We start from the raw sequence: 249,463 nt of genomic DNA on the forward strand, positions 1-249,463 counted from the left end.
GTAGTGACCAACTTTTCAGAAACAGAAGTTTTTGAACACTGTTAGTTCGTTTTTTTTTAAACTTAAATCTGAAACAGATATGCTGCTAGATTTTTGAGTCAAAACTATCCATTTCATTTATACTTGTTAGTGCCTAATTCGGAGGCCTTTGAGCGTAATTTCTATCGTTTTAACGTGTTGCTCCTGTTTGATAAAGAAAGCTTTGAATCGAAAACTCTCTAGCACATCACATTAAATTCCATAATGTGTAGTTGTTTTGCAAATAAAATGTTAACATTAGCCTTGAAGTCTTTTTTCTACACCATAAACACACATCACATGCTGCACATGTTGCGTTACGTCTCATTCCGCACGTGCCTTTAACTACTATGAAAACCGGATAAATGGAATTTTCTTTATTTACTATTAACAACAATAACAACAACAATAAAAGTAAGATTATACTAGTTCGGCAACATCTGAACATTTGTGCCTTCAGTATTGCCTTCAGTATTGTCTTCGACAACTTTAGGCTCCCTGTCCGTTTCCTTCGTGGGCGCCTCCGACGTCGCGACACCTGCGTCACCTCCCTCACTTGTAGTCTCTTTTTCCTCCTCTTTGTGGCACTTTTCCTGTCCTATTGCAGGTGGTGTTAACTGCATTAGCACGTAATGCTCTTCATCTTTGTCATGGGCTTTATGGCCCAAAAAAATTTGGAACGTTGCTGGTATTGATACGAAAGTGTTGTAGTGGTGCTGCCTCACTGCAGAAGGTTCTGCATGGTGCACAGGCAGGTACAACACCTTTTCTTGGTGCATAGGAAATTGGTCCACTCTGTAGCTGAAGCTGGAAGCCATGTTTCTCGAGTTGTGTTGTAGCTGTTGAGGATCGGCGCTTTGTTGTAGGTTGAAGATCACCCTGGAAGTCCCCAAACGGGCCAACACCAGTAAACTCACAATCACTACTGAATTGGAATGCATAATTTTGCTTTCTTGGACTGTGTCAAAAAATTTCGCTTATCGAATATATACGAAAAAAATTACTGTAAGAGAAGGGAGAAGATGTCGAGTCACCAAAGAAATAAAAAGTGAAGGAAGTTCTATTGTGTAATCGATAATCGAAGACCGATAAGGCACCCAGCATGACCGTTTGAAAGTAACGACAATCACAATATAACACATCTTAGATGGAAGTTTAATTATATAAAAAATGATTTACATAACAAAGGAATATCTGGGTTTAACTCAGGTCGGGCAGCAAGGCGCCCTCAGGCGCTTCTTCCTGCTTTCTATGGCTGTCCAAGCACAGGGATTGCAATAGCGTTAAATTGTCCATTTCTTCGTAGTTTGGTTCAATATTTCTGGCTTCAGCCTCTGGGGCCGTTAAAGGTATTAAAATGCCCTCTTTTTGATGGTTACTAATAAGAGTGTCAGGGAACTCTACAACTTCTTCTCCTGCCTCGACTCCTTCGGCATCGTCCTCATCATTGAAGTTCTGTAAGTAGACATAAGCACCCATGAAAACAAATCTTAGTATAGTTTTAATTACGAATCCTAATTAAGTTATTGTATGAACGAACGTCTTGATTCCTGTTAGAGTAAATTTCACATTTTAGGGCCAAATTATTGATGGGCTGTTTACCCTACGGTACCATGGAACGATGCATCCTCAAACATTAAATGTGAGCTCTCCAGTGAGATCCATAGGAAAAAATAATTTTTTGCCTTATCAACGTCAGTAATTTTTTCAATTTTTGTTAAAGGGATAAATCATTAGTAGTGTACGTAGAAGAGGTGACTGTCACCCTTAAAATCTTAAATGAAATTGGGGGTTGACTGACATGTTATTTTAAAGGGATTGAACTCCCTTTATTATAGGATCTTCTTCGTATTATTTGTCCGATAAATAAAATGCACAAAAAAGGTATTATTAATAATAGTATATTGGAATTTCATTTGATCTTTCGAAAAACTTGCTATTATCAGTTTGTTTCTCGTAAAGGCACATGGATTGGGAGAAAAAATCATACTGAATGGCTCGCAAGAACTTCTGATTTGTCACCGTTGGACTTTTTCTTGTGGGGGCATTTGAAATCTAAAGTTTATGCAGCCAAACTCGGTTCTTTAGAAGACATTCGGTAACGAATAGTGTACGAGTGTTGGCATTCGTACCCTGACTCTCACTAACTTGCAAAATACTCCATAATGTTCGCAAACATTTCGAACAGTGCCTTGGAGGTTAGAGGCGAACATTTTCAACATTTACTTTGTTACCAGAAGTGGCAATAAATTGTGTTACTTTTACATTTCATTCCTTTACTTCTCAAGAACTACTCAATCGATTCCAGCGAGGAAGGTTTTATAATAAAGAGAATTCAATTCCCTTTGAAATAAGATATCACTCGCACCCCCTTTCTATTTAAGATTTTCAGGGTTCAGCCACCTTTTCATAGGGGTTGGAGTAGAAATGGTATAAATATGTAAAAAATGTGTTCCCCTCAAAACTAAGATTTACGTGTCCAAGCATATTTTCATTTATAAGTGGAAACTTTTCGATGCTCCACCTTGTAAATTAAAATCCATTCTAGTGAAATTTCCCCTAATTTGAGTTCATCTTCCATTGGTTCCAACATGTGCTGCTATATTTAGCAATAAACTAACTTTCGGAGGCACCACGATTCTGACCAATACCCAGGCCCTGTTTAAACGTCTCAATGGAAAATAGCTGGAAATTAAAGTGGACAGGATATGTGTTATTTGATCCTTAGAAAGTTATTCAATGAATTGGGATTGCAACGTGACTTCTGTCTGTGACTCCCCATTAAACATTTTCGAACTTTGGCTTTTTTCATGCTTCCGTCCGAAAATGCACCTCTGCCTTATATTATCACTATTTTTTAATCAAATACACTTACCGGTACCACAGGCATGGTGCTCTTATACTGAAACGCGTTATTGGTTAGGTCTACCTCTACTGGAAACAAGGCCGGTCCTGCAAGAGCCTCCAAATGTCTTTCGTGCATCTCACTAAGGGCCTTGATGATGCGCACTAGCTGTCCTCCGAGCTGCTGCACATGTTTGCCATCTAGAAGCTCCATTTTTACCAAGACATCTGCGCGCAGTTTAGCGAAACGAGCTCGAGCCAGCTGCCGACAGCGCAGAATCAATCGATACTCGTAGTTCCCAGTTTCCACCCTGTAGATGGGTTCCTGAAGGGCGGCATAACCACACTCCTCATCATCCATTTCTTTAACTTTAAGGCAGTAGGCGAGGTATTCAAATTTAGCATCTGCATATTTCTTCACTGTGAGCCTGGTGTCGGGGATGGCTTTGTGAAGGTAGGTGCCCATATCGGAGAGTACCGGTTTTACTTTTTGAATCATTTCTACTCCAGTTTTCTCCATGGTTCTGTGCTGCTCCCCGAATAATCTGAATGCTTCGCTTGCCCGAGGCTGGGGTTCCCTCACCGCCAAAGAAGCGAAAACGTCTCCCATGGCTTTGATCGTTTGTAGAAGTTCCATGTGCGCCTTCAAAAAATCGATTCTAACTCATCAAAGAGAAAAATGAAGACGGAGTCTTACGTGCAGTACTCTTTTGCAGTGCTCCACCAGGCCTTTGTACATGAACTCGATGTCCTGCAGCTCCTGCATCTTCTTAACTAGAGTGTCATTGCAGAGGATTGCCCTGAAAGTCGCTATTGAATCTTTGGCAGGTGATAAAGAAAGAACCCACCTAGAGAGCCCCAATGCGTCTGCTGTGGAAGAGCTCATGTTCTCAACGAAACGGTGCTTCATCTTCTTTAAAACAATGTCTAAGCTCTTGCCTTGTTGAGGGTCTGCGTGCAGTTTGTTGTAGTTTATGACCACTTCGTCCTGATTCAATGATTAAATTTTTCGTGAAATGATCAAGCAGGGATTTCGAGAATATGTCTTATTCTAGCTTCAAATTGATATTATTTTATGCAGGAAAACGTGAGTTTGTGTTAATTTTGCTTTAAAGCAAAACATTTGTGATTCATCCACCTCTGGGAAATTTTCTTAAGTCGTTTTCACTAAGAGACTTTAGTCAACTTCCAAATTGAACAGTGAGCAGTTTTATGAGAAATTTAAGATTTAGAGACAATTTTAGTATGTCTCTGGACAAGCTTTACTTGTAATTTCCCTCTTTCTTCAATGTTTTTTCATCTTACCTTTGCAGCCTGAATCATCTTGGCAACCTCCACCTTCGTCTTGCTTTTTACCGATTGTCCGTTGACGGACACCAGTTCATCTCCAGACTGCAGGGTGCCATCCCTGCTGGCCGCAGTGTTGTCAAATATTTGCACAATATAAAGACAGGGGCAGGAGGGTGCTCCGCCACCAATACTTATGCCTATTAGGTTGTTTTCGTCTTTTTTGATGGCCACACTCCCTGACGTCACCGTCATTCCCCTAAAATGGTTTGTAAACTACTTTGATCAATTTATTAACTGATCTACTGTGATCAGTTTAATGATCAGTCGCGGTGACGACGGTGAGAGGCGAAAATTATTCTCCTTTGTTCAATGATTTTTTATGGAGTAATGGTCTAGATTAACGCCTTTCCCAAATATTTAGTTATGTCTCACCGACAGAAATTATATGTAGAATTACAAAAATTATAGAAAGGAATACTGAATTAAAAGCGTATTTTTGGGTCGTTTACCCATCAGCCTGGGAAGATTTAGTCCCAGAGATTAGTGAAATTTTAGGACTCATTTGCCGAAGAGAATTACCTACTCAAAAGAGTAGGTAATATACAGGGTGTTTCACAGGAGTACAATTCAATGTAAAACATTGAGGTTTTTATTAGTTTTCACTTTATACATCAAAGATATTCTTTAAGTGAAATTTATATTTCTGGACTAAATGGCGACAAAAAATTTACGTGCTGCAATGATAAAAGTGTAATTTAGGGGATTTATTCGTAATTGATACGTTTTAGGGTAGATTATAAAGTATTTAATGGATATATCTCTTTCCTTGATAAATTTGATGCTTACAGTGTATTTTCACATAAATGCGGATAAGCTCGAATCAACAAAAAGTCACCTTCATCCACTGTAATATGTGAATCGTCTTGGGATCCGCTCATGGTACTCAGGGACAGATTAGCGTGATGCTAATGTGAAATGTTAGAACTGTAGTTAGAGTGAAGTATTATCAATAAAATTCCAATCAAAAATTAATGGATCTAACTAAAAGCCTATTGGAATACAGCCTAAAAATCCGGAGAGAATGGCCGAAAACATGCTAAGTACTATTCAACGCTAAATCATCTAAAGCACTTAAACCAATATTATATATAATATTATGTCAGAAGCTATTTAATAGTGGTATCAAGGTAACATGCTACTTAGATCTCTCTTTATGAAAAATTAAGGAACGTAGATAAAGATTTTCAGGTATGCCCGCATTTCGTGTGCTAATTATTTGGAGATTATTTAGTGAAGCAAACAGATAAAATAATTATTGTACGTTACCATGGGTATACACTATATTTCGGTATTTATGAGTAGTAGAGCTAGGCCTCAGACCTTCGAAAAATAAATAATTTCGGAGACAGTGACCTGCTCCATTACTCTATAGAGATCGACACCACGGGGATTCCCCTACGTTGCAGAATCACATTAGAAAAAGGTACATCAAAACTTTCTCAATTTAGCAGGGAATGTTCTCTGCTTCACTGATTCCTCTGAGGAATTGGGTCAGGTCAGGACATGGAGCAGATATGATCGAAAACTTTCACAATTAAGGAAAGCAGGTTCTTTTCCTCTTAAGGAGTTGTGAAGAATTAGTAAAGCTAAGAACGTTGGACAGCAATATTTCTAACTTAGAAGAGATCTCCTCAACATTCAGTGGACGTGAGGAAATAAGTTCTAGGGGCTTATTAGAAATCAGAGGTCCTCATCAAATGAGGTATGTTGTGTATAACATTTCTACTATGTATGTATGTGTGTGCCATTGAAAGTGTATTTCTGTACTTTTTTATATTTACGGAAAATATGAGTCAATTTTGATGGTTTTCGGCATGTTCTGTGAAGCACCTGCAGACCATCAACACATATGGCGGGCTTATGTACCTGGTAAGCCACACATATGAAGAAATTTGTGTTCTTAGTACGGTTGATTGGCTGCAAAGTTGGTGCCATTTACATGAAGTCAAGGGCTATTGCAGGGTTGGACTGAAATTACCTCATAATAATGTTCATTTAAACCTAGAGGCTCGGAAAAGGTGTATTATCTTCAATTGGCTGGGATTGGGGATTCAAAATGTGTTTATTTGGTAACCATTCCATGTACAGGGTGTCCTAAAAATATACTGACAATCTTTAAAGAGTGGTGGAAGACATAAATACAAACTTTTTTCTGAAATGAATGTATGCCCACAAATTAGCTGTTTGAGCAGAAAAAAGGCAATATGGTTTTGGTAATTATAATCACCTTTTGTTTGCGTTAGACATTGTTTTATTGATAAATAGTTAATGGCTTACAGTAATTTTTCAAAATATTGACCATATGCTTCAATACAAAGTCGGGTCAATGACTCGCGAATCTTATGGAATATTCCAAGAATAGTTTCTATATGTGTGCTATTGGTTATTATTCTTTCTAAGAGATTTTTCTCATTATGAATAGGCGTTTCGTAGACCAGAGATTAGAGATAACCCCAAAAGAAAAAATCCAAGATGTTAAGATCAGGAGAATGCGCGGGTCAGGCTACAGGATCTCCTCTTTCAATCCATCAGTGAATATCGGTAAGTTCTTCAAATGAGAACGTTTTTTTTTTATTTTGCGGCCATATGTTTATTACAGAAAAAAAGTTTGTAGTGATGTCCCCCACCCCTCCTTAAAGTTTGTCGGTGTATTTTTGGGACACCTCGTATATCACTATATTAAATGAAGTTTTTGTGGAGGATTTATGGGGAGTAGGTTACAGCCCTAATAGAAAGCTGGTTTAAAGTAAGATAGGCAGCACTATTGGAAACTCCATACATTACATTTTATCCTCATAGATGATCCTATAGTAGTGATACAGGTGTCTGGCAGGCAATTGCTGGTATCGATAAAGCGGATAGGCCATTTTAGTGTCGATTCTACTCCTATTTTAGCATGCACTAAAAACTAATAATAAAGAAAAATCGTGCTCTAGTTCGGTAACGAAAACTTGCAACTAATATAAATACGAAGCTCTGCAATGCAAATTGAAATGATAGTGATAAGCGGAAAGCCATAGATAAAAACCACGCGGGCGTATGGAAACATACGGTATACAATAAATGCGGGTTTATGGAAGAGGGAACAAAGCGAATGTGGCCCTGTTTACTGGTCTAAAGCAAAAAATCAATATCAAGGTCCACCATGAGCGCTACTCACATTTTGTCTTCTTCTAAGAAATAATCATATTCTAAGTCCAGCATTCCTTCTCTCTAATTCTAAGTCTAAAATATCTGGAAAACTAGCTCTAAAACACTACTTCTCTGTGACTCTCAAATGACGGGGGAACTGACTATCAGCTGACGATGTGACTGTGGCTCGGCATCGCGACGCGCTCTCGCTAGAGACGACGCAGCCATGTTGCCAACTCAAAAACACTCATATCGAATAATTGCAATTAGTTCTATATTCATAAATTAGTAGATTTTTTTAATAAGTTAATCAATTCACACCATAAAACCTCTGCTAACCACAGGTCTGCTCTTCGTATAGAGTTTCCAAGAATTAGCGTCTTCATCATCCCACACCCATGGGAGAAACGATTCCCAGTCCGCTTCTTCTCATCTACAATCTTAGACAGGGTCTTCGATTCTTCCTCGTAGATGTTCAGGTATATGTGATCCGTTGGCATCACAGGGAACTATTTTCCACTCAAAGAATTTTCATACATGAACGAAGCTGGTGGGCACCCATTGGGTTGCATGGATACTTGATGAGACCCCAGGTGTCCCATGAAGCTGGGGAAGACTACACAGAGACACAGATTTTTGATTACATTGGCATTTTTAAGGAAGGTTTTCTGCACTGAAGAAGAGAACTCAGTGGCTGACTTCAAACCTCTGTTATGCCATAACGTCGCATGACCTACGGCCTCCACCCACAGGGTCTTTTATGCTTAAATTTCAGCATTAATCCACCTACTTCTGTAGTCTAAAATGTCTGAAAAACTATTTTTTACAGTTATAAAATCTACTTTCTTGTATATGAAAAATTATAGGGAACTGACTCTGTGACTACGCAATTGAATCTTTTTCCAGAAGCAACTCCGTCTCATTGCCATCTCAAGAAAATGCACATCATATTTCAATAAGCTCGTTTATATTCATAAATTAACAATTTTTCAATAATTTAAGTAATTTATCCCATAACCCCTCCGCTAATCACAGGTCTGCTCACGTGGCTCTTCCTAAAGACTTTCTCAGTGTTGTCCGCTTCCACCACCCCCACCCCTATTGGGGAAACCATTCCAACCCCAATTGCGCCTCCTCCTACCAAGGGCCTCTTGGACAAGCTCTCTGACTCCTCTTTATAGATGTGCAGACTTTGCTCCTCCGCTGGAAGCACTATTCCAGGCCCCGGTTGGTAGCCGATCAGGGTGCGATCTACTGGCACCATGGGATACCCCCCTCCTCTCCTGGGGTGCACCTCAATTGGCCCCGTGGATACCACTGCCGGTTGCGTGAAGATATGAGGAGACCCCAGGTGCCCCATGAAGCTGGGATGGCCGAAGGCTCCGTAAAGAGGGTTTTTGATAACATTAACGTCCTTCTGGAAGGTTTTCTGCACTGAAGAGGAGAACTGAGTGGCCGAATCCAGACCACCTCCCATGGCACCTCCCATGCCACTTCCCATGCCTCCTCCCATACCTCCCCCCATGCCTCCTCCCATACACCCACCCATGCAGCCCCTCATGCCTCTGCCCATATGACCAGGTTGGTGGTAGTAGGTCGCCCCGCCAGATACGATTTTCAGGGCACTTATCAGGTAAAGAAGGACTTTGGTGTCCATCACTGATTGCACAATCGTGAACTAATTAATGCTACTGAAGGCTGTTAATTAAAAATCTGTTGTTTTTATTGTCGGTTCCGGTTAAAGTGTAGTTCCGATGGTGCTGATGAATCAGATGGTTGTATGTTGAGTGATTTTTCTTACACAGTGTCTCAACTTCTTGGATCAACAATACTTGGCTGAGGATAACCTGAACTAACCTTCGACCGAAATGTCTGCTAATGCCATGATGTATCAGTGTTTTAGAGTTTTGTGGCTTTCAAGGGTCGCAGCATAGGTCAAGACCTATTTATGATGATAGTGGTGGTTTGAGTCTATTTCTTCTTTCACTGGGTATATGCGAGAAAATACCAGATGTGATGCTCCAAATCAATTAACCCGTTTCGTTTTAATTAATTAATGGTCACACCTTGGCAATTATCCTTTTTCAGCGGTGCATCTGTTTATGCAGATGTTTTCCCACGACGGCCCCTTTGATGTGATTGCGATGGGGTTTCACCAGTCCATCAAAATTCTGAGAATGGTTTATAGCTATAAAAAACACAAAGAACAAGAACAAAACAAATAATGAGTAATAAAGTCCTAAAGTCACGTGATAATGAAATATCATAACTGTGAAGTCCTCCAAATTCCGAATTCGAGCACCTGCTTCTATACATTTGATATTTAAAAATATTTTAAATATTGTTTATAAACAGCGCATTTTGTAGCTCGATTTGTAGAGAAACAGTGGCGTACTGAACCGGGATTTAATAGTATTAGGATGTGTACTTTACTGTAGATGATACAAGGACGGAAAATTTTGAAAACATGAGAGTTTCCTGCCTAAATAGATAATCTGCCTTAATAAACCTGGTAAGTTCTTACGATATTCACGACATTGCGGAAATTAGAAATTATGTTCCGGGATTTAAGAAAATAATCAAAATTAGTAAGAACATATTTTCTCTCAATGCAAAAAATTTGTAACAGCTCTCGTAAGGGGGCTACGCCACTGCCTTTTATACTGTGAAAGCTCATAGAGTTTTATACAATATTTTCCAATTGAAAACGATATTGCCAAAATCAAAGATGCACCAAGGAGGGTTTGAAGAAGACAAAACGTTAGGATCGTACCTGTCATTAATTGCAGTTTAAGCAATACTAAGAGCTCTGCGACTAACATGATCTATGGCATTTTAAAGAAAATCAAATTAGAAAATATATTGTTGCACGCCACTGGCCGTGATATACTATGAAGCATCAAACCCACAATATGTACCAATTTTAGAGCGGTAAGCTCAGAAAATTGAAGAATTGGTCATGGCTTAAAATCTATTACAGTCCAGAGCAGCACGGCACTGTTCTTCGTTAAGGGAGCAAGATGCAAGTTTTGGCACTAAAAGAGCACTTAAACATTAAATCTACATTAAAATAAATAGCATGGTTTACCACTCAGGGTTCTGACAAGTTTTAAAAAAATTGGCGCAAAAATCTATATAGAAATATTTTATTACTGAAATAAAAAAATCATATAAAAACACAAAAATTAAAATAACGTGTGATATTATCCTATCACGGCTCTGTAGGCAAGGGGCGGAACTACGGCGCGCGCAGCAATAATAGGGGAAGGAGCAGCTATTAGGGGCGCTGACAAAGGCGCTGCGACTGCGTGGTTGATGACGTGGGCCGTGTAAGAGGATGCGTAAGGGACGGAGTAGCCCACCGGGACTGCGCTAATCACGCCTCCCGTGCAGCTACAGACCATCATGATGGTCATGAGGGCGCACATTGCCTGCAAAATTATATTTCAATAATAAATGGAACAAGCAATACTGTAGGCAAGAAAGATTGTGCCTTCAGATAAGTATATCAAATCACTCTTTTGGATAAAATTGTTATCTAACTGGAGTTTGGCTTACCAAAGTTTTAAAAGCCATTTTGCTGGGTGTGAGTTGGTGTCTTGTGGCGTTATGAGTCTTTTCATCATCAACGGGGTTCTTATAGTTGGTTCATAGTTCACTGTTTTGGATAGTGCGGCCCTTATTAGCGTTCAACGTAACATATTATATCATAATAGAACTATTTTAGCCTTTGAATATTGCAGACACTTTCTTCGAGCGCTTTCCAATCATGAATACTGATCAGTTTTATTACAGGTACATCCTTTTTTGTACTAACATAACGCGGCAATTCAGTCACCATATCTTCGGATTTATCTTCAAGGTCTCATTTAACATAAAACTGTGAAATAGTACTGACACCAAAGAACTAGACGGCAATCTACATATCTGTACTCGCATATCACCATTTCAGCAAGTGCACTTGTTCCACTTTCACAAGTGCATTAATCCGACCTTGCGGCCACGCCCATAATATTTTTATTTCATAGCAAGTGACATTTTTTAAATCTCGAAATTAATTATTCAGTACGAAAAGAGTACCAAGTAGGAAGTACATATCAGATTGATTGCGACAAAACTTTACAATCTGCTCACGTTTGCCCTAAGCGCTATACATATTTTAATCGATTTCACTGATTGACACAACGTAGTATTGTTTCTGAATATTAGGCACTGTGGTACCACCTGGGGCACTCACTATATAATCGATTTTTAACAATGATATTTATCAGTAGTTATTACTTTGCTCTTCAGCATCGATACCAAAATGACTTCCCTAAAGGTAAGATTAGGGCCTCAATATAAGAGTACTGTTAGCTTAATCTGTTTACTTAGCCTTCTTCATAAATTTACTTGGATATTAGTTTGTCTGCTCTTACTGATTACTTATCGTCCAACAGATTGTAGCAGTGGCAGCCCTGGTTTTAATATCATCAGCAAACAGTAGCATATTACCAGCACCAGTACTACCAGCACCAGTATTACCAGCATTACCAGCATTTCGTTACACGCAAGTGGCGCCTCCAAGCGTCTTGCCCTTCTCAGCCCAAGTGAGCACCTTTAGCAGGAACCTCCATGTCTTCGACGCCCCCTACGCAGCTGGGGTACTACCGGGGCCTCCGGCTATTGTTCAAAGGGCCCTGCTCCCGGCCCCTGCTGCCCCCTTGATTCCAGCCCCTATTTTCGCTAGAGCAGCCCCTGTGTTGCCAACTCCATGGATAAGGTCTGTGCATGCTGTGGCTCCCGTGGCAGTACCGCCTGCGCTTCTGCCACCTGCCTGGGCGCCTGGTGCATTGTTAGGATAAAGTCATTTTTTAGGTGTGAGTTTAGTTCGAAAAGACTATTCACAAATTTTGACTGATATTTTTTTATATTTGTTATAGTTTTTATAAGTGAAATACAGGCAATTTAACGTTTAAATCTGTAATAAAGGGACGGGAATCGGTAGACCAAGGTGGTATGGCAGTTGCATATGGATTTGATGGTATCCGCGGACAGGGTCGACCTTAGCAAGTCTGGCGGTCTAGATGAAATTTTTAATCGCCGCCCTTTCTGGTCTGCCGTCCTGGGCCGCCGCCCGACCTCGACTCAAATAAAGCCGGTACTGCTCGCGGATAAAAATCGGAAATAAATTGAAGTGCTTAAAAAAATATTTTAAAAATCTAACTGTACGTGGTGATGTTCCTAGGAGGTCACCCCGTCCAGGTAATAAGTAACCACGCCCGACGTCGCTTCATTTGGGTGATCGGGCAGTAACCACCACTCAGCCAACTCAAAACCTTTTTATTTATAAATTTAGAACTATTATATCGCACAACTCAATGCTCACAAAACATGCGAATGGCTATATGGGCATCTACACCCAATATGTGAGACATGCAAAGTGGCGCATGTTAAGCTGTGCGAACAGCACGGTGAATGGTATGACGTCCAAATAGCATCAGATGGTGCATTAACAACAACAGCTTGGATAGTTAATCATCTGAGCTCTTTGTTCTTATTCAAATACAGGGTGCCCCAACAAAAACGTTGCATCTCGACTTTCAATATTTAAAATAAAAATGTGTAAAAACACTGGGACCTGTCGATTTTTGGGCAAAGAAGGACAATTTTTATGCTATTTTCAACCTTTCAACTTCAACCTCTGAACAGGGGTGCCAGTTACCACCCAAATTTTTAATAGTAATAAGTGTCGAATAACACCTCATTTCAAAGGTAGTTGTACCCTGATTATAACCTCCAATCATGAAGTCATTGTCATCATTCACATTGATATGACAGCTTGTCAAAGTCCGTAGGCAAAAAGTTTTTAGTTAATAATTAATTTATCACATTACGAGCTGTGGACTTCAAAATGAAGATAGAAAGACCTTTAAAAGTAAGATATCACTTAATCGTATCACTGATCGTTTGAGGTGAGTTTTATCTCTTAAATTTAAAAGGGTACGTTTCTTATTGGTAATTTTTTCTTTAAAAAATGTGGATAAATGACAAAAAGTATTCATATTACTTTTCTGGTCAATTGATTAAATACCGGTAGTGATCGTCATTTACCTCCATACAACAAAATAATTTTTTCCAAAACGTTATTTTATGTTGACTTTGACAAGCTGTCATATCAATGGGGGTATTGACAATGACGTCAAACTTGGAGGTTACAATCAGGGTACAACCACATTTAAAATGAGGTATCACTCGACACCCTTTCCCATTAAAAACTTGGGGGGGTAACTGGTAGTCCTGTTCTGGGGTTCACCTAGAAAAGTTTAAAATAAAATAAAAAATTGCCCTTCTTTAACCAAAAATCGACGGGTTCGAGTGTTTTTTTTACACATTGTCATCTTAAATATTGAAAGTCGAGGTGCAAAGTTTTCGTTGGGCCACCCTGTATTTGCAAATTTAATATACGAGTGAGAAAGGAGTATGTGAAGTGATGCGATTTGGTGAGCGTTATGGTGTTGTTAAATACAGATATTTATCTTGGAATCACCAAAGAAAAAAACTTGTAACATTGCAGAGGGTTTCTTTCCTATTTATTTTTGAATTTTATGCCCCATACTATGTATAAAACGACCTATAGCAGTGACCTTTGGAGTGATGATTGCAGTGCTGTGTCTTTATGATATGCGCCCCTTTTTCTCCAACCATCAAAGTGGTTGCCATGGTATGTCCGGACACGATCGATGGGAAAACGCTGGCATCAATAACCCTCAAGTTCTTCATCCCATGGACCAGCAACTCCTGGTTGACCACATACTGGCTTCGGTCCGGTCCCATTTTGTTAGTCGACGTCGCGTGGAATCCCTATTGCAAAATGCATTATTTATAAAAAATCCACAGTTCTATTCACTTACACTTATGCTATAGTGTTTAAAGTCACAATACCACCAATCTTTCGAGTACTTGGTATACTGGGCACACCCAGGGCTGTCCAAAATAACTAATGTGGATCCTGTTTGTTTGAAGGTTTCCGTGTTGTTGAGTTGAATCAGCTCCTGCAAAGCTTCATAAAAAGCCTCTAAATCTGCTTCATCTCCGAAGAAATTCGGATCGATCAGAGGCAGATCCTCGGGGCTGTTGGATTTTAAGGTGACCCTACCGAAGGATTTTGGTTGGAAGAGCTCCACGTACGTAACCACATCAGTCGGGATGTTAATTTGGTTACCATACGCTGCAGTGTATTCCTCGTTATAGCTGAAGAATTTGTCATATTATTAATTACCAAGGGATAGAAACAAAAATTACCCCGAGAACCTGGAGTTAGCCTCAGGGCTTCCTGCAGGGACATTAAACACATACTCAAACACAGATCTTTGAGAAGGACCGCTGTGGAAATTTGAGCAAACTTGAACCTTTGAAAAGTCCAGTAAAGGCTCTAAGCCCTGCACGTAACGTTGCAACATTTCTTCTAAAGTCCAGTTGTAGATGCTGTTGTTGGTTCTATGTGAAGGGTCGCGTGCTGGGTTATTAATTTATTGAATATGAAAAGAGTTTCTTGAAGGAAGCTTCCCTCCTCAGAAACACCCGGTAGAATAAATACCTCAATATTAATCCTGTGAACACGACATGGTCCTGTAAATTTTGACCAACTGGTAAGTCTTGTATAACAGGGATACCTAATTCCTCTAAATGCGCCTTTGGGCCAATCCCTGATAACATTAGCAATTGGGGGGAGTTGAATACTCCGCCTGCAATATAATATTGGATTTTAGATTTTCAGGTATTTCGTAGCATTTGAAGATATTTATCATAGAAAATTCACTCAGTCTTTGATCTAGTCATATCAAAGCGACGCCGATAGCACCCCAAAAGACCAGGGGCCTGATTTTATAAGAACATGTAATGATAGAGAAAATTGTGCCGATTGGTCTGATTTCGGCATTATACAGCTTGTCCTTGAAATGACTGTACAACGCTCGACCACAAATTCCTCAACCAAAAATAAAAAATTTTAGGCAAACCTACCTATATCCAACGTTGCTTGGTTTGCCGCTACAGGGCGCCAAAGTTTTCAAATTAATATCGATTTTTCGTAATAATTGCTAAACGCTTTTATGAATATTCACTAATTTTGGAGTTACTACATAAATTGTCGTATTTTCACGTAAGCGGGATCGTTTTTTAATGCGTGGAAATATTAAAAGTGACACTTAGTTCGCATGTAAAGGTTTATATTTTTACTACCCTCTGTATGAATAACTTTAAATTTTTCTCTGCCACTTGCTGACTTCATTTTAAAACTTTTTTTTCTCTTGTAAAATTTTCGCCAAACATACAGTTTCCCTACAAAAAAATTATTTACGATACCTTGCAATTCTTGTAACAACAATGGTAAAAAAGCCCAACACGATGCCCAAAGTATAGATTAATTTCTTTAAAACGAATTTATTTATGTATTCAGGAAAAGAGGCAACATTTATTATAGGAATTAAACAAAGTTGGTAGTTAATTGGAATTACATTTTTTGATGTTCTCGTCTCGACTAAATAGCAATGATGAATTGCAAGGTATCATAAATAATTTTTTTTGTAGAGAAACTGTATGTCTGACGACAATTTTTCGAGAGACAAAAAAGTTTCAAAATAAAGTCAGTTTATGGCAGAGAAAAATTAAAGTCAGTCGTACAGGGCGTAACAAAAATAGGATCCTTCATTTGCGAACCACGCGCCATTTTTAATATTTCCTCATCTTAAAAATATATCACGTTCATGTCAAAACACGCCAATTTATGTAGTAACTATTAGTTCCAAAATGAGTGAAAATCAATAAAAGCATTTAGCAACAATTTCTAAAAAAACATATTAATTTGGGAACTTGGACGCCCTATAGCGGCAAACGAAGAAACGTTGGATATAGGTAGGTTTGCCTAAAACTTCTTATTTTCGGTTAAAGAATTTTTGGTCAAGCCTTACACAGTCATTTCAGCGCCACCCTATATATTCATTCAGGGGCCACCGAACGCATAGTTATCGTAGAAAAGTCAATCGGCTTCAGACCTTTGACTTGGTCAGATCAAAGCACAACCCCGTTAGAACTCTCAAAAACTTTCTACGTTTATGTGACTGTCATCAAACAAATAGTCGTACATAGAGCTATAACTTGGAACCAAAAAATTGCTGGATATGGAAGGTCTCCTCGACCTTCTTCCCCCTTTGATTTTTCTTAAGCTGAAAGACTCTCAACAGAATTGTGTGCGGGAAAAACTCAATTATAACCTGTTCAGACAGTTAAATAATGATTAACGGCATTGGATCTTTCCGTTATAAGACCAAAACGCTCTAGAATTGTTACATGGTTTTGAATGCTTTGAGTGAACATAGTCGAGCTATGCTGGTATAGATACCACATCATTAAGGATCCGAAAGTAATGAAGTCGCTATGACCTTCGTTAGAGCAGGATTGACCTGTTGTAGGACCTGAGCCAACTGTGCGAATATCCTACTGATGAAAATTAAGAGATATGGTATGCTGGAATTTCGGGAGAACTGGAACAATCTGCTGGGCATGGCACATTCCAGGAAGTGCCTGACCTGCCTACAAACAAGACAGTCTGATCTCTTGTAGAGTTAAGTGGACAACAAGGAAGAATAGAGATCGATACATGACATGGCTTCTCTTGAGGAGAAGGAGACCATGGAGTTAATTCGATGTGAATGTCCAACAATAGCTAGACGAAGGCCGATCTATTGGGCAGGGCAGGAATCGAGCAAGAGTACCTAAGCACGACATCTCTTAGAGAGGTGGTGAGATTCGTGAGGAACCTGAATATTCTAGGAGATGACTAGTACTGGAGGTTCTCGAGTACCACAATAGACTGGGTGTCTAAATAGAGAAATGTTATCATTCCACCAAATTCAATGGAGTACAATACAACAACGCAGATACCGTGAGTACTATTGTCGACGACTAGTACTGGTGGTTCTTGAGTACCACAATAGACTGCAGCTCTCAATAGAGGAATGTTATCATTCTACCAAATTCAATGGAGTACAATACAACAATGCAGATACCGTGAGTACTATAGTCAACGGTAGTACTGGTGGTTCTCGAGTGCCACAATAGACTACAAGTCTCAATGGAGGAATGTTATTATTTCACCAAGTTCAATGGAGTATAATAAAACTAGTTAGCTACCGTTGATGCTATTCAGTGATTGAGTGATTAACTGATCAAATCCAACTCATGTGACCAACGTACCTGAAACTATGACTTCTTTCGTGGCTTTGGCAAAGTATCTCTTCCTATTTTTGACAAACTCTACTCCTTCAGCGGTCATAGTACTTTCATCGATGCGTATCTTGGTCACCAAACTATTGATACTAATGTAAAAATTATCCCTTTCCCTGACATGAGGTGGTAAATAAGTAATAGCGGTACTTTGGCGTATATTTCCTTTCGAAGCAATTTGACATTTGCCCATTCCGACCTGATTGCGGCCATTGAAGTCAACTTCTTCGTAACCCAGCTCACCAAACGAACGAAGGACTAAATCAACCTGAAAGCAGGTTATTGAGCCGATACAGCTCTAGATGAAACGAGGAAAAGTTTACCAGTTCGGTCACTCCGTCGGTGACGTTCACGTACATGGGTCCATGAGAGCCATGGTACTCTGCGGCTCTGGGCTCAAACACTGCGTTCTCTGATTTTTTCATGTAGGGCAGCACGTCTTTGAAGGACCATCTAGTATTTCCATGATCGGTGTCCTGTGCAGCAGAAATAAACATCCAATATAACATATAAACTCAAGCTTACCCATCTGTTGAAGTCTTCTTTCGCACCTCGAACGTACATCATTCCATTAATTCCAGTACTGCCACCCAGTACTTTTCCTCGAGGCATGAAACAAGTGTGATTGGTCATTCCTAATTAAATCATTATGAATGCTTTGTTAAAATATACCTTTTTCGCCTAATACCCTGACAGCCATTGGCCTGAGGGGTGGTGTTGTATCCCCAATTGAATTCTGAATAGAAAGCGTAGGGAAACAGGGCCACTATATTAAGAAATTCACTAGGCTCCCCTCCCGCTTCCAGTAGAAGGACTTTCCAATTTTTGGCTTCAGACAATCTGCTGGCAACTACTGCCCCACCTGCTCCAGACCCTACCACTATGAAGTCAAAGGTTCCAAAATCTGGAAAAAGGGACGGATGTCGCATGATGTTGGAGGTATTGGGTAGTAACATACCATGGATTGTTTCCGGATGATCAGTTTGTAGTCGAGCTGAATTGTCTTTCGGTATTACATAAGCATCGGAAGCAATGATAGTGCTTGTTACCATATCGTAGAATTCTTGGAAATTCCAATTTTGTCCAAACATGGAGTCAGCACCACAAAGGCACAGTACAAGAACTATTGTCTGTATTAGAAAACTTGCCGAATGCATTTTTTAGAGCTTTTTTTTAATCGAGATTTTATTTTTCATGTATTATAAGAAAAATATTGCTCTAAGTTCAAATATAAGATCAACTAGTAATTTTTAGTGTTGACCGTATGGTGTGAACTTTATATCTCTTGGCGTTTTCGAATTTTAATGGCCGCAAAAACACGATAAGACATGAAAGGTTTTATCTTTCCATGACGTCTTGTTTTTCATTTATATTGATGTTTACTAATAAAGCACGTTCATTTGGATCTTAGAACATTTATTGATCTTAAAAAACTTATTAACATTGATAATAGGTAATATTAGTAATGATAAATCGACGTATTATTTAAAAACTGACATTTAAAATTTGTGACAGTTGCGTCATGAGCTGTCAAATTTTGATTGGTCGGGAAGCTGTCTGGGTGACAACGCTTGTTTTTTCTCAGACACTTGTATGAGATTTTTGACAAGTGTATACTACAGTGACATATGAATTCAGAAAAGCGTCATTGGCGGCGCGCGCACTTGCAATATAGTATAGCGAGGGTTAGATGGCATGATCAGGATGTGGCCTTCTGGAAGTAACTAATAGAGATCGATGCATCGCATTAGGTTTATGTCTTGTAATTTTTTAGAAAGCGGTCATCAATATATCAGTCCACATTAGGGGTGTAATATTGTCAGGAAGGGCTAGTTTCCAACCGAATACAATTTTACCAAATAGACTCGTGGGGTATTCGTGGAGTGCGGAGTAAAGGAGTGGTATGCTGAGTAAAGGAGTGATATGTTGAGCAAAGGAATGATATGCTGAGTAAAGGAGTGATATGTTAAGCAAAGAAATGGTATGCTGAGTAAAGGAATGGTATGTTGAGGAAAGGAGTGGAGTGCTAAGTAAAGGAGTGACATGCTGAGGAGTGGAGGGAAAATCACGATCTGAACAATACGGTTAATAAAAAAATCAATGGGACAAACAAGAAAGGAGTTGATAGAGACAGAGACAACATTGAGAATGATATACTTCACGATGATTAGAGGGCAAGGTAGAAAAATTGAAATATTAGGGCTCAACGCTATCTTCAGTTAGTTCAAAGGTCTCACGAGAGTTATTGACCTTTATAATGGACAAAAAAGCGATTAGAAGGCGTAATAATTATGTGTCAATCGTCAAGGCGCCTTAAAATGTAACAAGATCTAAAAATCTTTACCTATTGCAATTTGCCTTAATTTAACGCGCTAATTAAAACCCATAGGCGTAGGTGCGTGTGTGTTAATAAGTGAATGTGTCTTGAAACTGGCCGCTTCACGCGCAACACTGTGCCAATTTTCCAGGTGCACAAAGCAAATCCAAAGTAATCAGGGCATTATTAAGACCGTTTAAATTCAAAATAACCAAATTTTGCCTTATTCTTAGTTAGCGCCTTTCAGTTCCCTCCTTGGTGGGGAGGCTAATTCTGCCTATAAAACCTGATAGATTGGCTTAACCCACATCAGTCAATTCGTGTCTCATCTTCTATTAGTTCGAGGACTAACAAAGCCAACATGTTCAAACTTAAATTGGTAAGCTCTTGTCAGATTCAAGAATTGTTGATGTGTTGAGTGTTATTTCGACCATCTTCAAACCTGAATGACTATTGAAAATATTCTCTCCTTAAGATTTCTTATGTGTTGATTTCTATACAGTTCGTCTTCGTTTTGGTGGTGGCCATGGTGGCAGTCAACGTCATTGAAACAGAAGCTTCTCCAGCCGAAAAGAAGGCCGAGTCCTACCAGAACGTAAACCTGAAGGCTTACCACCCCACTAAAGTCGAAATCAAGCTGAAGCACGGCCATGAGGGTGGATCCGGAGGGGGTAATTGAGCTCGCTGTTGGGGTCGCTTCTTGGTGCCATTTTATTAGATATTTTAATATTGGGATGAGCAACGGTTTTATGTTTGATTAAATTATATTTATTGTTAAGTCAATAAAGTTTTATTGTTCAATTAGGTTTCGTTGCTTTCTTCGAAATATCTCAAAAACGGTGACGGTCGCGAGAAAACCCTGAGATAAAGTCTTTGTCCAGCATATTTTGAATACGTATTCGAATGTGGTATCCAGGATTAGATGAAAGACAGCTTTTCACAAATATTTCTGAAAATTTTCTAGGGGAGAGGTAGTACACACCTACCTACTTTTTGTAATCGCAATCGTAAATTTTTCAGGAATTTGAGACTCGGTTAAACCTCTAACATGTAAAAATTCCTCAAGTAAGTCATCTCGGGTTATAGGTAGGTCAAAATAATACAGCCATAAGAGTTAACAAGCTGGGAAATCCAATATGGCATGCCACCAATGGTGCCTTGAAATGATTTATACTTATTTTTATCACAGATATTAAGAGTACAAATATTTGCGGTCAAAATAAAAAACGCATAAAATTGAATTATCAACTTTACCCACAAAAATAATCTTAAAATGAAGGAAAAACTGTTGACTACAATTACACTATTAACACACTTATTAATGACTTAAAATTAGCTTTTCACAGGAAAAAATAAGAACATTCTTGAAATATTCATAACCAAGTTCAAATAGCTTCCAATAATCTAGAAAGTTTGTGGTGCGACCACTTTGTCCTCGGTTTTGTACGTAGACAACACAAAATACATTTCTGACCGGTTATGCAACCAGGAAAACATACCGTTTTATCACATATCTTGTTTTATTATATCACGGCATTAGTAAGAATCCTACTAAATTCGTCATTTTCACTGGTCACTTAATTCTTTGGTCACTTGTTACTCAATTAAAGAGGACAGATTAAGTCATTCACCCTCCAAGTATTTAATCATTCTGATGGTATCTTACTCTCACTTGTTCCTTGAGAACAGTACCAATTATTAATGCTGCGTAGCCGATTCGAGGGCCTGAATCCCTCCATTGAAAACCGGATTTTATTAGTGTGTTTCATCAATGCATTCAATGCATTCTTGAAATTGCATTCATCATGCAATTTCAAGAATATCTGCACAAAAGTATTTTACATACTTACAGGGCCATTCACACACTTAAGAAACACACTTACAAAATTTCATACAGCGCCATAATAATACAGGGTGTTCCAAAAATATTCCGATAAACTTTAGGGATGGCGGAAGACATCAATACAAACTTATTTTCTTAAATAAACATATGCCTGCAAATAAGCCGTTTGAGCAGAAAACAGGCAATATGGCTTTGATCATTATAATCACTTTTTGTTCGTGTTGGATGTTGTTTTATTGATAAACAAACGATGGCTTACAGCAAATGTTCAAAATATTGACAATTCGTTTCAATACAAAAGTTTGGAATATTCCAGGAATACCTTCTAGATGTGTGCTATTGGTCATTATTTTTGCTAAGAGATTTTCCTTATAACGAACAGACATTTTATATAACAGACATTTAAGACAAACTCAAAAGAAAAAATCCAGGATGTTCAGATCAGGAAAACGCGCGGGCCAGGCTACAGGATCTCCTCTTCCAATCCATCGGTGAATATCGGTAAGTTCTTTAAATGAGAAATTAACGTTTTTTATTATTTTCCGGCTATATGTTTATTACAGAAAAAAGTTTATAGTGAGGTCCCCCACCCCCCCTTAAAATTTGTCGGTATATTTTTGGGACACCAAGTATATTCTATTGTAAAACGTTATCAAACCGAACTGGATTATGGGTCAAGCCATTTTGTAACGAATCATTTTCGCCCCTAAAGTCACTCAACCCCAAAAGCAATCCCAGAATATGACCATTATGACGAGATATGGCAACTTTCACCCCATTTAAGACTGGCATGACAGCTCACGTAGACAGGGAAATTGGAATGGAGTGGCAGGCGGGTGAAGTGAAAACTTGCGGTACTTGTAGGTGTAGGATGCGATACAAGCATTGTCTTGTTCAAGTGCCATAGAGGCAGCACCAAACAGACAGGATCGGAGTGACGAAAAATTGATCGAGGAGTGCTGGTGGTTTCCAAAAAAGAATTAAATGTGCAGTGTCTTTCAATAAATGTTAAACATTTTAATGTGTCAGCTGGGCAGATTTTATTGAAATACTGTTGAGGGAACTTCAAAAAGAAGCCCAACAGCGACGGACTTATTCCCAATTGAGCCAGCAAGAACTTGTAGGTTCTAATGCAAAACAGTATTTTTTGAAATTGTTAATGAGAAATTCTGGAGAGACGGAGACTAGCCTGAACAAATCTGAAGCCGTTACTCATTTACATACATTAAATTTTGCGTGAAACGGTCTCATAAGGTCGACATCATTTTAAGCATTGCCGTCGAAAAGTCGACCGTTTATATTTTACGCAATTCCATTTCCAAATCAATTCAAGCACTTGATAAAACTATTATACTGCTTGATGAATTCTAACGTCACGTAACAACAACTGAACCCATATTAAGACTTCCTTCAGGATTAAAACCACAAGAATTTCTAAATGAATAAAATCATTGAGCACCAGCGCGCTTCCAAATTTCGTGATTTTCAGTCGGTATAGGAGCAAAAGACAAAAAACCTACTTCTTCTTATGCCTGACCATAACACCCATCCTTGATATACCATAGTAGGTCATGGTATTAGCTCGATTTATCGCTGAACTTATTCTTTGTTTCCTTCATTTGCATGACATAGGTTCTCATTAAGAAACCTTCCTGCCTTATTAACACAAAACAATAATAACGTGTCCGGTCATTTCTCAATAATTAACGTGACATAATTCAATTAGCAACGCCCTGATTGGCTGGAATAGACTAAACGTATGTAAAACGAAAAATCCTGAATGCTTCTTGTGCAAGTGCGAGACACAGTTCTTGTGCGTTATACTCCAAATGCTTTCGGGACAAAAAACCTTCGCAAAAACCCGACCTTAACCGCAAATAAAAAGTTATTTAATCAAATTTTAAATAATAATCGTCGCTTTGTGCTTTAAATTTGACGGTCATCGAGCCAAACCGTGCGTGACAATGGCGGTTTTCTCACATGTATTGCGAAAGTCCGCATTTTCCTGCTCCTTCATAGATGATTTCCTGCAGGTGGGCGTGGGGTATAAATACCTAAAATAAATCATGGTGAACATGCAGAAGTTGAAGATGTTTAAGACAATCGCCTTGCTTATCTCTTCGGTGGTGCTCGCGGAGGCCGCTCCTGGGTATTACGGTGGGTACCACCACGGGTATCCTGCCGCCACCTCGTATTCTTCCAGAATCGACATCCATGGGCCTGAGTATATTAAAACCTATCCAGTGCTGACTAAAACAGTGGTTGCAACCCCTATACTGAAGACAGTGCTTCCTAGCTATGGATACGGTTACCAGCACACCCCTGTTGTTGGGTATGGTGGGTACGGATATGGGCTGGGAAACCAGGGATACGGACTGAGTCATGGGTACGGAAGTCTTGGGCATTACTATTAATCCTTAGAAATATATTGTACATAAAATTTTATATCTAAACACTGTATTTAATTATAATAAAATTTAACAGTACCTGATTAACTGCTGAACTTTTCTTTATGTTGAAACCCCCAATCCTCTTCCATAATGTAGATAAACACCCAATGATGTTTAATTGATTCGAAAGTGAAATTTTATTAGGTGGAATTGTTCGCATTTTCCTCAAAACGACGTCCGAAATAGAGGCCCACCGGAAGCTGTTAAGGTGCAGCTGCTACGAAGAGTACCTGGACTCGTTGATCTCCACCGAAAAACGGTCTCTAGGATGGTGGACTCTGCCATCCGTATTGTAATCAGGTCTCCAGAATTATTGCGAGTTTAGGAGCATCCCAAATTCTATTTTACAAAAAACTATTACGTTTTTAATAATAGTGATGCTGTCACTAGTACTGCTGGAATTTCCAGCTCTTAGAGTTAGCTTTTGATTGTTAAAGGCATGAAACATTATCACACATTATTGAAAAAATCGAGAGAAATCACATTATGGAATTATTGGATGTTGATTACATCCTTGCTTTCTCGGTACGCCACCGAGGACCTTGAATTATACTGAGCTATCACTGAACGTTTGAAAATATTCGGATTCCATTGTTAAGCCCAAATGACCGCAAGCAGGGTTTAGTTTAATAGAGTTTAATAGAACTAAATTCGCTAAATGTGACACACCTCACTCCGTGACTTCTTCACCCCTTATCTACCCCAGCTCCGTGGTCCCTCTACTCCCTTTGCCACCGGTTTCCGCTGCACTTGCTCTTTCAATTCGAAATTCATCGCAGTTAAACATGATATGAGCAACGTCATCTTCTACGTTGCAAAACCAGGAATTTTGATTTTCTTTCTTTCCTATTCTGGGCAAGTAGGAGCTAAACACCCCATGACCGGTCACGGCCTGCGCAAGGAAGTAGTTCATCTCTTCCCACTTCCTATTTGTCCAAGTTTTTGCATTAATTAATAATTGTTTTCTCTGGGTACGCCTCTGAACATTTTTAATATTAAGTCGATGCCTCCTAGACACTTCAGAACATCCGAAATTCAATCATCGTACCTAGATGTCTGAAACCAGGGGAGCATTTGAGAAAAATACGGGCCATTTCACATGAACGTCGGCAAGAGGATTCGTAAATCGAAATAGGGTACCTTGTTGCTCTTACAAGGTCTAAGATTTATGAATAATTCTTGTTTTCTTTCTACGTCACTGAGCTTACCTTACTAATATTAATGGAGTCGGTACTGGATATTCAAAGATATGTGGTATTCAGTTGCTACATCTAAATGTCTAAGACCAGAAGAGTAAGTACCGAGATAGATTAAAAGAAATCACTTTAATTTTATTTGTATCAGTTTTAAGGTGTATGAATAATCGATTTCCTGTTAGCACGTCACTGGACAGTTCTAGTTCCAGTTAAGCTACGCCTCTGTATATCACTGCTAGATCTTGCAAACTATTCGATATTTAAAATACCAATGATTAATAACGCGCTTGAATGTCAAAACCAAGGGCGCAGTTAAAGGGTTGATCAGTTAAAACATAGCACTTCAAATATGCCATTGTCGAACCTTAAAAATTATAAGTAATTATTTTTTTGTTGGTACGCCACTGGTTACTTTTAGATTTAATTGTATGTTTATTAGTGGAGACTTTGTTAGATCATTAAAAAGACCCGAGTTAGGTCCCAATATCACATAGTGCGACAGAGAATATGAGTTTACGATCAACAAAGGTTAAAATATGTAAAATTAGAAAAATCATATTTCCTTCAAAATTGAATTGTAATGGGATGACTTTCTAAAAAAAAAGCGTGAAAAAATGAATTAACCACAAACCACTCTTATTATGCAAACAATTCTTTTTTTTAGTATAAAAAGCTTCTAAACCCCTTTGATTTGCACAGTACCACCAACACGGCGCTACGAGAAAAACAAAAAATGGCCAAATTCAGCTGTATTTTTTTAACTCTACTGGTACTATCAACAATGACGTCAGGAACCTTCTTCCTAAGCCGACTCGCCCCAGCGTTGTTCGTCGAGAGGGAGTACGTGCCACACCCAAGATTTCCCAATTCCGTTCCCGTCTACATCAGGAGGGTCGTAATACCGCAACGCTTCAGATGGCTGCCAAACTTGATGAGCCTGGGCACGTTTGGTACTACTCAAACCACCAGCAGAAAGTACTAGTCTAGGTATAGTAGATTTGCGGTTTAGTTGTATCGAGATTTTTTATTCGCAACTATTTATGGTTTAAGCAGTAAATTAAGTTGTCAAGGCAAGTAATTAGAGTAATGTCTCCTACGTCATTTTCATTAAATGAGTAATTAAAATGTCGATTTATCAGTATGTCGTAGTTAATGCACCTAACCAGCAAAATGTTGATCCTTTGTTGAGAACTAGCAAAGGTGCGTAGCAGTTTTTTCACCATTTTCCACTAAAAGGAGATTCTCTTGCTAAGATTTGTCATCAATGTCATTAAATCATGTCAAGGTACCACCAGTTTACTAGGTGTGCTACTAATGTCTCCGAATTAAAAATCTCGGTTCGCCGAGAAATGCATATATTTTTACATTAAGGACACTGACAATTGCCGAGTTCGAAAAAGCGATTTAAGTTAGACATTTCTGACCTATTTGAACTATTAAGGTTAGAAATTTAGCACATTTCAAATAAAATTTGACATTAGCTTCATTTCTAACCTAAATCGTCTGTCAAAATTAGCAAATGTCATTGTCAACAATGAATAAAGAAACAGTTAGAAATTAGTGCCAACTGGCACCCGGAGTCACAATCGGTATCCTGAGAATATTTCTGAGGGTTTCTGACCCCCCGAAATTGGTTTGCCTCAGTGTTGGTCCAGGCTAATACGAATATGCTCAAGAATTTCCGATTTTACATGGGTAATTGATTTAAATGTAAATGAAGCGCATTTTACTAAGAATATTGACTATTTGTGAATTAACTACAATGGATACGACTTTGATTACATAATTCAATAAATGTAAAAAGCAGGGTTGATCTTGGGCACGAAAATCGTGCACTGCCCAGTGTTAATTCCCAGAAAACATGCAATTTTCTAAGGTCACATATGCTTTTTCGTATGGTGATTTATATGGTTATACCATGTAGAACAATCACTCCGTTCGTTTGTGTGAGAATTCTGCAGGAACCATTTAAAAACGGTCACGATCTTGAGGCCGAAGAGATTGCACCAGCAAAAGCGAAAAATGCACAATTCAACACACCATTGATCTAGATTTTTATCGTCATTGTAACTATTTATTACGTCACATGGTTTTCCTCGTCTTAAGAGTCCCAGTTCATTCCAATTAAATTCTCGATGTCTTCAAGTGTTCAAGTCATCGTTGATACGCAAAGAGCCTTAAGGCCAGACTTAAAAAAAGTGAAACAAGCCGTTTACACGCCTGTTACGTCATGACATTGACCCGTGGCCATTTTCCCACTTGGGCGATCCATGGGGCATTTTTTCAACTCAACCACTAGATGGTATAAAAAGCCGAGGACTTCTTGCTCCAGTTGTGCATTGTCCAACTGTGCGTATTCCCTAAGCAATACCAAAACCAATAGGCGACATGTTCAAACTAGTGAGTGTGTGAGAAAAATGGTGATCCTCTAGATCTAAGGTGCACATTAATGTTTTAGGTAGCAGCTCTTTCGATGCTCTTCTGCATGGCGAACGCCGGCTACCTGGCGTCACCTCTAGTGGGCTACCATGCCCCGCTTGTAGCAGCCCCCGTAGTTAAGGCCGCAGTACCTGTTGCTACCTCTTATCAAAACTTAGTGAAAGTAAGTTTTTTAGGTTAAATTTCGAACATTTTTCGGGTTTAGGATTAATGGAGCCCGTGGAATTTCGAGTCTATATACAGGGTGACACAGATATTAGAATAAAAATGGACATTTGGATACCTATCAGAGGCGACAGCGGAACGGTTCCCACACAACAGTTGGAAGATGAGGGCAGAAGTATAAACTGAAGAGTATTTTAAATATATGGGGTGATTCAGAAAGGTGCGATAGCACTGAACTGTTTAGATTTTAAATGGAATCCTCTGTATAGTATTGCCTTTTTGGATTTCTCATCGATTTTAAAACAGGAACTGTTTGAAAAATAGTTGAAAATTCAAATGTCGTATATTACACGTATGTTACAGAAACCAAAAAATGCAATATATAATAAATACACGGGGTTCCATAAATAAAAATTAAGTCGCAGTGCACTTTTTACTCACCCCGTATATTTTAAATTATATCCGGCTTATACCTGTTCCTCCTGCGTGCAACTTTCGAATTTAACCACGTTCCAAGCCACGATAATCGGAGCTTAAGCCTAATCGTGGCTTAAGTTGAGCCTGCCAGAAGCGAAACCGTCAATTTAGACCAAGCTTAGACTAGAGTTTTGTTCTTTCGTCGTAAACCACATATCTACTCCATCGTCAATTGTTGATTGTGGGTTAACTTTTTGTTTCGTTTACAGGTTTCATCCCCTTCAGTGCCGGTGGTGGTAAAAGCGGCCCCAATATTAGCCCCCGCTCTGCCTATTGCCCACGCTCCTGTTATTAAAAGCTCTCTTGTGGCCGCCCCTCTACCCTATGGTTGGCATTAGGAAAATTTTGTATTAAAAACTGTAGGTACTGCGATGTAAATAATGTATAAAAATAAAGATGAGTATCTAGTGAGAACATAATGAGATATAATTCTTTATTTCGATGTTTTGGTTTTACTGAGACATGAAATTTCTAATGTGGGTTATGCAAGAGTCTGGATGGGTATAAATGGGTAAGGTCATGAAAAAATGATTATCGGTTATCCCTGATCTTTCTCACAAGTGCATAATGGATATGGGCTGAAAAAACGCAATTCTCTGTCTTTAGACTTTGCACGTAAAAAATTGATTTTCGAGGAAAAATTAAATTCGATTTTCAAAAATATGGCAAGAAAACCAATAGGCAATAGCACACAAGTATGGATATCTCGGACGACGCCGGACCAATTAAGGATTACTCAAAATATTCATCATTAAATAATTATATTTCTATTATTTTGCGCAAAAACGTAAATCCTTTTGTCTTGAAAACTCTAACAGATGAATATTTACGGTGAATTAAAATAATGACTTTCACCAACGAAGAGGTGGCACGAACTTACATGTAGATCTCCGGCCCTATAGCAACAGTTAGTACGTCAACGCAGCGTTACACTCTCGTGCAATAAATGATTTTACCATACCCAGAAACTCCCCTAAGAACAACTTCAATTCCATAAATAAAAAATTGATTTAAACGCTCTGTGGAATTTAAAAAAAGCAACTTTTGTGGAAAGCACCTTCAGCCGAATGGCTTTATTCTTTTATCATGTAGGCCATTTTACTAATTCGTGTCGATGTTTTTGGGACACTATCTAATTTTTTTTTAAACAAATTTAAAATGCTTTGACAAAACTCGTTACATTTTGAAAACTGTACAATACATATGAAATACATGAATTTTGAATTAATGATCACCTCTATAGCTCTTGTTTATTTATGATTTGATAGACAAGCTATACATTTTCTATCAGAACGGTAGCTCAGGTTATCTATCAATGAAAATTTAAAATTTGTTTAAACTTTCGCAGCACCTAAGTAAGTTTCGATTTTGAGATAAAGAACAATATAGTAAAAGATTAATTAAGCGAATTACACTGATTAAATTTGTTAAACAGTAATTAAACATTTTTCGTATAAAGTTATAAAATCTAATGACTCAAATGTAACTAAAAATTTTCCTTTATTTGTCATGTTATACAGGGGTAATATTAGGTCGTGTAGTATGAAATGAGTAGATTCTCGAAATGCCACATTCAACTGCGAATAACTTCACTCTAAATCTATATTTGGACTTGATTTTTTTATGTGGAAAAGGCACATTCTTCCTCTTTCGATCAGAGTTTAAAGTGTTAAAAATTATTGAAAACTTTTATTTTTATAAAAATTTTTGTGCAGCCATGCAAAATAGTGAAATTCGTGTGTTAATGAAATATGAGTTCCACCGTGGAACCACAACAGCTCAGACGGCTCGCAATATTAATGATGTGTTTGGTACTGAAGTCGCTTCGCAGCAAACAGTATCTTGTTGGTTCATGAAATTTCGTTCTGGCAATTTTGACCTGAACTAACCTGAACAAATGAACCACGTGGACGACCTGAAACTCAAGTGGATAACGATTATCTGAAAGCCGTGGTGGAAGCGAATCCACGTCAAAGTGCAAGCGAATTATCGTTAATATTCAGTGTAACCAAAAAAACAATATTGACTCATTTGGCTGAAATTGGTAAGGTGAAAAAGCTGGACAAGTGGGCACCGCATGAGTTGAGCGACATACAGAAAGAACGACGTCTCGAAGCTTGTTCTTTGTTGTTCTTTGTTGTGCCGATATAATAACGATCCATTTTTGAATCGGATTGTTACTTGTGATGAGAAATGGATCCTATATGACAATACCAGACGTTCATCGCAGTGGTTGGATCAAGATGAACCACCAAAACATTGTGCGAAAAAAAATCTTCATCAAAAGAAGCTTATGGTGTCCGTTTGGTGGTCCAACGCAGGTGTCATCCATCACAGCTTCATGAAACCTGGTGAATCGATTACGGCTGATGTCTACTGCCGACAACTGACCGAAATGACGAGGCAACTGACGGTTAAGCAGCCAAGATTAGTCAGTCGAAGCGCACCGCTATTGTTGCACGACAACGCTCGGCCACACACCGCACAAGTCACCTTGGCCAAGCTACAGGAGTTGGAATTGGAAACTCTTCGTCATCCACCGTATTCACCCGACTTAGCACCCACTGATTACCACTTCTTTCAAAATTTGGATAACTTCTTGGTAGGGAAAACATTCAACTCCGACGAGGCTGTCAAAGCTGCCTTCCAAGAGTTTATCGACTCCCGGCCTGCAGGCTTTTACAGCAGGGGAATCAATAAACTTCCCGTTAAATGGCAGAAGTGTATTGATAATGGTGGTGCATATTTCGATTGACAATAAAAACATTTCATATGAAAAAAAAAATTACTAAAGTTTCAATTCAATTCTACTCATTTCATACTACACGACCTAATATAGTCACCTTCCAAGGAGAAAATATGTGTTGAATCCACTATCTTCCTATACAGGGTGTTAGTAACTATATGCGATAGATTTTAATAGGTGATTGCTGAAGTTTTTTTTAAGTAAAAAAATCATATAAGCCCAAGTCCGAAAACACTTAGTTTTCAAGATACAGAGCGTTAAAGTTCTTACACGGCTATGCCATGACATATTTTTAAGGAAATAAAAGGCATGCCAATGATTTTTTCTAATATTTTATTAATTGTTAATAAGAAAGACCTCTTAGTATTTTGTCGCTCATGTAGCCGTTTTCAAATTAAAAAAATTCAATGAATAACGCCAGTTAATGAGGCTAAGAGGAGACTCTTGTATCACGGCTAAGGGCAATCATTTTCAACATTTATTATAATTATATTTAATTTTAAAATAACTTTTGTTTTTTTGTTAACAATTAATAAAACATTTGAAAAAAATCGTTGGCGTGCCTTTTTTCTTTAAAAAAATGTCATGGCATGACCGTATAAAAACTTTAACACTCAGTATCTTGGAAACTAAGCGTTTTCGGACCTGGGTTTATATGAACTTTTTTACTTAAAAAAACCTCAGCAATCACCCATAAAAATCATTCGCACTTATTTACTAACACCCTGTATAGGAGGAGGTCTCAAAGCGTTAGAATTCATTGGGGCACAAAAATGTTCTTAACTTCAGGATTCATCCTCGAGATACTAGTGGCCATGGGGGGGAAGGGGAAGGGAAAGTAGCGGCGCAGGGCGGGGGTTGGCGGTTTTCCTTGGGGGTAGAGGGCAGTGATTGAAAATTTCACCGGTCAGGGCGCCAGACTTGCTAAAGCCGGTCCTGCCTCGGGACTACTTTTGGATTTTTTGGGTATATATGATTCTTTTTAATTCGTCTGTTACGTAGAGTTTCTGAGTTCGTTGCGACTGAGCTAGCCCGTGCAAGAAAGAACTCCTCCTGTAAATTTACAATATTAATTATGTAGACCGATATGTTTAATGAAAATTGTCGAAAAAAATTAATCTTTGGTTGCTGCTATACAAAAACTCTTCTGTCTTAGACTTGCACACTAAGGCAATTTAATAACTGGCAATAAGCCGGCATAACTATGATGAATGTAAATGAACTAATTAAACTAGGTCCATATATCCTCGTGCTTGACGGCGATATATCATCGACAATGCGAACGACCAATTCTAAATCTAAACCGTAAAGTTGCCAATGTCGTTTGATGATTTTTTGGTTTCGGCTAAAAAATGGCTCGCGCTGAATAAACCGGTCAAGCACTATCAGCAATCTGCGCTAATCATGCAAGGAATGTTTGCACTGCCTGGCTGGTTTTAATGGTAAAAAAATTTCGTCCTCAAATAGGCAAAATTTCCTACAATATGACGTTTTTTATTGCAGAATTTAGCAAATCATCGCAAAAAAAACTGTTTTTTAAGACGAAATGAAAAATTTCAATATCAAATGAAATCAATATCGAGCAAAAGTTGCAAGTTACGGTCCTGCACGGCCAGTGGGGAAAAATCCCGGCATTGTAGCAGAAACGATTTCAAATGCGGGGGCCCTTGTTCCACTTTTCGACGATTTTTTGACACATTACTGGCAGAACCGCTTTAAAGAATGGTCAACATTAATAGGTGGGGTGGTGGTTCGCCGTGATGCATTAGTATAAAACTCTTGCATCAGGGTGGTTAAAATCATACACAGCCACCATTCAGTGTAGCATAGTGTGCAATACTTCAGTTGAAAGCCAAAATGTTTAAATTGGTAAGTTTTAGGATCAAAGAATTTTTTTTGCAATTATCGCTGTGGTTATGAATTCAGTGCATCTTCGCCGCTCTTGTCGCCTACGTCTCTGCTGGGCTCATCCCCATCGACGACGGAATTGGTCTAGGAGGTATACCTCTGGGAGGTATTGGTCTAGGGGGCATCGGATTGGGGGGTTTAGCTCTGGCAAGTCCTAAAGTAATCGCAGCCCCAAGTATCGCCATCAAGGTACTTAGCTTCATTTTACCATCCCCTAGCAACCCCTTCAACTAATTTCATTATATAGGCCGGAGCTACCTCATACCAAAACAGTAACCTCCTAGCCCTCCACCCTACTCCAGTAGTGACCAAAGCCATTGCCGCCCCCATTGTAACTAAAGTTGCCACCCCTACTGTTAGCCTTGTAGGACTGGATGGTAAGTTTCGCACTTTATGTTGAATTTTGATTCTTATGAATATCTGAGTAGGTCATTTAGGATTGGGAGGAGGCCTAGGACTGGGAAGTGTAGGACTGGGAGGTTTAGGTCTGGGAAAACTGATTTAAAGACTGATCCTGATGGTTTTGCCGACAAGGAAATGTTAAATAGATGAGCAATTACTGTTAATTTATTTATTTTAGTTGTGAATTAAATGTTTAATTTGAACAATGTGTTTCATTTGTAACTAAAAACCTATTGCAGCGTGTCAATCATTTTCTAAAGCACCATTTTAGATTTTTTTGAAATTTAAAAATTTCTTTTGAATTTTTAGAATGAAAAAAAAAGAATTTTTAAAGAGTGTTAAGGATTTTTTGGAATGAAATTTCCTTGGACTTAATAATTTTTTTAAATGCATTTATGCCTCCTTGTGATCGTGTCTCAATTACCCCTTGAGGCTATTCCCGTAAGATTTCTCTATTCCCATATACAGGTTGTAATATATCATCATGGAGATATTTCACGGGCAATAGTATTTTACAAAATAACTAAAAAAATGCGAATAGATCCATGGTCAAAAACGCACCATTTTCAATATACAGAGTGAAAAATTTTCAACAGTTTTTTAAATTTTATTTTCGTTTGGATTTATTTTTATTTTAAGAAATTTGGCAAATGTGAGAAAAGGCAAAATATGAGAAAAAATGTGAAACTTTGTCACCCTGTATATTGAAAATGATGCGTTTTTGACCATAAGTCTATTAACATTTTTTAAATTTTTTTACAGAGTACTATCGCTCCCTGAAGTATCTTCAACATGATATGTTACACCCTGTAGAGAACAGTTGAGTGATTTTAAAGAAAAACAGGTTTCGTACTTAAAATGCAATGAATTAATAGTATTTAGAAGAAATCGTTCTCGATGTTATTAACATGTTTTTTGAGACTTTACTTGGTACGTTCGAACCTTTTTTTTTGTTTTTTTCTAAAGGTTGAGGAAAAATGTATTTTCGCATCCCATGTCGTGATTGGTCTAATGTGGTGTGTCCTAGATATGTGGTATTCAGCAACAACCTTGTGAAATACCCACTAAACAATCCTTTCTCCTCTCATCATCTCTGTCTGTGTACTACCAGCTCTGTCTTAGAAATCTTTTTTTTTTTCATAGAGGGTTAGAGAATCTGCTTCCAGATATATAGGTTTGGCATTAAAGGCAGTTTTATTTTCCCACACAGTGTCGGATTGGTATCCCTCGGGATACCCACCAATTAAACTCCTTCCCTCTCTCCACCCTGAATCTCCCCGGAAACCGCCGTAAAGCATTACTTCAGAACGGTCTTGGAAACCTTAACTAAACTGATCTAACTCGAATTAACACAAAGAATCCTATGAATAAAAATACTTCAGATCAGAACTTTTATTTTATTTCTAATTGATTTCTGTTGATCCTAAAATCTATAGCTAGAGTGATGCTGAGGTAACACGAAAATTTATTAAAATTTTCCTTATATGAGTTAAAAATTTTTAAAATTTGTAAGTTTAAAATCGGTCGTACTATGTAGATAATGAGCCCAGAAATGGAGATATTTTTGGGGTATTTTCATTCAAAACGATGGCTGAGGATTTCACTACCAAGCATATTAATGGTCCTTTGACTTAGTAACAAATGCAGGTTTAGGTACTTACCAGAGAAGAAGAAGAAAAGGTGGCAGTTGAAGAGAAGTAGTAGCAGTAGAAGATACCGGCAGAGTTGAGAATATCCTCACTCTTTTTTCAAAACTGTGCTAAATACTCATCGAAAATTTACTCTAGTCTAGGCACCTAATATGGTAAATAAAACACAAGAACATGCCGAAAACATCCTTTATTTCATGACAGTATAGAAATTGCAAGTCTACCAGTAGCTGCTGTAATACTTAGAATACCAAGGATAGTTGTACCAATAGGGCCAGAAGCTGTAGGGCCTGTAGTAGGAGTAGGAGAACGGCTTCACAACTGAAAATAAAAATCACACATAAAACTAGTCTCAGAGGCATTTAAACTGGTAAAATAAGGTAAATTTTCAACAACCAGTCACCTAAATTTCATTTCTCGAAATTGTCAATTTTTCCAACAGTCAAAATTATAGAATGAAAATTATATAGAAGTTTAGGTCTCTAAATTATGCGCGAATGTATCTCAATCCATATCGGCCAAGCCGGCGTTCAAATCGGCAATTACACGTGGGAACTGTACTGCCTCGAGCATGGTATCCAGGCGGATGGTACTCTGTCCTCTGACGTGGAAGCCATCTCGGATAATTGCTGTGGTACCTTTTTCTCTGAGGTAGATAATGGCAAAATGGTTCCCAGGGTGGTGATGGTGGACCTAGAGCCCACAGTAGTGGATGAAGTAAGGACTGGACATTACAGGAAATTGTACCATCCACAGCAGTTAATAACTGGCAAAGAAGATGCTGCTAACAACTATGCCAGAGGCTACTACAGCATTGGAAAAGACATATTAAACATTGTGATGGAGAGGTTACATAAGCTGGCGGAGTCCTGTTCAGGGTTGCAAGGGTTCTTTTTGTTTCACTCCTTCGGAGGAGGAACAGGGTCTGGGTTTACATCGCTCCTGATGGAGAAGCTGAGCCAGGATTTCGGAAAAAAGGTGAAGCTGGAATTTGTAGTCTATCCAGCTCCTCAAGTATGCCCTGCAGTGGTAGAGCCTTACAACTCAATTCTGACGACTCACAGCACTTTAAGCCATTCCGACTGTGCTTTCATGGTGGACAACGAAGCCATCTACGATATTTGCAGAACGAAATTGGGAATTGAACGTCCTGATTACACCAACCTCAACCGACTGATCAGCCAAGTGATTTCCTCCATTACTGCCTCCTTGCGCTTTGACGGGGCCCTCAATGTTGACTTAACAGATTTCCAGACAAACTTAGTGCCTTATCCCAGAATCCACTTCCCATTGGTTTCCTACGCTCCTGTAATCTCATCTGAGAAGGTCCACCATGAAGGAATTTCCGTGCCGGAGATTACAGCAGAACTATTCGCGCCCACCAACCAAATGGTCAAATGCGACCCTAGGGACGGTAAATACATGGCCTGCTGCCTCCTCTATCGAGGGGATGTAGTCCCCAAAGACGTCAACAATTCTATAGCTATGATGAAAGCAAAAAGCTGCGTGAGATTCGTCGATTGGTGTCCTACAGGGTTCAAGGTAGGCATCAATTATCAGCCTCCCACTGTAGTGAAAGGAGGAGACTTGGCCAGTGTCCAGAGGGCAGTTTGCATGTTATCCAACACCACTGCCATCGAATCGGCTTGGAAGAAGCTGAACAAGAAGTTTGATTTGATGTTCGCCAAGAGGGCCTTTGTGCATTGGTATGTGGGGGAGGGCATGGAGGAAGATGAGTTTTCACAGGCTCGGGAGAACTTGGCTGTGCTGGAGAAGGAGTATGAAGAGGTGGCGGGTGACGCTGGAGGAGTAGGGGACGTTGTGTAGGAAGGAGTTTTCTTGGGAACCATCATGATGGGCATGTAACAACAACTGGCAAATAAAAGAGATTTTTGATTTTCGAAAAAAGTGTTTTTTAAAAAAGGTGTAGAATTTTATTTAATGGTTTGAATTCACCTTTTTTTAAATATACAGGGTGTGCCAATAAGTGTGGCAGATCAAGTTTGCAGGGTCTCCAACACAAAATATAACATTTCTTTTGTGATTTTCAATAGTAATTACCATGCAAGTGAGAATAAAAAGCGACATGTATGCGGATAATACTACAGGGTAAAAGGCGAGAGAAAAAATTGAGATAAATGTTAAGAGTAACATTTTTCAGCTTAGGATGTGTACTTGAAACTACCGTGGATTTACTAAAAAACGCCAATTTTACTGGGCTACAAGTACGTACTCGTGCAATTTGATTACAAAAATAGACATGATAGGACCCTGAGTTCTCCAATAAACTCTCCTTATAAACTTGGCAAATTGGAGAAGACCATTTACTATCGCCTCCAGGCATACAGATTGGGCTATTTTTGGCGAGGGATTGGAAACTACTGCTAAACAGATACTATGAATTTAATACATCTTGCAATTACATTTCAGGGTTCTGACATGCAGAACTTCTTTTATATTTCTCAGGATATCGTACCATACTGGGGAGAAACTTTTAACGGACCCTCAGCGAAGGGTTTAAATGATTTATGGAGAATAAATGAAAACTGTTGAAAAGGGATTTCATCCATTTTAATGTTCATTTTGTTGAGATGTAAGTAAAGCAAAAGGAATTTGAACTAATATGTAAACTGACCATTTAGGCATATAAAAAGTGGCTCAGCAAAACACACGAAAACAGAAGTCTAAGGTCCATTAGCATAGGAATGACGATGCGTAGTCGATCTATGGATCTGTATCTAATGTCCATCTGAATACTATCGATTATTTTATCAAAAATATTAAGGGAATTTAATTTCCTCCAGACCAAAAATTAAATGGAAAATCGACGAATCGCTTGTTATAGGTTCGCTTGCCTCGACTTTCCTATGTTAATCCTTGAACTAATTAAATTCCTAACTCTAATTCAATATACAAGATCCGACATATACACATATGGAATAGTAGCAATAAAAACTTTTTGAATAATTTTTCTATTAAAAAATATTTCAAGTAAAAGTTAAAAGGCGAATTTGTTGTGAATTTTTGATAACCTTGAACTTTATTTCTTATCCCATAATATTCGAACGAACTAACCTGAATTAACCTGAACTAACTTTAATTTTTCAAATGCGACTCTCCATTTCCTGATTGTTTTATGAAATCTAAACGTATTTACGCGTACAGATATATTAAATTTTATCGAAGTTAGATACGAATAATTTCGAGAAAAAAATTATTTGCCTTATTTTACTCAAAAAAATTAAATTCCACAAGGAAAGCAAAATAACAAAAGCACCCTCTATATTTTTTAAACGTCAAATAAACAGCATTCCAGAAATTCTAATTTTTAAGTCAAAAAAGGCAGTACTAATTTTTTTGGTTGATGAAATAAAACGGCCAGCCGGGTCACCCGATTTAAATCCCTGAGACTTTTTTGTGTAGGTCTATTTAAAAAATCAAGTTCTTAAAGATCGGCCAAATAACATAGATGACTTAAGGTGACTCGTATCGTCGGTGTAATACAATCAATTAGACAAGACACTTAGGTTCAGGTGAGAAGATCATTCATGCAAAGAATAACACTGTATTTGGATAACGACGGAAGACAGTTTAAGCAAATGCTTTGAACATTAAATAATGATTAATTCTTGTCAGCAGTAATTTGTTGTTTTGTTTTTTTGATCGAATTTGATTTTTTTGAATAGAATGAGGAAAATAATGTTTTTCTTGATTTTATAAAACAATTCGAAGATGAAGGGGTACACTTGAAAAACTAGTTCGATTTCGTTAAAATATTAGGGGGTAAGAAAAAAAGTTTAAAGTCATTAAAAAGCGACAATAAATGAGTCTTGTAACTTTTACTTCAAACATTTTTTGATAGAAAAATTATTTGAAAAGTTATTGCCATTACTCCATATATACGACGGACCCTGAATAAATGTCTCTGAAAATTTTGGAGGTGTCTCAAGATTAAAATATTAAAATTGTTCCCATATAAAATATTATACCAGTGAGGATCTTATCAAAACAAAGTGACTATTGAGCTAGTTACCTGATATGGACGGGTAGGTCTCGTAGTAGCTAGGATTAGGAGCGCTGAAGACCAAATCCAAAACACAAACACAAAAAAGCACCGTTTTCAGCATATTCGCAGTCATTCTGAACGGAAAACCACGCACAAAAAGAGAATCTTCTATTTTATACGTAGCCCCTATCGATTAATAATCAATTGCCTACACAAAATTGCAATAATTGCACCTTTTGCAATGGGGCCCCCATAATGTAAGGACGAGCGCTACATTTTTTTCCCTTTAATTATGCATAACGCAATTACAAACAACATTCCATTCAAAGAGGAAAAAAACGTTTAATCACTACTTGCAGACCTTAATAAAAAAGTACATAAACAAATAAATACCTTTTACAAAACTAATTAGGACTAATTACAATAGGAGAGTGACGAGCATCACTCGAAGTCTACCATCCATGATGGCCGTAGCCGTAAGAACTATAACTTCCGTACCCAGCAGGATACCCATAATGGCCGTAATAGGAGCTGCTAGGGGCGTAGTTGGCTACAGGAACTGTATGATCATAGGCGTCGTATCTGTGGCTGTAGCTGGTGGCCAGCGGTAATATGGGCAAAGACCAACTGTTGTGACCCAAGTACCCAGGGGCTGCTGCTCCCATGGAGACTGCGAAAGCGAAAAATAAAACAGTCACTATTGCTGACATTATTGCGATTTAATCGATGCTTGAAGATTCAATGACACAATCAGTTCATTTGTGGTGGATTTATATACAGAGCTTTTTAGGGATGTTGCGCAAATATGTAATGCGTAAGTTAATAAGACGGGACCTTGCGTTTTGACGAAAAAACCTCTCATGGACTATTAAGCACGGCAATGAGGCTTCTAATGGATTTGGGCTTGAAGAATGAGCTTGTTTGCAACAAAGAGTTAATTGTATCACGGCAAAAAAATTCATGTTTATTTGTTTAATTTAATGTCCGATCCAACAAACAAATTTAGACTTTTTTCCGAGCTTGTTACAGTGTAAGTAATAATTGGTCTCCCTGACACCTTTGCAGAATAGACACCCATAATTCGTCACAATTTTGAACAAAAAATGCTCAAAATGCTGCTTGAACATATCAGTATCCTCTTTACGATTTCATGTTCAGTGGTGGGTTTAAAGAAGATAGGAAAATGATAAAGTTTTATTATTATAGACTTACATGGCAGCCTTACTTCTATAACATTAGGGGTAGTAGAGACACGTGCTACAAGTTAGACTGGACAATCTGTATATCTCAGGTTAGAAGGAAACTTGCCATGGATATGGAACGCAGCATAGGGCCTCTTCGTATGAGGGCCAGTAAGTTTTCTGACCTACCCTTAACTTTATTCACATCAATATAATTTTATTCATCAGCAACAAATACTCATATATTCATTGCAATTTTCCGATACTACCATTAGCTTACTCATTGTTTGCTCTGATGCAGAGCCTTTACAGGGGCACTGATTTAGTATGAGAAAAAAGAGAAGAAAATGTGAAAGAGAGTGCATTTTTGTTTAATCTCAATTTTCTCGAAAACTATTGGAGATTTCGACTTGCAATAAGAGTATATTTTTTATGTAAAAATCTTCAAATTTAATATGTTTCCTACAAAATTGTTAATAAAGTTAACTATAAAAAAGTTTAGGTATTTTTCAAAAATTACCCCCCTGTATTACTTGTGCCTGGAAAAATGTAACCATTTCTTCAGAGAGATTTAAACATAGCATAAAAGGTTATAATAAAGTACACAATTTTTTAATTTATTTCGAAGCGTTTTGAAAATATTAATAAAAAACCATACTTAGAAAGTGACCTTTCACACCCTGTATATTGAACACGAAGCGCCTCTGGATATAAATATGTTTATATGAAGTTTTCGTCATATTTTGGGACCTAGAATATGTAGTTGAATTTATGGCACTATGGTTAGAGACATCTTGTATATTATACATTATTATTGATAAAAACTTCGTGAAGATGTGACCCCATAAAGGGGCTAATTTAAGTATTCCACTACTAACCAAATTTCTAATGGTCCTCTCTGGGGGAATTGTAATTTTTGATTCCTTATGATCAGAATTTGAAGTCATCAGGAATAAGAAAGAGGCGCTATGGGAGTAAAGAGGCATTCTCCACTCTCAGGAGAGAGAGAAGAGTGAACTCTTCCATAGCGCCGCTTTCCGCTCCTGCCCCTGATCTTCTTCCTTCTTGCAGTGAAATTGTAGATTATTCTTCATGTTTCAGACTCAGTCACAACATTTCCATTAAATGGACATATTCGACGAGAGTAGCAAAACTTACTTTTGTCTCCACGTTTTCTATAGCAGTTCTGTCTGCTTTCTCCATATCTTTCTGGTTTGTCACCAATGTTGCAGTCTGAAATAAATTTTCATTATACTCATTTGATCAAGAAAAGGTGAATTTAACCTTCCCAGAATTGGGATCGGTGATTTACTTGAACATCTTTATCACGAGATCAAGGTTACGATCAACGAGACTCAGAAACTATTTGCCATGCCTCTGTTAAATCAATCGGAACTGAAGAGCATGTTTCAAGGCTTTGCGCTCTTGCAGAATCACATTTATAGAGCTATCTCTATTTATCAGTCATAGTGATAAGTGTTGAATGATATGGGAGTTGGGTTTCAAACAGCAAGTAAATTATTTTCGTCAGAGAGAAATAGGTTCAGGATCACCAATTCTGGATGCGAAATTTTAAACTCTGAATCATACTCTGAAGTTTACTTTCCTGTTCGAATTCATCTCTCAACAACTTAACAGATACGACTACCATTAAGCAGAGGCAGAGAAGGATAAATTGGAACTAACCTCATAGTTGATTTTCTTAAAGCTTACATGCTTAATAAGCGGGTTTTGAGTGGATCCGGAGCTTTCTTTCATACTGGCAATAGCTTCTATTACATTGGGCAAGAATCGGGATTATTTGCCTATTCAACAAAGGTACCTGGTTTTGGTCCCTTTTATCAGTCCCCATTGCCTCTTCGCTTCATTTTAGAACAGGAAACGAAAAGGCAAAGGAAACCGACACCAGGAGCAATTTCAATTCGGTATCCGGGAAATTTGCGGTTATTTCGTGGACGGAGCGAGGAATTTGCATGGAGTTATAAGGGAAATTTGGACTCTAAAATTACTGGCAGGCTAAAAAATATTTCTGACAGTAAAGTAAATAGAATTTTGTTTCAGCCTGCCAAGTGGATGATGAGGGACATGGTTTCATTGTTCATGTACAGGTTTATAGAGTGGTTCACCCAAACTGACTTAGAGCAAGTACCTATATAATCCATTCACTTTGTGTTTTCAGCACTGTACGCCATGAAACTTTGACTCAAATATGATCTTCTAATATTACTAAAAAATTTTGAGATTTTTTACAGACCTAGTAGAATGTCTTAGGAGTCGCACGTTACTTCATGCTACTACCCCCCTTTTAAGTTTCCTTAACATCTATCACAATCCCTTCTAAAACTCCAAATTTCCCAAGTAAATCCGCAATCATTTTATTGATCCGACGGCTTTGCTGGTCGTTTCAGGATATCTCAAGAAGACAAATAAACTAAGACTGCGTTTTAGCTGAATGGAACTAATTTCTGTCACTGGAACTAATGCCAATGACGAGTTATGAAAGAAAAACCATAAACAAGAAACAAGAATTAATCCTTCAGCTTGGGCGTATTGATTAAAGTAAAACATAGCTAATTGTGACTAATCAAATCAAGTCTGACGAGTATCGTTAACGGTTGCTGGATATCTCAAGTTAAGAATAAGCGAACTAATGGAGCCTCATAATACTAATGACAAACGAAATACAACAATAATAAAGAGGAAACAAAATCTAAAAAAAGCAAAAAAAAAATGTATATTGTTTAAAACCTACTTGAAGTACAATAAAAGGGGTATAAATGGGAAGAATACCAGTGACTAAAAGTTGCAGAAAACAAACGCGACTAATAAGAATATTAAGGATTAAATCAGGATATACAGGGCATTTCAAATTCGATCTTCACCTTTGGAATGTTGAAAACTAGAGGAGATGCGAAGAAGTTTAAATAGGGACAAATTTTCATAAATTAGCGTTTCACCAAATGTCTTTTAAAAATTTTAATTTACAAAATACTTCCGAAGATAGCCGAAAAAAACTAAAAATTGGAGGTTTCGTTTTTATTTTTTTAGCGTTACTTGATCATTAAGCCCAAAACCATAAGCACATTTCCATTGCCACTTTTTCTTAACTACACGATGACGTTTTCAGATTTGCCATCTGACGTTTCGCCTTTCGGCGATATCATCATCAACTTTATTTTTTCTTATGGGCGCCACATTATATTTTTCGACAGAAAAATAGTCGAATGGCAAATTTGAAAATTCCATCGTTTAGCTGAAGAAAAGTGGCAATGAAAATGTACTTGTGGATTCAGGTTTTTTTTATCAAATAACGTTAAAAAAATAAAAACGAAATCTCCAATTTTTAGTTTTTTTCGGTTGTCTTAGGAAGTACTCGGAAAATTCAAATTTTGAAAAAGATATTTGGTCAAGCGCTAAATTACGTAATTTTGCCCCCATTCAAATTTCTTCCTGTCTTTTTCAGTTTTCGAGAAATGGCGAGTGTTGAATTCGAAATGTCTTGTGTATTCACAGAACACAATGAGCCTCCAGTAGCGAACATTCGGTATTCGGCAAATGCCAACTAATGTGGAAAGATCATTCTAAGGAAATATCCATTTTTCAATATTTCCGCCTGAAATCAGTGAAATAAGGCGAATCAAATGGGTCGGTACAAATATTATTAAATAAATGCAAGTGTGTTTGGGAGCTCGCCGAATTGGCAATTGCATGAACAGTTTGGCAAATAGTTCGGCAAATAGCGATTATTCGGATTGCGCATGTGTGGATCAGTCTTAAGACAAACGCGAGTATTAAGACACACAACGTATAGCTAAACAGCTGTATAGCAATTATTAAGTCCAAAGTCAACCAAATGGAACTTTTATCGGCAGTTTCTGCTTGAACTACTTCGACAAGATTCATAGTGAATTTCAGGACGTTCTTATGGTTACAACTTCGGCAACATAATCCATGTAATAACATTAGACATCTGTGCGTGTACGCAAGGTCATGTGTAGGTATAAGGAACTTCTGAAATACACGAGATGACATAAAAAATAAATAATTGTTTATTTGAAAGGGAATAAATTAAAAATTAATGAATAAAACTATTTCTTGTAGTTGTAGTTTCCGTAGTGTGCACCGTAAGCAGGTGCGTAACCGTAGCCACCTCCGTATTCGAACGGGGTTGGATGGGTCTGGTACAGATTGGATACCGAGTAACTGACAGCTGGAGCCGAGGCTAAGTGTCCATTATACCCGTAGTCGGTTCCGGCATAGTCTCCCAAGCCATCCTCATCATCGTCATAGTCGTCGCTTCCGTAAGGGCCGTAGGCGTCACCATAATAGCCGCCATGTCCGTAACCTCCATATCCGTAACCTCCATAGCCTCCAGCTCCATATCCGTAACCCCCGTAAGAGTGTCCATAAGGCTTGTAGTAGTAATTGTTATATCCATAAGGGCTTGCACCATAATAGCTGTTGTATCCGTAGGGGTTGGCACCATAGTAGTGTCCACTAAGCCCCGACACCGTCACTAAAACTGCAGCAAAGAAGATAAAGATAAGACGCGACATTATTTTCCAGTGTTACTACTACCCAGGATAACTTATTTATTTATAATCAACCAAAAGACTCCCTTCTTCGTCAAGTGCGTCTCGGTCAACGCATTACCTAATTATCTGTTATTAGTTTTTCTGCAATGCTAAAAAACCAAATTTAATTGAAGAAATCGCAAGAGCCTTGGGTCAATGTTAAACCGATGTTTAAGGTGGAAGGTCCATAATCAATTTCCTTAAAATCTCATTTGTGGTTTAATTAAATGTTGACACCGTTTCGGTTGCTTCGGCGACTTAATTGCTTTCGTCGCTACTGAGGGATGATGTTTAATAATCTGCAAAAATGAAAACCTAAAAGGCAGTTAAACGGGAATGCAATAAACCGAGGAGACACGTTTCGGGTGTGCCTTTCAATAAGGATTGAGGAATTTAATCGTTTAGGGAATAATGGAGAGGTCTTCATTAAATTCTTGACGGCTTTTGTGGCAGTGGCTCACTTTATACTGATGAGCGTAAGATAATCCCTTTGAGCCATAAAAATAACGGAAAATTTCAAATAAAATTAAGAAAAAATATGTATTTGCACAGGATGAGTCCACATATTACTGTTTAGCCTTGTTCCGTTTTAAGCCTCGGAAACTACTTTTTTCTAATCACCACTCTGTAGATTAATGAGTGTTTAAATATTTTCTATACGCATTTATTTAATTTTCTTATTTAATTGGATTTTATCTGTTTTGACGATAATAAAAAACGAGAGTTTTTGTTAGGTGGACGTTTCACTTTTAATTAAAAGCTTCCTTAGAGCCTACGAGGAGTTTCCTTTGTATAATATAATCTACTGGTAGGCAATTAACTAGGTCTCAATATCTCAGAAATAATTAATTATTTTTTACTAGGAGAGGGACTCATGTATCGGACATTTTCTTCTTTACTCCGAAAGAGAGGAAAGTCTCTGAGGTCCAGAGGAAACTTTGAATTAAAGCGAAAAATTAAATAAATATTACCACAAATTGCTATTGTTTAATACAATTTTCTACCCCTAATATATCGGTTTTCCAGTCATTTAAGCCTTCATGAATCGATGTTTTCCACAATGTTGAACATGGATTCTCTACATTTGAGAGTGTAAATGCTTCAGACGCAAAATTTTTTTAGTTCATTTTTTCTCTATATTCCCTTGCCAATGTACCCATAACAAAACCTATACCAAAAAGGCCCTATACCAATCCATGATAGTTCTAAAGTAAAACAAGGGTACGTAATAACAGCCCTTTTTGAATGGTTTTAAAAGGGAAGTTTTTGATATGATTCTCTTTGTGTCTCGGGTACTAGGAGTTTTTTATGGAACACCTTATGTATATTATTAATTTAGTAAACCTCCACCGTCACAAGGAATAAGTATTTCTTCCTTAGTAGATTTTCTTATAGCTACCTTCGTTGTGTTTTTAAGATATTGAAGCCATTATAAGATATTTTACAATTTTTTGGAAATACAGACATAATTAAAACACGATTTTCTCATATACGTGGTGATTTATAATTATTGCGACCACTTATTCGATATCGAAAAATGTACCAGTTTAACATACAGAGTGTCCCAAATGTAATGTGCGGCATAGGGATTGCGTGAATAGTGAAACATATAAGACGACTCATATTAGAAAAAGTACATCATTTTTTTAGTTTTTCTGGATTTTGATGTTTTGAAATTAGAAATGGGTACAGCAGTTGGCAAAAAATATTAAGCTGCTCTTACCCGTTTCTTAAGGGACGCCCAGTGTATTATTGACCATTATTAATCTAGACCAATTAGAAGCAGTATTTTCCCAATACACGTCGTTATAAGCGATTTTCATAGGTTTTCGAGTAATTCCATAGAGAAAAATAATAAATAGAATAACATCTATCATTATTAATTGATCTGTTGGTGATATGGTACTCAGGAGACACGGATGAAGAGGAAACTTTTCCACAAATATTATTTGTTTTATTACAAATTGCGTCCCTATCCGATGTGACGCCACTGCTTTCGATCCTGGATCAGCCCTTCATCTCGCAATCTTAAAGTCTCTCGTCTCATTTGGTTTCAGACCTTCCTCTGATAACATCTGAATGTAGTGATAATGTGACAATATGGGTGCGTTATTACTGATAGCGATTCTAGTGACAGTGACTTTATACGAGGTCAATTGTTCTTACAAAGGTAGTTTTATATAGTGCGTAACAACTGCATGGAATCCTGCTAAATCTCGGAAACGGTTTATCAAAATTAATTGACTGTTTACTAAAATAAGAAATTATGCACGATCAAATAACTAGTTCCGCTTTGGTGTCACGCTTACTGTTTCGCTCAAATGCACATTAACTTTAATTGAGCAGCTGATGATTTAGTTGATTTTTATCATTGTCAGCAATAATACACCGATAACGGAGTTGTCTCATAGAAAAGATCATCGATTTCAAACGGAAAAATGATTTTCAAAAAATTCAAGGATACAAAGTTTCGCTTCAAATCTGAAGAGACCACCAGAGTTTTAGCTCGAGCCTAAGAAGATCAGCAGAGCTTTAGCTTGAGGGTTTTTTATTTGACAGTTATAAAGAATTTGTCAAATAGATATTTTAATAACAATTTCGTTTCCAGGTTTACATAAGTGGTATTCAATGAGACAGTATTGAAAGGATCTCAAAAACTATTAGTTACGAAGTCGCTAAATTGGGGAAAAAGTTAAAGCTTCAGGAATCAAATTTAAGGATTATTTCGTTCCCTTTTTAAATTCATGGCTAGCTAAATATTTCAAAAAAATTCCATTGTTAGCGATGTTATAATGGTTAAAAAATTATATAAATGAGAAAATTGAAGAGAATTTTTTACCACTGTCAACACAGGCCAAACAAACATTTTTCTCATGTTATTTTTCATTTCGACGAATTTTTCCAGAATTTAAACCTATTTTTTTTAGATTTAATGCTGAAATTAAGCATAGTCTGCCATGATTGTATATGACCCTAAAGTCTTTGTTGACGATCTCACGAATTTGTGACTTAAACAGAATACTTATGACGCCTCATCAAACAGAAATACAAAGGATTCGTGTATTGTAAATTATTCTTCATTTCCTAGAAGAACGAAAGATTTTCAACGTCTCCCTCAATGGGGACAATTCAATCTCTCTTCACTGGATGATTGATTACCCCCAAAAGATCTTGAGCTTCGAAATCCACTTACCATCCACCTTTGGATGGTTTGCCTTCGGGTTTTCGGATAGAGGCAATCCCTTCCCCGCTGATTACTGCCTTCTATGGAAATCCTCAAGGAGCAAGAGTGCAAAGCTTCAGCTTATGGTAAAAACCATTAATTTGGTTCCTTTTCAATCGCTCTCATATAAATGTCTCTTCAGGACTTGTGGGCAGATGAGAAAGGCGTATTGGACCTAGATAGACACCAGGATTGCACCAACTTCAGACAGAAGACTGTGAAAACTGTAACGAAATTCACGTTCAAGAGAAAATTTGATACTTGCGATAACAGGGATTACATCATTGAGGTACCTTTTCACCAAATTTTATCACGCTTTAATTCTGTGACATATTCTAGGATGGAACAACCCATATAGTTTGGTCTAGGGGCTCTGAGCGCTTGGTATCTCCTAAAGGGTTGAACATAACAGCCTCGTCAAAGGAGAATTTTGGCATGATTAGGGTGAGTCTCTTGAAAAATCTGCACGCCAATACAGAACTTCCATCACATGTGGAAGCGGAGGACTTCCTGACTGACCAAGTCAAGGTGCCAGCGGAGGAGACTACTTACTGGTGCAAAGTTTTCAAGCTTAAAGAGAAGTTTCTGCGGAAACACCACATCTACCAGGTTTGTGTCCACCTATTTTACGGGTACCTTATAAAAGTGTTAAAGTAACAACCGGTGAGTTACCGGAATTATTCAGTTTCCAGAAATGTATACTTCAAATGACTTAAGTTACGTACCTTCCTTGACTTTTGACTCACAAGCATTTACTTACCTGAAACGGACTTCTAGAGAATTCTAGGAAGCTCCAAGAAATTCATTTTCACCATAAAACGTCTAAGTTCAATTAGAGTCAAGTTCTTGTCGAACTCGTAAATGTAGATTTGATTGGGATATGTTTCCACGTTTCTATGAAAATCACCAACATTTCAGTAATTTAACCCCCACTCCACGATAATTAATACAAAGTACATTTTTTAAAGTACGAAGCCAACATCCAGTCTTCAAGCGAGGGCCTGGTGCACCACATGGAGCTTTTTCATTGTGAAACCAACGCCAAAGAACACATTCCTATGTACAATGGCAACTGCTTTGTCCCGGAGAGGCCTCAGAAGACTCAGCTTTGCAAGAGAGTTCTAGCAGCATGGGCGATGGGGGCTCAGCCCTTCACATATCCTGAGGTAAGTTAAATTTCCTTCCTCCATAAATTTTAATTTCAAATCGATTTAGGAAGCAGCTCTTCCATTAGGAGGAGAAAATTTCAATCCTTATGTAATGTTGGAAATACATTATAACAATCCTGAATTGAAGAAGGGTAAGTTTTAATGTAAGGGTAATTTTATTAGTTTAAGCTGAGATTTTTCCATAAGGTTTTATCGATAGTTCCGGGATTCGTTTTTATGTGTCGGATAAACTCAGACGAATGGACGCAGGAATCATAGAATTGGGTCTGGAATACACTGACAAAATGGCCATACCACCAGGGCAGGAATCGTTTCCTCTTACCGGATACTGCATCAGTTCATGCACTTCAGAGGTAAGTTGCGCCTGCTTCATTGATCCTCTTTGAATGAGAAATTTTCCATCTTAGGGACTTCCTTCCGAGGGAATAACGATCTTTGGGTCGCAACTGCACACTCATTTAACGGGAATTCGGGTGTACACTCGCCATTTTGATGTCCACGGCAACGAACTTCCGGAGCTGGACAGAGACAACCATTACAGCACCCATTTCCAGGAAATAAGGCGACTAAAGCGGTCTGTGAAGGTTTTACCGGTAGATCTAACAATGTACTTTCTTGTACCTCATCCCTAAATGATAATTTTTCATCAATTTAAGGGTCAAGTTCTGATGACCCGCTGCGACTACTGCACAACAGACAGACAAAACATCACTCTAGGAGGGTTCTCCATTAGCGATGAAATGTGTGTCAACTACGTACATTACTACCCCCATGCTCAGCTGGAGGTATGCAAGAGCTCTATTTCCGACCAGGCTTTGAGGACTTTCTTCGGTTACATGAACGAGTGGGAGGATCAGGACACTGGTGCCGGTAGGCCAATTTCCGGGAATTATGACGCTATAAGATGGAATAAAATGAGGGTGCAACTATTAGATGAGGTCTATCATGAAGCACCATTGAGTATGCAGTGTAACATGTCCAGTGGAGATCGATTTCCTGGTAAGGGCTGTTCTGGGTTTTAAAGCCTATGAGATAATTATTGACTATCTCAAAGAGGATTAGTTGATTGGGGGTTGATCGCATGACAAGTGTGATTGATTGTTGTGAATGCGATTTGTCAAATTACTGTCAATGCTTATTTCATAGACTATACTGGGTGATCTTTTTTATGCGAGACAAGGCTATTATTTGAAACCAGGTCACAGCGTTGATAAGTTTTAACATAGTTATTAGCGGCTAAGTGAGGTATAATTTTATTCCTTTCAATTAAGGGTATCTCAGCCCCTCCGTCCGTAAGGAAATTCCTGGGTAAGACGGAGGGAATAAGTTCAAGTATATGCCTTCTTTGACGCTAAAAAGTTCACCTTCTATACTGGGATGGTTGTTAATTGGGTTTATTGAAGGTTATTGGGAAAATGCGCCGTTGCCTGCAGTTTCTTTGCCTTTGGCACCTCCAGCAAGGGAATGCCGCTTCGAAGGAAAATAGCATTGAAATATATTATTGCTGTAATACATTTGAAATATATCTATTTGCATCTAATAGTCAGGAATTTGGTGGTTTTAACATTTACAGCCAGAATGAAAATAATCGACGGTAGCTTATACTTGCTTTTTCCTTGAGCGCGCAAGCGCATTTGTATATTTTCCGGGTCTCCGCTCTTCCAATTGCACTCAGCTGAGACAGTTTTATTTGAAATCTATTGACCACAAGGTGGGTCCCTTTCAAGATAACTATACATTATCGCTGTCAGTAATAAACTTCAATATATGAAATCAAGAGCAGTAAATAAAGCCAATATATTGGGATAATAAGTATAGGTGCATGCTTACTGCGTAATAATCTTTCACGTCTTTATCTGATTGTTTCTCTCACTCAGCTGCTGAAGTAAAACAAAGCTATTGACATTTACAAGCATTCAGTGAAATAAAACTTTAACGCGTTATATATTAATAACAATGCTGCCAAGGATCGCCGCATATCAGTACTTTTTACCGTAAAATAACGCCAAAATCATTTGTGGAAGTTTGTCAAAGTACTTAGATCGTTCTGTATAGCGATAAATTTTTGACCAAAAATGCAGGGTGGTCTATTTAGGAATGATATCTACTTATACTTGTACCTCACAAAATATGCCAGTTAGTTGAACCAGTTTTTTTTAATAAAAATTATTCGGTGTTTTAATATAATAAAAATAATAGAAAGTAACACTTGATACTTTTTACTTAAAAAGGTGATATTTGAGAAAATTTCTACACCTCAACGATTCCATCGGACAAAGATGTGTAATTCTTCTGTTAAGTATAATTTAATAGAAGGTTCAGATAGTCGTGTGCTCGAATAGAAGCTACAACCATAATGGAGAATTGTACTCGCGTTTAAAGTGATAATAACAAAGCAAGGAAATGGTGGATTGTTAGTTAAAGATGCTAAGTCTGACTTACAGAGTTTATGGAAAACAATAAAGGTGCAAAGAATGAGTACTGAATAAGCTATTTATTTATACTTAACTGTAAATACAATATTTTTGTTGAATCATACTGTCATTTGTACTTAAAATTCCTCAAAACAGATATAATAAACGGTTCTTAACGAACAGCGGTCGTTAGGATTATTTAGCGGGCGCCCACTGTTAAGATCATTAAGATTAAAAATACTCACATAAATATACATATTTACCAGATAACTTAACGCTAAACTATATTTGTGTCCCACTATAGCATATATGTACTTTGTTTCGCAATGCTTCTTCTAGTATTTCCTTCGAAATTTCCACATTCCAGATCGAAATGTGAAAATTTCAATCATGTACGTTGTTCACTAATTATTGACTTTATAAATGTTTACAAGAATATCAGTTTTTAATTCCAATGTTAAGCAACTAAAGCGACTTCTAATATGTCTTAAACTTGGAGAAAGCTCACAAAGTTTGAACAAGATTTACTTCTTCTCTGGTAATAGTAGTTTTCCTTATAACAATTATATATAAACTATACAACAATGCTGAAAGTATTGCGAATAATAGCAGATCCAAAATAATTTCTCCCCAAATACCATTATGTGTGCTACCTTCAGTAGATTTAAGTAATCTTAGTTCTTCCTTAACCTCCTGCAATTCCGACCTATTTTCTGCCTCAATTCTGTTGGTGAGAGAATTCATCGAAAATATAAAACTTTTCAACATAGTTGATTCTTCAGGCGACGTTTGATTATTCTTCGGAAATTTTGCCTGTTGTTCCATATGTTCAAGACGCGATGATATGATTTTAACACTTGATTGAATCGCGGTTAAAGTATCATTTATGTATGAGCTACTCTTGTCAATTTTTTTTCCCAGTTCTCGAATTTTGTTCAAGGTATTGTTATTACTCTGTGAGCCATGAGACTCAACATTGATATCTTCGGAAAATGTCTGATTGAGTTTAGAGTGTGTTCTACTACTATTGACTGGCAATTCTACCTTTTCTAGCCTAGAGGCGATGCCTTTAAGAACAGTTTGTTGAGCCTCTATAGTGTTATTTAGTTGCACATATTTATTATTCATGTCTGCCGAAATTTGAAGAATTTTGCTCAAAGTATCTTGATCAATCTGTAACCCATGACGCTCAATATTGAGTTCTTCAGAAGAGGTCTGATTTGTTTTAGAGTGTCTTCCACTACTATTGACTTGAATTTCCAACTTTTCCAACCTAGAGGTGATGTCTTTAAAAATAGCTTGTTGAACGTCTATAGTATTATTTAGTTGCACTTCTTTATCCTTCATCTTTGTCGTAATTTGAAGAATTTTGCTCAAGGTATCTTGATCAATCTGTAACTCATGACGTTCAACGTTGAGATCTTCAGAAGAGGTCTTATTGTTTTCAGAGTGTGTTTCATTACTATTGACTTGGATTTCCAACTTGTCCAGCCTAGAGGCGATGCCTTTCAGAACAGTCTGCAGAGCCTCTATAGTTTTATTAAGCTCTTTATCTTTATCATTCATGCTTGTCGAAAATTGAAGAATTTTATTCAAAGTGTTCTTGTCCAGCTGTGAAGCATCAGCAAGTCTTGTAACATTCTCTAAACGAATCCAGACTTCTTGTAGCACTTTACTTATCACGCTTGAGCTGACCTCACCTGAGGAATTGTCATGAGATGATGTATTTCCCTGAATGCAAGATATTCCCAAAATATTACTTTTGCTATATTCAGATCCTCTAATTATTTGAACCGATCGCGAAGATAAACTAAATATTATATCCTTCAAATCTTCACAATTCCATATATTTCCATCTAAATTTGCAGTTTCAAGACTTTCAAAGTGGAAAAAGAACGTCAGCCAGTTATTATAAGCACCCAGTTGATTTATACTAAGCAAATTGTTGGAAATATCCAAAGTTTTTAATTTTCGTAGGTTTCTGAAACTACTAGTATGCAAGGATTGTAGTAGATTGTGACTAATGTTAATTGATACCATATTAAATGCATTTAAAATTACATATTCACTTATCTCCTTGAGTCTATTACAACTTAAATCCAGGTAGGTCATGGAAAAGCTCAGATCAACATTAAATTCGCTTATATTATTATGAGCTAGTGCTAAATGGGTGAGTTCCTGGGACAAGTTCGCAATGGTACCTATGTCCTGTAATTGGTTATAACTTAAGTCAATGAATTCAATATAAAATTTTTTGAAAGTGACAAAAGTGACATCGAACTTAAATATTTTGTTGTTATTAAGAAGTATTTGGTTTAAACGTTCTTGATATATGAAAAAGTCTTTGGGGAGATGACTTATTTTATTGAAACTAAGATCGAGTATTTGTAAGTTTGGAAGATTATGGAATGAGTTATTCACATCGTAAATGTCATTGTTAGATAGATATAAACTTTTCAAATTAGGAAGAAAATTGAATTGCTCATTATCGGATAGGGTTAAATAATTAAAACTTAAGTCTAATATCCTTAACTCAGTGAAAGGGACAAAAAAATTTTGAGGAATAAACTTCAGTTTAGCATTTGAAATTATCAAAGCATGCAAATTTTGGAAATTCTCTCCACTATAATCAGCTATTAGCTGAAATGGAGGATTATTTGCTCCGTTATTATAAAACGGTATTATTTCCAATGATATATTTTTGTTATTGTTATAATTATAATTGTAATTATTTTGCCAATAACCGTTATCTATACATTTAAAAAAATATGTGTCAAATATATTCGCTCTTCCTGAGCATTCCAATTTTAAGTTCTCATCTTGGTTGGTGAAGAAGTGGTTGCAGTTTAAAACCATACTGCATACGTGTTCAGAAAATTGCATCATACCACTAGAACCACCAATTTCATGAAGTAATATGTAAGTTAACACTGATGGGAAAAACATGCTATGGAATCTACCTGAAAATTTAAAAGCATTAAATTAGAAGCTGAGTAATATGTTGCGTTATTAAATTCATTTTCCCAAAGTAACTTACTAACAAAGACTATAATATTTACAAAAATTATTAAGTGTCAGGTTCCGTAAGCCCTTATCATACGAAAAATTAAATTAAATAATTAAACGGAAGCTTAATAAAACGTATAAAAATCAATAATATGTAAACAAAAAATATGTATGTGAAAAATGTAGTGTTAAAAAATATTGCTTTATTTAAAAATAAATTCGCCCCGTTCGTTTTGCATGAAAATATTTTAATCACTTCTCTGGCCTATAAGACAATTCCCACTTTTGCATCTTTATTTGAGCCTAAGGGCCAAATTATTGATATCCTGTTAGACTTATCTGCAAGTTAATTTCCATTAAAAAGTTGAAATAGAGCTACAGTATTGATCTGATTCTGTTTCTCTGGAAACTAGTTTGATGTTAAAAATAACAGCACATCAATAATTAGGTCTTAATTCTACTTTTTGTTTATTGTGCCTCGTTTAACTCCTACCATAAAATCCCACTCGTCGCAGAAAATTATGCCTTTCTCAATTTGTTATATAAATAGATATTACGGTAACTTTTGGGCTTCCCTTGAATTTTGTTGATATTAATTTTGATTAATATTCAAAATTATCTACAATCTTAAAAAACACATTCAACTTACCTTATATGTTTTATTGCAAAAAAGCTGGTTGTAGTCAACCTAGCAATAATTCAAAAAGTCTGTCCAAGCAAATCACTTTTAACACAAAATTTAAATATTTTTTGTGTAATGTAATTTAGTTCGGCAACTACTGTTTATATGTTCTATTAATCGTAAAATGTATACATTTAATTGTCATATCGGCAATACAGGAAGTTGCTATATTTCCTTCTGACTGTTCAATTTGATTATAACCGACACGGCGATCGACATTAAAAATCAATCAAGCTTTAGAGTAAAATAGGATAGAGAGCATCCGTACATGATTTCATGTAATTCATATTAAAGTTAAGGAGATACTAGTTTTCAGAAAAAGGCTCTTGCCCGTGAAGCATATTATGAAAAAGGCATTTTGTGACCGTACAGTCATAGTTTAACTTAATGAGAATTTTTGAGGTGAATCATGTCATCATTCAAAATTTTCTTTAAAATCAATTTCTTTGTATTCTTCTAACAACTAAATGTTTTTGTCTTATCCCTACGAGTGTGAAGTAAAATAGCTTTACAGGTCCCATTTATAAACTGAAAATAGCACTTTACCGCACGTGTATGTGTGGTGCTTTAATGTCAAACACCTATAAAAAGTTTTGACACTGACACATACTAGTGAACAGACATGCATTCGAAAAAAAAAATTATATTTAACTTGTGTGGAAATGTATTTATCTTTTTTTAATAAATAAAGAATTATTTTCCACCCTGTTACATAAATGGACGTTTTTCTTGCTTTGTTATAGGAATGAAAACTGAATTAGATCTTGAAAAATTCAATTATGCGCTTATACCTGTACCTGTACCTCTGAACCCAAAATTTGTTTTAGGTTCGTATTAGAAAAGATTTATAAATAGATATTTATAATTTATGTCAGTGTTTTCGATTTAATAGTATTTTTTACTGGTCACAAATGATAGAAATACCTTCACTTCGACCAAATATGGCCAATGAAAAAGGCTATTACCTTTTTACCAAAATTATTATCTAACTTCCAAAATTAATAACCTTTAAATGTTATTAATTTTGGAATTTCTTGTTCCTTGAGATTTCTTTGCATTTAGACACACCACAGCGTCCTTTTACTTCTTGCTGGAGGTTCGTGCTATGGCCTGCAATTGTTCTGATGGTTAGTACATAGTCTGTGTGTGAAGCGAAGCATTATGAAACGTGTGTTCTATATCAAAAACAGTTTAAAAGGCAAAGTTTTAAGTCAAATGTGAATCACATCAGCTCTCAAATCACCATTAACCCCTTATTTGCTTGGTGGGCTTGATAAGAGAACTTTTGTATAGTACCGGGAATGTCGTCCAGCTTTCCAAATAATCTACGTAACTTCAAAATATATGATTATCAATCATTTATACGATGACAATATTTGAAAATTCAAAAGCTGCTTAAGAAGAAAATAAAGATTAAACGGACTATAAGTATCACTACTAAAAAAAAAAAAACCAAACGACCAACTCAGACTTTAATTAACTTTTAAACGAAACAATCTAAAAATAGTCAGAAACATTTTACTAGCAATTTCTAAACATTTTAATTTTCACTTGAGTCACAACTCTCCTGAGCCTCTCCCTCCGCAACACTCTGCGTGCTGCACTCTTCTACCTTCCGCGTACTCACTTTGGCGAAATAATGATGCTTTAACGCCTCTTTGGCTGAGATCCTCTGCATGTGATCGATGCGCAGACAGTTTTCCAATAAATCTAACGCACTGTTGTCTATCAGGTACTCATTCTCGGCAGTGATGAACCTTTGCCAAGGCTTGCGCGTGTGGTGACTTAGCAAATGGTGTAAACCGGATTCCAAGTGGATGTTGTATTTTTTGATGTAGCTGATCAGCTCCGACGTTCCTGGAAGAAATCATATATTATAAGTGTGCAATATGCCTTTAAAGCGCCCACGCTACCTTGTTAAGCACAAGACAGTAATTCATGCGAGAGCTACTTCTACGAGTATGAACTGATAAATTAGGCACCAAATTACTTGGAAAAAATACACTATATGTCACGATACTAGCGATATGAAGGAGTGTATGCTCTCGCGCATCTCTATTTATAGTATACAAAAATCTAAGTAAACCTTGTGAAGATCAACTGTCGTACTACATGAGCTCTGCAATGTTGCTCGCTGATTTTATTACAAAAAATTTTATACGTATCATTATTGATATCGTATTTGCATTTTTTTTTAGCTCATAGAATTAAAATTTTTTCACTTGCTATCGAAACTTGGAATAATTTTATCTTCCGCGTATTGTTAGAATAGCGAATAAAAATATAATAAAATGGAAATTTTTAAGACAATCCTTAGGAGTTGTTACTTGTTTTTTAGTAAATTTTGATAATCGGCCCGTTCCTAGTATTGATACAGTACGTCGTGTCATTCGAAGTTTCGAGACGATTATACTGGTAAGTGTTGCGTCCTTGCATCATAAACGCCTCCATAAAATAACAATGAAAGAGAAGACCAGAAAATTATGATTTGTGTCAGTGTTGAGGAAAATCCTGATCAGTCCTTCAAGGAAATAGCGGGCCCATGAGATGTGTCGCGTGCAATCGCCCAAAGTTTTGAGAAAAAACGGGTATAATTCATATAACGTGCAAAAAATGAGCGAAATTTTTCCTGAAGACCTATAGAGATCGCTGGTTTTTGTGAAACGATAATGGAAAGAGCGAATAATCATAAAAACTTTATCAAAAACAGCCTTTTTACGGATGAATCAACCTTTTCCATTGTTGGGTCACACTAATTCGGCCGTCACTCGTTACAGGTCAAGGGAGAATTTGCACAGAACGTACAATGCACGAACCCAATATCCTCAAAAACTTAATGCCTGGACAGGTATTTTAGGTGATCATGTAACTGGTCCATTTTCATTGAACCTACTTTGAACGTTTTGAGATACTTCGACCTACTCCAGACACAAATTATTCCGGTAATCGAACAATTAGGAGTTGAATGGTTTGAATTAAGTAGTAGATTTCAATAAGATGGTTGTTCTGCCCACAATGCCGCTCTTGTTAGAGACTGTTTTCAGGGATACTTTCGAAATAAAGTGATAACTGGAGGGGGCCACATTTTGTAACCATCCATATTTCCTGATTTAACTCCTGCAGATATTTTCTTATGAGGTTATGTAAAATCTACAATTGACAGATTTGAGGGTGATAAATTGAAATTCAAAATTGCATGTAAACTATTAGCACACAAATACTTGCAAACGTGCGGCGGAATTTTTATGACCGGCTCAGTTACTGTTCTGCACAAGAAGAGGGCTGATATGAGCATTTAATTTAGTTTTGGTTTTTATTTTAATTTCCATTGATTAAGTTTTTAGATTTTTTGTTTATTTCTAGAATTTTATTTTGTGTTTAAGAGTTTTATTTATTTTATTATTTAATTTTGAAAAGAAAAATTATTTTAAATAATTCTGATAGCAAACTTTAAATAACAATCGGGCAACCTGGCTGTTTAAAAGCAAGCTGGCAATATTGCAAAGCTCATACAGAGCGACAGCTAATCTTCACTATGTTTACTTCGTTTTTTGTATACCATAAATGGAGATGCGCAGAAGCATACACTCTTTCATATCGCTAGTGTCGTGATATATACTGTATATCGCCCAAGATTCGGCCACGCCACTAGAAGCTGCTAGCAATTTTGCACGATTACCTTGAGTGCCATGCAATGATTCCCATTTTCGGATTTAAAAAATAATTATTCTAGAGAGAAAAACTTTTACGTGTGAGAACTGAAATATTTCAAAAAAAATCCGAAATATTCTCATCATTCGAAAGAATGAAAACCACTACACTTAGTAATAGAATAAATATCACAAGGTATTCACAAATGTTATCAAAAGCAATGGAGGCCTTAAGAAAAATCAATATGTCCCATAAGGCTCCATGTCAAAAGAGCTTTATTCACATTTGATTATTCCATTTCTTTTCAACAAAAGGGCCTCCAAAAATAGCTAAATTTACCAGTAACCCTTACCTATCGCTTTGAACTTACCTAAAACCTTCACGATTCGGAAGAGTTGATCTTGGTTATCATTGCCATGGAAGAAGGGATCCTTGCGAAACAGCATTGAAGCAAACACGCAGCCAAAACTCCACATATCCAAGGAATAGTCATAGTAACCATAATCCACGAGCAATTCCGGACCCTTAAAGTACCTAGAGGCCACTCTAACATTATACTCCTGTCCGGGATGGTAGAACTCGGCGAGTCCCCAGTCGATCAACCTTATCTTACGGTTTTCTAAGTCTACGATGAGATTATGAGGCTTCAGGTCCCTGAAAGTTTCATTTCTTTTAAAAACAACGTCTCCTTCCCAGCAGATGAGATCGCTACCTGTGCATGATCCCATTGGAATGGCAATAGTCTAAGGCACGTAAAATTTCATATAAATAAAAGCGGGTGTCTTCTTCCGAGAGTTTTAAATAAACATTTTTGAAATCGTCGTTGTTGACCAATTGTTCGAACACCAATGCGGTTAGATCCATACTAGAAATCGCCACCACGGCAAGTAGCCGCACAATGTTTGTTCCCCCTTTTAGACCTTCTAGGATTTTTATCTCCCTTTTAATTTTCTTTTTCCTCACTGGTTTCAATATTTTTAGGACCACCCGTTCTTCCTTGGGCTCATGCAGCCCTTCAAAAACTATTAAAAATGTCTGGATTAGTGACGCGACCAGAGTAAGATCCGTTTTTAAAATTACATTTTTTTAATTTTTCGACTAGAAAAATGAAAGTGAGTAAATTCTCGCGTGAAGGTCCTGCACAATGCCATGAAAAATTAACAGATATTTCTGCATGTAAAAATTTTCTCAATAACAGCAAGACATCCAGAGTGGAATCAGCTAGATGCGATTGTATTTTTGTTAACAGGGGCCTGCTGAATTAAAACCTTCTGTTATTTTGTACTTATGGTTGTTTCCCACATTTTTGAGATCAGGGTCCCTATATTAGCATTTATAGCCAAAATCTGGAGATTGGACCCCACAGTAACCCAAGATTCATCAAAATCGGATCGATCGTTTTCGCGCAATAACAATTTGTTCAACGATATTTTTTTCGCTTTTTCCAAGGTATTTCATAAACCATGACAGATAAATTTACTTTCAAGGTGGATTCTTAATGTGCTTTAAAATACGCAACTTTTTCTTAATTTAAGGTCAAATTATTAAGGTGCTGACAACTTTAACTGTACGCGAATTTCCATAGATACATTGAAATAGAGACTGGGTATTGGTCAGATCTGATGTTGAAGTTAATTCACATCGATAATTTGAATCTTAACGAACCTGGGAACTCTCACTCTTTCGGAGATCCCTATGATGGTCATTGTAAAAGTTACCATCCCGTGTAAAAATGTGGTTACGCAGTCACGTAGTATGCTAAAAACGGAAAAAATTAGCTCGTATTTAATTTAGAAGAAAAATATATTAAAAAATTAAGTATTAATTTTTTGTTGAACCAACATGGATTACCGAGTTATAGCGATCCACACGAATGACATTTTTAAACAACCCCTTGTGGCGCGAAAACTATTAATGATAGAGGAATATTCAAAATTAATCAAAGGAATATACAAAAATTTTCCTCTAAAATTCACGTTTAGAAGAGTACCGCTCTTTTTTTGCATTTCCTAGAAGTTCTAGAAATCCCCCAAATTCTGTCCCATTTCGACGACCCTTTGCGCCACAGTTTAATTAAAAAATATTAGTTACACATTAGTTACTGATTAATGAGCGATATTTACATTTTAATAGATGTTGACCTCCAAATTGAATAAAAAATACCCGATTCAATGCCCTGATACCGCATTTCATTTAAATTCGCAAAATTCAAGTCAACTTACCATAAAAGTTATTAAATTATTCTTACCTATACTGTATTTACCACTGCCAATTTTTTTAATGAGGCTGTAGTGGTCGATTTCATCGTACGCTGGATTGAAGCCATCATACTCGTAAAAGCTCTTTGGTTTCTTCGTTAAAGCGTCCGGATAGACCTTGGATATTGTTTTAATTTGGCCTGATCTTGTGTCACTGAATGGCAAACGTAAATGTTAGAAAAGAGTTTATCAATAGCTGATTCAGTCTATAAACAAAAAATAAACTCATTAAAGCGACACATAAGGTCTATGAGAAACAACAGCGTCAACACTACGTATTTTAGTGTAATAGTAAACATTTTGATTGTGTTATACCTGATGGGTTTATCTGTCGATTGCGCAGCACTGCTTTTCCTGCTGTTTGCCGTGGAAGGAAAATCATCCGGTTCGCAATTGAAGTTAATTTCATGATACAAATAAGAACCCATTGTGACAATAGCTTTTAGTCCTTATTGGGAGCTACACTTTGGATATCGCAGCACCATTGACTAACACTGACATGGCACAATTTAAACGATTTTTCAACGCACACAAAACATCATAATCGGACAGAATAAAGGCCAACAGTCGACTAAACTATTAATTATTGTAGATTTACGTAAAAGTTTTTTTACGCGCGGTTTCAATGACAAACCACTTTCGGACGGATTGCACATATTAACTTCGCCAGAAATCTACATGGAATTCAATATTCTGATGGCGCGTCTTATCACAGCGTTTATCTACTAAGCACACAAGTACTGCGCATCCATAAAAATCCCATTAAAGCAGATACAGGTGATTGCACTATAAAACTGTTTATTTTGACTCACCCTGTATTGTGCAAATATTTACCCTGTATCTGAAGTCTGAGGCGGAGCGTTTGACTGAGCCGGCAGGGCCGTGTGCTTCATTTTAACCAGAAACATGTTTCCTATTATATAAACCGCTTTGAAATTTACAAGCAAACTTAAAGAGCAAAAATGTTAAAAATGCGTTTGTCCAACTAGGCGTTAGAGCTTAAACTGTTTACTTGACGACACTCGAAAAGAATTTACATAAGTTATCATATCTGCGTTAACTCATTATGTATCGACCTGTATTTAGATAGTGTCAAATGAATTAAAAATGGGATTAAATCGAACTAATACGAAATTAATTGAGTAAATAATAGTAAAGGCTGTGCCAGAAACTTCCTGGTCAAAAGTGTTCTGCAATTAATTTTGTTTACTGCGTGCTTTAAATCAACCTTTCACTTTGACACACTTCATATTCAGTGTATGAATTAAGTTACGACATACAAGTCATGTTTACGACTTTTTCCACAACACTCTGACCAGGATTTTTTTAATGCTCCCGTTATAACGCTACCAAGTTACCAGTAAGAGTTGTTCATCAATCACATGTTTGATGGTAAATAACACATGGCATAATACGTGACGCCATGTGTTACTTACCATTCACAATAATAAACACATTACGTTTCAAATTCACTGCCTGCTGCGAGGTTTTTCTTTAATGACCACCCGTTACTTTGACATCTGTCAATTTTTTGACGTTTTTTGCCACCTAACAAACCTGAGATTTAAGATAGGTCGATTAAATAATTGCTGAACTTAATGATAAACTTAAATTCGAGTACGCTGATGTCAAATTTTATTTGGTTTTACGAAAATATTGAAAAAAAAATCGATATGTATGAAAGTTATTTTTTCGAAATAAATCCAAAATTAGGGGCGCAAAGACCAAGCGGTCGATAGCCTTTTTCTCTGGAAATAAAAGATAAAATCTCGAAGTAACCCCAAACCCAGAAACATTCAGAGACCATATTTAGAATTCGGTGATCCTAACGGTATCAGAGCACTTCGCGACTCTCCATGCTGAATGATTTTGGGTCTTATGATGCCACTTGTTTGACTCGGTTTGTCGCCTTCCTTACCTCACGTTCGCGACGTTTGGGGAGGGGAAGAGGGTTGGGGCGACTTTCCTTTCTATAGTCGTGGGTGTGGTCCTCATAGCCCCTGTGCTTCAGGGGTGTCCCTGCCTCTGTAGTAATAGTAGTTTTCCCACTAGAGTACTTTGCTTGGTTTATTGGACCCAAGCTATAGCTCCGTACGCAATTAATGGTGATAGCCGTCACCTGGATAAAAAAATTTACATATTTTTGGACAGAGTGATTGTAAAATCACTTTCCCAAGTACGCCTGTTTCATTTGAACTATTTAATTAAACTTCGGCATAGAGCCTGATGACTAATGCCTGGGATAATTTTTATAATTCTTTTTATCCTTGAGGCAAACAGTAGATTTCAATGTGAATATCAAAGGTCATCTATGAAACAGGCACACTTATGCATCTGCAGGAAGTAATACTACACCCACTCTGTCCAAAAATGTGCAACTTTTTTATCCATTTATTCATTATGTTGACTTTGACTCACATTTCAAAAGCAAATCTAATTTTGTGCTTAATTTCTTCAATTATCTGCTTTATTTTATGACTATTTATGCTGAATTCCAAACTTAAATTAACCAATTTCTTATATGGAACAAGGATCTAGAGGGGTCTAACTTAATTCTTAATGGAATAAATGGGCCTAAGAGAAGAAAATAAGCTTGTGAGATGTATGAGATCTAGGTACTTATATCCCCAATCTAGCACTACCAAATCCACACATTCGTTAACAAACCAATTTAAAACAAATGTTTTCTTACGAATTCTCATCCTCATAATTGTCCAAAACATAAGGTTTGAACATGCCTTCTCCACTCTTTTGCTCTGTGTTTAATAGGAAAATTTGGACAGGAATTTTTGCAATAACTGACAAATGTCAAAATACTTTTCCCGATATGCCAGTGAGCATCTACTTGACTTGTCCTATTCAAAAAATTGCACTGAAAAAAAATCTTTCAAAGCTTAGATGTTTCGTTCCCATTGCATATTACCTGGAAACATTAAACACTCTTCACACCAAAGTTAACACCACACAGACACACAAAAATCTTTAAGAAGTCTGTTATTGGATCAAAATCTTGAAAATTGAAAGTCTTAACTGGATCCTAAATCACTCTATATTCACACATCTACCCTACAACATCCTAAAACACTATTCTGACTTCATGGTCTTATTTTTCAATTTATCTATGTAAACCTCCAAATCATCCAAAGGTCTGTAAAAGACATGCACCACTTGAGCGCCCGCAAACATGGATAGGAGGGCACAGGTGGTAAATTTGATGTATTGGCTCCAGCTTACACCAGCGGGCATCTCCTCACACTCATTAGCTACTGCTCTCGACACTTTGGGCTTCCAGCTGTCTTTTCTGTAGGATATTCAGGGCTTCGCGTTTCTTATAGGTTTTATCTGGAAAGGAATTATATTGTAGCTAGTTTCAGAATATGGGGGGCACTTACAAAAGTTGACTTCGCCCACGTTCCAATTGATCATGGAAAACTCCAGAGCTGCCCCCAAGACGAAAAATAGAGGCAGAAATCTATACACTCCCAACGTGTTTTTACCTGGCCAACGGTCGAGAAAACGCCGTATTTTTGGGTTGTATAGTTTCATCAAAGCAGTTAACGATATTAAAATAAAATTACAATTAAAATCGTGGTTGAAGGTTAAAAAAAAAACTTAAAAAAAACCTAGAAAAAACAGCGTTCTGTACAAATGGTTGCTGTCTTGTTATTTAATTGAAGAACTTTAACTTGTTATCTATATATTTCCTTTTCACTCCCTCTTGATGATAAGGCATGAGGGAGACACCAACACAATCGACTGCTAGTCAACTAAAAAAAGAACGAAATTGTCAACAGTGACAACAGAACTAAGACTCGGATTTAACCTTAAATTTCTGGTTGTAACGTTTAGACGTCGGTCAGTCTTTTTTTATTATTTTTGGTCGTAACGTAAACACATCACAAAGCATATATTCTTCTGAATTTTCTCATTAAAAGAAGATAACAGTGTATATTTAACACAGCTGAAGGCTCCCACATTAAATATGAACAATCCTAAAGAATCGCCCCCGCCGTACAGCACTCAATATCCAGCCCCTGGTGAGTCAAACCACCTTCCCTTATACATACTTGCCTGCTTCAGTAAGAGAGTTCAAAAATATAATAAGCGCATCAAATTAATTAACCACACTGCACTTATCCAGTTATCAGAGTTATCCAAGCATTAACAGAATATTGTGTTGCTTTTGAATGTGACTGACAACAATGCTGTTAAGTTTGTCTGTTGTTGCCTATTGCTTTGATTTGTCTTGTGTTGAGGTCAGATGGAATACATTGCAAGGATGCCTGAATGACTAATATATTCCTCATCCACCCATTCAATGATTTTAAACTTTCATGATTACGTGAAAATAACTGCGAAAGAAACTATGTTAACTGTAACATGATCAAAAACAATACTTCTATTAATATATTCACTGCCAAAACAGACCAATTTATACCACTGGATTTGTATATTATGGCACAGCAAAAAACCCTTCAAATACCTCAAAATATTTACTTTCAAATACCTTGTTTTATCTTAACTGTGTACTTACACCAAAATACCTCAGGGATCTGCCCCTCTTCAGCTAAGTATTATAACTGAATCTAGCAAATGAATAGAATGAGAATACTTTTAATGGAATTCTCATAGTTTTTCCTATATGGCATAACCATGTAGTTTTATTGACATTTGTATTTAACACTGGAAAAAAGTGGATTTGAGGTAGTCTATTATGATTTCGAATGAACATAGAATTTAAAAATTTTTTGTACCACATTCTTGCAGAAGCCATAAGTAATGGTAAATTCCTATGCCACCACTCCCTATGGTAGCCTTTGAATAAATTAGGGGGGTTACTAATTTCTCACTAACAAAGTGATCTAGGTTTTAATTCTGTTTAAACAGGATTATAACAAAGGAGATAAAAATAATAAATTATGTGTTAAGTTTATTTCTCAAAAAATAGAAGCATGTATAATTTCTAATGATTATGCAAATGTGTTTACCAAAACTCTCTGGTGAAATCTAATGAGAGGTTAACATGTTTCTCAGAAATCATGTGTTACTTAGTTATCACAAATACTGTAGAATAGCAATTAAAAATTAAAGCTAAGATTTTTATTTGAACATAACACACCCAGAAATTTGAGTTACATACATTAAAGTACCTAAGAAATGCTTTATACTTAAATCGGATATAAAACATATTAAAGATATACATATTTATAATATTAATTCCTAAATTTTTATTGTAAGATATTGAGATTTGAGGCTAAAATTATTTTTTCTTCATTAAACATCATACAGCCTTGCAATCAAGCTTGTGATTACTCATACTGCTTGGATTCTAATGGATATAAACCATACGATTGAAGCGAGCAGTAAGGTGAGAACTTCAATGAAAACTTAACAATGATAAGATAAACAGAGATGGGAACAATGAAATTAATTGATTTGCAAGCAGATAAATAAATCAAGATAACAATTAATAACTGTATGTAAGATAATGGTTAATAATTATTTTTTTGTTACCAGTTTGTTTCAAATTGTAATACAGTTACTTGTTTAATCTTCAATCATAGTGACAAAGATCCTACCAAAAATTGTTAATATTCATGGGTAATTGAATTTAATTTCTATATCATTACATACCATTATCATTTAACTTCGTCGAAACATTAAAGTAACATTAAAGGACAATTGATCCTCAAATTACTATCTATGGTGCATGGTAAGCTGAGTAAAAGTTCGTGCGTTTAATAAAATCGAACGATTTTGAAGTATATTTGTTTATCTGTTTAATTGTCATTATTCTTTCTATATATATATATATATATATATATATATATATATATACAGTCTGTCCCAGATAAGGATGAACAGCATGGGGATCTCGGAAACGGTAATAGATACAAAATGGTTTAAATTGGAAAAAAGTTGGGCGATTTAAAACAAATTAATAATCTGTTTTTATATCGGCGAAATTCCGAATGGTTACGAAGATATCCGGAAAAAAACGAATTTGGCGGTTTTCGTTTTTTGCAAATAACTCTTATACGGTTATAGTTAGAGGAATAAAAGTTTTACATTATTAAAACACTTTTTTGAGAACTGTTTAGCAGTGTTGCCAGTTTTCTTATTACATCCTTACTTTCGGAGAAAAATGAGTAAACTTTTGATTTTCATATGGGCGTGATATCAATTATTTATATTTTCAAAATCGTCATAAAATTCCCTTTTCAGCCATGTATTACATTTAATATTTTTCTCAGAAACTCTATGAGTTATAGCCATTACAGCATTTTTTGATAAGTCGGCCATGATTTTGACTTATAGTAATGGTACACATTAAATAAATGAATGCTGTGGAAACGTCAAAATTATTTAAAAGTATAAATATATTACTGGTATCAGCCTAAAATTAAAAAAATAATTGTTTCAAATTATGTATTTAATAACAACAATGCAGCTAAACTTGGATCGAATCGAAATCTCAAATTATAACAAATGTTCAAATAAACCACCATTATTTTCCAGGCATAGGTATGCTCTTTTCACAGTCGAATCCACACCACATATTAAACCCAAAGCGATGTTGGTGTCTTGATGATTTTTTTAATCGTGGATTCTGTTGTGACCAATAATGAGTATTGTGTCGGTTAAAAATTCCATTGTTGGTTACCATGCTTTCATCTGTCCAAATTATTTTAGAAGGAAAATTTATATCATCTTCACATTTTCTTGTATACCACTCGCAAAAACTTCTACGCCTCACTTCACCACCTTGTACAAGAGCATGGTAAACTTTAAATTTATAAGGACGAAAACTGTTCTTTCTTAAAACACGATGGGCCGTTGACTTAGCAACACCAGTACGCATCTCAATATACCTACATGATGTTTCGAGAGTTTCTATAACAGATTGTAAAACAGCATATTGTATATCTTCGGTCAACTTCTTTTTGCGAGCATTTACAGGTTGTTTAAACGAACCATATTCTTTCAAATTAGACATCAGTCTTCTAAATGTGGATTTTCCGGGTTGCTTTCTTTCCGGGAACTGATTAAAATACATATGTTCAGCATCTACACAATTTCTATGACATAATATGTAGCACGACAACATGTCAAATTTCTCTTCATTAGAAAAGCAATTTTGAGCCATTATTATGCACACGTCAAACAAATTTAAGGTTTTGCAACTTTTAAATAATTTTGACGTTTCCACAGCATTCATTTATTTAATGTGTACCATTACTATAAGTCAAAATCATGGCCGACTTATCAAAAAATACTTTAATGGCTATAACTCATAGAATTTCTGAGAAAAATATTAAATATAATACATGGCTGAAAAGGGAATTTTATGACGATTTTGAAAATATAAATAATTGATATCACGCCCATATGAAAATCAAAAGTTTACTCATTTTTCTCCGAAAGTAAGGATGTAATAAGAAAACTGGCAACACTGCTAAACAGTTCTCAAAAAGTGCTTTAATAATGTAAAACTTTTATTCCTCTAACTATAACCGTATAAGAGTTATTTGCAAAAAACGAAAACCGCCAAATTCGTTTTTTTCCGGATATCTTCGTAACTATTCGGAATTTCGCCGATATAAAAACAGATTATTAATTTGCTTTAAATTGCCCAACTTTTTCCCAATTTAAACCATTTTGTATCTATTACCGTTTCCGAGATCCCCATGCTGTTCATCCTTATCTGGGACAGACTGTATATACAGTCGTGGTCATATAAATAGAACACGCGAAAGAAAAATTCTGTTATCCGTAGTATTCTATTGATTTTGTTTAAATTTTGTATAATGAAAATTCAAATCAAAACTCAGTTTATGTGTTCGAGCAATTTTTGAAAATTTAGTTTGTAAAGTGCTCTTCAGGGCCTTAAAAAAACCTCTGTTTTGGAAACTTTTTCTGTGGTGGAAATGTTTTAATATGATTGTAGTAATCTTGCAGAGGGGATTTTTCTAAGTATACCCTGAAAGTTTGAACAAAATTGAACCACTAATAAGGGAGTTACAGCCTTTTAAAATCGCCAAAAGTAATGATTTTCAAGCAAAATGATGAAATCAGGTTATTTTTGGCGATTTTAAAAGGCTGTAACTCCCTTATTAGTGGTTCAATTTTGTTCAAACTTTCAGGGTATACTTAGAAAAATCCCCTCTGCAAGATTACTACAATCATATTAAAACATTTCCACCACAGAAAAAGTTTCCAAAACAGAGGTTTTTTTAAGGCCCTGAAGAGCACTTTACAAACTAAATTTTCAAAAATTGCTCGAACACGTAAACTGAGTTTTGATTTGAATTTTCATTATACAAAATTTAAACAAAATCAATAGAATATTACGGATAACAGAATTTTTCTTTTGCGTGTTCTATTTATATGACCACGACTGTATATATATATGTATATATTATAATATAATATATATATATAAGGGTTAAAACTGATGATATGAGTTAGGAGTTCGAAATGCAAGAAGCTGAAATATACTATGTTCTACAAAGTCTACACAAAGTATATGTAGTTAAACCATACAAATCCTATAATCATGTATCATAAACAAAATTCATGTCATTATATCTGTTCAATTCTAGTTATATTGGACAAAACATTTCATTTAACATTTTGCAATTTGTAACTTAAGACATCATCACCTAAAGGAACAGCACTCTCTTCAAACTTCTACCTTAAATTAAGGCTTGAACCTATGTTGTCATGCAAGCTATTGTATCACAGTATCTCTATATCCATCTAATCATCCATTCTAGAAGGTCGTGAATATACAACGCAACCTGGCGGAGTATACGTTACAGGAGCTCCTCCTCCAGGCTCTTACTATCCCCCAGGTTCGCAACCAACCTACCATGGCCCTCCTCCACCACATACAGGACCTCCACCGCAAACGTATGGCGCAACCGCAACTACGATTATAGTTGAAAATCCTGAGGTTATAGTCGTCGGTAAGTTTCATTGTTTAACTACGGGTGTTGTCTTGAAAATTTTGAGTTTCCAGGGGCGTGTCCGGCTTGCAGAATCGGAGTCCTAGAAGATGATTTCACGTGCCTAGGAGTATTATGCGCAATTTTGTTTTTCCCTTTGGGGATTCTCTGCTGTTTAGCAATGAGGGAAAAGAGGTGTTCCAACTGCGGTGCGTCATTCGGTTAAGAGAAAGGTACATTATTCATAATATTTACCAAAAATTTATTATTTTTTAAGTTTTGCCGGTTTTATGTGAATTCTACCAAGTTTTATTTAAATGTTATAAATATCACAATTTTTCTAATTTGATTTTCTATGTCGTTGATTAACCATAACGTGTACAAAATCTGCGCGGTAGCATGGAAATCCAATATATTTATTCCCCTACATATGTTATTGACACTGACAAGTGACTGGTTTTGAGAAATGACATTATTTGATGGTATCAAAATCGGTTCCGAGCAACGCCTCTTCTATATTCGAAGGAAAACTATGCAATTTCCATGAAGCTGTGGGATTTTTTTTCTGTAGGTTGGTACAGCGCAAACGTGTCAACATACAAAATTCAAAATAATCTACTTCCCATTCTACTCAATACTATGATGGTTTGAAAGTAATAACCGAATGTGCCTTATATTCATTCTTTTTAAACTCATGATTATTGTTACTCCAATTTACTTATTGTAAAGAAATAATTAACATAAGTAAGTATCGTAGGTGTATATACATATATATACAGATGTGAGCAGAAAAATAGCGTCACCTATGCGCTGGCAGCTTTAAGTTGAATATTTTTCTACCAATCGAGATGAGTGAAATCATAAACATAACACGTTCTTTGAACACTTTTAAGAACAATTTACAAGTAATTTGATGTCGGTGTGTCGTATATTAAAGAAAATGTTGAGGAAAGTTGCAAGAAAACAAAAACGATAAGTAGGTGACGCTATTTTTTTTGCTCGCATCTGTATATAATATATATACACATATATATATTATATAACTATATATGTTTTCGTTCTGTATACAATGTGTCAAAGATAAAGGCTGCATTGCATGAGAATTTCAGAAACCATAGGAGGAGCTATGAAGTCAGTTGAATCAAGGCAATATTGTGCTATGACGAATCTATATACATGGCGTTTACAGAAGACAGTCAGTTTTTTTTATTATATATTTTTTATTACTCCCTATACTAAATAGACCTTTTTCTAGACATTTCAGTAATGTATAACAAGATATAATTTCCAACAGGGTTTCTGCCAACATAGCGCTGAAAAATGCAGTTGTCAAGACCGCTGCGAATTGAAATGTCGATAGAAAAAATGTTATTTAATACAAGTCGTGGTTTTGTTTGAGACCAAAAAAAATCTAATTTGATAATCGTTTTCCGAAAACGACACTAATTTATAAGGGATACATTTTAGTCCTCGACAAAGGACCTATTTTTTTTATACATTTTCAGATCGTACCTTAAAAAAAATATATCTTTTAAATATCTAGTAAACGAAAAAGCACAATTTATCTTTAGGAATCGCGAGGTACCTACTATAAGTTTTCATTATTGCGTTTATTCCTAACCTACCTCATTCCTAATTTAACCGACTTCCTATATCGCACTATTTTCAAAATCTCTAAACAATGTATTGTTATCTTGGATACACTGTATACATACCTCTTGTTATTATTAATATTATTATGTTACCACAATTTTTTTCGGGCATAAAGAAGTTACCAGGTTTTATTGAAGATTATAGATAAACTTTTAATAAAAATAAAATTAAACAGCCGTTTTCATTCGTTAATATTCTAAAGTAAGCCAATTTTTCGCTTATCAACGGAGAAATTCTTTTTGCAATTGGTGAAATCAGGTATTTGTTAATGTTTATTTAAGAAACTGTCCATGTGAATTTGTCGATATTAATAAATTTACATGACCATTTTACCACTTTATACTTCGAATGTTCTGTTGAATGTTACAGCGGCCTAAGCCATACTTTCTGACAAATTTTTTTCGCCGTTTTTTGCTAATGAGCTGGATTGCTGGTTCAGTAATTCGATTCTTGAAATCTCGAATTGATTTCAATTGTCTTTTTAAATAGGAATTTTCCAAAGAAATTTCGGAATTTTTGCAAAAATTTTGAAATGTACTTGAAGAAAAATAATAAAAGAATTAAACTTGATTAAAAATCCCAGTTGTCGGTCAGGATTAATCCGGAATACAAGTACCTGCGGTCTCTATCGCCGTTGGCCAATACGCTCAACGCGATATAGATAATAATCTAATCAAATCAACGCTTCATACTAATTTTTATGACAAGCATTTGTTGACTGGTATGGATGCCAGTGCAAGAATCTCTGAAATTCGGGTATAGGTACACTTTAATTGCTACAACTTTAAACGGCCTGCACTCGGGACAGTTTCGGGCACCAAAGCAAACCTAAACTGGTTAAAATTCTTGGTCGTTTTTGAGCCTTTGGTAGAATTTTCTAGGGAAGCCCCTTTTGAGTGAGGCCTTTAGGCAAATACCAAAACAAATACAAATAGTAGCAATAAAAGCGGAAAAATTGGGTGTCTCCACACTGTAGTATAATCTGTATTAGTATTTATTAAAATATTTTTAAAAAGGAAATAATCTTTTCTCACCCAATTTCACAATAAATATTTTAAAATGATGACATCACAAAAAATGTTTCAAAGAAAACATGGAAGTATTTTCTTCTCTCTTCGTAGTCTTCATAGCGACTTAATGCGCCTCATTTTCCTGGATATTGACTATATCTATTTTACTTTTCTAACATCTTCTAAATGGGCAAGTCAAATAAAATCTCTTTACGGACATATGTTAATTTATTAATAATTTAAACATTTTTAACATTTAAAATAAAAAAGTTAAAGGGGGATAGGGGCGATAGACTTGAGGTCCTCATTGTGTATTTTATGTGTTTTGTGTTTAGTTTTACGAATTTCACAGCAGATATAAGTATTTTGCAACAAAACTCTGCTGTTTTTGAATACATCTTTTTATTCACATAAAAGAATAAAACGTCTAAATCTATTATTGAATATTAATCAAATCTTTGATAGTAATATTGGAAATCCTCACCAACTCATATTTATCACAACCACAAACGCAATTAAACAATCCGCTGAATAATATATAAACATAAAAAATAAATTAACACTATATACTACACATTATTTAATTTTTTCCCGCTTTTTGCACACAGGCTACAGATCTTTACCAAGCCTCTCAAACTCTTGTATCAAATGGAGCATATCATTCTTATCCAGACCAGAATTCTGAAACACTATCCTGAAGAAATTGGGTTTGGTCTTGTGCGTCTGATAAGTAACCATCATGGTACCCTCTTTCATCATTCTTTCCTTAATCTTAGGAGCCACTGCATGTATTTTTTGCCAAAATTCTTGATCAGTTTCGATTCTTTGATCGAACTCCTCAGGAGAGTTTGTTTTAAGACTTTCGGGCACATACCAAAAACATATGTTAGTGCATTCGGGTTCCGGGATCACAATCCGGAAATCTGGCCTCGTTTTTAGAGTGTCGTAAAAGAACTGCGAATTTTCAAAGATTTTGTCGATGTGCTGTTCGAGGCCACTGGTGCCTTTTGCCTTCCACATGAACCAGAATTTGAGGACGTCGGCTTTACGGCCGCATTGAACGTGTTTGTCACCTGAAACAGACATGGATTTTAATTAATATAAAAATGATGTTCAATTGAGTACAATAGGTGGGGGAGGGGGTTCGCATTTGACTATCTGCGCACACTCTGTTTCGCGTCGGTGGAACGGCAGAGCCGTGTAAGAAAATATCAGTTTCCGCACTTGTTATGAAAATAACTACTTCGGCATTTGTGAACTAAAAAGAATTTCTTACTGAAACGTCAAACAATAAAATAGATTTGTTTATTTTTTTAAAACCTGATGATTTGTTTCCGACTCTATTTTACCTCACAGTCCGCAATTTCTCAATTTCTCTTCAGTTCATTAATCTCCCTAAAAAGATCTTTCAATATATCTAGGACCTTACCAGTGTCATAGACGGTGTCATAAAACTTGTCTTTCTGGAAGAGATACGATGCGTTGGCGGAATGGGCCTCGCCAAGTATGTTTTTGTGCCTCACCAGGAATGTGGAACATTGTTGAGGGGCTGTGAGCAGCTTGTGAGGATTCCATGTTACCGAGTCAGCTCTAAAATAACATCAAGTTAACATGAGTTTATCTCACTTTTTTGTTCTGAATTCTTTATTCTTAATTTTTTGCTAATTTTAGCGATTACACATTTTTAATGGTGCAAGACTGAAATATGTGAATTATCGTCATTTTTTCGCTGATATTCACAATATCGATACAGAAGTCTGAAAGAAGGCATACTTTACTACGTCTAAATTAGTTTATCATTATTAATAGTGATAAATAAGTGCTAAATCAATAAACGGGTCTTGTGCTTGAGTACCGATTTAGTCTAGATCTAGATATGCCGTTTCTTTCCCGTTTTAAAGATACAGCTTTCAAGAAATTCGATTGAGTGTTCTTTGAATGCGATTTCATCTCGGCCCTTACACTCAAGTATCTTTCTGGTAAACTAATTAACCAAACATTTTTCCATGTTAAAGAATCGAATGTGGTGTTATGATATACAGGGTGTCTCGATTTTTTTACTCATTCAATAGGTTAACTTACACTGAAATCTGAAGAACGTAATCAATCAAATCACTGCAGGGACACTACATTTTTTTAAATCTAGATTCTTGATACCTTTGTTTATACCCATAACTCTTTGACTTGGTATTATTTTCTGCGGTAATGAGAAAAATGTTTTAAATTAGTTATTAAATAATGTTAAAAAGATGTAGGTGAGAATAACCCATAACTTAAAAGCCTTCAATAGGTGCTGTAGATGTGCATGACTACCTGATTAAAGGCTAATATATCAAAGTACTGATAATTTTATCTTGATTTGTGAAGGTAACTTCCATGGAAACGAAGAAACTAACCAATGATTTTGTCAATTTTACAATGTAGACAGCGGGGCAGTTAGAGTTAAGTTAGAGTTAAATTGTTAACCCACTATGAAATGTATCAGGAATAATATTCCTCTGTCAAAGAAATAATGTTCCCGATAACATTATTAGAACTTGGACATAATAGCCTTTAACATCCCACTTAATACGCGCTTTCAGAAGCCTCTCAAAGCAAGATAAATTAGGCAACAAGTTCAGGGTTATATCCGTAGCATTCCCTAACGATGAATATCATTGAGGACAATCAATCATTACATGTAGCCTTCATTGCCAACTACAGTTCAATATTATGCAATTAATTAAGATTTGAAATTTAATCAGCGACAGGCAAAAGTTCTTTGTTGGCTGAGCGATTAGGTGCCTACAATTATGCTTATTGGGCGTATGCCACTAATACCTATATGGAAAGGGCTAATCTAATTATGTACATCTCAAGCACATATTGATTGATATGAGAGTGATTAGCTTTTGTAAATTTTTGTACATTTGTAATAATAATTTCCTGCTCTGTCAAGGTTGAATGGCTCAATTATTTACCTATTGAATTTTTCATGGAAATTGTAATTTTAATTAGCTTTAAAGCAATTATTTTCAACATTTTAGATGTCTACTTCAAGAAGCCAAGGTTTAAGTCGATTTTAAAGGTCTGTTTACACGCTTAATACGTTAAAATACTGGACGATTCTTTGAGAGTTGTGGAGTTTTCAGAACTAATTACATTCAGATTGACAGTTTCGCTATTATTTTAACTAAAATAGTTCCTGAAATGTCATAACTGTCAAAGAAGCATTTTCTGCCAAACGCAGTGCGATACGCCTGTCACTTTGACGCTCAGTTTGGACCCACCGTTAGGAATTACGTACCTTTCAATGCCTTGCAGTTTTCCTCGATGTTTCTTGGACATAAGGGCTCCGCCCCCCCATGCAGCGTCTACGTGGAACCATAGTTGATACTTCTGGCAGATATCCGCCAGTTTGCTTAAAGGGTCGAAAGCTCCGATTACTGTTGTGCCTGCTGTTGCGCTTACAAGGAACGGTTTTGCCCCTGCAACAAAAAAAAAAACTTGAAAGCTCGATTTAAATGTCTTAGAGAGGACAAAATTGGTCAAGAAAGTTTTTGCCCATTATAATAAAGGTCGTTTAAATACGAAATTATACAAAACTTCGCGTAAATGTTAACAGTTTTTGCTCTAAATTAAACTCTATTTTGACTTTAGCTCTGACGGTTTAATAGTTTCTTTAACGTAAGAACCCATGTTGAATATCATATTGTGGTCAGGATTGGCCGATGTCATGTCTTATGTTAACTTTTTGGAGTAATAAATCGTTCGATTACTGTGGAGTAATATTTATTACGATTTATTACTATTGTAGTAAATCGTAGTAATCGGACGATTTATTACTTCACAGCAATTTGATTTCAATTCGATTTATTTGTTTATCGCAACCGTTGTATTGACGTCAGAATTGGCAGATGCCATACGTTAACTTGCTATATAGTAATAAATCAAACTCCCAATTGGTATATTTTTAAACAAGAGGCTTACCGGGTGGATCACACATTAAACATAAGTGAGAAATGGCACGTGCGATTCTTCACTCGCTTGTATGAATTACCCTAACTGCGATGTTATTTTTCTAGAAAGACATTGCAAATGTTAAAAAATTATTTCCTGGCTTGAAGGCACTGCATCCTAAGGCAAATAATACAGAATACAGAATTTAAACTTTTACTTTATGTAGTCTTAATCATATATTAATCGAACACAGTCAAATTTAAAAAATGTGTAAATTCGTTATGTCCATATAGATACATTCCCAGAATTATTTTTTTTATGTTAAATTACAAATAAACTAGTAGAAGCCGAGAGAATATTATATACACACCCTGTATACTAGGATTATTTTATAAAGCCTAATACTTTCTTCTGAATATCGAAAATTGAGATTAAATTCTTTAGTATTTAAGTGTGTAGTAATCTTACCGCTTTCGATGACCTTTATTATAAGTTCCTCCAAGTGGTTAGGGTCCATCTTCCCTCTGCTATCCGTATTCACCAAATGGATGTTTTCAGTCCCCAGCCCTAGAAACGAGGCGAATTTCTTCACGGAATAATGAGCATCTTCCGACGTAAATACTGCCAGTTTGGGAAGTCCATGTAACCCCTTTGCCTGCAATGAATTTTGGATTAGACATGCAGGCATAACACTACATTACAAGTATAGCAATTACAATAGTAGTTTGGATAGTATTATTAGGTGTACAACTTTGCTTCCGCCGTTTTTTTTCCGAATTTCGCGATTTTATTGTAAAAAACTAATTATACCTTTAGGATCCAAAGTATTGTCCATCGCTGGCCACTACTTTCTCCCATCTTTCGGGCAGCATACGAATCCCGTGTTGAAAAAATTGGACATCTTTTGAAGCGATCCACGATTCTATCCAATTTCTTACTTCTTCATAAGACCGGAAGTGTTGGTCAGCTAGCCCATGTGCCATGGATCGAAACAAGTGATAATCAGAAGGAGCTAGGTCAGGAGAATATGGCGGGTGGGGTAGGACTTCCCATTTCAATGTTTCCAAGTATTTCTTGACCACTTGCGCAACATGGGGTCGAGCATTATCGTGCTGCAAAATCACTTTATCATGTCTCTCGTTGTATTGCAGCCGTTTCTTTTTCAATGCTCGGCTCAAACGCATTAATTGGGTTCGATAAAGAGCACCTGTGATTGTTTCAGTTGGTTGTAACAGCTCATAATATATTACGCCGAGTTGATCCCACCAAATACAGAGCATGATTTTGGAACCATGAATAGACGGTTTGGCCGTCGACGTGGAAGCATGGCCGGGATATCCCCAAGTCTTTTTGCGTTTGGGATTATCGTAATGAACCCATTTCTCGTCCCCAGTCACAATACGATGCAGAAATCCCTTCCGTCTTTGCCTTGCAAGCAACTGTTCACAAGCGAACAGACGCCTGTCAATATCTCTTGGTTTCAACTCGTACGGCACCCAATATCCTTGCTTCTGAATCATTCCCATGTCTTTGAGGCGTTTTGAGATTGTTTGTTGAGTCACTCCCAATGATTGTGCCAATTCTTGTTGACTTTGACACGAGTCTTCGTCAAGTAATGCTTCCAAGTTCGCATCTTGGAAAACCTTCTTTCTTCCACCGCTATGTTGGTCTTCGACGTGAAAATCACCGTTCTTGAAGCGCTGAAACCACTCACGACATGTCCTTTCACTAATAGTGGCTTCCCCATAAGTATCTGAGAGCATTCGATGAGCCTCAGCAGCAGATTTCTTCATATTGAAGCAGAAAAGTAAAACCTCCCGCAAATGACGAGAATTTGGCTCGTACACTGACATTTTCAATTGCGAATAACTTTATGATGAAGACACAAATAGACTAATATTTTTATGAGGTTATGTTAACAGGTGCCCAAGGCTCCTGCATGCCCACATGGGGTTATTTATTTCGATCATTACTTACCGCTACATACATCTATTCAAAAACGGCGGAAGCAAAGTTGTACACCTAATAATTTTACACTTGAATCAAACACTTGAATTTTAAACAACATTTTTTGCGTCTTTTGAATGCCATTTACATTTGAGATATCAACATTTGTAGTAAGTAAAGTAAAAAATACTTTCCGTTGGTAAAGGGGGCGAGGAGGGGGGGGGGGGGGTAAAGTAAGTAATACATCCAAAAATGTGGTAATTCAACTTACTTTTACTTCTGGAAAGTAATAGTATCTGGCGCAGCTTATGGCGTAGCCATTGGACATGGATCCACCAGGAGAAAATATTCCATCACCCTCCCCATTGGGCCACCCAACAATTTGCCTCATTTCTCTGAGCACCGTCTCCTCCATGAGGATGACTACTGGAGCTACTTCATAGGTATACGCACTCGGGTTTAGGGTATCCGTAAGAATTTGACCTATGAGCCCATAAGGGTCCACACTCGAGAACAGCTGGTTAACGAAATAGGGATGCCCAGTTTTAACTGAATATTTGATGACGTCTTTAAGCTTCCTTAAAAGTTCAGCGTGGGTACTGGGATTCCGCTGCAAGGCAAAATCGAATATCTCCAAAAGCTGTGTGGGTTGTCTGAATTCCAAGACTTTATTCTTTCTGGAGGTGCCTTCGAAAATGGCCTCTTTAAGCAAAATTTCCAGACAGTCTCGGAAAAAAGCTTCATGGTCACGTTTCGATGGCAAACTTTCGAAAGTTGCCGGTTTGTCCGAGGAATTGGGGGAGGGGGTAAATGATCGGTTTATTGCCTTGGAGAGGCATGCGATATCTTCGTCTGAAAATAAAGTTTTTTTGTAATTTTCTAGGCGGTACATCAATCAGCTGGAAAATTATGATTTACGTTGAAGATCACAGTGGTAATTTCATTAACAGAGAGATTTTGTAGTCGATCAATCTTCAGATACTAAAGAGTTTTTTTTTAATTGTACCTATACCTAAAGACGTGAAAGATTTTTCGTGATGATTTCAAGATGGTCATAGATGGCAAAGCGATCTCGATGCCGAAACGTAGTTCGACAAGAACGAATATTTAGAAAAATTAGACATTACTTTAATTCATTAACATAGTTAAACATTGTCAAATATGTGTATTATTACAAATTGCGCAGACGTCATAAGACACGATTCGATGCAAATGCGCAAAAACGTAGGGACGAGTTACCTAACGGATACGCACGCGTATAACGCAGTTACATTTTAAAGATGCAATTGCTTGGTTCTCAGCCATTTCCAATTTAAGACGGGAAATTTATAGCTCTCACAGTACTTGCAGTACTAACTTTCTCAGTACTTGCAGTTTCTCATACATAAATTAAGCCAAAACCCTTTTAAAATTTGGGATGAAGTGAAAACAGTTTTTCTTCGTTATATATGCAATCACAAATATATTTTAGAATTTTAAGAACGTCGGCTCTTTCAGAATGGTGTAAAAGAAATATTCGGTTTATTTGGAAAATTGGGTGTTCTTCATGAAGTTCAAAAATCCTCACTATAGCACCAATTTCTGCTACATTAAACTATTGCGTAATTTCATATTGTGTATTTTCCCTAATTGGGTAATGAATCAGTTTAATCTGTCTTAATTAAACAGTATCTTTCGCATCATCCACGTAGGTAATCTCTCCAGTGAGAACTCCAGATTAACCTGGATTAATTTGCACTACCCTAAATTGAAACCTCGTTTGTATACGTATATCGTCCATAGAATTATCCAAAGATTTACTGTTAAACTCAGATTTGAAGATGTGCCGGAACTGACCTCAATGGATTTTCACAAATACGTGATAAATAAACTGGATTAGCTTAAGTTAGGGTTCTAAAGCAATAATCATCTATATTGATAAAGATAGCTCTAGAAAAGTCTATTTAGTAATTGTTTTTTGCAATTGATATTGGTACTGGATTTTCTCATCGAGTTTTCAAAGCTTTAATGGAATCATGTATTGTGAAATATGTAGGTAACTACTTCCTTAAAATGAATAGAAAACATGCCCTTTCTGCCGTGCGATCTTTAACTGGGAATTACTAGCCAAGGGATTGCTTTGATTTAAACAAAATTGGAATTTTTGAAATTCTCTATTTATATTAACAAATTGTACGTTTTCTCATAGAATCTTGGCAACCAAAAAGTTTTTTCGCAAAGCCTTTTATAGCATGTTAAAATTCTTTTTAAAAAATGGCAACTTTTTTCCCATTGAACCGATTTTGCAACTTTCACCGTTTCGGAGATAGCAAGTGTGGGCACACCTAAATAAGACACCCTCAATAAGGTGCCCAGTGGCACTTTTGTAAAGGAATCTGACTGAATATACTTTCGCGTTTTGTCAGAATTTTCTGGGCAATAAGCCTGATGAATCCTAGCCTGTGGACTCTGATTCGATCGAGTTAATCCGAGTAATTGGGGTTTCCCCAAAAATTTCAGGTTAACCTGAAATATTCAGGTTTGTAAGCTTGGGATGTCTAAATGTATGCCGGTTAATGCTGGTTTTAATAATTGACAGACAAATAATATTATACAAGGTGTTTCTGAACGTAGTACCATAAATTCAGCTACGTATTCTAGGTCCGAAAACATGACGAAAACTTCATATAAACCTATATCGAAAAACGCTTTGTTTTCGAAATACAGGGTGTGAAAAGTTGGTTTATGATTATGGTTTTTTATAAATATTTTCGAAACTATTCGAGATTAAGTAATGAAATTTTATACCTTATTGCAACTTTTTGTGCTCTTTCTGAATTTTTAGAAGGAAATTGCTACATTTTAGCAGGGGCGGATAGCACGGGGGGGTAGTGCTTAAAAAGTGTCTATACTTTTTTGTACTTTATTTTATTGGCGATTTTATAAGAAAAATATTAAATTTGAAGATTTTTACACAAAAAAGGTACTCTTGTTGAAAATCAAAATATTCAACAGTTTTCGAGAAAATTGAGATTTAATAAATCGGTGGATGGTACGATTCATAAACATCAAATTTAAAACTGCGTTGGCTTTGAAATGAAACTGAAAAATTTGTTTCACACCTGCGTACATAACAACATTTATTAATAAAGTTTAGTGGTTTTTCGTTCCCGAACATTTTGTTATTTCAACTATTGTTAAAGAAAATGAATACTTTTTCTAATGCAGAGTACACAGATATGTTGTTAACATTAGGTGAGTGCTATGGAAATAGTCAAGAAACTGTCCGACGATATGCGGAAAAGTTTCCTAATCGGAACTGTCCAAATCGACGAACAATTTTAGCAGTTGAAAGGCGTTGTCGTGAAACTGGGTTCATCAAACCCAAAGGAAGTAATATTGGACGAAGGCGTACAGTGAGAACAGCTAGGAAGGAGGAAGAAATTTTAGAAATTTTGCAAAATAATCCCGCAATTAGTATTAGACGAGTAGCACTGCAAACAAATATTTCACCTGCAGTAGCATGGAGAATTGTCAAAGAACAACAACTTCACCCGTTTCATCTGCGCCAGGTACAAGAACTTCTTCCAGACGATTTCGGTCCTCGACTAGAATTTTCTGAATGGTTATTAGCCCAAAATGACAATGACCCAACTTTTATGTCAAGGATCATATTCACAGATGAGGCTACTTTCACACGGGCTGGTATTTTTAACACGCACAATTCACATATTTGGGCAGAAGAAAATCCCAAAGCAACCAGAGTTACGCATTACCAGCATTCTTTTAAAATTAATGTTTGGGCTTCAACTTTAAGTAATAGAATTATTGGCTACCATTTTTTTTCGGAAAATTTAAATGCAAATAGGTACTGCGCATTCCTGCGGAATGATTTTTTTGAGTTCCTTGAAGATATTCCCCTTGAAACAAGGCGAAGACTTTGGTTTATGCATGATGGAGCTCCTCCTCACTATGGTAGAGAGCCTAGGCAATGGCTGCATACTCATTTTCCCAACAGATGGATCGGTCGTGGCATTGATGCACCCATTCATTGGCCTCCTAGGTCCCCAGACTTAAACCCACTTGATTTTACCGTCTGGGGACAATTAAAAAGTAATGTGTACTCTACTCCAGTAGAGACCCTAGAAGATCTACAATACCGTGTTCAACAGGCTTTCCAACAATTACTTCATCAACCGAGAACAATGTTTTCTTTGCAGAAAAGGCTGCGAGCATGTGTACAGGCCAACGGTGGATACTTTGAGAATGTGTTAACTGGGTTTTAATTGTAATATTTATAGTTTATTATTCTTCGATGTACGAAAATGTCAAATACATTTAATGTTTCATTTCAAAGCCAACGCAGTTTTAAATTTGATGTTTATGAATCGTACCATCCACCGATTTATTAAATCTCAATTTTCTCGAAAACTGTTGAATATTTTGATTTTCAACAAGAGTACCTTTTTTGTGTAAAAATCTTCAAATTTAATATTTTTCTTATAAAATCGCCAATAAAATAAAGTACAAAAAAGTATAGACACTTTTTAAGCACTACCCCCCCGTGCTATCCGCCCCTGCTAAAATGTAGCAATTTCCTTCTAAAAATTCAGAAAGAGCACAAAAAGTTGCAATAAGGTATAAAATTTCATTACTTAATCTCGAATAGTTTCGAAAATATTTATAAAAAACCATAATCATAAACCAACTTTTCACACCCTGTATTTCGAAAACGAAGCGTTTTTCGATATAGGTTTATATGAAGTTTTCGTCATGTTTTAGGACCTAGAATACGTAGTTGAATTTATGGTACTACGTTCAGAAACACCTTGTATATATATATATATGAAGAAGATTTATGAAAGAATTTGAGACTGGACCAATACCTTCGGATGATCTCAACATGTCACTGTAGATCTCGGACTCGTCCAGGACGGGTTCTTCTTGACCGTTTGCGGGCATCTTTATTGATCTTTTACGGACACTGTTCACAGTTGCGTTAAAATCCGGGGATTCCTCGTTGAAGGAACGACTGAATCTCCTCGGTGGTACTGAGTTCGATAGCGACCGCGAAAAGAGTGAATGCTTTCAAGAACTACGTTCAGTTTTAAATCAATGGGTACGTGACGTAGTTAATTGGGGGATTTTGCCTTGCAGTAGATTAGCGGGAATTCGGGGCTTTTGCAGCTTCTGACTTAACAGTAGTGAATGATTCATGATGGATTGTCCTGTGCAAATAATTCTTTAGAATAACTGGGTTATCAATAATTAAGAATCAGTTGGGGTTTCTTTATATGCAGCAAATTGTTGCTTTTATGAAATAATAACTCTGCCAAGGTCCCGTGCAACAAAGGTTGGACTAATAATTAGGTTTAGTAATTATTAAACAAAACCATCAAGATTTATAAGTTTACGGCCTTGCTCGCTACACTTAGTTCTTTGATTGGGCTTACAGGTGCAGTAGTTTTTTCTCAATTCCCCTACATTACAGGGTGTTTCAAATAGATCCGTCGGCTTTCTAGATTTATCCTTACAAATACTTCCCGTTCCGCTCTATTAACATCTCATGAAAATGTATGAGATGTAAATGTTTTTTTTATTAATTGTCCAATAATGCATTGATGGTCTGTTGCTTTTTGGTCAACGAATTAATCGACGACATTCAGATGTTTCCTGTACTAATTATCATTAGTTATCATACTCGAAATTAGGTCGATTGCCTATCGACGAAACCCATCTGTGTATCGATAGAACATAACTTCAAGTGATAATCAGGCTAGTTGAGGGTGCGGATAAAAATGGAGTGGGAATTTGATTCTTTTTACGTTCTGAAAGACTAGCGGTATTTTTCAGAGCTGCATATTCATTCTTGCATATTGAACAGCAAATTAGTTATTGTTAAATGCACATTAATCCAATATGAGGCATTTGCAGCATACAGCATTGATGTGGCACTTTCTTCTATTGTGTGATCGTCACGCTCTGCACTACCGGTTTGTCCCGGAATGTGTGGTGCTATGCTTTCTATAATAGTAACTTATCAATATATTTAGTACAGATATTGTTTTAAAATCACACCTGTATATTCCGTATCATTATTTGTAACATCGAGCCGTCCCATCAAAGAACGTATACGCGATGGTGTTGCAACATTTGCCTGGATCGATGTCTGTAATATAGTTTCGATTAATATTCATTTATTTTTCATTATGCAGTTGCAGTGATGTAGATGGAAGAATCTGTCATAGACTTAATCAACAGTCCCATAGATTGTTAATTTTCATTTATTTTTCATTATGTAGTTGCAGTGATGTGGATGGAAGAATCTACCATAGACGTAATCAACAGTCCCATCAATTGTCGGCATTTCCTGGTTACATCAAAGAACGAATACGTGATGGTGTTGCACCACCCCTTTGCGTGTCTCGATTGATCTTCTCAACATAGCCGCGATTAATTTTTACTTATTTTTCATTAGTTGCAGTGATGTGGATGTCAGAATTTACTATAGATTTTATCAATAGGTCCATCGATTGTCGATATTTCGCGGTCACCTAAAAGAACCGTGATGTTGCATCATTTATTCATCTTTCTTGAACTTTGTGTGCAACTCTTCTGATATATCAAGTTTTGATTTGGGGACAGTACCACATGGAATTTCACAGATACCCTTCTCCTTGAGTGCGCTGTAATTTGGAATTTCCACTGGATGTACCTTTGGTTATTGAACTCAAGTATGCTTGAAATATCAGTTTTCTCCATTATATTTAAACGAGTATGAAATAACAAACGAATTCGTAGAGCACTGAACACATCAACTTCTGGACACTCCATGGGTTTTCAAAGCTGGTACGTCACCTTGAAATCACTGCAGAAATGGACAAATACAGTTTTACGAGCTGAAGGTTTGGTGACAATGACTCATAAGTTGTTCTACTTTTTGTGCTCTACTTTTCAGTGAAATATTTTTTTTTGCCATAAAGCATTTTTTCATGGCAATCAAAAAAATCTCAACGACGAATGGTCAAACTGAAGCTTAACTTTTCGACGCGATTGTCCATTTGTGAAAAAAAAAGAACTTTTCCGAACCGTGTTATGCTAAAATTTTAGAAACTTTCTCGGGCTTGAATTTTTTCCACATCTGTTTATTACAACATCTGCACCCTGTATCTTACAACAGCCTGAGCTAATTATCACTAGTCCTAATAAAAGACGGAAAACAAAAAGCATTTTTCTTGACATCTGGACCATCTGTTGGACTGAAAGTAATAATTTTTATTAACCACCCTAGAAGGGAAACTTTCGTGCTGGGACTGAATGAAAAGTTTTTAAATAAAAGTACTACAAAAGCTCGGGCCTTTTAGCAGAAGGATATGGCGAAAGTTTCGAGATCGAGCTTTCGGCGGGCCCAGGAATAATGTTTTTGTTTCCGTGGGGAAAATGGGGGGGAAATAACTCGTAGACCACCTTTTTGCGTGCCGCTTATAATATTCCTTAGTTAATTAGAATAAAGCTTCCTCGTTCTGGGGGTTTATTAAAGAAAAATGAGATCTTGTAACACAATATCGTGGCTGACGTGGAAAAAATAGGCCAAACACGATGCCTCATCACTCATCCTTTATTAGGGGAGTATATAGGGATGGGGATAATAAAATTGTTATGTATACAATGCCTATTAGATGTGGTGCTACAGGAACTTAGTTATTACTGCCCGAAATAAGAATTGCTTAAGTTTTCTTGTTGCAGAAGAATGCAAGTTCTCTTCAATATTTAAACTTCCAAACAGCATTTCTTTGTTGCCTTTAAAACACTTTTCTCAGACGCAAGCGAATTCCCTATTACAGAACTTTTTTAATTTAAGACACTTCTTCGAAGTATACAGACGTCAGAAAAAAGCAAAAAATTTCAATCGAGTCAAATGAAGTTGCAGCTCTTCGTTTGACGTATTGATCCGGAGACCGCAATTTTTCCCCAATTACCCTCAAATCGTAACACCCTCTGCCGCTAATTAAAGACATTTTTTGCACGTTTTTTCCCCTCCCTCGACCTCCATCGGCGTACCTGAGATGAAAAAACGTTGGGCAGCGTATCAAGTAAGCGTAAAAATCCAGCGCCTACCTAATAACCACCCCCCGGCAACACGAAGGGGTTGATGGGGGCCTAGATACACTGCCCTACTTAAGAGATCTTCTGTCCAATAAATACTGCCCTGGAAGATATCATATTGAACACTTTCCGGGCAACCGGGAAAGCTATGGAAAGGTTCATCATAACGTAAGAATTTTCAGTGTTTTTCAGGTAATTTTCGTGGTCTAGGGAGTGTTTAATGTTTAGAATTTTCAAGGCAATGTGCCCATATGTGCGGTTGCACATGAGTTCCCAAAGAATTTTCAAATTCCCTGAAGATGTTTGGCTACTTCACTTGCAATTTTGGAGCTCCACAAGGTTCACGCACGCTATGTCTGTTTTTCCAGGAGGTTTTAATATTTCTGAACTAGCCAAATGCTGCACTTGGAGTTTCGAAAAATTGCACCGTACCTATCAAGGCTTGTTGATTATGAGACAATCTTATTGCTGGTCTAAGTAAACTCAAATGTTAGCGAATTTAAAGATCAAATATTTTAAAATGTTGTTGCTGGGTTCCTAAGGTTTCCATCACAGCTGTCGCGGTCCTTAGAAGTACCTAGAAATTTGACCGACTTGTATCTCTTACAGTTTCCAAGATTTCCACAGTGGTTCTCAGATTTACAACACCCTATATCTACTCCGTCTGCATATGTTTTTTTGTAGGGTTCAAAGCTCATTGAACTAAGTATTAGATTTCCTTTTCAACGATATATCACATCCCTACTTTCCTCGTAAAAAAGACGAAGATAAAGTTGTTGCCTCCCAAAATGGCGTCATGCCCAACAACTGTAAAACATGCGTGTTGGGCAGTATATTTAAGAGGGACCAAAATTCAGAGTAAAACTGGGAGGGATGGAGCGTCTCCCCTAAGCCTCCCTCCCGGCATCAACAGCGGCGCGCGCTCGCAGCATCCCCGAACGGCCGTCAGTCTTCATCCGCTTCCCGTTCGGGCTCGAACCCACCCCCGGACCATGTCGAACTTTTAACCCCCCTGTACCAAGGAAGTGTTACAGGGCGCTCTGGCCTGGCGGCACCCTGTGTCAATGGAGACTTTAGGATAGATAGGCCCCGTTTATACCCGTAAGAGTTGAGAATTTCATAGTTTATTGACGTTCCCGCGAGATGTCGGTGTTGCGGTTGTATTTGGCGGGCTTTCTTACGTTGACATCAGGTGAGTTTTCGGTTTTTGTTGTCTTGTAATAGAGTTATCTTTCGTGGTAAGTTTCAATTTGAGTTTCAACACTGTGGTTGATCTATTAGTAATGGTGTTGGCTTCATATGTTAAACTAGGATCAGAATCTTGAGCACCATGGCAACTTGGTCTCAAAACCATTGAATTTTATTTGCAATTTCCCCTTCAACAGTGGGTGACAACAAAATGCTAATCGTCGGAATGACGGAGGTAAAGAAATATAGCTCCCAAAATGGCGTGATGTGGACACAACAACTTAATGGCGGGTTAGGGATTACTAAAGTAAACTTAATTTAATACGAATACAAGTGGGGTATAATTTGATTAACTTGAATGCAGAGAAAACGGCGAAAAAAACATATTTATTTTCACCTTCGCCATTTTGTGCGTAATACGGAATTACTCTACAAATTGCTCCCGCGGCGTCCAAAACTAACCTTTCCTCTTTTGTTAATTAAAGCCATTTCGCCTTGAACTTTCTTTTCATTGCGAATCGAGTTTGAATCACATCTTCAAATTAACTTGAATGACCCCCTGCTAACTCCTGTTTTTTCGCTACAAAAGAACTAATTTGCCTGGTTTTCTTTTAGCTTGAATCAGATACTCGAGCAAAAAGGGGGGTTCAGGCCGTTCTATAAGTAATCTTGTACGTGGAAAGAGCAAGCGAGAATCATTTTTATTCACCAAGAGATACGTTATTTCTGTCAAATTCAGATTACACTCACATTCAAGCTAAAAGCTAATGGTGACTAACAAATAGTGTACTTTTCTGTGAGAAGTTTCGGAATAATGGGTTTTGATTTGTGGAAGAGCTTTTTAAGTTGGATTTATGTCATAGATAAAGCTAAACAAATGGTCGAAAGACTTCCCTAGCGTTTTTCGAATTTCTTTATTTTGATCTACGAAAATGCATTTCCTTACCGACTGCAATCTATCTTTTGTAACGTTTCCCTCTATCTCCTATCTTAAAACAAAGATATCGAAACTGGTATTTTAATATCTAAAATTACTGAATCTCTTGGGACACGTCCCTTTCTCAAAATAGCGCGAATTACAGTCATTGCACCTTTTTAACTGAAACGCTCATTGAAACTGTTTACATTTTTCAATAAAAATGAATTTTCTGGAAATCCTATAAATTCTTTTGTTGTACATGTTTTCTTTTATTCGGGAATAGTGCCTCGCACATAAATAGCGTTGTTGAAGCGGTGGAATTGCACACTATTTTTAGTTAAAATTAAGTAAGAATTACATTCACCTTTTACTAAAGATACGGACAAAAAAATCCTTATTAATGTTTTGGTGACACATTTTATCAAGGTGGTGCACAGAAACTAAGAAAAATTATTAGAAAAACGAAAATTAACGTTTAACCAAATCTTTGATTATACAGTTAACTAAATGTTGTGACTAAACGAAACAATTGATTTCAAATAAGCGATTTACATTTATCTGTTTTACTTAATTAAACTTTTTTTTTTTAATTTAATTATCTGTGTTGGTAATCACTCTAACTGATTTTTGTTAGCGTTTAGTTTCTTTTCGTATGGCGATGTTGACCCCGTGTACAGTGTTAGCAGTGCAAGTGTTACCATGTTTACTAAACAAGAGGCCACACTCCATTTTTTATTAATACTTCCTTTCATTTTCCGCTTCTTTGATAATGGTTCCTTAGAAACGAAGCAAGACTCGTTCTATTTAATTCTGCGGCTATTATCAAAGGTATATATTTGACTTATGAAATTCTCTATTTTTAATGTAGTTTTGGTGTTTTAAAAAAAATTTTTAATTTGAATTCTTTTTTTAAGAATTTAGAGGTTTCGCTAATATGCGTTTTCACATATTCGCAAGGGATTTTATATGTGAAATTTTTTGCCTTCATTTCGTTCTGTGGTTTTCTCTCTGTAAGCTTTAAACATCGTGTGTTTTCTCGCGTAAAAACCATACTAAAATTAAATTTATTTCCTGCCACGTATGATATAAAAAGTTTGTAACAGGTCTATTTTGATTTTGTGTCATAATAGGCGGTTCGAAATTGGGGACACATTTATTTACGAACCTACCAAGTTAGCTGGTTTTACATGGAACATTTTTCATGTGTGTCTTTTCGGCATTGAAATTCTGCATTGCACTACAGTTTTTCATGGATCATATAGGTACTTTCAAATATCTTTTTTACCACGATTGGGTGGTTGGAGATATAATTCAAGTAACGGCCTGTGTGAGTTAATTTCCGGTAAACACATGTTTCGAACTTTTGTAGATCTTTTTTCATTAAAATATCTATAATAAGAAAAGAGGTTTTTTTATTTGATTCTTTCTCAACCATAAATCTTTCTAGTTTCATGGGACTTTTTATCTAAATGATTATTATCGCACAGTTATAGTTAAAAAAAACTATAAATTATGAACTTCTTTTTGCGCGCTGCTGGGTTTAGTGATTTCCATTCGAAAAGGCCCTTTTTGCAGTTGAGATAGTGTCTGTTATTGTTTAATTAAAAGGACCGGAGGAATTTGATGAATTAACGATATTTCCATAGCAACATAGGGTATTAAAAAAGATCAAAAACGTTCCGAAATGTAGGCCCAACAATTCACCCGGCATCGGAAAAAAATTTTACAGTCTCGCACATTTTCCAAATTCTCGGTTAAAAATTTAAAACGTTGCATGGCTAAATTGGTAGCGTGTCCAGCGAGAAGGAATTGCAAAAAAAGACCTGACGCCAATGAGGCGTAAATCAAGGAGGGCGCTTTCCATCTTCGGCAGAAAACCCTAGACCGGTAGAGAAATGTTACAGCTAGCCAAAGTTAGGGAAGTTTTTGGCTGCGTCCCTTCATCTGGCGCTTACGTTTATTTCCTCATTTAACTGACCTTGCAGCTGTTAGCTTTCGAAGATCCCAGTGGGAAGCATTGCAACGGCGATCATCCTGTACTACATGAGAAATCTGGAGCACTCGAACCCCACAATATCAAAAACACCACTACAAACTTTTTAATTTCGACGTAATTCGTCTGCTCAGCACATCTGAAAGCGGACCCAGGAAAGCCCTTCAACCCTTGATAGACTCGGTGACCGCACTTAATAACAGATGGCGCATTGCGAAGGGGGTTTCGTGTGCTTGAGAGTATGTATACGTACGTGTAATAATAAGACAATGGAATCCCTATAAAAGGGCCCCAACGAGAGAGAGAGCTTAAACAGCACAGACGAGTGCCCTGTTAAGCGATACTCCTTTGTTGTGTGTCGGGGTTGACGATCGCAGGGAACAGGACACTTGGTGGTAGTTTACCAGCTAATGAGCCCAAACAAGCGATTCCTGGAAACGTCCAGGCCTGGCTACGCACCGCTCCATCCAGGCTCAGATAAAATAATTATTATCCAGCAATCGATGTTTGTATGCAGGTGGGCGTTCGAGGGAGGCCCAATGACCCAATTCGCGTCCTGGCCATTCCGACACTGGATCCGGATCCGGAGCATCGGTCCTGTTTCACTTTATGCCCCACATCACTACATCCATTTAAATGCCGGACCATACTTGTGTGCCATAGGAAAAAAGGGGGGTAATCGTGCTTCTCCCTCGACGCCCCTGTCCTGACACAACTACAAATACACACCCGTGAAATGGCAGCAGGACAAGCGAGAATCGGGGATGCCGGGGAATGGTCGGGGGAAGGAGAGCACAATTGCAGCCTGCATCTGCATTCGATTGACCTGTCTCTCATTGGTGCACACGCAATGACGTCATGGGAACAGGCCGTGACGCACATACGGGTAGATGTGCTGTGCAGTTTAAATATCTGGATTTGGGTCCGAATCAATTAAGCCATAGATAGGTGGGCGTGGCTCCGAATTGGCTTAGTATTCCTCACATATTGGAACGACGTGCGAAAACTTCGACGTTCCTATTCATTGAACTTCGAAACTTCGAACTTCCGCGAATGCTTGAAAAGTGCTGACGGGCAGGCTCTATTCAATGTGGGGTTGTTTGTTACGTCAGATTGGAGCAGACGGCTAAAAAGTTAATTTGTCCTGACGACCCCTTTACTGGAATCTCTCGAGTGAGGGTTAACTTGTTCTTCTATAAATAAACAAAGCAATAAGTTTGGTGCACAAAAAGATGATTATCAATATTTGATCAAATTGCGCGAACGGTGGAGCCCCAACTCGGGCAAAATACATCTGTTTTCTGTTGCTCCTTCATTCGTAACATCTAAATCTCTCGGGATTCCAGAAAAAGATAAATGGTCCTTTTCGGAAATAAAACACTCTCGTATTTTGTAGCGTAGATTTCCGAGGCCGGCCACAATAAAGGCTTTATGGTAAAAAGGCAAAATTGGCGGCCGGGTGGGGTTCGGACTGCGGATTTTGGACATAAAAATGGACCAAGAAAATGGTGTAACAACGAAATTTGCCTGCTGTACTGATCAATAATCCCGCAGTGTACGAAAGGAGGCACTATAGAAAATTTGTTCGTGTAGTTTTTACCAAAATTTACTATTTTGTCTACTGGAAGAAAAACAAATATTTCGTAGTTCTCGTCAAATTTTCCTTAAGTTCTTACTGGCATTTGTTGGTGTTCCTTCCACACTTAACAAAAAAACAATCATAGTTCAGGTTAGTTCAGGTTACAGTGAATCCAAGATAAGGAGCGTAGGGATCTGGTGACTTAGCTAAATGGGAGAAAAGTTACGCAGTCAAGAGAGTAGTTTCACGATACAAAAACAAATCTAGAAAGTTTTTTTTTGATTTTTCAGTTACCAAAATTCTCTCTTTTTTGTTATTCTACCATTCCAGGTTTATCTTTATTTATTATTCCACCATTCTGTATCCTTGAGGCTCCAAGAACTGAGTACATAAAACCGTCTTGTCTCACACTGATGGATCAGCTGCATCACCGTGGCTGGGAGGCTCAAATTTTAACCGAATTAAAGCAGCACCTCCGCCACTCCACAATTGTGACTTTCGATCGTTTATTTTGGCATGATGACCTTTGTTGTCCGAATAAAGGAAATTATTCACACATGAGAAATAATCAAGTTATAGTAATACTATGAACTAGAATAGAATATAGGACTAAAATTTCAAAACACTAATTCGGCGCCAACATATATAATGCAGTGCAGTGTTGTGCAGTCTTGTGTATGTACAGGGAGTGTTTTAAAAGTAAAATTAAAATTTGAGTTCAGGTTAAACATTTTTATACCATTTTCTAGCATTTGATGCCAGCATTTTTCGAAACTTTGTAAAAAGTGTTTGAGAATTGATTCTTATATTGTAAGTCAAATTGTCACGTAATATTGGTTGCTACGTATTTTGGCTGTACCTCAAATGAATTCCCAAAGAACGCTTAAAAATGTAAAGATTATGCATTAGAATGTAGACGAAAATGTAGAAGGAACATATTCCCAATGGTAAAATATTGTTAGATCTAGGACAGGGGGTCGTAAATCGTGTTCCGTAGCCTTTTCACATAAATTCTTCTCTAATTATACTTCTTTAATTCGTTTTAAAACCCAAGCCGGTACTAGCTTTGCAGCCAGTCTCAATCGAACTTTCAAACAAGCTCGCAACTGCAATTAATCAGAAACTGGTGTTTCTCGGAGCTTTGAAAATCATTTTCCGTTCCTTCTCCTTAACGAGACTGTCTTTTGAAACGGTTCCGTCAGCATCAGATAATGAGTTTCCAAATCCGGTCCATAATTACTACAGAGCCGATGGCAAGTTTTATTATAATAAAAGAAAAAATCTCTGCCACTCAGTTCGGCCTCGCAACAAACGAGTTGCGGCAGAGGTACTTGAATAAGGGCTAAAGTACGTACAAATCCAAACCCGAGAATATTTGCCGACATCACGAAAATATGTGGAAACGCGATCCTCCAGCTCGGAGGCATAATGCCCACTTCAAACTCCATTAATCTCCGGGAAGGGAAAATGGAAGGAGTTTTGGCAGTGCAGTGCGGTGCTGGTCTCTTTTAAAGGGAGCATATAGACAAAGAGCGTGAGACAATAATCAAAAAGAGAATTTTGTTCGGAGCTTTATTGAACAAAAAAAGAGACTTTAAATCTCTCTGCAGGAAATATTTTCATCCCCAAAGACGAGGAACTGAGACAGAATTCCAGACACACCCGCGGGATTTTTGCTCGGATTTTTCACACAATAGGTGTAATCAAGGGTATAGAGACGGGAAAATATGGAGTTCCATTCGGTTGTAGTAGCTCTATATAACTGTGTGCCGCTATCTGCTACTACCAGTCGCTTTTTTTTTATGACATTCTCTGCTGATCACCGGAGGAGGCCACTGGAGGTATTAATTAACCCAAAGCACAATCACCGCACCATCTCTCCAAATGACTGGATTAATTAGAACCACGATAATCTTGAATTACCAACCAACCGGATATCTGATTCTCTGTTTATGCAGGGCGCCGCTTAAAAAACTCCTGCACAGCAGAGGGCACTAAACACGAATTTATGCCCCATTATTATTAAAAAAGCTACCGTAAACGAGAGGCGATATATCTCCGCAAACTCCGGAATCCGGGAGCCACGAAAAACTTTGACAGATACGAAGCGTTGCTTTCAAACGCGTTAGGCAACCCACTTCTCATTGTTGAGCTGCTCGGTGTCGTAACTCAAGCGAGCTCTCCCTACTTATTCGCGGAACTAATGGGAATAGTTAAAAAGCCACACAAGGTTGTTTTTTTAATGTGTGGGATGTAAAATTTATTTCTAAAGCTACAGTGATGCACAGCTTAAATGATGCAGCCGATATTAACGGAATCTGACTCGTCGCAGGGGCACAATGTTTATTTCGAAAAAACGACACAATGAAACTTTTTAAATGTGACTGTTTAAAAGTGTATAAATTCATATTTTAGCAGCGCCGGGGAAAGATAAAATAAAAAGCAAGGTTATCAAAAGTCTAACTCCATAAACTCACAAGTTCCTTCTACGTCTTCCACGCTTCTACACTTTCTACGTCAAATGAACAACTGTATTATAACCAAAAAAATCCCAGATTCCCGAAAGTCTGATGTAATGAACAGCAAATCCATTTGTGAACATTAACAAAGTTTTCGACAGTGTTTGGCACAGAGGTCTGCTACACAAACTATACGAACTTCAAACACTAAAATACGAATATAGTCCCAGAAGTACCCCACCTAACACTTAAAGAAAAAAAATGGAAAATACTACATTACTTCTCAGCATAGTTTCCTTTGAGATACATACACTTTTCTCAGCGATATTCTATCACTTCTATACCCTATTTATAGTAAGAAGCTTCGAGTGTTTCAAAATAGGCATCAACCTCGAACTCCATCTCTTCATTATTGGCAAATCTCTTTCCACCAAGCCATTGTTTCAAGTTTGGGAATAGAAAATAATCTGAGGGGGCTAAATCTGGCGAATAGGGTGAATGAGGATAAAATTCAAAACCAAGTTGATTAATTTTGGCCATCGCGATGACGGAAGTGCAGACTGGAGCGTTAGCGTGATGAAACAAGACTTTCTTTTTCGCTAAACGCGGTCGCTTTTTCCTAATTTCTTCACTTAAACGTTGCAATAAACTTGTATGATATTCCCCGTTTATTGTTTACCCTTTAGGGAGATAGTTAATAAAAATTATCCCACGTGCATCCCAAAAAAACTGAAGCCTTCACCTTTCCTGAAGATGAAACGGTTTTCGCCTTTTTTGGAGCCGATTCTCTCTTTTGAGTTCATCATTTTAACTGCTCTTTTGTCCCAGGTGTAAAATGATGGACCCACGTTTCATTCATAGTTATGAATCGACGCAAAAACTCGGCTTTATTGCTGCGAAACTTTGCCAACCACTCTGTTAAAACGTTTTCACGGCGCTGTTTTTGTTCAATTATGAATAACAGCGGCAACCATCTTGTGCATAGCTTTCTTATATCCAATTGTTCGGTGAAAATGCGATATTTCGATATTCCAGGTTAAATATTACACCCCGTATACACTATATTTTTTTTCATATCGCTCTTAAAACTATAACAAATAATGTGGATTAAAAAAGTCTATTACTATTTCACTTTTTTTCTTTTTTTCTTTAAATCTAATCAAAACATTGATATCGGATACTATACCATTTGGGTGGTTCTTGTTACTTTACTTGGTTGTACAAAGGTGTTCGAACATTTTTATAATGGTTCGAAGAAAGTTAAATTCAGGAAAACAAAACAGAGCTATAGGTATGCTAGTTGAATCGAAACAACAGGATGTTGACCAGTTGTTCCATATTTCTCCAAGGGTGATACCCAGACTGTTAACAAGGTTTCAACAAACTGGAAATATCGCAGAAAGACGGCATACAAGGCAACTGAAGAGAACCAGAGCTGCTCCAGACCGACTTATTGCAGTTTCTGCGCGAAAAGAATCCTGTCAACATGTAGGCATTTGGCCGGTAGCCTATCGAACCCTATAGGAGTCCAAATTTCCATAGAAACAATTCATAGGAGACTTAAGGCAGTAAACATAGCCTCGACACGCCTTTTAAGAAGAATTCCCCTTACCCAAGGAAATAAACTCGCAAGACTAGAGTGGGCAAGAGAGCACATTAATTGGGGTGAAGAGTGGCGTTCTGTATTTTTCACGGACGAGTCCAGATTTGGCCGTTACTCTGATAGTCGGAGTGTTCGTGTCTGGACAAACCATGGCGTACTAAAAAAACTTAAGCAGTATACAAGAAGTGCATTCTTTAAGGAGGTCACAATAATAGTCTGGGGCGAAATTTGCTATGGTGGGAAAAGTGAGTTGTACGTGCGGGAAAGAAACATGAATGCACAAATCAACAAAGGAGACATCATCAACAACATTCTGTTAAATTTTAAAGCTGCTATAGGGGAAAATTACCGATTTTTGGACAATAATGCCCTACCACATCGTGTAGCAATCGTTATAGATACGATTTAAAATGTAGGTATCGGACATTCACCGCTTCCGTCAAGATCGCCTGACCTTAACCCCATTGAACATGTGTGGGACATGTTGCAAAGAAATGTGGAAGAATAACGACTATGCCCCCAAATAATGTCACAGTTTCGAGGACTCCATCCATAGTTATGGGGAAACTTACCACAAGAGGAGATAAACCATCTCATTGAAGATACCAAGACGATATGAAGCAGTTATACACGTTAGGAGAGACCATACAACATACTGAATTGTCGAGATGCAATTTTTATATTATTTTCGATTTTGCAAAAATTCTTTATTATTTTTTTGGTTTTTTCAAATAAATTTAAAAACACCATCAACAATAATTTTTTACTTATTTTTTGACAAGAATTGCAAAAAAATAATAATAATTCCTCTTGCTAGCTCTAAGCAATATCCAAAATATCCTGATATGCCTAACTTTTGTGGAGCTGTTTATTTTATTTGAAGCCACCCGAGACTTACTAGCAATTCCATTTTCATTGCGGTGATGCTCAATGATGTGCTGAACAGTTGATGGACATCTATTTACCATTTTGGCTATGTCCCTTTGGCTATATCCATCTCTGTAGTGGATTAGAATTACGTTTCTCTCACTAACCACTGTTTGACGACCCTTTCGTGTGTGGTCTCGTTTAATTGATTGAAATATTGCTTTGAAATGTCAAACTAAGTGAAAAAATTGCTAAATCAATGCCGATTACGTGAATTAAAATTGCGCCGGTTTTTCTTAACTGCAGCATTTAAGCTATGAATTTTTTAATCGTACGTAAAATCCAATAAATATTTATTGTTACCTAAGAGCGGCACATCTGAGTAAAACATTAACTTACAAGCTTTCAAAATACTAATATTAATTTAATTTTAATATATTGTTTTTTTGAAATAAATATTGTGCTGCTGAGGCAAGTTAGTTTTTACCAATGCGGACTGCATCATTTAAGTCGTGAGCCACCGTACATGCTGTTTAAATTTATAACAAATCCGATTATAAGAATAATGACCCGTATAATGATAATAAGCCATGAGTAAAAAATTGTTATTTTCCTAACAAGTGCACAAAGTGGCATATTGCCGCACGCTGATTGCAGTTGACCTGACTCCGCTTCATGTCGTTCGATCAGCAGTTCAGTCGAAGGATTTGTGTTAAATTGATTGACTTATATCGTTCCAATAAAATATCAGCGTGCTCTAAAATCTGTACACGTACGCGTGCGGCAAAAAGCTCCGTCATGCTGAAGCTTACTAAAAACAACACAATGGAAAAGTGGATTTAGTTTCCGTCTATCTCTTACCATAAGTCGGGGAAAAAATAAAGATTATTTTGTAGATCTGGATGCACCGTTGAACGCGCAACTTTTCTCCCTTCTAACCAAGTTTGCATCTTCTATTTACGAGATCACCATGCTCGACATCCTTTTTTTGGGCACACTATGGGTCAGTTTTTTTCGATGACTAGTGAAGGGATCTCGGAAATTAGTAGAGCTACGAAGTCGGTTAAATAGGGCAAGAATTGCAATTTTAGGGGACCAATTTAAAGCCACTTTTGTTTTCTTGTAAAAGTCCATGGCTTACTAGATAATTAGCAAAAACCAAAATTTGTCGATTTCTTTTAATCGATTTAGCCGTATAACTATTGGTTCTAAAGGACCTATGTAAATATAAATATTGTACATCATTTTGCCCTGAAAAAGATAGGCTAACCAGATTTCTCCTGTCAGTCATCATTTTTGAGATGTGGCATAAACTTACTTTTTTTTAATGAAAAGCAGAGTAGGTCATATTGGCAAAGCACCGGAATTTCACATTTTTTACCTAGTAACATTCAGGTGATTCCTTCTACACGCTATCCTTATGTAACACAAGTGATTCAGTTGCGTGAAAGCGATGAGAGATAAGGTAACAAATCCTTATATTTTTGAAATCAGCACTAAAACTAGCATTTAATAAAATAGTAATATGTAGGGCATTCGTATTCTCTGTTTTCTAGAGTCACCGAGGTTCTCTATACAGAGCAGTTCATTAACAATATGATAATTGAAAGTTGGAGATACTACACGTCAAGTGGTGACGATTGGAGAAAATGTGCCTTATCTGAATGTTCATAGTTTCCGATATATATAGGGTGTTGCAAGTTAAAATTTTAATTTATTTGTTTGCCATTATTCTGAAAATATCTAAGTTAGATAATTGAAAATTTGTAAAATTATGTCTTTTTTAGATGACAGATAGTATGTTCTAGAAAATGACAAAAAAAAAATTGGGGGTTCCATTAAAAAAAAAATATTTTTTAGTGCCACCACACTTATGACGGAGCCTGAATATTTGAAAATAATTTTAAAATAGGCATGGCTTAATGACCAAAACCTTTGATACAGAATATTATTACCTTCTAAAACTCATGTTTACTGAGATATCGCACTTTTATACGCTAATGAGCAACCCTGTATATCCGAAAATATCAACTTTTAGATAAGGCACATTTTCTCCAATTGTCGCCATTTGAGGTGCGTATCTAGCTTTCGGTTGTCCCATTGTTAATGAATCACCCTGTATGAACGTAGAAATGTACCCACCCTACACCTTGACTCGTTGGAACAGAAGTTTGAAGGCATACGTCGTAAAATCTTAACACCAATTCCCCTCGTGCCTCCTCACGTCGGCTTTAACTCGATAAACCACCCTCGTATAACCCTATTTCGGCCAATTTAGCAACCAGCCAAGTAAATAAAAGCCTTTAATGTAATATTATGTAGTAACTTCGTCCGCTTTTAGTGAACTTTTAGTGAAACTTTCGACGGGCGAGAGCGCACGGGCAAACTTTACCATATTCGCATTATGATACATTAACTCTACCGTTATGGACGGCTCTGAAAAATTTAGAGCCGTTTTACGTCGTCGTGACAAATAGAAATTGAATTCCTTGCCGGAAAGCTGTCCTAGCGACACGCAAAAATCCATGTCTCTAACTGAGCCACAAAGAGCTGACATTCAGCGAGGAGTGCTGGCAATTTCAGACATTCCGGTAATTCTATTCCCTTTGGCGACGATTACTTGACATTCTTCTCCCAAAAAAGAGAAGCATGAGGGGGGGCTCACAGCGTTTTGGGGATATCCAAAGTGCAGCCGGATACAGAACGTCGCCACGGGCAATAAAGGCGAATTCTTCAAGCATTGCCCAGAAGTTTATATTTATGGAAAATATGGGATTCAGGATTTTTCCAAGCGGCATTTGCATAACTAAACCGACGAGCGCAAACAAATAATGTGAACAAATCCCAGCTGCTTTCGTAAACAGAATAATGCGCATATCATTTGTTTGTTTATCGTTTCTTCCAGGGGCCAAATCTGATTGATATTGATCTGGGCGAGATGTGTAATTGGGCCACAATGGCCTGCGCGATACAATGGAGGCGAAATTTAAAAAAAATTTAACGAAAAAGAGGAATCGTAAATGTATATACGATGAAAAACGGATTTTTTCTGCTCGTGGAAGCTGCGACGGATTAAAGGGATTTTAAGGGAGATGGGAAACGAAGGAATAAAAGGACTTTTTGAAACATTCAAATTAAAATTGACGCTTGCGAGAGCTCGGAACCGTCCACTTGTTTGAAATTTTTCCCTAATTAAGGATTCATCGTCCTAGAAGAGCGTAATTAAGGGATTCATATACCTCGTTAGCCGAGTCATGAAGCACGACTTGTACGTGCACTTGGACCCCTAGACCCTTTTGATTGGTGCCAAAGATAGGTCAGTTTTGCTTCGACGTTATAACGTCCAAATCCGTAGGACATTGAGGCGAAAGCGAAGAAGTGCTGTGAAGTTGCGTAAGTTCGCAAAAATCGTTTGAGCTGGATCGCGGCCACACCTAAATCATCACATACCGACTGACCCAACAAAAATTTTGCACCTCGATTTTCAGTATTTAAAACGAAAATGTGAAAATGTTCGAACCCGTCGATTTTTTATTGAAGGACGGTAATTTTTTATTGTATTATATTTTCAACACTTAAACTTCCACCCCTGAACAAGGGTGACAGTTACCCCCAATATTTTTAACGAGAAGGGGTGTCGAGTGATACCTTATTTTAACTGTAGTTGTACTTTGATTGTAACTTCCAAGTTTGAAGTCACTGCCATTATCCCCGTTGATATGACAGCTTGTCAAAGACTGTGATGGAAAAAGCTTTTAGTGAGCAATTAATTTATCACAAATTATATAATAATTATTTTATCGCAAACAGCACAAAGCACAAAAGCTGCAGACTGCAAAATGAGGATAGGAAGACCTTTAAACGTGACATATCACTTAATCGTTTTGACGAAGGCGAGTTTTATCCCTCAAATTTAAAAGGGTACGTTTCTTTATTTGTAGTTTTTTTTCTTAAAAAATGAGAGTAAATGAAAAAAGTGCTCATATTACTTTTCTGATGAATTTATTAAATTTTTAAAATGACTGCCACTTACTTCCATAAAATAAAATAAATTTTGTTCAAAGCACTGTCTTACGTTACAATAACATTTCGGGCGTTATGTGGTAACATTCATAAATTATACGATTAGATGTAAAACTCACCTTCGTCAAAACCATTCAGTGATATCTCACTTTTACAGGGCTCCCTGCCCTCATTTTGAAACCCGCAGTTCTTATTGTGATAAATTAATTATGAACTAAAACTTTTTCTTCACAGACTTTGACAAGCTGTCATATCAATGAGGATAATTGCAACGACTTGAAATTTGGAGGTTATCATCAGGGTATAATTACCGTTAAAATGAGGTATCACTAGACACCCCTTGCCGTTAAAAATTTTGGGGGTAACTGCCACCCCTCTTCGGGAGTCGAATTTGAAGGTTTGAATATACAATAAAAAAGTGTTCCCTTCGAATCAAAAACTGACGTGTCTGAGCGTTTTTACAGATTTTCATTTTTAATACTGAAAATCTAGGTGCAAAGTTTTCGTTGGGCGACACTGTATTTATACGTATAAGAGACGGGTCCACCCCGTCTCATGCTAATTTTTTTTGCTAATAGAAAGTGAATTTGACTGCTCGTCAAAAAGAACGAATTTTGATAATTTTTTTAGTTACAGCTTCACTAAAAGAGCTGATCCAATTTCTTTCATTATTTCCGCCTCTGAAAACTCGTTTCATTCTGGCTCTATAGACGTGGATACCTCTTTCCAGAGTATATTGCCAGGTGTAATTGGAGCTAGATGAAAAATCGATAAGTTTAACTTGTCACCATTTTCCAGGAAAACCATTATTTATGAGAACCAAAAACATCTCGGTAACTGTAATTTGGTCCCTCTATGTCTCTATCAGACCTTATATAGACGTCTTGACCTATGGCAGGGGCGATAGAGTGACGGTTTCTGCTGTCTTAACAATTTTAACGACTTCACTGGGACTGAAGATTAATTATAACAGGATTGACGAGCCACAGTGTGTCACAAACGAAATTAACTCCACTACAATGCTAGTTTTAGGGGCTGGTTCCAGTACCAGTCCTGATTGTGTGTGTGAACTTTCGCACAACTGGGATGAGCTGGGGCGCATGATGACGCGTTTGAATAGGTTTATCAAATTTATTTTTTTTTTTAGAAATAGGTGGTATTTTGACTGACTGTGCTGGCCCGAGGCTGATCTTAGGACATGGACGATTCTCGTTCTTTTTGTAAGGAAAGAATGGTTCATTATTTTCGATGAGAGGCCTTTGTTACGTAACAACTGGGCAAATCTACTCCTTCGCGCCTTCCAAAAATTACAAAATTTGCGTTATTTATTTGAAATAAATTCTTCTTCCATGGTCCTTATTGTCATATCGTATATTACGATTTCGGGGAATCTTCGAGCTATTTGTAAGCTCCCTAATAGCGAGAGATATGCAAATGTACAGGAGACGGAAAGACTTATCGATCTCTAATACAGTATTGTAAGATTCAGGGTGTTTCCTTGTTACTGCTCCTGCTCCTGCCTCCACTAGGTATCGCAGATTTAATTTTACAAGTTTGTTTTGATGCTCCGAAACCAACATTTCACCCTTATTGCCATCGGCAGACAAGAAATTTCGTGACGGACGCGTATTTTTCATCTTTTGCGAATTTCCTCGACGGTCCGAACTATCCAATTTCACGCCTTCGCTGCAAATAACGTTCCTTCGGGCTGAAATATCCTGACAGTTCTGCTGAAAAAGTGGCGCGGATTTTTCTCGTATTAGCGGATTTCTTTAAGGAAGCAAGAGCGAAACCCGATGAGGATATACTGGATTATGGACATTGAAATACGTCTCCCTCCGTACCCCGTCATATTAATGCCAGGCCGCAAATGCTGGATATTAATTCCCGGAGACAGTTCCGGTCCAGACGGCAGTCACATGATCGAATAATATATTGCAAGCTGCAATAGTAACGTAGATGGGTCGGTATTGTTGCCCAGCGACAGGATTTCTGTCGTAGCAGGAAACCGGGTCCCGATAAAGTAATTTTTAAAGGAAAACATGAAATGTGACGGACATAGAGAATAATTAAGGGATATTAGTGATTTATATCGAGGAGTGTTCAGATATGTACAGGGTGACCCACTTGTGATGGTTCACTACCTCATCTCAAAAACCGTAAGGCTTAGAAAAAAAGAAACATAAAATGTAATATAAAAGTTCTTCAGTTTTTCATGAATTTTTAACATATTCAAATTTACAGGATGGTCCAGAAAACCATGAGGTGACAAAAATACATTTTTTAAATGGACTACCCAATATTTTGTTACGGATGCTAATTCTGCTCGTAACTATAAGAATTTCTTGTTATTAAAGAATATGAAAAATTTTTAGCAGTTTTTTGGTTCTTTGAATTCTCAATAAATTCCCATAATACTAATTGAATCGTTTGAAAACTTATCCAGTTAAAAGCATAGAGCCATTCTACTACAGCATATTTTTAATTTGCGATAAATTTTATAGAGGATGTAAAAAAGGTATCCAAACTTTTCACATTTCAAGCATCTAAACTTAATTTTTTTTAATTGGACACCCTATATTTTTTTGGAAAACGAATTCTTCTTTTAATCGAATTTCAAATGAAATATGTATATGTTATACAGGGTGAGTTTTTTAAGTGTGTCACGTAAATATTTCTGAAGTTATGAGTTTTAGAAAAAAAAGTTTAAAATAAAAAAGGGATTATATGAAAGGGGAAAACTTTTGGCATCATCACTGTTTCGATTCAAGGTCATCTTCAGGCTCTAATCAAGGTCAACTTTGTTTTTTCAAATGGAAACTCTACATTTTTTTGACAGATTCTGATTTGTTGTTCAAAACAAACATGTCTTTATTTGAAACATTTTTTTATTCATTTGATAGTTTTGGCACAAATTGACATTTTTAAAGAATTTTGTTCTAACGAAAGTGCTTGTATCGATACATTCAAGAGAAGAAATTAAAAAAAAAAAACATAATTTTTAAACAATTCAATCAAATAAGTGTTCAAAATGATGTCCTTCTACTTCAATGCATTTAGCGATCCTCATATTGAATGAATGTTGGATATTCCGATATGTGTCTGGTCGAATAAAGAAAGAATAAAAAAACGTAATAAATATAATAGATGTTTTATCAATTTGTAAACAAGTAGAACCCACAGTCCTACTCGCTTACAGTTTTAATTCAGTTTTAGAATAATAAATATTGTAAAATGGCAGTGCGATTTTTAAAAGACGAAAAAATTGAAATTATTTTTGCTTATGACGAATCAGGTAGAAGTTCTACCTCAACGGTGCAGCGTTATGCCGAGCGTTTCTCACAAAACGTACTTCCGTCACGGACTTTTGTCAATAAAATTGTTAGTTTATTTCGAGCAACAGGAAGTGTCGAAACACAAAAAAGAGCACGCTCAAAGACTGTCGTTGAAAATGAAGACAATCAAATTGATATTTTAGCTGCCATTGCACTTGATCCTCATGTAAGTACTCGTCAGCTGGCTGAAGAGTCTGGTATTTCACAAAATAGTGTTGGTAAAATTTTAAAAAAATCATAAGTTTCATCCTTACCACTTCTCTCTTCATCAAGAACTACATGGTGACGATTTTCAAAACCGAGTTACCTTTTGTACTTGGGTTCATAGAAAAATCAAACAAAATGATGATTTTTTCTCGAATGTGTTGTTTTCGGACGAGTCTGGATTCACAAGCCATGGGCAAGTTAACAGACACAACATGCATTACTGGGCTGTTGAAAATCCCTATTGGTTGCGACAGGTGGAAAACCAGCGTCCATGGATTGTAAATGTTTGGTGTGGCATTGTAGGAGAACATTTAATTGGCCCTTTTTTATCGATGGAAATCTTAATGCTGCAAAGTATCTCGATTTTTTAGCACATGACTTGCCAATACTTCTGAAAGAAGTAAATCTAAATCGACGAATGACCATGTGGTATCAACATGATGGGTGCCCAGCTCATTATGCAACAGTTGTTCGGGAAAAATTGGATGAAATGTTTCCCCAAAAGTGGATTGGTCGTGGTAGTTATGTTAACTGGCCAGCACGTTCACCAGACTTAACATCTCTAGATTTCTTTCTTTGGGGGTACTTAAAAGAAATTGTCTACGCTGAAGTGCCAACAACTGCTGAAAACATGAAAGTGAGAATAAGAGTAGCTTGCCGTAACATTCCGCCAGAAACATATTGGAATATCCATCAGTCATTCAAAATAAGGATCGCTAAATGCATTGAAGTAGGACATCATTTTGAACACTTATTTGATTGAATTGTTTAAAAATTATGGTTTTTTTTAAATTTCTTCTTTTGAATGTATCGATACAAGCACTTTCGTTAAAACAAAATTCTTTAAAAATGTCAATTTGTGCTAAAACTATCAAATGAATAAAAAAATGTTTCAAGTAAAAACATGTTTGTTTTGAACATCAAATCAGAATCTGTCAAAAAAATGTGGGGTTTCCATTTGAAAAAACAAAGTTAACCTTGATTAGAGCCTGAAGATGACCTTAAATCGAAACAGTGATGATGCCAAAAGTTTTCCCCTTTCATATAATCCCTTTTTTATTTGAAACTTTTTTTTCTAAAACTCATAACTTCAGAGATATTTACGTGACACACTTAAAAAACTCATCCTGTATATCTAAACTAAAGAGATCTTACTTAGCTGATTCATATATTATTTAAAAGTGTATTAAAAGAAGAATTTGTTTTAAAAAAAACGCAGGGTGAGGATTTGAAGTATTTGAACTGCGAAAAGTTTGGATATTTTTCTTCACATTCTGTATGAAATATTTCGAAAATTAAAAGTATGCTCCAATAAATCGACCCTTTGTTTTTAACTGAACTAGTTTTCAAACGATTCAATTAATACTATGTAAATTTATTGAGAGTTTAAAAAGTTTACTTTTCCTTCGATCTTTATTTTAAATTGAATCGACTTAAAAAAATTTTCGTATATTGTAATAATAAAAAATATTTATAGTTAAAAAAAACAAAATTAATATCTGTCACAAAATATAGGGTTTTTTTTTTAATATATTTTTGGCACGCCACAGTTTTCTAGACCGCGCTGTAACTTCGAAAATATTAAAAAATAAAAAATAATTTAAAACTGAATAATTTATATATTAAACTTTTGTTTTAAACCTTACGGTTTTTGAAATAATGCAGGGGACGATCCTACGTGTAACACCCTGTACTTACACATATACTGAATTTGTTGGGCCTGATGGAAGTATAATGTACCCTTATGCTCGCTTATGTACATCACCATTTTTTTACTCATATGCCCAGCATAGCCAAATTTCAGTATCCATTATTCTTAGAAACATATGACTCTGTAAAATAAAACTTTCACCCTTTTCCTTTTTAAAAACTAGGATTTAAGTACCACCCCCTTTCGCTAAATCGGTATAGCTGCAAGATACCAATACAAGATCCATCTCGCTATTTAACTAAATATCTTAGTTCTCGTACCCCTATGTGTTTTACTCTTAAGTCTTAGTACTTAAGAACTTCGCAATACTTGTAAACCCTGTACTTCGTTAACAGAGTTCTTCATTTTTGTAACCGTGATTGAGGCGCATTACATAACAGTGAAATAAGTTACTTTGTAGCGTGTAGAAGAAGGAATCATCTGAATTTTACTTGCTAAAATTGTCAAATTCAGGTGTTTTGCCACTGTTACACACTATTTTTAGGGAATAATGGTAGTGTCTAATGTTTTTTTAATGATGCAATATTTAGTGCGGTCACATCCAAGGAAGAAAGAAAGGACCAAATGTGGTTTGAGAGTAGAGTACCAAATGTGTGGTGCTGCTAGAGGGACCAAATGTTTGGTTCTTCATGGTATTCGAAATGTGATGCTTCCACAAAGTGGCAGCCAAGGATGATTTTGAACTGGATATGTTATGTTTGGACCATCCAGAATTTATAGTCTCAAAGATCTGTTTCGTGTAAATTAATCAACAACTTTCACTGCTTATTAAGGTTTACTGATATCGACAATTTCGTGATAAAACTATTACGAGAAATTTGACTATTAATAATTGATAGTTTCGGATATACAGGGTATTGAAAGTTAAAATTTTAATTCATTTTTTTGCCAATATTTCGAAAATATCTAAAGTAATGAAATTTTGTAAAGTTATGTTTTTTAGGTGACGAATAAGACACGTTTTGCAATATCTACGTTGCTAATGCTGCTTATGGCTGAATTTACAGTTAATAACTTTTGACCTTGTATGTCTAACACGAAATGTGATTAAAAATCTGAAAGAACATTCATTTTTTTGTTGATTATCTACTCTTGTTACATATTGATATCTCCATCCGTTTTCGAGAAAAATCTATTGAACGAACACTATGTTTAAATTTGATAATACGAGAAATTAAAAGCGAAACAAACCAAGTGTATTTTCATTTTCTAAAACACATAATTCGTCACCTAAAAAAACATAATTTAAAATGTTTTCAAATGTTTACCTAGACATTTTCAGAACACTGATAAATAAATGAATTGAAATTTGAACTTTCAACACTCAGTATATATTCGCAACTATCAATTTTCGGGCAAGACATAGTTTCTCTGATCGTCGCCATTTGAGGTGTAGCATTTTGAACTTTCGGTTGTCTCATTGTTTATTAATCACCCTGTATATTCGAGACCAAACGCGCGAGATAATCTAAAATTAGACTGATTGACTTCCTAGAGAAATCTGCTTCAATTTAAACGTAAAATATCATAAATAGAAACATAATTAATAATTTTCTCAGGCTAGCTGAGTTTGAAATAAAGGTACTTCATCTCAGTCTAGACTGACCTAATGAAAAATCGAAATTCATTTTAAAAGCGATTGACGCTAACTACATACTCTCAAAGGATATTCGATTACGAGACTAAACTTAGGCATATGCATAAACAAAATCAAGCAAAAAAACGGTCATCGATGGATTTGTCGAGTGCACAAGTCCCAACAGAATTTGCCCTTTTATCTACAGGGTCTCAAAGGTAAAAATACATAAAACAATCTACATATTTCTTCTTTTTTAATTTTGTAGATTGCCTTTATAACAAACATTTCAGAATTTTTTCAATACAAATACTTATAATTAGCAATGTGTAACACCAGATGATTAATTGCCAAATAAAGTTTATAATCCCAAATTAGCGCCCATTAGAAAAATATCATTTGAATATTGTGTGCTCAAAATGATATGGTTAATTCTGACAAGTTTTGTTTACTTAATAATTTACTTTGCTTACTTAGTTTACTCTCATATATTCGTAATTTACTTTTGCGTGCTCGTAGTTTATTGTTTACGTGCCCTCAGATTATTTTTCACGTGTCCATAGTTGATTTCTACGTGCTCTCAGTCTCTTAGTCTCTGTAATGGTCTTTTTAGGATAGTTTTTTTAATTACTTAATAGCGACTTTGTAAATTTCTAGTTTTCCCGGATATTTGCAGAAGTAGTCCGAGCTCTATAAATTTTAAAGCAGCATTGTGTTGACCACCAAATTGCGCAACTTTTCCCTAATTTAAACAACCCCCCCATCCCCTATCTGGTTACGCGATCCTCACGCTAGATTTCATTTGTTGGACACAATGTAACACGTTCCATTTGGCACCCAACATGCCTGAATATTTTAAAATATCGAGCCGTTGCTCCCTCGCTTTCAAATAAAAACGTTTAATCACTCCAAATTTCGACATTTTTTAAGAAGTTAGCAGGGAAATATCTATTTGCGCGATAACTAACTAGCAGGTGTACTATCGTATTGCTGTTCCAGCCCGGCCTCCAGGGGTTTACTAGCCTCCCTTATAATTGAACGTCCCAGTTACGAAAGGAAATTTTGCAGAGTTATGATTTCGAATTATTTTTGGACGTAAATGGTTAAACCTCCTCTACAAGTTTGAATACAATGGACATTTTCGTTTGGGCAAATTTATACTCAGGAGCAATTCAAATGCTTTGATGAAGTTTGTGATATTTGGGGTGGCGTAGGCGTATGGGGAGAGGGGGGGGGGGAGGAGGCTCCGCTTGGCGTAATTCCCGCAACGACACTTTCTGCTGAGAAAAAGTTCTACACTTTCCCCACTTGTTATGAAGAGAACAGTTACGCGTCTATTTTAATTTTTACATGGAAATTTCACAAACATAAAAAAATTACAACTCTCAAATTGCAAATTATACCATATTAGATAGATTTGCAATAGTTACGCGAGCAAGGAAACAAGGGCATACCCTAGAAAATTCATACGATTTGGAAGTTATATAATAGCTGTTGAAATGCAAAAATTGCCATATTTCGAAGGTTAGTAAAGCCGAAAACAGATAGAAATGGATAGACATAGGATTTCCTATACCTGAAATAATATGTTGAGAATTTTGAGGCGAATTCAAAAATTGAAATAAAATACAGGGTGTTTCATTGGAAAAAAAGTTAGATCATCCTGTAAACGGAATAATAACACAATATTAAATGTTTGCTAAACTCTTTATCTAATCCAAAATCTGTCACCTAAATATGAAGATAAGAGTGTGAGACATCTTAGTTCCAATACCCTGTACATTTCCCGCAAATATGAAGATGAATTTATATATGGATAAACATATAAACGCAATAAATTTTTTTGCGGAGAATTTACAATCTAATAGCTGGAAAGACTGCCACAAAAACATTTTCTCTCATTTTATGGCAATTATTCCTAATACAGGTCGTAAATTGTAATTCCCCGTGATAAATCTTCTTTAGCCATTGTTTAAGAAGCCCATTCACCTTTCGTTATGGCGACCCTGCCCATTATTGGATTTCTTTTTTTGGAGGGAGCTAGTTTATTGCTCATGAACGGCAAATTAATTAAATTCGCAGTATAACAAGTATTTCGGTTTAGTACCTTACCATTGGAATCTTGTGCATCAAGTTCTTATCATAAAAATGGCAACACCTAAAAAGATGCGCATATTTTAATGAAACTTTGTAATTATATCGTCAACACTATAGAAAACAAATGATGTAACTTGCGAATGAGCCCAAGTCCACAAGGTCTTTAAAATTCGAATAATATGTATAACCACCTTGTGAATTTGCCCCTCAGAAACTCCTCTGGGTATGCTTCTAGGCAAATGGTCCATTTCATTTTGAGGTAATGTAGTAATTCTTTTTCCTGTCATATCCTATACGTGTTCGATGAGGGAAAGTTCAGGAGAACGTGGAGGCCAAGGAAGCACATTAACATTGCGACGTTATTATGTTGTATTAGATGAGCAATAGTTATACGAGAAATATGTTAGCCGTGCGTTGTTTTGCTGGAAAACCAGGTTCTCAGTACGTTGAATGTATGGTATAGCTATTTTGATATATTAATTCTAGGTGTTGCAATTTTTATGATAAGTGATATATTATTAGACGTTCCATCGAAAAAAACCTTTTGTGAGGTCCAGATTGCTATATGTAATTTGTTTTATCTTTTATAAGATTATACATATGTATACTGCATTTTTTTACTATTAATTTTTCTCATGGTTTTCCCCTGATTTAATGAGATATCACTTCCTGTTCTGACTACTTTATGGTTTGCAGCTTTTACTGCCTACGTCGTTATGTTTTGTGATGATATCTGCGTTGGATTTCAATGTTCGATTAGATATTGTATTCTGCTTCCCATCATCAATCCTTTTTTTATGCTTTCAAGTGTCCAACTTCTTCTGTGGTGCATTGTTTTTTCTGAGCAAAAGTGATAGAAAGCAGGAGGGCAAAACTCTGCATTAATCCCCAATCCATCCCTTTTCACTACAAAAGAGTTGCTACGATCAGATATCTGTGCTACTAATCTCTGTTCTGGGTGGTCTGTGCTTGAATTCGTGAATACAAGCGATGCTCCGTAAAAACTTGGGGATTTCAAAAAACTCGAACAAACACTTGATGAACTAATTGATTCAAACAAAGCGACTTTTAATTGTTTAACAGCTACAAGAAGCCGCTGCGAAGGATATTAAGTTCCACAAAGAGGGATTGTTTCTAATTTTAAAACGAACTTTCCTGAAATGCGATCGCTCAAGCAACATCCTCTTTCGTCAAAAATTGTTATGCGAGCCGACGTTTCACCAAACTCTCTTTCCGACGACTTGTGTCGATCGTGCCTTGAATGTCCGATTTTCAATTGAGATTTTTTCAAAACGTGTTTGTCCCTCTTCGGTTGGAAGTTCATACGCCTTTCATGTCAGTCGACTCGCAATACATTTTGACACTGTCTCTTCTTCAGTCCGGGTCTTTTTGCACCCCGGAAACTCCGGGCACCCGGGATTAATCACATCAGCACAAACTTTATACTTAAACGTTGTTGTCACATTAACCCCGGAAAGTCGGGACATTTGTCAATGTAGGAACTGTGTCGAAAGTTGCTGAATTTCATTAGGTGGTGTCGTTTCGGCTTAGCAACAGTTTCTTCTTAAAAGATTTGTCGCGGCGGGTTGAGGTTAATGTGCTATGGTAGTACACATCTCGTGGATTAATACTACATGGAAACATCCCTGTTTTCTAGTTTAATATCTTAGAAGAAACGGTAAATTTCGATAAAATTATGAGTAAGCTACAGTGGCGGCCAAAAGTGTGGAAACTTCATTTATTTCAAAATTCTACAGTTTTGTACCATCGAAAGAAAGTAATAAATATTTAATGGAAAAAATAATATCAAACAACACTAAATAAATACGAAAATGGATATAAAAAACAATCTACATTGACTTTATTACACTTTAACGAAAAACTGCTGGTCAAAAGTATGGAAATTAAAATAGTTACATTCTTTTTTTAAATAACTTTTGTCAAACATTCAGTACATTGTTGTAAAACTCTTTGTATTAATGACTGCTACACATTGTCGTGGCATAGAATTCACCAGAGAAGCACACTATTGCGTAGAAATATTTTTCCATTCTTTATTTAATAAATTGCATAATTCATTAACGCTGGTAATTTTATTTTGATGAACTCGTCGGTCTAAATGTTCACAGAGATCCTCTATAGGGTTTAAGTCTGGTAACTGGGAGGGCCAATTTATTAGAGGGACATTATTTTCATTTAATCAATTTTTAACTAAATGCGATTGAGCTTAGGGTTTTTATCTTGCTGAAAACCCCATCGTAATGGCATTTCTTCTTCGGCATTAGGCAACATATTATTTTTCAACACGTTTCAATAGATAAAACCATCCATAATACCTTTAACTTGAATTAACGGTACAGTACCAGATCTAGAAAAGCAACCCCACACCATCACGCTGCCCCCTTTATATTTCACAGTAGATATTTATAATCATATATTTTACCTTTTGGTCTTCTGACACATTTTTTGCCATCACTTCCAAATAGCTGGAACTTACTTTTATCACTAAAAAGGACAGTTGTCCATTTGGTCGGTGACCAGGATAGATGTTCCCGCGCAAATTGAAGTCGCGCCTTTCGATTCTTTTTTTAAATTAAAGGTTTTTTTACTGAAATTTTTCCAAATAATCCCTGAGCATTTAGACATCGTCTGACAGTTCGTGATAATACGAAAATGCCCAAATCGCTCATTTATTTGGTGATTTCAGTAGATTTTCTTTGATTTGCCAATGAAATTCGTTTCATAATTTGTTCTGCTCTTTTACTCAACACTGTAAGTCTTCCTGACTTTAAAGCAATTGCAGTTATTGTACTCTTTGATTGTACTTTCGAATTATTTTTAAAACGGTCCCTTTTAAATTATTTAAATTTCGACTTACGGTAATTTGTGTAACTCCTACTTTGTGTAGCTCTATTATTTTATTTTTTAAGTCCGACGAAAGATACTTTTTATTGCCTATAGCACTTCAAGATATTCACCACCTATCAATTCTATCAAATCAATCTATCAATCAAAAGATCAATTCAAATTAAAGTAAAATAAAATACCATTTTGCTTTTAGTTTCCATACTTTTGGCCGACCAAATTTAAGTCGTATCTTCAAAGAAAATCTAAGTAACTAACATCCAACGAATATTTTCAAAAAATAGTTTGTTTATCTATAATACGATATGAAGTTTTAATACAGAAAGATTTAAAATAATAGCGTTGTTGTCACATAGCTTAAGAAATAATAAATTACCATACTTTTAGCCACCACTGTAAGTGCGTGCCTCAGAAAACTGTTTAAAATGAAAAATTTGTGGTGAAAAAGGAAAAAAGGCTAAAAGATCGATCCTCTACTGGGGAAATTTTCCTATTCGAGGGGACTGTTAAGACCTGTGTCTTATTCTATTTTATTAATTAAATGTTGTTTAGCGTAAATTTAGACCTTATATTACGCCCACGGGCACCACCATTTGTTTGGTAATATGCCCGGAATGCCTAGAATTTAGTGCCCATCTTCCGCATATGGTGGTTGGTTTATGTACGGGATTTCCCACAATTTCCTTTGTCGGATCTAGAATTTAAGAATACTTCATGTTCCGCTAAACTAGCATAACTGCAGCGATCCGATGAAAGACCCACCAGCTATTCATCTAGGTGCTACTCTTTGACGCGATAAACAGCCTAGAAGCTTCTATTGGCCTCTTTGCCGAAGTACGTCTATGGGCGTTGACCCTTAGGTTCGGTACTTAAGGATGGTGCGAAACTGACAGGAAACATTCTTTTTCTCATTTTTTTCACTGATCGCTCAAGGGAACTTAGCTGCACCACTTGTACAGTATAATGGCTCGATACCGGCATTGACGTAATCTTACTCGTGTTTCTCGATATTGTTTATCTTATCAATTATTACTGTTATCAATAAACATTTGTTACCGTTAGAAAGGGTTGTTGGTTATTCTTGTACGAAACAGTGTCCCTGAGACTGGGAACTCAGTGTGGTCCGAACGTGATTATCCAGTTCATCATCATCTTTGTGGTCACTTTGCGGAAGCCCACACTTTGACCTATCGGAAGGCTTATCAGACGCTTGGGCCCTGTGATTCGAAACAAATTGCGAAGGCTTATACTGCGTCTATGAAATGAAGAAATGAGTCATCACGGCAGATTCCACAAAAAAGGCAGCAAAAAATGTTTTGATGCCTGTGGTCCAATATATTCGAAATGTTAAAACTTCTTTTAAATCATAAATTTCAATGTGAGCTTCATATACATTTTCTTCAATGGAGGGCCCTAATAAATTTCGAACCACTGCAATCGCCCGCATTTTTATCTCTGATCCATTTTTTGTGGGACCTGTCCTGATGACCCATTCCTTCATTTCATAGATGCAGTATAGGTACTTAAAACCAGATCACTCTCATCCAAACATTTGACCCTTTCATTCGGATAAAACAGAAACGTTGTGTTGAACAAGTAAACTGTAGCCTTGTTAAGCATCAATGGTCTAGGGACTTGTGTTAAGACACAAATGGTCACTCAGCAAGGAGGTCGCATTTAGAGGTTGTCCCTACTAAAATTTGCACCCCATGAAATCTCTGATTTTGTCCAAATGTGGGAAAAATGGTTAAAATATGTCAATTTTAACTTGAGGGGGGATCAAATTTTATCTTCGTTTCAAAGTAATTTCTGCACCCTTCTAGCGCCCAAAACCACCCCTTTAAAAACTTTAAATGGCAATACGAGCGGAAGGATATATCATTTTGAAGCTGTTCCCATTCTCTATACAGCTATATATTTTTTTTCAAGTTCAAGTTTGAGCGATTGGTATTTCAGAATACTACCTAGATGAGTGTGAAAGCAAATAAAAGTGGTTATGAAAAAACAATTCAATTTAACGAATGTATTGCTCGAAATGTAATGAATTTGACTTCGAATGTTGAATGTCAAATTCATGCATTCGAAGTCGAATGCACCACCAATTTCTATACAATAGTACAAGCGATTTTGATAAGCTTCTCTAACATTTTGCAACATTTCTGGCGTGATCAAATGGTGCTCTGTGACGTTTCGTTTGTAGAGACGCAGGTGGTGTAGCATAAACCTTAGATTTTAAATGGCCCCAGAAAAAAATCTACAATGGTTAAGTCGGGGGATCTAACTGGCCATTTGATAGGACCTCTTCGATTTATCCATTGTCCGGGAAAATGAACATCTAAAAAAACGCGTACTTGTACATAACAATGGGAAAGCGCTCTATCGTATTGAAAGAAAAGTTGGTTTTCTTGGAGATTTACGTCTTCTTCCAGTGTTTGAGTTATTAAAGGATCAATAAAGTCTTCTAACAACTGCAAATAAGTTTCTCCAGTCAAATTGCTTTCAACAAAGAGGGCTCGATAATGTGGTGGCCCAGAATGCCTGCCACGCGTTTAATTTTTGGGGTGTTTGTGTGTGACTTTCACTGAAAATGTGCGGGTTTGTATCATTCTAATAATGACAGTCATGCTTGTTCACTTTACCGTTCAACGTAAACGTACTTTCATCAGAAAAACAAATATTGTACAGTAGATCTGGGTTGTTCGTCAAATGGTCAGTTAAATTTGCACAAAACTGTAAACGTTGATCCAGATTATCGTCGTATAATTCTTGGACAAGTTTTACCTTGAATGGATGAAACTTATATTTTTTGGCAATCTCATGAACACTACTTCTAGATACATCACTTTCTTGAGCAATTTTTCTTACAGATTGCCTATTACCCATTAACCCAGATATGCCTAATATTCTTTTAAAAGGATACTTCCTATAGTTACTTTTAAAGGGATTAAAAGACAACTTCACCATTCATTCATAAAGGACGCTTTGTAATTTTACAGTGCAGATGTCTAGCACTATCAGAACCTCAATATTTTGATTTATTGTTAATTTTAAGACAAATAATTAGTGCATTCAAAAGTGATATTAAAAAATGATGGATCCAATTGTGGACCTTCTATTAGTTGGGTGAGTGCCAAAATTTATTTTTTATTATTTTTGACGGTTTTTTTAAATAACTATAACCTAAAAATCATCCGGTTGTTTACATAAAGAATTTTTTAAAGTAATAATTGAGCAGTCACTTGAATATTGAATAGAGATGTCCTTTTAAAAGAACACTAAGAATATATGCCTATATTTTTTTAAGAAAATAAGCTGAATGACTGACTTTAAAACTTTTAAAATCACATAATTTTTAGGCTCTTTTCGCACAACACAAATTTGGCGATCATAAAATTTTGTAAAATATCTCCAAATGTAGCAGTTTTTATTTCTATTGGACTTTCACTCCATAAATTGCTGCAAAAGTTTGAAGAGGATGACGAAGATAATGGGCCAGTCAATATAACCACGATGCCACCTATAAATGTCTGCGACAATGATACTGATGAGGACTTAGGAGATGAGAATTTCGTATCATCGAATAATCTTCCAAGGAGTCAGCTGAATGCCGAAGCTGAACTTCGCAACGACTTCGATGACGAAGATGATGTACCACTATCTATAGTACAGCTTGGTTGTAAACAAAAGTCTAACCATAATTGGAAAAATGATGACATCAAATCAGATGATGTAGAACGGCCAATTTTTGCTGCGGCCCAAAACGATAAGTCACCAATTGAATTGTTCTTAGACCATTTTGATCATGGAATTGTGGATCTTTTTGTTACAAATACAAATTTATACGCAACTAGGAAAAATAAAAACGGTGAAGCGACTACCGATGAAATAAGAACTTTTTTTTGAATATTACTTTTGAGTGGACATGTCTCTTTACCAAAAAGGAGAACGTATTGGGAAACCACAAGTGATTAACATAACGAAATGGTCTCAAGAGCAATGTCAAGGAATAGATTCGAATTTATCATGCCAAATCTGTACTGTTGCGACAATGAAAATTTGGGCAAAATTGATAAATTTGCAAAAATACGGCCATTTTTCAACGTATTAAATAAAAAATTTCTACAGTAATCTATTCCACCAGAAAATCACAGCGTTGGTGAACGTATGGTTCCGTATTTTGGCAAGCATGGACGCAAATAGTGCATCTTAAATAAACCTGTCAGATTTGGCTTTAAAATTTGGATGGGCTAGTAGGTACAAGTAATGGGTACGTCCATTGGATTGAACCATATCCAGGCTCCAAAACAGTTATGTGGGATCCGCTTGTCAGACCGCTTAGTGTACATAGTTTGTAGATATCCTGCTATAAGTTAGGATTAAAGATTAGGGCATGAGGGCGATTTACCCCTAAGGTACGCCCATGGTTGGCATTACCCGGAACCCGGGTTTTTTCCCACAATGCTCTGTTGGCATGGGAAGTATAATGCTGGTTCCCCTTGGCGAGATCTTCGCCAAGGGCTGGGTGCCAGATGTGGACGCAGCGGCTCCGTGCGGAGGACTGTCCCAATGCCTTCAAATATTGTTTAGATGGTACGCCCATGGTTTACGATCATGGATGTTCATACTTAAGGCTAGGGAGAAAGCGGATCGCCCTCTTTTTCCTGGCTTCCTGGTGGACTGAAGACTCAGGGGTCGTGCTCGCGCTTTTTTACTCAGTTTTTTATCTAATATATTCATATCGTTAAGTTAACGTGGCTATCATAGAAAGATCCCTAACTATCCCTAAAACACAATTGTCGAAGCTCCAATTAATAAACCCCTAGACAACGGAGAAAAACCTACAGTTATAAAAAACCTCCATAAAGATTTTGATTTGGGTCCATCAGTAATATTACAGTTTGCTGATGTAATATGTTTATCTCATTTTAAATATCGCTACCATATCTTTTTTGACAACTTTTTCACAACAATTCCACTATTAGAAAGCGTTATCACAGAAGGATCTTCGTGGTACTGGGACAATCCGGGAGAACAGAAGTTCAAAGTATGCGATATCTAATAAAAGCGAAATGAAAAAATACGAAAGGGGCCATTTTGAATAAAAGTCTCTCAAAGAGAAAAATATAATTTTAATGAAAAGGTACGACAATAACGTCGTATCAATTGCCTCAAGTGCTGTGTCAGTTAACCCTACACAAAACGTAGCAAGGTACAACCAAAAGGATAATAAAAAAATAACTCTAAAGCAGCCCCAAAATATACACAAATATAATAAAAACATGGGTGGTGTGGACCGTTGTGACCAAAATGTTAGACTATATCGTACAAATATACGTGGTAAAAAAGTGGTACTTTTGTCTGCTAGCAATTGCATTAGGCTTACTTGAGCAAAATACATGGCATTTACGTCGAATGCAAGGTGTAAAATTAGACCATTTGATGTGCAGGAGAATAATTGTAAATTGCTTGTTAGAGAGAGCTGAGAGCCGAAAAAGAGAGAGACCGTCTTCTCTTGAAAATGTGGACTCGCGGTTTGATGGTTTGGATCACTTTGTACGACAACAAGAAAAACAAACAAGATGTAGAGTCTGCCATCTAGAAGTTAAAACAATTTATTTAAAATGTAGAGCAGCTCTACATATAGCCTGCTTCGTACGATATCACACTAACTAGAGTTTTAGAGCAACATCCTTTATACATTCTTATTTTATATATTCCTATCGTCCTTTTAAAAGAAAATGCAAAAGAAAGCTCTTTGAGTATTTTTAACCAATATTTTTTAATTTCTTGCCAGTTTTAGACACCTTTCATATAATTATTGAGCAAAAAGTAGCAAAAATCCAGCAAAAACTAATTCAGGCATATCTGGGTTTAAAGACGGCCAAAAAGTTCGCACTTCAACTTCTTCATTTTGGGTAGGATGTTAACGGTTATGTTTTTTGTTCGTAACAGAGCTCGTTTCCTCAAATTTTACAATTAAATTAGTAACGTACTCACGACTAACTTGATGTTCTACATGATTTTAGTTGAAAAGTCTAGGAGCAACGCTGGCACAATCTTTACGTCCATAGTACAGTTTTACTAGTTCAATTCTTTGTTCAGTGCTATAAATCAATTTACAAATTATGTTTTTTATTTTTAACTCAACTGAACGACGATAAGTCGTGAAATCACCTACAAACCAAAATATTATTTATTTATAGCCTAACACCTTTAACAATTTTTTGTGTTATTTTGAAAATTTCACACTTTAGTGCAGATAGGGTAACATTTTTTAGTCCGTTGCTACCAAAAAAAAAATTGTTTACAATTTGAAGAGAGTGTACGGAATTAATAATATTGAAAATTTCAATGAACCTACAAAAATTTTGTGATTCTAAAAAACCAATCGCTCAAATTAAAAAAAAAAAACATGGTTACATAGAAAATGGAAGCAGTTTCAAAACGATGTGTCACTCGGCCCCTATTGCAATTTAAAGTGTTTCAAAGAGTGACTCTGGACGCTAAAAGAGTGTAAAAATTACTTCGAAACGAACATAAAATTTGTTCCTCCCTCAAGTTTAAATTGACATATCTTAGCATTTTTCCCACATTTAGACGAAATCGGAGATTTCATGGGGTGCAAACTTTAGTTGGGACACCCTATATACTTTTTCCCCTTGTGCCAATAAACTTAAAGTAGTTTCAAATCTTGATTGAGCGCAAGTTTCCAGTGCAGTGAGATCACAGGGCTTCCATTCCATGCACACTAGATATGAGAAGTGAAATTGACTGAGAGGTGACATCGAGATCGGTCACGTATCTAAAGTGTGTGGCTTCTGCCTGCAGGCAGAGAACACGTAAGAAATTGGAGTTCACCCAATAATTGGCTTTGAGCTTTGGTAACATTATAATCTAGAGTTCCCTACTAAACTATTCCCACTAGAAGGGAGCACTGCAAGCTCAAAATTTTGCAAAGTCTAGAAGCATCTCAGAATTGCCCTCTTCAACCGATTTCAACTCCCATCTGCAATAGGCTTCTGTCTGTGGACACTTGAGGACTCTCGACCCTCCGAGACTTATCGCGGCTAATCGATATTTGCTTAATGATGAATTACATCTTAATGTCTACAGTTAGTATCCTAACTTGTCTGCAGTTAATTAATTAGAGGCTTTTGCAAAAATAAGCTCCTCTATTACTTTCAGTCTGACGGCACGAAGCGGGTATTGCTGTGTCTGTTAGTTTTTTCACGACGTATTCATTGGCCGCGTTCAGGGATTAGCCACGCTGCAGTGCTTAATTGCAGGGATTGCATTTCGCTGTAGCTCCGAGTTAAAGCGGTAACTCTTATTAAAAATTATCAGTTGCTTGTCATAAATTGTCAGATAAAAAGTAGTAAGCGAATTCAAGCGCTTTAGCGCTCGCCCGCTGCAAAGTACGCGAATGCTTCCATTGCTTCAGCTTCGAAATAAATAAAAAGTGTAGGAAAAATAACTTGATTTAAGTTACGATGTATAAGAACAGCGACTGGGTACTAAAACTAAAAGAAGCAACCACCTTGGTGACAATAAAGAGATGTTGGACGCATACAGACCCTTAACGCGCCCCATATTTGCTTAGATGGGGCGCTGTGAACGATTTGTCGAAGCGGTTCCTATTTACCTAAACGGTTTCGCTTTGTGCCTCAATGCGTTAAGTTAATAATGTTGCACTTGCTTGTTCACATGTTTCACTCAATCGCTTTTGTAGCTTTTTACCTCACATTGAAATGTCAAATGGATTACCTAAAACACATTACACGTAGCTACACCTTTTTACGCTTTGATACGCTACGGCTATTATTGACAGGTTAGCCTAACACGCTTCGACGTGTTCTGCATCCACGCTGCGAAAGCAATAAAGATATTCTAATTTAGCATGAAAACACGCGCATTTGAATTAATTTGACTTATGCATTTCTTACCGTTCACAGGAAAATGTTCATATTTCTTCGCATGTTAGACGCCCTTTTTGAATTCTTGCAGAAGAGATCACGTCATTTATAGGAAACAGAAAACTTATAAGACTGTCAAAAGCCATTTCCGTACTAGGCGCAATATTCAACCAAAAGCGGGGACCCAACTCAAAATAAGGTAATTTTTTATCTCAGTTAGAAACTGAATTCAACTCCATTGACAAGAACGACAGCTGACAGGAAGCCTTGTTCACCACGGTCGCACAATAACTAACCCACGCCGGGTTTTATAAGTCTTCCTTTCAAGTCGAACAGTCTCAATACGCAATTTGGCTTGGAAAACTTCGACCGGGATTCCGGTAATCTTGTTTTCGCTTTTCTAGAGTTTTGGGACCTAGAACGCTTCGGGGACGTCATTAGTTGGCAGGCAACGTATTAAATATCGACTGGCGACTAATTACGGGCCGGGACCGGAGTCACGTGTTGCTGTTTAGGGTTTTAATAGTTGGTCGTAAAGTCGACGATTGATCGGGAATTTATGATTTTAATATGACAGGCCCCTGTGCGAAGGAAATCGTTGATGTCAGTTTCGGGGGGCGCCTGAGCGTGGCTGGAGGGCGAAAATGTAGTAATAAAGAGACCCAAACTTGATAATAAAAAGGGAGTTCATTATGCTAATCTGGTTAACGAGGTTATTGTGTCTTTAAGGAGCCCAATCTCGCTCAGAGGGTTATCTTTCCGCCATATTGTCGCGCAATCTGATTCTCCCCCATAAACCTCCCTCTCTGTACATTTAATAAAAATAGTGGCCACACGTTCGTTTGTCCAACTTTACGATCAAGAGAACGATTTACGATGGATGTGACCGCATGATTTGATACACAGCATTGTCCTTTTTTTTCTGAAAGATCGTCGTTCTTATCGGACTTGCTGCGATCCAATTAAGCCGCCTTTCATAATGAAAGAAAAATGCAAAAACCCGGAGCGAATCTCTAGAATTTATAGGCAGTAAAGTGCGGGAAAATAAACCCCGTTCTGCATTATCGGGGCATAAATCGTACTTATACAAATAGGGAGGCCTCGGGGGAGCATCCTCTAACTGTTTAGGTTTGCTTAGCCCCGATATCTTGCATAAACGGTGGTTCAAGTTTAACGAGATTTAGAGTTTTCTCTGCGTTAGATTTAGATTATGGAGAAAGTCTAAGAATAGCGAGAAATGTTAGAACAGGTTTTTGACGCATTTCGGAGAACCACACCTAGCGAGCATCTACAGTAACCTTGTAGTATTTAGGTTGTGTATTGGTAATATTTTTAAAATTGCAATTTTTAAATGAGACCCATTATTTTTTTGACATATTTAGAATTCTTCAGATTGAGAGTCGGTTTGGTTTCGTCGAGCCTTTTCTCATGTTTTACACAGCCGTTGCCACTTTTTCGTTGCATCAAGTTGCAAATGAAAAAGAGATAAAAATTCCACACATCATGGGGAAAAGCTCTGCATGAATGAGGGATTGACAAAGAAACTAGCAGAAGGCTGAGAATGCCCTAGAGATTTAGTGAGATAACAAGATCGACAACTTAGGCAAATATTCTAAAATAGCGAAATTGAATGCAGAATGCGCATATACTGTGTACAGGGTGGTCCACGTAAGATGATTCACTACCTTATTTCAAAAACCGTAAATATTAGAAAAAAAAATTAATATAAAAGTTATTCGGTTTCTCATGAATTTCTATTTTTTTATATTTTCGAAATTACAGAGTGGTCCAGAAAACCGTGGCATAACAAAAATACATTTTTTTAATGAAATATCTCATATTTTGTTACGCATACTAATTCTACTTGTAATTATAAATATTTTTTGTTATTACAAAATATGAAAAAATGTTTGCAGTTATTGAGTTGATTCAATTAAAGCAAAGATCGAAGGAAAAATAAACTTTTGAAAATTCTCAATAAATTCACACGGTATTAATTGAATCGTTTGAAAACTTGTCCAGTTAAAAACAAAGAGTATGTTTTCAACTTTCAAGAAATTTTATACAGTGTGTGAAAAAATCTACACTTCTTACATTTAAATTGCCCCAAACTCAATGTTTTTAAATGGGACACTCTGTGTTCATATATATGTTATAGCTAAGTATATAAGATCTCTTTGGTTTATATAATTTTTTTTCATTGACATCATTAATCACCATTTTTTGTAGTTAAATTACTAATTACATATCTATCTGGTAACTTATTAGTAACGTATCAATCTAGAATGTAATTAAATAACAGAATTTTATAATTGTAAATTCATTTTTAACTTAACAACATGTATTTCAGACGTACCATGATAATGAAATGTGTACCATTTTTTTGCACCCTCGGTAACATAACAATTTTCCTAGTACCATGCTCCATTTTCGTACCATTTTTCTGAGCCTGGTATGAATTTTATACCATTAAAAAATGAAAATTATTTTAAAGTTTCGTAAAAACTTAAATTTTCACCTCACAATAAACAATTTAACGAACCGTATGGAACAAAACACACAGTCTCTAAAATACTAAAGTGGCACTATATTTTGCAGAAAACTATGGGTCAATCTACAATAACGATTGATTTTTATTAGCAATACTGCTTAAGACTTCTTATTCTGGATATAAATGAATAACGTCTTTATTTTTTTCGTTTTTTATGAGAAGTGCGAAACGAAAAAAATGCATCTGAGAATTGAAATTTTATTCTGTTTGGAGCTCAAGAATAGAAAATTCTTAAATAAGGATTCTTCTAACTTCCAAAAATTGAAAACCGGGATATTTGAAGATGGAAATGTGATGATTCGGAATTGTGCAGATCCAAAAATCCAAAAATCTTTTTTTTCTGTAATACTAAAAGACAAAGTTTTCATGAATTCAGTTACTTGGAATTGTAAGATTTTTTAAGTATTGGTACCTAGAAAATTTTAGGATCTCATTGAATTAAAAACATAAAAATGGTATATTCGAAGCTTACATACCCACAGAAACTGGCTGGAATTGAGTCGAATATTTCATAGTGAGCAAAATAAGATCGGCGTAACATACTCTGGTTAAAAGCAAACATGCGCAAATCGACTATTTGGACTCATATTTAGCCCTTTACAACTTTTATATAGCTATTTACAGATTCCAACACGTCTTGAATACCAGGCTACCACAATCTTCTACTTATAAATCTTTTTCAGTCTTCGCCCACATATGCAATCAACACACACATTGTATATGTAGTGCCCCTCCTCGGGGATTTTTTCGAAAGAAAGAGCTTTCCTTTTTGCGTGTTGGTTAGATGGCAGATCCTTATTTATTTGGAGATAAGGCGTTAGTAAACTGAAATCCGAGATGATGAGGCTGGAAAATTGAAAATAAGAATTCTGGTAGTTAAGGAGGTCTTCCGGGGACCCCGGCGAAATTAAATTTGTTTTCTTTTTGGCCTTCTCTCTCGACCATGGTCGTAACAGCGATTCAAATGCAAGTCCGGGTCGAAATAGTCTCTCTCTCGTCTTTCCCAGACCGGAAATTACCTTTTCTTGGAGGCGCACTTCCGGATAAATCCGGGGGACCGACAATTAAGCCAGTTCTGGGACTATCGACAGGGTCGATTAAAAATCGCTCCAGGAGCTTGTTTGAAGCCTGCGGATGCCTGAAGATTAAGGATTATTTGCTGAAGACATTTTCTTAACTTCTCTCACACAAAGGTCACTTTTCAGAGGTCACTGAGAAAAAAGATAACCTTTTTTCCCCGTATTACTTCGGGGTTATTATGTGCCCAGCTCTAGACCTCTGATAAACGAAAATTGTGTTTAGAAAATACGCGGCAGCTGAAACGGTTATGGGATTTTGATGGCGCTTAATGGGGCCTTAGATTATTTTTCGGAAACCACGTCTTGGCCGGGAATAATCGTTTTTGTGGGGATGTAGGGCTTATTAGATAAGAGTCGGGGGAATCTAATAAGGGGGTATTAGATTAATCGCGTCTCGATGATGAGATCGTCTTTTAAATGGAGGATTGAAGCTCTCGTTATGTTGGATATTTGTAAGTATGACTCCTTCAGTTGGAGGAAACCAACGAAAGCATCTGCTTTAGTCGACTTTTTGTTAAAGTTGAAGTCAGTGGTAGTATTAGTTTGCCGCTTTATTAACAGTGTTGTAGTCTTAGTGTTACACCACCAGTAACTTTCTTCAAGACACAACCTCGTATGATAATGGTAAAGGGATAATGCTGAACATGTCCTTCAAATGGAGCATTATTGAACAACAAAACGTTAACTATAAGTTCAAAAAATTATAAACGAATTTTTCTAACGGTTTGATTACTTAATTTTAAATCGTTGTTAAACGCGGAACGCCCGCATATGCGCTAGACGACCTAACTCGTCACTTCTAGCGTTTTCGCACAGAGTCGTCCGTCTCATAGGGGCTTTGCGCCTTTCATAACAATGCAACGTTATTTAAATTCATTCCTCAACGTGGGGATTTCTTAAAAACAAAAATTGATTTAATTGGGCAAAACTTGCGCATTTAAATTTTATGCAACAACAACGTACAATATTTTATAGAGCTCTAACCACTTTCGTAGATATTAAAAAAAAACTCAATTTACTCAAATGAATACGCCAATGATTAGAACCTATCGCCAATGAGTTTCAGTGACATTAGGCCAATTGGATAAAGAGAAGGAGGTCTGGAAATGCGGGCCGCATAACTCAATGTTCTGTTCGGTGCTCGTTGATTAATTTCAACCCTAGACAAGGGTCTTTTGTGACGTCATTTACTGAATAATTTATGGGTCAGTATGTTGATCAGTAAACCCTGCTCGATTTTGAGCTGCAACATTGCTGATGGCAAATTTTGCGTTCGATTGAAGCACTCCGGGTCATTTAAAACCTTATTGATTAGAAATTAGAGTCGGGCTATTAAAGCCATCATAGGGCATCGCTGTAATATATATTTGCTTAAACTCTTTTGTGTAACTATAGAAGCTCTAGAGTTGCTCCCTCGCTATTGTGAATGTTAATTGAAATTTGGGGGGGGGGGGGGGGAGGAGTGATTAATCAGCGACGTCAGAAGTGCACTGAAAAATGGAGAAAAATGCGCCTTCGTCTTAAAAGAGAACTGTTGATCCGTAAGTCGTAAATCTTGTTTTGTCTTTAAACGGTTATTCCTCAGCCATCAAGCGAAATAAATATGTCGATAAATATCTCACGAGTGGTTGGGTCGTGTTCCGGCCAATGCGAGATAAATTTGTTTTTAGATCGGGTAAGAAGAGATCATCAGAGCTAAATTCCCATCTTAGGGAATCATCAGAAGAAAGTAAATAAATCGCCGGGTTTATCCCCCTTTAAAACAATATCCCTCCTGGAAACGGCAGGCGACTTTTCACGACACTCGACTCCGGCCAATTAATTTTGTTAATTAGCCGGCCCCGAGCACGATAAACCATTAATTCCCGAAGGCGAAACACCAAACCTTAATGGGAAACGGGATTCCGACACCCAAATGATAAATTCCCCTGGGAGGACCGACGGCATCAAGGTTTTGCTTGCTATTATTAAGAAATATGCCTTTCAAAGCATCCACCGCATCTTTCCGAAATTATGCTCGATAATATGCTTCGGAGACTCCTAACTTAGCAGGGAATTAATTGTCTTTCGGCGGGTTAATGTGCTCATAAACATCAGCGTTATCCATTGTGTTATGCATGTCGCAATGGAGAGCAGTGCTGTCTCTTTTCTAGACGAAAAAAAAATCCAAATCGACACATTATCTATTTTGAATTTCTAGCGACCATAAAAATACCCGGGCGGTCTCAACAATAGGAGTATTAGACGTAAACGACAATGTTTTCTACTGTACTTTCTATTGAATGTTTTAAAATATACTCTGAAATATTCACTAGACAGAATACATGAATAAAAGTATAATCAGATTCACTGCAGACCACTAAGATCTCGTAAACGTTAAGAGGTTTGAAACCGGTTATAACAGGGGAGAAGTTCTATATTTTAATGCCGAACAAGATAACGTTATAAATTTTAGAAAAAGGGGAGGGCCGGCCATTGTTCGCTACATTCAGCTCTTCCCCATCATTGTACGATCGACATTTCCAGTCCTCCTCCTCTTTCAATCGGCATAATGTCATTGTAACTCGTTTCACTCAAATCTGTGACTCGAATATTACCATTTTCCAAGTGCATTTCTGCATGCCTAGGACTAAACTTTGAAGAATAACTTTTACATGGCGAGGCAGAGCAACTTGCTTATTTAAAAATTCATTAAAACAGTAATTCAGATATATATTTGATTCTTCGAACAGAATCAAGTACAACATTTAAATTTTATGTTTACACAGTTTTAATGATGACATCAGGCAGGTGGCGTCTATTATTCTCAATACACTGTGTTAATCGAACTTGGAAATTTCGTTCAACTCTTTCCAGCATATTGACGGGTGTGTTGGCGTCAGCTTGACGAATGTTACCCTTCGAGTGAGCCAGGGTCCTAGCACGATCGTTGTAAACAAGTGATTTTAGATAGTCCCCTAAAAAATAGTCACAAGGGGCTAAATCAGGCGATCGTGCTGGCCAGTGCAGTCTGCCCTTCAAGGAGATGGGGCATCATGCAGTTCTTCATGAAGGATTCGCCTCGCACAATGAACAGCTGCATATTTGCGGACAGAGCGTTGAGGGGATCGCCAAACAGAAAGCCTTACCATGCCAATGTGTTAGTGCGATCTTGTTCGCGGAAGCCCGACTTTTTTTTTTACATCACCAGTTTCCCTGAAATTTACCAATAAAGCAATCGACTGCTAGTCAGGAGCAAATCCACGAGGCACAAAATTCAAATGGGTAAGGAATTCACGTTACGTCGGGATGATTGAGCGACCGTTAAAAAAGTACATATGCTTCGATAGTGAGCGTGTTCTCTACCTTCGTCCACTCCAAGATGCTAACTAAACCAAGCGGAACTACAACTTGACGCCCTGTCCTCTCGAATGTGCCTATTTTCACCCCATTGTTTCAGTGTGTCAAATTTAAATAAGCAAATTGATTTGCCCCATCCTGTATAAAAAAACTTGCGATATATCAAAATAATAACAGGTTTATAACAGAATCACCATCAAGACTAAACTCCAACTCCAATTTACGTTAGTTCAGGCTAGAATAGATTCATCATTAATCACACGTCGTATCGTGAGGATGGCGGGTCTCCTATTGTCTCCTCCAAGGGCCAGCTCTCGAGCCCATCCTTGGGAACGTCTTCTGCTCAGAGATTTTACATCGGGAAATTCAGAATGGCAGTAAATTGATTGCTTATGATGGTAACTTGACTATACTCGTCAAGGATAGAGCTGTTAAAGTACTAAAGATCTGCTAGTCCCATTTGGTTCTGGTGTACCTTGACTGTGAAAGTGAGGGCATGCCCTAGTGTATCAGTCAGGGTACACAATATTTGAGCCCGCACGCTTTGAAAATGTCGATATGATGGCAAATGTGAAAGTTAGATAAGAAGTTAATGAGTAACATATTTCTGAGATGTTAGTAGAGAGTGTAATCACAGGCGGCCACCAAGAGGTCATAGACATGTTGGAAAGTACCACGATAACAAAATGCAACAATAAGAAAATGCACATCCTATGAGAGCTTTTCGAACATGAAGAGAAATCACAACTTCTCCACGAAGTAACATGTGCTTTGTTTTTTTTTGAGAATTTTTAAAATAAAGATTTTCAAATAATTCTCAATTCCAAGTACGAGAATTTTGACAAGGGTTTTATATATCATTTGGTTTAATTTTTTTAATATAAGCCGTAAAAACTATGGATTTCAAAAGCAATTAGGCAGGTCCGTAACACACTCAAAATCAAGATTTTTCCACAATGAGTCTATTCGAGGACCAACGTACTTCCTCAAATCAAACATACTTAATTTCAACTAAGGTTCTCTTTTTCGTTTCAGGTGAGTTTAGCATCAGTTTGACCCACTCAGATCTGCATCAGCCGATGGTAAGTTAGTTTCAATGTCCATTGTGCCAGGGCCGTATTCGGAAAAGTATAGGAACGATAAGTTTTATCGGCATCGTTCATCGTCAGAGCTGTGGTAATATAAATGCTCCTGAATTCCTGTTGGGAACATGAGCAGGAAAGATAGGGAAACTGGGTTGCCAGTCGCCGCACTATCTCCGTTTAATGTACTCTGTTACATAGTGCCGTAATGGGCCCTGTAAGGTGTAGGTTAGTCAATGATAACTGATGGGCGAGGTGTTAACTGCGTCATCTTGGAATTTCGTTCTAGACAATATGACAATATTTTTCTCCCTATTAATTTCATTAATCGAGAGTTGTCTTGACTTGGCACTAATAACTCGTGCATAAGGTACGGTGTGTTTAAATAAAATGGAAATGCTCGATTATTATTTTTGTTCTAAAATCCTTTTACTTTTTCTAGTTCGAAAAACGACACCTAAGAAAAGTTAAGACATCTAAGGACATCGAAGAGAAGTTAAAAATTTTCCGAAAATAATCCCTTACCCCGGGCAATGTATTCGTAGATATGGAGGCAACATAGGTATCTAAAAGTTATTTTAAACAATTAACGAGGGAGAAATTCTTTGAAATATAAGGGTCTGGTAGGTCGTGAGGTAAGAGTATAGTAATTTACTGAAATCAAACAATCCTTTGAGGGAGGAGCAAATGGTAAGTCTTGAAAGCGTTTTCTTCGAGACATTTTTTTAAATTGCTTGGTTCCATTGATTTTACTTCTCAATGCTCCTATGAAGCATACCTCCATTCATTTATGGACTAATTTGGAAATATCTTTTAAAGACAAAATTTATGGCTTCATCAGTAAGTGATAGTGACAGTCATTAGTGTAGTGACACTCCAAATGCAGCAAAAGGATTATTTCATAAATTGTCTAGTTCCATGAGTTTTGGTTCCCTATATTTAAGTCTGTGAAGTGCAAAGTGTACTTGCACACTCCAGCGAGCCAATAAAATTCGCGCATGCACACATGACTCATCGTGTTCATTAATTTACGGTCTGCGATTTCCAAGTCTATGTATGTGTTGTTTTTATTTACCTCAATCGTAGAAATAAACCACAAATTTAGTTGTGTTATCAATAGAGGGAAGCTATGCAAGCTGTCCGAAAATAACGTTCAAACATTTTGGAGGGTAATTCTAGAGGTTAAAATAATAAAAAAAAAGTTCTTATAAGTATACTCCAAAAATTGCTTCTGGAGAAATTAGAACCCCTAAAAGGGGGAACTCTGAAAGCTTTTTTGCTATATTTTTGAAACGCTTTGCGCTAAATTTATGAAATTCGGTATACCTTAATAAGTTGGAATGGGAAAACTTTTTTTTGTTAATAATTGCAGATTTTAATCAGAGGCGTCACACAGCAACATCGTCTTCAATGTAAATGTTGCCCTAACTTTTTTGTTTGTGACATTTCTTAATTTTTGAAATTAAATTACTGAATTGCAAGTATTTTTAAATAAAAACGGTCCTCCTATTTCATCTCGTTAGGATAGACCGTTTTCCAGAAAAATGGATTTTTATGAAGCGATGCACGATTATATTGACATCGAAATCCATGAAGAAAAAATTCAAGGATGCATTGAGAGACCCCCTGTATGTGACGTTTCTGACTAAAATCTGCAAATATTAATACAGAAAAGTTTTCCCATTCCAACTTATCAAAGCATATCGAATTTCATAATTTTAGAGCAAACTGTTTCGAAAATATTGCGAAAAACCATCTTCAGAGTCCTTTTTTCGGGAGTTCTAGACCGTTTAAGAAACAGTTCTTGGGATTTTATAAGAACTTTTTTTATTATTTTAATCATCTCTAACCTATCACCTACCAAAATATTTCAACGTTATTTCCGGACACCCTGTATGTATAATAATAAATTTTCCCGTGGGGAACTCCCTCCCGCGACAGCGTTGCTGTGATTCCATAGCCCAGCTGTGTAGATGTCCTGACATTATTGTAATAATCGCAATTGATGAGTTGGGTCTGAAACTGAGCAATCCAGAACTCACCACTGAAGGAATGTCCGATAGTATTAAAAAATTCTAATTGGGTCGATTGACCAACCGGGCAAAAAAGATCGTTTTCCGGTACCCTTTTCTTCTCTCGACATCTTCCTTCATCACTGACCTCCCTATGGGTGACTAGCAAAGAGCTACGGGAGATAAACAATTTTGTATGTATATTTCCATTTGCTCATCTGTTCCACTAAACCTGAAAAACATATATTTTGTTACGAGCGAATATCGATTGAAAACTGTGTAGAAACGGAGAACTGTTGAAAACATCTATTGAATTGCATCGAAATGTATTTGCCCAATTACAGAAAAACAAGCGTTCGTTGTAGTTGTAAAAGGTGAATATACAAAACAAAGAATTCCAAAATGGCATGCAGCTGAATAATTTCAGTTCCAGGAAACAGGGCCATTGCCAGGAAATCAGCGCAAATGTTGGTCAGAAGAGCAGGTTTTTCACCGACTTGCATTCATTAAAATGTATTTCAAAAGGGCACGAGTCCAATTTAGGTTTCTATGCTCGTGGTAATATAATATTTAAGGTTAAACCACGTGATAAACGAAGCAGCAATTGTAGAAAGCCGAAACTTGGCCCTCAAGAGTAATATTCGTGGAGTTTACAGGAGAAGTTGAAGTCCCTTGGCGCAGTTACCCCCAAAATTAACGCCCCGAATCCAGACTTTCTGAATAAAAACAAAGACCAAAAGCCGGAGGAAGTTAATCTGCAGGGATATTATTAGTAACCATCATAACACGATTATCCATTTATCTTCCTTTCATCAGGAGGGTTTAGCGCCCTTCAGCAAAACTCCCCGGGTAATTCGTTACTTCTATACGAAATACACAATATTCCTCCGCTTGAAGCGTTATTGGAAGAAAATATTTTACGATCTATACGATGAGAAATGAGCTCTGGGATTATCGGTCTGATGCAAGCAGTAAAAACGTGCACTAGAAAGTGTGGCGGAATTCAATTTGGTCCGGGAATGGGGTTTGGATAAACGTTCGTCTTATTATTAGATCTTAATAGCACCTCTAAAAGTTTATGAACGGCTGGTGGCAACGAAAATTGGAAAGTAATCCATACGATGACGCAAAAAGAAGAAAAGAGACGAACAAATTGTAAAAATTTGTTGCGTAAAGCGTCGAAAGGTCTAGAATGAAAGAGTGCCCCTACATATACAGGGTGTTTCAGGATGAGTCCCCCCACTGCTAACTCTAGGTTCCTGTGACCGAAATGAGAAATAAAGTTTATACGATCATACGACTTCGTTTTTGCTCCTAGTCTGAAATGCAAGGTGATAAAAAATTATAATTTTTTTAGTATTTTCCTAATAAGTCCGTTTCGGCATTAAATATTTTTAAGAAAATTGGGGACAGTCAAATAGATGTACTGACACATTTTTAAGAGGATTAAAATGTTTTTCATTTCACCAGTGGCGTCCCCATTGATGTGACCCTGACCATTTTAAACGAAAAATATAATGCGCCACTGGTTTAAAAAGAAGTAAGAATAATTTTCTGAATTCTTTATATTTTTGTGAAAAAAAAGCCTCGAACGTTTTTCAGAACGTTAACCGTTTTCATGAAAGAAAATAAAACGCAATAATCTATTATTGATTAATGGCCTAATTCATCCGTTTGGCGCAATAAAAAATGCGTTAGAAATTTTTCAAATAGTGCACGATATATGCGCAAAAGGACCGAGGCATGCATTTTTGCAGGGGAATGATATTTTCAATATTTTCGTCGTATAAATCGTTCTTTTATAAGCACCTAATTTAGTCCTGCAGTTTTAATATTAGTTAGCAAATAATGCTTTTTTTTTATGAAAACAGTTAATGTCATGAAAAATATTCAAGTGACCTTTCTTCCATAGAAATATTAAGCATGCAGAAAATTATTTTTATTTTTTTAACCAGTGGCGTATCATATTTTTTGTTTAAAGTGTTTAGGGCCACATCAAAGGCGACTCCACTGGTGATATTAAAAACATTGTTTTCCCCTTGAAAGATGTGTTTCTACAACTATTTTACGCTCCCCAATTTTTACAAAAACCTTTGATGTCGAAACGGACTTATTAGGGAAAAACCAAAAAAATTATTATTTTTTGTCACCCTGTTCATCAGGCCGGAAGCGACAACAAATCCGTGTTCGTATGAACATTTTTTCTTATTTTGGTCACAGGAACCTACAGCAAGCAATTGGCAGACTTATTCTGAAACGCCTTGTATAAATGAAATTTTATTTTAATTTCTCATTCAGCGACAATAATTTAATTGTCAAGCAGTGTAATTGTGCATGTGTTCGCCCCAAAGTTAACAGCCAGGAGGATTAATGAGACCTTTTCAGTTCGCTACGGAGGTACAATCAGCAGATGTCTCTGGACAGTCGCAATTAAACTATTTATGCAACCTCGGGGCACACTGATTCTATTCAGGAGCAACTTTGACCACCCCGACATTACTTTTAAATAGAAATATTCCGAGTGAGCTGAATTGCTGAATCGAGCTGGCTCTTGTGACTGTAAGAACCGCTCACCCTTCCATTGAGAAAATATGGTGATAAAGAAATGTCGAAATAATTTGTTTATGTTTTGTGGAGTTCCCCATTCTATGTAGTCCATTGCTTCTCTAACCAGTACCATCGTGAGCAAGGGAATGACATCAAAGTTAGCAAAAACGTTCTTCGGAGGTAAAGTTTGCAATTGCAGCTTATCGTTGATGTACGGCTATCACAGACTTTTATCTGAATTGTTCAATTCGTTACTAAGGCCAACAAAAAGGAGTTATTGAAACTCTACCTGAGCGATCAATGAGGGTTTGCGAACCGTAGAAGCGGATGTTTGGCTGTGACACATAAGAATTCAAGAGAGAATTCAGCAATGGTTTATCCCCACCATTGTGAGGCATAAATAAATACGTCGGACTCTTCAGTTGCCGCTTTAGTCAGTAACGAGGGACGCGAAGCTCACTCGACTTCGTCACCTTTAGTGATGTAATAACCATCACAGTATGGCTTGATGGAAAATAAATACATTGTTGGTAGTATAAAATACACATAGCTTCAAAAGTTTTGCACCACCTGATTTTTCTGTTTCAAAATAATTTGCAACAAAAACTTTCTTGTTATCTTCATAATTATGGTTTATCATTAACAACGATACTGTTTTTGTATTGATAAAAAAATTTTTACATATTTTTTTCTTGAATAAGGAATTCGAGGTCTATTTTGACGGTATGGGCTAGTACCATTTTAGAGTTCAAAGTAAAACTATGAATCGCCAAGTAATACAACACATTGATTGTACAAGAATAGTGGCTTTAGTGGAAGAAAGACATTCGCAGAGGTTTGTAGCTGAGCGAACAGGAGTTTCTCAAAGCGACGCCTCTCGCATATGGAATAGCTGTTTAGAGACTAACACTGTGCAAGATAAACCCAGAAGTAGCCGTAGGCGTGTTACTAATCAAAGACAGAATCGTTATATACACTTAACAATTCGGCGAAATCCTATTATGGCAATACCAAAGCTTCGAAGGGAAATTAGACATACACTTGGAGTTGCTATTTCTTGTTCAGCACTAAGACGAATCATTCAGTCTGGTTTGCAATGTCGTCGACCAATAAGAGTTCCTCGGCTACAATATCAACACAGGCTTCGTCGATTGCAAAGGGCTGAACAGTACATACTCTTTTCCGAAAGATTTTTAAATTTTGCTTTTTTTTGTAATAAGACCAGAACTCGTTTGGTGAACGATAGCCGCCAAATTCAAACTTGCAGAGAACCAACAAGAGCTTGCCAACGCTCATCCCGTACCTCCAATAGTTTCCTGTTTTGGGCTGGTATAATGTCCGACGGGTGCACCGACTTAATTCATTTTCAAGAGAGAATGGCAGGCGATATTAGGGACATTCTGAATCCATGTGTCAGACTATGGTGAGAGGCTGTTAATGACAGATTTGTCTCCATAGACGACAATGCCGGTCCTCATCGTACTATGGTAGTAAATAATTACCTTGAAAATAAAAAAATCGACCATTTAGATAGGCCTGTTTGTTGCCTGACACGAACCCTATAGAACATGCTTGGCATATGTTTTCCAGAGCTGTGAACTATCAAAGAAATCCTCCCAGAACTATTCAAGAGCGTTTTATTGCTGCTACTGAAGAATGGCACCATATTCCTTAAGATCCTATAGCTAATCTTGTTCAAAACATGCAGCGAGGTCTTTAAGCTTGCATTGATGCCGAGGGTGGAAATACCCGCTATTAATTTCTTTTTTACTGTAAAAACTTTTAGTGAAAATTTCAGTTTTTATCTTTAAAAATTGTTTTTATGGTTTAAAATTTAATAATATAATAATTCATTTTTAATGACAATTCACAAATAAATATTTCATCTATTTTTTGCAGCACATCATAAATTATTCAAGAATCAAGGTGATGCGAAACTTTTGAAGCTATTCATAATTGTGATCAATTGGGAACTATTTTGAAATGTTACCATGGATACACGGTTATCTGTAATTGTTCTCTTTAATTTTCAACATTTCAGTAGTACAAACAAAAGGGGTTATCAGATTTACTCTGTGCAAAGAAGTTTCCTTTGTACCTCAAAATCTGAAAGGTTTTCAATTAACACGTTTCCTCTTAAACCAGCCCCCATTCCTTTCGACAACTGGACGTGCTTCCAAAGATAGAATTTGGACTTTAATCTACTGAAACATCAACGTGGCAATCACGATTAACAAAAGAACTCTTTCTTCTTGTCTCCCTCTCCGTTTGCTTAATGGATTTCCTCTTACCAAGGATCTTAATACTGAATGAAGTATTTTTTCCCCGGCATTTTTATGTGTGTTGGTTACAAAACGTTTCTGTTTCGGCCCATTAGCCGACGAAGGTTTTATTGCGGGGAAAGACATTACTTTTAAGACTGGCTGGCTTATTCAGGGGGCCGCGACTAAAGTTTGTCCCTTTTCGAGCAATGGAAACTTTCGGGCGCGTCCATTAATCTTCCTCGTTCACTTGTTGAATTTGTACAGGAGCTTGGCGAAGGACACGAAACGTATTAACGAAGCCGATTTTGCAAGTTTTGAGTTTTTCTCCTTCCGGAAGAAGTTTTCACTTTTGGAATATTTATCTGATCGACGTGCAACGCACGTCTAATGCCGGCGGCAACTAAAAAGTCGAGATTCAGCGATTTTGTCGATCAGGGGCAGCCAATCGGGCGAAGAAAGACGCGACGCGACTCAGTGACGTGTGAAATCAGATAAGATGATACAAATATGGGAAAATGTGGACCAACTCGAGCGAAAATCAGTTCTTCTCTTGTAGTTTCAAAGTTTTACAACTCGAGAAATGACGTCGTCCGGTACACAAAGTGCCTCAAAAATATATTGACAACTTTAAGGGGTAGCGGAAGATATCATTGCAAACTTTTTTCTTAAATAAACATATACCTACAAATGAACCGTTTGAGCAGAAAAAAGGCAACATGGTTTTGATCATTACAATCAGTTTTTGTTCGTATTAAACGTTATTTTATTGATCGATAAACGATGGCATACAGTAATTGTTCGAAATGTTGACCATTTGCTTCAATACAAAGATTCCACCGTCGATTCATTGACTTGCAGACCCTTTGGAAAATTCCAGGAATAGCTTCTGTATGTGAGTAACTGACCATTATTCTACTAAGAGATGTTCCTCATTACGAATAGACGTTTCGTAAAAAAAATTGAAATAACCCCCAAAGGAAAAAATCCAAGGTGTTGCGATCAGGAGAACGCGCGGGCCAAGCTGCAAGACCCCCTTTTCCAATTAATTTGTGCATATCGGTAAGTTCTTCAAATGAGAAATTAAAGTTCATTTTCATTACAAATTTTAATTTAAAAATTAACAAAATGAAATTTTCAATATCGACTGGATAATCATAATGTACCAATCATAATCTCACCTACTGGACTTTTAAAATTGGCATCTTTGGAATGTTTAATTGTGATGATAAATATTTGTGTTCCCCGACAAACGTAGTTGAAACAAAAACTGTTCAACTATTAGGTGTACAACTTTGCTTCCGCCGTTTTTTTTCCGAATTTCGCGATTTTATTGTAAAAAACTAATTATACCTTTAGGATCCAAAGTATTGTCCATCGCTGGCCACTACTTTCTCCCATCTTTCGGGCAGCATACGAATCCCGTGTTGAAAAAATTGGACATCTTTTGAAGCGATCCACGATTCTATCCAATTTCTTACTTCTTCATAAGACCGGAAGTGTTGGTCAGCTAGCCCATGTGCCATGGATCGAAACAAGTGATAATCAGAAGGAGCTAGGTCAGGAGAATATGGCGGGTGGGGTAGGACTTCCCATTTCAATGTTTCCAAGTATTTCTTGACCACTTGCGCAACATGGGGTCGAGCATTATCGTGCTGCAAAATCACTTTATCATGTCTCTCGTTGTATTGCAGCCGTTTCTTTTTCAATGCTCGGCTCAAACGCATTAATTGGGTTCGATAAAGAGCACCTGTGATTGTTTCAGTTGGTTGTAACAGCTCATAATATATTACGCCGAGTTGATCCCACCAAATACAGAGCATGATTTTGGAACCATGAATAGACGGTTTGGCCGTCGACGTGGAAGCATGGCCGGGATATCCCCAAGTCTTTTTGCGTTTGGGATTATCGTAATGAACCCATTTCTCGTCCCCAGTCACAATACGATGCAGAAATCCCTTCCGTCTTTGCCTTGCAAGCAACTGTTCACAAGCGAACAGACGCCTGTCAATATCTCTTGGTTTCAACTCGTACGGCACCCAATATCCTTGCTTCTGAATCATTCCCATGTCTTTGAGGCGTTTTGAGATTGTTTGTTGAGTCACTCCCAATGATTGTGCCAATTCTTGTTGACTTTGACACGAGTCTTCGTCAAGTAATGCTTCCAAGTTCGCATCTTGGAAAACCTTCTTTCTTCCACCGCTATGTTGGTCTTCGACGTGAAAATCACCGTTCTTGAAGCGCTGAAACCACTCACGACATGTCCTTTCACTAATAGTGGCTTCCCCATAAGTATCTGAGAGCATTCGATGAGCCTCAGCAGCAGATTTCTTCATATTGAAGCAGAAAAGTAAAACCTCCCGCAAATGACGAGAATTTGGCTCGTACACTGACATTTTCAATTGCGAATAACTTTATGATGAAGACACAAATAGACTAATATTTTTATGAGGTTATGTTAACAGGTGCCCAAGGCTCCTGCATGCCCACATGGGGTTATTTATTTCGATCATTACTTACCGCTACATACATCTATTCAAAAACGGCGGAAGCAAAGTTGTACACCTAATAAAAACAGTGGCGTCCAATTAAATCAAGAATTAATTTGATCGTTTCGTATAACTTAAAGTATTTTATTTGCTCTACAGCCATAACGACGCTTTTGCGGGCATATGTTTATTAAAGAAAAAAGTTTGTGTTGATGTCCCCCACCGCCCCTTAAAAGTTTATCGGTATATTTTTGGGGCATCCTTTACAAACCGAGCGTGCTAATGTCTGTCTCAGGTGACTCTTCGAGTGTTAAATATTGACATTCCTGACACTCTCCTCGAGTTCCGCTTTTCTTCCATCCATCAGCAAATCGTTTCTGATTTCTTCGGGAAGAAACTCATCTTGACTGTATCCCTCAATCGATAGTAATTAAAACTGAATTAACGGAACGAATAAAAGAGGCGTAATGGCCGCTTCCAACACCCGAGTGCAACATTCCAGGTAAAGTGCTTATGAATATTTAAGCGGAATCGGAATTTCTGGAAACGGGTAAAACGGAATGCCTAAACGCTCCAGAACACACAGAATGGGGATTTTCCTTTTTTCCTCTCATTTTTTCTTATTTCCCGCAAGCCCGTTTTTAAAATAAATATAGATAGGGTGGCAGGTTTCTTTATGGGGTGTCAGCGACTTTATTTCTTTCTGTTTGTGTAGGTATTAATATCTGCTGTACTCTTTGGGATGGCCACAGCCGGTTTTCAAGGGATTGGATGCCCACTCCACACTGCAATAAAGCACAGAACGTTCATTTTTCGAAAGCATGAGTACAAAGGAGCATTGTAATTTCTAACATACAGAACAATTTAATTGCTATTAAAGCAATGTTTATGTTCTATTTAAATAGATTGTTTTACGATGCGCACGTTGGATTTAGCTCACCCTGTGCCCGGAATCATAGATAGCAGTTCCGATTTTTTTGTATAGTACTACTACAAAAAGCCGCGCAATAGACAACGTGTCTTATTTTTCAATGGTTTAACAAAAATTACGATAAGAAATCCTTTTTGATTACCTACACCACTTTCCGAATGTACAGTTTCTGAAAGTAGTACGTGTAGTCAAAACCTAATGATCTGCCCGACTGGAAGAAATATAGGGTGGCCTAACGAAAACTTTGCGCCTCGATTTTTAGTATTTAAAACGAAAATGTGTAAAAACTCTCGAATCTATTTTTGTCGATTTTTGATTCGAGGGAGATAATTTGTTATTGCATTTTCAACCTCTCAACTTCAACCTCTGAACAGCTGCCTCCAAAATTTTTAATAGGAAGGAGTGTCGAGTGATATCTCATTTTAACTGTAGTTGTACTCTGATTATAACCTCCAAGTTTGAAGTCACTTCCATTATCCCCGTTGATATGACAGCTTATCAAAGTTTGTGGGGAATTTATTACAATAAAAGCTACAAACTTCAAAGTGCGGGTACGAAGACATTTAAAAGAGGGACATCACAGAATCGATTTGACATAGATTAATTTTCATGAATGCCACCAAATTTCACCCGAAATGTTACGTAACTTAAGTGAACAACACATTATTTACATATACACATATACATTAAACAAAATTTATTTTATCGTGAGAAGGTAAATGACGGTCATTTCCCACATTTAATAAAGTGATCAAAAAAGTAATCTGAACACTTTTTTCCATCTATCATCGTTTTTCAAGAAAAACGTTACAAATAAAAATACATCATACCCTTTTAAATTTGATGGGTAAAAATCACCCCCGTTGAGCGATATCTCACTTTTTAAAGGACTTCCTACCCTCATTTTAAAGTTTGCAACTCTTATTGTGACTTTCTCACAGACTTTGACAAGCTGTCATATAAACGGGGGTAATGGCAGTGACTTGATACTTGTAGATTATAATCAGAGCACAACTACCGTTGAAATGAAGTACCATTTAATACTGTTTCTCATTAAAAATTTCGTGGGTAACTATCATCCCTGTTCAGGAACTAAAGTTGAATGTTTGAAAATACAATAAAAAATTGTCCTCTCGAATCAAAAATCGATTAGTCCGAGCGTTTTTACATATTTAAATACTGAAAATTAAGTTGAAAGTTTTCGTTGGGCCACCCTGTATCAAAGAAGTGCGAATTATCACAAATTCCTCTAACTTTTCGCTATTTATTTGTAACACCTTCTTTTCTCGGGCTTTCAGCCAATGCCCAAGGCTTCGACTCCCACCTTCGAGGTCCGGCCTTCGTCATGGAGCCTCCGTCTCGGCTAGAGTTCTCCAACTCCACCGGGGGCTGGTTAGACTGCTCGGCCTCTGGCAGTCCTCAGCCCTCCATCGACTGGCTGAGCGTGGATGGTACCTCCGTGGGCGACGTAGCTGGGGTGCGTAGGGTGCTCAGAAACGGAACCTTGTTCCTGATGCCCTTCCCGGCCGCCTCATACAGGCAGGACATTCACAGTACGGTGTACAGGTGCGTGGCCTCCAATACAGTGGGCCGGATCGTTAGCAGGGATGTTCAAGTTAGGGCTGGTAAGTTTATGTTTAGCGCATTAACGTCCCACCAGATTGATGTTCAGATTCTCAATAAAGGGAGTAGACTGTTGAATAGATGATGTCGAAATCCCCTGTCCAAGCAATTTTTCGATATACGGCGTGCAAACTCGTGATAGTGCAGTACTCAGTGATTTAGTACACAATCCAGCAGTACTTCCTATTTGGCCAAACGAGGAAGAGCTGTAATCCTTATTCATATATGCATACCCGAAAATGTTTTAACATATAAGGAAATTACCATTACCAATTTCAACTAAACATTTTACTATCTTACCCATTAGAATGACTGTTTTATCATCTGCTCGGTTTTCGGTTTGGCGGTCAGCCAGGAACTACCGTATGCCGGAGCGAAATGCTCTCATTTTATATCGCACGGTTAATTTAGTTGGGGGCAGTGAGACCTTCAGCGCCATCAGGTGGCGACGATTGGTGATTCGTCCTGAAGAATTGCCTCGTAGCAGGCCGCCTGCATGCATATTAGACCGGGCAAATATGACGCAAAATTTTTGAACTTGGTTCTGACGGCCGGATTCGTCAGGGGCAACAGCTGTGCCACTGTAAGAATTCCTACTGTATGACAGGCCACCATTCAAATAGATTATGTGGATGTCGACATAATTTTTATTTTGAATTTTAAACAGTTGCAAAATTGTTGCACAACTATTACTTCTCCTAAACGCGACCACCTTGTTTGCGAGCCTGAACTTGGAAATACGTACTTCATTCATGACATCGCCTACTGTACTTTACTGAAGAATTCTTAATGTTCCAGAGGAGCTCTTAACGTTTCTATACCGAGTCGTTATTATTTACCTTTTTGCATGTATAACCTGTTTTAATTAAGGTTAGTGGAGGCTAGTACACTCGTCAATCATTTACGAGAAATTCAAATAACGAGAAATTCAGTGGGGTCTAAAATTCTATTTTTTTATTTTTTATTAAATACTTGAAACTTCCACCATTTATGAGGCCTTTGAATTAAAACCATTGAGAAAAAAACAGATGTAACATGAAAAACTGCGGCTTGAACTTTTCTCCTCGTTATTTGAAACCTTCCAATTTTCTTGAGGAATTAAATTATAATTTGAATATACGGGGTATTTTTTCAATACGGGCAAACCATTTCAGAGCATTCAATTAAATTATCTTGCAAAAATTAACTTAATTGTCTATGCAGGATGTTTAATAAAACTTATTTGTTTTTCTTTAGAAGCGATGTCATCGTCCTAGTGCGCCATAGGTATTTCCCGCAAAACCTTTTCGTTAAAAATGTGAAAATTGAGCAAAAAGTCTCTTTTTCAAATACCAAATATTCAAAAAGTTTAAACTTCCAGATTATCCACACCCGGCTGAGCTGGAAATCACTTTTGCGAAGGCCAAATTTCCAACAATTTGAAACTCCATTAAAATATCAACTAGAAAACTAATTTCTGAAAAATCGCATTTTCCAAATCTTCTTACAGTACAGAAAAACATCCATAATTTCCAATAAAGATGCATGGTCAGGGCAGGTTTAAGGTTGTTGAGTTAAAGAGCTTTCTTTCGAAGAACAAATTGGTAAAGAAAAGCTTGTCATTGATTTTTGAAAAAATAAATTTTTGGCTTGATTGAACGGTGAGGAATTGATTGAACTTAATTAAACTTCTTTTTCAGTGGTAACGCAATCATTTAAAGTTGAAGTAGAGGTGGTCCCCGCCGCGCGGGGCTGTACAGCAGTAGTGAAATGTAAAGTGCCAAACTTCGTTAGAGATCTAGTTAGAATAATTTCGTGGGTGCAGGAACCCAGTTTCTACATTTACCCGTCGTTGCAAGGGGGTAAGTTTGCTTCACGTTCATTCTCATTAACTCTGGGGCTAGTGTTTTTAATGTCGACTTTGTTCATTTTTTAATTAAAAAGCGCTAATAACGGCGGACAATGCTTATAAAATTCATAATGGGTTCGGTGCAGACGAGAAAATTACTTATCGATCCGCGGGATGTTTTCATCTTGCCTTCTATTTTAACGATAAAGTAGCGACATTAATGTGTTTACGCCGCCTCGTATATTATAATCAACTATCATTGTATTAGCAGTTTTTCGAGGGGGGTCGTTGTGACGAAGAAGGAACTTCTTGAGCCGAAAGATTCGGGGCCGAATTTTTAATTAAAAAGACTTTGTCCCAGTTTTTATTTTAATTGCTACTTCAAATCTATCGGAGTTTTAATTGCTCCCCGCCCTTAGTTGAAAACAAGCGGCCGCTTTGTGCGCGTTTTTCCATCTGGAAAACTATCGTTTGTTTTGTAAAAAGCGCCAGTTTTAATACACATTGTTCCAGATGGCAAGTTCCACCAGTTACCTTCGGGGGAGCTTCTCATCCACAATTTGGAATTCAGCGATCAGTTCCAAACATATCGTTGCCGGACCATGCACAGGCTGAGCCGGCAAATGGTTGTCAGCAGTGCTGCCAACGTTGTGATCGCAGGTAAGTTTCATTTTTTGCTTCTACATTAATTATCGGAAAAGCTTTCCCGTTGTTTACCGGGGCAAAACGAACTTGCAAATGGAAAAAAATCTGCTTTGCTTTGCTGAATAACGCGTCTCCAAAGGTTTCCACTCTGGAATGAAAATGAGACTCCCCTGGCCCCGACACTCCTGCATTGTTTAGCCCCGGGGATTACTACTTAAAAATGAAACGGAAAACGTTCCGTCTTTTGTGACGTTTTCGACGATTATTTCTCAAACGGATGGGGCATTGACCGTGCCCCCGGCAAGTTGTTTCTGCACATTTTCTGAGGCTGAGTGTAACAAAAAGAATGGCAAACATCATCCGAAATTAAATTCGAATTTTTTTGCTTCGCGAAATATGGTGAGGCTTTTACGAAACTGGTCCCATTTTTCTTGCTATTCATTTCAATATACGAAGGAACGGCCACACATTAATAAAAATAAAACATTTCCTTTGGTACCGTTAGGAAAAGCTCCTATGGGACGACGCTGTGCGAATGCGCTAGATTCCTCCGGAGCGGTCAGAGGTCGTGTCGCGTGCCACTGTAATTGATCTATAACCGAGCAAAAAAATCGGTCGAGAAGTTTGAAAATTATTCAAGAATCGAAATAGTTTCGGGTGGATGTGCAAATAAGAATCGCTGTTGTGGACTAGAAACCGTTTAGATGGCGGCGCGAAATAGCATATTATACACCAAGATTGTGAAACACATTATTATGACCCCAAACAAGTTAAAATCTAGGACGTGCGGGTTATAAGTGTTTCGCAACCACAGTGTATACAGGCTTTTGCCTCCTGCAAGACTGAACTAAATTTGACAAAATAACAACGACTTACCTAAATTAAACATCAATTAACTGTAAAATGTGGAGATAAGGCGTGTTGCAGCATAAGATGAGCGGTGGCGTTTCATTTGGCATTCGTTTGCTTGGCGACCATAACCATAAAACACCAACGTGGATGACGACGGTAACGTCGTCATCATTATAACGTCATAATAACCACATGACGTCTTAACCACAAAACATAATGGCGACGATGACGATTCAGCAAAGAACAAAGAAGCCATGCTTTTCCTAGCTGAAAATGAAAATCTAATAAACGCTTCCCAGTTGTTCCAGTTTTACCATTACCACTTGTTTCATTTTTAGATCACCGAGGAATTGCCGCCCCAATAATCGTCGAAAGTTCCGGAACCGTTACGGTGGCCCAAGACGAGGGCGCCGCCTTAATCTGCATTGCTCAAGGGTGTCCCTCTCCAGAGTACCGGTGAGCATCATTAAGCAAAATCCATACAACAATAATTGGATTAAACCCGTAGTTAATCCGGGGATTTCGCATGCGAACGAGGAGCGTCCGATAAATTTCCATAAATATGAAAAATTCAAATGCCTTTGGAAATACACAGCGGAATTCCACAAAACAGGTGAAATCCCCAAGATTTGGTTAAATCGCGATTCGATTGCTTTATGGATAAAGGGCGAGGATTTAATCTGAATAACATTACCCTTACCCCCCTACCCCCCACCCCGACCGGGAATTCTCTGAAACAAAACAAAAAATGACACATTTCTCCTCAAATACCTTGTACCTTTGTGATCGTAATGAACCTGGGTTTCGATTCAAAGCGGCAAAAAAGCCTTCAAAGGCTTCTTCCGAATCGGGCCTAATGAGCATCGATTGAGGACGCTTCTTTGATCTGGAAACGGGAGCTTTACGATGTATTTTACTTTTATTTTCTTATGCGGTAGTCCTTGGTAATATTTCTTTGCGTAGGTGGTACTCCTATGTGGGAAAAGACGGAATTGACCAACCGAGCCTCATTATGCCCGGTCCCAGGGTCAGGCAATTGGGTCCGGTGCTGGCCATCGAAGCAGTTACTTCGGAGGACGGTAAGTAGACTTCATTACTACCTTAGGGTTTTTCCTTTTGTTACTTTTGTAGTAACCAGATATTTTATCGTGCCGGAAAAGATGAATTCTCGACTGTTTCTGCAACTTAAATTTCAATGAAATTGCTCTCCTGGAAATACAATAAAAGTTGCCTCACAATTGCATTTTAGGTCATTTTGGGCGTGTTCAACGTTCTTTAGAATCGTATATTTGAATTAATTCTGCTTATTTCTACTGCTGTTGCGAATTCTGTAAAAATCAGTATTGTATTAATCTAAGCTTATTAACACTAGATTTACCACACCAATCAAAATGACTGGTTTTGGAATTTTATTTTTAAACTCCTACTTTAGCTTAATTTTTTTTTAAACAACGCCACGACACTTGTAACGATAATTAAATGAATAATATCAGATGGTCAGTTTTATGTATTTAGTCAAAACCAAAAAATTTCTGATTATTATTGGTACTTATATCAAACCAGTCAAAATGACTGGTACATTTTTCTATGTGATGGAATGAGTTTTGCGCAACTGTAATAAATTATAAATACTGCGCAAGTGCAGCTTGATCAAAGCAAATGACATGCGGGCGATAATGACACACAAATATGATGACAGTCGTCGATTCTCTTTGAAGTGTGGCGGTTCTGAAATTTTGTTGAGAATACTGGAAAGAAACATTTCTTTGGATACTGAAAAATTCGAAAATATATTCTTGAATAAGAAAACTAAATACAGAGAGAAATATTATCTTATTATTAGTTTCAACTTATTTTTATAATTATCGCCAGCCCCAAAAAATGGCCAAACGAAAGGAATCTTCTGTCTTTTTTTGGGAAAATATAACCGACATGCCTATTGAATGTTCGGATGTTGAAAATGAGTTTTATGATAGCGAAGGTGAGTTATTACATGATCAATGTGGTCCATGCGGCAGGAACAATAAGAAAAACAAAGCAACATCTACGTACGTAAAAATTGCGGCAAAATAAAGGTAATTTATCATTTTTTAAAAATATATAAAGACTGGAAACCCCACCAATCATCTTTTCTAAGACCAGTCATGTTAACTACCGTCGGTAGAAATAGGTATAATCAAATTTTTAGTATATCTAGAATTAAACATTTACCTTCGATCACCCGGAAAACTACATCATCAAACCTTGTATCAAGTATTTACTAATATTTCTTTATCTTTTTTTTCAATTTTTTTTCATACCCTCAATTCTGATATTTACATTCTCGCCGGTTATATTCTGCTGATTTGTTTAACGCCTCTTTCGTTCTTTTGACTTTGGTCCAGCTTCCTGTTCTTTAAAACCTCAAACGACTCATTTAATTTCTATGTTTTTTTAGTTGTGTTTTTGGCTGTTGTTTTAGGAACAATGCGAGATAGATCCCTGCAAAAGCTATTCAAAATTGTTGTCGTTTCATGTAATTGGCAGCGCCTCCAATTCAAGACTCCATAATAATCTCGTAAAGAAGAGATATGATTAATTCATAAGGCTAACCCAGTAAGACGTAAATAATTTGATTTCTACGCAACCCCAAGACACAAGCAGTGTGGTTGCACCCCCAAATCAACTCTGTAACACTGCGCCATTATCTAAAATTCTCGTATTTATTCGAGACAGCCCGGCAATCATTTTCCGTTTCTCGACCTCGAGGTCTGATTGAACTCTTTGTTACCGTGATCGATTAAATTAGGTACCAGAAGCCTTTTGTAAAAAGGAAAACCTTTTTTTACGGCAGTTGAATGGAAAATTTCTCTCCTTATCACCGTCGCCGTCTCTTGCGAGGCCCTTTTATTTCTCAAGTTTCTCGGTGATGGGGCGAGGGAGCTATGCGATAGCTTATCGTGTTAGAAAGGAAATTAAATACCACGACGATGTTCGGTTATTTCTGCCGAAAACCAAAAAAATCTCTACTTTCTAGGAGGCGTTTATCGGTGCACATCCGCTAACGCGGGGGGCGAAGCCAGCGCTGACATACGCCTGCAGGTACTCACTCAGCTACACGTGGAAATATCACCTCCGTTGCTTAGCGTTCACATGGGAGGCAGCGCTGAGTTCAGGTACTGCTAGTTTAAACAATTTCTCACATCTCTCTTATTTTAAAAATGTTTTCTAATTTTCGGCAGGTGTGTGGTGTCCACCAAACAAGATAGCCCCTTAATAATTACGTGGTACAAGGATGGTAGACAGCTGCCGAGTACCGGACGTGGTTCCAGCGAAACTCTGATCGTGAACAACGTGGGCAGGGAGGACAGGGGCATGTACCAGTGCATCGTGAGAAGGAGCGAGGGGGACACAGCGCAAGCGGCTTCAGAATTACAATTAGGAGGTAAGTTCAGCTGCCTTCGTGACTCATTAATTCCCTCGTTGGAATTGGGAAAACGTCCAAGACTTGCCCTCGAAACTTCCTATATTAATAATACCGGGAATTACATTAGCAGATGGGATTTGTTGGTTTAATTCGCTCTAAGAGAAGTTTTGCCATTCTTGGGCGTCTTAATTTCCGCGTTTGGTAACCATATATTTTGTGAAAAAACATTTCTGGAAATCTGACAAACATCGGGAAGCTTGAATTTTAATGGATTTATCCATAAAATTATTCAATGTTTGAACCGCAGTTTGGAACAAACCGTGAACTCCCTTCCATATGTCACATCTACCAAAGCATTCCATCACCATAAGAGACGATAAGAGATCACTTAAAAAAATCGCCAGCTCCTACACATCGACTGTGATTTCATTCCTATCAAGGGTTAAGAAAGATTTTATTATCTTTCCAAAAACACTACTGAAAACTCTCTTTACCTTGGGACTCTCGGGAATCTTTTCCAAACCAAGCACCGGGATGGCACAACGTTGAAGTTCTTAGACAACAATTTGACCTCACTCATTTATTTTTCCAATCTATCTGACCAAGACTTATATACCACCATAACCTCAATACCCTGTTTCTTTGTAAATTTCTCAGAAAAATTGAACCAAGAGGGTCGCATATATGGGGTGCTTCTAAATAAGTGCGAAAAATTTTAAGGGGTGATTGCTGAGGTATTTTTCTAAAAAAAAGTTCATATAAATATAGAGTTGAACACGTTTTGTTTCCAAAATACAGAATATTTAATTTCTTTTTTTTTATATTTTCTTAAATATTTCAAAACGTTTTTGTATGCAGAGTCGCGTGGCGCGATGAACAAGTGGAGACCATTAGGACCCCAAGATAAAACCGCTTTTAACCATTGAAACCACATTCTTCCTCACATTTTCTGTTAAGAGTTACAAGTCTGATCATTGTGCTTAGTTCTTTACTACAATAAAAAAAATTTTTTAGTGCAATAAAAACATCGAATTACAGAAGTTCGGGGATCTATTAACCTATAAACCTTTGTTAACGTAAAATAAGAATTTTGTTCACATTTTGTTACATTTTTATCAAGAGTAAAATGGTAGCCATTTCGACCACTTAATTAAATTAATTTCCTATCAACAAACACGTTTTTTTTATTGTTTATGTACTATGAAACTGAATTTGTGTGCGAATTTCCATGACATTTATGTTTTCTATTATATAGCTCTTTTTTTCAAAAACGAATCGATCGATTTTAAATCGCGTTACACCATTAAATGTGGTTTTGAAATACCTTTAATTTGAGGTATCACTTGACTGAAATTTCAATTTTAGAAATTGGCCATTTTGCACAACCGGTGACGTAGCAATATTTAGAAAAATAAATAAACCTCAAAAGATAATTTTCGTCCTATTTAATGCTTCTTTTGAATTTTATAGAAATAATAATTTGTTAAAAAATTTACGTGGAGGGGCGAGAATTTAGAGCCGCACGGTACGTTTCCCATATTCACCTACAATTGGAAATGTGTCGTTCAATGTCTGTTCTCGCACATTTGCTTCCTTTCCTTCTTAAATAATGATAAGCAAGTATCAGTATCGCCAACATCCTCTTCTGGTAACACTTACCCTCAAAATGTTTGCATTTTCTGTTACAATTGAAGACCTTTTGTCGTCATAATAATTCGTACATTCCACTTTATTTCAGATGCTCCTCCAGTACTCCTTTACAGCTTTATTGAGCAGACCCTCCAACCAGGCCCCGCAGTGTCCCTGAAGTGCAGCGCCTCCGGCAACCCCACGCCTCAAATATCTTGGCTGCTAGATGGTTTCCCGCTTCCGAGTCACGGACGGTAAGCCCAAAAACAATTCGACGTGTACGTTAATGGAGAAGGTTGATCCATAAACAATAAGAATGGAGCCGTTCATGGGGATTCGGTTGGGCGGTGAAGAGGCATCCGCAATATTCGTGCCGTGTTCCCGGCAGAAATGTGTTTTACGAGTTCAGTCGTAAACGGAAAGGTCGCGCTACATTGAGATACTCGACGAGGTCGACCTCAGCAAGGCAGGGGCGCAACATTGCGGTATTAAACATTGAAAGGGGTAAAACATGTCGATACAAGTTGTTGGGATACTTTCAGGAATTCTCCCATCTTTAGAAGTCCGATTCTGTATTCTGAGGAGTAGAATGTTCCCCGTAGAACGAAAAAATGACTTATCAAAACAGCGTTAGCACGTACAACCGTTCAACAAATTCACGTTGATGTGACATCATTCTCCAGTGACCGCTTTACTCGTCACGGTACAGAATCGGAGTCGAGGGGTCAAAGAATGAGAATGTTCAAATCAACGACCTAAAAGAAATGGACGTAGTAAACAACTGCCAGCATTCCACTAAAATGGGCCCCATTTTCTGAACGGCAACTCGACGTGACTTAATGTCACTATGAGGCATTTTATTGCCAAAAATGGGTCATGCGCCGAACCAATGGGTGCATATAAGAGGTAACAGATCGCGGTGACGCTACTTCCTTGGATTACGCAGCCATGAGTGCCTCATTCAGCAAAAATGGGGCAAGACTGTATAAATCAATTCTACGTCCACTTCTTCTAGATTATTAGCTGAAACATAATATTATGTGAAACTAAGGGTCGCAGACAAATAAAAAAAACTAACCTGATCTGAATTTTTTCTTAAATTTTTAAGACTCGTTTATTTCATTATGAATTAAATTAGATTTTGCCGAATTTGGCCCTCGTATATCCTTTTAGCTTATAAGAAATTCGTTTATCACATGTCATGAGACCAATCTATTTCTTATGGATGTGAAAGTATACGAGGACTTTGCAAAACTTAACTTCATTCATATTGTAACAAATTAGTCTAATTTACTCAATTAATCTTACCAATGTTCTATACTTAATAGTAGGTCAAGTAGGAAGCCTGAACTGTCCTATTCTGTGAATTAACTTGAACCTAAACTCATTATTTAATGTTATTTCTATAACCAGAACCAAGCATTTGCTTGCAACAACATGAGCTAATCTAAGATGCCCTATATTTTTGGCTCACTTTCGAACTATTTGAACTGACCTACTTTTTTACTTAGTGCAACTTTATTTGGAATCAGTTGGAGACTTTACTTTAGGACAACTCCATTTCTGCTAACTTTTCGGAAATTAGAATGAACTGCTAAAATAAGAAAGAACAGTAACGGATACAGGTCAATAAAGTCTTATCTTCCGATCGAGATCGAGACTGGTGTAGTCTCGAGCTCGATCGGTAGAGTTTCTCAGTCTCAGTCTCGGAGATTTATACTGATACACAGACATAAAAAATCTCGGTCTCCTAGTAGCTAGGAGTAGTAAAAAAAATTCTCGGTCTTGCATATCAAGACATGACCCCAGTAACGCCTCTTTCAATTAAAGATTCGCGAGATTACGAGACCGAGACGTCTCGTAATCGCGCGCGAATCTCTAATCGCCGCTGCTCCCTTCTTATAGCAAATGGTCATTGACATTTTTAAACAGTTTTTCTCATCTTCCTTTTTTCCTTTTCTTTTTCTATATTTCTTCTCGACCTTCCCTCGATCTAACAATTAGCAGAAATGAAACTAGCCCTCTTATTAAGGATTATCCATTCGTTTCAATTAATCGTTTCTCTGGAAATTATCCAGATTATCCTCTTGGTAAGTTACATATCTGGACCGGATTTTGATTTTCCGCTACTTAGGATGTTTGCAATTCCACAAGTTGGATATTGGAATTTATTGCATTCCTCAGGGTCCAGAAAAACAAAGCAATATGTCTGAGTGAACAAACTAAAGTAAAGTTTTCTGAGTTGAAGCTTTCGCTTGTGCAATTTTCGAACATGCATCGCCAAGTTTTAGGTTTGAGATTCGAAGTGAAATACAAGACTATTAAACGTCATACCGCAAAGCTAAATGGAGTTGTTGGAATGCATTGGATAAACGTTTAACGAGGAATTTAATAGAAAATTTTAATAATAGACATCACTAGGAAGAAGCTCAAGCTGCCTTCGATGGTTTTTCTCATTAAAATGGCCGGATGAAATATTTTATTGAGCACGTATTCCGTAAGTTAAGCCTCACCAGTATAAACGCGGTCGCTTAGTCAATATTACATTTGCAATTTTGTGGTCCCAGAATATCTAGCATATGCGAAGATAAAATGCTAAGGGTACAATGCTGTAACAGCCGAGAGTATAGTAACAGAGGCGTATCATTGTAACATTCATTGTTTTTCGTCAATCTTAACGCTACACCTCAAAAGTAACTAGTTACCGAATCTAGGCACGAACCACATACACGCCGCCTTTACCGAACCTGAATGTAATTTACTGATTCAATGTGACTTAATTCTGTCTAAAAAAAATGAACAACTTTGCCCAGACGAATACGTGAGGACTCAATGCAGAGGCATCAATTCGTTTTAAACTTTAATTATTCACCTTTAATGTCTGGTGTTTAATATGATTCAATTTATTTAAAAATATCTAATTGGGAAAATTTGTCACATATTGATAGTTTTAATTTTTAAAATATAATAAATAATAAATAAACATGTAGGAGTATTAAAAAATTGGAGGTTTTCTAAGGTCAAGAAAGGCCTCTTCATACGTGGTTTGAACCTCTTTTCAAGTTTTCCAAGCTACAACTATTCGAAAAAAATAAAATTTCAAATAGAAAAATTTCCCATTAAAAAAGTAAGAAAGATTTCCTGCCTAATTTTGTGATTGCAAACAACAACAAACTCCATGAATCTGGACAACCCTTGAAAAACTGTACAAATAAATCCAGGCTATCAAACTAGTTTATGCTCTCTGCTATAATCTCTGGCGAGCTACTAGTAGTATTTTAATGCACGCAAATAAAGTAACATATGTCTGTGCGAAAAGTCTCTGGGAGCAATGTCAAGAGGTGGTAATTGACATGCGTACGATAATAGTTATTTACCTAACACGTGCGAAAAATAATACTGCACACTGATTACAGTTCACTGATCAACCCAAAGCAGAATTCAGTCATCACTTGATTGCGGTAATAGTAATAAACGGTCGTTAAAAAAAAACTTGCAATTAGCGGTGAACTGTAAATGTAGGGTGTAGATTAACGTCATTCACTATTAGCCATCAAATATCTGACATTGACAATAGATTGCAGATGAACTTATCCAAGACATATGCATCTAAGATTTCAACACCTATTTGCGATTTTCTTAATGATCACTCTTTATGTTGCACAATGAGCACGAAATGCTGTTCATTTCTTGCTCATATTGTTTGACTTTAAATATAATATAAAGGAAAGATATCCAAAGATCTGAGAAAAACCTGCCAGAACTTCGTTTACTCGATATTTTAAGTAAGAAATTAACAATATTATCATTCGTTGATGATAATGTGAAGAGTTTTTGACACTCACTGAGTGCCTATGCGAACATGAGCTGTTGTTGCCGATAGTCTGCAATCTGCGCTTTTCAGATTATGGTGTTAATGTGTTTTTATTTACTTTCGAGGCACTAATAGAAAAACATTTGAAATCGCATCATTATACAAATGGAAGAAGGTTGCGAATTTTACAATATTTTCCCCTTCGCGCCAAGTTTTATAGGGAAAAGGATAACAGAAAAGTTAAAAGCACTCAAGATAAAATGTATATCATCTTTCATTCTATTGTCGCGAAGTCAGCGTTTAAATGATTTCAGTACATACGCTTTCAGCGCGAACAGTATTTATTAACTCATCAAATAAATACAATTACAATTCGCCAACTACTAAATATATAATATAATATCAAATTACTATTCTTAAGGGTTAATACAAGGAAGTTTGAGAGTGTTTCACATATTTATCACCGAAAATGTTGTAGTTGTTAGCAATTTCGAGCCGTAGACGATATTTTTCCACGACTCTAAGAATGTGTGAAAAATAAAAGGCATTTACTGGTAGAAAATGAAAAAAACTTAAAATAATGAATCAAGTCGTTATGCTTTAATTCTTTTAGATGAAATAATTATTTTAAAAAACTTTATCAATATCACGTTTTCAATTCTGTGGTCCAGGAACTTCCGCGGAATAAATCGTCCATGCCTATGGAATGATAAAAAGCTAAAGCACCTTCGGGGCCGCCCCTGCCGTATCTGGATCGTAACGAACGGCATGGAAAATAGAGTAAACCAAACAGTAAAACAGTGGAACTGTGTAACCCATCCGCCCCAGTTGTTAGGGCCAGGCAAAAAACAGGCAGCGGAGCGCGAAATTCGGGCCCTAATGGGACACCGTCCGGATGCTCCGCACTAATGAACGACCCCTGCAAAAAATGGGGCCAAATCAGTCGCAAAACTGTTGCCCCGTAAGATCGGCTTAGCGCCTTTCAGCTGGATATCGTCGCAAATATCGCGTCGAACCCAAATAATGAATACAAACTGACACTGCCCTCCAACATGTCTGAATTACTTTCTTAATAGGGCTGATATTTCTCCCCATATGTTCCTGGGTTTGTCTTCATTAAGCTTTCTAGCCGGTATGAGAGCCATAACTTTTGGTTAGCCCTTTAGATGGAGGAACATTAGTTGTTCCTCTCAGACCAGTTTTATAAATTTCTCTTTTAAGCACCCTTTACTTGTACACATCGATCGTCAAAGGGCAAAGAACAGATTTGAAGCCGCATCCTCCGTTCGTCTTTCTCTGCCCACGCTTAATCATGAGGCAATTAAAGTTATGTAGCAAATTAAATTGCGAATTGTTTTCAGTCGCTATTCGCTAATTACTTTTGATTTTCCGCAATCGATTGCTGTGACCTAAAACGCGATTCTTGCAGCTTCGTTATCGGCCAGTACGTGACTGTCCACGGTGACGTCATCAGCCACGTTAACATCAGTCATGTGATGGTGGAAGATGGTGGCGAGTACACTTGCACGGCGGAAAATCGGGCTGGAAAAACTTCACATTCGGCCAGGCTTAACGTCTACGGTAAGTGAGCATAGAATTGTCGTGTTAGTTAATCGAGTAATTCGGAATTGAATGAATGAATTTTAATTTAAATCGTCTATCTTGATGGATTCCCAAAAATTGACGGCGACGATTTTAAATAAATCTGAATCGAATTTTATACCGGTAAACCACGGCCACCCCTAATATCTCTTCGACGCATTATCATGAAAATTGTGTCTGAAGGTCTTTCATAAACCATGAAACGCGTCGAGCACTCAATTTTGTTTAATTTGTCATGTTGGCGCAAACCGATTCTCAGAAATTAGCAGTAGCACCTGTAATTAAATTAAATAAGCGACGTGCCCTGTCCGTATTTTCAAATGATTCGATATCGGGCAACACCTTTATTTTGTGAATGATTTGTATAGACATTCATCAGAACATTGTATCGCAACAAGTATGGACGACTTTGCGTAACAGCGTCGCGTAACACTGAATCGTAGCGACGTAACACGGAGATGTCCCATCCATTGTCGGTATTTTACTGTCACCTGAAAGGAATGATACGTGGTGGTGTTACATCATCTCTTTGCATGTCTAAACGGATCTCCACAACATAGTCGCTGTTTATTTGCGATACTTATGACAATTTTATCATTTTGATTTTATTTGCTTATGTGATACCCGACAATGCACTGTTACGCAGAGAATCTTAATAAAGACGAATGCAAATAGTCATAGGAATATACAGGGTGTTCCAAAGATATACCGACAAACTTTAAGGGATGGTAAGGGACATAAATACAAACTTTTTCTTCAATTATGTACGTACATACAGGGTGTTCCAAAATATCATGTACATGCGAGAGAGGATAATGTTTTAGCTTATTTCATAACTAAAAGTTCATATAAACATAGGTCCCCAAACACTTCGTTACCTATCTACAGGGTATTCAAACTTCAGTAATTTTTCAGTTTTTTTTATAGCTCCTGCAGTTTTTGAGATATTTAGCTAAAATTTTGAATATATCATAATTTACATTGTAGGACTTACGTCATTGGGCATGTCAAATGGTTTTGATAATCTACAGGGTGATATTTTCTCAGGGGTCATGCCCCTTTTCTTCCCTTAAAGCTTTTTGCGGTACACCGCAGGTAGATTCTAAAAATATAACATAACTATTTTATTTCGTTTAGAAACTTTTTAATTTCTTGCAGTTTTTTCGTATGTGTGTCGGTTATCTAGAGAAAAGTAAAAAACGATTTTCTGTAATTTGGCAGATGAAATTAAAATTTATTATAGGTAAGTAATTATTTATTATATATAATCTTCTATTTCTAAGAATTTTGAGAGTTTATTTAGAACTACCTATTAAAAATTAAAGCCGAGAGGATCCTAAATAATTGCATAAATAGAAATAATAATAATAACGTTAAGAAGAAAATTACGTTACAAACAACTGTTGCAAGCGACCTCCTCTAACCCTTACACATGCGTCCGCCATTCTTCTCAATGATATCCGTACTCTTTCGAATATCCCCGGAATATTTCTTACGGTTTCAGATGCATCTAATATTCGATTTCGCAATTCATCAACGGTATTCACTTTTAATTTTTTTTATTTGAACACCCTGTAAACTGGCAACGACGTGTTTGCGGGCCTACGTTTATATCATGACATAAGCTAAAGAATTACATCCTTCTTTATATAAATAATATTTAAGAACACTCTATATATTCCTACGACTATTTTATTACACGCATTGAGCTTCATTACTTTTCGCCATAGCGACTTGGCTAATGCCCAGAGCCGCCGTTCTATGCACTATGTTTGTTGCTTACGTGGAAAGATTTGGTCAAGATGCAGCAAAGACGGCCAACATATTGACCGTTGGCACTGCCAGTTTCTGCATGCGCTTGATTAATTCGAGATGACCCGCACTGATGAGGTTTAATGAGATCGAAACTTGTTTTTGGAGTAAGATTATTAAACACAGCGGTGGAATAAAGTATAAAGTTTTAATAAGCCTTAATCTTCTCAGACTTTTCCTATGACTAATTGCATTCATCTTCATTAAGATTTTATGCATAATAAGGCATCATTGCGTAACAAACAGATAAAATCAATGAAATAAATTTCTCAGAAGTTCGAAAAATAAATCGAGACTATATAATGGGGATCTGTTCAGACATTCTAAGATATTATCATATATCATTTCCTTCATGCGACAGTGAAATATTGATAATCGATAGGGCGCCTCCATGTTACGCCGCTGCGTTGCAGTGATACATGACGCTATTACGCAGGCCCGTCCATACTTGCATATGTAAAAATAATAACACATTTCTGTAGCAACTTGTCAGTTTTTAACATTTTTCACAATGTACTAACTTTTCTTATTAATGGCTATTTAGGTTTACCTTATATACGGTTGTTGCCGAAAGTTACCGCAGTAGCTGGCGAGCAGCTGAGACTTAAATGCCCAGTGGCCGGTTACCCCATCGATGAAATTCATTGGGAGCGAAATGGCAGCGAACTGCCTAATGCACTACGACAGAAAGTATGTTGTCCTAATTTAAGAAACAAATCGTTAGACCATTTTTCTTAGGTGCTCTCGGACGGCACTCTCATAATAGAACCCGTGGAGAAAAAGGAGGACGCCGGAGTGTACACTTGTTGGGCCAGGAACAAAAGAGGTCAAACCGCTAGGAGGAGCGGCGAAGTAGACGTTATAGGTTTGTGATTTTGTATATTATTCTACCTGACAGTTGAAAAAATGTTATACGAAAAGTTCTCTTTGCTTAACTGAAATGTGTTCTAGTACCCCCTAAAATAAATCCGTTTTACGTGAGTTCGGCGTTGCACGTCGGCGATCGCGCCTCTTTGACATGCGCCGTCACTAAAGGCGATTTGCCGCTGAACATAGCCTGGATCAAAGACGGGCGCCTTTTGACACCCTCGAGCCATTCGCTAACTATCACCCAAGTGGACCATTTCACCAGCATTTTAGGTATAGACAGCCTGTCTCCCGAGCACAACGGCAACTACTCGTGCGTGGTGAAAAACGATGCCTCCCAGGTGGCGCACACCCAACAACTAACCGTCAACGGTAATCTTCAATTCTGCCTGTGGCTGCTGATGATGATGATGGATATGAGACGAAACGTCGGTTTTTTTTTTTTTTTTGTTTTTGGTCCGATATTTTTCTATAGCTCTCGTTCTTTGTCTTTTTTTTAATTAATTATTACCGGGGACGCTGGTTGGTTTTGGTTCCGAACCACCAGAGGCAACACTAACCACCCGTCCCGACCTCTTTCTCTATCTCTCTGTCTCTCTCGGGTCCCAGTGCCACCAATAATCGAGCCGTTCCACTTCCAAGAGGGCCTGAGTGAAGGCATGCGTACGCGCACAGTATGCGGAGTGAGCGCGGGGGATCCCCCACTCACCGTCACGTGGCTCAAGGACGCCAGACCGTTGGCTCCCGAGCTGGGAGTGAACGTTACGTCGCTGGACGGCTTCAGCAGCCTCCTGAGCGTGGCCAGGTAACGCGTCTACACTCAGGTCGACTCTGATCACTTAGATCAGGGACGACAATTGGGAGAGACGCGTCATCTGGCCTCGTTTTAGTCTTGATTCGCGTCACTCAGGGGACTTCACCTGCGTAGCAAGCAATCCGGCGGCAGAAGTGCGGTTCACCGCCAAACTTCAAGTCAAAGGTAGGTCAAAGGCTCCTCCTCACACTGTACAGAGCCTGGAGAAGTGCAGTTTCAGGTGTTGCAAATGAACCCTGAAACCGTGCCTGATTTTCCCCGATTCACGACTGGCCTTATTTCTTTAACCCTTCACCGCTGGAACGAAACGAGATTGACTTTTCTTACGCATACATTTTTATAGATATTTATGTTATTTTAAATGGTTTAGAAGTTTAAGATCTGTTATAACTTTGTGCTTCATTCCAGCTCTGTGTTTAATTAACTCTAGCGCTTCGATGATCGGTATCGACCCTATTAGATTTAGTCCGTTCGGTTCATTTCGGGTCAACTAAACGCAAGTAAAAATTGGCAAGTCGGCAAGTATGTCGGGCCTACAGGAAAATATAATATATATATATATTATATATATAGTATATATATATACATATATATAATAGCACCATCTGCCGTGGCCTCGTTTTCTGCAACTCGACCAAATCCGTGGAGTTAATTAAACGCAGAGCTGGAATGAGGCGTTCATCTTCACGAATTGCCGCAATTCGCTTAAATTTAATGCACATTTTATAACCAAAGAGAGGAAATGCGTTGATATAGAGTCAATATTCTAACGATCACTACGTCTGGTTACATCACTGCTGCAATGAAAACAATGAATAAATTATTCTTGATTGATATTAATTTTTGTATATTGATATTCATAGAAACTTTCTATTCCTATATGGTAAGAACGATTTTAAGATTTGCATGTATACACATATGTTGTTCTCCATGTTGAACGTAGATGTTTTCCCCCTTTAAGTCATTAACAGTGACAGTGGTTGAAACTGATAGATGAATTTTAAATGATGTAGTTTCATTCATTAGGCAAATTTCAACTGTCATACCGTGTGCCACTGTCTCTCACTGATACAGTAGAAAAACAGCTGCGTTACATGGCGAACCAAGATTTTTTTATAAGTTCGAATAACATATAAATTCGCAATATTCTCTGGAAGTGCCTTCAAATAACAATATTATAACTATTCTCTATGTCATTGCCTCTGACATTCCAAAAATCCACAAAATCGCCTTTTCAAATTTTCAAAATAATATGGTGTTTGGACGGAAGGACGGAGTTTAACCCCACTTTTACTTATGAATTCCATGTCCGTTCGTCAAATTGTCTTAAAAAGTAAAAAATGCTATGTCAATCACGTTTCGGTTTTATCACACCCTGAATCACCACCAAATCACGGCATTATGTCTATCACGCCCCGCCCACTAGCACCGCCCACGCTTTGGCACCGCCGCTGACGTCATCGTCCGGGCCCGAATCGCTCCGACGGGAAGCGAGTAAGGCCGAAGGTACCGTTTTTGCACCAATTTTAGTTTGTTTTGCCTTTATTTTTTAAACCGATTCTTCAGTTACCTTTTCTCGGTTTGTCACACTTGTTTCGCATGCTTTGGGCATGGCACGTTGAGCATGCTTAGGTGTGTAGTATTTTGGAACCGACTGATGTTTAGTTTATACAATTTATATATATATATATAAAACAAAATGCTATTCCATTAAAGTACTTTGATGTTAATAATCTAAAGTGGTGAGCCCTGTGTCTATTCATTGGGGACGTGTATTCATTTCGAATTTTGATGTACATATAGAGTGTTGATATCTCATCCAATGTCTATCACCTAAACACTCACTGAATGCGAATAAATTTACTTAGTAACTTCTCTAACATCCTTGCAGGGCCACTTCAAATACTGATAAATTGATGTCATCTATATATGTTAATAGGTAAAGTGCTGTCAGCTTATTACAGCTTAATTTGTCACTTTCCTTCAGAGTTTTTCTAAATTATAATGGGGCACGAATCAATTCCGAGCATACTAAACATCTACCATTCACAACTGAAATGAAGGTGTGTCTATTTGGGTATTTGGCAAAAATCGCATCTACATGAATATAAAATTAACTTTAGAAATTACCAATCATGGCGCAGTAATCAAGCAGAAGTAATGTCACGCAATTTGCTAAAATTAATAAAAAGCATTGGAGGTATTTCCATTTAAAATTTGGAGGTTGCACAAAAGTTAAATTTGACCGAGGCTTTTCTCAAAAAGATCTCTTGACAGCGAATTACAACCCGTCGTTTCTCTTACTAACATAGAAATTAAATAATTGAATTCGTACATACAGAATGGCCCACTCTCAATGCAAAAAAAAATTATTGTAAATGTCGAGATCAACATTTTTCTAAGCTGTTAGTGTGCAATTCATGACCAGAAATGGTCCAGTTGGAAGAAATAAATTTTTGAATTTGGTTAACTCTCCATAATACTTTTATGTTCTCCGTCGTGAATTGCAACTCTTGAACCAAGCCCCTAGAAGGACTAAAGGGTGCATTTTCTGAAGCGATTTCAGCTAGATATTAGTAGATGTCTGATACCTCAAAATAATATGTTTCCCTCCTCCTTCCACTCGCATGTAAGGCAAATGAACCATATTTTCAATTCTCCTGACCTGTGGGTCTTCTGAACTTGCCTTCACAAATTACTGAGGATCCACACCTTGAAGTAATAATACATTATTGAGAAACACGCGTATCAGTCTCTTACAAGGGACTTATACAATAAGCCATAGCTTAGAGCCACATACCCAGTAGACACACCTTTACCTTTCTCTGCCCTCGAGTCGTCCTCACAAGTCCCTTTTTAGTTCCGCCGAGATGGTTGGTGGAGCCAGTAGACGTGAGCGTCGAGCGGAACAAACACATCTCTTTACACTGCCAGGCCCAGGGCGTCCCGACGCCCTCGGTCATATGGAAGAAAGCCATAGGTCTGTGGTGCGATTTATTTATACACTTGTCAGATATGGGAGTCTCTTGTAAACAGGGCCTAAAAACGGAGAATATGAGGAGGTCAGAGATCACACGTATACGAAGCTATTGGGCAATGGTACTTTGCTCTTGCAGCACGTCAAGGAAGATCGGGAAGGGTACTATTTGTGCAAAGCTGAGAATGGAATTGGGACCGGTATTGGGAAAGTCATTCAGCTAAGAGTTAATTGTAAGAATTTCTATCTTGGTCAAAAATAATATGGACATTATGAGTTGATTGCAGCTCCCCCGTATTTTGCGGCACCCTCGAGGATGATCACGGTCAAAAAGGGTGACTCAGCCTTGTTACATTGCGAGGTAAATGGAGATAAGCCCATTAGCGTGATATGGCTCAGAGGGGTTAAAAACGAGTTGAATCCCTCCACCGATTATCGGCTCAATGCCAAGCAGGATGTCACCCCTGAAGGGGTAAGTCATGTTCTGGTAGGATCTATAAAGAAAAATTTTGTGAAAAATCAGATCAGTCAGTCCACGTAGATTAGGGCATAAAAGCTATGGCAAGATTGTAGTCAGCGAATTCACCATAAAATCAGTCCAGATTACTGAGTTAGACCCAAGTCGCAAATTGTCAGATTCACTACCCAAATACTTCAAGTTACTAGAAGAAAACTGAGACCAGACTTAGATTAATTTAAGGTACTGATGAGGAAACTGAGGCAAGGGCTATGTCACATTAGCTGACCACAAATAACGAAATCCCAAACAATCAAAGTATCAAAGCAAATCCCTACCAAAAATTGGGTCGGTCAGTTGAAACTATATAATGAAAATTGAGGCAAAATCGGGACAGTTTAGGCTTCAGAGGTAAAATCCAGGTTACATCAGGTTACTGTGCAAAAACCGCTGTAAAATTTTTAATTCCCTAAAAAAATCAAGTCAGTTCAGATTTTCGAAAGCAAACTGAAGCAAAACTCGAATTAGTTTAGGCAATTAAACTGAAAAAAACTGAGGCAAAGTTTCTTTCACATCAGCTTATCGCACAAAAATTAATGCGATATTCAAAGCATTTTCAATATCCGAAAGAAAATTGGGTCAGTTCAGATAATTTTCATCTGGTTCTTCTTCAGTGCGGTTGAGTTTTAGGTGGCGGCAGAACTGCAGATCCTCAACGCAGGCGCCTCGGATTCGGGGGCATATTTTTGCCAAGCCAGCAATATGTATGGCAGGGACCAGCAATTGGTGCAACTCCTGGTGCAAGAACCTCCAGGTCCTCCTCAAGGACTTGAGGTAATAGTACAAAAAATTATACTTTTTTATATCTACTTGAACTTGTTAAAAATCTCAGTTCACCACAAAAAGCAGATGTTTTTACTCTGTATATTATAATAGTAACTAACCGTGGCTTAATTGAGAGGAAAAGGATCTACTTTCACAGCTTTCTATTATGAACCAAGATTTCGCATATTACGGGTTTTAGGTTCCCTCAAAAAGTAGCACCTCCGTGAGTCTGAAGTGGGGTCATAGGAATGCAGACCCCAATGAAGTGTTTAAGATTATTATTGAGTTTCGGGAGGGGGACCGTAAGTATGTTGTTCATGATTTTCTCGTAATATTTTGAGGGTAATGCTTTTAGGAACTTGGCATCAGATTGAGTTGACTGACAGTCCCCTGCCTTATTCCGCCACTATCGACGATCTAAAACCAGCAACGAAGTACAGCTTCAGGTGAGTCTGGAACCTGATTGATGAAGTTATGCTCCAGTAGAGAATAAAATTTTACAACTAAACGGTATTTCTTAGAAGGAGCAGCCAATTCTGATTATGAGGAAATCTGAATAAATGCGAGGACAGTCCCAGAAGTACCCGTCCTAACACTTAAAGAGAAAAAAAAATTAGAAAATATTAAATTGTTTCTCAACAGAGTCTCCTTCAATATTGACACACTTTTCCTAGTAATGTTCTATGATTTTTATACCCTTTATACAGTAAGAAGCTTCAAATGTTTTGAAAATAAGCATCAACCTCGGACTCCACCTCTACATTCTTGACCAATCTCTTTCCCCCGAGCCATTTTTTCAAGTTCGGAAATAATCTGAAGGGTCTAAATCTGACAAATAGGATGGATCTGAATAAAATTCGAACCCAAGTTGATTAATTTTGGCCATCGCAATGATGGAAGTGTAGATTGGTGGGTTGTCGTTATGAAACAAGATTTTCTTTTTCACTAAACTTAGTTGCTGTTTCCTAATTTCTTCGCTCAAATGCTGCAATAAACTTGTATAATATTCTCCGTTTATTGTTTTTCCTTTAGAGAGATAATCAATGAAAATTATCCCACATGTATCCCAGAAAACTGACATCATCGTCTTTCTTGCAGATGAAATGTTTTTCACCGTTCCATTTGGAGCTGATCTCCCTTTTGAATTTATTGTTTTAACTGCTCTTTCGTTTCAGGTGTGAAATAATAGACTCATGTTTCAACTGTGGTTATTAATCGACGCAAAAACTCGACTTTATTGCTGCGAAACTTTGCCAAACACTCCCTTGAAATATCTTCACAATTTTTTGTTATTGTGAGTAATCGAGGAACTCATCTTGCGTATAGCTTTCTCATATCCAATTAGTCGGTCAAAATGCGATGTACTTTTTGAAATGCCTCTCATGTTTGCTAACTCACGAAATTTTAGCCAACTGTCTTCCAGTATAATTTTGCAGATTTTCACCACAATTTCTGGAGTGATCACCTCATGGAGTTGACCACTGAGGAGTTCGTCTTAGCAGCTCGTACGACCGCATTTAAACTCTGCCATCCAATATTTTACAGTTGTTAACGAAGAACCAGATTTCCTCAGAGTGGAATCTAACTCCGCTTTAATGTTAGATGGAGCAAGACCTTTCAAATGAAAGTATTGAATCGCGTATCGATGACCAATTTTTTCCATTTTCACAAACTTCCTAAAAGCGTCCAATAAAAACGGTTCCAAAAGAAACACAAACCAATATAGCACCCTCAAACATTAGACATAAGTTTTTTAAGACTAGATTTTTGTAAAGTAGGCGAATTTTTAACAAAAAAATCGCTATCTATATATCCAGTCGGGTACTTTTGGGACTATCCTCGTAAATCTATCTTCAATAAATAATAAAAATAAAATTGCTGCATATCATAATATCGTTTGTATGCAGAATATTGGCTGAAGGACCAGCAGGCAAGAGCCAACCCAGCGATGAAATCAACGTGACCACTCTCAGTGAAAAACCGGCGGGTCCTCCGCTAAATCCCACGGCGCGCCCCATTTCTTCTACTGAAATTTTAGTAGGCTGGAACCCTCCAATTGCAGAATTACGACACGGTGTCATTCAGGTACCTCTCAATTTTTCACACATCAATGAACATTAAAACAGTAATCGAAACGATTTAGGGGTATAATGTGGGCTATCGGGCCCCATTTATGGGTTCCTTTAACTTCACGTCCGTGATTGGAGACGGTGAAGACGGGGGCGAAGTTCTGTTGGGTGGCCTCAAAAAGTATACGCGCTACGCGTTGGTGGTTCAAGCATACAACGAAGTGGGAACTGGTCCATTGAGTGAACAGGTCACTACGGAGACTTTAGAAGACGGTAGGGATCACTATAGTTTTCATTACCGGTAAATTTAGCATGTCTCTGTGATGGCATGGAAATAATCTCAAAATTAGATCTGGTGCAGTTTAAATTTCTTATACGGATAACACCTCTTAAATTAAAAAAAAATCATCCCGTATAACATTATGAGGTCATTTAATGACTGGGTCCCCAATTGCTTACTTTTAGTGCCCAGTAGTCCTCCCATGGACATTCGCTGCACCTCTCCAACGTCTCAGAGCATCCAAGTCAGTTGGCAGCCGCCCCCCAACGAAGACTGCAATGGTAACATTCAAGGCTACAAGCTGACTTACGAGCCGGTTTTAGACGAATATTTGCGAGGTTGTACATGAATAATTGTGAATTAATTTGGGATTGATACACGCGATTTTTTTACAGCCAACGACGTAATGGAAACTAGAAAAACCACCGCCCTTATAACTGTGATAACCGGCCTCAGGAAGTTTACAAATTACAGCCTGCAAGTGTTGGCCTTCACCAAAGTGGGGGATGGATTAATGTCCATTCCTCATTATTGCCAAACGGAGGAAGATGGTTAGTTTTGATAAACGAAAAACAAATAATAAATATTGAAGGTTTTTCTCCCGATAAAAACTCTGGCGTTTTATAAGCGTTGACATTATTTTTCTTAGTTCCAGGAGCACCAATAGATATCAAGGTTGCCGCCGCCTCCGCCCAGTCTCTAAGAGTGTCCTGGTTGCCGCCTCTAGACCCCAATGGAGTTATAACGAAGTACAGTCTCTACAGGTAAGTTTGAACTTTTTTTCTTCTCACCAGGGTAACTGAAGAGTGATGGTTGCAGACGAAGCACTGATGGCCGCCAAGAGATCGACAACGGCAAACAAATCATCTCTAGCCATACAACGGCCTTCGAGGTGAAGAACGTGCAGCAACATGTGGAGTACCAGTTTTGGGTGACGGCCTCTACGAGAGTGGGGGAAGGGCAGAGCTCCAAAGTTGTGAATCAAGTCATCACTGGTCGAAGTAAGTTAGTTCCGGCGTCAAACATATAACATTGTTAATAGGTCACCTTCACTAACTCTATTTTTTCTTTTCCTCTAACAGTTCCAGCTCGGATAATATCGTTTGGAGGCAATGTAGTACGGCCGTGGCGCACTTCCGTGACGCTTAATTGCGAGTCCGTGGGATCACCACGCAGGGAGTGGTTGAAGAGCGATCAGATTTTGAAGGCACGTTCGATCGCGTATTCTAAAGTTACCTTTAATGGAAAAATTGGCACTATTTTAGGGTGGAGCTAATCATAATCAACAGCTTTTGGACACTGGCGAGCTAATTCTCTCCAATTTGCAGCTTTCTGATGCCAGTAATTATACTTGCCAAGTTGACAATGGGCATGGAACTGACAGGTATACATATATTTATAGCTTAAGAAATTGAGATTAATGTACAATTTGTTGATTTTTGAAAACATGTGAGTTTAGGTTAAAAAGTCCTCAATGTTTGGTAGTCGCTAGCGCTTTAATTTCCAGTAAAGTCGATGGTAACTTTGTGGGAGCGTTGGCAAGAGTAACGGTATTGATCTTTTCAATCCTTCTCGTCATTTTATATCTACTCTCTAATAGTATTCTTTTGCTTCCTCATTTACTGCTCTTGCAGAATAACATACAACTTAGTAGTCCAAGTGCCTCCAGGTGCACCGTTACTCTACGTCACTTCAGCCACTAGTTCCAGCATTTTGCTGCATTGGAAAGCAGGCAACAATGGAGGTGCTCCGATAAGTGGCTTCACACTGAATTACAGGTAAGAGAGCGTGTAGTAATCGAAGCTTTCACAGTTCTCATTCGTAATTTCATTTCTCAATTGGTGTGAATTTCAATAACCTTTTTCTAACAGAAAGCAGCACGGAAGCTTAGACGAATTCCATCTGTCGCGGCACGCAACCAGCTATGAGCTCAAAGTGGGTATCATCAGTGAAGCTTTTCATCGCTAAGTTGAATTTTATTTCAGGGTCTTTCGTGCGGATCCACCTATCACCTGTACCTCACAGCCCACAACAGGATCGGATCCAGTCCTGCCAGCCACCCACTAGAAGCCCGCACTCAAGGGCACCCTCCAGGGGTGCCTCCTGCTGCGTCCTTCGTCTCGCCTAACTCTACCAGTGTCTCTTTGAGACTGCACGTGTGGCCAGACAACGGCTGCCCCATTCTCTACTTTGTTTTACAGTATAGGAAAACGTCGGAAAGTCAATGGACTCTAGGTAAGGTTGGGTCGGAGGCCGGATGGATCATCACATTTTTTTTTGGGTAGTGTCAAACGCGCTAAAACCACAACGCAAGACTTCAATCAATGGACTAACATCCGCCACACGGTACGTTGCAAAGCTGGAGGCTCACAATGTGGCAGGATTTAGCACTGAGGAGTTTAGTTTCACCACTCTAACCAAGGATGGGGGTTTGTTACTTATGACACCACATTTCCGGAATAGCACTGAGAGAGTGATTTTGCAGAAGTTCCTCCACCTGATTTGATCAGACAGGGCAACGAGGGACACGCCTTCTACACCGACATGAAATTCATAGTGATCTCGGTGATAAGTACCGTATTGGGAACGATAGTACTACTCAGCGTTCCGTTGTTAATCAGACGACGTAAGTCAGAGAGTAAATTAAGCCTAATTCTTTTTCCAACTTATCTGCGTAAAACTGTACCTTATTGCACACATTTTAGTATGAACGCATTCCAGCTTCTAGTGCGGTAAAGTTTCTTTTCCACATTGAGCTAAGTTTGTAAAATAAATTCATTTATTGGTTGTGGAAGAGTGGGAGGAGGTACTTTATTGAACTCGGTGTATTAAAGGATTCCCTTCAGGTTTAGTTACATTGAAAGGAAAGTACATTCGATGGGAAAGTGTCTTTTTCGCCTTTAACTGGTTGCTCGATTTCCACACCACCTCGTATAGACGACAGCGGTCTCATGCAGGAAAGACTTTTAACATAAACTCTTGTAAACTTCATTGATTCAAGAGTTTATATTAAATTAATAACTGTTTTTATGACTTTTTTTCTTATAGACTACAAGCAAACGCATAGGGAGCAGCTAGACAATCGGCAAAACGCGGAGGCTCAAAGGGAGCGATACTACGCCACCATACACAAGGTAGCACTCCAAGCGGGGGATAAAATACCAGGTAACTTTGTTAATGTTCAAGATTCTTCTTTTTCTTGTATAAGTGTGTAAGTACCAAAACTTTAGTAAAATTGATATCAAAATGCTCCATAAACTTGAAATGACTTCAATGGACATTAAAAAAAAACTAATTAAACCTCCAAAACATCATTTGGCCCGAAAGTGCTCAAAGAGCTGATCCAATCTCAAAAACTACAAAAGAATTGAGAAAATTAAATCGTTTCAGAAACCTCCGAAGACATATCGCCGTATGCCACTTTCCAACTATCCGAGCCGAGTACGCTTGCACAGAACACGATGCTGCACAGTTTCATGTACCACGAACACGCTGTGACGGAGGGCTGCGCCTCTCCGCCCCCCTCGAGCTCCGTGCAACGAAACTCTCCTTACTATAACATTGTGAGTAAACATTTTCGTTTCACACACGACTCACTTGATAATCGTAAGTTTTCTCCGTCTAGAAGTCGATAAAAAAGCGAGCAGATGCCAATAATTATTACAATATAGTATGTATAATTAAAGAGTATGACGTGTTGCACGTGTGCTTTGCTTGAAAGAAGGAGGGCAGGGATAGTAATGGGTTGTACTGTTTCGAGGCGCATTCGCTAATTTGTCAAGACTGTATGAGATTTCAAGTTCCTTGACGCGTGTTAAAATGATTTAAAATATGGTTGTAGGGCAATTGTCTATCAGCAAATCATCAATAAGACATTTGAACAAAAGATCAAGTAACATACAGTTCCTCTGGATACGTTCATTTTGCTTAGTACACACAGAAATGGCAGAACATGCGATGTGACAGTTCACACCTTTAATGTATAAAATGATAAATGATAATTCAGAAACGGTGGCAATCAAATTACACAGTATGTGTGTACTTGCGGCATAACACTTATAGCGAAAACTGCAGCCACATGCAAAAACCTATACATTTTTAGACGAAAATATATAATCACGTACATTTTCGTCTGAAAATTTCAGGACTGAACGCTCCCCCAGACTACAGACTAAACAATACGCCGAAAGAAAAACAATATTTTCTGCAAGTTGTCTAGAGACTATATCTAGAGAATATCTCTTTTAGCTTTTTCTTGACAATTTATCCACCCTAAGAAATGTCATGTATTAAATAAATTTAAATTTCGCCTATTACTTCTCTGCCATCCTCAGATTGTGGTCGTACGCGTACTATTTGAATTCTAGTTGATCTTGCCTTATACTAGAGCAACTTTGTAAAATACCCATTTCCGACAGCAAAAATTTCAAAGTACAAAAGGGCATGGCCGCAGACGGACCAATCGCAAGGACATCGACAGCGACGAGAGTGAATCCGACCAAGAGGCGCTCACCTCCAGCCGGACTGAGTCTTCCAATCACCTGGACCTCAAACACAAAACTCAAGGTAATGAATTACGACCTCTGCCAATGGTCCCCTCTTTCAGCCTGAAGTTGCAGCCTTCATCTACCACGGCACGGCCCAGTCTAGCACCTCGTCCGACATTTCACCCATGTCCGAACAAAAGTCACTGCCACGGCGCAACCGAAACCGGTTTTTAGCTCAAGGAGGCCGCTCAGGCTCTCAACGACACATCCTCAGTCATCTATCAGTGGCTGAGACGGCGTTCAGTGAGTCGGCGCCCAGTCCTCAGAGCGTTCCCGGACAGATAGAACTGTCCGAGGCCGAGTGCGACATCGATACACTTAAGAAACTAAAGCTGGGCCTGCGCAGCTCGCTGTGGTCGCGGCCGCAGCAAGGAGGGCAGGGACAACAACCGCCGTCGGATTATTCTATCGCGGTGTGAAGAGACTGAAGGAGGATCCTCACGTGAGAGGAGGAAAAAGGATGTGTTAAATGATGTGTGAGGGCAATAAATGATACCGTTTGGTTTATGGTTATTGGAAACTCCAACAATATTAATGCAACTTTCAAAGAGCAAATTGCAAAGCGAGCCATCCTGACGCATTAACGTGGCGGTTATGATTTGTTCACTTTTTCACGATTCGTAACGCCCTAACTAGTAGTTTTAGTTACCAACCTGACCGAAAAATCAAAAACTTTCCAATTGAATCGAACGGTATCGATTGTTGTCGGATCTGTTTTGTAAGAAGCACGAAAGCGGCAGTTTCACGGTGATTTCCGCTGTCTCAAGTGATTTTAGCCGAATTTGCAAATACTGCCAAATATCCATAACTTTTCTTAATTTCTATACGTTGAGACGAGGAATAGGTTGGTCTCCTCTTACACTTCATATGATTTCATACAGATCTACCACCTGACTGCATCCCGAATAAAATCGTACATGTTGTCCAGAGTAGTCCGCATAGATTTCATTCAACCGCATTAAAGATCTTAATATCGCATTCAACTTTTACACTTTTTTCATCATAATCACTAGGTAGTCGTCCAGTATCGGTACCGAAAAACAATGTTCTAGAAAAATAATGCCCGTCCGGAAATTAGGACAAAAAACTCACTGTTCGCGACATCTCTATCTTCTATCAATTACAATTTTTTCAAACCGTTCCATTAGTATATGGTATATTGTATCAGCTTAAGTATACGTATTATTGCCATTCTGTGTACTTGTTCCTTATACCAACTATCGGATACTGTCGTTTTTGTGCCCTGAAATTGCCTAGTTGTAAAATATCGTTCTAGTTTTACAGAGGAATCAAAATTTTATACTAAAGAATCAAAAATATATAAGTACGTTATGTTGAACTTCCGATGGCCGGTATGCGAAATATGGGTTGCGGCCGGTCTACGGACACTGCCTTTGTTGAACTCTTATTATATCTTTGGATAAAAGATTTTTGGAACCGTTTTCTACGAACCTATTAGTATATTTTTCACTGTTAATACATAAGACTTCGGGGCGGAGCCAGCCTGACTTCGCTCAAGGCAGCTCCTATATCCCCATTAAAATAAACAAATAGTTAAGTACCTACACTATCTGTAAATCAAACAATAAGGAAAATCAAAATGATTAAAATGAAGAAATCCTGTACCAGAGTTACATAGTTCCAATAAAGAAGATGGTTAAAAATTGAAAAGTGTTTTATTTTGTCTTGATGTGCGTGTTTGTGGATAAAGTTAAATTTCTTTTTTCTTGCCCCTTCCCACATTTTATCAACAATTCTCTCAAGAATTACTTTTTATCAACAAAAAAAAGCATCGTTTCATTTATGTCCATGTCAGGAATAGCTCAGAAATCAGTGCTTTCCAGTAGCGTAATTGACTAAATTAGTAGAGACAGATTTGGCAGATATTTTACATTTTATATATGGTTGTTTAAAAATTGTTGGCATTTAGAATTATTATAGAGAATTAAAATTAGTCCTTATTCAAAATAAAGCAGGGTAACCTATATGTTCTGTTTCTGATGGGTAATAACCTATATGGGAGTTTTATGTATTTTAATGTACAGGGTGTTTTCTTAGATCATTGGGGGCACGTTTTACAATATCCAAGTTGCTGCTAGTTCTCAATATAAGTGTCAATTAAGCATTTCTGGAAATGTATATTATTCTGCCTTATAAAAATCTCGGCTCGTCATTGAAAGCAATTGTTTTCTCGTAAGTAAAGAATGGGCGGTGTGAGAGTTATCAAATTTGATAAACGAGTGAGATTTAAATTCATCAAATGTCAAAGTTTACTCCGTGTGTGCTTAATTTGTGAATATCTCACTGAATGATTTAGAAATGTGTCACCTTCCTAATAAAATTTAGTATTTTCCAAGCGAATTCATGTCAAACTTGTACATTTATACTGGGAAAAATCATCTGCTTCCCATACCAGACCGATATATTTTTTGTTGGAATAACATACAGTATTTCAGATTAATAAATGAAGGCCAACTTACTAAATTTCAGAACGACTTTATGCGTAGTTTTCTCTGATTTTACTATCATATTTGCATGGTGTTCTAGCAATAATATAGTTCATCGTACCATCGGCCACGACGTCTCGCCTCAATCTGTAATTATAAATATAGATACGTATGTTAAAAATGTAATTTAACTATGTGTACACATTGTAAAATCTGAAAACAAATTGTAAAAATAATATATACTTTTATTGCTATTTTTTAAACATTAAATATAGGCTCTAAAAATGATTTCTTCCTTAATAAAACTTAAAAAATATGTTCTACACAAACTAAGTACAAGTTTGGTAAAATAAAAGACGTCAATTCCTTTAAAAAGATAAGAAAAATTGAATGAGATATAAAGAAATTAAAACGCTTTTATCCCCATTTACACCTAAAGGGCCGTTTTCTACTTAATACATAGTGATTCACATAAGCGTCCTATTGTGGAGGAATAAAAAAAGACAATATATCCATAGTGCATCATAATTTATCTTTTGTAAAGTTGCATAATCTAACCTAAATGAATGGCAACATGGAAAGTTCAAATAAAGTATATTATAAGTTCAAATATTTTTTGGAATCGCCTAGAAAATCTAAGCATATATTACGGGTAACATAATTTTATGATTCTTAACAGTTTTCAAAATACTAAAGTGTCAAATTTGGCATTTTAGCCCTTTATTTTTCACACTTCTTCCCTCTATGTCAATTTTTACATTTGTCAAATTTTTTTAAAAGATGTAAAAAAATGAACAAATATCAAATTGACATTTCGATTGGGATTGAAACGATGACAGGTAAAAACTAATCGCTAGTTATGACTTCCGAAAGTATAGGAAACTTAAAAATTTCCAGCTCGTCGTTCACGTAGGTTAAAATTGGCAAACTCTGCACTTGTTAAATCATTTGTAAAAAAAAACAAAAACACACCAAATTCCTGTTAGTTGTCTCTTCCAATTCTCCAGTACTTATAAATTGAATACTTATGCGAACCACCCTGTAATGTTACATAAATACTATACCCCAACATTGTGAGAAAAATAATACTTCTAGGAACACAAATTTCTTTCCAAAATACCCTCAGTCTTGGCAGCCTAAACAGCCTTAAGGCACGATTTCGGCGTTGCTCCAGAACAGTCAAATGAGTTGCGCATTTCGGGCAACTGCGACCAGATCGATTCCATCCTATTTGCCAAGAAAATTTTAAACCAAATCAAACCGTTATATTTTCAACTTACCGCAACTTTGCCGGCACTTTGAAGTTGACGATGCTCTGAAAGAGATCATACTGATTCGTGGATACTTCACAAATAGTCTGAAATTGTTTCTTTTAACAGAGAGATCTAAAGCATTTTTGGAGAATAAATACCTGCGCATAACTTAAAAAATAGAGAGCGGAATCTTCATACTGGTCTACGCCACTGTAATGCACGTGCGGGTCTGCCCTGGACGCTGCTAAAAGGGCCTAACAAAACCATTTTTCAGTTCAATCTAATATATATATATATATATATAATGTATTCGACAATCGATTGTACCTTAAACATTTATGGAAAACTGTCATCAAAAAATCAAATAAAAAAAGATTTAAAAAAAAGTAAAAATATCGACCGTAAAAAGAGCTCAATCTTATTGAGTCCTCCTTAGTAAACCAGGCTATAAGCTGCGGGTATTTGATTTTCTGATGGACTTCGCTTTTGTCCTTGAAGTTTGACCTATCCATAGCCTTATCACGTTCTCTCTTCACAGGACATAAAATCTTTGGCGAGTACGTGGCTTAAATAAAAAAAAAAACAAAAGAGGAAAAGCGCTAGTTTTGCCATGGAACGGACACGCTCGAACACACGTTGTTCAAATACTTCAATTACAAGTAAGAGAGAAGAAATACCAACTAAACCTGCGAGACCCAGATACATAAAAAAAAAATAGAGAGAAAAAACAAATTAATTCAGGTTATCCACTAGACACAAAAATATTAAATTTTTTTAAAGAACACTCTGTTTATTATCATAAAAAAAGGAATTAAAATTACTTTCAAATTATTCACATGCCTGTACCTAAAACTTACTAGTTTCGAAATAAACACAGTTTTCTGTAAAACTATTGTTTCTCCACGATTAAGTTAACATTATTTAGTAGAATAGATGGCAATATTGACTTGATGTTTGTTTAGTGTGTTTGATGTTTGATTAATCGCTACAGCATTATTGATGTAACGTTTTGTATGAAAACAAAATCTTATTTAAATATTGAAACCGGTCAGGGTGTAAACATAAGAGAGTATTAAGTAAGCACGATTGTAAAGTAATTGGGATCTAAAAATATTCAAAGGGTAGATGCTATTTAAAATAACAATATTGCTGTCACTTTTCAATATAAAAGGCAATCTCGGAAAAATAAAAATATTCTAGATGAATAGATTAGGCTCATTTACGAACCAAGTTTTCAGAACGATCCTATGTTTTCTATAAACGACTAAGGTTGGTTCGAACAGTTTGTACATTATTTTAACTTTAAACTCAATTAAAAAACTCAGTTATCTATGGAAGGCAGATGCTTTCCCTTGTATAAACAATGAAAAGTGATCAATGACCTAGAAGAACTGCATGTGAGATCGTCTTTTAGAGTTTTATGGCCCCGTTTTGGTAAATGAGATATGAACCTAAGGCGACGAAATCCAAGGAAATGACGTTACCATGACCCCTTTACGTCTGATATGCCCAATTGAGCTAGTACATAAGAGATCTCTCTCTATTCTCAATCACTAGTCAAACTTTGAACATATTAAAATACAAAAGACCCACTTCTGTTTTCCATGGAGAACCGAGATTTTCTTATAAGTTAATGTAGAATGTAATTTCAACAAACCTCGTTGCCAATCCTGACGGCAGTCAACTCTTTCACGAGCAGCAATGCGCTTTCTCTCAATTTGAATTGGGAAATTGACGTTGTGCCACTAGCATCAATGTAACTATAGATCATAAATTCTCTATTAAAAAAAAAACACAATTTAAGCTAAACGATACTTACTGAGACAAACAATTAATGCTCGGTAATATCGAGTTGAAAGACTCAGTGGGCTGTGTGTGAAATGGAGACAACATTTTGTTTTCCGAAGTCCAAAAGCTGCCATAAGGAAGAATTGCTGACAAAATTGCGAAGGCGAGCTGGGCACCAAGACGTCCGTAAAAGATCGGCCTGACATAATTAATTCATTTTGTTTAATTTTTAAAGTTACAAAATATATTGTAACGTATTTCAAACGTCAAAGTCTCCATAACATCGGAATGATAGGATCTCTTACATGAAATATTCTTAGAATCCTAAAGTGCATTTAAAAATAAAATAATATCATACAGAGTGTTCAATTTAAAGGTTTCAATTTATGTACCGCCACTTCGAATAAATTATATTTGAGTTGTATATCTCCACCAACTTTCATAACCAAATTTTCATAGCGAAACAAAACTTTCATAGCCAAATTTTCAGATTTTTCTTGTTAATAGTATATCCATAATCAAACCAAGCAGTTTCCGGTGGAAGACCCTATATAATATTTTGGGTTAATTCCCTCAGCCCTCACCCTCACCTGGGAAAACCATCCTCAAATAAAGGTTCCACCAATAAACTTCTGGGGATCACCACCATATTCTTGGATGGGATGTACTTGATCCGAGGAGTGTCTCCCATTAGCTCCCTCAAAATAATCCCTTCAGACAACGTATTTAAAAGCATTTTCTCTTCAGTGCGTCTACGCAATGTTATAGCGCTCTCCACTCCCTCGAAAAGATTCAACTTGATGATCTTCAGGGGACTGTAAAAGTCCCTCAGGAATTGTGCAGTTTTAGCGCCCTCCGGAAGACCCACGTGCAGTTTTATGGTGTTTAGCTACACAACAGACAATGCATACCCATTTAGAAAAATTAGGAAAATATGAGTATTGAACTCATACACCATATTTACTGGATTAAATATCATCAACGCAATATAATCAGTAAACTACGTATAACTTAACAATACCAAACATATTTTTTTATTTTTAGACAGCCGTCGATGCATTAGGAGTGTCCTTATCTATGGTATATAAAATTAAATCACAAGATACTTGAAATGATACAGCTGTACAACTTAAAAATAGTCTTGTTCATAAATAATTTCATGAGTTGGACAATGTGACTATTTGCTTAAGTTTTACCATAACTTGGTTGGTAAAACTCGGTCTTAGTATTCCAGATACAGGCTGGACGTCATTTTCAAAAAAAAACGTAAGTGGAAAGGATATCATATGCCTTTTCTCTCTCCGTCATTTCATTTCTAGCGAATTCAAGAAACCAATTTTTATATAACACATTTATTCATGAAAGTTTTCAAATTATGCAGCACACGACCTCCTTTCCTCCCCTCCTTCCTACTCTTAAAATTTATTTTTTAAAGTGGCATCCATCCGCCATCTTCAATTCTAACACCACCAAATATACGTTAAAAAGTAATATTTTTGACAGTAACGTCATCATGACATCTTATGTTTTACATATACATCGCTGCACAAGCGCATGACGAATTTCTGGTGACAAAATGACAACACATGAGTACTAATATATGACACTCTCGTTGAAAAATATAAGACCAATTTTAAAGAAATATTGCCAATTGTTTGCTACTTCTTGTCTTTCTCAATCGTTGAATATCACATTCAAAAAATAAAAGGAAAGGGAGATTTTAGAGGGTACAGTATATAGTTGTAAATATAGGAATAATTTAAGAGGAAAAATGTCGTTTTTAGTTAGTTTTCTAAAAGTTGTAAACTAACCTTATCCGCCAAATGCATCTGCAGATGCGAGGAGCGGGCGAAGGTGTGCAGCTTCTCTTTGACGATGCCTAAAATCAGACGGAAGGTGGCATTCAAGGTGTCTCGCGTGTCTTGGGTGACCGGATGACTTTTCTCCAGGTGGTATTCAGTGGCCAGAGGCATGTATTTACGCACTAATGAGGCACATAATTCCCATCTTTTTGTTGATCTCGAGACACCTTCAAGAATATTCAAACTTACTAATCAATTTATCTCTCTCTTTTTTTTTAAATGTATGTTTGTGGAAACTTTTTTTGTTATTTTAACGCAAGTAATATCGCCTTAAAATTGTACCGTTTTATTAGGAAACACGTTGTAATGTTTTTAATGAAAACTATTACAGATGTTGACTTTCAACAAGAATATCGTTCATTATGAAAAATTTTTCGTATTTGTTATATTTCTATTAAATTAGTAACAAACACACATATAAAAAATTTGGGTATTTTACGCATTACTCTGTAATGACAAAAAGAGACCAATTCTTTGAAGTCTTTGGTAATATTCATGGGTTAAACAGGAATATGTTTAAAGTGTCTATCAATAATTTTAAAACAAAGTTGTTTAAAAGATGTCTCAACCACAAAAAAGCAAATGCTGAGGTAGACCCGTTAGTAACGACCCATGTGCGAACTAAGGTCGCTAAGTCAACAAGTGAAATGTGATGTAGCGACAGAAAAATACATGAAGTTTGGAGCTAAAGTGAACAACGCATGATTATTGTCAGTTAAACTTGGAACCTTGTACTCTAAATTCTTAAGTTTCTGAAATAACCGTAGATTGGCAACAGAATCCTGGATTTCCCTTGTCCTTTTGGGACGATCTAATGGATCCCAACTAAAGCCGTCACCCTTGATGGTAAAAGGACGTTATGCCCCCTGAATTACTTTTTTAAACCTTTCTAAATTTTGACAAAGGGCACAAAAGTTATGATAATGTACAAAACCATATTTCATATTTGTATCCCCTTAAATTTTATTGGTATAAATTTTGATATATCTCAATTAATCTCCTTAAATTTTATTCGCTCTACGTTTATTTTTCGAATGTTGAATCTTTAAATTTATATCTCACAGAATTTTCATCTCTCTTAGGTAGGTTATACACTAGAGATGCATATGACGTAAGATATGCATCATGAGGTATATAATATTTACGGCTTGGAGACATAAACTCAGTCGCACTTAATGCAAAAATTTTCATTCTGTGAAACATATTTTAGGGTGTACTATAATAAAAATACGCGTAAGTATTAAAAAATACACCTAAACTGTACTTACCGTAGAGCTCAAAATAAAACGAATTCACCGCCGAAGTGTAAATATCAGATAAGTAGGGCAGATACTGTCTGACCAACGTCCATATGAGGTATCCATTCAAAGTGCGCCGGTCAGTTGAAGAGATTATCTGCGCCACCTCATCCAAGTACTCTTGTGAGGTCACTATGACCTCCGTGGTTTCAGACACAGTCACTTCTGGATACATTTTTTGTAGGATGTCATAGAATGGGATCTGAAAATGAACTTTGGGCAAAAAGAAAAGGAAATATGGAAAAATAAATTTAGATTGCTCAAATTGTGGTTTTGAGCTATTTTTTTTTAGAAGCTACATAGATAGCGTTTTTAGTTCGTTTACAGTCCGTTAAATCAAAAATAATCGCAATTACCGTGCTAGTAGTAATTTTCAAATGCTCCAACGCTGTGCTGTTCCGCTTGATCGGGTTACACAGAAGAGCCCCATCCGGCGTAACTTCCGCTATCCTTTTCTCATAATTGAAAATATCTTTCGCGAACTTGGCAGCCTCGTTCCGAGTCGAACTCAACGAAATCACCACATCCCTGATGTAGTCCATGTATGCCACCAGCACCTGCACTGAGCCGAGTCTTAAGTGTGGCAAGAATACGAGAGAATGGTCGATGAGGTCACCTTGTCTTCGCTATCCCTAAAATAGTAATCCTTATCGGGCAATCCCAGACCGGAGGGAGAAATAACCATGGAATGGGCGTTAGGGGTGCGTGGGTCGGGTTCCACGTGCACTCTGAAAAATGGAGAAACCCCATAGCGGACTTGCAACTTGGAGAGCACTTCCATTCCATTGAAGTCAATGTCGGTCCAGTCGCGAAGTATGTACCAACCTCCTGAAAAAATTGCATGTATAATAAAATTCTTTGGTAGGAAAAGCTTTGAATTTTGAGTAATTAATTTAAGTAAAAAATGAGAGAAAAATAAATCCGCTTAAGAGAAAATTTATTTTATTGAACGATCCGGTCTGTGGCACGGCTTAAGACGCCCTTGATCCCCAGGCATTGCCAAAGTAATTCGCATTCTCACTTACTTTCGATTTTAAAATTACAAGAGTGACTCACTCATTCGATCGCCGCCAAAGCCGGGCGTACGCGCAATTGTCTGCGTAACTGACATAAGAATTGCGACATTTCGATATAAAAAAAATTACGGCGAAAGTCTCGGCAGGGAAATCTCTGAAAAAATTTCGAAACCGCCCATAAATTCTATCTCCCCCTATAGAGCCGAGAAAGAAGAGAAGAAAACGCGTTGTTGCTTTCTTTCCACAATTAACCGCTCGCCGATCAATAATACAGTTATTATTCAATTACAATTTCAATTAAGCAGTGATGTTCTGGTTCTATCCCGGAGACCAACAAGACTAGAATGATGCGATAGTGTGAAATCATGAGACGCCACTGATCTTAAAGACCACGTGTGTCTATCGCCCATATTGACTAGAACAAAAAAATCTATTAAGAGGCGCGAAATGACCCAAATGGGGCGCATTTGCATAATAGTCGGAAACTCCGCTCACGCTGGTACCACTGCAATTTGAAGCGTGATCTATGGGACAGTCGGAAAGTGAAATGGAACCGTCTTAAAAACTATTCCGCCTACTAAAATTGTAAGATTACTGCAATGACCGTAGATTTCTCTTTTTTGCGGAAAAACCTAAAATGTAATACACATAGTCCATTAATGTTTTAAAGTGTAATGCGAGGAATTTGCAAAAATCGTAAGGTGATATTGATGCAAATGAGGTAGACAACAAAGTGACTAGTTCTGATAAGAACGTTTCCTGTTTTCAAAAAATTTCAATCTAATTGCGCTTTGAGAGCCTAAAATTACTTTTAACATGTTAACAGGTCTACAGTTATCACAAATACAGACTACACCACTGAGTTAGTCACAGCCACAAACTTTTAGTGAGAAGAACTGGGATTTTTTTCCCCAAATTTATTTATCAAGAATCAGAGCAATACCAGGCGATATTTCGTAGTGATGAAACCCGATTGATCTTAATTATATTTTTAAAATAATTATAAAATTTTAAAATATCAATAAATTATACTGACAAAAACTAACTACGTCACTGAATTGCTAAATGGAAATTACTCTCAGATGCTATAAAACCTCAATTATTCAGTTTAAACCTTTATTTATCCTACACTTATACAAAATCACCTGCTTCACCATAAATGTAACAGGTGATATCTAATTAGAATGGAACCAACTTTTAAATAAAATAACTTTGTAAAAACTTAACCACCACAACAGTAAAAATGCGAATGTACTTGTATATAAAAAAATATTAATTATCTCTCTTCCAAATGGACATAAAATTACACATTGACATGCTTATTGATCAAGAATCACACACTATTTGTGAACTTGTCACCATGAGTAATACGGTCATTTTAACCAAACCAAATTTAACAGCGACATCAATTTTAACCAAATTGACTACATCAGTGGTTTTTCCTAGGAAAATACAAACGGCAAATCTGAAATTAGCAAGCTTATATGTGAGGAGTCAGAAGCGTAACAGACATTATTTGACTGTTAAAATTCTCAGTCATACAGTTATTGGCTGTCTATTGGCCAAACCTATGAAAATTCTCAATTAGTGTTACAAACTAATTCTACCACCTAATTACAAGAGCAAAATATGAACGTCGAGGCTTAAAGATATAAATTAGTCTGACAATAATAGTTGTAGAATATTTCATTTAAGTGCCTAGCAGCTACGGCAGTCTATTAAAGCAAAATCTTTAAAAAAAATTTAATCAATGTTATTAACAAATTTAAATAAATATTTGAAATTGAATTTTGAGACTGGTCATCTTAACGACCAGATTTTAACCCTATTGACTCCAATGAAGGATTATGAATAACCCACAACAATCGAATCATAATAAAAATATATACATATATATATCTATACCGGCCTAGACGTGCAATAATAGGCCCCGACCACTTTCGATGCCGATAATATAGATCCGGCGAATACTGAGGACGGACGTATCCGCCGGCCAAAAGGTGAAAGAAGAGATGTCGTCCGAAATTTCTCCAAAAAAAATAATGCAAAAGAGCGACCTCACGTAACCGATTTCTTTGTTGGTCGTACGCAAATATTTGTTCAACAAAATGGAGCGGAATTGCGAATAATTAACAATGGGTGCATTTTTTTGTCACAGTTAAGAGGAGGGAAGAAAACCGGAACAGTGCTGATTTTTTAGGTTATTTGAATCGTACGAAGGCAAGGTAAAGAAACAAAACTTACGCGATTCGCTCTTGATTATTTGGGTGCGTATCATCAGTCGGTTGAAGAGGGGCACCCTTCTCAATATAAAACCAGCTAAAACAGACCAGAGAGACCAAAACTTCCGGTTTAACGGTAACCGCGTTACCGACCAACATGATCGCCTTAGTGGTAACAACCGCAAAAAATCTCAGATTTTATCGATTTTCACAATTATTACATTTCAGATATTGCTTTCTGCTGCGGTCCTTACGCAGGCTCGTCCCGAGGCTGGGTACAGCTATCCTATACCTGCAGAACCCGCCCTAACATTACCCGGACCCAGTATTGGAGGCTCCCACGGGATTAGTAGCATCAACATTGGAACTTCCGGCAGCAGTCATGGCACTGATATCAACCAGATCAGTCTTACTACTTCGGGAAGTGGCACCCTTGGCCTCTCAGGAGGATCTTCTTCACTTCTCCATGGAGGGTCTCCAACGCTTCTTCATGGAGGATCTTCCTCGCTTCTACACGGAAGTTCTTCTGGACTTATCCACGGAGGATCGTCCTCTCTTCTGCATGGAGGTTCTTCCGGACTTCTGCACGGAGGCTCTTCCGGACTTCTGCACGGAGGCTCTTCCGGACTTCTGCACGGAGGCTCTTCCGGACTTCTCCAAGGCGGATCATCTTCGTTGGTGCAAGGAGGCAACTTTGGATCATTCAGCGGATCAAGTAGCTCCTTCACGGGTGGTTTCTCCTCAGGATCAGCCCTAGGAGGCGGTTCCACTCTGGTACAAAAGCACATCTACGTGCACGTACCCCCTCCAGAGCCTGAAGATCTGCAACCGCAGCGAATTATCCCCGTGGCTCCCGCTCAGAAGCATTACAAAATTATATTCATTAAGGCTCCATCGCCACCCACTCCCACTGTTCCAGCCATCCCTGTCCAGCAACAAAACGAGGAGAAGACCTTGGTGTACGTGTTGGTAAAGAAACCCGAGGAAGCACCAGAGTTAACTATTCCTGCACCTGTGCCCACGCAACCCAGCAAACCAGAAGTTTACTTTATTCGCTACAAGACTCAAAAGGATCACTCAGGAAGCCTTGCTGGATCCTCGTTAGGAGGAGCAGGACTTATTGACGACAGTAGTTCCGCCCTGGTGGGTTCAGTCTCAGGGGTGAGCGGTGGACTCACCTCCTTCACCTCATCGCACGGATCCAGTTCCAGCAGTTCGTTCATTTCCGGTTCCTCAGCGAGTTCCGGGGGGCTGAGTACATCATACGGGCCCCCAGGGCACGTTCCAGGGCCGTACTGAGAGTCAAGGAGTGAAAGTGATGTCGTAATTTAAATAGTGGCTGACAAAAAGACATTTATCTCCCGTGATATAGTTATTTATCATTACACAGGTAGAAATTCGTATAACTTAGGATTCGCACTAGCGCACGAACTATACCATTATGCCATCCATATTAGAGGATTTAGGATCGTTTATTAATTGTGGATTAGTCTTATGTGATACGGTGACAAAAATTAATGTTAAAGTCTAATTTATAATGAATAAATATTTTTTTAAACTTCAAAACTTTTATTTGGTTTGAATATTAGCTCGAAATTTTTATGAAATTTGTTTAACATTTGGCATTATCAGCAATCAAACACGTGCAGAGTAGGTCAAAACAACACTAAAAAAGAATATTTTTGAAAACATATAATAATTTGGACTGTGTGTTAAAAATGACAAATTCCGTATTTTTATTCTCTTAAATCAAATGGTAAAGAACATCAAACCAGGAATTCAAAAAATGTATTTCAACCAAATCTTAGAAAAATTAAACCAAACACAAAACGAGCAACTTTAATGCCAAACAGAGACACACTTTAATTAAAATCAGAGACATACAAAGCTAATTTTTGAGGCCTAACGGAGGTGAATTATGGTTCTAATTTTTAGAAGGCTTAGGATTTCACTATTTCTAATTTTTTAGTGGTTCAGGTCTTGAATTTTGTCAACCTACATTTTCTAGGCATCTGGATACTACAAGGATGTATTTCCAAAATTTAACTTTCAAACTTTTAAAAATGTATAATCGAAAATACAAATATTAAAATTTTTAGAAGGTAACTAAAATAAACAAGTTATCGCACTGCTTATAAGCAGGATAAGAGAGATTATTCTTCATTGAGAGTTGAGACAAACAAGGAAAAGACACAAAAATAACGATTTGGACTGCCACTAAACCAGACATGTTTCGGATTTGATCTCCAAAATGCCAAAAGATTTTTTTAATCAAAAATTTAAATTAAAAAACTATTTTCAACGCCTTTTGGGTGCCCAACAGCAGATCTGGCTGTCTATGAACCTTCGAAAAATTGGCATTTTAATTGCCAAAAACCCACTACCTGCTCTGATTTTCAGAAATTACCAAATTATATAAATTACCAAATGTTGATAACTGATTTATAATACGTAATAATATGTTCCACCATCAGTTTAGGTCTGCGATAAAAGATTTAGATTTCTACTAAACCAAGGCGTATCAGGTCCAATTTCAACAGCAGGAGAAATAGCAAAAAATAAATAATGCCTATTAATTTTTTTGATAGAAAATCATTATGTACCTCTTTATCGAAATATAAAATGGAGGTTCTCATCCACTGATCTAGCTGTGCGACAAAAATTTTTAAATTTCTATTGAACATTGAAAAACAAAGAAAAAGCGTATCAGGCAAGGTTTGACTGTTAGGAGAAACAATTTTAAAAAGTTGGCCAATCTTTTTAACCAACCAAAAGTGGAAATGAACCAACATTGGATTTTAAAAAGATAAAAGCTGAATAGATATACATATTCAAAAAATGAATAACTTAATTTTAAGAATCAGATCTAACCTACTTTAGAAATTATGAGTCATGAAAGAATTTTCAAAATAATAAGTAACCAAAGTCATTTTTTTATCTTTTAGTATAAAATTGAAATACTCTGAGACAAATTCAGCAAAATAAACAACTTGATTGATCATTCATCATTTACCGTTTGCATTTTATATTACTGAAAAAAAGTATTTCCGTTTTTTTAAATTCGAATGAATGCGTTTCTTTATTTGGTATTTAAAATATGAATCGGCACTGCTTAGGGTTTCAGAAAAAAATCCGTACGCTAAAATAAATTGATATTAATAAATTAACTCTTTTTATAGAAAATCACAACAGAAAACAATTTTTCTAAAAATTCACTAGATATAGATGAAAATAACATAATCTCATTGCGTGACAATACACATTAGCAATACCTATAATTTATTTGTAATTAAAATAAAATCTCATGAAGTGCATCTTATGGAAGACAAAGATAACAATAAAGTAAAATCGCAAAAAACGAGGCGCTAAAAATACTGGATGTGAACCAATACACTTTTGTCTGTTTCTTATAATTTTTTTGACATAGGAAATTAATAATCTTCACCTTGATTTATATGTTGTAGACCATTAATTATTTGGATAAAAAGGTAGTGAATATTTTCAGATTTTTCAAACAACACCGGGATGACGCTCTTTTGGTCTGCCAAAACACGTTAAATCGCTTAAGTAAGTGAAGCTTCCGGCATCATTTTCCCAATGATTTCTCTCTTTTTTTGTTGTTCTTTGTTACAAAATATATTTATTGTTGCGACTTTCGAAATCATTGAAAACCTCAATAAAATATTATTGGAGATTATAAATACATGAATGAATTACAGGGCCGTACTGGAAAATCCGTAAAGCTCTCTTAACGGTTCGTAATATGAGATCATAGATCCAGCCCTGGTTTTGCTATTTACTCTTAAAGATCCTATTGTCACGCATTGTGTGGATATACAGGGCCGAAGTTTACATCGACTAAATAAACAGGAATTGCTGTAAAAACATTTTCGATGATTCAAAAACGCAACAATTTACCTAACTCCAGTTTACAATATTTGTTTTAAAGGAATTTTGGCTTTCACTCCGAACTTTTGCCCAATATATATAATCCTGCAGAAATAATTTATCCTAGTGAAAACTTATTGTCGATACTATGAGGTCTTTTCTGTTATTTGTATGTAAAAGCTACTAAGAGAACTTTGAAGATTTTTATAATTTTTTGTGCTAGTGTGTTTTAGGGTGGGCGCATGGCAGACCGGAAGCCGCCCTCCCTTATTACTACCAACCCCCCGTGAAAGCTTCAGTACCAACTGCCCAAGTGAGCCAAAGTTACCTTCCTGCAGCCCAGACTTACAACGACGTAATTCCAGCTACTTCCTATGGGACGCCAATACTTCGAACTCCTATATTGGGGCAAAGTGCCCCATCCAGGTTAGTTGATACCGTACAGTACTTTCTCACCAAGGAAAAATATTTGCACTTTACTGATTGTTTAATCGGTAAATTAAAGTCTGACACAGCTCGAAAACGATTACAGATACGAATAACTTGGTTGTGGTCATTTCAGATTACTACAAAAAATTGGTTCAAGTTATTTATAATGAATACAAACGCTTTATTGAATTCATTTCTAGTTACCGCAACTACTTTTAGACATCAATTCAGGTTAGTTCAGGTCAGTTAGTAAAGGAATTTCATTCAAGGAACTTCTGATTGCCACAAAAATTTGGGTGCTTGTTTAAAGATAGTCTTGGTTATTAAAAGAATTCTGTTTGATTAGTTGAATTTACTTGCGATTACCCACCACAAAAATTTCCTACAGGTTATTTTTGGTTACTAAAAAATCAAGTAGTCATTTTTGATTAGGTACTACATAAATATCGATGGCATTAATTCAAGTTACTTCTAGTTACACAAAAAATGTCAATGAGGTCGGTACAGATTACTTGAGATTGCTACAAACATTTTGCCGGTTTACTTCTGATCCCACATACACTTACTTTGTTTACTAAAAAAATGTATTGCTTTGTTTAATTTTTTAAAAAATGCTACATTTATATAGAGGTTTCTTCTGATGAATATTAAATATTCTGTAGGGATCAATTCAGATTAATTCTTGACGGAAATCATCATTGAAAAAATCATTGAAGTTGTTGCCAATAAAAGACTTAAATCAGGTTGGTGATGATTATAAATATTATGTTGGGACCAATTTAAATTGAATGCTACAAAAATTTCAGTTATGCCAGTTCCGGTTATACTACAAAAAAACTCCATTAAACTAATTTAGGTGACTACAATGTTCGGTCCATGTCGTGCTATAAAAGAAAATTGGAGAAGCAAAAAAAATGATATCATCCATAAAAACGACTACCCAAAAACTCGAACTGAATGTGTATAACATAACAATTGTTCGCTATTAACCACACTGACCTTAGTGTCAACAAACTAAACTTATCCTCTTATTCTCTATTAAATAACTTAGCAGAATGTCAATATTGCAGAACCTACGACTTCTCAAGCCTAAAAAGCCAATCTGAACCCTTGGTGAGCGTGCAAAAGCACATCTACGTGCATGTGCCACCTCCTGACCTTGAGGAGTCACCCCAGAAGGTACCAGGTACCCCTTAATTAATTAAAGTACTTCCATTAGACGCCACTAAATTGCAGCTTCAGGAACCTCTAGTGACCACCAGGAAACACTACAAAATCATCTTCGTCAAGGTACCCTCGTACCCGACTGCTCAGTACGTGGCTCAACCACAGCAAGAACTTCACCAGGAAAAAACCCTCATTTACGTGTTAGTGAAGAGACCTGAGGAACCCCCGCAAGTGAAAGCCAGTCAGCTAGCGCCAGCCCCCTTGGATAGGCCTGAGGTCTACTTTATAAAGTATCGCGGAAAGCAGCAGCAACAGGAGGCCGCTTTAGGGTTACAGCAACATGAGGATAGCAATAACGACTTAACGTTGGTTGATAGTGTAACCAAATCTTTAAATCAGGGCTATCGTTATGATAGACCAGCTGCCGGAGTGCTCAAATAAATAATATAACATAGTTCTTTTTTTGCCTTATAATATGTACTTCAATCTAGAAATAGAAACTTATATGTATAGCTTATTATTAATGGTGGTTTATTTATAAGAAATCGAACACCAAATGGATCATATCTCGATGATTTTGAAAGCTTTCCAGAAATAGCTTTCGGTGCGGACCACTTAAGCTCGATGGGGCTCGTAATGTTAACACAGGACTAAAGCAACATTGTTTCATGTTGATTACGAAAATAAAGGAACACCGGCTTTAAGCCATATTTTGACCAGGATATTATTGGAAAATTTTGAAAACTCTGGAGCTCCCGCCAACATTAAATAAACACAGTTTGTATATTTTCACAAAACTTCAAAATCTAAAATGAGAAAATATGATGTACCGGGTGTTCAAGCGAAAATGAAGTGAAGCAACTTTGAGGCACTTTGACTCATATTTTGAGTAAAGATTAATGGCGCACCAAAAAAATAAGCTTGGTATGAAAAATTATAGATTTTAGTTATCGCTGGACAATTCAGAAACGTAACTTAAAACGAGAACTTATTGTTAAAGTACAGAGAGTTCGAAAATGTTGTTCTGAGTCAGATTCTACATAAAAAATACGAAGAAAAAGTGTCTATAGACAGGTTTAGAAATGATTCGTTACAAAAATTATGGAGTGTTTAAATGATCCTCAATATTTTCTTAATGCTCCTATAGAAAATATGAATTATTTAATTCAGAGTTTGGATAAATATATTATTCTAGGATACACCTAATATAATGCCCTAGAGAACGCTGATTATCTAATTGTTGTAACATTTTATCAGAAAAATTCAGAGAAACAATTCTCATCAGTGGATTTTTAGCTCCAACTGAGACATCATATCTTCTATATCGTTCGAAGCAGTATGCACCTCAAACCTGAACTAAGTATCTTATAAACTCTAGCAGCTGTAAAGAACAGGTTGAGAACCATTTTCAAACTTTAACATCCTATATTTCGACTTGGGTGACGAATCATTTCAGGATCTACAGGGTGTTTCCTAAATGTTAGGTGAAAATTAAAAGACAAAAAATTCTTAAAATTCTTCAAAGAATAGTTCCCTAAATTTTTGCCTAACATCTAGTGTTGGATTTGGGAGATAATAAGAGGTACAACTTAGAATGAAATAACTTTATTATCTAAAAATTAGAGAGGACCAAGAATCGTGTACGTCTTGTGGACGACAAATCTTCAGGCTACTCTTGTGTATAGAACTAACTCTAAGAAGAAAAATATACGATCATAACTGCTAGGTATGCATTACTGTCGAGTTCCCCAAATTAATAGTTTATTGGTACGTATATGTGAAATCAATCCGCTTGTCTTTAGACGCCGCTAGAAAAACTGTTTATTATTAATTTGGATGACTTATGGTTGAGTATAGGATTCCAACATTTAGGAAACACCCTGTATATTCTTCTTTTGTATTTTTGGATGATGAATTTGACCTAGCTATCTTTGAACAACATTTTGAAACACACTGTATATCCCGTATTCTGTAGCCAAGTAATGGGCAAGAGTAATACCTATATCTGCACGTTTGGCCACCAAAATGTTTTTATGGTCAATATTACTAATTCCGCACACTGTAACACCCATTTCTGTTAAAAAACGTGCCAACGTGAACTTTTATTCAATAATAATTACAAAACTTTCTAATTATTGATACAAATTATTTTGATTAATATAATGAGATTATTAAGAATTTACGTGTAAATTCAGCAAAATCTAATAATACCACTCAATGAATCTAAATTAAACCATACGTTTTGATTCCAAGTAACGACTCATGCATATAACTTTTTACTATTTGCGAAGCAGTAGGCAAAGAAAATTTGACATTGGCTTTACGCGCATATTTGTATGTATGGATGTAGAATGAGTAAGGGGAGTATGAGGTTTTTCACATAGGAAATTGAAGCAATTAAATGGGAGTATTTAACATCACTTTAAGAAAATACCAGAATACAAGAAAGTTTTGAACGCATAAAAAGAATCGGGGACACCGCACTCTTCACTTTACATTAAGATTTAAATAACATTTTAATTGTTCATCCTAACAAAATTACGAATGTTAAATTTGAGCCATATATCTATTTTGTTCATAAATTATTTTAAAAAATATAAAAATAATGTTTAACTTTTCCACTTTGTAGTTGGGTTATTGTCAACTTCTGGATATAGGCAAGTTCGGTTAAATCTTAATATTATTAAATAAAGAATAGATAATTCATTTATGTACCATCAATTATGAAACATCCTTTATATGAAAATAACTATATTATTACAATGATCGCCTTGTGTATGTTGATTTTATGTCAAAAATGTGCAATTAAAAATAAAAATTAAAACTTTGAGCGGTATTCTCAAAAGCTACTATCTGATTTTGCATCAAATATATTCCATCATCTATCTGCTCACTGTGTAGTTACAAAATTTTATCATTACCTGATTCCTATCCATTTGTAAGACAGATTTTTTAAATAAATCAAGGACGACTGAAGTTCATCCAAAACATACACATTGTGACAGTAAAAGCACTATACCCTTATCGAAAAATCAATACACAAGTAGAGATAACGGAACATGTGAATTTAATTAACGTCAACTGTGCTTATTTATTCAATAGTACATTGGTAAGATTTGATATGAAAGATAATATGATGATATTAAATTTGTCCGCACATTCATAATTTGGCCCTGCGGTAGAAACAATAAGAACCATGCTTAAGTTGAAATTATCCCTAAGGAATAGCTAGACAAACAATATTCAAATTGACAAGAGAATATTGAATATGGCAATTAGCTTGAAAAAATTCAAAATCATTTTCTAGAGGAACGAAGAACTCCAAAGTGGAAATGATAGGTATTCCAAAAGCTATACTTTTGTTTCAAGGAATCTCTAGTTAACGAATATGGCCTCCTTTCTTGTAACACTCAGTATAGCAAATTGTTACATTAGACCTAACTTAATTGCATGAATTAATCTAATATGATTAGCGTCATATTCACGTGAATTTATGGCCAGTGACATTCGGCCGTCATTTATGTGTCATTATTACATTTGCTGACCTGGACAATTAAGAGAACATGTTAAGGAAACATTATTAGTTTATGCACAAATGGATCGAAACTGTTTGTTTACACATTTTAGTTTCCATTACGAAATCAATAAGTTTATAACCAGGGGACGTTGTATTATATTTATGGTTCGACACTCACGGCACCGGGCCGTAAAGTTACAATAACGCCCGACGCACTTGGCAACAGACTGTAAAGAAATAATACTATAATTGTACATACCACGGACTGAAAGAAGTATTGCGCCCTTGGCCGACTAAAGACTCTCTAAAGCCTCACATTTCGGGCAAGGGTATAATCTTCTTGTTTCGGCTCTGTACACGTAAATAACTCTTCCCGCAACATTACTGCCTGGGAAATCTTCACTTAACAGTAGTGTATAGAAGAATACCTTCAGCACGCATTTTATAAAACTTCCTACAATACATGAACGCTTGTAAGCTTGAGCAAAATCTGTATTCTTTAATTCCTAAACAAAAATGGTCAATAAGTAACGCTCTCTTTGAGCATATTCAATTATTTCCACTAAGGACTAATATTCAAATAACAGTTAAATAGAGGACATTCACCACAACAGTATTAAGAACAAAATTATATTGCGGTTTGGTTTTTATTCTCTAAATACCACTTAGCAAGTAAACTGAGTCTGAGGTTACTAAAAGATCTTTATTTAATTACATGATTCGCCATGAAATTGCGGATTACGTACAAAAGTATGAAAGCATCCAGAATATTCTTTCAACTGGCCTAAATTACTTTTTACTTATCCCATGACGTAAGAAGGAAAGAAATATTCTTTATAAGAGATGAGACGTGCCGACCATTTGTCGTATTTCAATTACCACCAGAAGAAGCTTCCTACTTGTGTTTTAATAAAGAGGAACGATGCCTCTATTTAGTACAACCCCACTTCTAACCCCCTGCTAGTCGGACTTTCTAAATAGGGATTCCCTGACGCTCTAAGTCGTCCGGGGTGGTTTTCAAAAGAAGGGATTTTTTTCCGACCAAGGCCTCTGCGCTCCTGATCAAAAATATGCTCAAAGCAGCTCTCCTGAGGGGAATCGAGCTTCAGACGCTCTCTAAGAGCTAGCTACTCACTCGTCTTTGGTATATTAAACACAAACGGTAATTTTTAGACACTTTTCTTGACTAAGGCCCCAAATTTAGGGCTAAACAGACTCTAAGTGGGAGAACATCGGGACAAGAGAACAGGAATATTGGAAGTAAAATAGAGCCTGTTAACGGCAATAAGAATGATGCGGGTAAAATCGAGTGCGATGCCATCGGCGAGTGAAAGTGAGTAGTATAAGAATGCCCGGTTTCCAATCAATTTATTTTTAAAACGTTATTATCACTGGAGACAATTTATGCATTATTAAACCACAATTTATTGTCACGCGGGCTACCAGAAACATTCCTAGCCAAGATGGTTAAGAGTTCCTACATTAAAATAGAAGTTTCATTAAAATACATTGGCACACGAACAAAAAATATTATACTGTAAATTTTTTCAACAAACGTTCTAAGTTTGAAGTAAGCTTTTTTTACTTTTATTCTCACTTGATGAACTCGCTATATTTGTTTTCAGTACAACCCTGTACAGGGTTTTTTTTTAATATAATTTGATAAGTTACTGCGAGTTTATTTATTGTTAAACCTAGGAAAAAGTTGTTTATATAAAAGTTTATATATTGACGTGTATTTTTATGATATATTAGAAAAAACAAATTAACATATAATAAGAGATAAAAATTGAATAGGGCCTATAAAATTTAAATGAGATAAATTCTGATTTTATTACAAATACGACTTTGAAACTTACACAGATTATACGAAGTGTATTGACAATAATGGTAGTCACATTGAACATTTGTAATTATTTTTGTTTCTTTTTTTTATTAATTTGATTAATTTAAGAAAATATGTTTCATCATAGGGTAGTATGACGTTAATGCTGACAAGCTTTTATTTTATTGTAAGAATTTAACGTATTTTAACTCATCGTTCATGGCTGCATCAGATCTGTCTGTCATTGGACCATAAAGGGGCACCCCGTCTTCTTAATTGAAATATATCGAAATCTACTGGAACAAACCTTGATATATTATATATTTCTAAAAAGTAAAAAATTCACGGAATCCCAATATGGATTAATAGATAGGTAGATCTATTTAAAAAAGCTTAACTTTAATTGATTTTTTCGGTTTCTGATGTTCATTTGTTTTCTCCAATATCATATCATAAAAATATTCATCAATATATAAAACTTTTCCCTTTTTTACATGTGATTCAATAGTAAGTACATAACCAAGAACGATGATATTCGTTATCCTTTACCGTCCAAATATACAAAACATGTTGAATTGCACCAAATTACGCATTTTGCAAGGCACGTTGGAAAAATTAAGTCGGGTATTATTTATTATTTTCGTGGTGTTCAGTGGTGCTACGCGTATAGCTACCCCGCAATGATGGAAGGAAGAAGGCCAGATAGCCTTTCTGGTACTTCAAACTCATCATTGCGAACCAGGAACCAAACAGGGAGACAGCCGACGAAGAAAGAAGTGTCCAGAAGGACAGAAGAGGGCAGAAGAACCCCCTGTCGGCGGGGTGACTCACGTCAAAGATCCGGGCGGTGATTGGACTCACCTACCGAAAAAGGCACGAAAAAGGCGAAGAGCGATGGCAGAGTAAAAAGCGATCGTCCCGCTTGACTCTGTTATCTCATGCCAAAAACCAAAAGCGGCCCAAAAGCGCGATAGAGGAGTTCGGGCACGGGCTCGAAATCCTCGGCAAACACGGGGTTTTTTAGTGGGTGAAACCCCACACAGGCTGGTAGTACGGACTCCAGTACCGTCTTACCGACAAGATTTTTTATCCCCGGGGTTGCGTCAACCAAAAAAAAAAAAAAAAAAAAAAACGCGTATAGCTAGTTATTTATATTGAAACATTGAAGATCGGTGACGTAATATTCAGAGGAAACATTTCCACCCCCTGTTTTTGCGAAGGATCAGGGTAACAGCGTCGAACATGGGTTTAAACCGAGCACCGGCCACAACCCCCGGCAGCAATTTCACCCTTAAAGCTTTCAGACCTTCGCGGTTTGGCGCTGAAACATCCATACGAAATAGGGGTGGAAGGATGCACGATCGGGGGCACAGAACTGGGTAAGCGCAGTCGATCGTGTCGTGGGTAGAATTGCCTTAGTGTTCGAAATTATAAGAATAGAGCAAACCATGTGAATGAGTGGACAAAATTACAAAGGGTTGCATTAAGTCAGAAAGTGAATGGTTTCATACCATGTCTTATTTACTTGTTTAATTTTTAATTGGAAAACCACCAAGTTCTGTAATAATTGGATATAAAACAATATATAGTTCAATTTACAGTTTAATTATCACGGAGCTAATTACTCCTAAATAGTCACTGACATAGTCTAGTTAAGGTAATGTTTGCATTTGAAGAGTCTTCCGGCGTTTAAGGGCAAACATTTTAAATGTTTAATTCATTTATTAAAAAAAAAGATTCGGGACAAAACACAGTTTGCCCGACACGTAAATTAGTTCTGTTTTTACAAGTTCAATTCGTACAAAAAAAAATTTTAATCTTACACTAAGGGCTCGTCGAGGATTTGAAGCTGAGACCTTCCGCATTTAAACGAAAATCATACTCCTAGACCAATGAACGTCCAGTCATGAGGTCATGTGAGAGCGCATTCACCATTCAGAGAAAAAGAGGTCATGTAACAGTTTTACTAGCACTTTCAAATAATCATCGCCAAATGGAAGCTTGCTGAATCGAAAGAAAGTGAGCAATATGCAAAAAAATTCATATGACGTCATATTTTGAAAAATTATAAATAGAGCTAATGTAAATGTAACAACATCTCAATTAACATTTACTTAAAGTTAGTAAATTACCGACTTTTCGACCAACGTTAAAGTGTTCCTCAGGGCCGAAATACCCAGGTCGGATTGCTGACAGTTTACAAAGTATAAGGCTGTTTTAATTTTGTCTTAAAACCTTACTTCAATTGACAAGATACAATAATTTGATAAGAATAACACGTAATGTAATTTTATTATTAATACCTCCTTTTTTACGTTATATATCTTACACAGCATTTTTGCTGTTCTAATTTTTGAAAAATTTCATATTACCTACTACGTTAAAAGCCACATTAGGGACAACCTACGCCAATGACATTAGCACAATATTTCAGTTTTCATTTGGGATTAAGCAAGAGTATAACAGGGGCAAATTACCGTTTGAAGCCACCTATGCTAATGACTTTAGGGCAGTTTTAGAGACCCCGAGCTTCTTCTGTAATATGTAATTGTTAATATTTAATTTGAGAATATGTAGAGAAGTACAACAGCTGATTCTAGTAAAATAGAGAAATACGAAACTAGGAAACTTTCATTGTTCTATTTTTTTAAAATTCTTAATGACCGTTGGAAGTACCCTACACCAATGACTTTAGTGTAGTTTTGCAGCCCCCTTCACCGATGTTTATCCTGCGAAACAGTTTCGAGTTGGCGTAGGATACAAGTGGAATCCTGAGATTTTGAGTGGATAGGCGCAGTAAGCGAATCCCACACTATTCAACCACCAGAACAACAGACTGGAGATCTTTTGAAGATTTTCCTCGATAAAAAAAAATTGTATAACCCCGATTTCATCTACAATATCTCTCACTACAACTGTTAACTACCAACACGCTTATGGAATTTGAATGTTTCATTACGCCTTAAAATACATCAATAGAATTCACAACGGTAAATTGAAGCAAAGCATTTCAATACATTGATGTAAACAACCTAAAACAAAGTTACCAAGATCAAGTTGTTAGTGCGCTAATGCTCATTCAAAATTGACATCAAACCCAAAAATCAATATTGCAAAAGAAAGCAGTAACGAGACCAAACATCGATACTAATCAAGCATAAAACAAGTCTTTCCTGGAGTGATGAGAAAGAGGTAACCGAATACTTTGCTGAAAGTTAATATAGTCGTATTTTTGCACTTTACACATCACAGAACAAGCTTCTCATGTGTTACAGCTATTATTTTTATGCGGAGGTTTAAGGGATGCCGCCAATTAGTAGCACTGCACACCACTCAATCTTTGAAATAATCTAAGGTTCAACTTAATCGACCTTTTATTTAAACAAAGTTTGATTAAGTCTCACTTTATATCAAACATTTAGAGAGAAAATATTTTAAACTTTAGATGTTTCAAGGTATGATAATACTCTATTCCATCATCTGTAAAACGCAGGAAAAATGCCACTCTCCCAACCAACCATACTTCTTACCATATTATTAGCAAGCTGACAACTTTAACTTAAGGCTAATTTTCATAGAAACAAAAAATCTGATACGAATTTGTATTGAATTCAATTATTAACCGCATATCAATAATTTAAACCTTAAATGGAATCAAATCAATTGATTTTATTACCGATACCAAATATGAAGAACATCAATAAAACTAATTACTCAAACAATTACTTACCTAATTCTGAAATAATCGTGGTAAGCGGTCTGGCACTGTCTATAGCTATGGTGTCAACATCCAGACAAGCCTCGTAAAAATGCTTCATCTTCCACGTCACTGTTCCAGGATGCAGGGGTGGTTCCAATGTGGAAATTAAGTTTTTGATTTTCTCCAGTTCTATTCAAAGTTCAAAGTTTCAAAGTTAAGAAATCCAAAATTTCCCTGAATGACATCGCTAAATCCAAATATCCCATTTTTTGTTACTTAGAAAGTATCTGGTAAGTTATGGAATCTTCACTTTATTACCAATCTCCTTCTTACAAATGTTCATAAGAGGAATATCGAAGTCAAATTCCGTTAATTTTTTTTTAAATTATTTCAAAAGATGGAAAATCTATGTTACTACACTGATTTGGTACTACGGTCCCTAAGTAACTGGAACCTTGACTCACCATTGAGTACTAACATTTCCTTCAGATTCCAAACGGGCCGCTCAACAGGGGAGGTGGCGGTTTTACCATATTGGGAACAGACTGCCTGCCAAAGATTGGAGCAGGGTGACACTAAAGGATTGAGGTTCTCTTGTATCTGGAGCAAATAGGAAACTTCCATATCACTATCATTCTTTCTTTATGTTTGTTCTGAATTCAACTATAAGCTACGATTTATAGTTGAATTTCATTTTTAGTTTTTATCAAGAAGATAATAAATCATAAATGTTTAACATTTATGATTTTTTATGTTTTCTGAACACATTTAAATTGAGCATTATGTTTTCTATATAAAGAAGTTAACACTATCGGACAAAATTAGCGTAATTTTTTTCTTGTTTGACTAATTATTTTATTAATTTGGTGCCAGTAGACTTTGGATTTCGTTTAACTTTAATGTAAATGTTAGAAGATATTTTATTTCAATGCGATAATTCTTAATTTAAAAAAAGGAAAATCTAAGTAAACTGGCGATAATGAGGACTCATTGTAAGATTAAATCGCTTCCAACAGGGAATGTGATTAATAATATTGAGAATTGCCGTGTTCCAGCAATAGATCCCTTGATAACATTTATGTTAAACGTCACATGAGTTTAAAAGTGCACTTCCAATGAATAAACCATAATAATGCAATTTTTATTAGAAAGATTAAAGTGAACTAAAAAGCAAAATGTCGGAAAGAAATGTACCTTGAATGTCGTTCAAAATACGATATTTTGTAAAAATGGTAGAATAATCCAGAGAGGGCTCCAAAAATCAGCAAAAAACTGCTGTATATATGTATGATATTGAATTTTTGCTCAAATGTAAATACATGATGGCATTCTTAAAGAATAGACTTATAGTTAAATAAAAAAACACTAAAGTCGGATAATGGATTTTGAAGTTATTTAATTTCAAAGTTGTGGCATATTTTTAGTGATACATTATTTTCTCCATGAGTTTACTCATAAATCAAAACCTAAAAGGTGCATAAGCATTATGTTCCTAAATGCCATTTTGTTAGTTTTTAAATTCCACAATTTTCTACACCTATTAAATCTGAAATTTCGCTAAATCTATATCTCTCATCATTTCCCTGATCCCCATACTGACCCTCTTTATATCTTATACCTATTGGAAACCCAATGAAACACCCAGGCAATTAAGTAGATCAAAAATCTCAAAGGAAACATATCTTATTAAAAATTTTCAACCCAAAGAATAATTACACGAAAAAAAAAGCGATATTACAGTGTCAATTTTTCGTCTAAATTTTCCAGGTGGTGTAATTTTAAAATAAGTGTTGTCAGTCATATAATTACTTATACTCTTTTACTTTTGGTAAGAAAATATGCCACTTCTCCAGATTATTATTAAAGTTTAGTCAAAACCTGGGGCAAAGCCAAATATTTACTTTCTGAAGATAAACCATTTCTATTTTAAATAAAATGGTAGGACATTTTCAATTCTTCACTATTTTAGTGGTGTAATTACATTCAAGGCAAATACCAGCAGGGAAACCAGCACATCATAATGACACCATTATAAGTTTTATTATTATATTATGCTTAGTCATAACATTTGTATAGGCAACATTAATAAATTCCCAACACTAGTTGGGCTTACTAACACATGCTGTATGAAAGGCAAATCAAATAAACAAAACATAAAATCCAAGTAATTCTTATACCCACATTGTCCAACTTCATTACTTAATTCATAGTCATAAATCTGTTCGCATTTGTTGTTATAAACAAAAATTTCCTTTAGGGCTATGAATTAGAGATATTATTATCAAGCTGGTAATCTCAGATTTACACTTAACAGATTGTTATTCTAATTGTTATAGTTACCTGTGAGGCTGCCCTTAAACATGCAGGGTTCCGGCATAAATCATATCCAAACATATGGGGTACCCTCGGCCAAGCTACTGCAAGGCCCAATATCACAAGAATAAAAACTGCACATAAGACCACTAAAAAACCAAAGACCAGGACCCACTTTCTTGATAAGCCTGTCCTGAGTTGCAAATTCAAAATACACTTTTCATAAAGAGGGGTCTTCCTTGGTTTCGAGTCATTGGACTGATTTAAGCAAGGGTCTATTTCAGTGTTACCTGTACTGTCCACTTTGGGGTCATCTAGTTGGCAATTTTTAGCCAAGGCAGAGCCATTATTTTTTAGGGTTTCAGGGTCAATCGAGAGGGCCTCTTTAGTGGACATTGTGGAGTGTATTGCATGAGAAGTTATGACATGTTTTCTATACTGAAGATAAAGCTAACTAGAGATTATCCGATAATTTATTGAACTTAAACCTTAATTGCATGAGAATTGAGCTTATAAGGTATTCGGCCATATAAAAATGCGGGTCAGACAGGCTGTGAAAGACTGAAAACCACCTGTGTAAAGGTGAGTAACCTGTTGATTATAGGCTGGTAGAGGCCGGTAGGGGCCAAATAAATTGATGAAAATAACGAAATAAGCTAAAGACTGAGCTATCGATGCAAATACCAAAATAACACAAGAGATACCACCTAGTTCTGCCCCGTTCTCGGTCTTCCCCAAAAGAGAATTTTTTCGGCCCCAAACTCGAAAACTTTCACTCACTTATTCGCAGTCCGACAACGATTGCGGTCGCTTTGAGACGGTTTTTTGAGAGGCCACGTTTAAGGAAAAGTCCAATTCAGTAAGAATATGTCTCAACTTTGCCGCTTTTAGAATCTTTAATTAATAGCACTTTAATACACCGGAAGTTAGAAAACTCAATGAGCTACTGGATATGCGATCCAGTCTTCCCATCAACCGTCGAAGTTTGAAGTTGAAGCTATAAAAAAACAAAACAAAAACAGTTGAATGAGGATCCAACGGGATTAGCCGATTAGAGGCCGAATTGCCCCGACTTATTTTAAAACCTCTTAGGTATGTCAATCATAGGCAACCACGAATACCCATTAAAGCTTTATTAAGAAAGAACTCAGAATTTATAGTGAAAATCAAATTATTTTGTGCTTTCTCTATTATGAAAACGATAAGCCGGAAATTACTATTCGAAAGAACAAGAATTAAATCTTTTCATGTAAAAATTGTTTAGTATTCATGATCTCCATACAATAATCAGGTCATTCCAAATTTGTTGCTCATCCAAGCTCATTCTTCTCAGATCAGTTGTTAGAGTTAGACAATACAGAAGTGTAGAGTAAAAAATACATAAAGGATTTTTTTAAATAACACTTAAAACCGGCAGAATGCAATACATTTTCATCATTAAAATTTTGATGAAAAATTCAAGATCTACCACTTGAATATAAGAAAGTAATAGGAATATTTCATTATGGTAACAAGAAAATAATATATTATTTGTAATGCTTCTTTTCTTTCCATAAAAACGAAATTGGTTTCGTCGGGCCGATGCAGAAATTTTGAAGCAATTCCACAAATGAAAATTTTCTGCAGATTAAAATTTTTCTTCACGATTAGGCGAAGTTGATTAATTGCTGATTGTTATGTGGTATGAACGTTTACCTTCATTTTAAAAATTTGTTCTTTGCAGCAACTATTATAGTTTTCAAGAATTTCATGTGCATACAAATATTATATATGTATATCCTACAGAGAAATATCTCCATAAACTTGCAAAATTATTATGAGCATTTCACGAGCCATGTCCTCAAAGAATGCCGCTGCAAAATATTTACAGTAAGTAACAATTCAAAAACTAGCGAGATTTTAGGTCAAATTCAAAATCAAATATCTTTTCGACACTCAATTTAATTTCGGTATTCTTTGAAGATTTGTGAAGATTTAGAAAGGGCAGATATCTCTTCATGACGGGCTAGGACTGACTGTTGTTGAAGTTTTGCGTTTAATAATACAAGGTGATGAGTAATACTTTACAAACCGTTCAAATGTTCATTTCTATGGCATTGTTAAATGCTATAGAAGTTTAACATCTAACGAAAAGAAATACTATAATTGTAGTAGTGCAAGTTACTGTTCTAATTCGCCAATAATTATTTCAGCGTAACAACTAAATAGAATTTGTGCAGCAAAAATTAATCTATAACTTTTAATAATTTTACACTCACGTAACTTGAGCTGGAAAAGGTATTCGTATTCTTTTTTCAAGTTAATTCACATTTTCGCAAAATTCCTGATAATTTCCATTGCACTTACATTACCCCTCAATATTTCATTCAAACATAGATTCTAATACTATAGATTCTTCTGTCTTGCCTTCCTGAATTCTTTTTTCAAGCTGTTAGTTGGTCAAGAACCCAGTCTATTAGAGATAAAAAAAATACCAGTGTACCCCATAAAGGAAATCATGAAAAACTCATTGGTATAATTGTGTAGGAGGTGAAAACACAAAATTCTGTTTTGACGAACCATTAAAGTTGATTCGCACAATACATTGTATTTCTATGCCATATACGTTCCATAACTCATGATTATAAACACGTGTACGTACCCGTGTATATCGCATCTAGTTGTGAGCGTGTGCAAATTTTTTTTTTCGTTTAAATGTTGGTAATCCTATCAATGTCTACTCTATCAAATGGTTCGTAATTGTACCAAAACGGAACGGAATATATAACGAGAATCAACCTATAGTTTTCAATATAATTTTATTAAATAGAAAACTGCTCCTGATTGTCTTCAATGTTTGTTACACAATGTGAAATTTTTATTTATATATATAACTTTAATGTGTGACCAAATATCACCCTTTTTTCCAAATTCAAAATTCCTCATAACTTTAATGGTTTGGGTGATAATGTGAACCATAACAATTTGACTACTTCTACTAATAACTAATTTCTAATTACCCCTTTAAAATACTGCAAAAAATTGTTCAATTACTTTATTTATGTTGGAAGTTGTAGACAAAATACACAATTTTGTATAAATAAAATTGATTTAAAACAAAAGTACCTACAGCCTTTTAAATGCTTGATATTTCTAGTGTAACATAGCTTTTAACCTCCAGCACTTGAATGTAGTTAAATATGAGTAAATAATTTCTATTTAATTCAACCTAATCTTCATACACCCAAGACTCAACAGCAGGCTGCCAAGAGATCAACTCCTTCTCATTGAACCACAAAGCAATTTCCTTTTTTGCAGATTCAACAGCATCTGAGCCATGGATAATGTTCCTACCAACCTAAATTATGAATAAACTATTGGTGAAGATAGTGCAAAAAATATATATTTTATTCCAGAGCAGCATAGGTCATGGAAGTTTCCTTTATGCACATGTTCCAGAAAAAAGATGAAAAATGTCACTATCCATGACCTACAGATTGAGAACTACACAATTAGTTAGTTGTCAATGTGTGGAATGTCATGGAAGCAGCAAATCCTGCAACTCAATACACCTTCTTACCTGAACACATAAGTCTCCTCTGATGGTTCCAGGGGCACTGTCAGCTGGGTTCGTTGCACCCAACAAAACGCGACCAGTCTTTACAACATTGAGGCCTTCCCAAACCATGGGGACTACAGGGCCAGAGGACATGTATTTGACAAGACCAGGGAAGAAGGGACGTCCAGCTAGGTCTGAGTAGTGGTTTTTAAGAAGCTCTTCAGAGGGCTAGGATACATGATATACAAACTTAGAGCTCCAATATGAAAAGAAAAACGATCGGATGCAGTTTTTTTGACTTGACATGCCAGGCCGGCTAGATTGGTTATAATCTTTGATATAGGTTATGTCACCGCATGTTAATTCTATTAAATTCAAGTTTTTTTTAGAAAAATCTATTTCATTGTTGACTAAATTATTAAAGAAATGAATACTTAAGCAGAAAGGTTGTAATTGATGTAAATTCTTACCCACATGAACTTTAAGGCCACCAATTTAAAGCCTTTTTGTTCGAATCTCTTGATGATTTTGCCTACGAGACCCCTTTGAACTCCATCGGGTTTCACCATGATAAAGGTTCTTTCCTTGTTGGCAGCCATTGCTCTCGAAAATAAAGAGAAAAATGATAACAAGGTACAAATCATACAAAGACTCAAACTGAAATGGACGTTTTTATGGTTTCGTGATCAAGAGGTTCAAGTCAATCGTAAATCGAAAGGAGAGGAGTTGTAGTGTATAACTGGTTGCCTGAATTACAGGCATGAGAAATATGTTTAAATAAGTTTATGACGTAATTAGAGTACTAGTTCCAAAAGTAACTATTCCCTTATAGAATCAAGTAACATTGTATTTGTATGAATTATTACCGGTATATGAATGATCAATGTTTTAATTTAAAAAAAAAGAGAAAACTTACCGTGTCCTCTGCTAAAAGCCCGCAGTGGGGTAGTAAAATTATTACCCTTCTGAGTTTGAGCGAGTACACTCACATAGAACAACCTCAGGACCATTTTCTTGAATCTTATAATGTGGACTCAATTAATAATAAAATATAGATGAACTAACTTGAACTTCGACTGGAATTTATAGTTCTCAAATCAAAAATATCGTCTCCGTCATTATCAGTCTCGGAGTCAAAGTGCTTTGCTTGCATCCCAAAACGTGGTGGCGCGATGATTGGAGAAAAAACAGGTTCAAATGAACTGTGAATGGGGAGATGGGTGACCCATGTGGCGATAATTTGATTATTAATTACTGTTTATTATTGGCATCGAGAAGAAAAAAGCGATGCATGTAATTGGATTAATTTAATCAAGCCAAATAAGTGTCTCAGAATTAAGACCTGTAATATATCTGCGAGATTATGGGTGAGGATGACCTTATATTAGTTACTTACTTTTTTACGAAATTCGATTAATAATATGCACTTAAATTTTTCCGTTGCACCGAATATTCAATTCTTCAACTTACCTTACCGCTCAAAACTTACCATTCGTCTTTTGAACAGAAATATGCCATGCGCAAAGGGTAATCATAAAGAAAAACTTCAAGTAGGCGTCAAAGTATCAGACGCATGTCAAAAATCAATTCATCTGTTTGTCACATATTTGATAACGATTCACCGTCTACTGCAAGTGATTATCCTTATTTTCATGAGGGTTTATTTTGGGCAAAACGCATAATTATCTCTTTTTAAAAAGCAGGTCAATAGCAGGTTCATTCATGACCAGTATTAAAGGGCTTATTATTTTAATAAGTGAGGTAGTGGGTGACAAAGTCATCATCATCCCTACTGTCTTAATCATAGTTGCCATGGAAATGAATGTCAAATAAAGCGTCACTGATAACGTTATAATTTAAGACGTACATATCGTCTTTTTGCATTTCGAATTTAATTTATGTTTAAATTTGAGTACCTTTATCGTTATTTTATTTAATCGAGTTAAATTTAGTAGTGGAAAAAGTCGTATAAATTCTATTTCGTATAATACTCATGACATAGATTTAAATTTGATTAAGTCATAACAATGTATTTCATGAGTTGATATACGATATATCATTTGTATATAAAAGTATAGGCAGAATGTCCACAAACTCCCTATTCATTCAATAATAAAAATAGGGAATACTTACATATCAAGAAATCGAGTTAGGGTAGTATATCCTCGTCAAAGTTTAATATGTTTATACAATTTTTTAAGTATTTTCATCCTGGATATAACTTGGAAAAAATGTGTTAGCACAAAATTGCCTGCTTCTCTGAACACAGAAGCAACAAGCTTCAAAGTTCGTTTGTAATGGACCCTACAATTTTGAAAAATTTTCGTTTAAACATGAAAAAATTACGCAGTGCAATTGGTTTATTGCGCAGTTTCAATCATCAGCATTCCTACTGGTTTACTGGCCTACTGGTACTACTGGTCTACTGGCTGTATACTTGGTCAGAATTTAATCTTTAATTCCTGTTTAGGCAATTTAACTAGAGCCAGAAGTAACAATAACAATACAAAACTCGTACTTAACCTATTGGCTTAGTAATATATCTCTTTTCTACGTCTATGTACAGAGACCTTTCTTGAATTAGTTTTGCTGAAAATGAATAGATTTTAGTACTAGTCGCTCTCAAAATGACTTGTTTATTCAAGAATATTTATATTTTAACGTTGCTATATTTTTACTGAAGCAGTACAATTGCGGAACTGTTGTAAAAAAAGCCATCTGCTGATCGAGAGATAGGGGTTTAGCTAATAGTTTGTGCCCTTTATTTTGTGGTACGCCTATGACTATTTGTCTAGGCTTTTAGTACTTACATTCTTGGTAACATAGTAATCTCTCTCTCGCGTTCTTACGCTCTTGCTCTCACATACTTACTCTTACTTAGCCAACTTATTTTATTATTGTATTGATTCTTAATTTAATTCTAAATTTACACACCCATAGCTCTCATTATCGCGTTAGTTGCGATCCTTCCCATTTTTGTAAATGGTAATTAAGGTGCATTGCATCCATTAAAATAAACTATTGTTCGAATGTCTTGAGTTTTGTTTGTGTTCGAAAAAATCAACGATACCAAACTGATGTCACAAGTGAAAACATTATAACTGTATTTAAAATAAATTAATAACTTGAGACACTTTTAGACCGCATCCGATCTTTCTTCTTCCCAATGATTTTTTCGAGATCACTATCAGGCTCCAATTTAACCTCCTCCACATGCTCTGCTTGAGACATTGATTGGGCCCGTTTCTTTTTCTGTTTTTTGTTGGAGCTATCGGCTCCTATCTGCCCTTGCGAAGACCCTTTATCAAAGTCTATTGTCGTATTTGAAAACAACGTATTCAAATCTAGTGAATCTAGAGAAACATCTGTTTCATCCCAGTTGTGCTTGGGCTTTTTCTTGCTCTTTTTAGAAAGTTCTTCAAACTCATCTTCGGATTTGATGTCAAGTGATTCCGTTGATAACTTCAATTCCTTATTTTGAAGGTCCATCATTTCACTCTTTTTATGCTGTTTTGATCTTTTCTGTGAACTACATTCTGTAGGGCTATAAACATCAGCTTCCTTCCTGTTGTGCTTCGATTTTTTCTTGATTTTCTTTGGTGATTCTTCTTTTACAAATATTTGGCTTGGTTCCTGAGAGTCTTCTTCAGACTTGATATGAAGGGACCCATTTGATAAATTAAGTTCCTCTTTTTCATATTTAAATGCCTCACTGTTTTTGCGCTTCCTTGCTCTTTTTTTTGTCTCAAATTCTGATAGATCAACATCATTTTCATGGTGTTTTTGTTTATTTTTAGATTTTTTCTGACTGACGCTACTGACTTCCTCCTCCTCCTCTTCTTCAAATCTTTTATGTTTGTTTTTCAATGTAGTGGATACCTCAGCTATGTCAGTATTTTCAGATAAGATTGATCTACAAGAAATCATGGTTATCAGTAAAAATTGTAAATTGAAATATAATTTATCTGATAGAAATACAAGGTGACTCATTTTCACTGTCCTTCAAACTATTAACTAAAATTTCAATATAAAAACGCATTGTTTTAAGTGAGAATGTATTCCTCTATTCAAAAATTATTCTACACAATTAATCAAATGTCCCGCATATAATTCATATAATTTTTATGAACGATTTCGAAAAACGCTGAAACACGTAACTTCACTGAAATTGCTGTTTAACTTTTGATGATAACATTCATCCCTTATTTACAACCCCTTCATCCCCACTTACTTGAACTTTTTTTTTCCAATAGCAACCTATGGGAGCTCTATGAAAAGGTTTTCAAAAACTATATTTGGTGGTACCAAAAAAATCTTGATCTGCTTATCCCAGATCCGAAAACATTAAGGACCTTAAACATAAGATAAGGATGGAAATAAATAATATTCCACCCAAAAATATTTGTAGTGCAGTAAATAGTATTTTTCCTAGACTTGCTGCATGTCAGGTGGAAGTTGGAGGTCATTTTTAACATTTACTACGTTAAATTAAATTAGGTGAGTGGTAATTATCTATTTAGAATAACACAGATTTTATTAACAAGGGTATGGTCCTTAAAAAATAATTAACCTTGTTTTATCGAAACGGAAAGAGGAGATCCAAATTTTTTTGGTACCATCGAATAGTTTTTGAAGGCCTTTCCATAGAGCTCCCATATGACCTAGGTTGCCATTTGAAAAAAAAAAGTTGAGGTAGCTAGGGATCAAGGGGTTGTAAATAAAGGATGAATGTTATCACTAAAAGTTGAACAGTCATTTCAATGAAGTTACATGTTTCAGCATTTTTCTAAAAAATCATTAATAAAAAAAAAATTTTATGCAGGACATTTGAATAACCCTGTATGTACATACTTACAGTATCTCTCCTCTGATATAGGGCAAGCCTCTAGAACTAGCAAGTTCCACATAAGTAATCTGAATTTCCACCTCAGTTCCAGAACCCACATTACCTCCCAACCATTCCCCCTCATTATCTGCAGGTTTTGGTAAAGAAATATTGAAAGTATTATACACAAGACAACCTATGTAGTTGTTTGTGACACGAGTTACCACTCCTTAAATAAAGAAAAATCTAAAAATATAAAAGAGCAAATACCAAAGATGAGGAGTAGATTGCTGATGAATTTGCATATACTAAAATATGACAGCAAATACCTCAAAATACCTTGAAATATTTAGAAAATTGTTCAAAATATATATCTCAGAAATGCCTCAAAAATCTCATGAAATTACTCGATTATGTATAATGACATACTCAGTGATCTTCCCCTCAAGTAAAGGATTTTTTGGCTAATACCTTTCAATGTCATTCCAATTTCGGACTGAAATACAAAAAATGAAGCCCAAACATCTAAATGAATATAGCAGTTGTCCATACCAATTACTCCAAACTCTGAGAGTATTTTAACATTCTCAAATCCCAAGATAATACCTTTCAATCTATAACAAAAAAAATATTATTTTAAAATCTTCAATGACATTGTTATATGTAAAGTTGAGGAAAACTTTATATACATCCAAATTCAGTTAATTGATTTAATCCTTAATTGAATAACTACATTTAAATGGAAGTATGTAATACTAACAGGTGATCATAATAACCAATTTTATTACACATTTGTTCTTTGATGGATTGTCGGAAATCTTTCAACTGAGCAGGGTGGAGAGCTAAATGCTGATGGGTTTCCTTCTTAAAAACCCCACTGTTTGGTCGAGTAAGAAGGTCATTAAGATACTCTTTATCGAATTTAAATTGGCTTCCTCTGAATATGGTCATGATGAATGTATTTCACGCCAAGTTTATTAGGATATTTTGCAAGGTTTCTATGGAACCCTAAAGCTCTATAATATGGCACTGGTTGTCGTTGATCGAATTATTTTTGTACTGTAATATATCACCTTATTTGATCTGTAAATTTTTGAATTTTACATTGATGATCATGTACCTTTCGCGTTTGATTGCATTGAATACTTAAAGCACGTGAATGTTTTAAGGTTAGGTCTTATGTCAATGTTTCATTATGTATGTGTTGTTAGCCTGTACAGATAAGCCCATAAAATGAAGTCGATGTGACAACGTCGCCATCTGCCGTAGAATGTTCTTTCGTATGTATGTTTATATTTATATTTAAGTTTGAGAGCAGACGCTTTTGGGGCATTTAACTAGCACCATACGTCTGGAAAGGTACTCTTTGTCCTCCTTGACCCGTTATTTACGCAAATTAATCGTTTTTTTTTCGAAATTATTTTTCACCACGTATATTGTTCGACACTGGTGAAATTTAGCTGTCATTCCATAGATTTTTTTTTATACAAAAGACGATCGCTCAGAGCGCAAACTCAAAATGGTCCAAACGTGAATATCCAACCGTGATTAGTTTGGCGCGCCATTTTGTAAATCCCGATTCCTCCAGGAAAATATCCTCAGAACATATTGTACTTTAGTCACTGCTCCTGGACAATACTGGATTGAATCAGAGCCTATGGAATATCGAATAATGTTGTTCATGAATTGAATATTGGACATCAACAGAAGTAAAAAGCAGTCTCGGTGAGTCAGTTCCTTTTATCACGATTTTTTCCTTAAAGCTTTGGCTTACCTCCCGATTTCCACCTCCTACGTTAAAGATGTCGTTTGTTATATGAGGTTGACTCAATTTAGTTCTTTGTTTACAATTATGCATAGTAAGAAGGTGAAATTGATGAGTGGTTCGATAGTGTTTAATTACGCTATTCGTATTTTTGAATTTTTGAATGTTTTGGATTATTCAACGTCACATTACCAATATCAGCCAGAAATGCTCACCAAAGGTAAAAAAACTCCTCGAATAAATCGGGAATTGAGCTCTCTTCGATGTAGTCTCCAAACAATAGCGATTAATTTCGGGATTTTTTGCATATTCACAGAGTCCTAATTGAATATTTGTCTCGTTTTGAGCAGTATCTTCTTCATAATAAAGATGCCAAAGAAATATTTCAATTCGAAATTCTCCGCAAGCGCATGGAGGAGGATCTTAACGAATTTGATAAAATTCAAACTCGTTTAGAACTTTTAGATCCAAACAAACACCAAAATCGACTAGACTGAGTCAGTTTATAACTTATAACTGATAAATTTAGATCAACAAGAATGGCAATTACAGTAACATGCAGTTACAAAAACCAAGTCAGTTGGGATTTTTGAGACAATTACCAGACTTAGGATTGCCTTCATTTTTTTTAACATAAAATTGCCCGTAGGTAAGTGAAACGTTCTATTAAACTCGACATTACTAAGCAAATGTCAGGACGATATTAATCGTGATTGGAAATGAAAATAGCTGAAATGAAACTCTCTGTTGATCAATTGATCGAATTTTTAAGGATCAAATGTTTTGCGTTGCAAATTGTTCACGATTTCCCAGCTTTTCTATCTCATGAGCCCTACAAAGACAGAACGAAAACATTGTATAGAGGGTGTCTCGGAAAATGTAGGCATGCTTTTGGATACAAATACAGGGTGTCAAAATAACATGACAAGTTCCTATAAAAAAATTTCTACAGACCCTCCCTACCAAGATATAGGCCCCTAAAAGACGCTCCTGAAAATCGGTTTTTATGAAATAACTTTTAAAGTATTTGGTATAATTTGATAATTTTTTAATATGATAGATACTACTTAAGGCCCCTTAAAATAGTATCTTTGAAATTAATTTTACTGTTTGAATTCGCCAGGGACCGACCAGCTTATACACATTAATACTCATATTTTTAACATCCTGTACGATAAAGACACAAGAAAAATATTTCTGGGTAGGTTGAAGCTTTAACTTAAAAAAAAGGTGCTCTTGTTTGACATGGATAAAATGAACCGTTTTTCAGAAAACGCTTATTATTTAAATTAATTTTTTATTAAATTAAACCTTTTCGAAATAGAAATAAAGAATTGATAATTTAACTGTTTAATTAAAAACTTCAGAAATGAGTTCAACATGTATTCCTTGCAGTCTAATAAATTTTCGCCACGACGAATTGAGGATTATTGCACCCGCCATAAAGTCTCAACATTCTTTCTTATTTGATCAGAATGAAACAATTTTTTGCAACAGTTTCTCCCTAGCCTATATCTTGGTAGGGAAGGTTTGTAGAAATTGTTTTTATAGGAACTTATGTTATTTTGACATCCTGTATATGTATCCGAAAGCATGCCAACATTTTCTGGGACATCCTGTATATTATTCGGATTAAAAGGCCTTTATTCCAATTTCTGTCTTTCCTCGCCGGGTTTAGAACAAAAAGACCCACTTTTGCTCTAGGTAACATTTTTAATTTAGATGGGTATGGGGATACTTTAAAGGTATAGTGACAGCATTCTCGTGCTCTGTTTGTTTGAGAGTGGCACTTTCTCGAGAATACATATTTAATCTTAAATATTCGAAGAAATTCTTTAGTGACTTCGGAACAAAAGCCAGAACCTTGGATCGCTAAAATAGTTTCAGGTATACCGAAGAATATTATGGATTTCAAGAGATCATTGACTAGTCGATTGCTTAAGCGTACGAAAACTTAGTCAGGTCATCTTGCATAGTTGTTTCTTTTTCCTGACCTTCTCAATGGTTTTACGATGTGCTTCGTAGAACAGACAACTTTAATAAATTTCTTAATATTTCCTTTCATGCTTGATCATTTACAATTTTCATCGATCCCTTCTTAATTTCTTACATATGTTTATAATTAAAAAGTCCAGATGTAGTTGAATTGTGGTTGTCTTTTTGATTATATTTAGGATTATCCATTAATATAATTATGATTTTCCCGAAGATAAACCGGATTTTTTCATTTTATGATAAATTCTATAAATCTTATTTCGTTGGCATTCCTCATTCAGGTTTTGCAGTACAAAAAACAAGTTCTTGGGCCACAAATTTTCATAGTAGTCATTAAACGCATTAAAACCTTTAACAAAAAAAAAGAGTGCGATGGGAAATTTGGAAAAATATCCCTTTATTTATTTCATTTTCGGTTATTTGGTTGTTAATGTAATGGTATGTTATAAAATCGACGAATGTATGTTGATGTATATAGGTTATAGTAAGGACAGTGTTGCGCGATGGAGCGTCTCAGTTTGAGCTTGTTCTTCCCGGTTCATATTTCATATTCATTTTCTTTTAATTTCAAACGTCAACATAACAGTTTGCCGCACTAATTTTTAGAACCAAATTATTGAGCGTCATATATACAAAGCACAGGTCTTTCGTATCAGTAGGTCCGAAAATGGTTTATTGCCCAAACTATGGCGACCATTTTCTTTTTGGTCTCTCTTTGAGGTAATCAGGCAACTGTAGCGTAATGTGATGGGTCGGTCCGAAGTAAAAACTTTTTGAAGGTCAGATATTGTGATATTGTTTTTGTATGGAAGATTCTTTTGCAATGGCTGTATGATTCTTAAAAAATGGTCGATAGTAACTGATTAACCTACGAATTGTTTAATCTGTTTAAAGTTCTTCGGAATTAGGTGGATCGAAATCGTTTTAATTTTTTTATTTTTTTTATTTAGGGCTACCCCTTTATTATTCTTAAATTACATCAATAATTTAATGAAAAGGAGCCTATGAAGAATGCTTTTCAGTTTTTCTGAGTATTCGGCAATAGTGCCGGCATAAATAGCAATTGAGTGTTTATTCATTTCTGCAAAGTGTTGGATTTAGAGTAGTGAAAAAGCAGTTTCGGGCGCGTTTCTTGAGTTAATCGGAATTTGATGAAAATCAAGAGCTAAATCGAGAGTGTAGAAGTGAGGACAGTGACTTAATTGATCTAATATGTTTTTAATATTCGGTAATAGGTACTAGTCACCGACAGTGATGTTTTTTTATAACAGCCCTAAATTCGTTAACATCCAACAGTTATGATGACAATTTAAAATACACATCCTAACAAAGAATTTAGAAATTCAAATTTGCCGGATTTGTTACTTAATAGGTGGAAATTCAATGGTGTGTTTCAAAGGTTGATGTTTCAGTCGGGAACCTCTTAGAGTCGGATTTGTGCCATACCGATAATATGTACAAAAAGAGAAAAATGTTGCCACTTTGCACACTTTTCCATTTGCCAAGCAATTCATAGGTAAAAAGAAAAGGTTCATTATACAGGGTTATTCACCCAACCCGTTCATTAGAAGTTTACTAGGATCTAAAAGTGATACGAATTTGAAAATTTGGAGTTAAGTTCGACATATATATATTTTTTAAAAATATTTTCAACTTGCTGTCACTTCCGGTTTAATCGGAAATAGCTGTAACTTGCTTATTTCAAATGGAACCCTCAGTATATTATTTTATTTTTAGATTCTACACAATATTTTAGGTACGTTTTCTGTATAATATTCTATACTTAGTTCTTACCGTTTTTGAGATATTAGACCTTGAATTAAAAACATGCCTCTGTAATGACCAATTTTAAAATTGCATATCTCTGTAGTTATTAAAGACATAATATCCATATTTTTCAGAATGTCAATACATAGTCTTAGGTCACTCTTTCACTATTTACATGGCTTAGTATTATATAGGGTGTCCACAATTCAGCTCCTGACATTTACATTTTTGAAGTTGCAAAAGTCGGTTTTTTTAAATGGGACACCCTATAACTTTAAGCAGTATCAAGTAGAAAATGTAATTCTCTATCGAACTGTATTAGGGTTACCTATACCTATTCCAAACCATTTTCGAGATAATTAAGTTTATGTGAAACTAATAGTACATATTCATTCTGGTAAATTTTTATTCTTCGCGTAGTTGACCATGGAAAAAAAAATGACAGATATTACTTGCGTTGTACGTTTTTGTTTTTCGGTGGCTGTTAGTAGCAAAATTAAAGTGAAACTTTGAATCAAAATTGAAAATATCAGCGTCTCCGGACTTAACTCCAAATTTTCAAATTCGTATCACTTTTAGATCCTAGTAAACTTCTAATGAACGGGTTGGGTGAATAACCCTGTATAGGATTACATTGGTTTTCTAGAAAACAGTAACTTGATTTTTTTATGAAACTATTTCGTAGAAGTCGGGAGGCCCGTGGTAAAGATGGCAAAGGATTTTGCTAAAGAACTCTACCGCTTTTGTTGCATATAATTCTCATTGGAACCAAGAGTATCTGAAAAATATTGAAATTTCAGTATAAAATTTATTTATTGCGGCTCATCATATCTCCACTTGCATATAAAATCTGAATTGGTTCATCTTTTTGGTCTAGGTCAGCAACAACTTGTTTTATGTAAAGTAGAAAATTTGTTCTTTTATGGCTTAATAAAGCCGGTAGTTTTACTTCTGTCAAAGTTTCAATTAGGGTAATAGAAGTGATGTTAAAAAATCAAACTAATTTTGTCTTTTGAGCTAAATTATAGCATGAACAGTAGCCTGGGGTTTGCATATGGCTTTTTAAATTTAGTAGATTTGGGCACAAGGCAGAGTGGACACAACTTCCTACAACTTCTATAGCAAAACATCAAATTCCACTGTTCAACATAAGTTTTTACTTTCTCTCGAAAATGAGCCTCCATTACTTCTTCCTTTTGCGAGAGATGTAGGTAAGTGTTACTTCTTCACATGTTTGAGATATGTACTACATCCCGTAGATTTTTAACTTGTTACTTAAATAATCTATAAAGAATATATGTGTATATGTATTTTATCCTTGATTTTATCCCCGAAAATTAAATGGCCTGCTACCGACAACACAGTAAAATGTTAACGTATTACGATTTTGAATTGGGGCCTACGTAAGTATTAAGCCCAGTTAGGCATTTTCAATTTCTAATGAATGTGATTTTTACTTTTTATGAGTTGAAATATTTCTAACCTGTCCGACAACCAGTGACAGAGAGACATCTGTACATTTTCAGTTGTAAGTGAATGCTAAATAAAATGTAGGGTCAATTCCAAATTTTTAGGGGTTTTCAAACATCAATACATGTAATTACAGATAAACACCTCACCCTGTGTAATGGCATTTTCTGTTAATTGATGTTAAAATTGAATTTATAATTGTTACAGTTTTGAATATTTACTGAAATAAGATCTTTCGTTATATTATTATTATCATTATTGCAATCTAGTTCAAATATTCTGACTTTATTGTGGTTTTGATGTGAAATGTCTTATCATCTACCAGCTAATTCATGTGATATCTAACGAAATGTGAATTACAAATTTTGTTATTGAAATGAACAATTGAATATAAGCAGTATTCACTTGCTACGTTTTACTAATATTGTGTTACTATAAATGTTGATAATTTTATTTTAATTTCATGTTCAATAAACCCTTTCAACTGCTATATTCATTTATGGACTGTTTAGTAAATTACTATTTCGTAACTAGTTACGTAAAGTAAAATATTAGGTAAATAGTTTCGTCATAAAATGTATCATCTGTTGCAATAACGGAATCTCTGACTTTCTTATTTGATTTCGTCTGTCAAACTGATCATTATCGGAGAAGAGCCCCTAAATATAGCGGCATTGCATAATGGAGGCTGAAAGAAAGTTTTAATAACTTTCCCTAACTCTAAACTAAAGAAACTTACTATACATTTTACATACATTGCAGCATTGTTGCAAAATAGTAATTAAATGACAAGTGGTGAAAGTAACTCCCTCTATAAGAACGAAAAATATTGCGCATGTGCCAAAGGCGACAGAGTCAACTTCGCGAGTGTTACTAACAGAGATTTTTCAGTCTCAGTCGATGCGTTCCTTTGATATGTATAATGATGATGTGCCCCATTGATACATTAATTCTTCAAATTTAGTAAGTTGGGCGTGCTTACTGGATGTATGTTTCGAGGGTGTTTGTCGGGATTCGGACTGTGTAAAGTAGCCGACCAAACCGAACATGGACTGGATAATCACGTTCCAACACCCCCAAAATTTGCGGTATCCGAGATACTGTTTCGAAAAAATAAAGCCAACAACCTTCAAATAATAGCTAAGATACGTGGTAACCAAACAATTTAAAGAAAACGAATAATTTTCGTGAATAACGAGGCAAATCGAGCAAAAAGCAATTGTCGTATCGTACAGAACCAACAAAAACGAGTGCAATAATAAATGTTTTATTCCTAATTTTTTATCAGTAGCTAAAATTTATGCGAATATTCGAGTTTGAATTGGTAAAAGTTATCCTTGTGCAGTTATAATAATTAAAGTTTCCTTTGTTTTCAGCAGCCTTCGGTCAAAAAGGTCAATTATTTCGAATCCCCCCTCGACTATCTGTTGGCACCACCGCTGAACATCAAACTGCATTGTTTCGACGTGGTTCTTGTTCGACTTTCAGGCTTTCGTATCCGACTAGCCACAGAGCTTTTGAGCAATTGTCGCGATCCACTATTTTAAAGAAGATTAAGAAGACACAATGAGCCTCTATTATCTATTACTTGTGTAAGAGATGTAGGTAAGTATTACTTCTTTACATGTTTTTTACATTAGGTATAATATATTCCGATTATTTTTAACTTATAACTGCGCTATTGAATTATTGTGTATAACGTATTGGGCATGCTTTGGCTTCAAGTGCTATTAATATGTAATTCATAGTCATATCCATGAAGAAGGCGTATTTTATCCTTGCTTTTATCCCCGAAAATTAAATTACCTGCTTCCGACGACGCCGTGAGATTATTAATTCATGCAATACGCGTTACCATTTTTTAATGGAGGCATACATTGGTGTTAGGTCTAGTTAGGCATTTTCAATTTCTGATGAAAGTGATTTTCCTATTTTTCGAGTTCAAATACATATTTGTAATGTTTCCTACAATTAATTAAAAGGAGGCATGTGTATATTTTCAGCTAAAAGCTAAGTAAAATGTAGGATCAATCACAAATTTTTAGGGTTTTTCATTTTTTAGGATATTTCTTCGTATTGTTATTAACATTATTTGAATTTACTCTTAATATTCTGACAAATTTGTAACAGCTTGGATGTGAAATGTCTGACCATCTGGTACCTAACTAATGTGGTATCTAACAAAGCGTGAGTATAGAAATTTTGTTATTAAAATGAACAATTAAACAATAGTAGTATTCAGGTGTTACGTTTAATTGATATAGTCTTGCTATAAACATTGATCGTTTTATTGTACAAGACAAACTTGTACTTCCAAAATTTACTAAATTAATTTCTGCATGTGTAGACATTAGAAAGATGTAAGATCTACAGCAGAATAAGAAGTAGGACATTTCCATTTAATGAACAATCAAGTAATATAAGTATAATAATCTTTAAATCCTCACTTTACAAAGGAATCAAGAGCCCCATTCTAGAAATGAATCTGAAGATACACCTGTAAAAGATTAAATAAATTTGCATTTCTAATTTTTGACAAGCATCTGCCGACTACATTCCAAACGCCTTTTGTGTAATTTTCAGACTACAGAGTATCTCTATATCTAATTCATAAAGTTACTAACTTTAGCTAGAAATGAACAGTTTTTGCTATAGGAATATCTGAAGACGGAAGACCTAAAAAAGAAGAAGTAAGGTGCAATTCTAATTTATGAAAAACTAAGTAAGCAATTTTGAAGAAGTTTAAGCAAATTAGGAAGCTTTACATACTGCTATCCATAATCTTTAAATGCTAACATTATAAAGGTATCCAGTGCTCCATTCTAGAGAGAAATCTGAAGCTGCGAAATCTATTCAAGAACAGACAAAATTGCATTTCCAATTTCATTTTCTAAGAAATTATTTCCTGCATGTGTAGACAACATGTCTAACAACTTAAATTCAATTTTGATATTCTACATCCTCTTTGTAATTCATAAAATTACTAAATTTAACGAACAGTTAACGACTACTTTCTATAGAACCAACAGAAGATTTGAGCACTACGGAAGAAAAAACAGCCTTAGCATTTCCAAGTTATGGTAAAGTAAGTTCTTTATATAAGAAATTTTTACAGTGGACGTTTGACAACAATTAGATGCTCTAAACACTGTCTATGGTTTTTAAATTTCAATTTTATTAAGGCATCAAGAGGTCAATTCTAGAGAAGAGTTTGAAGCTGTAAGATCTTTAGAAGAATAGACAAACTTTAATTTCTAATTTTTAACAAACAGCTACCGGCTATACTCTAAATAGCTTTTATTTAATTTTCAGATTCTAAAGTTCCTTTATAATTGATGAAGTTACCAACTTTAAAGAGGAATAATAACTTTTCTATAGGAATATCTAAAGATGGAAAACCTACAAAAGATCAAACAAAAAGCAACTCTTAATTCTAATGTATAAAAAATTAAATTCTGTATGTAGAGAAATTGCCTATGGTAAAGTAAGTAAGTCTGCAGTAAGTTGATGTGTTTTAAACTTCATTTATAATCTAAAACTGGTAACTTTATAAAAAAATCAGGAGCTTCATTCCAAAAAAAGAATTTGAAACTGCGAGATTTACAGAATAGACAGACCTTGTGATTCCAATTTTTAACAAATTAATTCCTGCATGTATAGGCAACATTTCCAATAGCTTTGAATCAATTTTCATACACTAAGCTCTCTTTGTAATTTATGAAATTATTGAATTTGACGAAAAATTAACAGCTCTTGTCTGCAATGAAATCTGAAGATTTGAGATCTATAGAAGAAGCAGCCTTTACAGGCAATAATTTCAGTAACTAAACATTTATTGAAATCGGTAAATTCCTCCACAATTCACCAAATTTTATAATTTAACAAATATTTAAGTTGATATTGGGAATTTTGAAAGTGTAAAATTTACAGCAGAAGTTGTCCATTTCTCTTTTATGAAACAGTAAGTGTAATGTATAAGTTTAATAATCTTTAAATGCTAACTTTATAGACAAATCAGGAGCTCAACACTAGAGAAGAATCAGAACTTACGACATCTGTAGAAGATTAATTAAACTTGCATTTTTAATTTTTGACAGGCATTTGCAGGCCTCATTCCAAATGACTTATTCAGTTTTGAGACTCCAAATTTCCTTTATAATTCATGAAGTTGCTAATTTTAACACGAAATAAACAACTCTTTGCTATAGGACTATCTGAAGATGAGATCTACAAGGGATGAAGCAAGAAGCATCTTTTCATTTTAATTTATGAAAAATTAAATTTTGCATTTAAACAATTTTTGAGACGTGTAAGCAAATTAGGAAGCTCTACACACTGTTCATAATCTTTAAATGTAAACTTTATTTAAAAAACAGAGCTCCATTCTAGAGAAGAATCAAAAGGTGTGAAATCTACAGAAAGATAAACAGACTTGCGTTTCCTGTTCGATTTTTAACAAATTTATTTCTGCATGTGTAAGTAACATTTCCTGTAACTTTGAGTCAATATTGGTATTCTAAACTTTCTTTGAAATTCATGAAATTTGCAGATTTGAGATCTACAAAAGACCAAGCAGCCTTTGTGTTTCCAAGTTATAACAAAGTAAATTCTATAAGTAGGAAATTTTTACTGTGCATGTTTTAAAATGTAGACACTCCAAACACTGTCTATAGCTTTAAATGCTAACTTTATTGAGGAATTAGGAAGTTCATCGTGGAAAACGATTTGAAGCTTTAAGATCTACAGAAGAATAGAAAAACTTACACATCCAATTATTATCAATTTAATTCCTGTATTATACGCAATAATTTCTATGAGTTCAAGCATTTATTGAAACTAGAAATTCTTTCTTCAATTTATCAAATTACACAATTTAACGAATATTTGAGTTTATATTGGTAGTTTTGAAGATAAAAAATGTGCAGCAAAAAAGAGTGAGTATAACATATGTGTAAGTATTGTAATCTTTAATTGCTCACTTTATAGAGGAATCATGAATCCTATTCTAGAGAAGGATCTGAAGATACCAGGAGAAGGATCTGCAGAAAATAAAATAAACTGGCATTTTTACTTCTCGACAAGCATTCCTTACGACTTTTATTTCATGTTCAATCTCTAAACTACCTCTATAATTCATGAAGTTACTAACTTTAACAGGTAATTAACAATTGTCTACTATAGGAATGCTTAAATATAAAAAATCTACAAGAGACGAAGTAAGAAGTAAGTTTTCATTTTAATTTATGAAAAATTAAGTTGTGCATATAGGCAATTTTTCAGATGTTAAAGCAAATTGGAAAGTTTTATACATTGTTCATAATCTTTAAATGCTAACTTTATTGAAGAATCAAGAACTTCATTCTAGAGACAACTTTCAAGCTATGAGATCTGAAAAGGGATAGACAGACTTACATTTCCAATTTTTAACAAACTATTTCCTTTACATGTAGGCAACATTTCCAATAATTTTGATTAAATTTTGATACACTAAACCCTCTTTATAATTCATGAAATTAGTAAATTCCACTTTATTTTTTAACTTCTGTCTAGAATGAAATCTAAAGATTTAAGATCTAAAAGGAAATGTAAAGCAACTTTACATTTCCATTTTATAACAAAGTAAGTTCTGTATGTAGGATTTTTTTTCCGGTGGCATTCGGGAAAATTTAGATGGTCTAACTCCGTTTGTAATTTTTAAATGCTAACTTTATTGAGAAATCAAGAGCTCCATTGTAAAAAAAAACTCAAGAGCTGTGAAATCTACAGAAGAGTAGACAAGTTTGTATTTGTAATTCTTAACAAAATAGTTCCTACATGTGTCGACCAAATTTTCAATAACTTTTATGCAATTTTGAAGATGTAAAATCTACAGTAGAAGTGCATTTGTATTTTATGAAACAGTAAGTGTAATGTATAAGTTTAACAATCTTTAAATACTCACTTTATAGAGGAAGCAAGAGCTCAACATTAGAGAAGAATAAAAAATTACGACATCTGCAGAAGATTAAATAAATTTGTATTTGTAATTTTTGATAGACATCTGCCGACTACATTTCAAGTGGCTTTTATTTCTTTTGCACACTCCCAACTTTCTCTATAATTCATTAAATTACTAACTTTAAAGAAGAATAATAGCTCTTTGTTATAGAAACATCTGAAGATGAGAGACTTACAAGCACGACGATGAAGCACGAAGCAACATACATTTCTTTTCAATTTATGAAAAATTAAGTTTTTCATGTAAGTAGTTTTTAGACGTTAAACAAATTAGGAAACTACATACTGTCCATAATTTTTAAATACTAATTTTGTAGAAGAATCAAGAGCTACATTCTGAAGAAGTATCTGAAGTTTGCACTTGCATTTACAACTATTAACAACTTAATTTCTTAATATATGTGCAACAATTTCAATAAGTTTTAGCAGTTATTGAGTTTAGAAACTCGCTCTATAATACATAAAATTTTAAGATTTAACTAATATTTAAGATTGTACTAGGAATTTTGAAGAGTTAAAATCTACAGCAGAAGGAGTTGTACATTTCCATTTTATAAAAAGTAAGTGTAGTATATAATTATAATATATATACAGTGTGGAAGTTTTGGATGGAACAGTCCATATAACTAACATGCCGAACATATGCGGCCAAAATCCTCAGACACTTCGATTTTTATTTTTTTTTGTGGTTTTTTTTATGGTAAATTAATGTATACAGGGTAGTCCAAAAATCAGGTACGATCCCCAATTTTGTTTGTACAAATGGAAATACCTTTTTTTTTTTTAATTTCATTTTCTTATTCTACATCGAATTCTAAGTATGTTTCATGTTCTATGTTCTATACCTAAACGCAACAGGTCTTGGGAAATTTACGATTGAACATAATTGACTTTGTTTATTGTTGTTTATTTACCGTGTGTCCTAAAAAATTTCTGATCAGGTAGTCCATGAAATTATTTGAGCGTGAACCCGCATCTTTGTATTTTTATTGTTGTGAAAAGTAAGTAAGTATATGTAGGATTTTTTTCAATTAGTATTAAAGCAAATTGAAATGCTCTAAACTCTGTTTATAATTTTTAATTGTTAGTTTTATTTACGAATCAAGATCCCCTATTCTAGAAAAGAGGCTGAAGCTGTGAGATCTACAGGAGAATAGACAGACGTACATTTCCGATTTTTAACAAAGTTGCTAACTTTTTGAAGGCATTAGTGTCTCTTATAGGAATATTTTAATTTCCTTCTAAATGAGAAGCTGAAGCTACGACATCAACAGAAGAATCTTGGTGGACAATCTTGCTTTAGGACCTTTTCCGGTTCCTCCTGATCTCCATTGGTTGACGAATAAGTACAAGATTTTCGAAAGTCTGAATATTGGAATTTAATTAGCCACGAGTCCATTGAATAATTTTCTTGTATAATTAGAGGTTTTCTGAAGTTTGAATAGATGTTTTCTTTTTTTAAGGTTTTGGTGAACGCCAATTCATAATACGTAGAATGTTAGAATATTAGTTTATGGTTCGTACTGTTAAAATATTTAGAGACCCAATCTTGCCAATCTATTAAAATATCAATTTTCTATTCATATATAGAGCAATTTAAATATTTAAATATTATCATTACAACACTTATAAAAACGCGACGAAAAAAAATGCCTTTTTTTAACCAGGATCATCTTATTCGGTAGTCAATTGCTTTTTCGTGGCTTTGGTCATTTAAATAGGTGTTTCGTGCAGAGAGAGCTAAGATTCTCGTCATTTTGGAGTCTTCAGGCCTGTGTATTTGACTTAATTTTTGTGTTAAAATTTCATTCATCATGTCTACTTTTAATTGTTCTCCTTACCAGATATTTGTATATGTTCAGTTATGTTTTTCTGTATGAGAAATCGGTGAAAAATTGCTTTTTCCACTCCTATTGAGTTGCTAACTATAACTTTGTAACTGTCCAGTACATCACCACCGCTGAACTTGCTGCGAAGAGATTCTGTTACCGATGCCAATCAACGGGTGTATAAGCAGCACAGCACAGATTTCCTTGAAAGTTATTTAATAAAAGAAAATTCCGTTAGTTTCTTTCACCATTATCATCTTCATCGTCACTAACACTTTTTTTTATTGTACTGGGGTTTTTATTTTCAATAAAGATTTTACCACACTACAAGTAATATTGTTATTTCGTTAATGTGACAAATAAACCGTCCTCAGACATTTTAGTAGAGAAACTAAATATATTGTACATTTTTTCATTATGGGTATTATAGTAATTGTAATTTCTAGCGTCCTATATACAGGATATTCTTCTGTACCGAGATGGAAGTTACTAAAAGTTTCAGATTTTACCTAAGAACTGATTCGGTTTTTGAGATTTTAACTTGAAATTTGGTATAATCACTAGTCTTTTAATGGGCGTAAGGTCTTAATCTGAATTGAACTAGTTGTGAATCTATAATAATGGGGGCGACTAGGAGCATTTGCAACAGGAACATCTCAGTATTATTAACAAGGTAATCAGGAACAGAATTACCACGGTTAAAGTAATTTGTTTGGTTTAGATTATCAAACATTTTGTCGAAAGACGAAGTTCGTTTATGTTTGAATTTTAACACAATATAACTAGTTTAATTGACGTTTTTATTAGAAGTGGAATAGCTACTGACAATTTCAGGGTTCCACCAATTTCCTTGGCAGTCACGTAGAGCTAGATGAAATGGCATCAATGGTTCTTATGGTACAATCGGCAGGCAATTTCTCGCTCGGATGACCTCGTGAGTATGATCCACATGCAAGGTGTTCAAAAACAGAGTATTGCACGGTAACAGATATTTCAATCGACATAGTGTACCAGAAACTGGATAGATTTAAATGGGAAAAATGAAATTCCTATTAAGAACAGGAAATATCACGCCATCGGCCAGGCGAATTTGGAACAACTATACAAATTTGTTGGTGTAATAGAGAGGTGAGTAATATTTTGTTTATCGAGTAATTTGGCAAAAGTGTAAACATTGCTTTCTTTGTCTGATTCAAAAATCTTATGAAGTACAATCAGCAAATTTATTTGAAAGCGTGCAGTTTCTATTGTAATTTTCGATAGCTTCAGAAATACTGTAAATTTGTCGTTGTCTTCTGTTGAAAGAGTTTCTTAACGGAATTACAAATAACCAGTTAAGAGCGTAGGGGATTAAAGAGTCTCTCAAAAAGGCCACTACGATTCACATAAAAAGTTTGATTTTTTATTAGTTTGAAAGGCTCTTAACACAAAAGAGTATTTGTATGAGTGTTTTTTAGATTCGAGGTTATAGTTTCAAGGTTTGTTAGCATTGGCGACATACTAGAATATGTGAGTAATGTATATTGATCACTGGATACTTTTGCATAGCCTAAATCATGATAAACTGTTGCAGCAGAGTTATATTAGGGAACTTGTGAATGTGTGTGTATTATAGGTGAACATTGCTAATGTTACGTATTCATGCCACTTACTATGATCCTTGTTCTTTAGTGCTTTGGTTATTCTTTTAAGGTATAGTGACTTGGGAACAAAAGTCAGATGTTGGAACGTTAAAATAGCTTCATGTATTCCTGTTAATGTTATGAATTTCAAGAAATCATTAACCATTTGACTGCTTAATTGTACGAAAACTTAGGTCATCTTACATAGTTGCTTCCTTTTTCTGGGTTTTAAGATGTTATTGGCAGAATGGACAACTTTTAATAATCATTGTCTTATATCTCCTTTCATATTTGATCATTTATAATTTTTCTTAATCCCTTTGTAACTATATACGTACTATATACGTAACTAAAAATAACAGATGTAGCCACGTTGTCGTTGTCTTCAAGTATTTTTTGAAATTCTTTAGTTTTTTGATAATATTTAGGATTATTAATTAATATGACTGAGATTTTCCCGAAGATAAATCGGATCTTTTCGTTTTAACATACGTTTTATGTATCTCATTTCTTTTGCATTTCTCTTTTAGATTTTGTATTTAATTGAACGTTATTTCCTTGTGTTTATTTTGAAATGATATGACTGAAGTCATTGATTAAAGTGTCTGATTCATGTGTGGATGGTAAATTTTCGTGGTAGTCATTAGACTCGTCAAAATCTTTAGAATAGAAGAGGGCATTGGGAAATTTGAAGAAGATATTCGCTTTATTTGTTTTAATTTCTACTATTTGATGATAAACTAATATTTATGAGCCATTTTTGATATTCTTCGAATTGCAAATGCCGACGTGAAAACCTGCTGCAGGGATTTTTCTAATCGTAAATCCTGTTTATTGCACTACGGTTACTCAGTATAATACGAAAATCTTTCATACCTGCAGGGCCAAAACTGATCTGCCCAAACCATGACTATGGTTTCCTTTTCGGTCTTCCTATGGGATAATACGATTCTAGAATAATCTGATGGGTCGGTCATAAGCAAAAACTTTTTTGACCATCAGATATTGTAATATTGATTCGACATAAAAGATCCTTTTGTAATGACTGCAAGATTCTTGCAAAATGATCGATAGTAGCTCGTTAAACCTACAAGTTGCTTAATCTGTTTAGAGTTGTTTGGAATTTGAGTAGACAGAAATCGGTTGTACTGTACTATAGTATTCCGTGCATTTTTACCGTGTCTCTGTGCATTTACTATAACTGCGGTATTAAATTATAGTCTCTCACGTGTTGTGTATTCTTTAGATTCAAGTGCCATTAGTGAGTAAACATGGGCAAATCTATAAAGAAGATATGTATATTTAATTTAAATTAATTAATTAATATTTAATTTTATCCCCAAAAAGCAAACTGGCTGCTACCGACCTCACAGGAAGATATTAGCGTGTTACGATTGTTGAATTGGGACCTATATAGATATTAGGGTAAGCTAGGCTTTTCAATTTCTGATGAAAGTGGTTTCAATGTCTCGTGGTGAAATATTTGTAATGTTTTCTCCAACCAGTTTACTGTTACTACTAGTTAATGATTAATCAATAAATTGCTATTTTGTAAAGTAAAATAGTATGTAAATAGTTTCAGAGTAAAGTTTAATAGGTGGTGCGATGACTAAATCTCATTTTCTGATCTAATTTCGTCTGTTAAACAGATCATTATCACAATGGAGCGCCCAAATAAAGAGGCATTTCATAATGGAATTCGGAGGAAGTTTTATTATTTATCTTATCTTAATTAAAAAAGTTTACTATATATTTTACATTCTTTGTAGCATTGTTGTGAAATACTACATTAAATGACAAGTGATGGAAGTAACTCCCTCTACAAGAGCAGAAAATATGGCGCATGTGTCGAATGCGACAGAGTCAACTTCGTGAGTGTTACTGACAGAAATTTTTCAGTCTCAGTCGATGCGTTCTTTCGATATGTGCAGTGATGGTGTGCTTCATTAATACATTACTTCTTCAAATTTAATAAATTGGGTATGTTTTCTGAGTGTTTGTTCCAAACGTATTTATTGGGATTCAAGCTACGCAAAATGGCCGGTTAAACCAAACGTGGGTTGGATAGTCACGTTTCAACCACGCTGAGTTTGCGATCTCCAAGATACTGTTTCGAAAAAATAAAACCAACAACCTTTCTAACAGTAGCTGAGATACGTAGTGACCAAAAAATTTAAACAAAACTAATAGTTTACGCGAATAACGAGATAAATCGAGCAAAAAGCAATTATCGTGTCGTGTGAAACCAACAAAAACGAGTGCAATGAATGCTTTATTACTAATTTTTTTGTTAGTAGCTAAAGCTTATGGGAATGTTCATGTTTCAATTGGTGAAAATTGTCGCTATGTAGCCATAATAATTAAAGTTCCCTTTGTTTTCAGCAACCTTCGGTCATAAAGGTAATTTATTTCGAACACTCTTACGACCATTTGTTGGTACCGCCACTGAACGTCATACTGCGTTATTGCCACGTTTTTCTTGTGTGCATCAAAGAACAAAATGCAGCTTTGATTTAATAATTTGAAGACTATTGAGAAGACATGGGGGTTCCTACTTCTGTGGGAGATGTAAGTAAGTGTTATTTTTATAAATTTTTGAGATATTATGTACTATATTTTTGTGTTTTAACATACAACAGCATTAAATTTGGGCCACAGCCTCACGTGTTGTGCAAAGAAAAGGCATATCAAAAGAAGATGACCAATCTGCTCACTTTGAGCTTAATTGCTGTTAGTGACGTAATTTTTAGCCGTTCGTATGAAAAAGGTATGCATTTTACCCTTGATTTTATCCCAGAAAATTAAAATATATGCTTGGATAACTTGGGAATAATAACTACCCTGGACGTCATAATAAAATAAAGACGTTTATTAAATTTTGTTTTGGAGCTTACATAGATGTGCATTTATGGAGATTTTTGACTACTTTTGACGTTCATCTTACTGTGTCGGTAATTAGTATTATTGTCTTCACAAAGCCAGCTACACCAATATAAGCAGAAGGAACTCTGCATTTTTCAGTTCAACTGCGCACTAAGTAAAATGTAGAGTCAGTCACAGATTTTTAATGTTTCAAAGATCAATGCATTGATTCACGTACAAGTAATTCATCCTGTGTATTAGCATTTTCTATTTATTGACGTTAAAATTAAAAGTAGAATTGTTACACTTTTTTATATTGTCTGGTATGGAATCTTTCCCTGCGTTATTAATAACATTATTTAAAGCTACTCCAAATATATCAGATACATGTACAAAATTAACATTAGAGTTTCTAATACTTGATTATGAATTATGTAAAAATTGGTAAGTTTTTAAAATTTAGTAAATTAGTAAATTTCACTATTACCCCAAAAATAAGAACAATTCACTAAGATCCTCAGCTACCAAGGGATCGCTCCACTGATTAATATTCATGTGAATCAAATGAAATTATGCATATCAAACATAACTAAGTGGTTCTTGTAATATACCAATCGGTTTACCATTATACTATCACGACGCAATTAATAAATTTATGCAACTACTTTTTCTCCTACATGCACAAGTGGTGTTTTACATGCGTCTTTTGGGACAAATAATGATGCAGTTAATATCCGTTTGAAAAAAAAACAAGTTTGTCTGCAAAAACTGTCCGTAATCTCTGTGAAAGTGACAACTTTCTATGAGCATTGACGTCGCAAAATTCATTTTCCAACTAAGTCCAGGTTTTGTTCATACATCCGATCGGAATGCTTGTAACTCCAAATCCCGGAGAAGTGACGGATCGGGAAAATACTCGTGTGAGACTGTTTGTATCAGTATAGATGTTCAAAATTTACACATTTGCTTTTATCAATCTTGAATTGAAATGAAAAAAGTAGCAGGTTCAGGTCGTATTATTAGCAACAAATTGTATTCTTCTTCTGATAGTTGGTAATCAATTCAAATTGTCGGCCTAGGAAATAATACTTTTCCTACCAGATATTATAACATGCTTTTCTAAAGACATTGACATTTTTCAAAGTTTTTCAGCATTCTTTCCTAAATAAGAAAATGGTTTGTTCATTCTTTAAGTCGACTTTCCTATCTTCACCGACCTAACGTTACTCTCAGGTAAAAAAAATGAACGAAAAGTGCATACTTCCTGTTAGGTCATAAGGAAATGCGAAAATAAGGAAAAATCGTTATTTTCTAAAAATTGAGATCCTAAATATAATTTATTATGGATTAATGCAACTAAATTGACTTATGCCTTAATAACGCGGCACTACGTAATGGAAACTGGGGAACATTTTTGATACTGAACAAGATGAGAGGATGGAAGGACATGTACTTATATCCCTTATTACGACACATACGTACGTGCGTAAACGTAATTTTACATATTTTGTAGCATTGTTGGGGAAGAATATATTAAGTGACAAGCAATGAGAAAAAGTCCTATCACAAGAGCACGTATTATTGCGCATGCGCCGCAGAAGAGGGCGTCAACCATTATAAAGCTTGCCGTTGTTGGCTTTGCTTGCTGAGTTTACATTCCAAAAGGTGTGTATTGGGTTTCGAGCTATAAAGAATGGCCGGCTAAATCTCCTACGGACGGCCTGTCTAACTGTAGCTAAGGACAAACAATTTCAAGAAAATTAGTAATCTACGTGAATAACGACATAAATCGAGCAAACATCAACTCTCTTGCCTTGCAAAAACAACCAAATGTAATGTAATAATTATATTTTTTTTCGCAGTCGTAATAGTTAGTTTCTTTTGTTTTTAGCAGCTTTTAACTGATAAAATCAATTTTTTCACGGGTATATATATGATGGACTACTGAATGTTATACTGCGTTCGTTCTACGTCGTTTTTGCTCCGTCCTTCGTTCAGAGACCAGCTTTGATCCAATACTTTAAAGAACATTGACAAGATAATGGATTTCTCTTACTTTTGCGAAAGAACTAGATTAGTATTATTTCTTGAGTGTTAAATTTTTAAGATATTTTTATATTTATGTACGACATGCTTAGTATTTTCAACATATAGGAGCAATATTGAATTTAACTCCATCACGGGTTGTAACAAGCAGATATACCAAAAAAGGCGACAAATCTGACCACTTTGAACTCGAGTGGTATTAGTTAGATAATTTATAGCCATATGTATAAAAAAAATTATTTTCTATTTCATTTTCTTCATGAAAATTAAAATTTCGGTTTGGGTTACTTGTGAACAATGCTAGTTCCTAATGTCACTGTAAAATAACGTGTAGGCATGCTTGTTGCATTGCTAGAACCAATCTTTTACGGGGGTTTGACATTAACCATAAAACAAGGTGCGCGTTTTCATTGTGTTAGAAGAATATTTAAGGGAAGACAAACTTGCATTTCCAATTTTTCCAGTAACTTTTAAGCAACTCTGCAACTTAAACTTTTTCTACAATACATGTAATGGCTAAATTTAACGAAAAATTACTGTCTCTTTCTGTTGCAGTTGTTTCTCAAAGGGCAATTTGAAAGTATGAAATCTACAGAAGAAGAAGCAACCTTTGTGTATTCAATTTATGTCTAAGTAAGTTCTGTATTAAGAAGAATAAAGAAGAATAGACAGACTTACCTTTCCCTTTTTTAACAAATTAATTTCTGCACGTATAGGCAATATTTCCAATAGCTTTGATTAAGTTTTCATACTCTAAACTCTTTTTGTAATTAATGAAATAACTAAATTCAATGAAAAATTAGCAACTCCTGTCTGTAATGAAATTTGAAAGTTTGGGATCTACAAAAGAAGAAACAATTTTACAAGTCCATTTTATGACAAAGTAAGTTCTGTATTTAAGAAATTTTTACTATAAACCTTTGAAAAATGTAAATGCTCTACAGCATCTATAATCTTTAAATGCCAACTTTATAGAGAAATCAAGAGGTACATTCTAGAGAAGAATTTTGAAACTGTAAGATGTACAGAAGAATAGGCAGACTTGTATTTACAATTTTTAACAAATTAATTCCTGCATGTATAGGCAATAATTTCACTGGCTTAAAGCATTTGTTGAAACTATAAATTCCCTCTGCAATTCATCAAATTACAAAATGTGACGAATATTTAAGTTTGTATTGGGGAATTTTGAAAATGTAAAAGCAATCTATAACAGAAGAAATTGTACATTTCTGTTTTATGAAAGAGTAAGTATAATATATAAGTTTACGTGTAATAATCTTGAAATATTAACTTTACAGAGAAATCATGAACTTCATTCTAGAGAAGCATCTGAACATACGACACCTGTAGAAGATTAAATAAATTTAATTTCTACTTTTTGAGAAGAATCTGCCGGCTATATTCAAAATAGCTTTTATAAAATTTCAGACTCTATATTTCCTCTAGTTTATGAAGTTACTGACTTTAACGAGGAATTAACAGCTCTTTGCTATAGGAATATTTGAAGATGATTGACCAAGAAAAGATCAAGCAAGAAGCTACTTTTCATTTTAATTTATAAAATATTAAATTCTTCATGTAAGCAACTTTTAAGACGTTTTAGCAACATAAAAAGCTCTATACACTGTTTATAATCTTCAAATCCTAACTTTATAGAGCAATCAAAAGCTCCATTCTAAAGAAGAATCTGAAGCTACGAAGTCTACAGAAAAACGGACATATTTGCATTTACAACTGTTAACAAATTAATGCCTGCATGTATGAGTCATCATCACAAATACTTTTAGCAATTATTCAGATTCGAAAATCTCTTTATAATTTATCAAATTGCAAAATTTAATAATGAATTAAATTTGTCTTGGAGAATTTTGAAGATGTAAAACCTGTGACAGAAAAAGTTGTGCGTTTCTATTTTATGAAAGAGTAAGTATAATATGTAAAATGTAATATGTAAAAAAAATAATATGTAAATACAAAATAAGTATACTAATGTTTAAATACTAATTTCATACAAAAATCAAGAGCTTCATTCTAGAAAGGATCTGAATATATGACTCTTGCTGAAAATTAAATACATTTAATTTCTAATTTTTGAGAATCATCTGCTAGTTACATTTCAAACGCCTTTTATTCAATTTTTAGACTTTAAACTTCCTCTATAATTCATGAAGTTACTAATTTTAACGAGGAATTAATAGCTCTTTGCTATAGGAATGTTTGAAGATGACAGACCTACAAAAGGTCAAGCAAGAAACTACTTTCATTCTAATTTATGAAAAATTAAGATCTTCATGTAAGTAATTTTTGAGACGTTTAAGCAACTTAGACGGCTCTACACATTATTCATAGTGTTTAAATGCTAACTTTATTTGTGTACTTCATTCTAGAGAAGAATCTGAAGCAGATCTGTAGAAAAATAAACAGAATTGAATTTGTAATTTATGACGAATTCTTTCCTGGATGTGTCAACAGTTTCCTATAACTTTTGCTTAATTTTGATACTCTAAGCTCTCTTTGTAATTCATGAAATTATTAACTACAACAGATCTTCTCTGTACAGAAAATGGAACATTTGATAACTACAGAAGAAGTAGCTTTGGCATTTCCAAGTTATGACAAAGTAAATTCTGCAAGTAGGAAAATTTTACTGTGCACGATTGCGAAAATTCAAAAACTCTAAATACTATTTGTAGTTTTTAAATTCCAACTTTATTGAGGAATGAAGAGCTTCGTTCTAGAGAAGAATCTGAAGTTGTGAAATCTATAGAAGAATAGACAGACTTGCATTTTCAATTTTTAACAAATGAATTCCTGCATTTGTAGGCACTATTTTCTATAACTTTGGTTTGATTTTGGTACTTTAAGCTCTCTTTGTAAATCATGCAATTACTAAATTCAGCGAACGATTCGCACGTCCTGTCTACAATGAAACCTGAAGATTTAAGATCCACATAAGAAGAACAATTTTACATTTCCATTTTATGACAAAATTCTGAATGTAGGAACTTTTTTCTTGATGGCATTTGATAAAATTTAGATATTCTAAACACTGTTTATAATCTTTAAGTGCAAAGTTTATACAGGAATTCAAGAGCTCCATTCTGAAGAAAAATCTGAAGCTACGAGGTCTATAGAAGAATGGACATACTTGCATTTACAACTATTAACAAATTAATTCCTGCATGTGTCTGCAAAATTTTCAATAACTTTTACGCAATTTTGATATTCTAAATTCCCACTGCAATTCTAAAATTGCAAAATATAAGGAATGCTTAAGTTTATATTAGAAATTTTAAAGATGTAATATTTAAAGCAGAAGAAGTTGTGCATATCCATTTTTCCAAAAAGTAAGTGTAGTGTATAAATATATTATAATATAAGTGTAACAATCCTCGAAAAAGGATTAAGAGCACCATTCTAGAGAAGAACTTGAAGATACAACACCTGGAAGACTAGATAAACTTGTATTTCTAATTTGTAACAACTACCTACTGGCTACATTCCAAACGGCTTTTATTTAATTTTCAGATTCAAAAGTTCCTCTATAATTCATAAAGTTACCAGCTTTACAGAGAAATTGACGGTTTTTTCTATAGGAATATCCCAAGATGGACGACCTACAAAAGATCAAGCAAGAAGCAACTCTTAACTTCAATTTATGAAAAATTAAGTTCTGTATATAGGAAAATTTGCTTATGAAAGTTTAGAAAATTTAGAGGCTCCAAACACCATTTTATAATGTTCAAATACTATCTTAGTGAAGGAATCAAAAGTTTAATTTTGAAGAAAAACCTGAAGCTGTGAAATCTACAGAAAAGTAGACCAATGTGTATTTCTAATTGTTAACAAAGTAATTCTTTTATGTGCCAGCAAAATTTTCAATAACTTTTGTAGAATTTTTAAACTATGAACTCTCTCTGCAATTCATGAAATTTAACGAAGATTTACCAGCCCTTTTTATAAGGAAATCTGAAGATATTGGACCTACAGAAGAATGAACAACTTTGCATTTCTAATTTGTGAAAGAATATCTTCTGTATATGGCCAAATTTTTTCTTTTGATTTTCAGCAAAGTTCGATTCGCATTGTGTAAAATAGCCACCTAGACCAAGAATGGACGTGGATTCACAAAGCCAACAACTTTTTAAAGTGTAACAAAGGTACGTGGTGATCATACAATTTAAAGAAAACGAGTAATTTACATAAATACTAAAACAAATTGGGCAAAGAGCAACTGTTGTGTCTTGTGGAATCAGCAAAAGCTTGTGCAATAATAAAGGCTTTTATTACTAATTTTCTAGTAGCTAAAATTTACGGGAACGATCATGTTTCTATCAGTAAAATTTGTCCCTGTGTAGCCATAATAATTAAAGTTTCCTTTATTTTCAGCAGCCTTTTATTAAAAAGGTAATTAATTCAGAACACTTCTCAACTATTTGTTGACACTGCCACTGAACATCATACTGCATTATTGCTGCTTTGTTCTTGTGTCTGTCAAAAGATGAATTGCAGCTTTGATCCAATTATTTGAAGACTATCGAAAAGGACATGAGGCCTTACTTCTGTAGGAGACGTATGTAAGTGTTATTTTTATACGTTTTTGAGGCATTAAGTATTACATTTTTATGTTTTTAACGTAAAGCTGCAGTATTGAATTTGCGTCTCTCACGTGTTATGCAAGAAGAAATTATATCAAAACCAGGAGGCCAATCTGCCCACGTTAGGCTCAACTGCTGTTAGTGACATAATTTTTAGCCGTGCGTCTGAAAAAAGTGTATATTTTATCCTTGATTTTGTGCCAGAAAATTAAAATATCGGCTTAGGTTATTTGGAAAGATTAAGTGCCCCCCGAGTAAGTATTTAGCAGTAAGATGATGACATTTATCAATGTTTGTTTTGGAGCCTATATGCATAGATGTGCATTTATCTACTTTTGACATTCATCTCACTGTGTTGGTAATTAGTATTATTGTCTTTACAAAGTCAGCTGCAGCAATATAGACAGAAGGAACTCTGTATTTTCCAGCTCAACTAAACACTAAGTAAAACGTAAAGTCATAATTTTTAATATGTTTCAAACATCAACGTATCTATTCGCATACAAGTAACTCATCCTGTGTATTAGTATTTTCTATTTATTGACATTGAAATTGAAAGTAGAATTGTTACAATTTTTGATATTTGGTGTGGGGTCTTTTTTGGTTATTATTAGTACTATTTGAATCTACTTCAAATATGTCTGATAAATATACAAAATTAACATTATAGTTTGATGATGAATTATCACGTAAAATTTAATTTATAAATTCTTTTCTGTTCTATAGAAAGTTTTCAATGTAGTTCTAGTTACTTCATTACCCTTTATGGAGGTATAAACATTGAAAACTTTGAAATCTTGATGAAATAAACCCCATAAATTTACAGGGTCAATAAGTGTCATATTCCTTTTAACCAAATAAGCTAACATTACCTTCTCATTTTCTACCTATCGGCCGACTTTTGAGATTCTAATGAAAAATGCTCTACTTGCCACGGATTTTCTATATCTAAGCTTTCTTAATTCAATATCTCCCCACAGTACAGTTAAAGTAACACCAAATTAATATGAGTTAATAAGTATTCCAATTCAACAGCAAATTTTACTTTTACATCAATGGATAGAAACAATTCCCTGTGACTGACAAGAACAAAAGGATCCTACTGCTCCAAAGGAACTATTAATACTCATATGAATGAAATCAAATTATTTATATTATACATAACTATATAAGTAATTCTTGCGATATAACATGTATTTACTATTACACTGTCACGACGTTAGCGATGAATTTATGCAAGTACTTTTTTCTAAACGTAAAAGCGGTACTTTATATGCATGTTCTGAGGTAAATAATGATGTAGTTAAAATACATTTTAAAAAAAAACAAATCTGTCTGCAATCCTCTTGAAAGTGACAACTTTCGGTGAGCTTTGACGTCGCAAAATTCATTTTTCAACTAGGACAAGCTTTTGTTCATATATCCGGTCGTAATGTCCGTTACTCCACAACCAGGGGAAGTGACAGATTGAGAAAATATTCCTGTGGATTTGTCTATTTCTGTACAAATGTTAAAAATCAACGCAATTGATTTCATTAATCTTGAATAGCCACAAAAGTAGGATGTTCAGCTGGTATTATTACATACATAGCCGGCTGATGAACTAATACTTTTTTTACTAGATATACAATATGCTATTCCAAAGATGTAGACATTTTTCAAAGTTTTACAGTATTATTTCTTAAATAGAAAAACGGTTCGCTCATCCCCTAAGTCGACTTCCAAATCTTGACCAGGCAAACATTACTCTTAGGTAAAAAAAACTGAACGGAAACTCCCTGGCAGGCTATAAGGAAACAAGAAAATTATAGTAAAACGTTGTTTTCTACAAATTGGGCTCCTAAAAATAATTCATTTTGAATTAATTAACGCAACTAACTTGACTTGTGGCTTAATAACGCAACACTACGTAATGGAAACTTTGGTACATTTTTGATAATGAATAAGATGAGAGACTGGAAGGCATGTATTTATATCCACTATAACAACATATACGTACGTACGTAAACGTAATTTTACATATTTTGTAGCATTGTTGGAAAAAAATATATTAAGTGATAAGCAAGGAGAAGAGGTCCTGCCACAAGAACATATACTATTGCGCATGTGCCGCAGACGAGGGCGTCAACCATTTCAGTGCTTGCCGTTGTTGGCCTTGCTTGCTGAGATTACGTTCCGAAGGTGTGTGTTTGGTCTTAAGCTATACAGAATGGCTGGCCAAATTTACAATGAAAGGTCTGTCTACCTATAGTTAAGAACAAATAATTTCAAGAAAATTAGTAATTTACGTAAATAACGAGATAAATCAAGCAAACATTAACTGTGTTGTGTTGCAAAAACAACCAAATCTAATGGAATAATAATGTTTTTTCGTAGTCTTAATAATTAAAATTTGTTTTTAGTAGCCTTTAGATAATAATTTCAATTGTTTCACAGGTGTATGATATACCACTGAACGTTATACTATATTCGTCCCACGTCGTTCTTGTTATCGCCCTTCGTGTCAAATCATCTGCAGAACAACTTTGGTTTAATACCTTGAAGAACATTGACAAGACAGTGGGCTTCTATTACCTGTTACTTTTGCAAGACAAGTAGGTAAGTCTTATTTCTTGAGTGTTACATTTTTAAGATATTACTTATATAGGACATAATTTGCATTTTTAACATATAGATGCAATATTAAATTCAAATCCATCACCGGTTGTAAGAAATAGACATTTCAAAAAAGATGATAAATTTGACCATTTTGGATTCGAGTGCTGTTAATTAGATAATTTATAGCCATATGTCTGAAAAAGATAAATGTTTTATATTTCATTTTCTCCACGAAAATTAAAATATTGATTTGAATTACTTGTCAACAGTGCTAGCTCTTAACGTCACTGTAAAATAACGCGTAGATATGCTTTTTGCATGGTTAGAATCAACCTTTTACGGGGGTTTGACATTAACCACAAGCCAAGGTGCGCGTTTTCAATGTGTTTTAACAATATTTAAGGAGAGACAAACTTGCATTTCCAATTTTTCCAGTAAGTTTTAAGCAACTCTACAACTCTAAACTTTCTCTATAATATATGCAATTACTAAATTTAACGAAAAATTACTGTCTCTTTCTGTTGCAGTTGTTTCTCAAAGGGCAATTTGAAAGTATGAAATATACAGAAGAAGAAGCAACCTTTGCGTATTCAATTTATGGCCAAGTAAGTTCTGTATTTAGAAGAATAAAGAAGAATTGACAGACTTACCTTTCCCTTTCTTAACAAATTAATTTCTGCACGTACAGGCAATATTTCCAATAGCTTTGATTAAGTTTTCATACTCTTAAACTCTCTTTGTAATTAGTGAAATAACTAAATTCAATGAAAAGTTAGCAACTCCTGTCTATAATGAAATTTGAAAGTTTGGGATCCACAGAAGAAGAAATAATTTTACAAGTCCATTTTATGATAAAGTATATAAGTTCTGTATTTAAAAAGTTTTTACTATAAACTTTTGGAAAAATTTAAATGCTCTACACCATCTATAATCTTTAAATGTCAACTTTATAGAGAAATCAAGAGGTACATTCCAAAGAAGAATTTTGAAGCCGTAATATATACAGAAGAATAGACAGACTTGTATTTACAATTTTTAACAAATTAATTCCTGCATGTATAGGCAATAATTTCACTGACTTCAAGCATTTGTTGAAACTACAAATTCCCTCTATAACTCATCAAATTATAAAATGTGACAAATATTTAAGTCTGTATTGGGAATTTTGAAGATATAAAATCTGTGGCAAGAGAAGTTATACATTTCTATTTTATGAAAGAGTAAGTATAATACGTGTAATAATTTTTATAGAGAAATCAAGAGCTCCACACTAGAGAAGAATTTAAACTTATGACATCTGCAGAAGATTAAATAAATTGGTAATTTGGTATAGACATCTGCCGGCATTCCAAATGACTTTTATTTAATTTCAAATTCTAAAGTTTCTTTATAATTTATGAAGTTGCTAGCTTTAAAGAGGAATTAAGAACTCTTTCCTGTAGGATTATTTGGCAATGGGAGACTTACAAAAGAAAAATCAAGAAACAACTTTTCATTCTAATTTATGAAAAATTAAGTTCTTCATATAGGCAATTTTTCAAACGTTTAAGCAAATTAGACGGCTGTACATACTGTTCATAATCTTTAAATTCTAGCTTTATTTGGGGTTCAAGAATTTTATTCAAAGAAGAATCTGAAGAAGCCAGATCTATAGAAGAATAGACAAAATTGCAATACTAATTTTTAACGAATTCTTCCCTGCATGAGTAAACAGCATTTCCTATAACTTTGATTTAATTTTGATGCTCTAAATTCTATTTTTAATTCATGAAATTACTAAATACAACAGATTCTGTCTATACAGAAAATGGAAGATTTGAGAACTTTAGAAAAAGCAGCTTTTGGATTTTCAAGTTATGACAATGTAAGTTCTGTATGTAGGAAATTTTTACCGTGGACGATTGTAAAAATTTTGATGGTCTAAACATCGTTTATAATTTTTAAATACTAAATTTATAGAGGAATCAAGAGCTCCATTCTGAAGAAACATCTGAAGCTATGAGCTCTACAGAAGAATGAACAAACTTGCATTTACAACTGTTAACATATTAGACCCTGCATGTGTCGGCAAAATTTTCAATGCCTTTTATGCAATTTGTAAGCTCTAAATTCCCTCTGGAATTCATAAGAATCTTTAAATGTTAACTTTATAAACGAATCAAGAACACCATTTTAGAGAAGAATCTGAAGATACCTGTTAACGACTTGGTAAACTTGCATTTCTACTTGGTAACAACGACCGATCGGCTACATTCCAAACGTTTCATTCAGATTCTAAAGTTCCTCTATAATTCATGAAGTTACCAGTTTTACAGAGAAATTGACGGTTTTTTTCTATAGGAATATCCCAAGATGGACAACCTACAAAAGATCAAGCAAGAAGCAACTCTTAACTTTAATTTATGAAAAATTAAGTTCTGTATATAGGAAAATTTGCCTATGAAAGTGTAGAAAATTTAGAGGCCCCAAACACCATTTTATAATGTTCAAATACTATCTTAGTGAAGGAATCAAAAGTTTAATTTTGAAGAAAAATTTGAAGCTGTGAAATCTACAGAAAAGTAGACCAATGTGTATTTCTAATTGTTAACAAAGTAATTCTTTTATGTGCCAGCAAAATTTTCAATAACTTTTGTAGAATTTTTAAACTATGAACTCTCTCTACAATTCATGAAATTTAACGAAGACTTACCAGCCCTTTTTATAAGGAAATCTGAAGATATTGGACCTACAGAAGAATGAACAACTTGCATTTCTAATTTGTGAAAGAATATCTTCTGTATATGGCCAAATTCTTTTTTTTGATTTTCAGCAAAGTTCGATTCGCATTGTGTAAAATAGCCACCTAGACCAAGAATGGACGTGGATTCACAAAGCCAACAACTTTTTAAAGTGTAACAAAGGTACGTGGTGATCATACAATTTAAAGAAAACGAGTAATTTACATAAATACTAAAACAAATTGGGCAAAGAGCAACTGTTGTGTCTTGTGGAATCAGCAAAAGCCTGTGCAATAATAAAGGTTTTTATTACTATTTTTTTGTCAGTTGCTAAAATTTACGCGGATGGTCGTGTTTCTATCGGTAAAATTTGTCCCTGTGTAGCCATAATAACTAAAAAGTTTCCTTTATTTTCAGCAGCCTTTGGTCAAAAAGGAATTTATTTCAGAAACCGTCTCGACTGTTTGTTAGCACCCTCAATGAATTTGGTAATGCACTGTTGCCGCATTGTTCCTGTGTCCATCAAAAAGTGAATTTCAGCCTTTCAACTAAAAATTACAAGACCATTGAGAAGATAATGGGGCTTTACTACTGTGGGAGACGTACGTAAGTGTTATTTTATATATCTTTGAGACATTAAGTATTCTTTTTTTGTGCTTTTAACGTATAGCTACAGCATTGAATTTTGCATCTCTCACGTGTTGTGCAATAAAAAAAAATCAAAACCAGGTGGCTAATCTATCTATTTTGGGTTCAACTGCTGTTAGTGACGTAAATTTTAGCCGTGCATAAAAAAAGGTATAGATTTGATCCTTGATTTTGTGCCAGAAAATTAAAATATCGGCTTGGATTACTTGGAAAGATTAAGTGCACCTCGATATCACAGTAAGGTGATGGCATTTACCAATTTTGTTTTGGCCCATATACATAGATGTGCATTTATGGAGTATTAGATTTTCATAGGAAAATGGGTGTCAATGAAACACGACACTAAAACTTAATACAAGCTGGAGCGTTTTATTTTCTTATCGAAAGGCAAGGGCAGTGTCCTTTTCAAGACTGACTTACAAAACTTCTATATGGGGTATGTACGTCCTATTTCACATTTTGTTTATTTTATCTAGTCATCAATATTCTTAATGAGTCTAGACGTTTGCTCTTAAATGAAAACTAATATTATTATTATTTATTCCTTTTTGGATCTATTCTGGCGGGATACATAAATCTAATATGGAGGTTTTTGACGACTTTTAACGTTCATCTTATTGTGTTAGTAACTAGTATTATTGTCTTCACAAAGTCAGCTATAGCAGCTTAGACAGAAGGACCTCTGCATTTTTCAGTTCAGTTGAACGCTAATTAAAATGTGCAGTCATTCACAAATTTTTAACATGTTTCAAACATCAACATATCTATTCACATACAAGTAACTTATCCTGTGTATTAGCATTTTCTATTTATTAACGTTGAAATTGGAAGTAAAGTTATTATAATTTTTTATATTGATTGGTATGAAATCTGTCTTTACGTTGTTATTAATACAATTTGTAGCTACTCCAAATATATCTAATAGATGAACAATATTAACATTACAGTTTGTAACGCTTCATGATGAATTGTCGTGTAAAATTTAATTTATAAATTCCTTTTTGTTCCATAGAAAAGCTTCAACATAGTTCTAGTCTTGTCATTACCGTTTAAGGAGGTATGAACGTTGAAAACTTGGACTTCTTGATGATAAATTTACAGGGTCAATATTTGAAGTAGCTACAAATCGTATTAATAACAAAATAAGTGAACACTACCTTCTCATTTTCCACCTCTCGGCCGACTTTTGAAATTCTAATGAAAAATGTTCTGCTTGCCACGGATTTTCTACATCTGAGTCGTTTTAATTCGATATCTCCCCACAGTACAATTAAAGTAACACCAAATTAATACAAGTTAATATGTATTCCAATTCAACAGCAAATTTTACTTTTACATCAATGCATAGAGGCAATTCACTGAAATCAACAACTAAAAGTTCCTTCCAGCAATTAATACTCATGTAAATGAAATGAAATGCATATTATTCATAACTATATGTATAAGTCATCCTTGCGATATTACATGAATTTACCATTACACTATCACTACGATAACGATAAATTTATGCACTAACTTTTTCTCTAAACTTAAAGGCGTTACTAAATATACGCATTATGAAGTAAATAAAGATGGAGTTAAAATCCGTTAAAAAAAACAAAATCTGCAATCCCCGAGAAAGTAACAATTTTCTGAGCTTTGACGTTGCAAAATTCATTTTTCAGCTTGCACTAGGTTTTGTTCATATATCCGGTTAGAATGTCCATTACTCTACAACCAGAGGAAATGACAGATCGGGAAAATATCCCTGTGGGGTTATCTGTTTCTGCATAAATGTTCGAAATCTATACATTTGATTTTATTAATCTTGAATTGTCTGAAAAATAGTATGTTCATCTAGTATTATTCAGAAATTATATTCTTTACTTTTGATACTTGCTTATTATTTCGCATAGCTGGCCGAGGGAATAATACTTTTTTTACTTGATATACAATATACTATTCTAAAGAAGTTGACAGTTTTCAAAGTTTTATAGTGTTATTTCCTAAACAGGAAAATGGTTTGCCTATCTCTTAAGTCAATTTCCCGATATTGACCGGACAGGAAAAAAAATTAAACGGAAAGTGCATGCTCACTGGCAGGCTATAAAGAAACGAGAAAATAAAAAAACATAGTTGCTTTCTAAAAACTGAGATACTAAAAATAATGGTCTAATATAACTAGTATGATATGTGCCTTAATACAGCGGCACTACCTAATGGAAACTGGGGGACATTTTTGATAATGAACTAGATGAGACGATGCAGGGGCAGGTACTTCCATACTCTATAACGAAACATTTATTTACGTGGATATGTAACCGTAATTTTACATATTTTGTAACATTGTTGAGAAAGAATATATGTCGGCGCCATCATAAATTTAGCGAATACCCCTAAGAAGACAGGCAGACAGACTCTTTGTATTGGTAGGACCCTACGTAATCGATCGGGATTCTGGTTTTCTAGCTACTCTGTCGACCAAAAACATCCATTATCATTCTTTATGGTATGACTTCCAGGAACCCCGGGAATAAGGGACACACTTGTGTTTAACATGCAAGGGGGGCAAAACGGGGCCAGCGGCAAAAAGGAAAAAAAGGGAAAGTTCAGCAAGAGAGGACAGTAATTATCGAGAGTTGAGATTGAGAGGTCTGGCCCCGGATTGTCACGTCTCTCATCCTTTGATTAACATACGGTCTACCTTTTGTGAAAGAGATCATTGGCACAAGACATTTGTCACCATATCCGGTAGTCAGTAAATATTCGTGTAAATGTAAATTAGTGTAATCTTAGTGACATTCGTTCTTAGTAATAAGTTAGTGGTATTAAGTGACCTTTTCTTGTATTTTATTTGCGACTCATGGCTTCTGGAAGCAATTCGTCTTCGAGTCTTCCGACATATATTAAGTGACGAGCGAGGAGAAGAGATCCTACCACAAGAGCATGTATTATTGCGCATGCGCCGTAGACGAGGGCGTCAACCATTACAGTGCTTGCTGTTGTTGGCCTTGCTTGCCGAGTTTACGTTCCAATGGTGTGTATTGGGTTTCGAACTATACAGAATGGTTGGCCAGATCTCTAATGGACGTTCTATCTAACTGTAGTTAAGAACAAACAATTTTAAGAAAATTAGTAATTTAATAGTGGTAGGTGTTATTTTTTGAATGTTACATTTTCGAAGCATTACCTATGTATGACATGCTTTATACGTATCACACAAGGATAATAATGTTGAAATATTCACTTTGCAGAAGAATCCAAAAACCCTATTCTAGAGAAAAATCTGAAAATACGGCATCTACAGAACACTTGTACACGTACAATAAACGTGTATTTTTAATTTTTGACAAGTACCTACCGGCTACATTCTTTACAGGTTTTATTTCATTATAGACTCTAAACTACCTCTATAATTCATAAAGTTATTAACTTAAAAAAGGAATTAATGCCTCTTTGCTGTAGAAATATCTGAAGACGGGAGACTTACTTCCAAAAAAATGAAGCAATAAGCAAATTTTCATTCTAATTTATGAAGAATTAAATTCTACATGTAGACATTTTTTTAAAACATTTAAGCAAAGTAAAAAACTTTATAAGATGTCCATAATCTTTGAACGCTCACTTTATAGCGAAATCAAGAGTTGCATTCTACAGAAGAATTTAAAACTACGAGATTTACAGAAGATTAAATAATCTGGCGTTTCTACTTTTTGACAGGCATCTGCCGGTTATATTTCAAACAGCTTTTATTCAATTTTCGAACTCTAAACATCCTCTATAATTCATGAGGTTACTAACTTTAACGAGGAATTAATAGCTCTTTGCCCTAGAAATGTTTCAAGATTGGAGACCTACAAAAGGTCAAACAAGAAGCAACTTTCCTTTTAATTAATGACAAATTAAATTCGTTATAGAGGCAATTTTTGAGACATTTAAACAAATTAAATAGCTATATATGCTGTCCATAATTTTTAAATGCTAACTTTATAGAGCAATCAGAAGCTCCATTTCGAAAAAGAATCTGAAGATACGAGGTTTATAGAAGAATAGACATACTTGTATTTACAACTGTTAACAGTTTAATCCTTGCACGTATGAGTAATCATTTCAAACACTTTTAGGAATTATTCAAACTTGAAAATCCTTTTATAATTTATCAAACTGCAAAATTTAATGAAGAATTAAATTTGTCTTAGGGAATTTTGAAGATGTAACACCTATAACAGAAGAAGTTGTGCACTTGTATTTTATGAGAGAGTAAGTATAATGTATAATATATAAGTACAAAATAAGTATAATAATATTTAAATTCTAATTTCATAGAAAAATCAAGAGCTTTATTCTAGAGAAGCATCTGAACATACGATTCCTGCAGAAGATTAAATAAATTTCATTTCTAATTTTTGAGAAGCATCTGCTAATTACATTCCAAACGTTTTTTATTTAATTTTTGGACTCTAAACTTCCTCTATAACTGATGAAGTTACTAATTTTAACGAGAAATTAACAACTCTTTGCTATAGGAACGTCTAAAAAGAAAAGATAGAAAAAATGAAGCAGAAAAAATTTTTCATTCTAATTTATGAAAAATTAAGTTACGCATGTATATTGGCAATTTTTGAGACGTTTTAACAAATTAAGAAGCTTTACACACTGCCCATACTCTTTAAATACTAACTATATTTTGGAATCAAGAACTCAACTATAGAGAAGAATCTAAAGCTAGGAGATCTACTGAAGAATAAATAATCTTGCATTTTCAGTTTTTTAACAAATTAATTCCTGAATGTGTAGATATATCCAATAACTTTAATTCAATTTTGGTATTCTAAGCTTTCTTTGTAGTTCATAAAGTTACTAAATTCGACAAAAAATTAGCAACCCATGGCTACCATCAAATCTGAAGATTTGAAATCTACGAAAGAAGAAATAATTTTACATTTCCGTTTTATGACAAAGTAAGTTCTGTATGTAGGAATTTTTTTCTTGATGGCATGAAGAAAATTTAGATGCTTTGAATATCGTTAATAATTTTTAAATGCTAACTTTATTGAGAAATCAAGAGTCCCATTGTGAAAAAACTGAAGAGCTGTGAAATCTACAGAAGTATAGACAAGCTTGTAGTTGTAATTTTTAACAAAATAATTCCTGCACGTGTCAACAGAATTTTTAATAAATTTTATGCAATTTTGAAGATGCAAAATCTACAGCAAAAGAAGTTGTGCATTTTTTGAGTTTATGAAATAGTAAGGGTAAAGCATAAGTATAATAATCTTTAAATGACCACTTTATAGGGGAATCAAGAATTCCAGTCTGAGGAAAAAATTGAAGCTGTGAAATCTACAGAAGAGTAGACAAGCTGGTATTTCTAACTTTTAACAAATTAGTTCCTGCATGTATCAGCAATAGTTTCAATAACTTTCATGCATTTTTTAAACTCTAAACTCCCTCTGCAATTCATGAAATTGCTAATTTTAACGAAGATTTGGAAATTCCTTTCTATAAAGAAATCTGAAGATATCAGACCGACGGAAAAAGAAACAACTTTGCCTTTCTAATTTGTGAAAGAATAACTTCTCTATATAGCCATTTTTTAATTTATCAGTAGATTTCAATTTGGGCTGTGTAAAGTGTCCCTCTAGACCAAGCATGGAATGGATATTCACAAAGCCAACAACCTTTGGAACTGTAGGTAAGATGTGTGATGACCAAACAATTAAAAAAAAAACGAGTAATTCACATAAATAACGAGACAAAGCGAGCAAAGAGCAACTGCTGTGTCATGCGGAATCAACAAAAACGTGAGTAGTAATAAAGGCTTTTACTACTAATTTTTTGTCAGTAGCTGAAATTTACGCAAAGGTTTAAGTTTCAATGGTAAAAGTTACCCTTATGTAGCCGTAATAATTAAAGTTTCTTTTGTTTCCAGCTGCCTTGTTTCAAAAAGGTCAATTATTTTGGAACCCCTTTCGATTATTTATTAACACCGCCACAGAACGTCATACGCGTTGTTCCTACGTTGTTCTTCTATCCTTCAAAGAGCGAATTGTTATTTTAATTCAATGATTCCAAGACTGTTGTTGAGATGATGATGGGGCTCTGACTTCTATAGGAAAAGTAGGTAAGAGTTATTTTTATACATTTGAGACATTATATCTTATATTTTTGTGTTTTTAATGTAAGTTGCAGCATTGAATTTGGGTCTGTCACGTGTTGTGCAAGAAGACTTTTCAAAACAAGATGACCACTTTGGGTTCAAGTGCTATTAGTGATATAATTTTTAGCCAAGCGTATGAAAAAGGTATGTACTTTGCCCTTGATTTTATTTTAAAAAATGAAAATATTGATTTGGGTTACTTGGAAATACTGTTTCCTCCAACGTCACAGTAAGATAAAGGCGTTTATTAATTTTTATTTTAGGGCCTATATGCATAGGTGTGTATTTATGGAGGTTTTTGCCTATTTTTGCTGTTTACCTCATAGTGGTGGTAATTACCATTGTTGTCTTCAGAAAATCAGCTACACCAGTATAGGCAGAAGGAACTCTGCATTTTTCAGTTCAACCTGCACACTAAGTAAAATGTAGAGTCAGTCACAGATTTTTAATGTTTCAAAGATCAATGCATTGATTCACGTACAAGTAATTCATCCTGTATATTAGCATTTTCTATTTATTAACGTTGAAATTGAAAATAGAATTATTATAATTTTTTATATTCACTGGTATGAAATCTGTCTTTACGTTGTTATTAACATGATTTGAAGCTACTCGAAATATATCTAATAGATGAATAATATTAACATTACAGTTTGTAACGCTTCATGATAAAGTGTCATGTAAAATTTAATCTATAAATTCTTTTTTGTTCCATAGAAAGTCTTCAACATAGTTGTAAACACGTATTACCTTGTAAAGAAGTATGAACGTTGAAAACTTGGAGATCTTCATGATATAAATCCCATAAATTTGCAAGATCAGTAAGTGTCACATTCCTTTTAACAAAGTAAGTTAACATTAACTTCTCATTTCTTATCTCTCTGTCGGCTTCTGAAATTGTAATGAAAAATACTCTACTTGCCCCTGACTTTTCATATCCGAGTTTTTTGAGTCCAATATCTCGCCACGGTGCAATTAAATTAACACCGAATTAATATGAGTTAATAACTGTTCCAATTCAGTAGTAAATTTTACTTGTACATAAATACATAGAAGCAATTCCCTGTGACTAACAGCAACCAAAGGATTCATTTACCAATTAATCTCATATAAATGAAAGAAAATTACACATATTTTCATAACTAAGTCATTCTTGCAATATAACATGAATTTACCATAGTATTGTCACGATACTAGCCCTGAATTTATGCAATTACTTTACTCCTATGCATAAAAGTGGTAAAGGTACTTCATGTGCGAGTTTTAGAGCAAACGACGATGTAGTTCAAATCCGTTTAAAAAAATAACAGGTCTGTTTGCAAGAACTGTTTGCTATCCCCGCACAATTAGCAACTTTCTGTGAGGTTTGACTTCGTAAAATTAATTTTTCCAGCTAGATAAAGGCTTTGTTTATTTATTATCCGGTCGAAATGTCAGTTACTTTACAACCAGGGAAAAATAGCAGATCGGGAAAATATCCCTGTGAAGTTGTCTGTTTCTGTATAGAAGTTCAAAATATATACATTTGATTTTATTAATCTTGAATTATCCGAAAAGTAGTACGATCAGCTCATATTATTCAGGAATTACACTCTTAACTTCTGATGCTTGCTTATCATTTCGCATAGTCGGCTAAGAGAATAATACTTTTTTTACTAGATATGCATTATGCTATTCTAAAGATGTTGACATTTTTCAAAGTTTTATGGTATTATTTCCTAAATAGGGAAACGGTTTGCTCATCCCCTAAGTTCCAGATCTTGACCGGGCAAACATTACTCTTAGATAAAAAATTGAACAGAAAGTGTATGTTCCCTGACAGGCCATAAGGGAGCAAGAAAATGATAGTAAATCGTTGTTTTCGAAAAGTTGGGCTGCTAAAAATAATTTACTTTGCTTAATTTAATGCAACTAACTTGACTTGTGGCTTAATAATGCGACACTACGTAATGGAAACTTTGGTACATTTTTGATAATGAATAAGATGAGAGGCTGGAAGTTATGTATTTATATCCATTATAACGACATATATGTACATACGTAAACGTAATTTTACATGTTTTGCAGCATTGTTGGGAAAAAATATATTAAGTAATAAGCAAGGAGAAGAGGTCCTGCCACAAGAGTATGTACTATTGCGCATGTGCCGCAGACGAGGATGTCAACCATTTCAGTGCTTGCCGTTGTTGGCCTTGCTTGCTGAGATTACGTTCCGAAGGTGTGTGTTTGGTCTTAAGCTATATAGAATGGCTGGCCAAATTTACATTGGACGGTCTGTCTACCTGGAGCTAAGAACAAGCAATTTCAAGAAAATTAGTGATTTACGTAAATAACGTGATAAACCAAGCAAACATCAACTGTGTTGTGTTGAAAAAACAATAAAATCTAATGGAATAATAATATATTTTTGTAGTCTTAATAATTAAAGTATCTTTTGTTTTTAGCAGCCTTCAGATAATAAGTTCAATTTATTCGCAGGCATATGATTAACCACTGAGCGTTATACTGCATTCGTCGTCCCACGTCGTTCTTGTTTTCGTCTTTCATGACCGATCATCCTAAGAACAGCTTTGATCCAATACTTTGAAGAAGGCAATGGACCTTTGTTACGTCTTACTTTTACAAGAGAATTACGCGTTATTTCTTGAATGTTACATTTTTTAAATAGTAAGTACGACATGCTTTGTATTTTTAAGGTACGGGTGCAACATTGAATTTAAGTCCATCTTGGATTATGTAAATTTGGTAATTTGTTGTCGTACGTAGGAAAGAGGTATGTATTTTATATTTGATTTTGTCCACGAAAATTTAAATATCGGTTTGGGTTACTTGTGAACAGTGCGTGCCGTCAACGTCACAGTGAGATAAAGTATAGACATGCTTATTGCATGATCCCAACCGGTTTTTTTACGTGGGTTTTAGATTAAGTCACGGTATGCATTTTCAATCTATAATAAGAGCATTTAAGGATAAATAATCTTGCATTTCTAATTTTTCCAAGAACTTTTAAGCCATTTGGAAATTCTAAACTCTCTTTAGAATTCTTGAAATTGCTAAATTTAACGAAGATTTCACGGCCCATTTCTATAAGGAAATCTGAAAATATCAAACTTACAGAAGAAGAAACCACTTTGAATTTTTCATTTGTCAAAAAACAAAGTATTTACGAGGCAGAGTCGAATGAAAGCCTTAAAAACGTTATTGAACTTAACTTACTGAAACTATATCAAATACGAATATGTCATTTTTCAACATAGTCCCCATTACATTCAACACACCTCCTCCATCGTTTTGGAAGTGCTTGAATACCGAAAGAAAAAAAATCTTTTGATAGTGTGCACAACCACTCATGCACCGCCTGAATCACTTCATTATTGGTCTGAAATTTCTTCCTACCTAAAGCATTTATGGAACTTGAAAATGTCATGTATAATATGGTGTACAGAACCATAGCTCGTGCGTAAAATTTCAGCGATTTCGTCAAGAATAACACGACGATTTTCTTTCCCTAACATTTCAACTACTGAAATCAACTCAGACATAACAACACGATTTGCTTGACCATGTCGGTGAGAATGAGCTACAGAAATCACCCCTTTTTTCAATTTATTACTCCATTCATACGAGTGACAGACATGAATTTCCATACTGTAACTACATTCTACGGTGAATATCAATGGGTTTCACCCCTTCACTTCACAAAAAACGAATAACAGAAAGCTGTTCCTTACTAGTGCAATACTCCAGTGGAAATATCATTTTGAAATTGTCATTTTGTTAACAACTTTATTTGTTGCTATGTTACGATTCTTACCAGACCTTCTACGACTCTAAAATAATATTTCTAGCAATTTATAACGTGTAACTCCGCGTGTGATTTTTTTTTGCACTTTAGCTTTTCATTTGAGGCTGCCTCGTATATATGATAGTTACATTTTTCTTTTGATATTTTAGGAAATTTCAACACTTTCTCGATACTCCATAAATAATTGTTAATTTGATTGCAGAATTAACAGCGCTATTCTTAAGAAGAAATCGAAGTGGCAAGACCGACAGAAGAATAGATAAATTTGCTTATGTAGTTTTTAATAAATTCATTCCAGAATGTATAGTCAACAATTTCAATTACTTTCAGCAATTATTGTAACTGGACACTCTCTCTATAATTCATCAAATTGCAAAATTTAACGAAGAATTAAATGTGTATGGGGAATCTCGAAGATGTAAGATGTACAACAGAAGGACTGAAGCATTTCCATTTTATAAAGAAGTAAATTCTAAATGTAGGCAAGAATCTGACGCTACGACACCAGCAAGAAGATTAAATAAATTTCGTTCTACTTTTTGAGAAGAATCTATCGGCTATATTCCAAATAGATTTTATTCAAATTTCAGACTAAACTATCTCTATAATTCATGAAGTTAGTATCTGTAACTACGTTCTGTACTATTTATTACTATCTACACTAACGAGGAATTAACTCTTTGGTATAGGAATATCTGAAGATGGGAGACCTACAAAAGATGAAGCAAGAAGCAACTTTTCATTCTAATTTATTAAAAATTAAGTTCTGCATGTATGTAACTTATCAGGATTTCTCAATTCCTGTTCCATTTGGAAGTGTGATATGCAACAAGGGACATTGCTACTTGTTAACTAACGTTCTGTCGAATGTCCAATATACAGTATGTTCC

At 35.8% G+C, this 249,463-nt stretch overlaps 19 protein-coding genes and 1 long non-coding RNA gene across 34 annotated transcripts; 9 read left to right on the forward strand and 11 right to left on the reverse strand.

Moving 5' to 3' along the window:
* Positions 1-1,161: 1,161 nt before the first annotated feature.
* Positions 1,162-7,349, reverse strand: PICK1 (protein interacting with PRKCA 1). Of its 2 annotated transcripts, none has more exons than XM_066389079.1 (6): positions 6,997-7,349; positions 4,168-4,408; positions 3,711-3,850; positions 3,560-3,662; positions 2,894-3,505; positions 1,162-1,473 (listed from the first exon to the last, which is right to left on the reverse strand). In XM_066389079.1, the coding sequence occupies exons 1-6, from the start codon at positions 7,077-7,079 to the stop codon at positions 1,219-1,221; spliced, it is 1,434 nt and encodes a 477-aa protein (XP_066245176.1). In that variant the 5' UTR covers positions 7,080-7,349; the 3' UTR covers positions 1,162-1,218. The 2 variants fall into 2 exon arrangements, with proteins under 2 accessions (XP_066245176.1, XP_066245167.1); XM_066389070.1 differs by lacking the exon at positions 6,997-7,349 and adding an exon at positions 4,999-5,113.
* Positions 7,350-10,883: 3,534 nt separating this feature from the next.
* Positions 10,884-12,303, forward strand: LOC136408736 (uncharacterized). The gene is made up of 2 exons (XM_066389880.1): positions 10,884-11,665; positions 11,784-12,303. Exons 1-2 carry the CDS (start codon positions 11,651-11,653, stop codon positions 12,186-12,188), a joined length of 420 nt encoding a protein of 139 aa, XP_066245977.1. The 5' UTR covers positions 10,884-11,650; the 3' UTR covers positions 12,189-12,303.
* Positions 12,304-13,905: 1,602 nt separating this feature from the next.
* LOC136412157 (glucose dehydrogenase [FAD, quinone]-like) lies at positions 13,906-18,860 on the reverse strand. Its single transcript, XM_066395118.1, has 9 exons — positions 18,569-18,860; positions 18,299-18,514; positions 18,136-18,245; positions 17,934-18,086; positions 17,581-17,878; positions 14,924-15,071; positions 14,629-14,823; positions 14,238-14,577; positions 13,906-14,187 (listed from the first exon to the last, which is right to left on the reverse strand). The coding sequence occupies exons 1-9, from the start codon at positions 18,765-18,767 to the stop codon at positions 13,942-13,944; spliced, it is 1,905 nt and encodes a 634-aa protein (XP_066251215.1). The 5' UTR covers positions 18,768-18,860; the 3' UTR covers positions 13,906-13,941.
* Positions 18,861-19,851: 991 nt separating this feature from the next.
* Positions 19,852-20,728, forward strand: LOC136409073 (uncharacterized). Its single transcript, XR_010752142.1, has 2 exons — positions 19,852-20,306; positions 20,430-20,728. It is a non-coding gene; the product is annotated as an uncharacterized lncRNA (long non-coding RNA).
* Positions 20,729-33,100: 12,372 nt separating this feature from the next.
* Positions 33,101-33,759, forward strand: LOC136410761 (zinc finger protein chinmo-like). Its single transcript, XM_066393112.1, has 4 exons — positions 33,101-33,112; positions 33,164-33,340; positions 33,399-33,528; positions 33,580-33,759. Exons 1-4 carry the CDS (start codon positions 33,101-33,103, stop codon positions 33,654-33,656), a joined length of 396 nt encoding a protein of 131 aa, XP_066249209.1. The 3' UTR covers positions 33,657-33,759.
* A 1,790-nt stretch (positions 33,760-35,549) lies between these two features.
* LOC136409729 (tubulin alpha-8 chain-like) lies at positions 35,550-37,065 on the forward strand. The gene has a single exon (XM_066391438.1). The coding sequence runs from the start codon at positions 35,692-35,694 to the stop codon at positions 37,027-37,029; it is 1,338 nt and encodes a 445-aa protein (XP_066247535.1). The 5' UTR covers positions 35,550-35,691; the 3' UTR covers positions 37,030-37,065.
* A 7,357-nt stretch (positions 37,066-44,422) lies between these two features.
* On the reverse strand, positions 44,423-44,945 carry LOC136409757 (prisilkin-39-like). The gene has a single exon (XM_066391506.1). The coding sequence runs from the start codon at positions 44,943-44,945 to the stop codon at positions 44,478-44,480; it is 468 nt and encodes a 155-aa protein (XP_066247603.1). The 3' UTR covers positions 44,423-44,477.
* Positions 44,946-47,000: 2,055 nt separating this feature from the next.
* Tbh (Tyramine beta hydroxylase) lies at positions 47,001-50,895 on the forward strand. 2 transcript variants are annotated; one of them, XM_066393445.1, is made up of 10 exons: positions 47,001-47,133; positions 48,052-48,272; positions 48,329-48,475; positions 48,526-48,795; positions 49,155-49,352; positions 49,402-49,486; positions 49,542-49,708; positions 49,763-49,948; positions 50,012-50,354; positions 50,759-50,895. In XM_066393445.1, the coding sequence occupies exons 1-10, from the start codon at positions 47,064-47,066 to the stop codon at positions 50,839-50,841; spliced, it is 1,770 nt and encodes a 589-aa protein (XP_066249542.1). In that variant the 5' UTR covers positions 47,001-47,063; the 3' UTR covers positions 50,842-50,895. The 2 variants fall into 2 exon arrangements, with proteins under 2 accessions (XP_066249542.1, XP_066249549.1); XM_066393452.1 differs by having other exon boundaries at positions 48,055-48,272.
* A 1,378-nt stretch (positions 50,896-52,273) lies between these two features.
* On the reverse strand, positions 52,274-53,335 carry LOC136410839 (putative leucine-rich repeat-containing protein DDB_G0290503). The gene has a single exon (XM_066393231.1). The coding sequence runs from the start codon at positions 53,333-53,335 to the stop codon at positions 52,274-52,276; it is 1,062 nt and encodes a 353-aa protein (XP_066249328.1).
* Positions 53,336-56,911: 3,576 nt separating this feature from the next.
* LOC136408329 (casein kinase II subunit alpha-like) lies at positions 56,912-64,429 on the reverse strand. 3 transcript variants are annotated; one of them, XM_066389264.1, is made up of 7 exons: positions 64,290-64,429; positions 64,059-64,250; positions 63,285-63,485; positions 61,357-61,520; positions 59,821-60,130; positions 59,479-59,762; positions 56,912-57,314 (listed from the first exon to the last, which is right to left on the reverse strand). In XM_066389264.1, exons 3-7 carry the CDS (start codon positions 63,359-63,361, stop codon positions 56,998-57,000), a joined length of 1,152 nt encoding a protein of 383 aa, XP_066245361.1. In that variant the 5' UTR covers positions 63,362-63,485; positions 64,059-64,250; positions 64,290-64,429; the 3' UTR covers positions 56,912-56,997. The 3 variants fall into 3 exon arrangements, with proteins under 3 accessions (XP_066245361.1, XP_066245369.1, XP_066245352.1); XM_066389272.1 differs by lacking the exons at positions 63,285-63,485; positions 64,290-64,429 and having other exon boundaries at positions 64,059-64,184; XM_066389255.1 differs by lacking the exons at positions 63,285-63,485; positions 64,059-64,250; positions 64,290-64,429 and adding an exon at positions 61,682-62,434.
* sloth2 (sloth 2) lies at positions 64,398-64,612 on the reverse strand. Its single transcript, XM_066389749.1, has one exon. The coding sequence runs from the start codon at positions 64,610-64,612 to the stop codon at positions 64,451-64,453; it is 162 nt and encodes a 53-aa protein (XP_066245846.1). The 3' UTR covers positions 64,398-64,450.
* Positions 64,398-64,912, reverse strand: sloth1 (sloth 1). Of its 2 annotated transcripts, XR_010752112.1 has the most exons (3): positions 64,759-64,912; positions 64,496-64,708; positions 64,398-64,442 (listed from the first exon to the last, which is right to left on the reverse strand). XR_010752112.1 is itself a non-coding variant. In XM_066389740.1 (2 exons), exons 1-2 carry the CDS (start codon positions 64,910-64,912, stop codon positions 64,626-64,628), a joined length of 237 nt encoding a protein of 78 aa, XP_066245837.1. In that variant the 3' UTR covers positions 64,398-64,625. The 2 variants fall into 2 exon arrangements, 1 of the variants encoding a protein (XP_066245837.1); XM_066389740.1 differs by having other exon boundaries at positions 64,398-64,708.
* A 308-nt stretch (positions 64,913-65,220) lies between these two features.
* On the forward strand, positions 65,221-70,662 carry LOC136408584 (membrane protein BRI3-like). 4 transcript variants are annotated; one of them, XM_066389658.1, is made up of 3 exons: positions 65,221-65,403; positions 70,144-70,335; positions 70,389-70,662. In XM_066389658.1, the coding sequence occupies exons 1-3, from the start codon at positions 65,349-65,351 to the stop codon at positions 70,538-70,540; spliced, it is 399 nt and encodes a 132-aa protein (XP_066245755.1). In that variant the 5' UTR covers positions 65,221-65,348; the 3' UTR covers positions 70,541-70,662. The 4 variants fall into 4 exon arrangements, with proteins under 4 accessions (XP_066245755.1, XP_066245764.1, XP_066245771.1 ...); XM_066389667.1 differs by having other exon boundaries at positions 70,147-70,335; XM_066389674.1 differs by lacking the exon at positions 65,221-65,403 and adding an exon at positions 66,883-66,967.
* A 2,701-nt stretch (positions 70,663-73,363) lies between these two features.
* On the reverse strand, positions 73,364-83,907 carry black (glutamate decarboxylase-like protein black). Its single transcript, XM_066389298.1, has 6 exons — positions 83,729-83,907; positions 79,135-79,715; positions 77,385-77,571; positions 76,264-76,444; positions 74,407-74,567; positions 73,364-74,050 (listed from the first exon to the last, which is right to left on the reverse strand). The coding sequence occupies exons 1-6, from the start codon at positions 83,802-83,804 to the stop codon at positions 73,587-73,589; spliced, it is 1,650 nt and encodes a 549-aa protein (XP_066245395.1). The 5' UTR covers positions 83,805-83,907; the 3' UTR covers positions 73,364-73,586.
* A 3,918-nt stretch (positions 83,908-87,825) lies between these two features.
* Dscam2 (Down syndrome cell adhesion molecule 2) lies at positions 87,826-171,292 on the forward strand. 6 transcript variants are annotated; one of them, XM_066407012.1, is made up of 38 exons: positions 87,885-88,140; positions 140,873-141,199; positions 142,877-143,038; positions 143,539-143,685; positions 144,861-144,978; positions 145,486-145,601; positions 147,539-147,677; positions 147,744-147,946; positions 149,667-149,811; positions 154,801-154,952; positions 157,330-157,475; positions 157,524-157,650; positions 158,262-158,457; positions 158,543-158,631; positions 161,327-161,446; positions 161,503-161,676; positions 161,731-161,915; positions 162,591-162,734; positions 162,925-163,027; positions 163,081-163,171; positions 164,633-164,810; positions 164,869-165,067; positions 165,260-165,412; positions 165,470-165,625; positions 165,724-165,838; positions 165,894-166,075; positions 166,157-166,281; positions 166,340-166,458; positions 166,709-166,852; positions 166,946-167,009; positions 167,060-167,309; positions 167,360-167,503; positions 167,560-167,700; positions 168,123-168,239; positions 168,465-168,637; positions 168,700-168,744; positions 169,493-169,640; positions 169,694-171,292. In XM_066407012.1, exons 1-38 carry the CDS (start codon positions 88,092-88,094, stop codon positions 170,038-170,040), a joined length of 5,733 nt encoding a protein of 1,910 aa, XP_066263109.1. In that variant the 5' UTR covers positions 87,885-88,091; the 3' UTR covers positions 170,041-171,292. The 6 variants fall into 6 exon arrangements, with proteins under 6 accessions (XP_066263134.1, XP_066263109.1, XP_066263101.1 ...); XM_066407004.1 differs by lacking the exons at positions 158,262-158,457; positions 158,543-158,631 and adding an exon at positions 157,737-158,024; XM_066407046.1 differs by lacking the exon at positions 168,700-168,744.
* Positions 171,293-172,309: 1,017 nt separating this feature from the next.
* goe (gone early) lies at positions 172,310-199,335 on the reverse strand. The gene is made up of 13 exons (XM_066388817.1): positions 198,374-199,335; positions 196,498-196,633; positions 196,064-196,222; positions 178,886-179,097; positions 178,626-178,826; positions 178,240-178,471; positions 176,921-177,138; positions 175,700-175,998; positions 175,141-175,308; positions 174,979-175,081; positions 173,480-173,575; positions 173,349-173,425; positions 172,310-173,295 (listed from the first exon to the last, which is right to left on the reverse strand). Exons 1-13 carry the CDS (start codon positions 198,740-198,742, stop codon positions 173,205-173,207), a joined length of 2,361 nt encoding a protein of 786 aa, XP_066244914.1. The 5' UTR covers positions 198,743-199,335; the 3' UTR covers positions 172,310-173,204.
* Positions 181,641-183,050, forward strand: LOC136412127 (uncharacterized). 2 transcript variants are annotated; one of them, XM_066395056.1, is made up of 3 exons: positions 181,641-181,679; positions 181,736-182,075; positions 182,148-183,050. In XM_066395056.1, exons 1-3 carry the CDS (start codon positions 181,665-181,667, stop codon positions 182,804-182,806), a joined length of 1,014 nt encoding a protein of 337 aa, XP_066251153.1. In that variant the 5' UTR covers positions 181,641-181,664; the 3' UTR covers positions 182,807-183,050. The 2 variants fall into 2 exon arrangements, with proteins under 2 accessions (XP_066251153.1, XP_066251144.1); XM_066395047.1 differs by having other exon boundaries at positions 181,736-183,050.
* On the forward strand, positions 185,361-187,508 carry LOC136409101 (uncharacterized). Its single transcript, XM_066390418.1, has 4 exons — positions 185,361-185,564; positions 185,619-185,821; positions 186,895-187,003; positions 187,061-187,508. Exons 1-4 carry the CDS (start codon positions 185,544-185,546, stop codon positions 187,430-187,432), a joined length of 705 nt encoding a protein of 234 aa, XP_066246515.1. The 5' UTR covers positions 185,361-185,543; the 3' UTR covers positions 187,433-187,508.
* A 2,030-nt stretch (positions 199,336-201,365) lies between the features above and the next one.
* Positions 201,366-202,942, reverse strand: awd (nucleoside diphosphate kinase). Its single transcript, XM_066392055.1, has 4 exons — positions 202,801-202,942; positions 202,355-202,485; positions 201,906-202,112; positions 201,366-201,683 (listed from the first exon to the last, which is right to left on the reverse strand). Exons 1-4 carry the CDS (start codon positions 202,892-202,894, stop codon positions 201,555-201,557), a joined length of 561 nt encoding a protein of 186 aa, XP_066248152.1. The 5' UTR covers positions 202,895-202,942; the 3' UTR covers positions 201,366-201,554.
* Positions 202,943-204,817: 1,875 nt separating this feature from the next.
* On the reverse strand, positions 204,818-207,725 carry Polr1F (RNA polymerase I subunit F). Its single transcript, XM_066394823.1, has 4 exons — positions 207,470-207,725; positions 207,181-207,323; positions 206,740-206,938; positions 204,818-205,797 (listed from the first exon to the last, which is right to left on the reverse strand). The coding sequence occupies exons 1-4, from the start codon at positions 207,658-207,660 to the stop codon at positions 205,002-205,004; spliced, it is 1,329 nt and encodes a 442-aa protein (XP_066250920.1). The 5' UTR covers positions 207,661-207,725; the 3' UTR covers positions 204,818-205,001.
* Positions 207,726-249,463: the final 41,738 nt, after the last annotated feature.

The sequence above is a fragment of the Euwallacea similis genome, chromosome 1 (assembly GCF_039881205.1).
Source record: "Euwallacea similis isolate ESF13 chromosome 1, ESF131.1, whole genome shotgun sequence".
Lineage (NCBI taxonomy): Eukaryota > Metazoa > Arthropoda > Insecta > Coleoptera > Curculionidae > Euwallacea > Euwallacea similis.

What these genes read in the sequence shown, in the direction of transcription:
- LOC136410761 (XM_066393112.1), top strand. An exon ending in CCCCAAGTATCGCCATCAAG is followed by an intron (nt 33,341 to 33,398) that starts GTACTTAGCTTC and finishes TTCATTATATAG; the next exon opens with GCCGGAGCTACCTCATACCA. An exon ending in TAGCCTTGTAGGACTGGATG is followed by an intron (nt 33,529 to 33,579) that starts GTAAGTTTCGCA and finishes ATATCTGAGTAG; the next exon opens with GTCATTTAGGATTGGGAGGA.
- PICK1 (XM_066389070.1), bottom strand. Translation starts at nt 5,090, where the DNA reads ATGAGCGGATCCCAAGACGATTCACATATTACAGTGGATGAAGGTGAC. An exon ending in CATTTATGTGAAAATACACT is followed by an intron (nt 4,409 to 4,998) that starts GTAAGCATCAAA and finishes AAACCATTTTAG; the next exon opens with GGGAATGACGGTGACGTCAG. An exon ending in ACTGCAAAAGAGTACTGCAC is followed by an intron (nt 3,506 to 3,559) that starts GTAAGACTCCGT and finishes GATTTTTTGAAG; the next exon opens with GCGCACATGGAACTTCTACA.
- black (XM_066389298.1), bottom strand. Translation starts at nt 83,804, where the DNA reads ATGCCCGCAAACGGTCAAGAAGAACCCGTCCTGGACGAGTCCGAGATC. An exon ending in AATAAAGGTCATCGAAAGCG is followed by an intron (nt 76,445 to 77,384) that starts GTAAGATTACTA and finishes TTTTTGTTGCAG; the next exon opens with GGGCAAAACCGTTCCTTGTA. An exon ending in TGACACCGTCTATGACACTG is followed by an intron (nt 74,051 to 74,406) that starts GTAAGGTCCTAG and finishes TGTCTGTTTCAG; the next exon opens with GTGACAAACACGTTCAATGC.
- awd (XM_066392055.1), bottom strand. Translation starts at nt 202,894, where the DNA reads ATGGTCCTGAGGTTGTTCTATGTGAGTGTACTCGCTCAAACTCAGAAG. An exon ending in GGCTTTTAGCAGAGGACACG is followed by an intron (nt 202,486 to 202,800) that starts GTAAGTTTTCTC and finishes TATTTTCGAGAG; the next exon opens with CAATGGCTGCCAACAAGGAA. An exon ending in TGGCCTTAAAGTTCATGTGG is followed by an intron (nt 202,113 to 202,354) that starts GTAAGAATTTAC and finishes CATGTATCCTAG; the next exon opens with CCCTCTGAAGAGCTTCTTAA.
- Dscam2 (XM_066407004.1), top strand. Translation starts at nt 88,092, where the DNA reads ATGTCGGTGTTGCGGTTGTATTTGGCGGGCTTTCTTACGTTGACATCA. An exon ending in TCAAGTCATCACTGGTCGAA is followed by an intron (nt 166,076 to 166,156) that starts GTAAGTTAGTTC and finishes TTCCTCTAACAG; the next exon opens with TTCCAGCTCGGATAATATCG. An exon ending in GGCTTCACACTGAATTACAG is followed by an intron (nt 166,853 to 166,945) that starts GTAAGAGAGCGT and finishes TTTTTCTAACAG; the next exon opens with AAAGCAGCACGGAAGCTTAG.
- sloth2 (XM_066389749.1), bottom strand. Translation starts at nt 64,612, where the DNA reads ATGCCCGCTGGTGTAAGCTGGAGCCAATACATCAAATTTACCACCTGT.
- LOC136409729 (XM_066391438.1), top strand. Translation starts at nt 35,692, where the DNA reads ATGCGCGAATGTATCTCAATCCATATCGGCCAAGCCGGCGTTCAAATC.
- LOC136410839 (XM_066393231.1), bottom strand. Translation starts at nt 53,335, where the DNA reads ATGAATGATAAAGATAAAGAGCTTAATAAAACTATAGAGGCTCTGCAG.
- LOC136408584 (XM_066389658.1), top strand. Translation starts at nt 65,349, where the DNA reads ATGAACAATCCTAAAGAATCGCCCCCGCCGTACAGCACTCAATATCCA. An exon ending in CACTCAATATCCAGCCCCTG is followed by an intron (nt 65,404 to 70,143) that starts GTGAGTCAAACC and finishes CATCCATTCTAG; the next exon opens with AAGGTCGTGAATATACAACG. An exon ending in TCCTGAGGTTATAGTCGTCG is followed by an intron (nt 70,336 to 70,388) that starts GTAAGTTTCATT and finishes TTGAGTTTCCAG; the next exon opens with GGGCGTGTCCGGCTTGCAGA.
- LOC136409101 (XM_066390418.1), top strand. Translation starts at nt 185,544, where the DNA reads ATGAGGTCTTTTCTGTTATTT. An exon ending in TGAGGTCTTTTCTGTTATTT is followed by an intron (nt 185,565 to 185,618) that starts GTATGTAAAAGC and finishes TTTTTGTGCTAG; the next exon opens with TGTGTTTTAGGGTGGGCGCA. An exon ending in GGGCAAAGTGCCCCATCCAG is followed by an intron (nt 185,822 to 186,894) that starts GTTAGTTGATAC and finishes TCAATATTGCAG; the next exon opens with AACCTACGACTTCTCAAGCC.
- LOC136408329 (XM_066389255.1), bottom strand. Translation starts at nt 61,794, where the DNA reads ATGGGTTCTTATTTGTATCATGAAATTAACTTCAATTGCGAACCGGAT. An exon ending in TCGACAGATAAACCCATCAG is followed by an intron (nt 61,521 to 61,681) that starts GTATAACACAAT and finishes TTTGCCATTCAG; the next exon opens with TGACACAAGATCAGGCCAAA. An exon ending in TCCAATGGGATCATGCACAG is followed by an intron (nt 59,763 to 59,820) that starts GTAGCGATCTCA and finishes TGAAACTTTCAG; the next exon opens with GGACCTGAAGCCTCATAATC.
- Tbh (XM_066393445.1), top strand. Translation starts at nt 47,064, where the DNA reads ATGGGTGCGTTATTACTGATAGCGATTCTAGTGACAGTGACTTTATAC. An exon ending in GGAAACACCACATCTACCAG is followed by an intron (nt 48,796 to 49,154) that starts GTTTGTGTCCAC and finishes CATTTTTTAAAG; the next exon opens with TACGAAGCCAACATCCAGTC. An exon ending in GGTCTGTGAAGGTTTTACCG is followed by an intron (nt 49,949 to 50,011) that starts GTAGATCTAACA and finishes CATCAATTTAAG; the next exon opens with GGTCAAGTTCTGATGACCCG.
- LOC136412157 (XM_066395118.1), bottom strand. Translation starts at nt 18,767, where the DNA reads ATGCATTCGGCAAGTTTTCTAATACAGACAATAGTTCTTGTACTGTGC. An exon ending in TCAGGCCAATGGCTGTCAGG is followed by an intron (nt 18,246 to 18,298) that starts GTATTAGGCGAA and finishes TGATTTAATTAG; the next exon opens with GAATGACCAATCACACTTGT. An exon ending in TTAAACACTATAGCATAAGT is followed by an intron (nt 14,188 to 14,237) that starts GTAAGTGAATAG and finishes ATTTTGCAATAG; the next exon opens with GGATTCCACGCGACGTCGAC.
- sloth1 (XM_066389740.1), bottom strand. Translation starts at nt 64,912, where the DNA reads ATGAAACTATACAACCCAAAAATACGGCGTTTTCTCGACCGTTGGCCA. An exon ending in CGTGGGCGAAGTCAACTTTT is followed by an intron (nt 64,709 to 64,758) that starts GTAAGTGCCCCC and finishes ATTCCTTTCCAG; the next exon opens with ATAAAACCTATAAGAAACGC.
- LOC136409757 (XM_066391506.1), bottom strand. Translation starts at nt 44,945, where the DNA reads ATGTCGCGTCTTATCTTTATCTTCTTTGCTGCAGTTTTAGTGACGGTG.
- Polr1F (XM_066394823.1), bottom strand. Translation starts at nt 207,660, where the DNA reads ATGACCATATTCAGAGGAAGCCAATTTAAATTCGATAAAGAGTATCTT. An exon ending in ATTGGTTATTATGATCACCT is followed by an intron (nt 207,324 to 207,469) that starts GTTAGTATTACA and finishes TTTTTGTTATAG; the next exon opens with ATTGAAAGGTATTATCTTGG. An exon ending in AATTGGAATGACATTGAAAG is followed by an intron (nt 206,939 to 207,180) that starts GTATTAGCCAAA and finishes TCTTTATTTAAG; the next exon opens with GAGTGGTAACTCGTGTCACA.
- goe (XM_066388817.1), bottom strand. Translation starts at nt 198,742, where the DNA reads ATGTCCACTAAAGAGGCCCTCTCGATTGACCCTGAAACCCTAAAAAAT. An exon ending in TGAAAATTACTACTAGCACG is followed by an intron (nt 178,472 to 178,625) that starts GTAATTGCGATT and finishes GTTCATTTTCAG; the next exon opens with ATCCCATTCTATGACATCCT. An exon ending in GTTTTATTTTGAGCTCTACG is followed by an intron (nt 177,139 to 178,239) that starts GTAAGTACAGTT and finishes ATATTCTTGAAG; the next exon opens with GTGTCTCGAGATCAACAAAA.